Genomic DNA, 288,358 nt, shown 5'->3' with positions numbered 1-288,358 from the left:
TTTGTTCAGACATACTCTTGAGAAGGTCCCAAAACTTTTGTCTGTTGTTTCTTTCTGGGCAGCCGTAATATTCGGTGAAGCGCCAAAGCATCGCAGAATTATTCAGCCGGATATAAGAGTCAATCTGATTTTGAAAATAACCCACTATTGATAACTCCACTTCCTCTTTCCACATAAGTGCTCGCCCACCACTCAGGCCTACATAATCAACACATAACAGGCCCCTAAAGCCCCAAATCAGGAAATATTAACAACAAAGCGACTAGAATGGTCATGGAAAAGATTGTAAGTAATATGTTATAATTTTCTACATTATTAAGATAGATAGTAATTATTATTAAATATTGTTTTTATATGTTAGGATTTGCTATCATTGCAAGCTTCTCAAGGAGAATTTGTTAAGTCCGGTAGACAAGATATATTGTCTAATGTCATAGGTACAGATGAGCATTGCGGACGTGTTAGAGCCGTGGGTAGAGCACATGGCTTAAAAAGCTACTTTGGTCATGCAAAACGTTGTCAAAGTCAGCCTACACCAGAAGTAAAAGATATGATTAAGGCAGCAGTTGCTGAGGCGTTAGCAATTCAAAGAGAGCATTTTGAAACATCCATGCAAGCAACCATTCAAGAGATGAGGAATGAAATTAGTAGTATGAAGACTCCAACGGCTCAACCTGTACCATCAAGGCAGGAGGAAGACATGTGTGTAGCTGTCCAACCACATTATCTTAGTGAAAAAAACAAGTTCTCCAGACCCTTTTGCTGATTTACCGGCCATAAGTAATCATTTATAGCTAATCTTATTATTATTTATTAAAAACATTTTAGCTATTTTTTAATATGAATTCATGCAGTTAGGAGCAGAATGTGAATTGTATTTGGAAGATCCCATTACACGTAAAGTTGCACGTGGAATAGTTTACAAGGTCGAAAGGGTTCATGGGATACAAATACATGTGGATCAAGTGAAGGTCAACGTGAATGAAATTCTCGCATCAAGTGCAAAGGTACCATTCTCTACCGATGAGGTTCAACTGTTAAGGGATGCACTGCACAACTTTATTATTTGGCCAAAGAAGTTGGTTGAGTTGTATACCCAAGCTGATGAGGTATGTATTTTCAAAATTTTTAGATTTTAAAATAGTGTATAATTTACTTTTTAAAAATAATAATTGTTACTTATATTGAACAGTTAAAAATGACTTTTGATTCCGGTGTGCAACGACCTTCTGTTGATCTCACTATAGCTGATCCGACTTCTTTGAGTCCTCGATGTCTAAAGGAATATAAAATTGTTCGCAAACTTGATGAAAATGTTGTGATAAAGATGGAGCGTGGTATTGTGGGCGATGTTGACTATCCCTTACAATTTGACCCGTTTGAGATTATGTGTTTCTTAAGGATGGAGACGTTAGATGTTTCCATATTGCAGTTCTTTATAAGGTAATAATTAAGTTCTTTACTTATATTTGTTTATATAATATTTTTCATTTCATCTATTATATTACTAATATATAGATTGATTGTATTTTTCAATAAGGGTCTTTATGACAAATTTGAATTGGCATCAAAGACCATATATGGCTTCTTAGATCCACATTTCATTCAACCAGTTTCGAATACTATAGATGAACGGAAAGGGTATATCAACGTCACCATGCAATATGGACAGAAACAATGCTATCTAGCGCCATACATTTTAAAGTAAGTTTTAATTGTTTCAAATAAAATAACTTATATATAATACACTTCTATTATATATTATATTTACTTACAACTAATACATTATTGATTTGTAGTGACCATTGGATGTTGATGGCAATTTGTCCTCAACTTAATGAAATCTATTGGTTTGATTCAATTGGAGGCCAGCCACGTGATGACATCAAAGATATTGCTGAAAAGTATGTGAACTTATAAGTATTAATATGTATAATTAATAAAGTATGCATGATGTCATAAAGTATTTATGTATACTAATCTCTTATAATTTTAGGTGTGTGAATTCAGCAAAGTTGTTGAGAAGCAATGGATCAACTCGTTCACCAAAATGGACTAAAGTTTTGGTAAGTATTTTATACATTTGTAAAACTACATATATTTTATTGTTTTTTATTAAATAAAATGTTAAATGTAATTTAATTCAAATGTAGTGTGCTCAACAAGTTGGAAGTACGGCATGTGGATATTATGTGATGAAATACATGCTTGAAATTCTTTCCAAAGAAGCATGTGCGGGAATGGATAAGGCATGTAATTTAATATAATACCTTTCTCTTTCTAATTTTAAAAATGCTAACTTACTAATTATTAATACCCAAAATTGTCCTCGACTATAGTGATTTTTCTCAATTCCATCCTAAACGACTTTGGTGACCTAATATAGTCCCAGACTTTTGTGTTTCGCTCAATTTAGTCCTCTGTTTGTTATTCCGTCAAATTGGTGTTAAATAAAGAGGCAATTCAATAATATCAATATTGACATCTCTTTACTTTCAACCTACGAAGTGAGAAATCTCTCTTCTTACACGAATTACACCCAGAGTTACTCTCAGACCTACGAATCAAATTTTATATTCGCAGCTTTAGAAGTGATTCTGGAAGTAATTCGTAAAAAAAGAAGAATTTCACACTTCACATGTCTATGAATAAAGAGATGCCAATATTAAAATTACTGAATTGTCTATTTATTTAACAACAAATGGACGGAATAACAAATGGAGGACTAAATTGAGCAAAAACACAAAAGTCTGGGACGAAATTGAGTAAAAACACAAAACTCTGGGACTACATTAAGTCACCAAAGTCGTTTAGGACAAAATTGAGAAAAAACCACTATAGTCGAAGACGATTTTGGGTATTAACTCACTTAATAATTATCAACTTTGTATATTGTTGAGAGGGTTGGTGGATCGAGCTGCACTCAACAAGAAATTGATCAAGTAAGAGACGTATGAGCCGACTTTTTTGTTGATGTATGGTTAAGTATGTAAATTGAACAAATTGATATTAGGTTTTGATAATGTTAACTTGTATTATTAACTAGTATCAAATTGTGAGATTTATTACTTTATTACTTGTTTGATTATAAATATTAGATTCTTCCTTCAAAAAAAAAAAATAGATTCTACATATTTTGCTGTGGTTGTGGTGCAATAATTGAGCAGGTTTTGGATGTGGTTGTGAGAAATTGAGCAGGTTTTGGATGGGGTGTTGAGTAATTTGAGCAAATTTTTAGGTATAAATGGACAAATAAACTGTATATTAAAAAAAAACATACAACGTCGGCTAATTAGTATTAGTCGACGTTGTAATATATTTACAATAAAAATAAAAATGTTACAACGTCGGCTAATTGGTTTTAACCAACGTTGTATATTATTTAAAAAATAAATAAAAACGTTACAACGTCGGCTAATTCGTATTAGCCGACGTTGTATACTATTTAAATAAAAATTAAAAACATTACAACGTCGGCTAATTGCTATTAGCCGACGTTGTAGATATTTATTAATTAAATTAAAAATATATATATAACGTCGGCTATTTAAATAGCCGACGTTATATATAATATATGCAATGTCGCCCAGAACAACGTCGGTATTTAGCCGACGTTAAAGGTGCTATTTAGCCAACGTTAAAGGCCTGTTGTGTAGTAGTGGTATCACTGTGGGGGTTTCGGATTCCCTTCAACTCCTCGTTAGAACAGTGGCTCCCGCACGAGGTTAGCATGTTGATGCTTTAGTGATTCAAATGTCTGCTGACATGTGTGAGTATGCGGGATACTCGGAAAAGAATTACCTATGTGAGAGAGAAGTGAGGGTCGCTTCAAAGGAGAATTGATGGGCACAATTCTTTAGAAACTCTTGCAGAACCAGGAACGGTGACCCACGACCAAAACGGGCACAGTCATGAGAACAGAGCATAGTTGGGAGGTTCTTGTGTGAGATATGTCATCATTTATACAAACGGCAGTCGGTTCAAAGACATCGCGTTTTACCGTACAGCCAGTAGAGTAAATGTATCTTCACGAAGGAAGGTTCAAAGGGTGTGACCCCTACCTATCCTATGCAGGGATCGACCCATTGAATACAGTTGTTTCCGATTTCAAAAATACCCTGAAAATCAATTTTTCATTCATGTGGGGGATTGTTGGAAAAATAGCTTAAAATGGCATATTAAGTGGCTATTTTGTGGTACAATTATCAGTGGGGTCCACTTCCAATTTGGGTCGGGTCAAAGTGGATTCGGATTCTTCGTAGTGAGACGAAGAGATTGATATATTGTACGCTCAAAACAGATAATGGGTGAATGAGATATTGATTCTCAAATTAGACTTATTTGAGTTGGAAAAATGAAGAGAAAAAGTGAAACTTTTGTCCCACATTGGTTTAGGAAGTGGATTTGCCCCACTATTTATACAAGAGCTCTTTTAAAGCTTATTGAATTGTATAGCATAGAAATTCTCTCTTGCGCGCATCGTAGCACGTATATTTGCCTTTTTCCATATAATAATAATCTCTTTCCGTAGCTAGGATTATTATTTTTGGAATTTTCCACCTTATTACCCAACATAAAAGATTTACAAAAGTCAACTACCTCTTCTTTGAGAATGTCCTAAATACAGTTAACAAAAATGCAAATTATGCAATCGTTATACCCTACACCACGGCGCGCGTAACATTGTGCGCCGCGCGCCTCCCAAAACGACGTTTTGGGGTCATTTTGGGAAGCGCGGTAGGAAGTTGCTGTGATTATGTATATTTGTTCACACAATTATGTATATTTGTTCATACAATTATGTATATTTTTTTATACAATTATGTACATTCTTTTTATACAATTATGTACATCCGAATCAGAAAATTTGTGTGTATAATGTTAAGAGTTGATGTGTATTATGTTAAAAGTTTATATTTATTATGTATTATGTTAGATTATGTGTATTATCTTTTAAAAAGAGTATGTATATTTTGTTATATAATTATGTACATTCATGTATACAATTATGTGTATTCTAGTATAACATTATGTACATTTTTGAACATGAGTTTTTTTTTTAAAGAAAAATTAACTGCCATACACTGGGGCGAGAAATTTCAAAAAAAATAAAAAATAAAAAATAAAAAATCGTTTTGCATCTGGGCGCACAGTGCAACGCGCGCCGTGGTGTAGGATATAAATTGCCCAAATTATGAATTTATAACAAAAGGAGTAGTGTTCTGTACTACACGCTACGAGCAAAGCTTTGACACATGCATGCACTCCTCTACTTACTCCATGCATTTACTCACAAACTTAAAGCCATTGCATATGAACATGAAATGATGAGGCCGGAAACCTGCATGCATACATACATACATACTCCCATCCATCCATACATTATAATATAATATAATAATCTAGACGATGAAATTAAATTACAAATCCGACATCATATCTGATCTGGATCGATCAATCTTACCATACCCTTTAATCTTAATCTAAACAACAAATTAAATTAATTAAATGCTTGTCTTCACCATTTAGAAGTAGTTATTATTATTTCTTCTTCCCTGTTCCATCGAAAAGCTCATCAATATACTTTTCAAGATCTTCCCCCTGATACTTGATGTACTTCTCGGTCTGCCTCCCGGGCGTGAAGGTCTGACTAAACCTGGCAAGGAATGACCTGTAGGCAGGAACCACCATGTTGGTAATGGAAACCCGAAGCTCCGATTGAAGCTGCTCGTCGCTGATCACCCAATTGCACTGCGTCTTGTGAATGTCGTCGAACACGGCGTTGAAGCTCTTGAACTTCTCCTTCAACACCGGCTTGTGCACCTTCCCGCTGCTGGAGATGAGCCCTTCCACGCTCAGGCACTGCATCAGCCTCCCCCACGTCTCCCGCTGGTAGTTCTTGTGGTAAGATCTTAGATCCGACGAACGTTTCTTTATCCACGAGCTCCCCAGCAGGCTGCTAGCTCCTGGGGATTCTTTCACCTTCTGTAATATGTGTCGCCCGTTGTTCATCATGAAGATCATGCTCAGGGATTGGTCTTTGTACAGCTTTGATTTGGCTTCCAGGTTGGCGTCCAGCAGCTCCATGGCTCTCGCGATCTGCATTCCGAAGGGGGAGAGATGGGATTCCCATCCCTCCACCTCATTCCCACCCTGCCCCTGCTGCTGATGTTGCTGCTGTTGGAACTGCAGGTGTTCTATGAACACTTGATCCAGCGTTTCTTTGTAGCAGCAGGCGTTTTCTATGGTGGTCACGGCGTAGCGGGTTAGCGGGTGGACCCCGCCGCCAGGGACGGGGTTCTTGGGGGGATCGGCGTTGATGGTGATTTCCAGCTCCTGGATGATGCAGATCATCATCTCCCCCAGGCGGCACCGGGTTATGAGGGTCTTGGCCTTCAGCTCCTCCATGCACTGGGGCCGTAGCAGGGTGTCCAAGCTGGGGAGAAGATCCCGCAGCGCCTCGTAGACGTCGAGGAACTTGTAGAGCTTATCGGAGGAGCGTTTAATGACGGCGACAGCGTCGGAGAAGTGGAGGAGCTGGATGACGGTGAAACGGCAGAGGTCGCTAATGATGCTCTCGGACATGGAAGGGTGGTCGCTGAAGACGGTGGCGGTGAGTTTTCGTTCCACGGTGAAAAGCTCGGTGGTGCAGTACTTGAATGTTCTAAGCCAGGCGGCGATCTCCCTCTCCACGCTTTCCCAGCTCGTCTTCTGCACTTCATCTATGCTCCGCCGCTCGAACCCCATCCTGGACAGGCTGTCCTCCATCACGTTTCGCCGCGCCACGAAATACGCGTGCCAGCACTCCGCCTCGTACCCTCCGAACATCAACGCCTTGGCTAGTTTATTCAAATTCGACATGATTTCCTCGGAATAACACCCACTACCCGCCTTCGTAGTAGTATTCTCTGATAATTCCTTATTATGGTTATTACTACTAGATTGATGATCTGCATCCTGATCTTCCGAGACATTATTATGTCCGCCGTCGTCGTCTCGTTTGGTGAGGGAATGCTGTTTTGCGGTGGTGGTGTCGGGGTTAATCTTCAGCGCCTTGCAGTCGTCGAGATAGGATTTGAATTCGTCTTCCAAGTAGGACATTGTGCGCTGGAGAACGCCGCCGATGCGGCTGATGGAGTAAGCGTATTTGTACTCGGAAGAGAAATGGCAGAGGGATTTGGAGAGCTTGGAGATGCGATTGGCGGATTCGAGAAACGTAGCGGCTTCGTCGTCCCTGAGCTGGCTCCATTTCACGGGTTGCCCCCTGGAACGGGTGTAATCGTCGATGATCTCCTCCAGAAGAACGGCGAACTGTTCGACGCAGATGGGAACATCGGGGGGCTTGGAGTCGGAGCCGGATCGGGAGCTCCACAGATTGAAGATGTAATGATCAATTTCCTGGGAAACCTTAAACAGATCTGGAGGCAGCCTATTTACTCTGCTCTTGCCTTCCTCATCTGCATGCGCATGATCTTTCTTCTCATCCTCATTTTGGGTCTTCATATCTGATCTTATCTTTCAATTCGCAGTTGTTTGGGATAATCAAACTAAGGCTTGCATGGATGGGAAGAAATAATAATAATAATGGAGTACTGTGATGCAGCATTGGATGGAGAACATGCCATGCACGCCCAAACTGATATATTCTTCCCAGCTAAGGAGGAGTATTCACAATTATCATTTCATCTCATAATCTTCTCTTTTTTTTTTTCTTTCAATTTGATCTTAAATTATTAATTGCTTTTTCTTAAAAACAAAAACAATAAAATATTTAATTTCCAAATAAAATTAAAATTTCCATCTCGTCCCTGTAGAGATAAATGTGAGAAATCTCTTGGGCAAGAGAGGAGTACGTGCGAGTCTTTTTGACCGTTTAGTGGTAGTGCTACGCCACCAATTTCGCCAACAACCACCTATCCTGCCCGCCCTATCTTTAATGCTACTTTTCTTTTTTCTTTTTTTTTTTTATTGAAAAATATATATATATGGTTATTGTGAAATAATAAATAAGGATCCTTATTTTTATTGATCATCAAATTAAGTGCATACCAATTCAAGAATTAATGATTCTATCAAATTGTAGAATCACATTGTCACAAGTCATATGTGTCAAGTTGATGAATATATTGGAAATGGACTCGGAACAAATCGGTCTACTGGAGCATAGTAAGATGGGTTTGTTTGGACCCAAGGCTCCAAGGCGGAGCCCCACATTGGGCCACTGGCCGCCTAGCCCGAGCCCCGAGCTCGACCTAGGCCTCGGCCTAGGGCTTGCTTTGGGCCTCGGTCGACGGCACCAGGTGTGGGCCTAATCACGAGGTCGGTGCGCGGTCCAAGTAGTTACAACTAACTCCTCCTTTCCAGGGGGACGGTTAGGAGGATCTTGAGTTTAAATACTAGTGTAGTTGTATTGTTAAGACATCGTCATCATCATTATCTAATCATTCAATCTAATGTAATAGCATTACACACACTAATACAATCTTTGTCTCCGTGTCATACATTGTTGTCTTTGTAACTTGTTATTTACTATATTCATTCCTTTATTTATAAGTTTCTTAATTAATTGGATTATTTGATACGGGCCAACCGGGTCAATTTAATCCGTTACAAGTCATCAACGATAATGAATACATAGACTCGTTATGGGTGTGACAATTAATGTTTTGATTGATTATATTTAGTGAATTATGATTGCCAAATTCTCTCTCTCTCTCTCTCTTTCTCTCTCTCTCTCTCTCTCTCTATATATATATATATATATATATATATATATATATATATATATATATATATATAAGACACATTGAATCGATCTCTTGTTGAATAAATGAAATCATCCTTATCTTTTTGGAGATATATATTACATATTAAGTACAAATTATAATAACAATACAAAATTTGTACTATTCAAGTTGATCGGGTAAGTTTAACTTTCTCATAGGAAATATGTATTGATTTTTTTTTTTTTTTTTATTTGAGACAGTAAGCTAACTGATATTTTGTGGATGAAACAGGTGCAATTCAATTGATTAATCAATCCGGCCAATTAATTTATAAGAATAATCAAATTTCTATATTTGATTTAATTAAATTGTAATTGTAAAAAGGAGGCTTTTAACGGCGAGGCAGAAATGGACAGGTCATATCCGTGGTTGGACAAAAGCTGAGCGGTCCACACCAACCTAGAAGGGTCCACCGGTGATGGAAAGTCGAATAGTGGACTGCCACGTCAGTTTGACCAGTCTGTAAAGTTTCAACTCCCACACCGAATCTCACTGTACTCGATAAAGAAAAGGCCACACACAACTAAAAACCCTTTGCTTCTCCCCCAAACGCAGTCTCCGCCTCGTGGCTTGTCGACTAATCCTCACACTCATCGCCGGGAGTTCGCCGGAATCTGTGTTCACAACAACTGTACCACCGGGAAGTTCCACCACTTGTACACACTCATTCCACTTCCTGCTTCTGCGTATTTATTCCTGAGTATGTGCTCGTCTCTGGACGGTTTGTAATTGTATTGTACTACAAGTTATTGTGCCGGGGATTTGGGTGAACAGCCAGGAACTGAGAGATGTACGTGGTTCCACCTCCGAAACGGACCGATCCGCTATCTGGATCCACGAATGGGTCGGACGATTTGCGGATTTACCAGATATGGAAAGGCAGCAATGTGAGTTTCTCTCACTAAGATCAGTTTTTCTTCTCTAAGATTTTTTAGTTCCTGTTTATCACTTTTGTAATTTTTTTCTAGAAATTTATTGCATTTATGTTAGTTTTTAATTGGAATCTTGAGCTATTAGGGAGCATTATATTATTGCTGCAGAAATTGATGCCGCATATTCAAGTTAAATAGAGTCTTGTGTAAAAAAGGGGGAAATTTTTTTCTATGCTCAACTTGGATAATAAGAAAATTAAAATAAACAGAAAAAAAAAAAACGGAGAAAAACTTGAGCAGGATGGTTGTGTATAGGCATTACAGTAATGAACAAAATGCCAAATTAAGTTACAGGTAGTGAATTATTGCAGGTTTAGTTGATAATGATTTCTTTTGGACAATTATATGTATAATTTCTGCCTTCAATTAATGGACCTGCAACTCAAGTAGTATTTATTATTTTGAGATATTAAACTCAGCAAAAAAGGTGAGTAGCAGTTTGTTAAAAAAAAAAAAACACGTTATCTTGATGCTTTTGGTACGTCCATTCTCCATATGAGTTTGCATTGTTGATCTTTTTGTTATCAATCATCAAATCAGTTTCCTATAATTGTCTTTTTTGATGTCCTACTTTGTCTAAAGTCTGTTTGTCCCACTGCTTTGTTTCTCTATTTATCATTAATTTCATTGCTTGTATCAGGTTATGGCATTTGCTCTATTGAATTTCTGATTTTTTTACTTGCTTTTCTTTTTGCAGAAGTTCTTTCTTCAGGGAAGGTTTATATTTGGACCAGATGCAAGATCATTAGCATTGACCATATTCCTTATAGTGGCCCCTGTTGTAGTCTTCTGTGTCTTTGTTGCTAGAAAGCTAACAGATGATTATCCAGATGACTGGGGAATCTCAATTATGGTTGTGGCAATAGTGTTTACATTTTATGTAAGTACTCTCTCTACATATTTTTAGGATAAGTTGCCTAGAAAACATAGTTGTTGTCTTTCATTCCTTGCCTGCAAAAGCCGTGAGCAAGTACTAGAGGATTGTTTTCCCTATTTTGCTACCCTGCTGCCTTTTCTTGGAGTATAACTTGATTGTTACTCTATTTTGTTACCCTCCTCTAGTGTAGATGCCTTCTATTTCTTCTTACTGGTGAACAAGATATGATTATTCTTTACTCTTCCCTCTGTCTTTGACCAACAAAGGATAAACAAGCTAAAGGGACCATATCTTTTTCCCAGGACATAAGTTGATTTTTCTACAAAACTATCATAGATCAGATGTCTTATATCTCTTGTTACAGAATAAGATTAAATTCTCCTCATTTCATTCCCTTAAGGATGCAATGGTAAAACTGTAAAAATGTGAAGGGATCATGTCCAGTGCATTTATACAAGAGCATACACTAGCTATGAATTGGTTTGGTGTGATGTCTATGACTTTGGCTTTTGAGGACCTTGATATTCGTTGAGATGGTTCATCGGAAAGATATTCACGTTTAGGATATTCTTGCAAGTAAATTTACCAGTTCAGGAGTGTAACCTGTAACTAGATTCCTTAACCTGTATTTAATTGTGAGACCTCTAATCAAGATTTATTTGATGTTGACCATACCACAATGTTTATGGCTGCTGAAGTTGAACTTTTCTTAGGGCCTAAAAGGATCATTATTTGTTCTATTGGACTTGGAATTCATCTAGCATCATTTTCCTGAGGCTGTGTATTGGTGAGCAATTTTTGTGGTTATGTTGATAGAAATCATGCAATACTATACATGAAGGATTAAGTTGTAGGCAGCTAATCAGTCAGAATGCAGTCTGCACACCAGAAAAGAGTGGAGGGCAAGGATTAAGGACAGCTAAAAAATTAATAACATGGCAATGGCTTCCAAACTTTAGTTGACAAATCCTGACAAATAACCCCCAAGCCTTGTGTGCGTGTCATGAGAGGAGAATATATCTGGGATTTCTGGATTTCTTGAGGTGGAAGAACAGGTTAATAACTCATCAATGTAGCTTTGGCATCCTTGATCTTGAGGAGAATAACATGGTAACTTAGAGATGGACACCAGATTGATTTCTGGGGAGATCTGTCCCCACGTTCAAGGCCACTTAATGTCGGATGCTGAGGTCCAAGTCCTCTAGTATAATTTAATAAATACCAACTGCAGGAAACATTCTTTGATTGCTATTTTTCAAACTGGGGCCTTGTATAACTTGTGAATTGGTGGAGCTGGAATAATCCTATGCTAATGGGAGAAATAGAATCAATGTAGCTTGCTCCAACTAAGCAGGGATTAAATTTAAGTCCAGTCAAATCTAGCTTTTTTTGCAATCTTCTGGAATTAGTCTGGTCAGCGTACCAGCTGAGTGTTTAATTTACTAACATTTTTGCTTTGTTGACTAAGTGCCAAATGTTTGACAGATGACTGTGTTTATGTTTTCTACTCAACCAGAATTTGTCCAGGAGGAATCTTGTATCTGCATCTTTTATTTACTTCATCTAACTTGTGTGACATTTTATCACTCAGGTTTTGGTACTTCTCCTGCTAACCTCTGGAAGAGATCCAGGAATAGTTCCTCGAAATGCACACCCTCCAGAACCAAAAGACTTTGATGGGAACATCGAAGGTGGTGGACAAACCCCACAGCTACGCCTACCTCGCATTAAAGAAGTTGAGGTTAATGGCATTACTGTGAAGGTTAAATATTGTGATACCTGCATGCTCTACAGACCTCCTCGCTGTTCTCATTGTTCAATATGCAACAACTGTGTTGAAAGATTTGACCACCACTGCCCTTGGGTTGGGCAGTGTATTGGGCTGGTAATGCTAAAATTTTGACCACTTACTCTTGATATCAAATCAGACTTTATGTAGTGCAGTTTGACTGTTTTATCTTTCAAATAGCTGGAATAGAACTGTCTTTTCCCCGCGAATTGCATCCTTAAAATCTGACAATTTTTGGTTGCAGAGGAACTACCGGTTCTTTTTCATGTTTGTGTTCTCTACGACTCTTCTTTGTATATATGTGTTTGGTTTCTGTTGGGTCTACATTAGAAGGATCATGGATGCTGAAGAGACAACAATATGGAAGGCAATGATTAAAACCCCTGCTTCTATGGTTCTAATAGCTTACACCTTCATTTCAGTGTGGTTTGTTGGTGGTCTTACTGCGTTTCATTTATACCTCATCAGCACAAATCAGGTAAAATTAATTTCTTAAAACTTGAACTATTAATTTAATGGGGGGTTGGGGTTGTGAATAGATTATTTTTCAGCTTTCAAAAGAAGTTGGGTCTTGAACATGAATATGGTTTGAATTTTGTGCAGACTACTTATGAAAACTTCAGATATCGATATGATCGGCGAGCAAACCCGTACAACAAAGGAGTGGTAGAAAATTTTATGGAGATATTCTGTACCTCCATTCCTCCATCGAAGAATGATTTCAGGGCAAAGGTCCCTAGGGATCCTGCATTAGCAGCTCGACATACAGCAGGGGGTTTTGTTAGTCCAAACATGGGCAAAGCTGTGGAGGACATAGAAATGGGCAGGAAAGCAGTGTGGGGTGATGTTGGGGCAGAGCATCAGGAAGGTCAACTAAGCGACAATGATGGGGTGAACATGAAGGAAGGTGGTGGATTAGGTGAAATGTCACCAGAGATCAGAACGACAGTGGACGAAGGTGATCGTGCTGCAATGCATCATCCTAGGCGATCCAGTTGGGGGAGGAAAAGCGGAAGCTGGGAAATGTCGCCTGAAGTTCTGGCATTGGCATCGAGAGTGGGAGAAGGAAATCGGATGGGTGGGAGTAGCAGTGGTGGGTTGAATGCAATGCAATGAGGCTGGGCAAGTGATGTTAACAAACAGTGAGTATGTCAAAAATGGTGGGTTGTGTTGGGTTGGGTTGGCTTGGTGTTAGGTGTATGATCTCTGACCTTTGAACCTTTCAGAATATTGTTGTGCACGATTTGATAGGTGTCAGGATATTTGATCTGGCTGTTGTGCATTGGGAAGGCCATAGTTTGGAGTGTGTTGTGAGTGAGTGGTTTGGTCCTGGTTTTGTATTTTATTTGTGTCCAATAGTGTTGTGTCTCTCTCTCTCTCTCTTTCCCCCAAGATGGATGGTGGTGTCTGTTCTGGAATTGGAATGGAAATATGAATGTAGGTACCTGCATTGAAATGTGAATGCCAGTAATTTAATTAAAAAATTGCTCTTCACTCTGCTCCCAAATCCCAATCCCAATCCCAATCCCATGTCTGGCTGCCTGTGCAGATGGTTGGTTGGTTGGTTGTTTCCAAGGGGAATCCAACCTAGCTTGCTCTTGCTCAATCATTCATTCTAATTTCTAACTCTCTAACTTGTTCTTGAACCGCTGAGTAATTTAGGGGCTAATCTTGACCATCGTGCATCATTAAAAACACGGGGAAACAATATTTGTTACGCAAATGTTGGCGGGGGGACTTTAATACCTCACAATTCACAATTGCCCTCGTTGCTCTCCAGACAAATAAAAGTTGTATTGCAACAAAATATCAAGATTTGATTTGATTCGACTTGTATTCTTAAACCTGTAAGTCTAAGGAATCTGCAAAATATATTCAATAATCAAGACAAGGTAATCAATCTTTTATCCTTTTATTTTTCTGCCTTCATCACATATATAGGGAATTATTAATATGCCCGCACGGACTTAGCTTAATGGTTCAATATGTAGTATTTGAGAGAAAAATGAATTTTTTTTTTATTTTTTAAGAAACGGAATACATAGAAACAAAGTGAATATGCCCTTAAATATAACACACAAGGATTTAAAATGTTGAATATTGTCCGACAAAGATAGCTTGGTTAACATTGTTCGGCAATAAAAAGCTAGACAAATGATTTTCTTTCAGATCTAAATGAAAACAACTCAATCTTTATACGATCGTGCCTATTTAAAAAAAAAAATGTTTATAATAAACATCAAATCATTGCCGAAAAGGTATACATAAAAACCAACATGGCACTAATTTGGTTGCTAACATGTTAATTTGCCCAATGATATTATTATTTTTTGTTAAAAAAAAAAAGAAAAAGAGCAAACTAAATTCATTGAAGTTTTTTAAAATTTATTCAAGACTCAATTGTATGCAATCATTATATCGTGGACCGTAGTGCACGTGCACCGTGGTCAAAACGGCATTGTTTCTTTAAGTAAAGAAACGACGCGCTGTTAGTTTTAATGGAGTGCGCACTTTTTTGTATGTTAATTACCAACTGACACTACAGTATATCTAAACTGACACTGCCTCACGTATTATTTTTATATTATCAAATGAAACTACAATTATATCAAAATGATACTGTAGTTGTGGTGAAATGAAACTGCAGTGTATATAAAATAAAACTGAATAACATTTCACATATTTGAGTGTATATTGTACAATGAAGCTGTAATTATATCAAAATGATCATGTAGTTGTTTTTTAATAAAACTATAGCGTATATAAAATAAAATTAAAAAACATTTTCACATATTTGAGTCTATAAATCGAATGAAACTGCAGTTGTATTGAACCGAAACTGCAGTGTATACAAAATGAAACTGAATAACAGAGTTACTTTTTGCGGGAGAGTGCGGAATGGCGAGAAACGAATACAGTTTCTTTTCATTAAAAAAAATGATATTATTCTGATGCGTTTTGCATAATCGATTATACACCGTGGTGCACGATATAATTTGCTGAATTGTATGTTCAAGGGCTTATATGTAATTTAAAGTATGATAGTTATGACTTATGAGGAATGTGTTACGTAGGGCTAATTATTGTGGGTATACGCATGTTCCATGATTGAATTTAAAAAGGGCAATAACCTTCCTCCTCCTCATTTCCACGTGGACATGCGTCGTCAATCGTCATGGCCAACTTCAATACCTTTTCAATTCTATCCACTACGTGGATCCGTGTCACCTACCGCCAATTTTACTTAAAATAATACTCCGTAGTAGTTTTATTTTTTGAAAGAAAAAGAAAAAAACCAGCGGTTTAACGGAAAGAAACGCCGTGTGCACTGGATCGACGCAGAGGAATATCCACGGCCGAAATCATCGTACCAAATTTACGGGGGAGAATATTCCGTCAAAAATGGCCGTTCACGGTTTCCCAGCGGGTATTTAAACGGCATTCCCCCGTCCTGTTGGTCCTTAGGCATTTCCCTTCTCTCTGTGGCCGCCAATTTCTCCCCCTGCAATACTACAAGTAAATAATGGCTCTCAAGGCCGTCCAGATCGCCGGCATAGGCATTCCCAATGTCGGGGGTCAGGTCCCTGAGAATGCTTCTCTCTGTTCCACCCGCTTTCCCCAAGGTGAGTGCGTTTTGTGATCTCTGTTTTCATTCTGATTCGTTGCGACGGATTGATTTGAATTGGTGATGATGCCGGCAGGGGTGGAAATGGGGAGAGGCGGAGGTTTGAGGCCTGCAAAATTTGTGGTGATCGGGCACAGAGGGAACGGAATGAATGTTTTGCAGTCGCCGGATCGGAGAATGAAGGCCTTCAAGGAGAACTCCATTCTCTCTTTCAATGCCGCCGCCGACTACTTGGTTGATTTCATCGAGTTTGATGTCCAGGTTAGGTTTTTCTTCAATTCTCATCCACATTTTTTCTAGATTTTGTATGCGCGCTGGGAATTGAATTGAAGTTAAGATAAGAAATTGTCGTTTTCATTTGTTTGTAGGTCACCAAGGATGACTGCCCTGTCATTTTTCACGATGATTTCATCCTTTCCAAAGAGAACGTAAGCCTTAATTCCGATTCTTTGCTTTGCTGCTGCATTTTAAAATTGATCATATATATGAAACATGCCGTATCTATCTAGGATATGATATCGGAGAAGAGAATCACGGAGTTGAGCTTGGCTGAATTCCTGAGCTACGGGCCTCAAAAAGGGAGCGGGAGCGGTGGGAAACCTCTGGTGCGAAAAACAATAGACGGCAAAGTTGTTGGGTGGTGTGTGGAAATCGACGACGCCTTATGCACCCTGCAAGAGGCCTTGGAGAAAGTAAACCCCAGCCTGGGATTCAACATCGAGTTAAAATTCGACGACTACCTGGATTACGAGGAAGAGGAGCTCCTCCGGGTGCTCCGCCGGGTGTTGCAAGTGGTTAGGGATCACGGCAAGGACAGGCCGATCCTGTTCTCCACGTTCCAGCCGGACGCCGCCCTGCTGGTGAAGAAACTGCAGAGCGCGTATCCGGTGTTGTTCCTCACCAATGGCGGCACCGAGGTTTACTCCGACGTGCGGAGGAATTCGTTGGAGGAAGCCGTTAAGCTGTGCGTGGAAGGTGGGTTGGAAGGGGTTGTGTCGGAGGTGAAGGGCGTGTTTATGAACCCAGGCGCAGTGAAGAAGATGAAGGAATCCAATCTCTCCCTCTTCACATACGGCAAATTAAACAACGTGGCCGAGGCAGTTTACATCCAACATTTGATGGGCATTGATGGAGTGATTGTGGATTTTGTCCAAGAAATTACCCAGGCCGTAGGACACATGTTGAAGCCGCCTTCCTCCGACTCCGAGGAAGAAGAGCAAAACCCCCAATTCTCGCCCATGGAGATGTCCTTTTTGATGAAGCTAATACCACAACTCCTCATACAACAACATTAATCATTTCCTTCCTTAATTAACAATCCAAAAAAATTGTCTTAAAAAAAAAAAAAAAACAATCCAATGATCATTAACCGCAGATCGAGTAACTCTAACCGATTGGCGCATCCAACGTGACTCTTCCCCCCAAATCCACCCATCTGCACTGCACACCTTCATCAATCTTGTACTCTACATTATTGTTGTTCTTGTTGTACTCTACTCTTAGGTAATTTAATTTGGAAGTATATTAAGGTAAATACTTTTTTGAAAATTAATTTCTTTTTTTTGTCCTTCACTATTATCGAGGAGTCTCTATCAACCAAGGTGCCCATATTATTGTCCTATATGGTCCTCTAATTTTTTTTTTTTTTTTTTTTTTTTGAAACCAACACATAACTTCATTAATGAATCAACAAAGGTGGAAAAATGGACCGGGAACCTTGCCCGTGCTAACACGTGAGCCACTTGATTCGTTGATCTCCTGACATGGTGAACAACAACATTCCCAATGTCTTTAGCAATTGACAAACATTGCTTAATCACAGAACCTACGACAAATCTAAAATGCAAGATTTCAAAGCATTACATAAAGTTAAACAGTTTGTTTCGATGATCAAATGACCACGGGCTAACACACTTAGCCAGCGAAGCGCTTCTTGAAGCGCCCGAGTCTCCGCCATCAACGGGTCATGGTCACTATCTATTCGGCCGCTCTTGGTCGCCACAAAACGGCCCTCGTGGTCACGAAGCGCCGCCCCGAAGCCCATGCCGTCGTCGAAGATCGCTACGTCCACGTTACATTTAAGCCAGTGTTGCGCCGGCGGCTCCCTTTGATCATGGTTACCACTCGACCGCTCCCTGGACATCGTAGGCGGTATTATTGCTTTCCAAGTCTCCATCAACACCTGGATGTGAATGCGCAGAGATTCCACGACGCATTCCTTATCTCGCCACACACGATCATTCCTCGCTGTCCACAGCACCCAAAAAAATGGCCCCCATTTGCATAATGTGATCCAGGCGAGGATCGCTCAGACTCTCTGCCATGAACGTCTCCATGTCTCTTCCTTGTAACACATCATCTAGCCGCCACAGTTGCCTGGCGTACCAACACTCGCCAAAGAGATGTTCTATTGTCTCAGCGCCATGGCCGCACATTGGACAGCCTCTACCAATCCAGATCCTCTTCGTCTTCAAGTTCTCTCTGACCGGCAAAACACCACGAGCGCACCGCCATAGTAAATTACGTACCTGTTAGTTTTAGGGTTTTTGGGCCCAGGGAGGTCCAACACAACCTTGGTTGGTGGATTCACCTTTCAATAAAGCTATTCGAAAATAGAAAGAAATAAATGATAGTAGCGAATGTGTCTTTCTATTCTCTGGGCATGGACTAGCCTGTTTTACATCTTTAGAGGGGCCTTTATATAGGAGGCTCTCCTTTAATTCGGCTTTAAGTACATTGAGGGGTCTTAAGTGCTAATTACGCCGCAGGGCCGTTGAGGCTGCCATTACTGGGCCTCCCAACGGCTCCTTGATCGAGCTCTTCAATGTCGTCATAAATGCCTGCGCAACGGCTCTTTGCTGGTCCAGCCGAGTCATAGTCCCACTCTCGGACCGATTCCTGGACTCGGCCCTAATCTCCTCCGGGCCTTGTTACTTATTCGGGTTCCCACTCCTTGGGCCGTTTTTTATTCTTTGTGGGCTTCTTCATCCTTCTTGGACTTCTCCCGTCCTCTTGGGATTCTCCTTTTGTATTTATTCTTCTTGGGCCTGGGTCCACACCCTATCAACTAGTCCATCACTTTCCTATATCCGGTCCTCTAACGCGGATATCGGAAAGTAGAAACGTTTATTTCCTCTATCCACAAATCTTTCTCAATCTATCGCCCTTAATCGTCCGAGTAACGCCCAACTTCCTTGTGATTTTCCTGATTTGCCGGGGCCGTTTAGATTCCTTCATCCTCCCTCGGGACCCTATAAATAGCGCCCTGCTCCTTCTGCCATCCCTCACTCCTTTTGGTCAACCATAGGTCGTTTCCCTATGAAAGGGAAGAAGATCGACTTCGGGTCGCCGCGTCGCCCCCTTACTTCTAAGAGGTCGAGACTGGAGAAAGAGGGCAAGAAGAAGGCCCATCGTCCTTTCTCCAGAAGGAATCATGTCGGCACCACATCCTCTGTCTCCCGGCCGTCGACTAAGGCTCCATCCTCTGTGGCAAACACTCCGTCCTTTGTCGACCCCCCACCTCCGACTGTAGCTCGAGTCACCGCACATGACAGATCATTCATGGAGGTGGCGGTCTCAGAGCAACTGGCCTTCAAAATGACTTTCACCATTCCCCTCGATGACTTTGACGGGCCGACGCTTGATCTAATGACTGATGCTGACTTCGCCCGCTACCTTGAGCTGTATCCGGATGACGAGCCGCCCATCGTTCCGCCGCTTATGCCGGACTTTTGGGATGCGTTCTGTCCTTCTCCTACCGGACCATCGGAGGAGATGTTCTTTCAGAACGAGCCTTCTTCCCCCGACGAGTGATTGTGCCATCAGGGGTCTGCTGGTAACGTCGAGTGAAGTTTTTAAGGGAGAGCTGCAAAAGGAACATATATATATATATATATATATATATATATATATATATATATATATATATATATATATATATATATATATATATTTGTCTGTTGATGTAATAAGTTCCTTTCTTCATGTACCGCCTCTTTGAATAATAATAATCCAAGTAATTGTCGCCTTTTGGACTCCTCTTTTTCACTCGACTGGGTTCACTAGTCGGCCAATCTCCGAGTTGGCTTGACGCCTTATCCTGATGTCTGACAATCGTGATCCCATCAACGGGTCATGGTCACTATCTATTCGGCCGCTCTTGGTCGCCACAAAACGGCCCTCGTGGTCACGAAGCGCCGCCCCGAAGCCCACACCGTCGTCGAAGATCGCTGCGTCCACGTTACATTTAAGCCAGTGTTGCGCCGGCGGCTCCATTGATCATGGTTGCCACTCGACCACTCCCTGGACATCGTAGGCGGTATTATTGCTTTCCAAGTCTCCATCAACACTTGGATGTGAATGCGCAGAGATTCCACGACGCATTCCTTATCTCGCCACACACGATCATTCCTCGCTGTCCACAGCACCCAAAAAATGGCCCCCATTTGCATAATGTGATCCAGGCGAGGATCGCTCAGACTCTCTGCCATGAACGACTCCATGTCTCTTCCTTGTAACACATCATCTAGCCGCCACAGTTGCCTGGCGTACCAACACTCGCCAAAGAGATGTTATATTGTCTCAGCGCCTTGGCCGCACATTGGATAACCTCTACCAATCCAGATCCTCTTCGTCTTCAAGTTCTCTCTGACCGGAAAAACACCACGAGCGCACCGCCATAGTAAATTACGTACCTGTTAGTTTTAAGGTTTTTGGGCCCAAGGATGTCCAACACAACCTTGGTTGGTGGATTCACCTTTCAATAAAGCTATTCGAAAATAGAAACGAATAAATGATAGTAGCGAATGTGTCTTTCTATTCTCTGGGCATGGACTCGCCTGTTTTACATCTTTAGAGGGGACTTTATATAGGAAGCTCTCCTTTAATTCGGCTTTAAGTACATTGAGGGGTCTTAAGTGCTAATTACGCCACAGGGCCGTTGAGGCTGCCGTTACTGGGCCTCCCAACGGCTCCTTGATCGAGCTCTTCAATGTCGTCAAAAATGCCTGCACAACGGCTCTTTGCTGGTCCAGCCGAGTCTTAGTCCCACTCTCGGACCGATTCCTGGACTCGGCCCTAATCTCCTCCGGGCCTTGTTACTTATTCGGGTTCCCACTCCTTGAGCCGTTTTTTATTCTTTTTGGGCTTCTTCATCCTTCTTGGACTTCTCCCTTCCTCTTGGGATTATCCTTTTGTATTTATTCTTCTTGGGCCTGGGTCCACACCCTATCACTAGTCCCTCACTTTCCTATATCCGGTCCTCTAACGCGGATATCGGAAAGTAGAAACGTTTATTTCCTCTATCCGAAAATCTTTCTCAATCTATCGCCCTTAATCGACCGAGTAACGCCCAACTTCCTTGGGATTTTCCTAATTTGCGGGGGCCATTTAGATTCCTTCATCCTCCCTCGGGACTCTATAAATAGCGCCCTGCTCCTTGTGCCTTCTCCTCACTCCTTTTGGTCAACCATGGGTCGTTTCCCCATGAAAGGGAAGAAGATCGACTTCGGGTCGCCGCGTCGCCCCCTTACTTCTAAGAGGTCGAGACTGGAGAAAGAGGGCAAGAAGAATGCCCATCGTCCTTTCTCCAGAAGGCATCATGTCGGCACCACATCCTCTGTCTCCCGACCGTCGACTGATGCTCCATCCTCTGTGGCAAACACTCCGTCCTTGGTCGACCCCCCACCTCCGACATTAGCTCGAGTCACCGCACAAGACGGATCATTCATGGAGGTGGCGGTCCCAGAGCAACTGGCCTTCAAAATGACTTTCACCATTCCCCTCGATGACTTGGACGGGCCGGCGCTTGATCTAATGACTGATGCTGACTTCGCTCGCTACCTTGAGCTGTATCCGGATGACGAGCCGCCCATCGTTCCGCCGCTTATGTCGGAATTCTGGGATGCGTTCTACCCTTCTCCTACCGGACCATCGGACGAGATGTTCTTTCAGAACGAGCCTTCTTCCCCCGACGAGTGATTGTGCCATCCGGGGTCTGCTGGTATCGTCGAGTGAAGTTTTCAAGGGAGAGCTGCAAAAGGAACACACACACACACACACACACACACACACACACACACACACACACATATATATATATATATATATATATATATATATATATATATATATATATATATATTTGTCTGTTGATGTAATAAGTTCTTTTCTTCATGTACCGCCTCTTTGAATAATTATAATCCACGTAATTTTCGCCTTTTGGAATCCTCTTTTTCACTCGACTGGGTTCACTAGTCGGCCAATCTCCGAGTCGGCTTGACGTCTTATCCCGATGTCTGACAACCGTGATCCTATAGTATCCTTGAAAGATCTCACTTTTCTAGATAAATTGCGAATCTTGTTCTTCCCAAGCGGATCCGATGGAACCCTTCTCTGACAAAGATTCCCGAATATTGTCCAATCTTGCCCTGGATGGCAGTTATGATTCCCTTCCGTGATTTTTGCCTGGATATTCGCCCCTTTTTAGGCTATATAAAGGGGCTCCCTTCTATTCATGTTCCTTACCACTTTTCGATCCATCAACTTTGAGCATGATTTATAGAATTGGCGATCGTCGTTTCTCCATCCACCAGAAGGAGCATGCTCGGCTGGAAAAGTTAAGGAAGCAGAGGCTGGCCAATGGTGGTCGCTTGGTGGGCGACTCCTCCTCAGATCCCATTGTTGTGCTGCCGGACATGTTTGACTTGGTTCCTGTGGACTCGACTGAGCGGCGAGTGGAGCCGATAGTGGAGGAGCCGACGCTGGACGAGGAAGAAGTGTGGGAGGTTCCTCCTCTTTTTGGGGTGGCCAAGTCTCCCAGCGCTCTTGAGAGGCCCCTCCAAATGATCGATGATGGGAAGCTAGCAGTTTACCTGTACGATGTGCCGGAACCGGATCCGAGTCCGCCTCATTTTCGCCCACAGTTGTTCCTAGAGGGCACACCTCCTGCTCGCCCGGCGTAAGAGAAGAATAGCGACTGACTCATCTTTTCGTGTTCCTCTTATCTTGTAACAGGGCCAACTTGTAGGCCTTTTATCCATCCCTGATCAATAAACGGTCTTGCCTTATTTCTTGACTTACACCGTCCCCAAGCTATGCTTTTGGTCGACTCTATTTTTATTTTTGCTGCGACTTGAGGTCGGCGTCGACTCTTATGTCGACAGAGGTACTCGGCCGAGTTCTTCATTCGCCTAGAGTTGTTGATGTCGACTAATGGGCTCGGCTGAGTTTTTCACTCGTCTAGAGTTGTTGATGTCGACTGATGGGTTCGGCCGAGTTCTCCCCTCGTCTAGAGTTGTTGATGTCGACTGATGGGTTCGGCCGAGTTCTCCCCTCGCCTAGATGTCTTGGCCCATATCTGGGCAGCCCAGAGGCCGTGGCCGAGGATGGGACTTATGTCAGTAGGCCGGGTCACTTTGATTCGTCCTAGGCCTAGGGTTTACAGACGCGCCGTCTTAGGCTAACCCTAGGTCCAACCATCGTTACGCTTTCCAAGGGCATTTATTGCAGCCGTCCCATCACATTCCATCAACCCTCTCTATGCCCAATCGATGATCGACACGTGGCCACCTCTAGGAATTCCCCCAAGTTTAAATACTCCGGCATCCTTCTTCTACGCACTTCACCCAGAAACTCTGCAAAAAACCCCTAAATCAAGCTCAACTCTCTCCTCCTTCTCTTTTTGCCGGAGCCCTTCCAGTTTGGTGCCTATGTGTTCTTCTTCTTCTTCTTCTACTTCTTCTCGCCGCTCGGCGGGATCTTCTTCTTCCACTTCCTCCTCCTCGACTTCGTCTTCTTCCTCTTCGCCTCGCCGTACGGAGATCCCTTCCGGTCCTCCCTCGGCGTCTTCGTCTCAACCGGCCCCCTCTTCTTCGGGGGCGGTTACTCCTTTGAGCCCGACCCCTCTTACGACGGTGGCAGCTCTTCCCGACGGTTCCCAACGGCTGAGGGGCAAGTTCGGCCCCATATCCCGGCCGGCGGGGTCTCCGTCATTAATCACCAAGGCGGATCTCGATATGGCCCGCTTTCTACTCGGTTCTTCGGCCACCGTCCTTCCACCGGAAGGCCGGTCGATTTACGACCCGCCGGAAGGTTGCGTCGGCATTCACTTGCACTCGGTGGCCTTTGGCTTCCGAGTGCTACCTTCTCCATTTCTCTCTCTCTTCTTTCGCCATTACAACTTGTTCCCGGGTCAACTGGTACCCAACTTGCACCGCCTTCTCGTTTGCTTCATCACTCTGTGTCACTGGTGGTTTTGCGAGCCTGACCTAGATCTCTTTAGGTGCTTGTTCACAGTGAACAAGGTCGGGTCGCATTCCCCGGGGTTCGTCCAAGTCTCTGCCCGACCTGGGCGTCAACTTTTCGAGGGTCTTCCAGATTCCATAAAGGACTGGAAGCCCTATTTCTTCTTCGTTCGTCCTTCCTTTTCTACCTTCACCTTCCCCACCATGTGGCCGGCTGCTCTCTTCAAACCCTGCTCCCGGCGCGCTATCTTCACCTAGGACGCGATCCAGGGCACCGAGTTCTTGAAGGGCATGGGGCCCTATTCCGTCAAACGTTGGTCCCGGGTACGGGCCATGGTGAAATGGGGTCTTCTGCCGACTGGGGCGGCCACCATAGGTAGCCTTTCATAACTTCCTCTCTTTCTTTGCTTTCATATTTTACTTTCTGCTAACTCTTCGAATCTGTGCAGGCCCTTACGATTCCAACTCCACTAGCTCGGACGAAGCCGAAGCTCCAACACCCGCCATGGCCGACCATGCTGAAAAGATGAGACGCCGACTGTCGCAACGGTCGACAGGTACTCCTGTAGCTTCCTCCTCACTCCCTTCTCCGGCTTCTCGGGTGACTCCACCTCCATCAAGGAACGTGGTAGAGTTGTTGTCGTTTCCTGTCGCCTCACCTTCCAGGCTTCCGCCTCCGGTACCAACGGAGTGCCCAAGCTCCAAGCGCCCGCTGGAGCAGTCGGACGCACCTCCTCCCAAGAAGATCCGGCTGAGCTTGGAGCTCGAAGAAGATACCCAGATTTGGCAGGGCAACTACTTGGTCTAGAACTGAGCCGAACACGTTCTCCTCCCCAAGGACCTGGAGGCGGCGAACAAGATGCAGGATGAGTACATCCTGGAGGCCTCTCTGTGCCAGTCTTACCGGGTGAGTTCTTGTTAACTTCTTTTACCTTTTACTTTCTTCTTGTTATCTTGATTTTCTACTAACATATCCTTTTCCCCGAACCTCACTTTCCAGCTGGAGTTGAGGAAGTGGATACGGGCCCTCAAGACAACAATGCAGGCTCTCGGCCACCGTCTGCAACAGTCGGAGGAGGCCCGTCGAGAGGAGCAAGCTGTCTTCGCCAAGGCAAGGGAGGTCCACACGACCGAGCTTTTGAGGGTCACTCGCCAGTGGGAGACGGAGCGAGACAAGGCTGCCGCCGCCGCCGCCGTTGCTGAGTACAAGAAGTTGGCCGCGTTTGAGGCGGACGTGAAGTCGGCGGTCGAGGGTCGCCGAGAGGCACTGGCAAAGGAGTGGCTGGCGACTCCAGAAGGAGACGACTACATTCTGGATCTCGACGAGCGTGACTACCACATGGGTTTTCGCGAGGCGCAACTGGAGATACACGGCCTTCTCCTGGCCCGGGATCCAACTTTCACTCCTGAGGGTTCGGGCTTCAAGCCAGTGCTGGACCTTCTGCCGGCCCCTGAGAAGGTCGTAGCGACTACTGATCCTTCTCTGGCGGCCCTTCCTGTGGCGGATCCAGTTGTGCCGGCTGAGTCGCTGCCTTCAGCGGAAGAACCTTCGCCTACTCCTCCAGCTGGAACATCGGTAGAGGAGCGAGTCGAGGAAGTCAACGCTGACGTACCTTCCCCCGTAGCTTAGGTTTTTCATATTTTGAACTTTTCCTTTTGTAAGGGTTAGTTCCCCTTGGGACTTTTATCAATGAAAACTTTGTTTCTGGAACTCCTCTTGCATATTTTCTTGTTTACGCAATTTTTTCGTTATGCGCTAAGATTCTTTCTGCCAAGTCCTCGTACCGAGGCGACACCTAATGTGCTTTGACTTAGAAACTGCTCAGGGTCGGTGCCCCTTTGTTTCTTTCCTTTCTCGCCGAGTCCCTCAGTCGAGGCGACTCCTCTAGGCTTTTCTTCAGAAATGTCTAAGGGTCTGAGCCATTGTTTCCTTCTCTTTTCTCGCCGAGTCCCTCAGTCGAGGCGACCCTTAAGGTTTTTTCTATCTCAGAAACGTCTTGGGGCCGGAACCCTAGTTTCTCTCTCTTTTCTTGCCGAGTCTCTCAAACGAGGCGACTCCTGTAGGCTTTTCCTCGGAAACGTCTAAGGGTCTGAGCCCTTGTTTCCTTCTTTTTTCTCGCCGAGTCCCTCAGTCGAGGCGACCCTTTAGGCTTTTTCTATCTTAGAAACGTCATGGGGTCGAAACCCTAGTTTCTCTCTCTTTTCTTGCCGAGTCTCTCAAACGAGGCGACTCCTGTAGGCTTTTCCTCGGAAACGTCTAAGGATCTGAGCCCTTGTTTCCTTCTTTTTTTTCGTCGAGTCCCTCAGTCGAGGCGACCCTTTAGGCTTTTTCTATCTTAGAAACTGTCGCCAGTATGCGAAAAGCCATAGGCATTTTATTCCAGGTTAAAATTTAAATGAATACACTTGACTGGCCTTTTACTGATAATATTTCTTCAAGTGGATTACATTCCAGATCCGGTCGACGGGCTTTCATTCTAGGGTTTCTAGCTTGTATGTGCCGGCCTAGACCACAGCGGCAATGCGGTAGGGCCCTTCCCACTTGACAGCGAACTTTCCCCCCTCCGTGGGTTGACTAGCCTGTCGATCTCGCAGCACGAGGTCGCCCACTTGGAAGGTTCGTGGGCGAATTCGTCGATCCTGGTATCTTTTCACCGTCTGCTGGTACTCCACCATGCGGGCATGTCCGGCCTCCCTTTGCTCTTCTAAGAAGTTCTTTTCAATCCTGAGGCTTTCCTCATTTCCCTCATCCGAATAATTGTGGACTTTGTGAGTGGGCTCGACGACCTCTATAGGTGATGGACAATTTTGTTATAACGTCCTCGCAAGTGCACGAGTCACGGTAGAAATAGTGTGCAATAGCAAGGGTCGATCCCACAGGAAATTGATAGTATGCAATTTATAATCTTGAAACTAAACTACCTTGATAATTTAAAGTGTTCGAAGCTAATTAAGAATCAGAATTGACTTAAGTGAACAAAATTGCAGTAGAAAATAAGGCAGGAAAGATATTAAAATAACAACGAAATGAAAAAGCAGCAATGGAATATCAAATTAAAATAACGAGTTTGACAATTTAAAATGCTAAAAACCCAGAAAACCAAGAAAAGAAAAATAAGATTGCAAATAAATTAGCAGCTAACAAAAGCTAGGAACATTAATTCACTCAAACAGACTAATAAAAGCTAAATTGACCGGATTCAACTTAAATAATCTCAATACGAATCATAGGATAAAACATAATCGATTGACAATTTAAACATAAATCAATGCAAAAATTTCATGACAATTTCTATCACATTCCTAGGAAAACAATTTAGCAAAACATAAATAAATTAGCATCAACAAGCCCACTCAACATCATCTTTAAATTCCAAGAATTAATAAAAGGCAACTAACGAATTAACAATAATAAAGAATAAAAGGGGTGAGAATTGCTGTAAAGAACTGTTGCAGAAATTAATTAGAGTTGAAGATAGAAGCTAATGCAGTAAATTAAGGATTACAAATTCCCAAGCAAATCAATAATAGCTAAACAGATTTAGGAGACAAAAACAAAGAAAAGAATCAGATTAATATGCTATCAATGAGAATTAGTACACCACTCCAAGAAATTAGCACCGCCCAAATGAAATTGCCGTCGCCGACCCAGAATCTCTAACGCCAAACCCAGAAACGGAGTCGCCGATCGGACACTGTCGTCAATCGGAGTCAGATTATACGGCGTCGCCTCCGGAATTGCTCCTGGGTGAATTGATGATCTTCTCTTTGCAACATCGCCCTCTATTTATAATAAGTGATTAACAATTTTTCCCTCAACTTGTGCAGTCATCTTGACCGATCCTTCTCCACCATCGCCGTTCAATGCCTTCTGTTCAGAGCCTCTGGCGCTTTGACTCGCCGTAAAAAGAGCTTTGATGGATCTGAAGAATAATTCTTTTTTTCCTTTTTACTAAAATAAAATACATAATAAATTAAAGTCCATATTTAACTAGTCTACAATTATCCTAGTAATTTTGGACTACTAAAACTATTATTATTATTATTATTATTATTATTATTACTATTACTATTACTATTACTATTACTATTACTATTACTATTACTGATGGGGTGAGAACCCCGGCCCAAGAAAAGAGGCCCAGAAAGAATGCATGGGCCGAGTCCAGGACTCGGCCCAGGTCCAAAGAGGGAGGCCCAGTTCAGAGACCGGAAGGACGGCCCAATGCCAAACGGGGACGAAGAGTCGGCCCAGGCCCGGCCCAGGAGAGGACTCGGCCCAGGTCCAAAGAGGGAGGCCCAGTTCAGAGACCGGAAGGACGGCCCAATGCCAAACGGGGACGAAGAGTCGGCCCAGGCCCGGCCCAGGAGAGGACTCGGTCCAGAGAGCCGTTGGGGGAGCCTTCAAAGCAGTTAAGACAAGGAGCCGTTGGGGCATTAAAGGCCGGACTCGGTCCGCCAGTTACTAGCCAAAGAGAGCCGTTGGCAGGGTCCGTAACGCCGCCCAACGGCTCGGCACATTGAATGTAATCTTTAAGTCGGCCATCATGAGCCTTTAAGTCAGTAGAGGAGGAGCCACTATAAAGAGGGCTCCTCCACCCTTGTATGAGGCAGATTCGAGAACCCGGAGAGGGAATAAACAAATACTATTGAGCATCATATTTTACTAAGACTCAAACCCTTTTGTGAAAGGTGTATCCTCCAGCTTAAGGTTGTGTTGGACCTCCTTGGGCCCGAAAACCCAAAAACCATCACTGGCGCCATCTGTGGGGATTCGAAACGAAGAGTCACGTGTCCACTTGGGTGAGGCGAGTCCGAGAAACAATAGTTGAATCAGGCCAACTCCAGACATGGCTGGAAGCGGGGAACAGTCGAGCCGTCAAGACAACGGACGGGAGGCCGACTTAAGAAACCAGCTGAATAGAAGAAATGCCCGAAGCCATGAAAACGAGACGACACCGCCGCCGACGCTGCTGAGAAACCCGCAATTACCTCAAGTACAGCTCACCCCGGAGCAGTTGCGCGCAATTGGACGTGCCTGCGCGGAAGCGAGCCTAGGAGTGAGAGAACAGTCCATCACTCGTCAGTTGCAACACGAGTTGCAACCGCCTCAGAGGCCAGACAATCGGCAGTTGAGCCGACGGGCAGAAAGCCAACCGGTGCAATCCGTTCATTCCCGGCTGGGTCCCAGTGTCGGACGTCGGTCGGCAAGGGAGCGATTAGGCCGGAGGGAGCCCAGTCGTGCCCCATTAGTCGCCCGCGGCCGACAAGCCGCACGAGAAAAGAGCCGAACCAAAAGGGCCAGGACTGAGACTCGCCGCGTGGAGCAACCTCCTCGCAACCCTGCCCAACCGGCTGAGTCCGAAGTCGGCGAAAGCACGGAATCCACGGGGAATCGGACCCGGGAAAGGGTCGAAGTGGCCAACCTAGTACAAGAGGTACGAAATCTGAAAGAACGGATGGAAGGAAAAGCCAAATCCCCGGGGCGTACGTTGCTAACCGCCTTGCCCTTCTCGGACGAGGTCATGGCCTTCAAGATACCGGGCGACTTTAAGTTCCCGGAGCAAGCCACATTTGACGGATCAGGCGACCCGCGAGAACACCTTTTGAGTTACCAAGCTAAGATGCAAGTCCTAGGGGTGCGGGATCCGGTCATGTGCCGTGCCTTCTTACCTACGCTGAAGGGGCCCGCCCAAAGATGGCTTGTAAGTCAGCCCTCGGGGTCGATCCACAGCTTCGAAGAGCTGGCAGACCGCTTCATGAGCCACTATGCCGCTAACATCAAGCCACAGAAGGATCTGACGCACCTAGGCGACATCCATCAGGATGAAGGCGAATCCTTGAAAGCCTATCTTGCTCGCTGGCAGAAGGAGATCCAGTCGATAGAAGAGGTGGAGGACCAAACAGCGCTCACCTTCTTCATTGAATCTTTGCGATCCGGACAGCTGTATCGAGATCTAAGGGACAACCGCCCGGCGACATACGCGGAGGCTGTCCAGATGGCCAATAAGAGGGCCAACACAGAGCAGGCCATGAAGCATAAACGGCAGCGTGAGGTCGGCGGGTCCGCCAGTGGAAAAAGGACGCGGGTGGAAACGAGAGAAAGGCGTTCGGATGCCGCCCGGCGACCCGAGGTCAGGCGACCGTATGACCGACCCGTCGTTCGCACCTATCGGCCGGTTCCAGAGCGACCAGTCCGCGAAGTACAGGCGGTCGCCCCGCCTCCGCCTCCGCCGATGGACGACCGAGCAGCGGACGAGGATACGGGTAAGACTTCTAAATATTGTCGCTATCACAAATCTTATACTCACAGCACAGAAGAATGCTACTATCTAAAGAAGATTATGGAGGGGATCATCCAGCAAGGGACACCGCCCCCTAACCAATGGAAGCGAAGGTCGACCGGTCGAGGAGGTGAGGGACCCGTCGCCGACTCAGAAAACAGCCGAGGCAAGCAGCCGGCTTCCGAAGAGGACGAAGCCCAATGGCGCCAGAAGCCGGTCATTAACATAATAGTCGGTGGGCCAGAAGGCGGCGATTCCGCGAACACCCGAAAAGCCTGGGCTCGGCAGCTATATGTCGGAACAGTCTATGGTCGAGAAGAGAGCTCCAAAAAGACATGTCGGGAGCCCATCGTGTTCACCGATAAAGACCTGCCAGCCGGGGAAACCCCGCATCGAGACGCGTTGGTCATCGCCATGGACATCAACGGTGTGGTCGTTCGCCGAATCCTAGTCGACACCGGGAGCAGCGTCAACGTGCTGTACCTGGAGACCTTTACCAAGATGGGGCTGACCCGAGAACAGCTCAGGCCCGTGAACACCCCTCTCGCCGGTTTCACCGGGGACTCGGTGGAGGCGGAAGGGTCCATCACTCTTCCTGTGGAAATCGGCAGCTATCCGAATGTGCAGCAGTTGAGCATGAAGTTCATCGTGGTCGATCTAGCCTGCTCACACAACGCCATACTCGGCCGCCCGGGTTTGGAAGACCTCGGGGCTCTGATCTCAATCGAACATTTGTGCCTGAAATTCCGCACGCCGAACGGAATAGGAACGGTGCGTTGTGACCGCAAGGTCGCCCGCGACTGCTATCTGCAGGCATGTAGAGGTATGGGCAAGCGTGGGATGCAGGTCCATGAGATCACCGAGAGGCCCCCTAAGAAAACAGTGATACCACGCCCGGAGCCGGCCGTCGAGCTAGAGGAAGTTGAAGTGGACCCAGCGCAGCCAAGCAGGCGAGTGAGAATCGGAGTCGGCCTTTCGGAGAAGCTAAAGGGGGAAATCACAAGAGTACTCCAAGAGCACCGGCTGGTCTTCGCCTGGGGGCCAGAAGATATGCCCAGCGTAGATCGATCGGTCATATCGCATCGACTCGCCGTAGACCCGGAGCACCGGCCGGTCGTGCAAAAGAAACGATATTTGGCAAACGATCGGAGGGAGTTTGTGAAGAAAGAAGTCAGCACGCTGTTAGCAGCCGGACACGTCCGTGAGGTCAAGTACCCGGAATGGTTGGCTAACGTGGTCCTTGTGCCCAAGCCCCCGACGTGGCGAATGTGTGTAGACTACACAGATCTTAACAAAGCGTGCCCAAAGGATCCGTTTCCTCTGCCCCGAATCGACCAGCTAGTCGACGAGACGGCCGGGTCGGCGTTGCTCAGTTTTATGGATGCCTTCAGAGGGTACCATCAAATATTCATGCACCCGGCAGACGAGGAGAAGACCGCCTTCCTAACTCCGGACGGAGTGTATTGCTATCAAGTCATGCCATTCGGACTCAAAAATGCCGGGGCCACGTACACCCGAATGGTCGCCCGGTTATTCCACCACCTGCTAGGAAAGTCGATGGCCGCGTACGTCGACGACATGCTCGTCAAGAGTCGAGAGGAGGACAAGCACGCGGAGGATTTAGCCGACTGCTTTAAAGTAATGATAAAGTATAACCTCCGACTGAACCCCAAGAAGTGTGCGTTCGCCGTCCAGGGCGGTAAGTTCTTAGGCTACATGGTCACCAAACGAGGCATTGAGCCTAACCCAGAGAAAGTACGAGCCATCCTCGACATGCAGCCTCCTACTACTATCAAGGACCTACAACGCTTGACCGGACGACTGGCCGCTCTCAGCCGTTTTCTGAGCAAATCGGCGGATAAGACTGTGCCTTTCTTCGAAGCCATGAAGAAGAAAGAGGGATTCGCTTGGACTGCCGAATGCCAACAATCGTTCGAGGAATTAAAACGGTATCTATCGACTCCCCCAGTACTGTCTACCCCCCAGGAGGGCGAGCCCTTACTGTTGTACCTCGCCGCCTCGGCCAAAGCGGTAAGTTCGGTGTTGGTGCGAGAGGAGAACCGAGTCCAGCACCCGGTTTACTATGTAAGCCGCTCGCTGAAAGCTGCCGAGACACGGTACACTGCCCTGGAAAAGATCGTGTATGCCTTGGTGGTCACCGTTCGCAAGCTGGCGCCTTATTTCCAAGCCCATACCGTCCGGGTCCTGACGGATCAACCACTCGGGAGTGTGCTACGGAACCCCTTGTCCTCCGGCCGGCTGGTAAAGTGGGCCGTCGAGTTGACTCAATACGGGATCGAGTACCAACCCAGGCCCTCCATCAAAGGCCAAGCTTTGGCCGACTTCCTGGTCGAGTGTACGGCAAGCGAGGAGGAGAAGGAAAGTGCCTCGGAAAGCACCCCGGGCGAGTGGTGGGAGATACATGCGGACGGAGCATCAAGTCGACAGCACTGCGGAGGCGGCGTTGTGCTCATCACCCCGGAGGGATTTCGGCTGTATTACGCCCTAAGGTACTTGTTCCCTGCATCAAATAACGAGGCCGAGTACGAAGCCGTGTTAAATGGCCTCCGACTCGCCAAGGGTCTAGGAATCGAACGGCTACGAGTCAAAACCGACTCCCGACTAGTAGTCGGGCAGATCTCGGGTACGTGCGAAGCTAAGAACGCGAGGATGGCGTTGTACAAAGAATGTGCCAACAAGATGTTGAAGGGGTTCGAAGCTTATGAAATAGAATACATATCCCGGGCGGACAACGTAGAGGCCGACATCTTGTCTAAAATCGCCCTGGAAGGGGTGCCGGACCGCTTAATAAAGATTTGCCAGAAGGAGGAGCTAAGTCGGCCGAGCGTCGAGGAGGCGCCGCTAGTTGTCCAGCAAGTAAGCATCGAAGGGTGGAATCGAGAGAAAAACCCGGAGATGTTCTGGATAGATGACATCCGGCGATTCAAGGAAACAGGCGAGTTGGCAGCTGACCCATCAGTCGCCGCAAGGGTTCGGCGGAAAGCTCCCTCTTTCCGGATCGTAGACGGAGACCTATATAAACAGTCGTTCGGAGGACCCTTGTTGAAATGCCTACTTAAGCCTGAGGCCGAGAAGGTAATGGATGAAGCCCACAGAGGCATTTGTGCTGCGCACCAGGGTGCTCACACGCTCGCCCGAAAATTGGTCGTTCAAGGGTATTACTGGCCGACCATGATGCGAGATTGTGTCGAACGGATGTCCAAATGTGGCGTTTGTCAGGCATTCGCCAGGAAAGACACTCGGCCAGCCACCTTCTATACACCGGTCACCACTGCCATTCCCTTCGCCAAATGGGGAATAGACCTGTTGGGACCATTACTCGTCGCCCCGGGAGGATTGAAGTTTTGCGTCGTGGCCATCGATTACTTCACCAAGTGGGTCGAGGCGGAACCCCTGGCTACCATCACCGAGTACCAGTGTCGACGTTTTCTGTGGAAAAAGGTGATCTGTCGCTACGGTCTGCCCGAGCACATCGTCAGCGATAACGGGCGACAGTTTGATTGCCAGGCGTTCGCCGAATTCTGCCGCCGACACGGTATCAAGCATACCAAGGTATCGGTGGCCTACCCCCAGGCAAATGGACAGGTAGAGAACGTGAACCGAACCCTGGTCGATGGGATTCGGAAGAAACTCGAAGACGTCCGAGGAAACTGGGCGGACGAGCTTGATCGAGTCCTTTGGGCCTATCGCACTACCCAGCGGCGAGCGACGGGAGAGAGCCCGTTCTCGCTCGCATACGGCTTTGAGGCCAAGGTTCCTGTCGAAGTGGTCGAACCCACCCACCGGGTTCGCACCTACTCGGACGCAGCAAATGAGGAGAGCCTGCAGATTGAGAAAAATTTTCTAGAAGAAAGAAGGGAAGCCGCGAGTGCGCGAATGGCTGAGTACCAGCAGGCAGTGAAAAGATACCGCGACCGCAGAACTCGCCCGCGAACCTTCCAGGTTGGCGACCTAGTGCTGCGGGATCGGCAAGCCAGCCAGCCCACCGAAGGAGGCAAGCTCGCGGTCAAGTGGGAAGGACCGTACCGCATCGCGACCGTAGTTCAGGCCGGAACTTACAAGTTAGAGACCATGGAAGGCAAGCTTATAGACCGTATATGGAATGCAGCACATTTGAAAAGGTTTTATCAGTAGCCCATGATAGGCCATGTATGAACTCGAGGACTCCAAGAAATCTGAATAAAAGTGCGTGGGTTGCAGTCAATCCTCCCCAGGGACTCGGCAAGTATATATAGAAACAACGGGGCACTGACCCTAAACTGTTTCTGAGAACAGAAAAAGCCTAAAGGAGTCGCCTCGACTGAGGGACTCGGCGAGAGAAAGATAGGAAACAAGGGCCCAGACCCTTAGACGTTTCCATGAAAAAGCCAAAAGGAGTCGCCTCGACTGAGAGACTCGGCAAGTATATATAGAAACAACGGGGTACTGACCCTAAACTGTTTCTGAGAACAGAAAAAGCCTAAAGGAGTCGCCTCGACTGAGAGACTCGGCGAGAGAAAGATAGGAAACAAGGGCCCAGACCCTTAGACGTTTCCGTGAAAAAGCCAAAAGGAGTCGCCTCGACTGAGAGACTCGGCAAGTATATATAGAAACAACGGGGCACTGACCCTAAACTGTTTCTGAGAACAGAAAAAGCCTAAAGGAGTCGCCTCGACTGAGGGACTCGGCGAGAGAAAGATAGGAAACAAGGGCCCAGACCCTTAGACGTTTCCATGAAAAAGCCAAAAGGAGTCGCCTCGACTGAGAGACTCGGCAAGTACATATAGAAACAACGGGGCACTGACCCTAAACTGTTTCTGAGAACAGAAAAAGCCTAAAGGAGTCGCCTCGACTGAGGGACTCGGCGAGAGAAAGATAGGAAACAAGGGCCCAGACCTTTAGACATTTCCGTGAAAAAGCCAAAAGGAGTCGCCTCGACTGAGAGACTCGGCAAGTATATATAGAAACAACGGGGCACTGACCCTAAACTGTTTCTGAGAACAGAAAAAGCCTAAAGGAGTCGCCTCGACTGAGGGACTCGGCGAGAGAAAGATAGGAAACAAGGGCCCAGACCCTTAGACGTTTCCATGAAAAAGCCAAAAGGAGTCGCCTCGACTGAGAGACTCGGCAAATATATACAGAAACAACGGGGCACTGACCCTAAGCCGTTTCTGAGAACAAGAAAAGCCTAAAGGAGTCGCCTCGACCGAGGGACTCGGCGAGAGAAAGATAGGAAGCAAGGGGCCAGACCCTTAGTCGCTTCCAAGAGAAAAAGCTGAAAGGAGTCGCCTCGACTGAGGGACTCGGCGAGAAAGAGCTGGGAGACAAGAGCCCAGGCCCTGACTCGACTCGGAAGAAGCATGAAAGAGCCGCCTTGACTGAGGAGCTCGGCGAGGAAAAAGCAAAGTTCGAAGCCTTAGAAGAATGCCAATATTAAAAGAGCCCAAGGACAAATTCCGTGAAAAGAGAGGGAAAAACTGTTTCTTTATTAAAATACGGCCGATAAGGAGGCCAGCCCTTACAAAAAGAGGGTCTATTCTAAAAAGACCCTAGGCTACAGGAGGGGGGGCATCGACGGCGACCCCTTCAGCTTGCGCCCCCGCCGATGATCCAGCAAGGGGAACAGTGGAAGGGTCTTCCGCCTGAGGAAAGGACTCGGCGAGCTCTGGAGGCGTCGCCGCAGGAAGAGTCGCCGGGTCGGTAGGCGCAGTCTGCCCATCAGCGTCCAGCACCGGCTTGAGGCCCCAGTTCTCGGGAGTAAACGAAGGGTCGCGGGCCAACAAGGTGGCGTGAATCTCCATCTGCGCCTCGCGGAAGCCGAGGCGGTAATCTCGCTCGCCCAGGTCGAGGAGGAAATCATCGCCCTCCGGGGTCGCCAGCCACTCCTTGGCCACCTCTCTCCTTCGAGCTGCCACCGCCGCCTGCACATCCGCCTCGAAGGCCGCCGACTTCTTATAATCCGCGACGGAAGTCGCAGCGATCGTGGCCACTTTGCCCTTCTCCTCCTCCCATTGACGGGTAACCCTCAGCAGCTCGGCGTTGTGCACCTCCACCATCTTGACTTGCTTCGCCTGCTCTTCCAGAAGAGCTTCCTCTGTCTGGCGCTGCTTGGCGGTCATGGCCCGCATATCGTTCCTAAAGCCCTGGAATCGATTGCCCAGTTCCATCTGGAGGGCGAGGTCCTGCACACCCAGCCGTCAGTCGAACAGAAAAGAGAGTAAACAGAGGGAAAGACCGAATAAGTAACACTTACGCGATACGACTGCCGGAGCAAAGCCTCGATGATGAACCCGTCACCAAGAGCACGGGTCGACTCCACATCCTTTGGCAAAAGGACATCCTTGCACCACTTGCGAACGGAGGTGTTGCCCATCCAGATTTGGGCGTCCTCGTCCACCTCGTGGCACAGCCTGATCCTCTTTGGAGCCGGCCCCTCCGTAGGCTCAGCAGGCCGCTTAGAACTCGGACTCTCAGTGGAGGGAGGAGGCGGCTGCCGACTGGGCGATACCACGGGCGAAGGTGTGAGGTCGACCACGTTGTGGGAAGGTGGAGGAGTCGGCCGGACCGCCGGCGATGGCTGAGAAGAGGACGCAGCGGCCGTACCCGTGGAGCGTTGCGTCAGGCGACGCCTCATCTTTTCCGCTCTATTTGCCATCTCAGGAGTCGGTGCGATTGCTTCGCCGGAGCTGGAGGTATCGGAGTCGTACGGACCTGTAAAAGAAATACACTCACTTGTGAGTGTTCCCGTAGATAACAAAAAGCAAGACGAGAAAGAAGAGGAAAGAGACGCTACCTATGGTGGCGGCGCCCTCCGGCAGAAGGCCATGCTTGGCCATGGCCCGGACTCGAGACCAGTACTTAACGGAGTACGGCCCGAAGCCCTTCAAGAAGTCGCCGCCCATGACAGCATCCTCCGTAAAAACGGCGCGCCGAGAGCAGGGCTTGAAGAGAGTCGCCGGCCAGAGGGTCGGAAAGGTGAAGGAAGAAGAGCGAGGTCGGACGAAGAAATAAAGGGGCTTCCACTCTTTTATCGAGTCGGACAACCCCTCGAAAAGTTGTCGCCCCGGACGGGCGGCGACTTGGATGAAGCCGGGCGAGTGAGAGCCGACCTTGTTCACGGTAAAGAGGTACCAGAATAGGTCCAAATCTGGCTCGCACTGCCACCAATGGCAGAGATTGATGAAGCTGGTCAGGAGTCGGTGAGAGTTAGGCACTAACTGGCCCGGGACCAAGTTATAATGCCGAAAGAGAAGCGAAAGAAATGGGTGTGGGGGCACTCGGAAGCCGAATGCAACCGAGTGCAAATGGATACCCACAAAACCCTCTGGCGGGTCGTGGATAGGCCGGCTCTCCGCCGCGACGACCATGGCCGAAGGGCCAAGTAGAAAGCGGGCCATATCCAGGTCCGCCGCTGTGGCCGACGACGGAAGACCGGACGGCCGGACAACCGAGTCAAACTTGCCTCGCGGCCGTACAACGCCGCCCGGCAAAGCCGCCACCGTAGTTAACGGGGCTGGGCTCATCGGAGTGGCCGCCCCAGAAGAAGAAGGGGTTAAGAGGGAAGAAGAAGACACCGCCTGGAAGCCCGCCGGCATTTCCAGGCGGCGAACGACGGAAGAAGAAGAAGAGGATGATGGAGAAGTCCCCGCCGGATTGTCAAAAGACGGCCGACGGGAGGAAGAAGAAGAATGAGAAGAGGAAGGCATTACTTACAGGTTGGAGTTGAGGCTGAGAAGACGATGAAAGAGCAGAAGCTTGGGGAGAGAATTGAAGAAGAAGAACGGAAGGAAAAGGCCTTTTAAAGGGAGAAGGAAGTCTAAGAGGCTGCCACGCGGCACCTCCGTAGTGGAGGAATCGGAGGCGACAAGACGTTGAAGGGACGCCGCATTTAATGCCTCGATGGGCGGAACGACGGTTCAGGCCTAAGGCTAGCCTGTAAGCGGCGCGTCTACCCTAGGCCAAGGCTGAGTGACGGTGACCCGGCCTGCCAGACCAAAGGCCCATCAAGGCAAAGACTATGGGGGCCCATCCAGATCTCGCTGGAAGTTTCTAGAAATGACTCGGCCGGGTCCGGCCAAATAGAGAGGCCCGGACGAGCTTAAGGTTGCAAGGTCGGCCGGCAAATTTGCCGAGTCCTACACCCACGGGACTTAGTCGGACAGAGTTTACAAGTCGGTCATAACGACCAAGAGCCGGCCAAAGGAACACGCAAAAACCAGGGACCGAAAAGTAAAAACGAGATTTTATTCCATAAAGACAGGGGTACAAGGCCGAGGACTCGGCTATAGGCATTACACAGAAAAGACAGGCCTAGGGCTTAACTCCCTCCTCCTCCGCGTGACGCACCGGCTCTGGACCCTCCAGATAGTAGTGGGGGCGGAAAGGCAACGGACTCGGCTCAGGCTCGGGCAGTTCATCCAGATACACAGCAGGCTTCCCATCTACGACCATCTGCAGGGGCCTCTCCAGAGCACTCGGTGACATGGCCACGCCAAAAAGCGGAGGAGCCTCCCAGTCTAGGTCCCCCTCTGGCTCTGGATCATCTACCATGGGCACCATCTCGTCCTCCTCCGGTTCCACGACCATCGGATCAAGCATGTCAGGAGGCACCACGATGGGATCAGAAGCGGAGTCGCCCACCAAGTACCCTCCGCTAGCCGCCCTCTTCCGCCGGAGCTCCCCCTGCCGGGCATGCTCCTTATTACGAATGGACCAACGACGATCACCGTCCCTGAAACTCATAGCTTGAGGTTTTGAGATGTAAAATGGTGAGAAAGCACAGAGCTACCAAAAGCCCTTATATAGAGCCTCGAGAGAGCAACGACCGAGGCGCAAATCACGGAGGGAATCGTAACTGACATAACTGAGCCGGATTGGATGGGCAGCGTGAATCTCTGTCAGAGATTAATCCCATCCAATTAGCTCGGGAAGGGTGAGATTCGCACGCTAAACTGAAAAAAGCCTGGCTCACCCTGGGAAGCGAGATTTACAGGTGTCAAGCGGAAGAAGGACTCGACATCGCAGCCGACTCCTCGACAATTGAGACGGACGAGTGCGCTAAATATACTGAAAAGATGAAAACTGAAGGCCGAAAATATTTTATTATAAAATAAAGAAGGTGCAGGTTACAAGAAGCTTATTGCAGAGTAAGCGAGTGCTCCTAACCGAACTACCCCTCTAGAGAATCCAGTCGACCCCAGTTCACAAAGATCACTCACTCGGCGAGGAGGAGCCGCTCCCAAAGAACCCTCCCGAGGGTCCAGGAGAGGGTGGGCAAAGCGAGTCCCAGAACGCCGGCATAAGTGGCGGCACAACCAGCTCTTCATCGTCCGGGTGCATCCCCTGATAACGAGCAAAGTCTTCCTCGTTCATTAGCCCGGTAACCGGACCGTCCAAGTCATCCAGAGGGATAGAGAAGGTCATACGAAAGGTCAGCTGCTCTGGGACAGGCACGTCAACAACGGTCCCGCCTGGAGAAGTTACTCGAGCAGACCCCGGAGGGGGAGAAGGGCGAGAAGTCGGAGCGACTTCACGACGAGCAGGAGTCGGCGGATGGTTACTACTTTTCCAAACCCAGGTTGGTGGACCGGGTATGGAAAAGTGAGGGACTAGTTGATGGGGTGAGAACCCCGGCCCAAGAAAAGAGGCCCAGAAAGAATGCATGGGCCGAGTCCAGGACTCGGCCCAGGTCCAAAGAGGGAGGCCCAGTTCAGAGACCGGAAGGACGGCCCAATGCCAAACGGGGACGAAGAGTCGGCCCAGGCCCGGCCCAGGTCCAAAGAGGGAGGCCCAGTTCAGAGACCGGAAGGACGGCCCAATGCCAAACGGGGACGAAGAGTCGGCCCAGGCCCGGCCCAGGAGAGGACTCGGTCCAGAGAGTCGTTGGGGGAGCCTTCAAAGCAGTTAAGACAAGGAGCCGTTGGGGCATTAAAGGCCGGACTCGGTCCGCCAGTTACTAGCCAAAGAGAGCCGTTGGCAGGGTCCGTAACGCCGCCCAACGGCTCGGCACATTGAATGTAATCTTTAAGTCGGCCATCATGAGCCTTTAAGTCAGTAGAGGAGGAGCCACAATAAAGAGGGCTCCTCCACCCTTGTATGAGGCAGATTCGAGAACCCATACTACTAGTATTATTATTATTATTATTAAATTAAGATCAATTAATTATTGGACTCACAGAATTCAAATAATAAAACAAATTTAATAATTAAAACAACCTAAAATTGAATAACATTATCAAAGCTACAAATAACAACAATAAATAAAAATAAATATAAAATTAATTAATTATTACAAATTAACTTTAAAAAGATTATTAAAAAATAACACTAAAAATAATGTTTATCAGGTACCTTGGCTTCGAAGACATATGCTAAAGAGAATGGGCTCTCGCCAGTCGCCCGTCTTTGGGTGGTCCGATACGCCCATAAGACTCGGTAAAGCTCGTCCGCCCAGTTTCCTCCAACGTCTTCTAATTTTTTTCGGATACCGTCCACGATCGTGCGGTTTGCATTCTCGACTTGCCCGTTGTCCTGGGGGTAGGCGACCGACACTTTAGTGTGTCGTTGGCAAAAATCGGCAAATGGTCGGCAGTCGAACTGTCGACCATTGTCACTTCTATGTGTTCGGGTTGCCCGAAACGAAAAATCACCTTCTTCCATAGAAAGCGTCGACATTGATATTCAGTGATGGTGGCCAGCGGCTCAGCTTCAATCCACTTGGTGAAGTAATCGATAGCCACCACGCAGAACTTTAGACATCCGGGGGCGACCGGTAGAGGACCCAGCAGATCAATACCCCACTTTGCGAATGGAATGGCCGTGGTGACTGGCGTGTAAAAGGTAGCGGGCCGAGTATCTTTCCGGGCGAATGTTTGACAGATTACGCATTTGGCTATCCACTCTATGCAGTCTCGCATCATAGTAGGCCAATAGTAGCCCTGAACGACTAACTTCCGGGCGAGTGTGTGTGCGCCTTGGTGGGCAGCGCATATCCCCCGATGAGCTTCATCCATTATCTTTTCCGCCTCCGTCCTGAGCAAGCACTTGAGGAGGGGACCCCCGAATGATCGCTTATACAACTGCCCGTCTATGATCTCGAATGAAGGAGCCTTGCGGCAAACTCGGGCAGCGACCGCGGGGTCGTCTGGTAGTTCTCCCTTCTCTTTGTAACGACGAATGTCTTCTATCCAAAACATTTCGGGATTTTTGTCACGGTCCCATTCCTGAGTCGTCACTTGTTGAATCTCAGTAGTTGTTTCTTCTATGGTGGGTCGGAGTAATTCCTCCTTCTGGCAAATTCTCACAAGATGGTCTGGCACGCCTTCCAAGGCGATCTTTGATAGTATATCCGCCTCCATGTTATCGGCCCGCGCGATGTACTCTATCTCGTAGGCCACAAATCCCCTCAATAATCCCGCTGTCTTTTCTTTGTATTGAGTCATCCAGGCGTTCTTGGCTTCGCAGGTTCCGGACACCTGTCCTACTACCAGGCGCGAGTCAGTCTTGATCCGCAGGCGATCCGCCCCTAATGTCTTGGCAAGTCGTAGACCCCCCAGTACTGCCTCGTACTCGGCTTCATTATTGGATGTCTGAAATAGGTAACTGAGAGCGTAATAAAGCCTGAACCCTTCGGGTGTAATTAGCATGACTCTGCCGCCACAGTGTTGGCGACTCGCTGCTCCATCCGCGTGCATCTCCCACCATTCACCGGGGTCTTCTTCTGAGGCCGAGGTCTTGTCCTCTTCCCCCGCGGTGCACTTGACCAAGATGTCGGCCAGGGCCTGCCCTTTAATCGAAGGGCGAGGCTGGTACTCGATTCCATATTGGGTTAGCTCTATTGCCCATTTCACGAGTCGTCCGGATGATTATGATGTGGGATTTCGCAACACACTTCCCAGAGGCTGGTCAGTCAGGACTCGGACGGTGTGGGCCTAGAAGTAGGGTGCCAAATTTCGCACTGTGATCACCAAGGCATAAACTATTTTCTCCAGAGGCGTGTACCGAGTTTCAGCCGACTTCAGGGAGCGACTTCACCGAGTTTCAGAGGCGTGTACCGAGTTTCAGCCGACTTCACCGAGCTCACAGCCTTGGGGGACGTCGCCAGGTATAAAAATAAAGGTTCGCCGACCTGGGGGGTGGACAGCACTGGAGGTGTGGAAAGGTATCTTTTCAGCTCTTCAAAGGATTGTTGGCACTCGGCCGTCCACACGAAACCCTCTTTCTTCTTCATAGCCTCGAAAAAGGGCACAGTCTTGTCCGCCGACTTACTTAGGAAGCGGCTCAGGGCCGCCAGTCGACCAGTCAATCGTTGTAGGTCCTTAACGGTGCTGGGAGGCTGCATATCCATTATAGCCTGCACCTTCTCTGGGTTGGGCTCAATGCCCCTCTTGGTCATTATGTATCCCAAGAACATCCCACCATGCACAGCAAAGGCACATTTCTTGGGGTTAAGCCGCAAATTATACTTAAGTATTACCTGGAAGCAGTCGGCTAAGTCCCCGGCATGACCGACTTCCTCCAGACTCTTTACCAGCATGTCATCCACGTATGCCGCCATGGACTTTCCCAATAGGTCTTGAAACAACTGGGTGACCATTCGTGTATACGTGGCTCTGGCATTTTTGAGTTCGAAGGGCATAACTCGGTAACAGTATACGCCATCCGGGGTCAAGAAAGCTGTTTTCTCCTCATCGGCTTTGTGCATGTAGATTTGGTGATACCCACGGAAGGCATCCATGAAGCTCAATAACGCCGACCCAGGCGTCTCGTTGACCAACTGGTCAATCCTGGGCAAAGGAAAAGGGTCCTTTGGGCAAGCTTTGTTAAGGTCGGTATAATCTATGCACATCCTCCAGGCTGGTGGCTTCGGTACAAGCACCACATTGGCTAACCATTCCGGATACTTGACTTCCCTGATATGGCTAGCGTCCAGCAGTGTATTCACCTCCTTTTTTACGAACTCTCTTCGGTCGTTAGCCAAGTATCGCTTCTTCTGGGTCACAGGTCGATGACCTGGGTCGACGGCGAGCCGGTGGGAGATGATAGATCTGTCCACCCCGGGCATATCTTCGGGCCCCCATGCGAAGACCAACCTGTTTTCTCGAAGCACTCTTATGACCTCTTCTCGCACCTCCTCTCGGAAGCCAACTCCGATCCTCACTAGTATTTCCGGTCGCTCAGGATCAATCTCAACTTCCTCCAGCTCCACGGCCGGCTCGAGACGAGGCGACGTCGTCTTCAGGGGTCGCTCCGTGATCTCATGGACCTGCAACTCTCACTTGCCCATGCCTCGGCAAGCTTGCAGGTAGCAGTCGTGGGCGGCCCTCCTGTCGCAACGCACTGTACCTACCCCGCTTGGTGTTCAGAATTTTAAGCAAAGGTGCTCGGTGGAGATTAGCGCTCCCAAATCTTCCAAACCCGGACGACCGAGTATCGCATTGTGAGAGCATGTCAGATCGACCACAATGAACTTCATGTCCAATTTCTGCACGTCGGGGTAATTGCCAATCTCAACCGGCAGGATGATGGATCCTTCAGCCTCCACGGAGTCGCCCGTGAAACCGGCTAGTGGCGTCTTGACCGAGGCTAGTTGTTCCGGTGATAGCCCCATTTTGACGAAGGTCTCGAGATATAAGATATTGACGCTGCTTTCGGTGTCCACTAGGATTCGCCGGACGACCACTCCATTGACATCCATTGCGATGACTAGAGCGTCGCGATGCGGTGTCTCGCCGGTGGGTACGTCTTTGTCTGTGAAGACGATAGGATCTCGACACGCCTTCTTCGAGCCACCTTCTCGCCCGTATATCGTCCCCTCATATAGTTGTCGAGCCCAAGCCTTTCTAGTGTTGGCAAAGTCGCCCCCTTCAGGTCTGCCGACTATCATATTGATAACCGGCTTCTGTCTCCACTGGCTTTCTCCTTCATCGGTCGCCGGCTGCTTACCGCGATTGCCTTCGACCGCCTCTGGGCGGTCTCCATCTTCCCTAGTCACCGATCTTCTTCGCCATTGGTTAGGAGGCGGCATCCCTTGTTGGATGATCCCCTCCATGATCTTCTTCAGGCAGTAACACTCCTCCGTGTTGTGGGTGTTGGATTTGTGGTATCGACAATACTTAGACGGCTTACCTGGGTCCTCATTTACTGCGCGTACTTCATGTACCGGATGCTGGGAGGTCGGCCGTTAAGGCTAGATGCTGGGCCTGCCATATACGCGTCGAGCCTCGGGTCGCCGGGCCGAGTCTGGACGTCTCTCCTGTACCTCCGCCCGGGTTCGCTTTCCCCCGGAGGATCCTCCGATCTCACGTTGTCGTTTATGTTTCACGGCTTATTCCGTATTGGCACGCTTGTTAGCCATGTGAATAGCCTCTGCGTAGGTGGCGGGCCGGTTGTCTCTGAGGTCGCGATAAAGTTGGCCGGATCGCAGCGACTCGATGAAGAAGGTGAGGGCAGTCTGATCCTCTACCTCTTCGATGGACTGAATCTCCTTTTTCCACCGGGCCAGGTAAGTTTTGAGAGATTCGCCCTCCTCTTGGCAGATATCTCCCAGATATGTCAAATCTTTTTGCGGTTTGATGTTAGCCGCATAATGACTCATGAAGCGATCAGCCAACTCTTCGAAGCTGCGAATTGAGCCTGGGGGTAAGGCCACGAGCCATCTTGCGCCGAGCCCTTCAGTGTTGGCAGGAAAGCGCGACACATGACGGGATCTCGGACCCCCAGGACTTGCATTTTTGATTGGTAACTCAAGAGATGTTCGTGCGGGTTTCCGGATCCGTCGAAGGTGGCCTGCTTCGGGAATTTAAAGTCGCCGGGTATCTTATACGCCATAATCTCGGCCGAGAAGGGCAATGCGGTGAGTAACGTCCGACCCAGGGACTTGTTTCGACTTTCCATTTGCTCCTTCAAATTCCGTAGCTCTTGGGCCAAGTGGGCCACATCTTCGGCGTTTCGGGTGTGATTTCCTGTGGACTCGGTGCTTTCGCCGACCTGCGACTTGGCCTGTCACTCTTCATTGCGAGTAGGTCGCTCGGTCTATCGTGCCCGAGTTCGAGTCTTCCGGGTATGGGTTCTCTCTTGGGTGACCTCTCGATTTCGTTGGTTTGCCGGTGCGCGGCTGGACTCTCTTTCCCCCAACCGCTCTCTCACCGATTGTCGCGTCACATTCGGGCCTAGCCTCGAATGGACCGACTGCGTCGGCGGGTCCTCCGCTCATCGATCTTCTCGTCTATCCCCATCCGACCTTTGGGGCGGTTGCTAATTGCGCGGCGGTGGTCGCGAAACCGACGATTCTCCTCTTTCCCAATTCTCAGCAGCGATTGATCGCCCGATAGCCTGAATCTGCTCCGAGGTGAGAGGTATCATTGGCGGGGGTCGGTTTCGGGGCGCCGAATCATTTTCCTGGCTTTGCGCATTTTGCTGGTTTAGCTGATCTCTCAATTCGGCTTTCGGCTCGCGGTTGCGGTCGGAGGCACGACTTCGTTCTTCAGACATTCTCTCACTCGCTCGTCTCTCTTCCATCCTGAACTCTGTTGCTCAGGAGCAAATGCGACCCTTCGTTTTGATCCCCACAGACGGCGCCAGTGTTAGTTTTAGGATTTTTGGGCCCAGGGAGGTCCAACACAACCTTGGTTGGTGGATTCACCTTTCAATAAAGATATTCGAAAATAGAAAGGAATAAATGATAGTAGAGAATGTGTCTTTCTATTCTCTGGGCATGGACTCGCCTGTTTTACATCTTTAGAGGGGCCTTTATATAGGAGGCTCTCCTTTAATTCGGCTTTAAGTACATTGAGGGGTCTTAAGTGCTACTTACGCCGCAGGGCCGTTGAGGCTACCGTTACTGGGCCTCCCAACGGCTCCTTGATCGAGCTCTTCAATGTCGTCATAAATACCTGCGCAACGGCTCTTTGCTGGTCCGGCCTAGTCCTAGTTCCACTCTCGGACCGACTCCTGGACTCGGCCCTAATCTCCTCCGGGCCTTGTTACTTATTCGGGTTCCCACTCCTTGGGCCGTTTTTTATTCTTTTTGGGCTTCTTCATCCTTCTTGGACTTCTCCCTTCCTCTTGGGCTTCTCCTTTTGTATTTATTCTTCTTGGGTCTGGGTCCACACCCTATCAATACCTTTGGCAGTACTGGAATCGTCCACAACCGCTCCCAAGCATTGAACGCCGGCGTCGATTTTGACATGAGAATGGACTCAGTGAGCAATTTGTATCCGTGCCTGACATTGCACACCCCTCTAATATCTACGATCCAACGCCAAGAATCCCGTAAATGAGTGGATATGGGAGTGGCACGAATACGTCGCACATCACCTTCGTTGAAGATATCTCGGAGTACTTCTTGATCCCACGTTCCGTCCACAGACATCAAGCCACTCACCCTCGCCTCTCTCAACTCCTCTATCCGTGTGGAAAGTAAAGCAAAATTGTTTGAATCTGCCAACCAAGGCTAGTCCCAAATGTTTGTGTCTTTGCCATCTCCAATCCTCCGAGCCAAACCCATCCTCAGCACCGATTGCCCCGCCGCGATGCTACGCCATATGTAGCTGGGATTATTACCCAGCCGGGCTTCCATAAAACTACTTTTGGGGTAATATTTGGCCTTCATTATTTGGCTAACCAAAGAAGTCGGTTGCGTCAAAAGTCGCCCTGTTTGGCTAAAAGCGCTATATTGAACTCATGAAGCTTCTTGAACCCCAATCCACCCTGGCTCTTCGACACACACAACCTCACCCAGCTTAACCAATGTACTCCCCTACTGCCCGAGCTCCCTCCACCCCACCAGTAACGGTTAAACAATTTTTCAATTTTATCACAAACCCGAACCGGGAGCAGAAAGACGGACATAGTGAAAATAGGTAGCACCTAGGCTACACTTTTGAGAAGCACTTCTTTACCGGCTTTAGAGAGGAACTTATGTTGCCATGCACCGATCCGTTCACGAATTTTCTCTTCAATGTATTGAAAAGTGGTTGTCTTGTTCCGCCCCAAAACTGAAGGCAAACCAAGATAACGCCCCAAATCAGAAGTCTTGCGGACCCCCATGCACTCAGTAACCACATCCCGTGCCTCTGCGTGAGTGTTAAGGCTAAACATGGCACTGGACTTGTTGAAGTTGATCAACTGGCCCGAAGCTGCGCTATAAGTGTCCAGACAAGATTTAATCGCTTGTGCCTCAAACTGGGTAGCCCTGAAGAACAGGAGACTGTCGTCCGCAAAGAATAAGTGTGAAACTGTAGGAGCCCCCGAGCCACACGCACCCCATGTATATCGCCGCGGCTCTCCGCCTGTTGCAATAAGATCGATAAACCCTCGGCACAGAGAATGAATAAATAAGGCGACAAAGGGTCGCTTTGCCTTACGCCACGGGTCGGACACATAGATCCAATGCCCTCCCCATTCACCTGTATAACATACCAAACTTTCGTGACACATTGAAGCAACAGATCAGTCCACCCACGGTTAAACCCGAGTGCCACCAACATGCCCTCCAAAAAACCCCACTCCATCCTGTCATACGCCTTGGCCATGTCAAGTTTTAAAGCCGCCCACCCCATTATACCACTGGTCTTCCGCCTCAAAATATGCCCAATTCCCCCGGCCACAATGATGTTATCTGTCAATAAACGGTCAGGAATGAAGGCACTCTGCGACGCTGAAATCATAGAGTCCAACACCCCTTTCACCCGATTGCCCAATACTTTGGCAACGATCTTGTAAATGACATTGCACAGAGTGATTGGGCGCAAATCGGCCACCTTTTCTGGCACCTTTTTCTTCGGAAGCAGAACAATATTGGAGTCTTTAAGGCCTTGTGGGAGCGTGCCGCAAGTAATACAATATAGAACAAACATAGATAAATCGTGGCCCAAAACTGGCCAGAAATGCTGATAGAAGGCCGACGACATACCGTTCGGACCTGGGGCTTTCTCCGGAGCCATAGACGTTTGCATTAACATCTCATTCATCTCAGCAGTAACACGGCCTTGAACTCTAGTGAAAAAGTCCGAAGAATGAATTTCAGATTGGAAAATACTATTAAAATACCTTAACACCTCCGCATGAATGGCTATTCCTTCCCGCCAAACCCCCTGTGGATCTAGAAGCCTGACGAGAGTCTTCCTTCTTTTTCTGGTTGATGCTGCTTTATGGAAGTATTTTGTGTTGGAGTCCCCTGTTTTAGCCACAGCTGCTTTGACCTCTGCCTCCAAAACACCTCCTCTTGGCACAATAGTGAATTTAGCTCTTCATCGGCCTCCAGATATTCTTGGACAGAATGATGACTTCTATCCTCACGTAGTTGATTTAGCTTGGTACGTAAACTTGCGATACAACATCCAAAACGTCATCTGTATTCTCCTCCCCATCGCGATAAGTGCTGGCCACACACTGCAATGCGTTGCTGGAAATCTAACCCCACCGACTGCTGCAACGCTAAATCAACCACCTTACCGCAACCCTCCTCCAACAACCAACCGGATTCGAATCTGAACCCCCTCACAGCTGCCCGGACTGGACTCGGTTTTACGTCCAGAAAGATCGCACTATGATCGGAGGATAACGTTAGTAAGTTCCGGACCACCGCATCCTCGTACACATCTAACCTCGATCGACGCTACTCCACGGTCCAGGCGTTCCTCTACCCAAGTATCCGTGCCTTGCCCGCGAACCCATGTAAATCGAGGACCAACCATACCCAAGTCGACTAGTTGACAGTCGCCTAAAGCATCATTGAATCCATCGAAAAGTGCTTCCGGATGAGGGTGCACCCCCCATTTCTCAGACGGGCAAGCGATGTCGTTGAAGTCCCCCAAAACAACCCTTCTCCTTGAGTTTCCGTAGAAGATCCCAAGATAAGTGCCTTCTTGAACGATCAGGTATTCCATACAAGCATGTCAGTCTCCAGTCAGGCTTTCCTGGTAACAACACAACCACGTCAATGTGATTGTTAGAGTAGCTCAGCAAACTAGCCGTGTCTAAATCCCTCCAAAACAGAGCCAAACCTCCACCCAATCCCACGCGATCAACACACACCATCCCCTCAAACCTATGGTCCTCTAACTTAGCTTAACTATTCAATATCGTATGAATCTAGCTACATATTGAAAGGGCATCTGATGGCCTAATGTCCATTATCCATATACCCGTATGTATTACCCATTTTGTAACATTATGGATTTATTTATGGTGGACCTGGGCAAATTATGCCCTGGACCCGTGTCCACATTGAATTGTGGACACGGGCCCAAAACGACGTCGTTTTTTTAAAAAAAACGCGTCATTTAGTTAAAAAAAAAAAATTTGCGCGCGTTTTGCTGTTAACGGCGTTATTATTATTTTTTTTTTTGGATTATGAATGTACAGTTATGCCGTTATGAATGTCCAGTTATGCCGTTATGAATATACAGTTATGCAATTATGAAATTATGAACACAGAGCTCTAACATTATGAACTTACAATTATGAACATATATAGTGATAAAATTATGACCATGGAGCTTTAAAATTGTGAATATAGAGCTTCGAAGATTATGAATGTACAGTTATGGAGTTATGAATGTACAGTTATAGAGTTATGAATCTACAGTTATGGAGTTATGAATCTACAATTATGAGATTATGAATCTACAGTATGGAATTATGAATGTACAGTTATTGATCAAATTATGAACAAAGAGCTCTAACATTATGAACTTACAATTATGAACATTTAGTGATAAAATTATGAACATAGAGCTCTAAAATTGTGAACATAGAGCTTCGAAAATTATGAATGTACAATTATGGAGTTATGAATGTATAGTTATGGAGTTATGAATGTACAGTTATGGAGTTATGAATGTACAGTTATAGAGTTATGAACGTACAGTTATGGAGTTATGAATGTATAGTTATTAACATATAGTAATAAAATTATGAACATATACTCTTACAATGAAGCGGTCTGAAATTAAAAAAAAAAAAAAAAAAAAAAAAAAAAAAAAAAAAAGAAGAGATAACAGTGCCTAACGGCACTGTTACCCGTGTCTAGCAAGCATGCTGGACACGGGTCCAACGCATAACGATTGTGAAACCTGTATTATATTAGTTGTTGATTTAAAAAAAAAGAAAATCCTAAGAAATGTTGTGTACATTAATATATATATTTTTTTAAAGAAGTAAACGAGCTGAGGTGGAAGTTTTCATTTGGTGAGCGGATATCATTGACGGTTTGGTGTGGTTTGTTTTCACACACTGATATGATGATCCAGTAAACAAACAAACAGTAACAACGTAAGATGAAGTTGAGGCAACAAAATTGGCAATTTTTACTCTGGATCATGATCCAAAACTGCGACACCTGTTATGCTATTCAATTTCAATTTAGATACATTATAATTTCATTTTAGTACAAGTTCAAACATATTTTTTCAACTTAATGTGTCTATTTAAACATAGACTTTCTAATGAAACACACAGAGTCAACAATGCCTCCACTAGGGCTCAATCTCATGATCTCCCACATGGGAGAGGTCACTACATGTTAGGGATGTCAATTTAGTCCGAACCCGATGGGCCAACCGATAAAACCGAAACCGACAGGACTATGGCCCGAACGGGCTAGCCCGATAAGACACATTAGCCCGACGAGCCCGAAACCGATTAGCCTGGTGGCCCGATAGGGCTAGCCCGACAACCCGAACTATTGAAAACTATTTTTTATTATAGAAGTGATGTGAAACTTAACATACATGGAATAATTATTAAATAAATAAATAAATAAATAAATATAAATATAAATATAAATATATATATATATATATATATATATATATATATATATATATATATATATATATATATATATATATATAGGGATGCACTCAGGTGCGAATAAGTGCCCAAGAAGAAATATGCGAACGAATCAGCGCGTGACACGTGTCCAGATCTAATAGCTTAAAAAAAATGTCGTGGCATTTTAGTAAATAATTAAACATCGAAGTGCAAGTAAAATCACTTACAAGTGCACCTACTTTCACCTATAAGTGCATGTAATTTTGCCTTGTTAGCATTCACTTCACGCAAACATTCAAGCACCTGGGTGTGCTTATAACTATAGGTGCAACTATTTATAACTATAGGTGCAACTACTTATAACTATAAGTGCATGTAATTTTGCCTTGTTAACATTCATTGATCTGAGTTCAGCGGGTAGTAATACCCCTGAAAACCACCCGCAAACATTCATCCACCTAGGTGCAACTACTTATAACTATGTGTGCAACTACTTAGAACTATAGGTTCAACTACATATAAATATAGGTGCACTTAGTATTGATGCTCAGTGTAAATTTTTATTTGCACCTATAATACATTTTACATGCACTTGTAATACATTTTACTTGCACTTCGATGTTCAATTATTTATGAAAACGCCACCGCGTTTTTTTTTTTTTAAAATCAATGTTTCTCATCCATTAGATCTGGACACGTGGACGGACAGAATCCATTCCTATTTCGCGTCTGGGCGAATCATTCGCATGTGAGTGCGATTATATATATATATATATATATATATATATATATATATATATATATATATAATATAATATAATTTAAATTAAAACTTAAGTTTTTAGTTTTTTAAAATTTAAAACAATATTAATCTAATATTTTGACTAAAAATTGATGAGGACGGAATTTTTCGTCCCTGCCAAATTCTCCGCGGGAACGTAGATAGGGACTATTTTCAATTTTTCATTGAGGACGGAGACGGGGAGTATACTTCCCGCACTCGCACCCGCTCCGCCCCGCCCCGCCCCATTGTCATCTCTACTCTAAATATCGGTACTCACTTTCAGTTTTTAATTTTAGTTCAGATGGTTCAACCCGCCCGATTAGTCCGACAACCCGAAGTTTAGGGTTAGGGCCAAACCGAACCCGAGAATAAAATATTAATAAACCGATTAGCCCGACAACCCGATAGGGCTAACCCGAAACCGAGTGGGCTGGCCTGATTGACATCCCTACTACATGTCATCTGAGCACAAGGTGCTTGGCCTAAAGTATCATTTTGATATAATTATAGTTTCATTTGACAATATACACTCAATATGTGAGACATGTTATTTAGGTTACTGTAGTTTCATTTCAGCACAACAAAAGTATCATACACTCCATGTTATTCAGGTTACTGTAGTTTTATTTCAGCACAATAAAAGTATCATTTCAATTCAACTATAATTTCAATATGTGAGACATGTAATTCAGTTTCATTTCATTTCAACACAACTAAAGTAACATGTTATTCCCACAAGTGACGATTCCCTTTGGGCCAGCTTCTATGCCTCTCGGAGCGAACCGGATGGACCTGGACCGTTAAACGGACAGAGAAAGACCCGGACCACAATGTGTGGTTTACACCAAAAAAAAAAAAAAAAAAAAAAAAAAAAGTAACATGTTATTCAGTTTCATTTTATACATAACTAAAGTATCATTTTCAGTTTCATTTTATACATAACTAAAGTATCATTTCAATTCAATTACAGTTTCAAAACAACTAAAGTAACATGTTATTCAGTTTCATTTTATACATCAACAACGCCTCCGAAGTTCGATCTCATGACCTCCCACATAAAAGAAGTTATTACATGTAATCTGAGCACACGGTGCTTGGCTGTAATTTCATTTTAGATACAGTGTACTTTTATTTTGTTATGAACACATAAAAAATACAAAATTTATTAAATATAATGATCGTTATGTTGTTTCTCTACTTTAAAAAAAAAAAAAAAAAAAAAAAAAAAAAGACATTATTTTCAGATTATGATCCACACATCTTTGTTGACCGTCCACCGTATAACAATTGATCTGAGCAAAATTTGGGGGCTCTGAATTCCCGTTTGCAGAAGTTGGAGTATTCTATATATGATCTATGTTACACATCACATGGACCCAAATTCCCAAATTTCAGCTTTCGACTCCTTTTTTAACATTATTAATTTCACGCAAAATTGAATTCAATACACCACAAGATAAGATCCATTGAAACCCCCCCCCCCCCCCCCCCTCCCCCCCTTCTTTTTTTTTCCTTAAAAAAAATTCAATCATTCCGGTCTACTCATGTTGTCATCACAATTTTTTTTAGATACTTTGTATTTTGAATGAGTGAAATTTTAATTTTAACTTTTAAAGTCTGTGTCTACAAAATTTAATTAAATCATATTTCATTCTTTACTTAAAAATTAAAAATTAAAAATTTTAGTCCTTTTAGTACAATGACATTGTTAAACATTTCTAATATATTTGGAGCTTTAAAAGCGAACTTTAATAATGAATCTAGAACTCTTTTAGAAAAATAAATAAATAAATAAATAATTTTTTTTTTTTTTTACAAAAAATAGTGCATTGTAATTATTAGGTTTATTGGTAAAAATAAAAAAAAAAATAAAAAAAAAAACCTAACACGTTTATGTTTTAGGATAATTATATTTAAATCTTTAAATATTGATAATTTAATATCAGCCATTTGTATCTTTTGACAAGTATATTCAATTACATTAATTAATATTAAAACTAATTCAACTCTTTTGATTTAGATTTTAGTTTGGTGGCTATAATGTTAAACATACACATCTATATCTTAGTTAGTTAGTTTGTTGTAAGAAATAGATCGAGACCCTTTGATATGTTTTATTTTAAATATTATTTTTATGACTTGACTTCAAATAATTTGTGCATCAATTTAACAAGGTTGTCAAGTGGCTTAGAAGTAACAATTTGTCTTGAGCCCCAAGACCCTTTGTAATGTGTCTTGAATGCTTGTAAAAGTTCTTTTTAACCATTCCTTGGAGATATGAATTTTCTATGTATATAGAGAACATAAGTAGGTAGTTGACTATCTCCCCTTCCTAATTGGGGCACACATGGTATGAAAGTGTTCAAAGACTCCCCCATTAAGTTGGACCATATTCTAAGCATACGACATGATTGTTGTTCCTCAGTCAGAGATGATTGCTATGTTGGTCCTAGTGGAAGGGATTACTAGTCTAGAGGGAGGAATGAATAGACTTGTATAGATTTTGAAAATTTTTACTATTTGATTAATTAATTCAAAGGGTTACTTCTTCTCAATTAACTTTTCTTAGAGTTTGCACAACAGAAAATGCTTTACCCCTTTTTAATATGTTGTGCACGTAAGTTTTAGTCTTGATAACATGTTAGTAGTTTATGATAGTAAGAATGCAATAAAGTAAAAGATAAAGAGAGAGATAGATAATTTTTATAGTGGTTCGGCCAAACCCAACCTACTCCACTATTCTCCTTAAACTCCAAGGAGGTTTGCACTAATTCTCTTTAGTACAATGAGACCACTCAATCTTTGAACACAAAATTAGACTTGAGTGTTTAGGTTTTTCAACTCCAACCGAGTTTACTCTGCCTCTTTTTACTTCACTCGAGTAAAAATACAAGTTGGTAAAGGTAAAATCTTTCAATCTCCAACTAATAGACTTGGCTATTTGTTGATGAACTTGATCTTCACTTTGCAAAACACAAGTCTTCACTTGATTTTGCGTCATAGCTCTAACTCTCTCACTGGTCACTTGAATGGAACTTTTAAAGCTTTTTTATTACTTGAATAATTTCACTAAAAAGACCAACACCTTCATTTGTTGATATCATCAAAATCTAATTACCGGGTATTAATTACCGGCGAACAATTCGAAAGATTAATTTTTGTGTTAAATTTCCAGCCGTTAGACCACCTTTATTAGCTGAACTTGCTTTTTGTTATGTTTCTTTTGTCTATGCTTTTTAAGGAAAATTTTCCTTGGGATGTGTACCTAGGACTCCTTTAGCCTTGGTCACATTTTCTTTTAAAGCTTATTTGTTTAAGGTTTCAAACTATTTGCTCAGAGAATGTCTCGAGCAGTCCTTTTGAATAGTTAACTCTTACCGTTCGAGTTAATGCTTCAATTCGAACCTTAAAGCTTATAACCTTTCAGTTACAAATAGTTGTCCTTACTATTCAAACTCCTTCTTACAATCCCCTTCTATTCGGTAAGGTAGGCCTTCCACTCTTTGGCCTTTGTAACCTTTCGGTCTTATACTCTTCGACTCTTCATCTTGAACTCTTTAGGTCTTCAACTCATGATCTTCAAAGCTTGTCTTCTGAATATCCGAGACGTAACTATTCGAGTTACTATTCGGAGTGTTCGAACCGAATGGATAGAGTTCCCAAGTCTAAATACAAAAAGAATTGGGGACTAAAACTTCCTAACTTTTGATATCATCAAAATCTAAATTATATTTGTTCCTAACAATCTAGTTACTACAATATTGATCTATGGGTACTACTTTAATTTCATATGATAAAAAGATAATTATTAAATTCGAGTTTAGACTTTAGAGTCATCGTTCATTCATTCCAATAAGTTAATGCGTGTCCTCTTATTAGTTCCTAGCTTCCCAATAAAAGAAACTAAAATATTTTATTTCACTTTTTATCTATAAATCTAGTTTAGTCCTAATTTCAAATAATATGTACTCCATAACACTGAATATAACAAATAAATAAATAAATAATAAACTATTGAGTAAAAACAATCGGTAAGGCAATTGACCCTGTTTGGTAAAATGGCTGTTAGCTGTTAGTTGTTAGCTGATTGTGTTAATTAGAATGTATAAATAGTTGATAACATTAGCTGATTGTAGAAAAGTGTTTGGTAAATTAGCTGTTAGCTGATAGCTGTTTGGTATAATTTCTTTTCTCAAAAAGCTAATTGAAAAAGTTGCTTGGAGTAGCCTTTTGAATTTTAGACTTTTGAAGTTGCAAAAAGTTAATTAACCAAATATTTATATGGATATTTTAACTAAATCAAATAATTAATAATTGTCAAATAAGCCAAAATTGGCCTATAGGCCAATTTTTTACCAAACAGGGCCAATGATAGATTTTTCATAGTTGCGTGCTGGGCTGAGACATAACTAATAATTTGAAGAATTAGAGAGGTGGACAAATTGGACAGCTTTTCAAACAATATTTATATACATCCACCCCAACTAATAATTTGAACATTTTGGTCAAATTTCAATAACCATTTAAATATTGTACATTTTGGCATTTAAAAGGAATTTTGTGATGTATGTTTTAATTAAATAGAAAAAAAAAATGGTCAAATATGACAATTAGGGGATGACCTCCTTTGTTTAATATGGATGGAGGAGGGTTGAAGCCCCACCCATCTTCGTCCATATATATGTGAAAGATGGAGAGCGGACATATCTTTTTCATTTTCTTTAGTAGTATATGTCTTCACTTTTGAAAATGAGGAAGATTATGAGAGTAAATAAAGTAATGGTGAAATTAAAGCATAAAACTCAATATGTTATTACTGCTCTGCATGATACTTATTCTAATTCTGAGTTCGGTATTATTGTTTCTAATATTAAAGAAGCTGAGAAGTGAGAAACAATTTAACGATGTTAGCTTCAATTTTACTATACGGTTGTGAATATGTTTTTGCCCTACAGAATGTTTCTATGTCTAACCACTATGAGTGGTATATCACTCCTCCTAGTTTTGTTCATTATAATTGTTACTAATTTTTTTTTTTTTAAATAGTAACCAAGTATTTTGTTACAAAGGGTCCTAATATATTTAATGAATGCACATATATACAAGATCAATGAATGAATCAACGGTACCAGTCATTTAGGTGTTTTGCTCAGTGTTCATTTAGTTCAACCATTATTGTTGAATAAATTATTATGGATAAAGAAATTCCTAATTTAAGGGATTTAGATGAAGGATTTTTTTTTTTTTTAATTATAATGTAACCCAAACATATTGGACGATTGGTAAATATGATGTAACCCAAAGATCAAAATGCTAAAGAAAGTGTTTGGTTATTCAACAGTTTGAAACAACAATTTGTTCCAAACCACTAAAAATACAAACATTGCAATTTGCAATATTTTCACTTAGCGTTTTTGAGAATGCTTTCTCCAAAACACATCTATATTAAAAAAAAAAAAAAATTACTGTAGAGCCATTTCGACTCATTGTATAACAAGAGCCAATTTCGGTGATGGGCAAGCTTAATTTTTAAATTGGAGCCTTAAGCCTCCTTTATTAGGAGCATATAGGAGCCTCAAGGTTCCCGATGTGGAAAAAGTGACAAAACTAAGGACCATATGTTTTTTTTTGTTTGTTTTTATTTTAATTTTAATTTCTTTTATTAAATTATTATTATTATTATTATTTTAAAAATATTATTATTATTATTATTATTATTATTATTATTATTATTATTATTATTATTATTATTAAATATATGTTATCCTTAGGTCATTTTACATGTTAATCTAAATAGCTAATTTTTTCAAATATTTTTTTACCCACCATTGATATTATTCGCTGGTCAAATCCTTTAACGCTAACCGCTAACTGTTGATTGTCAAACAAGGACATTGCGAGGTAGTTTCCCACTTCAATTTGTTGTGTGATTTGAACTCTCTTTGTCAACAAATCTCTCAAGTAGTCAATTTAATTGACTTTATTAATTATATATATATTTTTAATTTTTTCATGGTATTAAATATTAATAAAATACTTGGTAAATAAATATATAACATTATTTTGTATTATAATTTTGATATTTAATTAAAAAATAGTGTACAAAAAAAGATAATAGACAATGTAGTGAATATAATCAATTGATGAATTTGAATGTGTAGAATTTTTACATTGGAGAAAAATAAAGACAATATAACTAATGAAATTATTTCTTTTAATTAATTTATTGATAATGAATAATTTTTTTTTTGAATAAAGACATTGTAGGGATAATGTAGCGAATATAATCAATTGATGAATTTGAATGTAAAGAATTTTTATATTTGAGAAAAATAAAGACAATATAACTAATAAAATTATTTATCTCATTTAATTTATTGATAATGAATAATTTTTTTGAACAAAGACATTGTAGACACATAATTCTAAATTAAAGGAATGCATATGTATTTTTTTTTTTTTTTTTGGAGCTACTAAATTATTATTTTATTTAATAATAGTAAAATAGAGTACTAATTATGTCAACATTGATTGGATGAGGTTCGAACATAAGACCTTTTTCATTGAAATCAATGAATAAGTTAACGGTGAACTAACAGAAAATATAATATTTAACGGAAAGGTTAACGGATACTCATATAATTAAAGATATATTAGGAAATCTCAAGGAAAAAATTAAAATCTGATCAATCTGAGCCATTCATTTGATTAAAAAATTTGACCACCATTTTTTCTACATATTATACACCTAACTCTCTTGAGCTCTTATTAGTATAGTAGATATACTAGTATTTTATATAGACTAATTTGAGTTTAACTTGAATCGATCATTCAACCTTATAATTATATATATATATATATATATGTATAAAATAATTTATAGTTGTAGAATTCATACTTGATAAAGTCAGCATATCATATCATCATTGAAAGACAAATAATTATAATATCATTAATATTATTAAAGTAAGATCGGGAATTTTATATATAATAAATTACTAAATATAATTATGGTAATATTAATGTTTTTTTGAAAGCATGGTAATATTTAATTAAAAGCTAAAAGAAATCAAACGTATTCCATATATTATTCCAATATATAATGTCTACATACATTATTACCATTGAAGAATATATAATAAAAAATATTGTGTGGTAATAATAATGGAAAAACATAACAGAAGTTATAACGGTAATGATATTTTTGTCTAAAAAATTATATAGTACAACTCTTATAGCATAATGTATAAAAATATAAAAAAAAACGAACATAAGTCGGGGGTATAACCTGAATTGAAACTTATTATATTTTTAGATTAACAACTTGTCAATAAAAAATATTATATAATTGTGTCTACGAACGACCGCCCAGGAGAGATTAACAACTCGCTCTAATGCGAACGGCCGCCTATGAGAGAAATAAGAACCATTTACAACTGCACACGTGTCCAGATCAACGAATCAAATGTAATTTAAAAAAAAAACGACGCAACGGTATTTTCATAAATAACTCGAACTTGGACACACACGCACACACGCACACACATAGGGGTGTCAAAGTGGGCCAAAGCCCGCGGGTTAGCCTGCACCCGCCCCGCAATGGGGCGGGTTAGTGCCGCAAGAAATTAGGCTCGCGAAAATGCGGGCCTAACGGGCATGGTTCGCGGAGGGCCAGAGCCCGCGCGGGTTGCGTGCCGACCCGCGGGTCAGGCCATATTTAAAAAATAAATAAATAAATTATATATATAATATCTTTTTTTTTTTAAAAAATCATATATATAATATCTTAATTCTTAGGCAATGTGTAGATCTAACTATCTAAGAGTACGCAGAAGGGGAGAAATCCAATAATTCAATAATCCTTCGCCAATTCTTAATTGAATAATTCCTAGAATACGTAGTTCTTCGGTTTTCTCGTCTCCATCCGCCTCCAACTCTATCAAATAATTACTAAAACTAAATAATCAATTCATACATATTTATGAATTACTAAATCGCCTCCAAGTCTAGCAAACATACATATTTATATATGTATTATACACAGACGGGAATTGTAGAGGGAAAATCTGAAGCCAAGAGAGAAATCGAGTGTGCTGTTGAACCCTAACTTTGATCACCCTTCTACAGTTCTTCTGAACGCGCAGTATCAATTCGGGAGATTTGGGCGAGGTTTATGGATTTTATGGAAGTTTCCGGTGCCATATTTCAAACGATTTTAACATGTTTATACACTATTTAATGTTTTTTTTAAAAAAAAAAATTAAGTGATGGCCCGCGAGACCCACAAGCCCGCATGGGGCGGGCTTGGGTTCTATAGTTCCAAGCCCGCGGGCCAGCTCGCCAAAGCCCGCCAAATAAAAAGCTCGCGGTGGGGCGGGTCTAATGAGGCGGGCCGGCCCGTATTGACACACACACACACACACACACACACACACACACACACACACACACACACACACACACACACACACACATATATATATATATATATATTGTTAGGTTCAAATGCGGTTGATATGCCCATGTGCGGTTGTGTGGTTAAATCTGAGCCATTGATCTTGCTTAAATCAACTTCCAGGATTATCAAATTTAAAAAAAAAAATAAAAATAAGCTGTGGCAATTTGCAAATTTTTGCATCTAGGAAAAATTTAAGGTGTGTGGTTTTCCTTCTTGAGGTGCGTGGTTTTGTGCTTAAGGTGCGTGGGTTTTGTGCTTAAGGTGTGTGGGTTGTGTGCTTAATGTGAGTAGTTGTTGAAACTTAAGGTGCGTGGTTTTTGTGCTTAAGGTGCCTGGGTTTTTTCTTAAGGTGCGTGTGTTTTGTGCTTAATGTGAGTAGTTGTTGAAACTTAAGGTGCATGGTTTTCCTTCTTAAGGTGTGTGATTTGTATGCTTAAGGTGTGCCAGTTGTGTGAAACTAAAGGTGAGCCATTTTAAAACCTTAAGTGTGTGGTTTATGTTCTTAAGGTGCTTTGTTGTGTGCTTAAGGTGCGTGGTTTGTGTACTTAAGGTGCGTCATTTTAATGCTTAAGGTGCCCCAACTACACAATCGCACGGGAAGAGTTAGGCCCTTAGCGGGAACAAGAAATGTTGGTGTAATTGTTGGTTGAAATAAATGATTCATATTATTTTTAGTTTGGTATTTTTTTTAATGATTTTTCTTATTACCCTCTATTATATTATTTTCTTCCTTTAAATAACTTTGCGTTCTGTTAGAATAAACTTTAGTAACAAAATATTTCGTTAATTATTTATTATTCTTAATTAACTTACTCATTAATTTCTTTAAGAAAGATTTTAGGTTCGAACCTCATCCCATTTTCCAAAGAATTTACAATGTTAAAATCTCATTGGCTCCAATTGAACAAGTTTACACATCATTGTTAGAATTTTATCAATGCATGAAAACTTCTGAAGAAATTTGTAAATTAATTTTACTATTATCATTATAACAATATCTATTGTAACCATATATTTCGAATTATTTATTATCATCCTTGATATGGAAAATTAGTCCATGTATTTAATGTGTAGAACATTGTGTATTGAACTATTGAATGTATGAAGAATTGAGTAGAAATGTATGAATAAGATCCAATCTGGGCCAATCCCCCGTAGTTTTCTCTTTATTGAATATGTAGAGAGATTTTTAGAGAGAAATAGTAGTGGAGAGGTGTTGGTCCCGATAGGGTGGTAGAAAGTCTAGAGGGGGGAGGGGGGAGGGGTGAGGGGGGGGGGGGGGGGGGGGAGAATAGACTTTCTAAACTTTTTCACAATTTAAATAACTCTTTGGTAACTTCAACTCTAAGTAGCAAGTAAATAGAGTAAGTTTAAACTGCACAGCGGAATAGGTAGTATGTAAAGAGTTAGGCCCAATTAATGAATTAAATACGCATGTAAGATAGAATAAAGTAACAGAGGTATCTTGAATATATAAAGGAGATGGTTCACTCAATATATAATAACAATATTCAAGATTGTGAATAAATATCGTATCACGTCGACCGTGTAACGAATGTTACATGCAACACGTCAAACTTGCTTAGAATAATTCAATATTTAAGCTCGAGAAGTTTGAGTCACATGCATACGTGAAAGCACACTAAACCCGAACGATTAAGATTGATTGTGAATAGTAAACGGGTTAGTCGGATAAGATAAATAGATAGAGCAAATTATGTAAGTACGGTATGTAAATGAGAGAGGCAATTTATAGTGGTTCGGAAGTGGCGTAATCTTCCTAGTCCACTTTTCTCCTTTCGCGTCTAGGAGAAATTCACTATTTTTCCACTTACAGTTACAATAGTAAATAAGCGCTACACAAGCACTTCATCCGGATATCTTGCACTTGCACTTTTTGAATTTTCGTGTGTATTGCACTTCTATCTCGTGTCTATCTTGTTCACCTCTGCTCCACACACACTTTGTCTTCAAGTCTTCATGGCTTTTTATAGGCACTCAAATATATCCGTTGGAGTGGGATAATTTGATATTTGAAATTTGAATCTTCATAGCCTGATATTGTTGACAATAGTAGGTCTTCAATTTTGATTTGATTGTCAACTTGCCTGACAAAATAATATCTTATCTCCAATTGATTTGTTCAAAATATTATTTTGTTGTCATATTGAATATCCAACGTATCTTTGAAATAAATTCATCTGATAGAATTTATTTCTAGGATAAGTTTTTATATTCATGTCTTCATAAATATTTTTCCGTTCTGATCAAATGTCTTTCAGGCAATTTTGGATTCTTGTGGCATGTGGGTAGACTTGGAATAAATTCCTTCGAATTGATTCAATTTCTGATCATCTTGCTTCTTTGCCACATTGTGCTCCTTTGACTTTGAACATCGTGCTCCTTTGACTTGAACATTGTGCTTTTCTGATTTGGTCACATTGTGCTCTTTTGGACACATCGTGCTTGTTCACATTGTGCTCCTGTAGAACATTGTGCTCCTTTAGATACATTGTGCTCCTTTTGAACATTGTGCTCCTTAGCACACATTGTGCTTGTCAGCACACATCGTGCTCTTTTTAATACATTGTGCTCTTTTGATAGCATTGTGCTCCTTTGGTAGCATTTTGCTCCTTGGTGAACATCGTGCTCTTTTGGACAATGTACTTGTCCGAAAATTTGACTAGTATAAAATAAGTCCTTGGGGGTGATCGATCTCGAGTATGATCATTTTGAGTAAGGACTTCTACCATTTCACCGTTAGGCTCATCCAATCATTCTTTGCAACGCAATTCCTTTATGCTTCTTTCTCGGATGAATACTCGTAGGACCAAAATTAATTTCTCAAATTAATTTTGTTCTTCCTATGGTAGATTCCTTTTGATTCGCTATTCTGATTTATGATGCTTGTACTCAAAGACCTAAAAACTAAGGGGATCTAAAGTACATTTGGCTTCATCAAAACTTACAAAAATATTCCTATCAAGAGGGAGAAAAGAGACCCCCTCATTGAAGGGTCAACGTGACAACCTAAAAATTTATTTTATAAATCCGGTTTTAAGAAAATCTAAAATAGCCAATTTTCACTACATAAAAATTTTTATGAAGAAAATGGCGTTGAATAAATTATTTTGAGCCCTTTTAGATGTGATTTGACACTAAGAGTGGATTTAAATTTCAATATCCTAAATTTTCGGGTACATTGCGTGACACGTTTTGAACTAAGAAATATATCTAAGTGAAACCGGGAGAATTCTGAGAAGCTTAAACCAAGTGTTCATCTAGAAATTATTTCGAAAAAATTCATTTTTCAACCCCAAACAATTTAAAATAGAAAATCTAGCAATTGGTTCATGAAGCTTGGTGGACCACACCACTCCAAAATTGTCTGATAACACCTTTCTAGCCAAGTTATTACATTTTTGCCATCAACCAATCATATGGAATCAACCTATGGTTTTGTGCACCTATATATTGCTCCCTTATCATACTCAGCCTCTTGTTTCCACCCTTGAGCTCACCTGCAAGAAACACAAGCAAGCATAGTAGGTATTCTTCATCTTTGTTTTTAATCCTAGCCTTCCATTTCATCTTTGCTTCCATCATTCTCTGAGCTTATAAGTTAGGTTGGTTGTAAGGTTTGTTTGAGATGTTTAGGAGGTGACGGGGGTTGTAGCTAGCTGAAAAGGGAGGTGGAAATCAAACTAGAAGGAGATAAAGCTACAAAGGTATAACTCATGGACTCCCAGGCTTTTTACAAGACTCCGTGAAGTCTTTAATGAGTAGAAATGCTAGATATATGTTGTTTTTGAGCTATTAGATGATCTATTAATTGTCTATATGATGTGTTGTTGATGTTTTGGATGAGTTAGAAATGCCTGAGCTATTTTTGCAGATGAGAAGAAATCATTTAGTGCACAGGCTGTGTGCACCAGTAGGTTGGCCGGTCCCAGCTAATGGCCCAACAAGGGGACCGTTGGCTAAGGCCGTTGCCCCCCGGGCCTAGGGAACGGCCCTAGGGAACGGCCCTAGGAAAGGGTCGTTGCCTAGAGCCGGTGGCTAGGCGGTCTGAGGGGCGGGCCTAGTTTCCGTTGAGTGCCTCCAGTGCAGTGGCCGGGCCCTTGTAGCTCAGCTACGTGTCGTTTCGGACGGGGTGTCATGGGCCTGTGTGGCTAGGAACCTCGGGGTCGTCTTGACGCACGTTTTGGCTTTGATTTCATTAAGTTTGGTTAAGTTTTGAGCTATTTATGAATGTTTTTGTGGAGATAAATGTTGCAGATTGTGGTTTGAGTTGTTACACTGAATGAAAATGTTGATGTATCAGACTTTGATTTATCCACATGATGAGCATGTTATTATTTGGAGAAGCATGAACATTAATTGTTAGAGTTTTGCTAGAAAAGCATGCTTAAAGTGTATTTTATGATTGATTGAGATTATTGTCAAAGTTCCCAAATGTTGAAGTTTACAAAAGCATGTCTATCTTGAATATTATTATGCTGAGAATGAGTCCAAGCTGAGTATTTTGAGTTTCAAGTGCATGTTAAATACTTGCTAAGTGCTTGTTGAGAAGATTTGTCAATTTATGGATTACAAGCATGATTTATTGATTTATCGAGAATCCACAGTGCATAGAAATGGAAGCATGACTACAGTAAATTGCATTTGAGCATACCCTGTTTTTAAAGTGCATAAGTGGCCAAAGTGAGCCTAAGTATTATTTTCCAAACACTCATATCCATTTTGGAAAGTCTTTATCTTGTCAAATTGAGAATGTGTTGAGAAGTTATGTGCATATTTGCATAAGATAAGTGTTGCATGATTTGAGATGCATGAGTGATATGTTTATATATATATATATATATATATCTATTGTGAGGAAAACATTGTTTTTGGAGGACCCGTTTGGACTATGTCCTTTCGGAGTAGAAAGAAACGGACATTGCGGTCCGATTTCATGTAACGCGGCGTATTCCCACGTTACAAGGTTGGAAACTGCCCGCCAGGCTTAGAATCCTGGTCAGGGGGTGTGCACATTGATAGTTCGATACCTTATTCCACAGAGTTTGAGTTTGGAACCACGAGATTGGTTCGGTGGCGAGATGTTAGCGATTGGCCGACTCGACGCCGTGTCCAATGGATTCATCCCCTTTAGGGTGAAATCCGGTCTCGTCCACGTGTAAAGAGAAAGCGAGTCATTGAGACTCTAAGAAAGCGAGTCTTGGAGACTCTAAGAAAGAAAGAAGCAAAACGAGTCATTTATGGCTCTAAGAAACCTCCACAGAAAAAGTATACTATTTACAAAAGAGTGTATATGTATCTATGCTTATTATATATCTTGCACGAGATTGGATGATTAGTAGCATGAGTTTGCTTATTATATATCTTGCACGAGATTGCATGATTAGTAGCATGAGTTTGCTTATTATATATCTTGCACGAGATTGCATGATTAGTAGCATGGATTTGCTTATTATATATCTTGTACGAGATTGCATGATTAGTAGCGTGAGTTTGCTTATTATATATCTTGCACGAGATTGCATGATTAGTAGCATAAGATTGCTTATTAGTTATTTAATAGCATGAGTCACTTATGAGTTGCTTAATAGCATGAGTTGCTTATGAGTTATACGTCTTGCACTAGATTGCGTGATTGAGAGTATGAGCCTGTTGTGAGTTATATGTGTTACTATAGAATGCATGATAAGTATATGATAGCTTATGAATGTTTATTGGAGTTATCTGAGAAAGCATGAGTTTATTTGAGTAAATGAGAAGCTTAGTCTGTTCATGAGATGAGAATGTGATAAGTGTTTATTGAATAAGTATGCCTACTTGTTACTTAGGTTGCAAGCATCTAGAAGCTAACGCCAAAGTATGATTTAAGTGTTTAAGTGGTTGATTTCAAAAATGTAAACTCTGTTTTCCAAAGTATATATTGTAGTATTTTACAGGGTTGAGTGGAGTTATAGATAGCTTCGTGCTAACAGGTTTTTTTGTATTTGTCTATTTGAAAAACCCCTTTCAGGTGGGCCCAGCTCTTGAGAGTGCTCGAGTTAGACTAGTTAGTTAGATGGCTTGTAGTCTAAACTCTTGTTATTTGGTTTTGTAGTATGTTATCTTTTTGTTGGTGGCGGACACCGGGGTTGAATTTCCCTAGTTATTCGGATGTTAGTTTGACTTGATGTTTAGTTTTACCCTTAGCAAGTGCAATCACCGTGGGAAGGTGATTGTGGCGGTGACACACCTACTAAGTTTGTAATTAAGTTTACTTTTCCGCTGCTTAGTTTATCTCATTTTGGTTTTAGTTTGTTAAGTAAGTTCAAGAAAAGTGGGGTGTTACAGTCAAAGCCCTTTATATAGGCCCAAGAGCTGACCCGTCAACTTTGACCATGCCCTGAATCGTTTGACCCCAAACTGACTACAAAACGAGAGCACGAACGTATATGGAAGTCAAAACCGTGGTATATTCCCTATCAAGTAGCACCCCCCCCCCCCCGCCCGCCCCCCGTCCGTGCCCTGACGTCGAGCTAACGAGGAAGGGTTCGGTCTGAAAAATATGAATAAACAGTCCGTGACTTGCACCAATTGCCTAGTTAAAAACCTTAAACTAAGAAAAACCCAATGGAGAAAAGCTTAACTGAGGAAAAAAAGAGCACAACCTTTAAGCACAGTCTTGTGGATTATAAAGGGTAGTCTAAATTTTTCCATAACGGGCTTCTCGAGTCTGAGTCGAGCATAGGATTGCGATTTACACTGGTTGCCTCCTTAAAAACCTTAAACTAAGAAAAACCCAGTGGGATAAAACTTACCTAAGGGAAAAAGACTACAACCACAAGTGCAATCTTTTCGGCTATCGAAGGATCAAACTAGTTGTGATCTTGAGATCCAACTTTGCCAATCAAGGGATTGAATTTACTCGTGATCCAGGGACTGAGTCTTTAACATAAAAGAGATTAAATTTTACCAATCTAGGGATCGGGTTTCACCAATCGGGAGATAGGATCTTTAATGAAATCTAGTGATCGAGATTGGATTTGTTTATGGTCTAGGGACCTCTAATGATCTTATCGATCATAAGCGGGAACGCTTCTCATGCAATAACTCTAACTTATGCAAGCTTATGCACATAATTCTCAACAACTTCTCTTTCTCACATTTTGAAAATCAAATATCATGCAATCTTCTCAATGCAAATAGATAATAATTTTCCAAAATAGATATAGGTTTTTGAAATAGATCTTAGGCTTTACCTAGAGCCATTTATGCACTTTAGGCAATGAAATCTACTAAGATGCTCTTTACTGTGAAAATAATATGTTTTAATTCTCATTCAGTGTGAAACAAGGAAATATGCACCCTTTATACTAAAATCTCAACACTTAGCAAATCTTCTCAATAAATACTTAACAAGTATTAAACATGTTTCTCAACTCAAAACATACTCAAATGGTAGCAATTTCATTCACTGTGAAACAGGGAATTATGCACTGTCCATGCCAAATTCTCAATAACTTAACAAATCTTCTCAATAAATACTTAACAAGTATTAGACATGTTTCTCAACCAAATATCAATGCTCAAAAGCTATAAACTCAATTACTAATATAGTTAACAGACAACAACAACAACAACAACAGAGTATTCATTTCCACATTTCTAACTGTAAATCATGACTTCTAACTCCAAATCCAACGAAACTAACTTCTACTAGTGCGTTGTAACAAGCCTGAGTGTCTGAGCCTCAAGGGCCCACGTGTGACACCCCAAAAATCCAAATTCAATTCATGGATTAATTGAGTAATTAATCCTATTTCAATTGTGGAATTAATTTATAAAATCCTGAAATTTAATAGTTGGGGACTAGTATTTGACTAGTCAACTCCAAAGTCAAGTTGTACCTTGAGCTTTGAAGGGAGTTCCCTTGTTCCTTACACTTTCTAAAGTTAGTAAGGGTATTCTTCACCTTTCACCAAGTGTTAGTATTGTAACCTAACCTAGAAGACATCTTCATTTCACCCCTTACACTTTCTAAAACATTAGCTCTACCTTCTCTCTAGAAAGGTGAGTAGCTTTTCCTTCAAGCTAAGTTGAGACCTTGTCAAGACTTCAAGATTCAACCTTTCACCTATTTGGGCATCTAGGAGGGTAAGATCTAAGTCCATCTTGTGTTTTTGGTTCCATCTTAGATGTCTTTTTCTTAAAAGTAGGATCTTTATGATCTCTTGGTTTGTTCTTGAAGTGTGTTTGGAAACTGAGCCTTTTGGAGAGCTTGTTGAGGTGTAAAGTGAAGTCTTTTAGTCTACAAGAGGTAACTCATGCTCTACAAAACCGATTTTGCTTACCTATATGTGATTTCTTAGATTCTACTTGTGTTTTGCTATGAAATGTGAGTGTTTATGCATTTGTCTTGTGAAAATGCATATCTAGAGCTTGTGTTTAGGGTTCTTTTGTGCCATTGCTTGGCTATTCCTTTGATTCAAGTCATTTTGTTGTATTTGGTGAGATTTGGCATGTTTTGGACTTGAATTTGAGCTTGGAGTTGAAAATCCCCGAAGGGATTATTTTTGGACACAGGGATGTACCCGCGGGCAGAACGACGGGCAGATTCCTACCCGCCGCCCACCCGCAGGTACATGGCCTCGTGGGTAGTGTACCCACGGGCGGAACCACGGGTAGGGGCCTACCCGTGGGTCCACCCGCGGGGAACACTTCGGTGTTATAATGGGATTTGTTCCCCTTGATTATTTTGACTCGATATTTGGTCTTTTGACTTCCCGATGTTCTTTTGTGGAACTATTTGAGTGTCTTCTTGATGTTTCGTATGTCTAGAACTATGTGGTAGGTATCCATGTAGGTCTTTGGTGTCTTGAATCGTGCTAAGTGTTCAACATTGTGATTCGTTGAACCGTGATGTGTCTTGTGTGTTCTTCGGAACTACCTTTGGTTTATCCGTTTGATAAGCATGCTAGTTTGGTGTCTAAATGCTAGCATGTGTGTTGTTTGTACCTTCCGATTGGTTGATGATAACTTGTGTTATTCATCGTTGTTGTTGTTGGTTGTGACCCATTCCTTGATTGAGTGTGTTTCATACCTTCGTTGTGATCCGTTGATTGATTCCTATTGAGGTGTGGTGTGTGTGGCTTTACCTGGATTGCACGACTAGTGGTATGGGACACTAGTCACCAAGGTATTGCAGCGGTCCTCGTGGTGGCCGTGACGTGATTATGGAGTTGTGACCTGTGTGTCAGGTTCACGTATTTCTTGGGAAGGCGTGTGTCGCCGTGTGTGTGTACGGTACCTTATGTTCTATGAAATTGGTGGTCTCGTTGGTGGTCGTTGGTGGGGGACGACGGTCCCAGGAGGGAAAAGGTTGGACTAAGAAGTACAGGGGTCCTGGAGGTAATGGTTGGAAAGAAGAAACAAGGTTGGGGTAGCCATAAGGTTGGAACAGGGCATAAGGCAGGCATACCAACTCGTGATGGGTGATGTCGCGAGGGCTATTGTAGCCGGTGTTGTGTGTTCTTCTCTTGTGACGTTTGTAGTCACGGAAGCATGTGTTGCCTTGGCATGTGTTGCCGGGTGTGTAAGTCTTATTTCTTTTGTGTTGTACTTGTCGGGTTTTGATCTATTGAGTGATGATAGATCATGCCTTGACTCTTTTGTGAGTCGTGTTGTTCTTGTAGTCTTGGGATGTGTTCCCGTGTTGTTTGTTGAGAGTGTTGAGTCTTATGTTGGCTATTGATCTTGGTTTTTGACTTATATATATGTATTCCGTATCGAAAATGGCTTTACAACTTATATCTTACCTATTTATGTTATTTCACATGTATTGGTGTGTTACCAGCATTATTCGCTGACCGGGCGTCGTCCCATGTTTATCTTTGTGATCTTTCAGGTGATGTCTAGACGAGCACGATGTCTAGTGCCCGATAGTGTAGCTCCTTTCGTTTGTCTTACGGCCTGTGAGCCGGTTTAGCTTTAGACTATGAGTTTTTGGATAGTTGTATACCATGCAGATTTGGCGTAGCGTTTATCGTGTTGATAAGCGTGGCATAACACCCCAGTTTTTGGATTTTATGTTATCCAGTTACCCTTTTATCTTCCGCTGTGCTAGTGTTTTGTTATGGTATCTGCATGCGTTAAGGCTTTTATTATAGCTTGTTTTGTGGGGGTGTTACACCACGAGTCCCGGTCTGAACAACGCATAGCTGAGCCACAGAGGGCCCGGCCAGAACCATCTTTTGGCCTGGCGGAGCTTGGTGACGGGGCTTGTGAAGCCCCGCCGCTTGGCTACGCCAAGCTACGGCCCTTGGCAACGGATCTAGCTGTGATTCATGATTACTGTAATTTGGGGCAAACAAATAATACCCGGAGTATTCGGGTTGTCGAACCACAGAGAGGTGAGGTACTAATCACTAGCTACTAGGTTACTCATATGAAACTAGTCCGAACAAAACTTGAAGGTTGATTGATTGCATAAAATAACAAGCAGAATAAAATAAGTAGCAAGGTTTTGTAGACAATAGAGCAAAATAGGATTCTTGGGGTCACAATGTTTAATCACCTAGTGCCAATTAACGTTTGTAATATTTGGTTTGGAATTAAGATTTGTATGGGAATGCAAAGTGGAATCGAATTACTCCCGTAATCTCTATTCCTAGTGAATTTCCACTCCCATGGCTTAAACACCCAATAAGATCAAAGATCAGCATTCAATTATTCCTAATTACTACCATCTCCCGATGAGCAATAATCTAGAATAAACTTCCCCTAATAAGTTCCCCTTTCCCAAGGACCAACCATTAGGTGCAATCATGTGTGCCCTAATTTATGCCCCAACTCCCATTGGTGACACAAACATGACTGTGAAGCTAGTAATTTAGGCCTTTAACTACCAACAACAACAGATTAAAACAAGATTGCAACACAAATCGTAAAATCAAACATAAATATATTAAGAAATTAACGAACTAGGCACATAGGTTTATAAACAAATTCACCCAAAAATCCTTAAAGAATTTAGCCGAGCATGGCTAAATTATACATAGCAAATATGAATAAAGGATTACAAATCATCAAAAGAGTACAAGAATTAACCAAGCGATTCTCCCAAATCTCCTTGGCTTCCTCCTTGCTTCCAAAGACAACTTGAGCCTCTTGATTTCTCTCTTTCTTGTCTACAAAGAACTCTAAAAATCTCTCGGTGTCCATCTTAGGGTTGAGGAAGGAGGGATTTTATAGTGGGTACAAAGTTGAGATGAAATAGGAATCTTGTACAAAATTGGACTCAAATTATAATTCCTATGATTAAATAAAGAAATTGCCGCTTTTCTTTTAATTTGGAATATACCAAACTTTTGGAATTTCTTTCTTTTGATTTCATTGCTGCTGCAAAATCTTAATAAATGCCAACCTTTTTTTGCTTTGGAATTTGCGCCCTCCAATTTGTTTCAATTTGAAAAGCGGCGCAATCAGCATACTTCTTTAGCGTAATTCGACTTCGACATTCGCTCGACGCGTCGAGCCAAGTCTCGACGCGTCGAGACCTGCTGATCTTCAATCATAAAACTTTCTGGAAATTTTTGACGCGTCGAGTCCTCTGGGCCCCGAACTTGTCCAAAATTGCTCCAAACTCATCCTTGAACTTCCCTTGCTCATAGAATTAACCTACAATGGTTCAAAAACACTAACAAACACCGTAAAACATTCAAAACAAGTGTGAACCATAATTAAATGATAATAGCAAGGAAAACATGTTTTAAATAAACAAAATTAAAGAACTTAAATACTAAGATGATTCAAAATAACTATAAAAACAAGCAAAGATGTGATAACATCAATCCATTGCATTGGTCCGAGGCTTCACGGGTCTAGCCTGCGGACCTTGCCAAGGTCCGTTGGCTAGACCCGTTGGGCTTACTGGTGCACCATTTGTGTGCACCAGATCCCTTCTTCTTCACTTGTAGCCTTCTCAGATCAACAAAAACACTTTCAAACCTCAATAAATCAATCACAGATCATCAACAACACAAAAATAGCTCAACAACAAACATTATCTAGCATTTCTAAACATTTATTTCTCACTTCTAGCATTTAACAGAGTCAAAATCTAGTTTGGGAGTCCATGGTTTATATCTTGTGCTTCTTCTTCTTCTTCTTGTGTGGATCCCCCCTTCCTCTCTACTCAACTACTACCTCCTTCACCACCTATTGCCTCAACAAACAACAAAAACAAAGCTTAAGGATGTAACTCAGAGATTAAAGGCAAAGGATGGAAAACTAGAAGGAAATATGAGATGAATGGATGAGATGAAAGCTTGGAAACCTTACTATGATTTCTTCCTCTTGTCTACAGAGAGCTCAAGGAGTGGAGAGGCAAATGAAAGGGATCAGGAGAAAACATAGAGTTACTGTTCTATTTATATGGGTGCAAAACCCTAGGTTGATCACAAATGATTGGTTGAGGGCAATGAAGTAATTCGGCTTGCTTCTAAAAAGATCAGACAAGGTTGGCTTGTAGAAATTTCATGGTTCACCTTGTATCATGGACTAAGGTCTCAAAAATGATTTTGGACAACTTGGGGTCAAAAATAGATCTTCTAGAAGTTGTTTCTAGTTAAAATACTTGGTTCAGGTTTCACTCAGATTGACTTTTTGGGTCAAAACTTGGTACATGATTATGGAGTTGTGGCCTTTGTGTAAGGTTCACGTGTTTATGGGGGATAACATGTGTTATCTGGGCATGTGTTGCCATGTGTGTACGGTACCTTGTGTACTATGAATTGGTGGCTTTGTTGGTGGTTTGTTGGTGGGGGACGACGGTCCTAGGAGGAAGAAGGTTGGACTAAGAAGTACAAGGGTCCTGGAGGTAATGGTTGGAAAGAAGATACAAGGTTGGGGGAAGCTATAAGGTTGGAACAGGGCATAAGGCAGGCATACCAACTCGTGATGGGTGATGTCACGAGGGCTATTGTAGCCGGTGTTGTGTGTTCTTCTCTTGTGACGTGTGTAGTCACAAAGGCATGGTGGCCTTGGCATGTGTTGCCGGTTGTGTAAGTCTTATTTCCTTTGCGTTGTACTTGTCGGGTTTTGATCTATTGAGTGATGATAGAACATACCTTGACTCTTTTGTGAGTCGTGTCGTTCTTGTGGTCTTGGGATGTGTTCCCGTGTTGTTTGTTGAGAGTGTTGAGTCTTATGTTGGCTTTGACTCTTAGTTTTACACTTATATATATGTATTTCGTTTCGAAAATGGTTTTACAGCTTATACCTTACTTATGTATGTTATTTCACATGTATTGGTGGGTTACCAGCATTATTCGCTGACCGGGTCGTCCCATGTTTATCTTTGTGTTCTTACAGGTGATGTCTAGTCGAGTGCGATGTCTAGTGCCCGATAGTGTAGTACCTTTCCCTTGTTGTACAGCCTGTGAGCCGATTTGATTTTTAGACTTATGAGTTTTTGGATAGATGTAAACCATGCAGATTTGGCCGTAGCGTTTATCGTGTTGATAAGCGTGGCATAACACCCCCGTTTGGATTTTATGTTATCCAGTTATCCCTTTTCTTCCGCTGTGCTAGTGTTTTGTTATGTTATCTGCATGCGTTAAGGCTTTTATTATAGCTTGTTTTGGGGGGGGGGGGGGGGGTGTTACAAGTATTGCATGATGAGCTATGATTAGAGATATATGTTTAAAGCATGAGATTTGTGATTAAGTTGAGTATTTGAGAAGAACTTGTTTATATGAAGTATAGGTTGCAAGCATATAGAGTTGTTTATGAGCATGTATTGAGATTGTTGTTTAAGTTTTGCAAAGTACTTGAGATTACGTGTGATTGTCAAACGTTTTCCAAATTTATATCTATAGTACTTTACGGTTGAGTGGCTTTATACTTAGCATTAATTTGCTAATGGGTTTATTTTCTACTTGTTTTTATAACCTCTTTCAGGTGGGCCCAGTGTTTGAGAGCGCACGAGTTAGATTAGTGCGTAGTTATGATTGGTAGATTCTAGATTAGATTCTACTTTGGATATTGATGTTTTGATGATGTTGACTGATCCTTTTGTTGGTGCTTGGACACCGGGGTTTGTTCCCCAAGTATTGATGTTGTTTTTGATGAGCTTGACTCTAATTAGTTATCCTTTGTAGCATGTGCAATCATCATGGGTGGTGACTGTGGCGGTGACACCCGTATCTTTTGGATTGTTGGTTTCTAAGTTAATTAATCTTACTTATCTATCTAACTATCTTGTTTAAGTTAAAGTAATTGGGATTTAGATTTTAGAAAAGTAGGGTGTTACACCAGACCTGTTAGGAATTCCCACCCTTTAGGAAGCCCTCAAACTCTTTATCCCTATAAATACAGAATACAGAATACTCTCTACCCCCTAACTAATCCCTTCTTTCCCCCTCACATCTAGCAACTTCCCCGTGCATCCCTAACTATATGATCTGCTCCCTATTTAACTCATATGGATATCCATCAAAACCCCTTTCCTGAAAATTCTCATTCGCCATCACCATCCTTTAGCTCCTTCTTTACTACACCCCCAAATACGCCCTTCACCCCTAGCCAACTACAACCCAACATCACCACCCCCTCAACACACACCGCCATGTCTCCCGCCACCGTCGCGCAACCGCCTCCATCCAGGCATGCCGCCTCTCCCGCGGCCTCACCGGCCGCAGCCCGCCCTCACCAGCCGCAGCCCGCCCTCACTGTAACACCCCACTTTTCTTAAACTTAATTACAGTTCTAAAACCAAATTCAAGATAAACTAATCAGCGGATAAACAACTTAAATAATAAACTAGTGGGAATGTCACTGCCACAACCACCTCTCCTTGGTGATTGCATAGGCTAAGGATGAACTAAAACATTAAACCAAACTAACATTCGAATTACTTAACTTAAAGTCACTTCGGGAAAAACACCCTGATGTCTATTATCGAACATAAGTATCATAAGTCTACAATCCATCATCAAACATCATAATAATAAAGAGTGTTTAGACTACTAGATCTACTAAGCTAGTCTAACTCGATCATCTCTCAGCTGGGCCCACCTAAAAGGGGTTTTGCAAAACAACACGTAGACAAGTAGGAAAACACCCGTTAGCACGAAGCTAAGTATAACCACATTCAACCCTGTAAAATACTACAGTATATACTTTGGAAAAACATTTGATCACAACTCTAATCAAGCAATCTCAACACTTAGACAACTTTAGATACATCACAGATTTTCTATATGCTCGCAACCTATAATATCAACAGGCATGCTTCAACAGTAAATAACTCATCAACATAATCATTCCAACACACATTTCTCATATCAAGTCTCATCATCAACAAACTCATGCTATCAAGTAATTGCATACTATCAATCAATACGAAATTATCTTCATGCTTTCAAGTTCTCATCTTGCAACTAGATATATAAGACATCAAAATACAACTAAGCAATCATGCTCAAAATAGAATCTCGGTTAATCATTCTCATATGCAAGCTAGTGCAATACTATACTCAAATGCAATCTCGTGCAAACATTCTCATTATGCAATCTCGTGCAGTACTATAAGTATAATTATACACTAGTTTGTAAAATAGAATACTTTTCTGTGGAGGTTTCTTAGAGTCACGAAGACTCGCTTTCTTTCTCTTGAGTCTCTTGACTCGATATCTTTCTTGCTCAAACTTTCTCATACTTCTCATTTCTCTTCTTGTGCGAGGCAGGTACTCCGCCGCAGTGAAGCCCTAGCGTACGGTGCAATAGCGTGCATCAGTCACATCCGTAACTACAGAAAATCTTACTCGTGGGGAGGTAGGTCTTCACGAATCGTGAATGGACCTAACCAGCTCGGCAATCTAGCCGGCCACATACTCAACTCGCCCACATAACCAATCTCGTGGTTCCAACACTCATACTCTGTGGAATCAGGTATCGTACTTTTAGTGTGCACACCCCTAACCAGGATTCAAAGCCTGGCGGGCAGTCTCCAACCTCGTAACGTGGAAATACACCGCGTTACATGATAAATCTATCGGATCGCAATATCCGTTACTTTCTCTTTTACTCCGAAAGGACATAGTCCCAACTAGGGATGTCAATTTAGCCCTAAACCAATGGGCTGGCCCAATAAGGCCTAAAAATTGTAGGGCTAAATCCAAAAAACCAATCCAATAAAAAGGTAAGCTCATTGGGTTGGCCCTATAGGGTTATTGGATTGTGTTGGGCCAACTCAGTGGATTGTTGAGTTGGCCCATGTAATATCCAAAGTTCACTGTAACCCTGTAGGGCCTGCGACACAATTTGAACAAAAGTTTGAGAATCGCGAAGTGAGAAACTGAGAACCCAATTTGCGTCTAGCCGTCAACATCTTCGCCGATTGTCTACGTCGCCACCGATCGTCTGCGACGTGCGTCTACGTCTCCGCCGAACCCAGTTTGAGAACCGAGGTGTCGATCGTCTGTGTCTCCGCCGAACCCAGTTTGAGAATCGAGGTGCCGATCGTCTGCGATGTGCGTCTGCGTCTCCGATTTATAAATACTTTGTTGAACTATTGAGATATTAGATATGTGTGGGTGGCTTCCATATACTGCCTGATTGAATTGCGGTTTTGATTTCGATTCTGATAGTGGGTACTGCTCTAAGAAGAAGGACGATTTATGTAGTGAGGTAAATTTTCTTTCTTTCCTCTTCAAATTGCTTAATTCTTGTTAATTATAGTCTTTGCAGTTGTGTATGTAGAAGGAATGTGAGAAGAATTCCAAATTTCAATTTCTTAATTTTCAATTTCTTATTCTATAATTTGTCGTGCATAATTTGTTTTGTTTCTATTTGCCATAGACTTTAATGCAATATATATGATAATTGATGGGTACGGTTAAGGCATAAAACATGTGCAAGAGTGATAATTTGCAAGTTCTACCTAGTACCTACCTTCTTAATTGCTCTAAAACAAGCAGAATTGGACTTAAGAAGGAGAGAGATGGGTTGTGTTGCATTGGTTTATACTGCAATAGTTTTAATGCAATTATTATATAATTTAAATATTTGGTTTATTTGATTCTGCAGCTATATGCTTATTCATTTAGGAATTTAAATGATGAATTATTATATGCATTGAATTTATTTATTTGAAAATTACATGTTTTCGGTATATTGTTTAATTTTTATATTTTTATTTTATTTTTAGGTATAGAAGAAATGTCTAGTGTGGATGAAACTGATTCAATTGATAGTGATAGCTTATCTACTCAAAAAAGAAGAAAATCATCGGAAGTTTGGAATCATTTTTCAGATGTTCAAAAAGGTGAAGATGGTAGAGGGAGGGTTACATGTAATTATTGTAAAAAATCATATTTGCATGATGTTGGAAGTGGAACATCAAATTTAAATCGGCATATGTTGATATGTAAAAAGAAACCAGAACTTGGAGATGCGGGTGCTATGTTAATTGATCAAGAGGGGAAATTGAATAATAGAGTCATTGATCAAAAAGTTTGTCGTGAGTTAATTACCCAGTGTACAATTGAACATAATCTTCCATTTAAATGGGTTGAATATAGGAGTGTGAGGTTGCTTTGTCAGTATTTGAATCCTGATTTTCAATTCATTTCTAGAAATACTGTGGCATCGGATGTTTTGCAATTGTATGAAAGACAAAAAGAAAGGTTGAAGTTGATATTGAAAAGTATTCCCGGTATGCTTTGTTTAACACGTGATGTGTGGACTGCTTGTACAAATGCCGGTTATATATGCTTGACTGTGCATTATGTGGACGAAAATTGGGTGTTGAATAATAAAATACTTTCATTATGTGATATGCCTCCTCCACATTCTGGCTTTGAATTGTCTAGGAAAGTTTATGACTGCTTGGTAGAGTGGGGGATAGATAGTAAAGTGTTTTCCATTACTTTGGATAATGCTTCTGCTAATGATGTGATGGTGAGACTTCTAAAGCAGCAACTTTCGTTACAAAATAGTTTGCTTTGTGGTGGTGAATTTTTTCATGTAAGGTGTTGTGCACATATCTTGAATTTGATTATGCAAGATGGATTGAAAGTTGCTAGTGTTGCATTAGGAAAAATTATAGAGAGCATTAAGTATGTAAAAATGTCTGAGGCAAGAATGATATCATTTCAAGAATGTGCTCAACGTGTTGGTGTTGATATAACTTGTGGACTTACTTTGGATGTGCAAACTCGTTGGAATTCAACTTATGTGATGCTTGATAGTGCTATACAGTATCGTCGTGTTTTTTGCTCTCTTGGATTAAAGGATAGAAATTATAAGTGTTGTCCTTCATATGAAGAGTGGTCAAGAGGGGAAAGGATGTGTGCATTTTTGTATCCATTTTATGCCATCACCAACTTGATTTCTGGTTCATCCTATCCTACTTCAAATTTGTATTTTTTGCAAGTTTGGAAGATTGAATGTTTGTTGCTTGAAAATTTAGAAAATGAGGATGAAGTAGTAAAGGATATGGCTAAGAATATGAAATTGAAGTTTGACAAGTATTGGGATGAGTACAGTGTAATACTTGCAATGGGGGCTATTTTTGATCCAAGATTGAAATTGCAATTTGTGGAATATTGTTATAAGATGCTTAATCCACATACTTATCAAGTCAAGGTTGAATGGATAAATAACAAATTATACATGTTGTACAATGAGTACACGAAAAGGAGTGTTGGTTCTTCATCTTCTGGAGTTTTTACTTCTCAATCACAAGAATCTTTGGCACCAAAGATTTGTGGAGTAAGGAGATGAGGATTGAGAAGTAGAGGAGGACATGGAAAATTAGATGAAACTCTTATTTCTGTAAGTTAATTTCTTTATGTTGTTAATCATATGTTGCTTATGTTGTTTCTTTGTTATTGGTTAATATTTGTATATGCTTAAATTATGTAGGGTTATATTGATTATCGAAGCAAAGCTTAAAGTGGCAATCAAGATTTAAAGTCTAATTTAGACAAATACTTGGAAAAAGTGCAAATGAATCAATTAGATGATATAAATGTTCTTTTGTATTGGAAAGGAAAAAAGCAAAGTTATGGGCAGCTTGCTAAAATGGCATGTGATGTGCTTTCTATTCCTATTACAAGTGTAGCATCAGAATCCGCCTTCAGTATTGGAGCCCATATTTTGAACAAATATAGAAATAGGCTCCTTCCAAAAAAAGTGCAAGCTCTTATTTGTGCACGGAATTGGTTGCATGGATTTCCTACAAATGGTAATATTGGTGTATTTATCAAGTTTGATTTTTTTTTTGTACTATTAAATAAACTAGTAATTCACCCGCGCGTTGCACGGGGAAAAATTATGTTATTATAAATAAAAATAAAAAAAATAAAAAAAATAGAAAAAATAAAAATATTTTAAATTTTTTAATATAATAATATTTTTGAGCTTCCATTGGTCAAGTATTTATTATTTTTATAGAATACAAAATTATAATTAAAATTTTGTATGGTTAATATAATCTCTAATTATGTACATAATTACATTGATTTATTCTTAATTGTATTTCATTTATATTATAATTTTCACAATACGAATAATAACTAAGATAATTACATTTAGAAAGCAAATTTCAAATTTTGTATGAATCAATTTAAACTCTAATTGATGTGGTCTAATGGTACCCGGGTTGAACTTCCATTTGGAAGGTTGTAAGTTTGAGCCTCAATGGAGGCGTTATTAGCTCTTTGTGTTTCAGTAGGTTGAGAAAGTATATGAACAGATACTACAATGTAATAGAGCTAGTAGCATTCAAAAAAAAAAAATTTAAACTCTAATTGAACACATTTTTTTATATGATTATATAATATATTCTTTATGCACATGTTATTCCATAAACTCAAATGTCATTTTATAAGTCCAAGACCACTTTTTTTGTGGAGATAATTCAAATGTATTTTTTTTCTTTTAAAAGTCCTAAGTTTAGACATCCAGAAAAACATTAAAGACCCATACGATATATACATTTATATACATTTAAATTTTTATTTATGGCTTAAATGATTTTTTTTTATTCTGAAGTTCAATAATTGACCCACGGCCCGCAACATTTGCTTTCTTCATCCCTTCTCGCTTCTGTCATTTCTTTGAAGCATTTGAGAGGGGGAAAAATTATATGTAGAGGCTTGCATTAATTGCATTGTTTCAGATATCGAATAGGTTTTCATTGAAAATTTAATATTGTAATCCCAAGAACCACCATAAATAACAAAAGCATATCAAATAGACTTTCATTGTAAAGCCAGAGATTTAATTAATATTGCATCGTTCATATTTTCAATTAATCGGGAATCGGAATCCTTAATCCTAATATCATAACATTTAATAACTCCATTAATTCAATAAATGTAATCCTTTTTTATGAGCTAGAAAAAAATTAGCTATTTTATTTTTTAAATGTTGTGCTTTTTTTTTTTATAGTAAAAGATGTTGTGGCTATTTTATATTTATAGCTAGTAATAATAATAATGTTGGTAATTAATTGTAACATTAATTATTTCCCAACCATATAGCTTTATTATATGTAAGATGTTATTGTTTTTTGATGAAGATGAAGATGAAGATGGAGATGGAGATGGAGGTGAAGGTGAAGGTGAAGATGAAGATTATGTTGGTGAAGTTGGTGTTGGAGCTTCAAATGTTGCTGGGGAAAGAATAAGGAAAAAGAAGATTGTTATTTTACATTTGATTTGTTTTTTGTTTTGAACTTTAATGTTGATTGTGGATTTGTGGCATTTTTTGTTTTGAACTTTTGTATTTATTGTGGATTTGTGACATTTTTTGTTTTGAATTTTATGTTGATTGTGGATTTATGGCATTTTTTGTTTTGACCTTTATTATTTATTGTGGATTTGTGACATTTTTTGTTTTGAATTTTATGTTGATTGTGGATTTGTGGCATTTTTTGTTTTGAACTTTAGTATTTATTGTGGATTTGTGACATTTTATGTTGATTGTGAATTTGTGGCATTTTTTGTTTTGAACTTTAGTATTTATTGTGGATTTGTGACTTTTTTGTTTTGAACTTTATGTTGATTATGGATTTGTGGCATGTGAATTATATATATATATATATATATATATATATATATATATATATATATATATGTGTGTGTGTGTGTGTGTGTGTGTGTGTGTGTGTGTGTGTGTGTGTGTGTGTGTGTAGATATTTCAAAACTCATCCCGACCTCTACATCGAATGTGGAAATCCTCTCTTATTTATGATGGAAATCCTCTCTTATTTTTAAATTTTTGTTTAGTGATTGAGCCCGTTGGATTAGCCTAACAACCCACTGTTTAGGGTTAGGGCCAACCCAACTCAAAAAGAAAAAAATAAAAAACCATTTAGCCCAAGCCAACAAGCCCAACAACCCTGCAGGGCCAGTCCATAACCCAGCGGGCTGGCCCATTTGACATCCCTAGAACCAACGGGCCCTCCAAAACCTCACTGATATATATATATATATATATATATATATATATATATATATATATATATATATATATATATATATATATATATAGGCTTCTTGAGGTGCGTGTGTGTGTGTGTGGTTTAACTTCTTGAGGTGCGTGGTTTTTGTGCTTAATGTGCGTGAGTTTTGTGCTTAAGATGTGTGGGTTGTGTGCTTAATGTGAGTAGTTGTTGAAACTTAAGGTGCGTGGTTTTTGTGCTTAAGGTGCGTGGGTTTTTCTTAAGGTACGTGTGTTTTGTGCTTAATGTGAGTAGTTGTTGAAACTTAAGGTGCATGGTTTTCCTTCTTAAGGTGTGTGATCTGTATGCTTAAGGTGTGTCAGTTGTGTGAAACTAAAGGTGAGCCATTTTAAAACCTTAAGTGTGTGGTTTATGTTCTTAAGGTGCTTTGTTGTGTGCTTAAGGTGCGTGGTTTGTGTACTTAAGGTGCGTCATTTTAATGCTTAAGGTGCCCCAACTGCACAATCGCACGGGAAGAGTTAGGCCCTTAGCGGGAACAAGAAATGTTGGTGTAATTGTTGGTTGAAATAAATGATTCATATTATTTTTAGTTTGGTATTTTTTTTAATGATTTTTCTTATTACCCTCTATTATATTATTTTCTTCCTTTAAATAACTTTGCGTTCTGTTAGAATAAACTTTAGTAACAAAATATTTCGTTAATTATTTATTATTCTTAATTAACTTACTCATTAATTTCTTTAAGAAAGATTTTAGGTTCGAACCTCATCCCATTTTCCAAAGAATTTACAATGTTAAAATCTCATTGACTCCAATTGAACAAGTTTACACATCATTGTTAGAATTTTATCAATGCATGAAAACTTCTGAAGAAATTTGTAAATTAATTTTACTATATCATTATAACAATATCTATTGTAACCATATATTTCGAATTATTTATTATCATCCTTGATATGGAAAATTAGTCCATGTATTTAATGTGTAGAACATTGTGTATTGAACTATTGAATGTATGAAGAATTGAGTAGAAATGTATGAATAAGATCCAATCTGGGCCAATCCCCCGTAGTTTTCTCTTTATTGAATATGTAGAGAGATTTTTAGAGAGAAATAGTAGTGGAGAGGTGTTGGTCCCGATAGGGTGGTAGAAAGTCTAGAGGGGGGAGGGGGGGGGGGGGGGAGAATAGACTTTCTAAACTTTTTCACAATTTAAATAACTCTTTGGTAACTTCAACTCTAAGTAGCAAGTAAATAGAGTAAGTTTAAACTGCACAGCGGAATAGGTAGTATGTAAAGAGTTAGGCCCAATTAATGAATTAAATACGCATGTAAGATAGAATAAAGTAACAGAGGTATCTTGAATATATAAAGGAGATGGTTCACTCAATATATAATAACAATATTCAAGATTATAAATAAATATCGTATCACGTCGACCGTGTAACGAATATTACATGCAACACGTCAAACTTGCTTAGAATAATTCAATATTTAAGCTCGAGAAGTTTGAGTCACATGCATACGTGAAAGCACACTAAACCCGAACGATTAAGATTGATTGTGAATAGTAAACGGGTTAGTCGGATAAGATAAATAGATAGAGCAAATTATGTAAGTGCGGTATGTAAATGAGAGAGGCAATTTATAGTGGTTCGGAAGTGGCGTAATCTTCCTAGTCCACTTTTCTCCTTTCGCGTCTAGGAGAAATTCACTATTTTTCCACACACAGTTACAATAGTGAATAAGCGCTACACAAGCACTTCATCCGGATGTCTTGCACTTGCACTTTTTGAATTTTCGTGTGTATTGCACTTCTATCTCGTGTCTATCTTGTTCACCTCTGCTCCACACACACTTTGTCTTCAAGTCTTCATGGCTTTTTATAGGCAATCAAATATATCCGTTGGAGTGGGATAATTTGATATTTGAAATTTGAATCTTCATAGCCTGATATTGTTGACAATAGTAGGTCTTCAATTTTGATTTGATTGTCAACTTGCCTGACAAAATAATATCTTATCTCCAATTGATTTGTTCAAAATATTATTTTGTTGTCATATTGAATATCCAACGTATCTTTGAAATAAATTCATCTTATAGAATTTATTTCTAGGATAAGTTTTTATATTCATGTCTTCATAAATATTTTTCCGTTCTGATCAAATGTCTTTCAGGCAATTTTGGATTCTTGTGGCATGTGGGTAGACTTGGAATAAATTCCTTCGAATTGATTCAATTTCTGATCATCTTGCTTCTTTGCCACATTGTGCTCCTTTGACTTTGAACATAGTGCTCCTTTGACTTGAACATTGTGCTTTTCTGATTTGGTCACATTGTGCTCTTTTGGACACATCGTGCTTGTTCACATTGTGCTCCTTTAGATACATTGTGCTCCTTTTGAACATGGTGCTCCTTAGCACACATTGTGCTTGTCAGCACACATCGTGCTCCTTAGCACATCGTGCTCTTTTGATAGCATTGTGCTCCTTTGGACATTGTGCTTGTCCGAAAATTTGACTAGTAAAAAATAAGTCCTTGGGGGGAATCGATCTCGAGTGTGATCGTTTTGAATAAGGACTTCTACCATTTTGCCATTAGGCTCATCCAGTCATTCTTTGCAACGCCATTCCTTTATGCTTCTTTCTCGGATGAATACTCGTAGGACCAAAATTAATTTCTCAAATTAATTTTGTTCTTCCTATGGTAGATTCCTTTTGATTCGCTATTCTGATTTATGATGCTTGTACTCAAAGACCTAAAAACTAAGGGGATCTAAAGTACATTTGGCTTCATCAAAACTTACAAAAATATTCCTATCAAGAGGGAGAAAAGAGACCCCCTCATTGAAGGGTCAATGTGACAACCTAAAAATTTATTTTATAAATCCGGTTTTAAGAAAATCTAAAATAGCCAATTTTCACTCCATAAAAATTTTTATGAAGAAAATGGCGTTGAATAAATTATTTTGAGCCCTTTTAGATGTGATTTGACACTAAGAGTGGATTTAAATTTCAATATCCTAAATTTTCGGGTACATTGCGTGACACGTTTTGAACTAAGAAATATATCTGAGTGAAACCAGGAGAATTTTGAGAAGCTTAAACCAAGTGTTCCTCTAGAAATTATTTCGGAAAAATTCATTTTTCAACCCCAAACAATTTAAAATAGCAAATCTAGCCATTGGTTCATGAAGCTTGGTGGACCACACCACTCCAAAATTGTCTGATAACACCTTTCTAGCCAAGTTATTACATTTTTGCCATCAACCAATCATATGGAATCAACCTAAGGTTTTGTGCACCTATATATTGCTCCCTTATCATACTCAGCCTCTTGTTTCCACCCTTGAGCTCCCCTGCAAGAAACACAAGCAAGCATAGTAGGTATTCTTCATCTTTGTTTTTAATCCTAGCCTTCCATTTCATCTTTGCTTCCATCATTCTCTGAGCTTATAAGTTAGGTTGGTTGTATGGTTTGTTTGAGATGTTTAGGAGGTGACGGGGGTTGTAGCTAGCTGAAAAGGGAGGTGGAAATCAAACTAGAAGGAGATAAAGCTACAAAGGTATAACTCATGGACTCCCAGGCTTTTTACAAGACTCCGTGAAGTCTTTAATGAGTAGAAATGCTAGATATATGTTGTTTTTGAGCTATTAGATGATCTATTACTTGTCTATATGATGTGTTGTTGATGTTTTGGATGAGTTAGAAATGCCTGAGCTATTTTTGCATATGAGAAGAAATCATTTAGTGCACAGGCTGTGTGCACCAGTAGGTTGGCCGGTCCCAGCCAACGGCCCAACAAGGGGACCGTTGGCTAAGGCCGTTGCCCCCCGGGCCTAGGGAACGGCCCTAGGAAAGGGTCGTTGCCTAGAGCCGGTGGCTAGGCGGTCTGAGGGGCGGGCCTAGTTGAGCCCCGCCCCAAGGTCCGTTGAGTGCCTCCAGTGCAGTGGCCGGGCCCTTGTAGCTCAGCTACGTGTCGTTTCGGACGGGGTGTCATGAGCCTGTGTGGCTAGGAACCTCGGGGTCGTCTTGACGCACGTTTTGGCTTTGATTTCATTAAGTTTGGTTAAGTTTTGAGCTATTTATGAATGTTTTTGTGGAGATAAATGTTGCAGATTGTGGTTTGAGTTGTTACACTGAATGAAAATGTTGATGTATCAGACTTTGATTTATCCACATGATGAGCATGTTATTATTTGGAGAAGCATGAACATTAATTGTTAGAGTTTTGCTAGAAAAGCATGCTTAAAGTGTATTTTATGATTGATTGAGAGTATTGTCAAAGTTCCCAAATGTTGAAGTTTACAAAAGCATGTCTATCTTGAATATTATTATGCTGAGAATGAGTCCGAGCTGAGTATTTTGAGTTTCAAGTGCATGTTAAATACTTGCTAAGTACTTGTTGAGAAGATTTGTCAAGTTATGGATTACAAGCATGATTTATTGATTTATCGAGAATCCACAGTGCATAGAAATGGAAGCATGACTACAGTAAATTGCATTTGAGCATACCCTGTTTTTAAAGTGCATAAGTGGCCAAAGTGAGCCTAAGTATTATTTTCCAAACACTCATATCCATTTTGGAAAGTCTTTATCTTGTCAAATTGAGAATGTGTTGAGAAGTTATGTGCATATTTGCAAAAGATAAGTGTTGCATGATTTGAGATGCATGAGTGATATGTTTATATATATATATATATATATATATATATATATATATATATATATATATATATATATATATATATATATATATTTTGAGGAAAACATTGTTTTTGGAGGACCCGTTTGGACTATGTCCTTTCGGAGTAGAAAGAAACGGACATTGCGGTCCGATTTCATATAACGCGGCGTATTCCCACGTTACAAGGTTGGAAACTACCCGCCAGGCTTGGAATCCTGGTCAGGGGGTGTGCACATTGATAGTTCGATACCTTATTCCACAGAGTTTGAGTTTGGAACCACGAGATTGGTTCGGTGGCGAGATGTTAGCGATTGGCCGACTCGACGCCGTGTCCAATGGATTCATCCCCTTTAGGGTGAAATCCGGTCTCGTCCACGTGTAAAGAGAAAACGAGTCATTGAGACTCTAAGAAAGCGAGTCTTGGAGACTCTAAGAAAGCGAGTCTTGGAGACTCTAAGAAAGAAAGAAGCAAAGCGAGTCATTTATGGCTCTAAGAAACCTCCACAGAAAAAGTATACTATTTACAAAAGAGTGTATATGTACCTATGCTTATTATATATCTTGCACGAGATTGCATGATTAGTAGCATGAGTTTGCTTATTATATATCTTGCACGAGATTGCATGATTAGTAGCATGAGTTTGCTTATTATATATCTTGCACGAGATTGCATGATTAGTAGCATGGATTTGCTTATTATATATCTTGTACGAGATTGCATGATTAGTAGCATGAGTTTGCTTATTATATATCTTGCACGAGATTGCATGATTAGTAGCATAAGATTGCTTATTAGTTATTTAATAGCATGAGTCACTTATGAGTTGCTTAATAGCATGAGTTGCTTATGAGTTATACGTCTTGCACTAGATTGCGTGATTGAGAGTATGAGCCTGTTGTGAGTTATATGTGTTACCATAGAATGCATGATAAGTATATGATAGCTTATGAATGTTTATTGGAGTTATCTGAGAAAGCATGAGTTTATTTTAGTAAATGAGAAGCTTAGTCTGTTCATGAGATGAGAATGTGATAAGTGTTTATTGAATAAGTATGCCTACTTGTTACTTAGGTTGCAAGCATCTAGAAGCTAACGCCAAAGTATGATTTAAGTGTTTAAGTGGTTGATTTCAAAAATGTAAACTCTGTTTTCCAAAGTATATATTGTAGTATTTTACAGGGTTGAGTGGAGTTATAGATAGCTTCGTGCTAACGGGTTTTTTTGTATTTGTCTATTTGAAAAACCCCTTTCAGGTGGGCCCAGCTCTTGAGAGTGCTCGAGTTAGACTAGTTAGTTAGATGGCTTGTAGTCTAAACTCTTGTTATTTGGTTTTGTAGTATGTTATCTTTTTGTTGGTGGCGGACACCGGGGTTGAATTTCCCTAGTTATTCGGATGTTAGTTTGACTTGATGTTTAGTTTTACCCTTAGCAAGTGCAATCACTGTGGGAAGGTGATTGTGGCGGTGACACACCTACTAAGTTTGTAATTAAGTTAACTTTTCCGCTGCTTAGTTTATCTCATTTTGGTTTTAGTTTGTTAAGTAAGTTCAAGAAAAGTGGGGTGTTACAGTCAAAGCCCTTTATATAGGCCCAAGAGCTGACCCGTCAACTTTGACCATGCCCTGAATCGTTTGACCCCAAACTGTCTACGAAACGAGAGCACGAACGTATATGGAAGTCAAAACCGTGGTATATTCCCTATCAAGTAGCACCCCCACCCCCCCGCCCGGCCCCCATCCGTGCCCTGACGTCGAGCTAACGAGGAAGGGTTCGGTCTGAAAAATATGAATAAACAGTCCGTGACTTGCACCAATTGCCTTGTTAAAAACCTTAAACTAAGTAAAACCCAATGGAGAAAAGCTTAACTAAGGAAAAAAAGAGCACAACCTTTAAGCACAGTCTTGTGAACTATAAAGGGTAGTCTAAATTTTTCCATAACGGGCTTCTCGAGTCTGAGTCGAGCATAGGATTGCGATTTACACCGGTTGCCTCGTTAAAAACCTTAAACTAAGAAAAACCCAGTGGGATAAAACTTACCTAAGGGAAAAAGACTACAACCGCAAGTGCAATCTTTTCGGCTATCGAAGGATCAAACTAGTTGTGATCTTGAGATCTAACTTTGCCAATCAAGGGATTGAATTTACTCGTGATCCAGGGACTGAGTCTTTAACATAAAAGAGATTAAATTTTACCAATCTAGGGATCGGGTTTCACCAATCGGGAGATAGGATCTTTAATGAAATCTAGTGATCGAGATTGGATTTGTTTATGGTCTAGGGACCTCTAATGATCTTATCGATCATAAGCGGAACGCTTCTCATGCAATAACTCTAACTTATGCAAGCTTATGCACATAATTCTCAACAACTTCTCTTTCTCACATTTTGAAAATCAAATATCATGCAATCTTCTCAATGCAAATAGATAATGATTTTCCAAAATAGATATAGGTTTTTGAAATAGATCTTAGGCTTTACCTAGAGCCATTTATGCACTTTAGGCAATGAAATCTACTAAGATGCTCTTTACTGTGAAAATAATATGTTTTAATTCTCATTCAGTGTGAAACAAGGAAATATGCACCCTTTATACTAAAATCTCAACACTTAGCAAATCTTCTCAATAAATACTTAACAAGTATTAAACATGTTTCTCAACTCAAAACATACTCAAATGGTAGCAATTTCATTCACTGTGAAACAGGGAATTATGCACTGTCCATGCCAAATTCTCAATAACTTAACAAATCTTCTCAATAAATACTTAATAAGTATTAGACATGTTTCTCAACCAAATATCAATGCTCAAAAGCTATAAACTCAATTACTGATATAGTTCACAGACAACAACAACAACAGAGTATTCATTTCCACATTTCTAACTGTAAATCATGACTTCTAACTCCAAATCCAACGAAACTAACTTCTACTAGTGCGTCGTAACGAGCCTGAGTGTCTGAGCCTCAAGGGCCCACGTGTGACACCCCAAAAATCCAAATTCAATTCATGGATTAATTGATTAATTAATCCTATTTCAATTGTGGAATTAATTTATAAAATCCTGAAATTTAATAGTTGGGGACTAGTATTTGACTAGTCAACTCCAAAGTCAAGTTGTACCTTGAGCTTTGAAGGGAGTTTCATTGTTCCTTACACTTTCTAAAGTTAGTAAGGGTATTCTTCACCTTTCACCAAGTGTTAGTATTGTAACCTAACCTAGAAGACATCTTCATTTCACCCCTTACACTTTCTAAAACATTAGCTCTACCTTCTCTCTAGAAAGGTGAGTAGCTTTTCCTTCAAGCTAAGTTGAGACCTTGTCAAGACTTCAAGATTCAAACTTTCACCTATTTGGGCATCTAGGAGGGTAAGATCTAAGTCCATCTTGTGTTTTTGGTTCCATCTTAGATGTCTTTTTCTTAAAAGTAGGATCTTTATGATCTCTTGGTTTGTTCTTGAAGTGTGTTTGGAAACTGAGCCTTGTGGAGAGCTTGTTGAGGTGTAAAGTGAAGTCTTTTAGTCTACAAGAGGTAACCCATGCTCTACAAAACCTATTTTGCTTACCTATATGTGATTTCTTAGATTCTACTTGTGTTTTGCTATGAAATGTGAGTGTTTATGCATTTGTCTTGTGAAAATGCATATCTAGAGCTTGTGTTTAGGGTTCTTTTGTGCCATTGCTTGGCTATTCCTTTGATTCAAGTCATTTTGTTGTATTTGGTGAGATTTGGCATGTTTTGGACTTGAATTTGAGCTTGGAGTTGAAAATCCCCGAAGGGATTATTTTTGGACACAGGGATGTACCCGCGGGCAGAACGACGGGCAGAACCCTACCCGCCGCCCACCCGCAGGTACATGGCCTCGTGGGTAGTGTACCCACGGGCGGAACCACGGGTAGGGGCCTATCCGTGGGTCCACCCGCGGGGAACACTTCGGTGTTATGATGGGATTTGTTCCCCTTGATTATTTTGACTCGATATTTGGTCTTTTGACTTCCCGATGTTCTTTTGTGGAACTATTTGAGTGTCTTCTTGATGTTTCGTATGTCTAGAACTATGTGGTAGGTATCCATGTAGGTCTTTGGTGTCTTGAATCGTGCTAAGTGTTCAACATTGTGATTCGTTGAACCGTGATGTGTCTTGTGTGTTCTTCAGAACTACCTTTGGTTTATCCGTTTGATAAGCATGCTAGTTTGGTGTCTAAATGCTAGCATGTGTGTTGTTTGTACCTTCCGATTGGTTGATGATAACTTGTGTTATTCATCGTTGTTGTTGTTGGGTTGTGACCCATTCCTTGATTGAGTGTGTTTCATACCTTCGTTGTGATCCGTTGATTGATTCCTGTTGAGGTGTGGTGTGTGTGGCGTTACCTGGATTGCACGATTAGTGGTATGGGACACTAGTCACCAAGGTATTGCAGCGGTCCTCGTGGTGGCCGTGACGTGATTATGGAGTTGTGACCTGTGTGTCAGGTTCACGTATTTCTTGGGAAGGCGTGTGTCGCCGAGGCGTGTGTCACCGTGTGTGTGTACGGTACCTTATGTACTATGAAATTGGTGGTCTCGTTGGTGGTCGTTGGTGGGGCACGACGGTCCCAGGAGGGAAAAGGTTGGACTAAGAAGTACAGGGGTCCTGGAGGTAATGGTTCGAAAGAAGAAACAAGGTTGGGGTAGCCATAAGGTTGGAACAGGGCATAAGGCAGGCATACCAACTCGTGATGGGTGATGTCGCGAGGGCTATTGTAGCCGGTGTTGTGTGTTCTTCTCTTGTGACGTGTGTAGTCACGGAGGCATGTGTTGCCTTGGCATGTGTTGCCGGGTGTGTAAGTCTTATTTCTTTTGTGTTGTACTTGTCGGGTTTTGATCTATTGAGTGATGATAGATCATGCCTTGACTCTTTTGTGAGTCGTGTTGTTCTTGTAGTCTTGGGATGTGTTCCCGTGTTGTTTGTTGAGAGTGTTGAGTCTTATGTTGGCTATTGATCTTGGTTTTTGACTTATATATATGTATTCCGTTTCGAAAATAGCTTTACAACTTATATCTTACCTATTTATGTTATTTCACATGTATTGGTGGGTTACCAGCATTATTCGCTGACCGGGCGTCGTCCCATGTTTATCTTTGTGATCTTTCAGGTGATGTCTAGACGAGCGCGATGTCTAGTGCTCGATAGTGTAGCTCCTTTCGTTTGCCTTACGGCCTGTGAGCCGGTTTAGCTTTAGACTATGAGTTTTTGGATAGTTGTATACCATACAGATTTGGCGTAGCGTTTATCGTGTTGATAAGCGTGGCATAACACCCCAGTTTTTGGATTTTATGTTATCCAGTTACCCTTTTATCTTCTGCTGTGCTAGTGTTTTGTTATGGTATCTCCATGCGTTAAGGCTTTTATTATAGCTTGTTTTGTGGGGGTGTTACACCACGAGTCCCGGTCTGAACAACGCATAGCTGAGCCACAGAGGGCCCGGCCAGAACCATCTTTTGGCCTGGCGGAGCTTGGTGACGGGGCTTGTGAAGCCCCGCCGCTTGGCTCCGCCAAGCTACGGCCCTTGGCAACGGATCTAGCTGTGATCCATTGCATTGGTCCGAGGCTTCACGGGTCTAGCCTGCGGACCTTGCCAAGGTCCGTTGGCTAGACCCGTTGGGCTTACTGGTGCACCATTTGTGTGCACCAGACCCCCTCTTCTTCACTTGTAGCCTTCTCAGATCAACAAAAACACTTTCAAACCTCAATAAATCAATCACAGATCATCAACAACACAAAAATAGCTCAACAACAAACATTATCTAGCATTTCTAAACATTTATTTCTCACTTCTAGCATTTAACAGAGTCAAAATCTAGTTTGGGAGTCCATGGTTTATATCTTGTGCTTCTTCTTCTTCTTGTGTGGATCCACCCTTCCTCTCTACTCAACTACTACCTCCTTCACCACCTATTGCCTCAACAAACAACACAAACAAAGCTTAAGGAAGCAACTCAGAGATTAAAGGCAAAGGATGGAAAACTAGAAGGAAATATGAGATGAATGGATGAGATGAAAGCTTGGAAACCTTACTATGATTTCTTCCTCTTGTCTACAGAGAGCTCAAGGAGTGGAGAGGCAAATGAAAGGGATCAGGAGAAAACATAGAGTTACTGTTCTATTTATATGGGTGCAAAACCCTAGGTTGATCACAAATGATTGGTTGAGGGCAATGAAGTAATTCGGCTTGCTTCTAAAAAGATCAGACAAGGTTGGCTTGTAGAAATTTCATGGTTCACCTTGTATCATGGACTAAGGTCTCAAAAATGATTTTGGACAACTTGGGGTCAAAAATAGATTTTCTAGAAGTTGTTTCTAGTTAAAATACTTGGTTCAGGTTTCACTCAGATTGACTTTTTGGGTCAAAACTTGGTACATAAATGTACCCGAAATTTAGGATTTTTGAAATAGGATATTCTTAGTGTTGCATTTATTTAAAAAATTGATTAAAAATATTTAATTCATACACCGTTTTCGAAATAAAATTTTTGAAAGGGTGAAAATAGCTATTTTGGAATTTTATAAAATAGAATTTAGGAAAATTATTTTTGGGTTGTCACATCTGGGAATAGGTTTATAGGGTGGATTCCTAGTTGGTTTAGGATAGTAAATGCCTTAGTTGGCTTTTATATATATATATACTTCTCCTAGTCATTATTCAATAACTAGAAGAAGTGGGGGACTTGTGATGGGGTTATTAGATATGGACCTGATTGGCTTTTATTTTATTTTGGTTTGTGGTTGTGGCGGTTGGCAGCAGGACTACGTCGGACGCGTGTCTGGTGGGGGTTGACACCTCTTGGATGTCGTACACGTGGAGGGTGCAGGTTGTTCCTCCAGCAGCATAAAGGGGGGGGGGGGGTGTCTGGTCCAAGTAAAGTATCCCTCAAGACATGATCAACCTGCTAGCTTGGTGGTCTAGGTCTTCTCCTCCTTGTTGGTGTGCTTGGGTTCCATTATTGGTGGTAACACATTTAGTTTGTTTTATTCTATTTATTAGTTAGTCCTTCGGTTATTTATTATTTGGGCCGTCATTTCTGGGCCGATATTATATTCTTGGGCTTTGTATATATTCTTATTGAGCCTCACGCCCCAGCAAGATTTACAGTTAGAAATGTGGAAATGAATACTCTGTTGTTGTTGTGTGTGAACTATATCAGTAATTGAGTTTATAGCTTTTGAGCATTGATATTTGATTGAGAAGCAGGCCTAGATACTTTTTAGAATTTATTGAAAAGATTTGTTAAGTTATTGAGAATTTGGCATAAACAGTGCATAATTTCCCTGTTTCACAGTGAATGAAATTGCTAGCATCTGAGTATGTTTTGAGTTAAGAAACATGTTTAATACTTGTTAAGCATTTATTGAGAAGATTTGCTAAATGTTGAGATTTTAGTATAATGCAGTGCATATTTCCTTGTTTCACAGTGAATGAGAATTAAAGCATATTATTTCACAGTAAAGAGCATGTTAGTAGATTTCATTGCCTAAAGTGCATAAATGGCTCTAAGATCTATTTCAAAAACCTATATCTATTTTGGAAAATCATTATCTATTTGCATTGAGAAGATTGCATGATATTTGATTTCCAAAATGTGAGAAAGAGAAGTTGTTGAGAATTATGTGCATAAGTTAGAGTTGTTGCATGAGATATATCTATATGTTATCTATTGTGAGGAAAATAGTATTTTGGAGGACTGTTAGGACTATGTCCTTTCGGAAGAAAAGAGAAAGAAAGAAAGTTTGAGAAATGAAAGAAACAGTTAAAGAAGACCGACAGATATTTATGAAGTAACTTGGTCGATATTCCCGAGTTCCTAGGTTGGATACGACCCGCCGGGCTTGGAATCCTGGTTAGGAGGTGTGCACACTGACAAGTACGATACATGATTCCATAGAGATTGAGATAAGAACCAAGAGAGTGGTTCTGTGGGCAAGATGAGTATTAGGCCAGCTAGATGCCGACCCTGGATAGGTTCGTTCACGATTCGTGAAGTTCCTATCTCGCCCACGAGTACAGAAAGAAAGCAAGAAAGTAAAGAAGAGAAAAGTAAGTCAAGAGAATCAAGAAAGTAAAAAAGAGAAAAGCGAGTCAAGAGACTCAACAGAAACCTCCACAGAAAAAGTATTTCTTTTTACATAAGAAAGAGAGTATATGTATGTATATACTTATAACATCATGACATATCTTGTTACATGACTTGCATGATTTGCATTTAGAATATGATGAGAAGTACAATACTTTATTGTTGCTTATGAGTTGGCATGATGGCATGAGCTTGCTTGTTGAGTTTTAAGTATCTCTTTATCTATCAATTTGAGCATGAGTATTGTGACATCCCAAAAATCCACATTCAATTCATGGATTAATTGAGTAATTAATCCTATTTCAATTGAGGAATTAATTCCTAAAATCCTGATTTTTAATACTTGAGGACTAGTATTTGACTAGTCAACTTCAAAGTCATGTTGTACCTTGAGCTTTGAAGGGAGTTCCCTTGTTTCTTACACTTTCTAAATGTTAGTAAGGGCATTTTTGACCTTTCACCAAGTGTTAGTATTGTAACCTAACCTAGAAGACATCTTCATTTCACCCCTTACACTTTCTAAAATATTAGCTCTACCTTCTCTCTAGAAAGGTGGGTAGCTTTTCCTCCAAGCTAAGTTTAGACCTTGCCAAGACTTCAAGATTTTCTTCCAAGATTCAACCTTTCACCTATTTGGGCATCTAGGAGGGTAAGATCTAAGTCCATCTTGTGTTTTTGGTTCCATCTTAGATGTCTTTTTCTTAAAAGTAGGATCTTTATGATCTCTTAGTTTGTTCTTGAAGTAGGTTTGGAAAATAAGCCTTGTGGGGAGCTTGTTGAAGTGTAAAGTGAAGTCTTTTAGTCTACAAGAGGTAACCCATGCTCTACAAAATCTATTTTGCTTACCTATATGTGATTTCTTGGATTCTACTTGTGTTTTGCTATGAAATGTGAGTGTTTATGCATTTGTCTTGTGAAAATGCATATCTAGAGCTTGTGTTTAGGATTCTTGTGTGCCATTGCTTGGCATTTCCTATGATTCAAGTCATTTTGTTGTATTGGGTGAGATTTGGCATGTTTTGGACTTGAATTTGAGTTTGGAGATAAAATTCGCGAAGAGTGTTGTTGTGGTACAGGATTGTACCCGCGGGCGGAACGGCGGGCGGGGCACCACCCGTCGCCCCACTCGCGGGTACGGGCCTTGTGGGAATATGTTCCCGCGGGCGGAACCACGGGTGGGGCGCTACCCGTGGGTCCACCCGCGGGGAACACAGTGGTGTCGAGATGGGATTTGTTCCCCGTGATTCTTTTGACTCGGTATTTGGTCCTTTGACTTCCCGATGTTCTTTTGTGGAACTACTTGAGTGTTTTCTTGATGTTTCGTATGTCTAGAACTATATGGTAGGTATCCATGTAGGACTTTGGTGTCTTGAATCGTGCTAAGTGTTCAACATTGTGTTTCGTTGAACCATGAAGTGTCTTGCGTGTTCTTCGGAACTATCTTTGGTTTCCTGTTGATAAGCATGCTAGTTTGATGTCTAAATGCAAGCATGTGTGTGTTGTTTGTACCTTCCGATGGGTTGATGATAACTTGTGTTATTCATCGTTGTTGTTGTTGGGTTGTGACCCATTCCTTGATTGAATATGTTTCATACCTTCGTTGCAATCTGTTGATTGATTCCTGTTGAGGTGTGGTGTGTGTGGCTTTACCTTGATTGCACGATTAGTGGTATGAGACACTAGTCACCAAGGTATTGCAGCGGTCCTCGTGGTGGTCGTGGCATGATTATGGAGTTGTGGCCTTTGTGTAAGGTTCACGTGTTTATGGGGGATAACATGTGTTATCTGGGCATGTGTTGCCATGTGTGTACGGTACCTTGTGAACTATGAATTGGTGGCTTTGTTGGTGGTTTGTTGGTGGGGGGACGACGGTCCTAGGAGGAAGAAGGTTGGACTAAGTAGTACAAGGGTCCTGGAGGTAATGGTTGGAAAGAAGATACAAGGTTGGGGGAAGCCATAAGGTTGGAACAGGGCATAAGGCAGGCATACCAACTCGTGATGGGTGATGTCACGAGGGCTATTGTAGCCGGTGTTGTGTGTTCTTCTCTTGTGACGTGTGTAGTCACAAAGGCATGGTGGCCTTGGCATGTGTTGCCGGTTGTGTAAGTCTTATTTCCTTTGTGTTGTACTTGTCGGGTTTTGATCTATTGAGTGATGATAGAACATACCTTGACTTTTTTGTGAGTCGTGTCGTTCTTGTGGTCTTGGGATGTGTTCCCGTGTTGTTTGTTGAGAGTGTTGAGTCTTATGTTGGCTTTGACTCTTAGTTTTACACTTATATATATGTATTTCGTTTCGAAAATGGTTTTACAGCTTATACCTTACTTATGTATGTTATTTCACATGTATTGGTGGGTTACCAGCATTATTCGCTGACCGGGCGTCGTCCCATGTTTATCTTTGTGTTCTTACAGGTGATGTCTAGTCGAGCGCGATGTCTAGTGCCCGATAGTGTAGTACCTTTCCCTTGTTGTACAGCCTGTGAGCCGATTTGATTTTTAAACTTATGAGTTTTTGGATAGATGTAAACCATGCAGATTTGGCCGTAGCGTTTATCGTGTTGATAAGCGTGGCATAACACCCCCGTTTGGATTTTATGTTATCCAGTTATCCCTTTTCTTCCGCTGTGCTAGTGTTTTGTTATGTTATCTGCATGCGTTAAGGCTTTTATTATAGCTTGTTTTGGGGGGTGGGGGGGGTGTTACAAGTATTGCATGATGAGCTATGATTAGAGATATATGTTTAAAGCATGAGATTTGTGATTAAGTTGAGTATTTGAGAAGAACTTGTTTATATGAAGTATAGGTTGCAAGCATATAGAGTTGTTTATGAGCATGTATTGAGATTGTTGTTTAAGTCTTGCAAAGTACTTGAGATTACGTGTGATTGTCAAACGTTTTCCAAATTTATATCTATAGTACTTTACGGTTGAGTGGCTTTATACTTAGCATTAATTTGCTAACGGGTTTATTTTCTACTTGTTTTTATAACCTCTTTCAGGTGGGCCCAGTGTTTGAGAGCGCACGAGTTAGATTAGTGCGTAGTTATGATTGGTAGATTCTAGATTAGATTCTACTTTGGATATTGATGTTTTGATGATGTTGACTGATCCTTTTGTTGGTGCTTGGACACCGGGGTTTGTTCCCCAAGTATTGATGTTGTTTTTGATGAGCTTGACTCTAGTTAGTTATCCTTTGTAGCATGTGCAATCATCATGGGTGGTGACTGTGGCGGTGACACCCGTATCTTTTGGATTGTTGGTTTCTAAGTTAATTAATCTTACTTATCTATCTAACTATCTTGTTTAAGTTAAAGTAATTGGGATTTAGATTTTAGAAAAGTAGGGTGTTACACCAGACCTGTTAAGAATTCCCACCCCTTTAGGAAGCCCTCAAACTCTTTATCCCTATAAATACAGAATACAGAATACTCTCTACCCCCTAACTAATCCCTTCTTTCCCCCTCACATCTAGCAACTTCCCCGTGCATCCCTAACTATATGATCTGCTCCCTATTTAACTCATATGGATATCCATCAAAACCCCTTTCCTGAAAATTCTCATTCGCCATCACCATCCTTTAGCTCCTTCTTTACTACACCCCCAAATACGCCCTTCACCCCTAGCCAACTACAACCCAACATCACCACCCCCTCAACACACACCGCCATGTCTCCCGCCACCGTCGCGCAACCGCCTCCATCCAGGCATACCGCCTCTCCCGCGGCCTCACCGGCCGCAGCCCGCCCTCACCAGCCGCAGCCCACCCTCACTGTAACACTCCACTTTTCTTAAACTTAATTACAGTTCTAAAACCAAATTCAAGATAAACTAAGCAGCGGATAAACAACTTAAATAATAAACTAGTGGGAATGTCACTGCCACAACCACCTCTCCTTGGTGATTGCATAGGCTGAGGATGAACTAAAACATTAAACCAAATTAACATTCGAATTACTTAACTTAAAGTCACTTCGGGAAAAACACCCTGATGTCTATTATCGAACATAAGTATCATAAGTCTACAATCCATCATCAAACATCATAATAATAAAGAGTGTTTAGACTACTAGATCTACTAAGCTAGTCTAACTCGATCATCTCTCAGTTGGGCCCACCTAAAAGGGGTTTTGCAAAACAACACGTAGACAAGTAGGAAAACACCCGTTAGCACGAAGCTAAGTATAACCACATTCAACCCTATAAAATACTACAGTATATACTTTGGAAAAACATTTGATCACAACTCTAATCAAGCAATCTCAACACTTAGACAACTTTAGATACATCACAGATTTTCTATATGCTCGCAACCTATAATATCAACAGGCATGCTTCAACAGTAAATAACTCATCAACATAATCATTCCAACACACATTTCTCATATCAAGTCTCATCATCAACAAACTCATGCTATCAAGTAATTGCATACTATCAATCAATACGAAATTATCTTCATGCTTTCAAGTTCTCATCATGCAACTAGAAATATAAGACATTAAAATACAACTAAGCAATCATGCTCAAAATAGAATCTCGGTTAATCATTCTCATATGCAAGCTAGTGCAATACTATACTCAAATGCAATCTCGTGCAAACATTCTCATTATGCAATCTCGTGCAGTACTATAAGTATAATTATACACTAGTTTGTAAAATAGAATACTTTTCTGTGGAGGTTTCTTAGAGTCACGAAGACTCGCTTTCTTTCTCTTGAGTCTCTTGACTCGATATCTTTCTTGCTCAAACTTTCTCATACTTCTCATTTCTCTTCTTGTGCGAGGCAGGTACTCTGCCGCAGTGAAGCCCTATCGTACGGTGCAATAGCGTGCATCAGTCACATCCGTAACTACAGAAACTCTTACTCGTGGGGAGGTAGGTCTTCACGAATCGTGAATGGACCTAACCAGCTCGGCAATCTAGCCGGCCACATACTCAACTCGCCCACATAACCAATCTCGTGGTTCCAACACTCATACTCTGTGGAATCAGGTATCGTACTTTTAGTGTGCACACCCCTAACCAGGATTCAAAGCCTGGCGAGCAGTCTCCAACCTCGTAACGTGGAAATACACCGCGTTACATGATAAATCTATCGGATCGCAATATCCGTTACTTTCTCTTTTACTCCGAAAGGACATAATCCCAACTAGGGATGTCAATTTAGCCCTAAACCAATGGGCTGGCCCAATAAGGCCTAAAAATTGTAGGGCAAAATCCAAAAAACCAATCCAATAAAAAGGTAAGCTCATTGGGTTGGCCCTATAGGGTTATTGGATTGTGTTGGGCCAACTCAGTGGATTGTTGAGTTGGCCCATGTAATATCCAAAGTTCACTGTAACCCTGTAGGGCCTGCGACACAATTTGAACAAAAGTTTGAGAATCGCGAAGTGAGAAACTGAGAACCCAATTTGCGTCTAGCCGTCAACATCTTCGCCGACTGTCTACGTCGCCACCTATCGTCTGCGATGTGCGTCTACGTCTCCGCCGAACCCAGTTTGAGAACCGAGGTGTCGATCGTCTGTGTCTCCGCCGAACCCAGTTTGAGAATCGAGGTGCCGATCGTCTGCGATGTGCGTCTGCGTCTCCGATTTATAAATACTTTGTTGAACTATTGAGATATTAGATATGTGTGGGTGGCTTCCATATACTGCCTGATTGAATTGCGGTTTTGATTTCGATTCTGACAGTGGGTACTGCTCTAAGAAGAAGGACGATTTATGTAGTGAGGTAAATTTTCTTTCTTTCCTCTTCAAATTGCTTAATTCTTGTTAATTATAGTCTTTGCAGTTGTGTATGTAGAAGGAATGTGAGAAGAATTCCAAATTTCAATTTCTTAATTTTCAATTTCTTATTCTATAATTTGTCGTGCATAATTTGTTTTGTTTCTATTTGCCATAGACTTTAATGCAATATATATGATAATTGATGGGTACGGTTAAGGCATAAAACATGTGCAAGAGTGATAATTTGCAAGTTCTACCTAGTACCTACCTTCTTAATTGCTCTAAAACAAGCAGAATTGGACTTAAGAAGGAGAGAGATGGGTTGTGTTGCATTGGTTTATACTGCAATAGTTTTAATGCAATTATTATATAATTTAAATATTTGGTTTATTTGATTCTGCAGCTATATGCTTATTCATTTAGGAATTTAAATGATGAATTATTATATGCATTGAATTTATTTATTTGAAAATTACATGTTTTCGGTATATTGTTTAATTTTTATATTTTTATTTTATTTTTAGGTATAGAAGAAATGTCTAGTGTGGATGAAACTGATTCAATTGATAGTGATAGCTTATCTACTCAAAAAAGAAGAAAATCATCGGAAGTTTGGAATCATTTTTCAGATGTTCAAAAAGGTGAAGATGGTAGAGGGAGGGTTACATGTAATTATTGTAAAAAATCATATTTGCATGATGTTGGAAGTGGAACATCAAATTTAAATCGACATATGTTGATATGTAAAAAGAAACCAGAACTTAGAGATGCGGGTGCTATGTTAATTGATCAAGAGGGGAAATTGAATAATAGAGTCATTGATCAAAAAGTTTGTCGTGAGTTAATTGCCCAGTGTACAATTGAACATAATCTTCCATTTAAATGGGTTGAATATAGGAGTGTGAGGTTGCTTTGTCAGTATTTGAATCCTGATTTTCAATTCATTTCTAGAAATACTGTGGCATCGGATGTTTTGCAATTGTATGAAAGACAAAAAGAAAGGTTGAAGTTGATATTGAAAAGTATTCCCGGTATGCTTTGTTTAACATGTGATGTGTGGACTGCTTGTACAAATGCCGGTTATATATGCTTGATTGTGCATTATGTGGACGAAAATTGGGTGTTGAATAATAAAATACTTTCATTATGTGATATGCCTCCTCCACATTCTGGGTTTGAATTGTCTAGGAAAGTTTATGACTGCTTGGTAGAGTGGGGGATAGATAGTAAAGTGTTTTCCATTACTTTGGATAATGCTTCTGCTAATGATGTGATGGTGAGACTTCTAAAGCAGCAACTTTCGTTACAAAATAGTTTGCTTTGTGGTGGTGAATTTTTTCATGTAAGGTGTTGTGCACATATCTTGAATTTGATTATGCAAGATGGATTGAAAGTTGCTAGTGTTGCATTAGGAAAAATTATAGAGAGCATTAAGTATGTAAAAATGTCTGAGGCAAGAATGATATCATTTCAAGAATGTGCTCAACGTGTTGGTGTTGATATAACTTGTGGACTTGCTTTGGATGTGCCAACTCGTTGGAATTCAACTTATGTGATGCTTGATAGTGCTATACAGTATCGTCGTGTTTTTTGCTCTCTTGGATTAAAGGATAGAAATTATAAGTGTTGTCCTTCAGATGAAGAGTGGTCAAGAGGGGAAAGGATGTGTGCATTTTTGTATCCATTTTATGCCATCACCAACTTGATTTCTGGTTCATCCTATCCTACTTCAAATTTGTATTTTTTGCAAGTTTGGAAGATTGAATGTTTGTTGCTTGAAAATTTAGAAAATGAGGATGAAGTAGTAAAGGATATGGCTAAGAATATGAAATTGAAGTTTGACAAGTATTGGGATGAGTACAGTGTAATACTTGCAATGGGAGCTATTTTTGATCCAAGATTGAAATTGTAATTTGTGGAATATTGTTATAAGATGCTTAATCCACATACTTATCAAGTCAAGGTTGAATGGATAAATAACAAATTATACATGTTGTACAATGAATACACGAAAAGGAGTGTTGGTTCTTCATCTTCTGGAGTTTTTACTTCTCAATCACAAGAATCTTTGGCACCAAAGATTTGTGGAGTAAGGAGATGAGGATTGAGAAGTAGAGGAGGACATGGAAAATTGGATGAAACTCTTATTTCTGTAAGTTAATTTCTTTATGTTGTTAATCATATGTTGCTTATGTTGTTTCTTTGTTATTGGTTAATATTTGTATATGCTTAAATTATGTAGGGTTATATTGATTATCGAAACAAAGCTTAAAGTGGCAATCAAGATTTAAAGTCTAATTTAGACAAATACTTGGAAAAAGTGCAAATGAATCAATTAGATGATATAAATGTTCTTTTGTATTGGAAAGGAAAAAAGCAAAGTTATGGGCAGCTTGCTAAAATGGCATGTGATGTGCTTTCTATTCCTATTACAAGTGTAGCATCAAAATCCGCCTTCAGTATTGGAGCCCATATTTTGAACAAATATAGAAATAGACTACTTCCAAAAAAAGTGCAAGCTCTTATTTGTGCACGGAATTGGTTGCATGGATTTCCTACAAATGTTAATATTGGTGTATTTATCAAGTTTGATTTTTTTTTGTACTATTAAATAAACTAGTAATTCACCCGCGCGTTGCACGGGGAAAAATTATGTTATTATAAATAAAAATAAATAAAATAGAAAAAATAAAAATATTTTAAATTGTTTAATATAATAATATTTTTGAGCTTCCATCGGTCAAGTATTTATTATTTTTATAGAATACAAAATTATAATTAAAATTTTGTATGGTTAATATAATCTCTAATTATGTACATAATTACATTGATTTATTCTTAATTGTATTCCATTTATATTATAATTTTCACAATACGAATAATAACTAAGATAATTACATTTAGAAAGCAAATTTCAAATTTTGTATGAATCAATTTAAACTCTAATTGAACACATTTTTTTATATGATTATATAATATATTCTTTATGCACATGTTATTCCATAAACTCAAATGTCATTTTATAAGTCCAAGACCACTTTTTTGTGGAGATAATTCAAATGTATTTTTTTTCTTTTAAAAGTCCTAAGTTTAGACATCCAGAAAAACATTAAAGACCCATACGATATATACATTTATATATATTTAAATTTTTATTTATGGCTTAAATGATTTTTTTTTATTCTGAAGTTCAATAATTGACCCACGGCCCGCAACATTTGCTTTCTTCATCCCTTCTCGCTTCTGTCATTTCTTTGAAGCATTTGAGAGGGGGAAAAATTATATGTAGAGGCTTGCATTAATTGCATTGTTTCAGATATCGAATAGGTTTTCATCGAAAATTTAATATTGTAATCCCAAGAACCACCATAAATAACAAAAGCATATCAAATAGACTTTCATTGTAAAGCCAGAGATTTAATTAATATTGCATCGTTCATATTTTCAATTAATCGGGAATCGGAATCCTTAATCCTAATATCATAACATTTAATAACTCCATTAATTCAATAAATGTAATCCTTTTTTATGAGCTAGAAAAAAATTAGCTATTTTATTTTTTAAATGTTGTGCTTTTTTTTTTTATAGTAAAAGGTGTTGTGGCTATTTTATATTTATAGCTAGTAATAATAATAATGTTGGTAATTAATTGTAACATTAATTATTTCCCAACCATATAGCTTTATTATATGTAAGATGTTATTGTTTTTTGATGAAGATGAAGATGAAGATGGAGATGGAGATGGAGGTGAAGGTGAAGGTGAAGATGAAGATTATGTTGGTGAAGTTGGTGTTGGAGCTTCAAATGTTGCTGTGGAAAGAATAAGGAAAAAGAAGATTGTTATTTTACATTTGATTTGTTTTTTGTTTTGAACTTTAATGTTGATTGTGGATTTGTGGCATTTTTTGTTTTGAACTTTTGTATTTATTGTCGATTTGTGACATTTTTTGTTTTGAATTTTATGTTGATTGTGGATTTATGGCATGTTTTGTTTTGACCTTTATTATTTATTGTGGATTTGTGACATTTTTTGTTTTGAATTTTATGTTGATTGTGGATTTGTGGCATTTTTTGTTTTGAACTTTAGTATTTATTGTGGATTTGTGACATTTTTTGTTTTGAATTTTATGTTGATTGTGAATTTGTGGCATTTTTTGTTTTGAACTTTAGTATTTATTGTGGATTTGTGACTTTTTTGTTTTGAACTTTATGTTGATTATGGATTTGTGGCATGTGAATTATATATATATATATATATATATATATATATATATATATATATATATATATATATATATATGTGTGTGTGTGTGTGTGTGTGTGTGTGTGTGTGTGTGTGTGTGTGTGTGTGTGTGTGTGTGTGTAGATATTTCAAAACTCATCCCGACCTCTCCATCGAATGTGGAAATCCTCTCTTATTTTTAAATTTTTGTTTAGTGATTGAGCCCGTTGGATTAGCCCAACAACCCACTATTTAGGGTTAGGGCCAACCCCACTGAAAAAGAAAAAAATAAAAAACCATTTAGCCCAAGCCAACAAGCCCAACAAGCCCAACAACCCTGTAGGGCCAGTCCATAACCCAGCGGGCTGGCCCATTTGACATCCCTAGTACCAACGGGCCCTCCAAAACCTCACTGATATATATATATATATATATATATATATATATATATATATATATATATATATATATATATATATATATATATATATATATATATGCTTCGAATCCGGTGCAACCCCTATGATACATGAGATCATGAGATCTCATGATATCTATTGATTCATTTTCCATGGATGGTTGAGATTGAAAGATTCTTTTAAACTAATTGAGGACATTTTTCAAACATAAGGATTAAAAAGTAATTCTAGTATTGAGTTTATTTTTGGTTAGTATTAAATTGTAATCTTGAGCATAATATTAGGTAGAATATTAAAGGTAATAACTAGTAATAATTTCTATTGATAGCTGATATTTTTAGTTGATTATGTACGACAGTGTGTGCGTGTATGTATTATGGCGTGTGCAAATTGTATGGATGAGGTTTTTTTTTTTTTTTTATGAAAATAGTTTATATGTGTGTGCGTGAATTTATGTATATGGGTTGGTTTTAAAGAAGAAGATTGCAAGAGTAGTACGTGTAGTATTTTTTTTTTAAAGAAAAAAGAGTGCAACAAGCCGAAGAAACGTGGGTATTCGTTGGTGTGTGTGTGTATGTGCAACAGCGTGTGTAAATTGTATGGTTGCGGGCTTTGATTTTTTTTTTTTTTTTGGACTTTTTTTTAAAAAAAAATTATTATTTTCATTAGTAAGCAATGGCGTGTGCAACTACATGAACCACTAAGTTTCCATGATGTTGTTAATATTTTTTGTTCGTGTTTTTTGAAAAATTGTTATGTTTTGTAAGCATCAACGCATGATGGTTTTTTTTTTTAAGAAACAATAATTTAAAAAGCCGAAGGCAAGTGGGTTGGACACAGGTGTGTGCATTAGTAAGCAATGACTTGTGCAACTACATGAACCGCGAACTTTGCATGACGTCATTAATATTTTTTGTTGGTGGTGTGGGCGTATATGTGCTATGGCGTGTACAAATCTTAATGATGCGGCGTTCATTTTTTGTTTAGTTGTACTTGTTAGCCAAAATTATTATTAGGTATGTGCGTGAATTCATGTTTTTTTTGGTTTGTTTATAAAGAAAATGATTGTTAGAGTAGTCCTCCTTAGATTTGTGGTGCACCGGTGTTGAAATTTACAGTGGTGTGTGCATATATGTACAACAGCGTGAGCATGCTATTGTAAGTCGGACTTCGCATAACTGTGGTACTATATTTTTTTTCTTTTATTTTGGCATGTGGTGTGGTGTAAAATAATTGGTAATCAGAGTACGCATGAATCATTGACCTTTTTCTTTTGGTAAAATTTTAGTAAAAGAATGCAGAAGCTTTTTGGCGTGTGATTTTGATTGTGGTCTGTGCATAACTGTGGTACGGCGTGTGCGTAATATGATATTGGAGTCAATGCAAGTGTGTTCTGTTTAGAATTTTGACTGAAACTGTAATTAGATGATTGTGCACATTCATGAGGTTGTTTTTATTTAATTAAAAAAGATTATACAAAACTTGGGCTTGGGTTTTTTTTTCCCTAACCCAATTACATTCACAGCTTTCCATTGGCATGCATTAAAGCGCTTCATTTGGGCAACTAAATGCTTTGGGGATGTACGAGTCTTCATAGTTGGGAAGATATCTACATCATCCTCATCGGGCATCCAAAGTCGGATCTCCTTGAGCATGAGGAGACACCACGACGGTGGGAGCTGGCGGGTCTACTTGGGCAGTAGGCGACGCTACACCAAGGGGGGCTTCAACGACCTCAGAAGTGTTCCCTAAAAAAATGTCAAGCTTTACGCACAGACAAACAAAAATGGTGCTAGACAGAAACATACACACAAAAAAAGAAGAGATATGTACTTCCATAAAAGAAGTCACCCAAACAAAACCACTTATTGTTTAAAAAAAATAATGCAAAATCCCAGCACAGTAATTCGCACACGCCATAACACTACACTGCACTGCACATACCAAATAACAAAAACCAAACTGTTTAAAAGGATCCCAATGAAAGAGTTAGTTCCAAAAAAAATAAAGAGAGACAAACACACAAAAGAACTATTTAAAAAAAAAATGATGCAAAATCTCTCACAACGTAAAGCGCACAGGTCATAACACTGCAATGCACACAACACTGTTACTCTGTTAGATTACATCTTCAAATACAACAGTAAAACCTAAAAAAAAAAAATTAAAAAACAACATGAATTAGGAGAGAATTCGTATATAGTAGTGCCAATGCTGCTAAAATATTATATTTATTCATTAATTCCTTTTTCATATAATTTATCACAATGCACCCACCACAAAAAACACATGCACACAACTAAGTCATTCACAAACAGTTTGAAATAAATACACATGGCATACCACATCGATACAACGACCAATGTTCACAAAACGCACACGCCATCCCGAACCTACGCACACACCAAGATCAAATATGAAGTTTTACAAGGTGAAGTGATAAGAGTTAATAATACAACACATATTTTGGCACATGATAATGAATGGAAGGCAAACCCATGCATGCATTATTATGCGACAATCTACCTTGTGGATGATACATATACACTGAAGAGCTAAAAACAAAGTTTACATATTTGTATAGGGACAGAACCAGAATTTACATTGAGTGAGGGCGAAGAAGCGAAGTTAAAATGAAAAAGAAAAAGAAATTTTTTGAGTGGAGAAATTTCCACCATTTTTTTGAGCTAATACATCAATACCATTCAATTTAGAGAAAACAAAAAATGCTTGGATGACAACTTGACTAGCCAACATTAAAATGTTTTACTGCTCGGGACCAATGCCAATCATAGTTTAAACCGAAAACTTTGTTTCTCACTAACACAACCAATGCATTTTAGCCATGCACTCATACTATAACTATATGGGAAAAACAAAAACTTGCCAGTAATGTATCTAAAACCTGGGATAAAATTTGCAACCATCGTGCAAAAAAGCAACTCAACCATGAGCACTTAGCCCACAATCTTCTACATGATAGTTAAAGCCACAAAACTTTTGTTCTAAAAATTGCAAATTCACAAAGCAGTTTTACTAAAACATGAAAATGCAATTAAGGAAAAGCATTATACTGTAATGAATTTCAACAAAACCAAAAAAAAAAAAAAAAAAAAAAAAAAAAAAAAAAAAAACAAACAAACAAACAATTAAGCATATTACTATTTGCAATTTAGAAATGCATTTTCTCACTTAAAATTCCACAAAAATTTAATGACCACAACAGAAACAAATTCCATGCGCAGACATACATATGAAAACATCATATGTTCAATGATTCAGACGAATTGGGGAAAAATTCGCAAGTAATTAGGGCAAATGAAGTTAATGAACAGATCTAAACACTACAGATGTAACAGATCCAAGGGATTAGGGACGACCGCGGACGGACGAAGAACTGAAGAAGACTACTGTGGACTCATGGAGGCGGTGGAGCTGACGGAGCTGCCAAGCTGCTGCCTGCTATGTTGTTCTTCTTCTCAGGGACAGACGGACGGACAGACCTGACGAAGTGCGAATGCCGTCCACCCAGAACGGCCAATGGTCGGCGGTGGCGACTTGCGACGTGCGATTTGCGAAGCAGAGCCGCGAAGCTGGAGCGTGGTCTACTGGTTTAAGAACAAATGAATGTAAAAAATAATAATAATAAATTATATTGTGGTGTGTCCGTTTGTGATTGTGATTTAATACCAGAGATGTGGTGTGAATACCGCAGAAGAAAGAAAGAGAAAGAAAGAGAAATTGAACGGAAGCAAAAGAGACTGCATTAAATATTGATTGTGATTTAATACCATAAATACCTGTGCACAGACCCAAAAAATCGGTCACCCAAATTTTTATACCTTAATAACAATATAAGCAAAAGCCAACCATACCCCCCAACTCCAAAATAAACATAGCGCGTGAGTTATTCATACTGCAAATCTGAAGCATTGAACAATATTAATAAACGGTCAAGATCGAGGCTCACGACCTCACCAGACAATAGTGACCTCACCGGATCCAAAATCTACACACACACACACACACACACACATATATGTGTATATATATATATATATATATATATATATATATATATATATATATATATATATATATATATATATATATATCTTTCATGCACCAAACTTATGTATGTCACATCTCAACAACTTCTCAGTGCAACACGATAAAGACTTTCCACATGCTCATGAGTTTTGGAAAAATAATACTTAGGCTCACGTTGGCCACTTATGCACTTTTGAATCATGCTAGTTTACAAAAAGACATGCTCTGTACATTTCTACCATAAAAATAAGCTTCAAATCCCATTGAACATACAACACAATCTAGTCATGCTTTTCTAATAATTCTTATCCACAAAGTATTCATGCTTCTCTAATCAATACACAAATAGCATAAGGGGAATAAAACAAAGAAATTCCCAAAGGCAAAGAACTCAAATAATCATACTGTGAAGCAATTTCATCACTAAAGCCATCAGAACATGCTCATTTCTAATCCAAATCCGACGAAATCAAAGCCAAAACGTGCGTCAAGACGGCCCCGAGGTACTGAGCCACAAGGGCCCGTGACACCTGATTCGAAATGACACGTAGCTGAGCCACAAGGGCCTGGCCATTACACATGAGCAACTCACGGTCCAAGGGGTTATACACTTTATAGATCAAAAGTTCTTAATAAAAACTTTCTAGAGATACATAGTATTTCCCAAAATATACGATGTTAATAACTAAGAAATTTTAGGGAAATAATAGAATAAGCTTCAAATATCTTTATAATTAAATATACACCTCATACATAATTATATAAGTATATATTCTCAAAATCAAGTATATCATTTCCCCAAAACATATATACTCATAAAATAATTCTTGAAATAGAGTTTTCTTGGCACATCAAGCTTTTGGTAGTTTAAACCCTTCTCAAACATATTTATGATTTTCTATAAAAAAAAATACTTTTAAATATAAATAAACCTGAACTCCCATTTCTAATCCGTCACCATGGTCCGTGAACTCCCAGAAATGGGTGCGGGGGTGCGGGGTGACAATTCCCAGAAATGGGTGGTCATGATCCGTGATCCGTGAACTCCCATTTCTAATCCGTCACCATGGTCCGTGAACTCCCAGAAATGGGTGCGGGGTGACTGGTGACGGATCTTGCCTAGATCCGTCGTCACCAGTCCCTATGGTCAAGATCCGTCACCAGTCCCTATGGTCAAGATCCGTCACCAGTCCCTATGGTCAAGATCCGTCACCATGGTCCGTGAACTCCCATTTCTAATCTGTCACCATGGTCCGTGAGCTCCCAGAAATGGGTGCGGGGTGACTGGTGACGGATCTTACCTAGATCCGTCCCTATGGTCAAGATCCGTCACCATGGTCCGTGAAATCTTGCCTAGATCCGTCTCTATGGTCAAGATCCGTCACCAGTCCCTATGGTCAAGATCCGTCACCATGGGAGTTGATCTTGCCTAGATCCGTCCCTATGGTCAAGATCCGTCACCAGTCCCTATGGTCAAGATCCGTCACCATGGTCCGTGAACTCCCATTTCTAATCCGTCACCATGGTCCGTGAGCTCCCATTTCTAATCCGTCACCATGGTCCGTGAGCTCCCAGAAATGGGTGTGGGGTGACTGGTGACGGATCTTACCTAGATCCGTCCCTATGGTCAAGATCCGTCACCATGGTCCGTGAACTCCCATTTCTAATCTGTCACCATGGTCCGTGAACTCCCATTTCTAATCCGTCACCATGGTCCGTGAACTCCTCCCATTTCTAATCCATCACCATGGTCCGTGAACTCCCAGAAATGGGGTGACTAGTGACGGATCTTGCCTAGATCCGTCCCTATGGTCAAGATCCGTCACCATGGTCCGTGAACTCCCAGAAATGGGTGCGGGGTGACTGGTGACGGATCTTGCCTAGATCCGTCCCTATGGTCAAGATGCTAATGCTTTCCTATTAACACTTCAACAGATGAACACTTCTCCAAAATCACATAGCAAGATGACAACAAATAACATATACTTCATCACTTTAAACACTCAATACATAAGTATAAACCAATTTGAACAAATAAATCACATATTTTAGGGCAAAAATACTAGATTTGGGAATCCATGGGTTATACCTTGAGCATTCTTGTTCTAGCCAACACCATTACCAAGCTCTTTTTCTTCACCCTTCATCTTCCTTCTCCAAACCAAAACATAGCAACAACTTCACCATTTCCACTCACAAGCACACAAATAAACCCACATAAATACATCATCTTAACAACTTAAACTAGAGAATGGAATGAAGGAAGAGAGGAGGAAGCTTACCAAATCTTGGACTAAGGCTTGGAGAAGAGGAGCTTTCAAGATGAAGAAGATGAAGATGGTAGAGAGGTGGAGAGAGAGAGACACGAGAGAGATGAGAGAAAGGGCTGCCAAGGGAGGTGAAAAAATGAACAAGAGTTAGGGTAGAATAGTGTTCTTTTGTTGCTAGGGTTGAAGGGTAAAAGTGTAATTGCTTACTTTCAAATATCTCATCAAATGCTTTGTCTTGTAGGAATAGTCAAGGTCCACCTTATATCATGAACCAAGGCTAGAAAGATGACTTTTGAATAACTTGGGGTCAAAATAGATTTTCTAAAAGATAGTTCTAATTAAAACACTTGGTTAATTAAGGTTTCACAGGTTCCTTTCCGGTTTCACTCAGATTGACTTTTGGATAAAAAACTTGGTACGCAATGTACCCGAAAATCTAGGATTTTAGATTTAAAATAAGTGCCGGTGTTGAATTTACTTAAAAGTGGCTCAAAATAATTTATTCAACACCAATTTCATCGCAAAAATTTTTACGGAGTGAAAAATGACTATTTCAGAATTTCTTAAAATCGGATTTATAAAATTAAATTTTGGGTTGTCACACTCACGCCACCTCCCTCGCAGCTTCGTCAGCCATGGCCTTCCCCCATGCCGCACCAACCGTCAGCTCGGGTTTTGCTTGGTTCACCTCCACTTCCTCGACTTTGAGTGCTATGTATTTAGTCGGGCTAATTATTTGACCAAAGTTTATGTTAAATTTTATATTATATTTTTAAATACATTTTAACATATTTGTAATATATGTTCAACAATTATGCTAACTCCGATTGTGATAGAGTTAGAACCTAAGACATTTCTTATATAAATTAATGAGTAAGTTAAAGAATAATAAATAATTAACGGAATATTCCGTTATTAAAATTTATACTAACAGAATGCAATGTTATTTAAGAGAAGAAAACAATATAATAGGGGGTAAATAAGAAAACTCATAAAAGTAATACTAAAATCAAAATATGAACTATTTATTTTCACAAACAATTACACCAACATTTTTTTTTTTTGTTCTCATTAAGGGTTTAAATTTATTAGTTCTTATTAGATTTGTAGATGTAGATGTAGATGATAGATTTGTAGATTATAAAGTTCATAATGAGATTAGTACAATTTTAATTTAAGCAATATTACTAAAATATTTGACAAAAGTTTATTCTAAATTTTGTTTCTATAAAACGCCTTTTCTTTAAAAAAAAAAAAAAAAAAAAAAAAAAACTATAAAACGCGCGATGAAATTTTAATATTAAATTTTTACCATGAGACTTCCAAAACTCACCCGGTCAAAATTATTCGTTTTGAGTTTTGACTGCGTAGAACTTACCGAAAACGGACAGGTGGTGCTCAGTGCTCACAGTAGCAGACTAGCAGGACTAGCAGCACAGCACAGCACTTGCATTCTTCACGTTAGAATTTTTCCGTCTTTTTCCTTTTTTTTTTTTTTTTTTAAATTTAATTTAATTTTTTTTTGTTTTCTAAAGTTTATTTATTTATATATTTTACTTTTCTGGTCAGAACTCAGAACTGATATACAGTAGTATTTTCTATTTCTATATTCGGCTTCTTCGCAACTCCAATCGACTGTGTTGGGGAAGACAACCTTAATCTTCGTCGTTTGTCTCTCTGTACAATTACAATCATCATAGTAATCATAGTGGTCGGAGGATTGATATGAAGTCTCCGTTGGGTAAGCTGAAGAAATTGGCGTTGCATAAGAGCGATGCAAAGGACAAGAAAGATCATCACTCCTTGGTCCTCTCCGACGGCCTCGCGCAGGCTTCGCAGGTCTCTGATCTTTCTCCCTATTTACTCTCTTTCTTTTGCTTTATGTTCTCTCGCTTTTTCTTCTTTTGTTTATTTATTTATTTATTTATTTTTTAATAATAATCATGAGATTGCCGAGTAAGATTTGAGCATAGTTTTTGGCGGAGTTTCCTCGCTGGTAATTCCATCGCAAACATTGTTGATTTTTACGGCATATTTCCGATTCCTGAGAGACTTGTTTGCTTTGAAGAGTCTCAGCAGTGTAGTTGCTACGCCCTTCCCAAGTCGGAAGAACCTAGAAATCTCACCTTTGAAGTGTGGTCAAATCTGTTTTTGATGTCTATTCGGGTTAGATCACTTAATTAGTTTCAATTCTAGCTTTGTGACAACTGTTGGAGAGCAATTTAGAGTTATGTCAACCATGAAGCTGTGTTCCTTTTAGATAAAAAATTTTCAGGTCTGACAATTTGAGTTTCATCTGAATCCCCCCTTTTTTGGTGCATCTGAATTCTTGTTATTATGCATACTATAATTACAAAGTTGTAGACATATCTGATTGGGGAAAATTCTGATTCATTCAGAATATATCTAAATGATTGCAACTCCACTATGTCACCTGTAATTGGGAACTTTAGGACTTTTTCTTTTTCTTTAGCAGGATCCTCTGCTCCCCGCATTCTCTTCTTTATCTTTGTAGTTGCATCTACATTGACTTCTGTTCTGTTACAGGATATGAAAGACATGAGGAACTGCTATGATAGTTTACTTTCTGCAGCAGCAGCAGCAGCAAATAGTGCATATGGTACTTTATGTCTTTATTCTTTACTCGTTACTCTAATTTTGAAAATAAAAAATGATAGTTCTGCATGGGCTCTGATGGAATGTCAATAAGCTTAGAGGACCAAGGGGATGTAACATTATGCTTACAACTGGTTGCTAAATTCAGTTTCTTACCTTTCTCGCCCTTATTTTGGAATATATCTTTCATAGATTATTATTTGATTGAACCTTTCTTTGAATAAGAATCTTGAGTCCCACTACTGAAACATCATGCCATCGTGGTCATTAATCATTATCAAGTATGAATCTTTCTTTTCAGAATTTTCGGAGTCCTTGATGGAAATGGGGAACTGTCTATTGGAGAAAATTACACTGAATGGTGATGGAGAAAGTGGTAAGTGAACCTACCTTTTCCACACTTGGTCTTTTTTTGGTTCTTGTTATTTTACTGGCTAAATGAAGACTGTCAATTCCTTAATATGTTTTGGGTGGAAAAAGAAAAAAAAAGTTACGATAGCACTATGCAATTCTTAGTTTAGGTTGCTATATGCATGCAGGCAAAGCATTCTCAGCACTTGGAAGAGTGCAGCTGGAACTGCAGAAACTTGTTGATATCTATGTTAGTGCATATCATTGTGACTATCTTCAATATTTTATTTTGGATTTGAAAAAAAAAAAAAAAAACAAGGGTGTGACTAATGGAAATTTCCATTGCAGCGTACTCATGTTATTGTAACCATCACAAACCCATCAGAGTCTCTTCTTAATGAGCTTCGGAAAGTGGAGGTTTGTGTGTTGAAAGTCTGGACTTACATCTACCTGTTTCAGTCTGATTGTGTTAAATCCTACTTCTCCTCCCCCTGTCCCCTCTTGGCTCTTGTTTTTGTTGTCCTCTTTGTACTTATAAACAGAGCTTTGGGGAATAGACTAGAGTTGCTCTTTCTTAGTTATCTGTGTTGCATGGTAAATATGTTGAGAAAAGTATGTGTGTGTGTAGCAGGCTGTTTGGTCTTTTATGAAATAGGAAATAGTAATCCGCCTGACATCTTTCATGTTGTTAAATTTAAAGCACTAGCAGTTAGATATTTAAAATCAGAAAACCCAGTTTTCCTTGTGGCTCAAGCAGTTTGAATGGTTTAGTTTGGTTATTCAGCACCCTTATTCTATAACGTTTAAAGAGTTCCATCCTCTATTGGTGCAGGAGATGAAACTACAATGTGATGAGAAAAGGTAATAATCTTTTCCATTGATCTGAGAAGATGTGTTATTTTCTTGCTTTTGTCATAATTATTGACTTCTTGCTTAATAAGGGAGGTGTATGAGTACATGATAAGCAACAGGGGAAAATGTGGAAAGGGCGAGAATTTTACTCCACAGCAATTGCAGGCTACTCGTGAAGAACATGATGAAATGGCAAGACTCTGCATTTTTCGTGTTGAATCTCTGAAGCAAGGGCGATCCCACAGTCTCTTGACCCAAGCCACCCGTCATCATGCAGCACAGGTGTCCTTGTGTCTTCATAAATTCAAACCATTACTGCCCATCTTTATTGCGAGTCTAGTAATGCTGTTTTCCTTGTCTCCTTTGGAACAGTTGAATTTGTTTCGTAAGGGATTTAAATCTCTTGAAGCTGTTGATCCACAAATAAGGATGGTTGCTGATAAGCAACATATAGATTTCCAAATCAGTGAAATAGATGATACAGATGATGATGGATCTAAGAGGTATGATGCTAATGATGAAGGGGAGTTGAGTTTTGACTATCGGACAAACAAGCAGGAGCTGAGCAATTCTATGGAGGTATCTTTTATTTTTTTTATTTTTTGTTTTGTAGGTGCAACTTTTGTATTCATAAGATCAATATTGTAAAATTTTCCTTGTTTCTTCCTAAGATCAAAGTTGATTAGTATTTTGGTCTGCTATGTGGATTCTGCAGTTAGATCATGCTGATGCTCCTAGTACACAAACTTCAGGCATAGAAGATATTGAGGTGAAGTTCTCCTTCCCTATATTACACTCTTTTTAATTTTAGTTTTCAAGTAAATCTTTGATTTTGTTTATCCACTTTGTCTCTATAACAATTTATGTAACACATTTGCAGTTAGATTTCAAATTCCAAGATCATGTTTTAAACAGACAACCTCGAGTTAGCAGTCATTCTGCTCCAATTGGACCAATTAATGCAGAGAAGATGGATATATCTGATAGGAATAGAGAAGCTCAGACATCTGCAAGAAAATTCCATACATATGTGCTGCCAACTCCAGCAGATGCAAAAAGCCTACCTGGAAGGGCAAGTGGTTCTTTTTTCCCTTCGAGTGTTACAAACCTCACTGGCAGTACCAACAATTTGTGGCGTTCAGATAATTATGATAAAGTCAAAGATGATAATAGCTTGTCAGTTCGTGGTGCATCAAAAGCTCAATCATCATTCAAAGAAAGCAACATTAACAATGCGTCCATCCGTCTACCCTCTCCTTTAGAAGGAACTTCGTCGGTTCAACAATTAGAGACACACAATACATTTGATGTTGAAAGGGCAAAAAGACTCTCTTTCTCTGGTCCGATATCAAGTAAGCCATTGTCTAACAGGCCTTCATTATCTGCCAGTGGGCCTATTGGCTCTGCTGAAAGGTCCCAGCAAGAATCTGGATCAACCTATGGAGTGCCAAGAGTCCAGCCACCTTCATCCATAGACATCTCCCGCAGTGCATCACCTCCACTTGTAGCTTCGCCAAAAATCAGTGAGCTGCATGAGCTCCCTCGGCCTCCTGGCTCTTTAGCTTCCAAGCCTGCAAGTAGATACTCCAACCCTTTGGCGGTATCAAATCCAGGGTCTTCACTACCATCTCGACATCTAACTGTTTCTCGAAGTTTCTCCATACCCTCCAGTGATCATAGAACAATGGCTTTAAATGAGTCCAAGCTAGCAGGAGCAGATTCTCCTATAATGAAAGATAATGCAGTAGTATCATCTCCTCCATTATCACCTATTTCTGTGTCAAACATTTCAACTCTTTCAGTAGTGGGCACCAGTTCTGGGCAGATCAGAGGTATTTTAAATAGCCTGTTTTAATTACATCCTTGTGGTTTGTGCTTTGTTCTTTTTCCCTTATGAAGAAAAATAATTCCTCAGCTCAGCGAGCAAATTTTTGAGGCAGATGATATGGCTAGAAAATATTAAGGTTTATGGTAAATAAATAAAACAAAATTTCAATTTTGTGCTTTTATTGTGAGTAGATAGAGCATCTGCAGTCTAGTTTCTGATTCAACATCTGAACTTCAGTGGACGCAGGTGGAAGATGATATGAGCGTCCCTTGCCAATGTCCCACTGTACCCTTCTGCTGAGTTCAGACCTCTTGTGGTTCTTCACAGTCCACAGAGCAGAGTTTGTTGACACAAGGTTGTGCTGGTATAGGGCTGTAAATGATATAATTTTGTTGGATTTACATTTAATTATTCCGCCCCCGTTGAGTATTATATTATACATCAGTTTTGACCATATGATGATGTCTCTTGATAACACAAAAATCCTCTCCCCTTGCCCTGCTGCTGTGCCCAAATGAACACTCCATTCCACAAGGAATAGAGAAAGGGAAGAGTATAAAACATTGTTTCTTTTATGTGTATTTTGTAAAGGGTAGGAACTGAGTGGTCTTCATTTGAAGAGGTGTTTTTGTTTATAGTACATAGCGAATAGGTATTTTGGGTTAAGGAACCTGTCGTGCTCGTTCACGTCACCTGTATCACGTTTTTGTTGCTTGTGGCTCTGTCTGTGTCTTTCGGTTTTCCTTGTAAGTTAATGTTCCAGGTTATGGACTTATGGTACACCATTTCTTTTGTTTCTTAATGAAAGATTTGATTTTGCTTGGGATTCATCAAGTGTATGAGCTAATGTTGAGGGATAATGCCAAATGTAATACAAAGAATTATACAATCATGTTATCCAATTCAATGATGTGCACAACTCCTTTTTGTGTATACATATTATTTCCGACTCTTTTGTTTGTTTGTTGTTGGAGGAGGGGCCTCAACCTAGATTTTTGGCAATCTAGGGTGTGTTGGTAATAAATTAATAATGAAACTTATGAGAATCGTTTGTTGGCTATCTCTTTGTTTTTTTTTTTTTTTTAAGAGAATATTTCTCAATCTCGATTGCTCTTAGATTAGTGAACAAAAATTTATTATGATTTTGGTTCAAAATTGGGTTAACTAAACAAGTTATTTTGTGTTACTATTTATTAACAGATAATTAACTTTATAATTTGGGATAGTTGGTAAGTATATTACTAATATAACTGCAAGATGATGATAATATATGGAGTATTTAACAAGATTATGATTATCGCGTGATATATGTATTGGAATTATTTTATATTTATTTATTATATATCATTAAAGTTTTATTTAATGATTTTAGACTACTAAACTTTTTATTGTTTTAAAAGCTATGAATTTCTTTAAGAGTGAGTTAGTATAATTCACATAGTAGGAAGTGAATTGGATTATTATAGATAGAGTTTGCATGTTAATTACGGAGTAGTGTATGATATTTTTGCGCTTTTCATTATTTAAATTTGTTTAATATTTTAACGTCAATATGACAATAAAGAAAAACAAAAGGGTGAAGTTTTGGAAGAGAAAAAACAAAAGGCTAAGAAAGGGGGATAGGAAATTTAAGGCAAGAGGATAAAGTGTTGGAAAAAGTGGGAGAAGGCGAAGGTGCGAAGGATTTAGGAATGGAGATAATCCGAGCAAGTTATGGCGGTTTCAACGTCAGATTGCTTCAGCCGTCTGCTTTAACGTTCTCGAAGACTTCCCTCCCTACTTGCCATTCTCCATTTCGAAGAGTTCCGGCTACTTCACACTCAATTTCGTCCCTGAAGCCCACATTTCCTTGCCGGAAACCTACCGTGTGCGCACTTCTCGACGATAATGATCCCGGTGAGACCATCATCGTCCCGACTTTTTCTTATTTTTGTTTGGTTTCCTTCATGTCAACTGCTTGACAGTATGAGTTTCCAGATTCCACAGCGGATGTCGCAAATGCTGCTGATCTGTCGTTCGTGGTGAAGGTGAGACGATTCTCCGCCTGAAATAAATGGATGTGGAGCTCAATTGTTTACTGTTCTGTATAGTTTCGTTTCGTTTAGTTTGAAGAGCACTTTTTTAACTGTTCAGTTGTATTCAGAAGAGGGCGTTTGAGATATCCCCTGATTTGAAAGGAACTTGTATATTTCTTGTTGGTGAGCATTACTCTTACTTTCAACGGCCTTTTTGTTCTCTTGATTTTACTTTTAATTGTTTTTTTTTTAATTTAAATATTACTTATGAAGATTGTCTGTTTTGAAGGGATTAATAGCTCCATTAAATCCAACTTGGGGAAACTTCTTGCAGATGAATTGAAATACTATTATTTCGACAGGTAATTATAGCCAACCAGAGCTATTACACCTCCATTAGTTTGATTATTAACCTGTGATAGTTTGGTGCAGTGATAGTGTAGTTGAAGATGCTGTAGGAGGAAAGGAGGCTGCTACATCATTTATACAGAGTGATAAGGAGGGGTTTCAGGACACAGAGGTGACTTCTTTTTTGTACTCTATTTATTTACTTATGCCTTGAGGTTGCATTACTATTTTGATGATGATCCTGTACACTCATCTCTAAACCCGCATTTCAGACAGAGGTACTGAGGCAGCTGTCATCCATGGGCCGGCTGGTTGTTTCTGCTGGGAATGCTGCTGTTCGGAATGCAACCAATCTGTATGACCACTGCCTACCTAATGTTACTCATTTTCTTTTTATTACTCTAAAGGAATAGTTGTCTATTTATTTACTCCTGATCATCCAATACTATACTATAGGGCACTTATAAGGCATGGCATATCCATATGGATCAAAGTTCCTTTACAGTTTGTGGCCAGGGAGGTTGTGGATGATAAATTTCAACTTCCTGCTTCTCAAGTTCCGATTTCTGGATCCTATTCTGAGGTCTAGAGCTTTTTGTCCAATGTTGATTTAACTGACACTTTTGTTGCTCTGATATTGGAGAGATTAATATATCATCTCCCAATAACATGCCTTGAGATTGTGGAGTTCTTGAGTGTTTGAGCTTATCCCAATTGTTTCTTCTTCCTAACAGGTGTTGGCTCAGCTGACTGCTGCTTATGAAGAAACGCAGGATGGATATGCCACAGCTGATGCAACTGTCTCGCTCCAGAGTATATTTGTATTCTTTCTTTTATGCACATATAGTTGTCAAAAATCTGTTGCGATGCTAACAGCCTATTTTCTTTGGCAGAAGTAGCTTCTCAGTTGGGTTATGATGATATTGAATCAGTGAGCACAGAAGAGTTGTGTTTGGAGGTTCATTCCCCCTTGTCCCCTGCTATTTGTTGTTTTCAAGAGAAGATGGTATTGGAGACAAAACTTTCACACTTGTTTCCATCCTTGTAGGTTATGAAGGAGATAGGCAAACTGATGAGGAAAAAGAAGATGATGGAAGAAGCTGCCAGGCCATTTTAGCTGTGAGTTGGTATACTTTAATCACCCACCCCAAAGGACTTGAATTGCTACATTAGGTCTTACTCATTTCTGTAACATGACAGAAATCATTTTTGTGCATTGCTGTATAAGGTGAGATGTTTTGTTTTTGAACTTGATGTGTATATTAAATAAATGCTACACAACATCTTCCTAGATAGAGCCATTTGGGTAAAATGCAACTTGAGAAGATTGTGTTAAGCGGTCCTGTTTTTACCATGCTTTCACCTCTTGGATGTAAAATGTGTGTTTTTAGTCTTTGAAGTCTTCTCAGGTTTCATAATACATGAACTTGATTCAGAGTAAGGCGGCGCATTCGTGAAATATTTAGTTAGGGTGTGTTTGGTTGGGGACTTTGTATTTCACTATAGGTTTTGATATTTATTATCATGTTTATTTGTCTATATTTGTTATACTATTATTGGATTTAAATATTTTAGTAATTACAAAATTTATTATTCTTTTACTCTTCTACTTTTGAACAATGGAATAAAATGGCAATTAGTTGTTAGCTGATTATGCAAAATGACTTTCTCAAAAAGCTTATCAAAAAAGTTGTTTTGGGCATGATACTGCTAATTCTACGCAAGCAATATAAAATAACACGAGACCGATAAAAGCAAGTAAAACCTTTATTGATCACGGTAAAGGCCCTAAGTACAATCTAGTTGATTGCTCTGAGTACCGACTGAGTGCGGTCGGGATTCTCTAACAACAACCGATCGATCGTCCAAAAGTCCCCTACACTGTAGCTACTGTGGGTATTTATAGCCGCTATGCCGGGGACAGGATTCCAGCCGTTCGGCATGTCCTCCACGTAGCCACCACGTGTCATCCTCCCGGGTGCCCTGCCTGTCAATGTAAAGAGCCGCCACGTGTCCTTCGTCAGCTCTTTCGCCAAAGGGCTACCGCTCGGTGGTCGACACCGCCGCTCGGGCAACTCCCGGTCGGTCTACGACCGGGTTCTTCTCGTGGAGCCCGACCTGTTACCTGCAAAGACAAGGAGAAAGAGACAAAGGCTCCTCGGTCGTGGTGAGGCTATGTCGATCGGGATATTCCCTACCAAGAGCCCCCCAGCCCGGGCCTTTTTGATCAGTCGGGAAGAAACGGGACGGGATGAAGAAGCCCAACCGTCAGCCACCCAGCCGACCTGCCAGCTGTCATTCCTTCCTACGCCACGTGTCGGCCTCTGCCGGCCTCGGCGATCCCATCCGTCGCCTCGGATTCAGCGCGGGTCGTGTCAGGCAAGTTGGCCCCTTTCCCGCCTAAATGCCCTCCTATAAATAGGCCCTTGAGGCCTTCATTTGAACTTTCCTCACTCTTTTGCTTCAGTCGGTATCCTCTAAGAATCCCGAGCAGAGCATCTCAGCAAGGCGATCAAGCAAAGCAAAACTTCAGATCCTCTTTCAAGTTTCTTCACTCGGTAAGCTCCTAGTTCTTTACTCTTTCTTTACGCTTTCAACTATAGGTAGAACTGCTTAGGTCAACTAACTGTCCCGGACGACTCAAGTCCTTTACTAACCCCGACCGACCTTTAGGTAGAGCGAAATGACGGATTCTGACAGTCAAAACGCCTCGATCGCGGATTATGACGAGGAGGTCGAGTATATCAGCGACGAGGAAGTGGACATTATGTCCTGCACTCCCGAAGCCAGCCCCCGAGCAACGCCAGCCCCTGAGCGAGCCGTCGAGCATAGCAACGCAGCAAGCCCCTCCGGGACGTCGAGCTCTAGCTCCAGCGGATCGGGGAGCTCCAGCGAAGAAGAAGAAGAGAGAACCACGTCAAGCGGGCGGGGTTCTCCGACCGAGGGCGTTAGGGAAACGCCTACCCGGGTGGTTGGGGACTACCCGGAAGCTGCTCCTCGAGGGGGTGATCGGGAAAAAACCCCCGAGCAGACCGAAGAAGACCCGGCCGGGCCGGCCACACCAGCAGTCGAGCTCGAGTTCTTGAACAGCGAGAGTGTCGAGCAAGAAATGAGCCTGCTGACCAAAGGCGAAGCGGCTCGGATTGCTGAAGTACTCCGGGGTCGGGTAGAATTCGACACGAGTCGGCGGCTGGGGAACGTAATTGATAGGCATCGGGGCAAGTGGATCGGGATGCATTACGACTCCCTAATGGCCCCGATTGCTATTCCCTTCCCGGCCCTCTTGACGGCCTTTCTAGCATACTACCGGGTCGTTCCGGCTCAAATCTGCCCGAACGCCCACCGGATCCTCGCCTGCTTCCCGCAGATATGCACTCGGCACGAGGCCGAGTGCACGATGGAGTTGTTTAACTTCATCTACCAGATCAAGGTCCTCCCGGGCCGCTACGGGGGCGGGTTCCTGATGCTGCAATCCCGAGCAGATATGTGCTCCATCAAAGGCCTGCCCGGGAACAACAAGGGGTGGAAGAACAGAATTTTCTCCATCAAATACGACCCCTGGATCCTCCCGGTCGATCGCACTTGGAGCAGTCACTTCAGGAAGCAAGTGGTGCCGGCCGTAACTCAGGCGCTCAAGGAGACGGTCACTCGGATCTCGAGTGAAATACACGAGTACTCCATCTTCCGGACGGCCGAGAGTCTCGCAGCCGCCAAGCTCCCGCCCCCCACATACGAGCTAAGGGAGAAGTACCTGCCCGTACCGATGGGCGTGACGGTCGCCAAGCCGTCGAAACGAAAGAAGAAAGGTTTAGCTCGAGCTGATTCTCCCGACCTAGCTTAACTTCTCGATCAAACTGACCGTTTCCCTTTTTTGCAGCTATGGCCGAATTCGGTGATGAAGACACCGCCCTTCCCCCACCCGCCAAGATCTTCCTCGGCGGGAAAAAGAAGGCCAAGACCAAGGCGGCCGGGGAAAAGGAGATTCCCACTGCCCGACCCCTGAGCGCCTCGACCGTGTCGACGGGCGAGGGCTTCATCGTCGAGCAGCCTGACGTCTTGGTCACCCGGGTAGAGGTCGCCCGGGGCAAGGAGAAGGTCGCCGACCAGGGCGCGACCGAGGTGGGCAGCCTGAAGCGTCGCCGTGAGCAGCGCAGCCCGAGCCCTTCGGTCGGGCGAGAGAGGGACTCCGCGTCCATGCTGGCCCGGATCGGCAACGCCGCGCCAGCCAAGGAGGATCTGGGGAAGTTGACCCCGACCCAAGTGGCCGAGCGGATCGGCCACGACCTGGCCGAGGTAAACTTTTCTCAACTAACAGCTTTCTTGTTCAAGTGTTTTTGATCGGGCTAACCCTGAATACCCTTTTGTACTGCAGATCTCCCGGGCCGCCCAGCTCCTACAAGGTCGAGCCATGCTGGCCGAGGAAGCTGATCATCATAAGAAGACGGCCGCTCGTCGTCTGAAGGAGATCAAGGAGCTCCAGGCCGAGCTGGAGAAGACGCAAAAGGCCCTGAAGAAAGGCGACGAGGAGCGGGTCCTCGCCGAGAAGGTCGCCAGTCGGGCGATTGGAGAGGCCAAGGAGCTGAAGGCTCAGCTCGAGAATCCGAGCGAGCTGGCGCGGGCAGCCTTCAAGGACAAGGACTTGGGCTCGGCCTTCCTTACCGCAGCCCGGGGAACAGAGATCGGGGAGGAGCTGATCGTTTCGTTCGGTCGCTGGGGCTTTACGGTCGGGAAACGGAAGATGCTCGAACGAGTCCGTTCCCGGTTGGAGCAGGCTCTAGACGGGGAAGACCTTCAGCTGGTCCTCTCGGCCCTGCCCCCAGACCTAGCCGATCCCGGTCCCTCTCCCTTCGCCCCAAAAGCCAAGGCGTCTGAAGCCGGGGCATCAACGGCGGCCACCCCGAGCGGAAAGGAACCGGCTGCCGCAGCTCGGGAGATGAAGAAGTAGAATAGGCTCCTTTCTTCTTCTTCTTTTTTTGTAAAGGACCATTGATCGGGAGCCCGGTCCCGAATTGTACCGGGCAGCTTTTGTTTGTTAATTAATAAAATTTGTTTTTTGCTCTATCTTGCGTCGCTCGTCTCTTGTTTCCTTGCTTTCAATTTGCACACACTGATCATAATCCCTCGACCACCTGGCCTTTAGACCCGGTCTCGCAATACTCGATCCGCTCAACGCCCGACCTTACGACCTTATGGCCTGGTCGTGCGTTCGATATTTCGACGTCAAATCTGGCCAACCGATCGGATTTCGACGTCAAATCTGGCCAACCGATCGGGTTTACCCGATCTCCGGGCCTTTGTCGAAAAATTTTTGAAAACAAGCCTCTACGGTCGGAATGTAACCGAGCGACGGGCCTGCAAATACTTAAATACTTCCTTATCCCAGCCCCCACACTATTGTGCGCTCGAGGCACGAGTGGGTGCAATAGTGGACAGAAGTTGAATGGATCGGGGAATAATGCTGAGAGCTCCTGGCTTCCCCGATCAATGGCGTGACTCGAATGTCCGCCGATGTGGAGCGCATCTGACCGGTCGATAGATTCGCCCGGTCGGTGTAGCTTGATCTGCATGCACTGAAGATATAGAAAATAACCGATCGGGCCGCCGCATGCAAACGGTCGAACAATCACCGATCGTATTTACATTAATTCTTCCCGCTCGCAGGCGGTTCAGTAAATATTTACAAAGAGATTTAATTACAGGCGACGACCGGGACCTACACGCAGGTCAAGCCCCCTCTTCGTTCAAAGATTACAAAAAAGAGGCCTAATGCCTAAAAAGAACGAGGTGCTCGGAATTCCAAGTCCCCTCGATTACCCGACCAGTTGTCGTCTCCAGTCGGTATGTTCCCGGCCGTATAGTCGCACTGATGATATACGGCCCCTCCCAGTTCTGAGCTAGCTTTCCGCCCTCCAAAGGTTGACTGGCCTCCCTTCGTCGTAGAACATAATCTCCAACCTGAAAATAACGAGGGTTGACCCGAACATCTTTAGAACTCTTGACGCGCTTCTGATACTCGGCTATGCGTCGTGCGGCTAGCTCTCTTTTTTCTTCGACCCCATCGAGATCCACCGCCATGGCATGTTCATTTTCCTCGGCATTGTAGGTTCTCTCTCGATCGGTCGGGATCCAAGCCTCGATCGGGAGTCGGGCCTCAGCTCCGTAAACCAGGGCGAAAGGGGTCTCCAAAGTAGCTTCCCTCGGGGTCGTCCGATAAGTCCATAAAACGTATGGCAACTCATCGGCCCAACTACGACCGGCCGAGTGTAACTTCTTTTTCAGACCTTCCAATATCGTCCGGTTAGCATTCTCCACTTGACCGTTTCCCTGAGGGTAGGCCACCGACAACCGGACGTGAGTCGTCCCGATCGTGGCCAAGAAGTTCTGGAAATATTGGCTTACGAATTGGCGGCCGTTGTCGCTGATGAGATGCACGGGCACACCAAAACGGGAAACCACATTGCGCCAAAGGAATCGAGCACACTGCTGAGAAGTGATCGTGGCTAAGGGCTCGGCTTCTATCCATTTGGAGAAGTAATCAATGGCGACGATCACGAATTTTCTTCGACCGGAAAGCTGGGGGAAGGGGCCCAAGATATCTACCCCCCACCTTGCGAAAGGAATTGCGGTCGTGACTGGCTAATAGAACGTGGCCGGTCGTCCAGGCATCCGGGCGTACAGTTGGCACGTCTCACATTCCCGAGCTAACTTTTCACAGTCTAGCTGGAGGGACGGCCAATAGTACCCGATCAACATGATACGACGGGCCAGGGATCGACCTCCCTGATGCAAAGAGCAAATTCCCGAGTGTAGCTCCTTCATGACCAAATCGGCCTCGAAGGCGGTCAAGCAACGCATGAGGGGGCCTCCATACGATCGTCGATATAGGCGACCGTCCAAGACTTGGAACCTTGGGGCTCGAAGCCTGGCCTTCCGAGCACGCTGTGGGTCGTCTGGGAGGCGACCGTGCTCGAGGTATTCTTTCAGATCGGTGATCCAATTGTCATCACCCGGTTGGATGGGATTGACCGGTAGACGATGAATACTGTGTCTTGGGATCACCAAGATCCGAGCTATCTTCGACATGTGTTCCGGGGCGTCCTGGGCCAATTTGGATAATATATCCGCGTCGGCGTTATCCAATCGGGGTATGTGTCGGACGGTATACCCCCGGAACTGAGCGAGCTTTTCCATGGCAAGGTCTCGGTATAACTGCAAACGCTCACCATTGACTTCATAGTCCCCGAGAACTTGCCCGACCACTAGTGCAGAATCTGTTTGGGCTCGGATGTATTCAGCCCCCAAGTCCCGAGCGCATTGCAAGCCATTTACAAAGGCTTCATACTCGGCTTCGTTGTTGGTCGGGTGGAATTGATACATGAGAGCAAAATAAACTTTGAATCCTTCTGGGCTCGTGACCACTACTCCTCCCCCTGCTCCCTTTTTGCTACTTGACCCGTCAGTAGCCACCGACCACCACTCAGCCTCGGGATCCGCAACCTCAGGAGGCCGGGTATCCCGGGCGGTGCACTCAACCAAGAAATCCGCAAGAGCCTGACCTTTAATGGCTGGTCTCGGTCGGTATTCGATCGCGTATTGGGTCAACATTAACGCCCACTTGACTAGGCGGCCTGACGATGAAGCAGTTCGGAGGACTGGTCCGATCGGCTGATCGGTCAACACGCGAATTGCTCGACCTTGGAAGTAGGGAGCCAACTTCTTTGCGACAATGTACAAGGCGTAGACGACCTTCTCTAGCCGGGAGTACCGGAGCTCGGGTCCATGTAGCGCGTGGCTTACATAGTACACCGGTCGCTGGACTCCTTCCGGATCGGTTCGGCACAACACTGCGCTTACTGCACGATCGGACACGGCGAGGTACACGTCTAGCTCTTCTCCGAGCTCGGGCTTTGAGAGCACGATTGGTGACATGAGATATTCCTTCAGCTCGTCAAAAGCCGCTCGACATTCTTCGTCCCAGACGAATCCATTAACCTTCCGCAATACCTTAAAGAAAGGTAAAGCGCGCTCGGCTAGCTTGGAGAGGAACCGGCTGAGGGCTGCCAACCGACCGGTCAATTGTTGGACTTCCCGAACGGTGGAAGGCGGCTGCATGTCCAGAATCGCTTTTACTTTGGCCGGATTAGGCTCGATTCCTCTCTTGGTCATCATATAGCCGAGGAATTTGCCGGTCTGAACCGCGAATGTACACTTGGTCGGGTTCAGCCGCAACTGGTACTTCCTCATGATCTGGAAGCATTCCCGAAGGTCCCGAGCGTGGTCGGATCGGTCCCGACTCTTGACCAACATATCGTCGATGTAAGCTTCCATCGTTCGACCCAGCAGATCAGCAAAGAGCATGTTGACCATCCTCTGGTAGGTGGCTCCTGCGTTCCGCAGACCGAACGGCATCACTCGGTAACAATATAGCCCATCCGGGGTTACGAAGGCTGTCTTGCTCTCGTCTTCATGGTGCATCATGATTTGGTGATATCCCTTGAAGGCATCCATGAAGCTCATCAGCTCGGCCCCGGCTGTCTTGTCAACCATTTGGTGAATGCTCGGTAGAGGATAAGGGTCGAGCGGACAGGCCTTGTTGAGGTCGGTGAAATCAATGCACATCCTCCAAGCTGGGGGCTTCGGAACAAGGACAATATTCGCCACCCATTCGGGATAGATCACCGGACGGATGTGCTCGATCGCAGCCATCTTTTTGACCTCTTCTCTGACAAATTCGCGGCGATCGGAAGAAAGGTGCCGTGTTTTCTGCACGACCGGCTTGGCTGCGGGATCGACGGCCAACTTGTGACAAATGACCGACCGATCGATCCCGGGCATATCTTCAGGCCCCCACGCAAAGATATCGGCATACTCCCGGAGTACGGCCAGGACTTCCGCTCGGAGCTCGGGGGTGAGGGCTCGGCCAATCTTAACCTTCCTGTCCGGGCGATCCTCGGACAGGGGAACTTCTTCTATTTCTTCGGAAGGCTCAGGCTGTTCCTTCCGTTCCTTAGCCTCCTCTTTGGCTATGGTATTCACCCGGGAAGACGGACCGGAGTCGCGTCTGTTAACCGCTCGGGTGTAGCATTTCCGGGCGGATTGGACATCGCCGCGGACCACGCCGACCCCATTGGGGGTAGGGAATTTCATGCACAGGTAGGGCATAGAAATTATCCCACCGATCTTCATAATGGCGGGTCGGCCCAAGATGATGTTGTGGACGCAATGGAGGTTGACCACAACAAATTCTAGCTCCGTTCGGATCGACTTTGGAGGCGTGCCGATCTCGACCGGGAGCGTTATTTTTCCTTCGGGGTAGATAAGAGCCCCAGTAAATCCCGACAGTGGTACACCGACCGGAGTCAGCTCCTTCCTGTCAAGGCCAAGCTTCTCAAACACGTCCAAGTATAGGACGTTCACGCTACTGCCCGTGTCAACCATAACCCTCTGGACATCCGTCCCCTTAACGTCGATCGTGACCACGAGCGCCTCCACGCCGTGATCACTGCTGGTAGGTTGGTCCTCAAGGGTGAAGGTTATGGGTTCCATCTTCTGCCTCTTCCCGGTTCCCCGGGAATCCACTATTGCGACCGGGCAATTAGTCCGCGGTCGGGAAGCGTCGTCCAGCCCACCAAAAATGACGTGGATGGTAGGTTTTCCGGACGGGCGGCTACCGGACGAAGGGTCGGGATCCCGTCGGTCATCATGACTATCATCCCTTCGGTCTTGCCCAGATCGATCAGAGCGGTGATGGAAACGTCTATGATCCCTCCGATCGGTGTTCCTTTTGCTTTCCTCTCTCTTCCCCACACACTTGTCCAATTTTCCTCTGCTCAGCAGATCTTCTAACAATTGGCGCAAGTGGGTGCACTCCTCGGTGTCATGCCCGACACATCGATGGTAAGCACAGTGCTTACTCTTGTCAGGGCCGTCTCGATCGGGATGGGGGAGCTTGATAAGATTGCAGGACTGGGCGTACTGCATGGCCTCCGCCGCAGATCGGTTCAAGGCCGTAAACGCGCCAGGCCTGGTGCGGGATCGGGGATGGTCGTCTCCCGACCGATGTTCCGCCCGGCCGGCCGGTTTACGGGACGAAGAGCCGACCTCCTGCAAGCGCTTGACGGCATTTGCCTCTCCTGCGTTGGCGTAATCAGTGACCCTTCAGAGGGCCTCCTCATAGGTGGTCGGGGGGTGAAGGATAAAATCCTGGTATAGATACCCCGCCCGGAGAGAGATGTGAAGCATGTGAGTGGCGGTCGCGTCATCCATGGGCTCGACCTCCCCGACCGCTGCCTTCCACTTGATGAGGAAGTCGGTCAAGCTTTCCCCTTCGAGCTGCTTGGCCTTTTCGAGGTACATATAGGACTTCCTCACCACTTTGGAAGTAATGAACTTCCGTACAAACTTGATCGCCAGGGTCTCAAATTTGTCGATTGACCCCGGCTGCAGGGTTCGAAACCATTCTGCCGCCCGACCGGTGAGGGTTGAGTAGAAGGCTCTGCACATCGCGGCGTCTGAAACGCCCTTCAGCATCATATTGCTGAAAAAATCATTCACGTGAGCCTCAGGATCTGTCCGACCGTCGTAACTCTTCTCTCCCGAGACCTTCAAGTCGAGCGGGTAAGGCTGAGCCATTACCGCTGCTGTGAAAGGCGTCTGGTGTAGGGTCGATCGGTCGGCCGGGGGTGCTGTAGGATACGCACTCCTGAGCTGCGCAACTTCAGCCTGGAGGTTGTAGAGCAATCCTCGGGTTTCGTTGAGCTCGGCGGCTTGAGCGGCTTGGGCTGTATCCCGAGCGCGTCGCCGTCGGTGAGATCTCGACCCGCTATACCCGGATGAAGCCTCGTGGCTAGGTTCCTGCATTCGTACGTCTTCGTGGCCGCGGTCCGGGTCTTGGGGTCCCAAACACTGGCGCATCTCTGGTCGGAGACGATCAAAAGCTACCGCCCGGGCAACTTCTTCAGGGTCCTCCGCTTGAACGGCTTGAGCTGGTGCCTCCATCGCATCAGCACCCCCCGACCCCAACCGCGAATGAGCCGAGCGTCTAGCCCGGGATGTGGACTGACGCTGCGGCTCTACTTGTGCGGTCGGTTGTACTGGAGGGGCGGCGGCTGGAGCTGTATATGCTGGTGTATACGGTGGATAACCAACCGGGGAAGTGTAGCACATTGGTTGGCCTGGCCAGTACCCATACGGTGGAGGTGGGACCGGGTACGGATATTGGGCGGGATACATCATCGGCTGCTGCTGGTATGGCAGAGCGGGTGTTGGGTACCTCGGTTGTATGTAATTCACCGGCTGCTGGGCGGCCGGGTATGTATTTGACGGATGCGGTGGTGAGAGGTTGAGGTTGAGGTCCATCGTCTGACCCTGCTGTTGGGTAGCATAGTGGTCGGAGGAGCTCGCCGCGTCCGCCTGGTCGTCGGCAAAGTTGTTGTGTGCCCACGGATACATGTCGATATGGTGATCGGGTGCTCGTCAAGACGTTGGTTTCTTGCACGGGTCCCCACAGCCGGCGCCAAAATGATACTGCTAATTCTACGCAAGCAATATAAAATAACACGAGACCGATAAAAGCAAGTAAAACCTTTATTGATCACGGTAAAGGCCCTAAGTACAATCTAGTTGATTGCTCTGAGTACCGACTGAGTGCGGTCGGGATTCTCTAACAACAACCGATCGATCGTCCAAAAGTCCCCTACACTGTAGCTACTGTGGGTATTTATAGCCGCTATGCCGGGGACAGGATTCCAGCCGTTCGGCATGTCCTCCACGTAGCCACCACGTGTCATCCTCCCGGGTGCCCTGCCTGTCAATGTAAAGAGCCGCCACGTGTCCTTCGTCAGCTCTTTCGCCAAAGGGCTACCGCTCGGTGGTCGACACCGCCGCTCGGGCAACTCCCGGTCGGTCTACGACCGGGTTCTTCTCGTGGAGCCCGACCTGTTACCTGCAAAGACAAGGAGAAAGAGACAAAGGCTCCTCGGTCGTGGTGAGGCTATGTCGGTCGGGATATTCCCTACCAGGGCAGCTTTTTTAATTTTTGCATTTTAGAGCAATAAGCTGTTACAAAAGTTAATTAACCAAACACTTATATTTGTTGTTTAATCAAGTCAAACAACTAATAATGGTCAAACAAGCTAAAATTGGTTGATAGGCTAATTGTTTTACGAAACAGAACCTTTGTAAAAAGTACTTGTCCCACATTGGTTTGGGAAGTGGTTTGCACCAATATATATACAAGAGCCTTTTAGAAGGAGGTTAAATTGTATAACTTAGAGGCTCTATTTCGTGCACAAGATTTAATTCTAATTTTTATTTTTAGAATTAAATTCTTGGTTTAATGCTATGTATTTCTCCATCTTCTATAAAAGCCTTGTTGTTGAGAGATTATTTTGGATGCCGTCTTGAGAACTTCAAAAGTTATTGTTTTGTATTCTCACCATCCCATTCAACTCTTTTCTTCTAAATTTTTTGCCAGCAACTTCAAAAAACTCGAAGTGCCCTATCTTTGTTCTAGTTTTATTCAGGGAGACTGACGCTACAATGCTCCAAGCATCCTTGGGAGGTAGCGAATCAGTTTTAAAGAAAATGTGTGCTACACATGACTCGGATTTCTTCCCCCTTCTCCTTTCTTTCTCTGTTGGTTTACAATCTCAAATTATAAAATACTCTTCTCTTTTTCTTTTTTATTTAGTATAAATAAATTCAAGTTCTTGGTTTTGTTCTAATTTTTGTTTGGATTATTTTTTCGATAAAATAAATCATTATTTTTGTTATAAATAAATAAATAAATAAATAAATATATATATATATATATATATATATATATATATATATATATAGACTTATTCACCACCATCAAATAACATCACAAATTCGAGGTATCACTCAATGTTGATGAAAGCACCAACAGTAGTTGCTTAGTACTTAGACTTGTTTGGCTATCACATGTATAGTATTTCCTACCATTGCATTCACATATTGCTTCTTTGCTTTCTTCATGGTCTTGAACCGATGGAATGCCTCTAACAAATTCAACTTGCTACTCTGGTTCAATATTATTCTGAGTATTACTGTTATTAATCAACTTAGAAACAAGAGCATCAATATCCAAATCAGCTAACGACTTGTTTGGAATAAAATCTTCTACTAGATTTGAATTTCCAACTCGAATAGAACTTGAAATGGATGGTGCTTGAGTTGAAGTAGTAGAACACTGTTTCTTTGACCTGAATCTTTTTTTTTGGATTACTCTACATTTCAATTAAGGCTCCGTTTGGAAAGTAAGAAAATGACTTTTGAAAAATGTTTTTCGAAAAATGAGAAACATTTTAATTTTCGATGTTTGGCTACACAACGAAAAATTGACTTAGTGTGTTTGGTTCATTTTCCAGAAAATGAGTAGGAAAATAGTAAAAAGTGTATACTTCAACATTTTAATTATTTGATATTTTTGATAAATTAATCATTTTGTGAATAACACTCATTAAGCCTTGTGGACAATTTTAAATATATATATATATATATATATATATATATATATATATATATATATATATATATATATATATATATATATGCTTCGAATCCGGTGCTCCCCCTATACTAGATGAGGCCATGAGATCTCATGATATCCATAGATTGATTTACCATCAATGGTTGAGATCATGAGAGATCCTAAATGAAATTAAAGATTTATTAATAACAAAAGGGTTTGAAAAGTAATTGTACGTGTTTGGCTATTTATGGATATAATTAGAGTGGAATGTTAAGCATTATATTAGGGATATTATTAATGAAAATTGATATTTTGGATTATTTTTTCAACTGTGAGGAAGATAAATATTGCGAGATAAATAGCTACGGTGAAAACGAAAGGTTGCGACTGCATAAACAACCAACAAGCGCAGAAGATGATGAGTACTAGCAGCACAGGTATTTGCATTACGAGTTCGGCCTGTGCATTCGTAGAGTAATGCGTAATTTTTTTTTGTTGGTTTTGAGTTTTCCGTGTACTAGAAAAAGCGTGGGGGTTGGTAGTCTGAGTGGTAGTAGAAAGGTGGTAGTGGTGGGTGCGTGAGGGCATTTAAGCGTGTGCAAACTGTGAATATTAATCCGTTAATTTAACGGTGAGCTACTGTGGTGGGTGCACAGACGAACTGTAGTATGTGCGTACTGTGAAGCAGCAATGGTATTCGCATTGAAAATGTAATTTTTTTTTTTTTGGGTTTTTACGTATAGGATATTTTTAATTGGACAAACTCAAAGTTAAGGGATATGTGTGCGTAGAGTAGGCTTTGATAAAAGTGTGTAACGAAAACGACTAGAAAAATCGTAGTTGCTTGTACTTTGTATGGTAGTAGTAAGGACGTAGTGATGGCTGCGTGGGGCATTTAAGCGTGTGCAAATTGGGAATACTAATCCGTCAACTTTACATGTGAGCTCATGAGGTTGGTGCACAGACGGAGATTAGTATGTGCGTACACGTGTGCGTCGATTAACAATAGTCTGTGCATTGTGGGTGCGTATGAGTAGGGAATCGTTTTCCGTATAAAATTTGTTGTTTGTTTGTTTAGACGAGCTAAATGTAGGGGTAAGTAAGTGCATGTGGGACTGATATCTAAAAAATGTGGAAGGACATGAATTCTGATTCCAACTTCTAATGTTTTTAGACTATTAGTAGGATGCGTAAACCAACATCAGTATGTGCATAGTAGTGTATATACGGTGGGTTATTGTGTTTTTTTTTTTTTTTTTTTTTTTTTTTTTTTTTTTGGTTATTGTTTTCTATGTTAGCTTTCTTTGACAACATAAGTGAATGAGATGTAGGGGAGAATGAAACAAATGTTTGACATAGAGAAACACACGTGAATTTCGAACACGCCCACTGATACTGTTAATTCTACGCAAGCAATATAAATAACACAAGACCAAGTAAAGCAAGTAATTCTTTATTGATCAAGGTAGAGTTCCTAAGTACAATCTACTTGGTTGCACTGAGTACCGACTGACTGCGGTCGGGAGTCTCTAGTTACAACCTATCGATCGTCCAAAAGTCCTCTACACTGTAGCTACTGTGGGTACTTATAGCCGCGACGCCGGAGACAAGCTTCCGGCCGTTCGGCATGCTCTCCACGTAGCCTCCATGCGTCCCCCTCCCGGGTGCCCTGCCTGTCGTCGTAGAGAGCCGCCACGTGTCTTTAGCCAGCTCTCTCGCCTAAGGACCACCGCTCGGGGTTCATAGCATCGCTCGGGCAACTCCTGGTCGGTTCCCGACCGGGTTCTTCTCAGGGAGCCCGACCTGTTACCTGCAAAGACAAGGAGGAAGAGACAAAGACTCCTCGGTCGTGGTGAAGCTATGTCGGTCGGGATATTCCCTACCAAGAGCCCCCCAGCCCGGGCCTTTTTGATCAGTCGGGAAAAAACGGGACGGGATGAAGAAGCCCAACCGTCAGGCATTAGACCGACCGGCCAGCTGTCATTCCCCTTACGCCACGTGTCGGCCTCTGCCGGCCTTGGCGATCCCATCCGTCGCCTTGGATTCAGCGCGGGTCGTGTCAGGCAAGTTGGCCCATTTCCCGCCTAAATGTCCTCCTATAAATAGGCCCTTGAGGCCCTCATTTGAACTTTCCTCACTCTTTCGTATCGGTCGGTACCCTCAGAGAGTCCCGAGCAGAACAGCTTAGCAAGGCAGTCGAGCAAGCAAACTTCAACTTTCAAGCTTCAAACTTCAATCTTCCTTCAATCGGTAAGCTCTCACCCTCCTCTTTACTTTAGGCACTCATTTATAGGTAGAATTGCTAGGTCAACTAACTGTCCCGGACTTCTCAAGTCCTTACTAACTCCGACCGACCTTTAGGTAGATCGATATGACGGACTCCGACAGTCAAAACGCCTCGATTGCTGATTACGACGAGGAGGTCGAGCGCATCAGCGACGAGGAGGTGGACATAATGTCCTACACCCCGGACGCTAGTCCCCGAGCGACGCCAGCCCCCGAGCAAGCCGCCGAGCGAGACAATGCATCGAGCTCCTCAGGATCGCCAAGCTCGAGTTCGAGCGGATCGGGGAGCTCCAGCGAGGAAGAAGAAGAGAGAGCCACGTCAAGCGGGCGGGGTTCTCCAACCGAGGGCGTTAGGGAAACGCCTACCCGGGTGGTTGGGGACCACCCGGAAGCTGCTCCTCGAGGGGGTGATCGAGAAAATACCCCGGAACAGACCGAAGAAGACCCGGCCGGGCCGGCCGGACCAGCCGTCGAGCTCGAGTTCCTGAACAGCGAAAGCGTCGAGCAAGAAATGAGCCTGCTGTCCAAAGGCGAGGCGGCTCAGATTGCCGAAATACTCAGGGGTCGGGCAGAATTCGACACGAGCCGGCAGCTGGGAAATGTAATTGACAGGCATCGGGGCAAGTGCATCGGGATGCACTATGACTCCCTCACAGCCCCGATCGCCATTCCCTTCACCCCCCTCCTAAATGCCTTCTTGGCCTATTACCGAGTCGTCCCGGCCCAGATCTGCCCGAACGCACATCGGATCTTGGCCTGCTTCCCACAGATATGCGCTCGGCACGGGGCCGAGTGCACGATGGAGTTATTTAACTTCATTTACCAGATCAAGGTTCTCCCGGGCCGCTACGGGGGTGGGTTCCTGATGCTGCAGTCCCGAACGGATATGTGCTCGATCAGAGGCTTGCCCGGGAACAACAAGGGGTGGAAAAACAGGATTTTCTCCCTCAAGTACGAGCCCTGGATCTTCCCGGTCGATCGCGTCTGGAGCACACATTTCCGGAAACAAGTGGTGCCGGCCGAGACGCAGGCGCTGAGGGACGCGGTCAGCCGGATCTCGAGCGAGGTGCACGAATACACAATCTACCGGACGGCTGAAAGTCTCGCAGCTGCCATGCTCCCGCCCCCCACGTACGAGCTGCCGGAGAAATATCTGCCCGTTCCGATGGGCGTGACGGTCGCCAAGCCTTCGAAACGAAAGAAGAAAGGTTTAGCTCGAGCTGTTCTTCCCGACCTAGCTTTATTTTTGACCAAACTAACTCTGCTCTTGTTTTGCAGCTATGGCCGAGTTTGGTGACGAAGACACCGCCCTTCCCCCGCCCGTCAAGATCTCGCTCGGCGGGAAGAAGAAGGCCAAGACCAAGGCGGCCGGGGAGAAGGAGATCCCATCCGCCCGACCTCTGAGCGCCTCGACCGTGTCGACGGGCGAGGGCTTCATCGTGGAGCAGCCGGACGTCCTGGTTACCCGGGTGGAGGTCGCCCGGGGCAAGGAGAAGGTCGCCGACCAGGGCGCGACCGAGGCGGGTGGCCTAAAGCGCCGCCGCGAGCAGCACAGCCCGACCCCTTCGGCCGGGCGGGAGAGGGAGCCTACATCCGTGCTGGCACGGATCGGTAACGCCGCGCCAGCCCGAGCGAATTTGGGGAAAATGACCCCGACCCAGGTGGCTGAACGGATTGGCCACGATCTGGCCGAGGTGAGTCCCAGCTTTTAATCTTTCTTTGCCCAAATATCGTTGATCGGGCTAACTTTGATTATCTTCTTTGTGTTGCAGATCTCCCGGGCGACCCAACTTCTTCAGGGTCAAGCTCTGCTGGCCGAGGAGGCCGATCACCACAAGAAGACGGCTGCTCGTCGTCTAAAGGAGATCAAGGAACTCCAGGCCGAGCTGGAGAAAACGCAGAAGGCCCTGAAGAAGGGTGACGAGGAACGGGTGCTGGCCGAGAAGGTCGCCAGCCGGGCGATTGGGGAGGCCCGGGAGCTGAAGGCGCAGCTCGAGAACCCGAGCGATCTGGTGCGGGCGGCCTTCAAGAACAAGGAGCTGGGCACGGCCTTCCTGACCGCAGCCCGAGGAGACGAGGTCGGGAACGAGTTGATCGTCTCGTTCGGGAAATGGGCCTTCACGGCCGGGAAGCAGAAAATGCTCGAGCGCACCCGCAAGCGATTGGAGGAGGCCCTCGACGCCGATGATCTCCGACTGGTCTTGTCGGCCTTGCCCCCGGACGTGGCAGATCCCGGTCCCTCCCCCTTTACCCCGACCCCGAAAGCCAAGGTACCCGAGCCTGGGGCTTCGTCGGCGGCTGCCCCGAGCGGGAAAGAGGCGACCGCCGGCGCTCAGGAGGCGAAGAAGTAGATTTAGGCTTCTTTCCTTCTTTTTGTAAGAGACCTTAGTCGGGAGCCCGGTCCCGATTTGTACCGGGCAACTTCTGTTTGTTAATAAAGTTCTATTTTTGCTCCATCTCGTGCTGCTCGTCTTTTATTTCCTTGCCTTTCAATTTGCACACACTGATCTTAATCACTCGACCACTTGGCCTTTAGGCCCGGTCATGCGTTCGATGTTTCGACTTCAAAATTGGCCAAACGATCGGGTTTATCCGATCTCCAGGCCTTCGCCGAAAAAATTTTCAAGCCTCTATGGTCGGAATGCAACCGAACGACGGGCCGAGAATAAGCAAGCCTCTACGGTCGGAATGTAACCGAGCGACGGGCCTTGTACCATAAGGAGAATAAGCCTCTACGGTCGGAATGTAACCGAGCGACGGGCCTTGTACCATACTTCCTTATCCCAGCCCCCACACTATTGTGCGCTCGAGGCACGAGTGGGTGCGATAGTGGACAGAAGTTGGACGGATCGGGGAACAATGCCGAGAGCTCCTGGCTTCCCCGATCGGTGGCGTGACTTGAGTGTCCGCCTATGTGGAGTGCGTTTTGACCGGTCGACAGACTTCGCCCGATCGATTGAATGCTGAAATGATCTGCTCATGACGAGGGTGAAAGGAAATAAGCGATCGTGCCGCCGCATACAAACGGTCGAGCAATCATTGATCGTATATACATTAAACTTTCCCGCTCGCAGGCGGTTGAACTAATTTTACAATCATAAAATTTACATAGAGACGACGACCGGGACTAACTCGCAGGTCCAGCCCCCACTTCGTCTAAAAATACAAAAAATAGGCTAATGCCTAAAAAGAACGAGGTGCTCGGAATTCCAAGTCCCCTCTATTAACCGACCCGTCGTTGTCTCTAGTCGGTATGTCCCCGGCCGGATGACAGCGTTGATGATGTACGGCCCTTCCCAATTCTGAGCTAGCTTTCCCCCTTCTAAAGGTTGACTGGCCTCCCTTCGTCGTAAGACGTAATCTCCGACTTGAAAATAACGAGGGTTGACCCGGACGTCCTTCGAGCTCTTGACGCGCTTCTGGTACTCGGCCATACGCCGAGCGGCTAGCTCTCTTTTTTCTTCGACCGCATCGAGGTCCACAGCCATGGCATGTTCATTGTCCTCCGCGTTGTAGGTTCTCTCTCGATCGGTCGGGATCCACGCCTCGATCGGGAGCCGGGCTTCAGCTCCGTAAACCAGGGCGAAAGGGGTCTCCGAAGTAGCTTCCCTCGGGGTCGTCCGATAAGTCCATAAGACATATGGCAACTCATCGGCCCAACTACGACCAGCCGAGTGTAACTTCTTTTTCAGACCTTCCAAAATCGTCCGGTTAGCGTTTTCCACTTGCCCATTTCCCTGCGGGTAAGCGACAGATGACCGGACATGAGTTGTCCCGATCGTGGCCAAGAAATTCTGAAAATATTGGCTCACAAATTGGCGACCGTTATCGCTGATGAGATGTACGGGCACGCCAAAACGGGAAACGACATTTCTCCAAAGGAACCGAGCACACTGCTGAGATGTGATCGTGGCTAAGGGCTCGGCTTCTATCCACTTGGAGAAGTAGTCTATTGCAACGATCACGAACCTTCTCCGACCGGACAGCTGGGGAAAGGGGCCCAAGATGTCTACCCCCCACCTAGCGAAAGGAATTGCGGTCGTGACCGGCTGGTAGAACGTTGCCGGGCGTCCAGGCATCCGGGCGTATAGTTGGCACGTCTCACATTCCCGAGCTAACTTTTCACAGTCTAGCTGGAGGGACGGCCAATAGTACCCGATCACCATGGTACGACGAGCTAGGGATCTACCCCCCTGATGTGAGGAGCAGATTCCCGAGTGAAGCTCCTTCATCACTAAATCCGCCTCAAACGCGGTCAGGCATCGCATGAGAGGACCTCCATACGATCGTCGATATAGACGACCGTCCGAGACCTGGAACCTCGGGGCTCTCAGCTTGGCCTTTCGAGCACGCTGCGGGTCGTCTGGGAGTCGACCGTGCTCGAGATATTCCTTCAGATCGGTGATCCAGCTATCTTCCACCGGTTGGATTGGGTTGACCGGCAGGCGATGGATACTGTGTTTGGGGATCACCAAGATCCGAGCTATCTTCGACATGTGTTCCGGGGCGTCTTGAGCCAATTTAGACAAGATATCCGCATCGGCGTTATCTAATCGGGGGATGTGTCGGACGGTGTACCCCCGGAACTGTGCAAGCTTCTCCATGGCGAGGTCTCGGTATAATTGTAGGCGTTCTCCGTTGACCTCATAATCTCCGAGAACTTGCCCGACCACGAGCGCAGAATCGGTTTGGGCTCGGATGTATTCAGCCCCCAAGTCCCGAGCGCATTGCAAGCCATTCACAAATGCTTCATACTCGGCTTCGTTGTTGGTCGGGTGGAACTGATACATCAGAGCGAAATACACCTTGAAACCTTCTGGGCTCGTGACCACTACTCCTCCGCCTGCTCCTTTTTTGCTACTTGACCCGTCAGTAGCTAGCGACCACCACTCGGCCTCGGGATCCTCAACCTCGGGGGGTCGGGTATCCCGGGCGGTGCACTCGACCAAGAAATCTGCCAGAGCCTGACCTTTGATTGCTGGTCTCGGTCGGTATTCGATCGCGTACTGGGTCAGCATTAACGCCCATTTGACTAGGCGACCGGATGAAGAGGCGGTGCGAAGGACTGGTCCGATCGGCTGATCGGTCAACACGCGAATCGCTCGACCCTGGAAGTAGGGAGCCAACTTCTTCGCGGCGGTATAGAGGGCGTAGACGACCTTCTCCAACCGGGAGTACCGGAGCTCGGGACCATGTAGCGCGTGGCTTACATAGTACACCGGTCGCTGGACCCCTTCCGGATCGGTTCGGCACAACACTGCGCTTACTGCACGATCGGAGACGGCGAGGTACACGTCTAGCTCTTCTCCGAGCTCAGGCTTTGAGAGCACAATAGGTGACATGAGGTACTCCTTCAGCTCATTGAAAGCTGCTCGGCACTCTTCGTCCCAGACGAACCCATTAACTTTTCGCAATACCTTGAAGAAAGGTAAAGCGCGCTCGGCTAACTTGGAGAGGAACCGGCTGAGGGCTGCCAACCGACCAGTCAATTGCTGGACTTCCCGAACGGTAGAAGGTGGTTGCATGTCCAGAATCGCTTTAACTTTGGCCGGGTTGGGCTCAATTCCTCTCTTGGTCATCATGTAGCCGAGGAACTTGCCGGTCTGAACCGCGAATGTACACTTGGTCGGGTTCAGCCGCAACAGGTACTTCCTCATGATCTGGAAGCACTCCCGGAGGTCCCGAGTGTGGTCGGACCGGTCCCGACTCTTGACCAGCATATCATCAATATAAGCCTCCATCGTCCGGCCCAATAGATCGGCGAAGAGCATATTGACCATCCTCTGGTAAGTCGCTCCTGCATTCCGGAGGCCGAACGGCATCACTCGATAGCAATACAGCCCGTCCGGGGTTACGAAGGCTGTCTTGCTTTCGTCTTCATGGTGCATCATTATCTGGTGATATCCCTTGAAGGCATCCATGAAGCTCATCAGCTCAGCCCCGGCCGTCTCGTCGACCATTTGATGAATGCTTGGTAGAGGATAAGGGTCGAGCGGACAGGCCTTGTTGAGGTCCGTGAAGTCTATGCACATCCTCCAAGCTGGGGCTTTGGAACTAGAACAATGTTTGCCACCCACTCGGGATAGATAACCGGGCGGATGTGCTCGATCGCCGCCATTTTCTTGACCTCCTCTCTGACAAACTCGCGGCGATCGGAAGATAGGTGTCGTGTCTTCTGCACGACCGGTTTCGCTGCGGGATCGACGGCTAGCTTATGGCAAATGACCGATCGATCAATCCCGGGCATGTCCTCGGGTCCCCACGCAAAAATATCAGCATACTCCCTGAGTATGCTCAGAACCTCCGCTCGGAGCTCGGGGGTGAGGGCCCGACCAATCTTAATCTTCCTATCCGGGCGGTCCTCGGACAGGGGAACTTCTTCTATCTCCTCGGAAGGTTCGGGTTGTTCCTTCCGTTCTTTAGCCTCCTCCTTGGCTATAGTGTTCACCCGGGAAGACGGACCGGAATCGCGTCTGTTGACCGCTCGGGTGTAGCACTTCCGGGCGGACTGGACATCGCCACGGACCACACCGACCCCATTTGGGGTGGGGAATTTCATGCAGAGATGGGGCATGGAAATTATCCCACCGATCTTCATGATGGCGGGTCGGCCTAGGATGATGTTGTGGACGCAATGGAGGTTGACCACAACGAACTCAAGCTCTGTCTTGATCGACTTCGGGGGGGTGCCGATCTCGACTGGGAGAGTGATTTTGCCTTCGGGGTAAATGAGGGCCCCGGTAAATCCCGACAGTGGTACACCGACCGGAGTCAGCTCCTTCCTGTCAAGGCCAAGCTTCTCGAATACGTCCAAGTATAGGACGTTCACACTGCTACCCGTGTCCACCATAACCCTCTGGACGTCCGTTCCCTTGACGTCGATTGTGACCACGAGCGCCTCCATGCCGTGGTCACTGCTGCTAGGTTGGTCCTCTAAGGTGAAGGTTATGGGCTCCATTTTTTGTCTTTTCCCGGTCTCTCGGGAATCCACGATCGCAACCGGGCAATTCGTCCTCGGCTGGGAAGCGTCTTCTAAGCCACCAAATATGACATGGATGGTGGGCTTGCCGACCGGGCGACTGCTGGTCGGGGGATCAGGGTCCCGTCGGTCATCGTGACGATCGTCCTTCGATCGTCTCTTCGGTCCTGACCCGACCGATCGGAGCGGTGATGAGATCGCCTGTGATCCCTCCGATCGGTATTCCTCTTGCTTTCTTCTCTCTTCCCCACGCACTTGTCCAATTTTCCCAAATTGAGCAAATCTTCCAACAATTGGCGCAGGTGGGTGCACTCCTCGGTATCATGCCCGGCGCATCGGTGGTAAGCACAGTGCTTACTCTTATCAGGGCCGTCTCGATCGGGATGGGGGAGTTTGATGAGGTTGCAAGACTGGGCATACTGCATGGCCTCCGCTGCAGATCGGTTTAAGGCCGTAAACTCACCAGGCCTGGTGCGGGATCGGGGACGATCGTGTCTCGGTTGATGTTCCGCCTGGCCGGCCGGTTTACGGGACGAAGAACCGACCTCTTGTGAACGTTTCACGGCATTCGCCTCACCAGCATTGGCGTAATCCGTGACCCTTCGGAGGGCCTCCTCGTATGTGGTCGGGGGGTGAAGGATGAAATCCTGGTATAGATACCCCGCCCGGAGGGAGATGTGAAGCATGTGGGTGGCGGTCGCATCATCCATGGGTTCGACCTCCCCGACCGCCGCTTTCCACTTGATGAGGAAGTCGGTCAAGCTTTCTCCTTCGAGCTGCTTGGCCTTCTCGAGGTACATGTAAGACTTCCTCACCACTTTGGAAGTAATGAACTTCCGTACAAACTTGATCGCCAGGGTCTCAAATTTGTCGATCGACCCCGGGGGTAAGGTGCGGAACCACTCTGCTGCCCGACCGGTGAGGGTTGAGTAGAAGGCCCTGCACATCACGGCGTCTGAAACGCCCTTCAGCATCATGTTGCTGAAAAAATCGTTCACGTGAGCCTCAGGATCTGTCCGACCGTCGTAACTCTTCTCTCCCGAGACCTTTAAGTCGAGCGGGTAAGGCTGAGCCATTACCGCTGCTGTGAAAGGCGTCTGGTGGAGGGTCGATCGGTCGGCCGGGGGTGTCGCAGGATATGCATTCCTTAGCTGCGCAACTTCCGCCTGGAGGTTGTAGAGCAACCCTCGGGTTTCGTTGAGCTCGGCGTTCTGGGCGGCTTGGGCTGTATCCCGAGCGCGTCGACGTCGATGTGATCTCGACCCGCTGTACCCGGACGAAGCCTCGTGGCTAGCTTCCTGCATTTGTACGTCCTCTTGCCTGGGGTTCGGGTCCTGGGGTCCCAGACGCTGGCGCATCTCTGGTCGGAGGCGGTCGAAAGCTACCGCTCGGGCAACCTCTTCTGGGTCCTCCGCTTGAACGGCCTGAACTGGTGCCTCCATCGCGTCAGCACCCCCCGACCCCAACCGCGAATGAGCCGAGCGTCGAGCCCGGGAAGTGGACTGACGCTGCGGCTCTACTTGTGCGATCGGCTGTACTGGAGGGGCGGCGGCTGGAGCTGTATAGGCAGGCGTATATGGTGGATAGCCAACCGGGGAAGCGTAGCACATCGGTTGGCCCGGCCAAAACCCGTATGGTGGAGGTGGAACCGGATACGGGTACTGGGCGGGATACATCATCGGTTGCTGTTGGTATGGCAGACCGGGTGGTGGGTATCCCGGTTGTATATAATTCACCGGCTGCTGGGCGGCCGGGTATGTATTTGACGGATGTGGCGGTGAAAGGTTGAGGTTGAGGTCCATCGTCTGACCCTGCTGTTGGGTAGCGTAGTGGTCGGAGGAGCTCGCCGCATCCGCCTGGTCGTCGGCAAAGTTGTTGTGTGCCCACGGATACATGTTGGAAAAGAGACCGGGTGCTCGTCAAGACGTTGGCTTGTTGCACGGATCCCCACAGACGGCGCCAAAATGATACTGTTAATTCTACGCAAGCAATATAAATAACACAAGACCAAGTAAAGCAAGTAATTCTTTATTGATCAAGGTAGAGTTCCTAAGTACAATCTACTTGGTTGCACTGAGTACCGACTGACTGTGGTCGGGAGTCTCTAGTTACAACCTATCGATCGTCCAAAAGTCCTCTACACTGTAGCTACTGTGGGTACTTATAGCCGCGACGCCGGAGACAAGCTTCCGGCCGTTCGGCATGCTCTCCACGTAGCCTCCACGCGTCCCCCTCCCGGGTGCCCTGCCTGTCGTCGTAGAGAGCCGCCACGTGTCTTTAGCCAGCTCTCTCGCCTAAGGACCACCGCTCGGGGTTCATAGCATCGCTCGGGCAACTCCTGGTCGGTTCCCGACCGGGTTCTTCTCAGGGAGCCCGACCTGTTACCTGCAAAGACAAGGAGGAAGAGACAAAGACTCCTCGGTCGTGGTGAAGCTATGTCGGTCGGGATATTCCCTACCACCCACGATATTGATTTCCTGTATTGAACTTTATGAATATTTGGGTAATCGTTATTGATCGTAAGGATATTTATTTTGGAATCGAGCAACGACCAGAATTTTGTGACCAAATTAAAATGTTATGAAAGTGTTATTGTATGGCAGGTGCACCACAAATAGAAGAAGTTGTTGATGACCAAAACTACGCAATGGATGTATCACCAAGTGGAACGAAGACGTGGATCCCAGGGGGAACAACGCCTCATCAACCTCATAGGGCACAACGTCCGAGCCATCCGCCTCTGGGGCTGGTTGTGCGACCTCAGGCGGAACTTCGGCAGCATTGGTCCGTGACAAAGGTGCCACCACATGGACATTAACAACGGGCTCTTCCACAACCGCGACCACCAGATCAATCGCACCATCAGCTGCGAATGGCAATAGCAAATCACCGGAAACACAAAAAAAAAAAAAAAACCATTACATTAAAAATACAACTACACGACATCATTGAATTCATAGCAAATACAAACACACCAATGAAAGACCCCAAAACGCACCCACTCAGATGGAAAAAAAAAAAAAAAAAAAAAAGGAAAAAAACACCCACGATGCACAAGCCCAAACCGCGAAACCAAAGACCAGTGAATACCAACCCCATGAGCAATTACCCATACAAAAATACACAAACCCCAAAAACGATGACACCTACCTCCGAAATGTCACCCTAAAGGGGAAAAAACAAAACAGCTAAGCAACCCCAAAATTGAATAGATTGTGTGAAACAATCATAAACAATACTACAAACAAAACACTCTAAAACTAAACAACCAACATAAGAAAATATAAAATAAACCTGAAATTCCCAGTCCAGATTAAAGCAACAGGCACACAGTGAGTCACCACTACGCAAAGACCATGCAACCAAACATTGTAAACCCCATAGCCTGCTAACATAACATAATATTGTGCACACACTAAACAAAGAACGCACATACCAAGCAATTTTAAAATAAAAAATCTGAACTGCCCAATCAAAATTAACGCAACGCGCACACAGTGAGGCACAACTACGCACAGACCAATCAACCAAACATCGTAAGCCCCATAACCTGCTAACATAACATAATATTGTGCACACACTAAACCAAGAACGCACATACCATGAAATTTTAAAATAATAAGCATGTAATGCCAAGAACAGATTAAAGCAACATGCACATAGTGAGGCACAACTACGCACAGACCAAACAACCAGACATCCTAAGCCCACACAAACTTTCAAATATTAGGATTTACTTTAAACCGTTTTTGGACAATTGACTTTAATGAATGAAAATGTAAATACATATAAATGAAACTTATTTTTTTTTTGGTGTAATTCAACTTTCTTTATTTGAACTTCACCTATGCAAAGTAAAAAAGATAACTGGCTCAAGCCACTTCCCACATTAACCGTACCAGAAGTTTCACCAAATTCCCACCCCCAATACAAAAATGCATACATAAATAGTCATTTAACACCAACAATACCAATTAACAACAACAAAACTACAGTACGCTGCACACGGCTACATGCTACTACGCACAAACAAATATACCTACCCCTGTAACCCCTAACGTTGCTAACCAACAATAAACACGCACCAATAATACAAATAAACACAAAACAGCCCTTCTGACCACAACCCATGTATAAATGCAAATTCTCCAAAAAAAAACGAAAAAACATGAAACAGCGTACCAAAGCGAAAAAAAAAAACCCCACCGAAAAACTAACAAAAAAACCAAAACAACACCAAAAAAAAAAAAACAAAAAAAAAAAAAACCAAAGAACACCGGCCGGTCCGTAAGATCCCTAACCCACATACCAAACCACCGACCACCGCCAGCTCGCCGGACCCAACCCCCAAAACACAAGCCACTATCCCAATGACAAACACCCACCTACCGGAGTCAAAAACCCCAAAAACACCACACATGCACAACCTCAAACACCAACCCCGCCACCCATCCGAGAAAAAAAAACCTGACTGCAAACTCCCAAACCCTAACCCAGAAATCGAACAACATCAGCATTCACACTCGCACCCCCCAAACCCTAACCACAGCCACGACGCAAAGACCACCCCCCCAGTGAAAACCCCCTAAAAAAACACAAACAAGAACTACAAACGCACGGGAAATCCAAACTCCTAAACCCCAACCCAGTCCCCCTTCGCACCAGTAACAAACCCACAAACCCTACAAAACAAACAAAAAAAGTAATAAAAAAAAACGGAACGACGAAGAATAGTACCCATACTTGAAGAAGACGAGATCCCCCTCAGCCGCTTAGACTGCCTACTGCTAGACCCATCCATGGAGACACTGCCGCCGTGAATCGGAGCGAAGCTACGAACGGAAAACGAACAACCGGGCGAGTCGAAGAGAGGGCAGGAATATAGACCGAGTGCAATAGCAGAGCACCAAAAGGCAAACCTAATTAATCTAAATCCACACGCAAAGTTAACGCTGGAAATAAAGCATTGAGATAATAAAAGAGAAAGCCAAAATACAAAAACACCCCTCCTTACCTAAACAACTAGCGCGCGTGGAGAATACAACCATCCCCATTTGATCCGTTCATCAAAACAAATCAACGACCAGGAAGTGGACTCACGGACTCGGCTGACTAGGGGTGTGCACCGGATTCAAAATCTATATACACACACACACACACAAATATATATATATATATATATATATATATATATATATATATATATATATATATATATATATATATATATATATATACAGTATGTATCTATATATATACACAGTATAGTGTATCTATATCACACACACAAACTATATACTATATACACAAAAACTATATACTATACATACCAAGCATAAGGATTGGAAAATGACTTCCCAAAATAAAAAAGGGAAGTCATTTTTCCCCAAAACATACTTATTTTCCATTGACTACAACATTATTTTCCGTTGACCTCATTTTCGCCCTCTTGCCAAATAGTGAAAACTCAAAAAACATTTTCCAGAAGTCATTTCCGGGTTTACAAACGCACCCTAAATTAAAATTCAACTGAAAAATTAAAACTGAATAATTATTCAAAGTTGAATAATAATTTAATAATAGGCTTAATAAAATTCAATTGGATAATTTGATTAGAAGAAGTCCATAAAATGATGAAGATATTAAACTGAAGGATCGCAAAACCAAAACAGACCTAGAATTTTATTTTATTTTTTGTAAGGAGCTCAGGTCTAGTCGAATTGGGCCAGACCCAACCAAACATCTTAAGTTTTCATCATTCATCTTCTTCACGCAAGAGACCTAGCAGTAGCACAACAGTCACAAAAAATATGGTCACTGGCGTTGGAGGGAAGACAACAGTAGTGTTGTGACACCCTGAAATCCAAATTCAACTAAGGGATTAATTGAGTAATTAATCCTATTTCAATTAGTGAATTAATTCCTAAAATACTGAAAATTCAATACTTGGGGACTAATAATTGACTAGTCAACCCCAAAGTCAAAGTTGTACCTTGAGCTTTGTAAGGAGTTCCCTTGTTCCTTACATTTCCTAATTTTAGTAAGGGTATTCTTGACCTTTCACATGGTGTTAGTATTGTAACCTAACCAAGTAGACCATCTTCATTCTATCCCTACACTTTCTAAAAATCTAGCTCCACCCTCTCTCTAAAAGGTGAGTAGCTTTTCTTCCAAGCCAAGTTGGAACCTTGCCAAGATTTCAAGAGTTGCTTCCAAGATTCAACCTTTCCTATATTTTGGCATCTAGGAGGGTAAGATCTAAGTTCATCTTGTGTTTTTGGTTCTATCTAAGGTGTCTTTTCTTAAAGCTAGGATCTTTATGATCTTTTGGTTTGTTCTTGAAGTGGGTTTGGAAAGTGAGCCTTGTGAGGAGCTTGTTGAGGTGTAAAGTGAAGTCTTTAATCTACAAGAGGTAACCCATGCTCTACAAAATCTATTTTGCTTACCTATATGTGATTTCTTGGATTCTACATGTGTTTTGCGATGAAATGTGAGTGTTTATGCATTGTCTTGTGAAAATGCATATCTAGAGCTTGTGTTTAGGGTTCATTTGTGCCATTGCTTGGCATTTCCTTTGATTCAAGTCATTTTGTTGTATTTGGTGAGATTTGGCATGTTTTGGACTTGAATTTGAGCTTGGAGTTGAAAATCCCCGAAGGGATTATTTTGTACAGGTATATGTACCCGCGGGCGGAACGACGGGTAGAGCTCCAACCCGCCGCCCACCCGCGGGGAATGTAGGCCGGTGGGTAGTGTACCCGCGGGCGGGACCACGGGTGGGAGCCTACCCGTGGGTCCACCCGCGGGGAACACTTCAATGTTGTGATGGGATTTGTTCCCCGTGATTCTTTTGACTCGGTATTTGGTCTTTTGACTTCCCGATGTTCTTTTGTGGAACGATTTGAGCGTGTTCTTGATGTTTCGTATGTCTAGAACTATATGTTAGGATTCCATGTAGGTTTTGGTGTCTTGAATCATGCTAAGGGTTCAACATTGTGTTTCGTTGAACCATGATGAGTCTTGCGTGTTCCTCGGAACTACCTTTGGTTTACCCGTTTGATGAGCATGCTAGTTCGGTGTTTAAATGCTAGCGTGTGTGTCATTTGTACCTTCCTATTGGTTGATGATAACTTGTGTTATTCATCGTTGTTGTGTTGGACTGTGATCCATTCCTTGATTGAGTATGGTTTCATATCTTCGTTGTGATCCGTTGATTGATTCCTGTTGAGGTGTGATGTGTGCATGGCTTTACCTGGATTGCACGATTAGTGGAATGGGACACTAGTCACCAAGGTATTGCAGCGGTCCTCGTGGTGGCCGTGACGTGATTATGGAGTTGTGACCTTTGTGTAAGGTTCACGTGATTCTTGGGTGGCATATGTTGCCGTGTGTGTGATCGGTACCCTCGTGTACTATGAAATCGGTGGTTCTGTTGGAGATCTGTTGTAGAGGGGACGACGGTCCTTGGAGGGAAAAGGTTGGACTTGGTGTACAGGGGTCCTGGAGGTAAAGGTTGGAACTAGACATAAGGTTGGGGGTAGCCATAAGGTTGGAACCGGGCATAAGGAAGACATATCAACTCGTGATGAGTGATGTCACGAGGGCTTGTGTAGCCGATGTGGTGAGTTCTCTTCTTGTGACGTGTGTAGTCACAAAGGCATGTGTTGCCTAGGCATGTGTTGCCATCAGTCTTGTCTTTATACTTGTGTTGTGATACCCTTTGTGGTTTGGGATGTGTTCCCGTGTCCTTGTTGAGAGTATTGAGTCTTGTGTTGACTATTGCTCTTGGTTTTGTACTTATATACTTATGTATTCCGTTTCGAAAATGACTTTACAACTTATATCTTATCTATGTATGATATTTCACAAGTATTGGTGGGTTACCAGCATTATTCGCTGACCGAGCGTCGTCCCATGTTTTATTGTGTTCTTTCAGGTGATGTCTAGGCGAGTGCGCAATCTAGTGCCTGTTAGCATAGCTCTCCCGTTGGTTTATGGCCTGTGCGCTTATCTAGTTATAGATCTGTGGTGACTTTTGGATAGTTGTAAACAATGCAGATTTTGCCGTAGCGTTCATCTTTGTTGGTGAACGTGGCATAACACCCCATGACTTGGATTTATAATTATCCAGTTATCTTTTAGTCTTCTGCTGTGTTCGTTGTGTAGTTGTGTTATCTGCATGTTTTAAGGTTTTTAATTAGCCTGTTTTAGGGGGTGTTACAGTTGGTATCAGAGCCTAGGTTTGAGCCTAGGAAGGAGTTAAGTCTAGACTTACTAAGTGGCTAAGTGTGGTTTGAGACCTTTAAGCGACCTTAAGAATCTAAGTGTTAGGCTTAGGACTCTAGGTTGCGCGGTGAGCTGAGTGTTGCTTTCTATTCTTTGCTTGTTTGCCATCTTTTGGTAATCGTGTTGTTGTTGTAGAAGTTTGTGATCCCTCCTCGTCCCCGAGCTCGCACCCCGGAGACCCCGACAAACGAGCAGCTCGCTCAGAATCTCCATAAGCTTACACACACAATGCAAACGCTCAGTGAAGCCTTGTTGAACAACAATCACGCTGTGCCGCCTCCTCCACCTGCTGGGCACCGTGATATAGGTCGCTTGGTATCGGGGCATAGGCCGCCCACCTTCGCCGGTGAGGAAGACCCGGTAGTCTTGGAGGAATGGTTAAGGGTGTTGGATAAGATCTTCACCGTTGTAGGTTACCCCGAAGAGAGAAGAGTAGAACTGGCTACGTTCTACTTTTGCCAAGAAGCAGATTTATGGTGGGTCCATGAAGGTCCGACCCTCCTTGAAGAGCCTGAGTTTGGTTGGGCCACGCTAAGGACATGATGCGCGAGAGGTTCTACCCAGCGCATGTGCGAGCCGCCATGTTTGATGAGTTCCTTCACCTGCAGCAAGGATCCCTATCTGTGGTCGAGTACCACAAGAAGTTTTTGGAGTTGGCGCGCTTTGCTAGGATGCTTGTGCCCACGGAGCTTGCTAAAGTTGAGAGATTCGTTGCCGGTCTGAACTATGAGGCACGGAAAGCGTTGACAGTGAGTAGGCCAAGTTCCCTTAAGGATGCGTATCTGAGTGCAGCGGATCTGAATCGCGTTCAACAGCTTCAGAAAGGATCTTATGAGCTAGCCAGGAAGAGAGTTGAGAGCGGAGGTTCTTCCACCTTCAAGAAGCCACGACCGGGTTTTCAAGCCAAGAACGTGTCATCCTCGTCTCAAGGACCTCACCGGATGGAGCAAGGGAATCAAGTCAAGACACCTCCTTGTCATAGGTGTGGGAAGTTGCATGCTGGTCAGAACTGCAGCGGCTTCGCGTTGCGATGCTTTCGTTGTGGCGATAGAGGTCACAAGGTCGCGGAGTGTCCCCAGCAAGCTGGTCAGAGAGCGTTGCCGCCGCCCTCGGGAGTCGGAGGAGCCCAGGGAGGTAGTTCGGGTCGTGGAGCAGTTGGAGCTAGGCTACCTGGGAGGGTCTTCGTGATGGTGCGATCGCAGGCTGAGTCTGAGGGTTTAGTGGAAGAAGAGCTGGCAGGTAATCCTTTCCTAGCCTATCCTTGTTTTCGCGAGTGTCGTGTTCTTCGTTGCCTTGAGTGCTTGTGTTTCGTTGTTGTCTATTTGAGTTACTTGGCAATCCTTGGCATGCTTTTCTTTGGTAATGATTCTTTTGGTGTTAGGTGTAAGTTTTTCTTGTTAAGTGACTCCCTTAGTCTTGCGAATAAGTTTCGTTGTGAAGTTAGCCATCCATCTTTGGAAGGAGTTGTGCTTGGGATAATTCTAGAATCCTTATATTTGGTCATTCTTGTGACTATCCTTTTGAGAATCCTTTAAAATATTCCCAAGTATTCTTTGAAAATTGAAATTAGTAAATCCCTACCAAAAATCCTTTCTTGTGTAGCTTAAAAGCCAAGCCAAAATGTTTCATTGTAATCCTTGAGTTTTGAACCCAGGCCTATTCTTTGCTAACCCAACCTCTAAACTACTTGAGCTAATTGTCTTCTTTAAAACTTACTTAATTTTAATTCCATTTAAACCACAAATTCTCATCTTTACCCAAATCCCCAAATTAAATCATTTTTCCCAATTCTTTCCCCAAATCCCTAAACCCCAATTTATTTTCCTTTCTCCCTCCCCTCTCTCTACCCGTGTGTTCAGCCGAGACTACCCCATCCCCCAACCCGTCGCCACTAGCAACCCGCCACCGGACCACCGCCGCCGAACCGAGCTGCTGTCGTCGTCCGCCGGAGCTGCGTTGCCGAGAGAGAGAGAAGCCGAGCGAGAGAGAGAGCAGCGAGAAAGAGAAGAAAAAGAGGAGAAAAAGTTTTGGGTCCTTTTATTGAGCTTTGGGTCATCATCAATCATGCCTAGAAGGTCAAGCTTAGCTAGAAAAGCGGAATGGGTGGATGCCCATTACCTCGTTCTTGAAGGTAAAGCTTTTGATCTGGAATCTTTTCTTAGTTCCTTGTTGGATATGCTTAGATTCCAGGGCTTGTTGGATGGGTTTCTCGCCATAAGGGCCGAGACTTATCCGGGTTTTGTTAAGGAATTTTATCGTCACATGGTTGTGACAAAGGAAGGTGATAAGCTTGAGATCACTTCTAAAGTGGGAGGTGTGAAGGTTGTGTTATCTGAAAAGAGGCTGGCTCAGCTTTTGAGTTTAACTGCTTCAGGAGTTGCTCAGTACAGTGGTCATTCTTGGATTAGTACGGATACCATGGGGTACCGGGACTACTTAAGTTATCTGTTGGGCCGTACGAGTGGTTTCACTCAAGCTTCAAGGCCGGATAAAAAGTGGTTGTCTGCGGAACAAAGGATCTTGGTTATGTTGGTATCAGATTGTTTGTTGCCTAATAACAACAAAAGCAGTTTGTTGGGAAAGTTGGAGTGCACCTTTGCCTTTTGTCTCAAGAATATGGTTAAGTTCAACTTGCCAGCTTTGATGTTGCAACACATGGTTTTCTGTCGGGATCACAATCAGAAAAGCCTACCGTACGGGATGGTGTTGAGCTGGATTTTGGTTAGAAAGGGTGTAAGTGTGGATGGTTGTCTTCCGAAGGCTGTGGGAAAGATGGTGTTGGATGCCACCAATCTTCGGAGTTGTAATCTGTTTCAGCTAGAGGATGGCGAGTACATCACGCTTGAAGAAGTGGCAAGGAAAGCACCTGAGGAAAGAGCAGAGTTGGCAACCGAGCTGGGAATCCATGCCGGGAAGTTGAGCCTCGCCGTTCAGAGTTTGGGAGGTGATGAGGAAGCCGAAGATGAAGCCGATCGTGAGGATGTGGTGGGAGCACCGGAAGCTACCGAAGCTGAAGAAAGTGACTCGGAAAGTGAAGAGAACCAACGAAGAAGAGAAGCCGCACCAAGAGGGAGCACGAATCCATGACGCATGAGAAGCATGTTGTCACCTTGCTTCGCCAGCAGAACCGTTTGATCGAGGAGGGTTTCGCCTTTATGAAGACGCAGTTTGTTGCCGTGCATCAGAGGCTAGACCAGATTGAGGTCAGTTCGAGCCGCAGGTATGAAGACGAAGAGGAGTCTGAAGAGGCCGAGGAGTCGGAGAGTGAGGAGTTCTAGCTTGTGTTATGGTAATCCCGTCCGCCTTTTTCCTTGTTGTTGTTTCCATTTAGCCGTTGTTAGTTTGGTAGTAGCTTGTTGCTTGCCTTGTGTGCTTGCTTGCTTAGCTTGTTGCCTTGTTGTTTAGTTAGCTTAGTAGTCGGTGTTTGGAGTTAGTTGCTTAGTTCTTAGTTGTTGTCTAGAAGTTGGTGTTTGTGTTGGGCTAGAGTTCTTGATGCTCAATTTATCCGTTTGTTAAACTCTTGCCAATCCTTAATTTGAAATGCCTTCTTTCTTGCTTTGGAATACTTCATTGCCTTGAAATTTTGTGGAATCTTTTGGAGTCCTTGACCAAAAGAGTTTGTTCTTGAACCTCTTGTCACAATGTTGTTTCTTTTCACCGTTTGCCTTTAATTCATCGTACCCAAGCTTCAGGGACGAAGCTTCTTTGAAGGGGGAGAGGATGTGACACCCCGAAATCCAAATTCAACTAAGGGATTAATTGAGTAATTAATCCTATTTCAATCAGTGAATTAATTCCTAAAATCCTGAAAATTCAATACTTGGGGACTAATAATTGACTAGTCAACCCCAAAGTCAAAGTTGTACCTTGAGCTTTGTAAGGAGTTCCCTTGTTCCTTAAATTTCCTAATGTTAGTAAGGGTATTCTTGACCTTTCACATGGTGTTAGTATTGTAACCTAACCTAGTAGACCATCTTCATTCTATCCCTACACTTTCTAAAAATCTAGCTCCACACTCTCTCTAAAAGGTGAGAAACTTTTCTTCCAAGCCAAGTTGGAACCTTGCCAAGATTTCAAGAGTTGCTTCCAAGATTCAACCTTTCCTATATTTGGGCATCTAGGAGGGTAAGATCTAAGTTCATCTTGTGTTTTTGGTTCTATCTAAGGTGTCTTTTCTTAAAGCTAGGATCTTTATAATCTTTTGGTTTGTTCTTGAAGTGGGTTTGGAAAGTGAGCCTTGTGAGGAGCTTGTTGAGGTGTAAAGTGAAGTCTTTAGTCTACAAGAGGTAACCCATGCTCTAAAAATCTATTTTGCTTACTTATATGTGATTTCTTGGATTCTACATGTGTTTTGCTATGAAATGTGAGTGTTTATGCATTGTCTTGTGAAAACGCATATCTAGAGCTTGTGTTTAGGGTTCATTTGTGCCATTGCTTGGCATTTCCTTTGATTCAAGTCATTTTGTTGTATTTGGTGAGATTTGGCATGTTTTGGACTTGAATTTGAGCTTGGAGTTGAAAATCCCCGAAGGGATTATTTTGTACAGGTATATGTACCCGCGGGCGGAACGACGGGTAGAGCTCCAACCCACCGCCCACCCGCGGGGAACGTAGGCCGGTGGGTAGTGTACCCGCGGGCGGGACCACGGGTGGGAGCCTACCCGTGGGTCCACCCGCGGGGAACACTTCAGTGTTGTGATGGGATTTGTTCCCCGTGATTCTTTTGACTCGGTATTTGGTCTTTTGACTTCCCGATGTTCTTTTGTGGAACGATTTGAGCGTCTTCTTGATGTTTCATATGTCTAGAACTATATGGTAGGATTCCATGTAGGTTTTGGTGTCTTGAATCGTGCTAAGTGTTCAACATTGTGTTTCGTTGAACCATGATGAGTCTTGCGTGTTCCTCGGAACTACCTTTGGTTTACCCATTTGATGAGCATGCTAGTTCGATGTTTAAATGCTAGCGTGTGTGTTGTTTGTACCTTCCTATTGGTTGATGATAACTTGTGTTATTCATCATTGTTGTGTTGGACTGTGATCCATTCCTTGATTGAGTATGGTTTCATATCTTCGTTGTGATCCGTTGATTGATTCCTGTTGAGGTGTGATGTGTGCGTGGCTTTACCTGGATTGCACGATTAGTGGAATGGGGCACTAGTCACCAAGGTATTGCAGCGGTCCTCGTGGTGGACGTGACGTGATTATGGAGTTGTGACCTTTGTGTAAGGTTCACGTGATTCTTGGGTGGCATGTGTTGCCGTGTGTATGATTGGTACCCTCGTGTACCATGAAATCGGTGGTTCTGTTGGAGATCAGTTGGAGAGGAGACGACGGTCCTCGGAGGGAAAAGGTTGGACTTGGTGTATAGGGGTCCTGGAGGTAAAGGTTGGAACTAGACATAAGGTTGGGGGTAGCCATAAGGTTAGAACCGGGCATAAGGAAGGCATATCAACTCGTGATGAGTGATGTCACGAGGGCTTGTGTAGCCGATGTGGTGAGTTCTCTTCTTGTGACGTGTGTAGTCACAAAGGCATGTGTTGCCTAGGCATGTGTGGCCATCAGTCTTGTCTTTATCCTTGTGTTGTGATATCCTTTGTGGTTTGGGATGTGTTCCCGTGTCCTTGTTGAGAGTATTGAGTCTTGTGTTGACTATTGCTCATGGTTTTGTACTTATATACTTATGTATTCCGTTTTGAAAATGACTTTACAACTTATCTCTTATCTATGTATGATATTTCACAAGTATTGGTGGGTTACCAGCATTATTCGCTGACCGGGCGTCGTCCCATGTTTTATTGTGTTCTTTCAGGTGATGTCTAGGCGAGTGCGCAGTCTAGTGCCTGTTAGCATAGCTCTCCCGTTGGTTTATGGCCTGTGCGCCTATCTAGTTGTAGATCTGTGGTGACTTTTGGATAGTTGTAAACAATGCAGATTTTGCCGTAGCGTTCATCTTTGTTGGTGAACGTGGCATAACACCCCATGACTTGGATTTATAATTATCCAGTTATCTTTTAATCTTCCGTTGTGTTCGTTGTGTAGTTGTGTTATCTGCATATTTTAAGGTTTTTAATTAGCCTATTTTAGGGGGTGTTACAAGTGTCACCGGAAAAAAACCAGCTTTGCCGCCACCGCCTAGCCTCGACGCGACGCCAACGCTGCCGCCCTTCGCTTGCACTCATCCGCGTTGCGAAACCAGTCCAGCCAAAGCCTTTGCGTCGCCATCCATTCGTCTCCATCACCGAAATTCCATTGTTGATGGTAACTGAAGGGAGAACAACGGAAGAATTTTTTTTTGTTTGATCTAAAAACAGTCGTCTCCACCAACAACAATGGCCGCCGGCGAGGTCAAAATCTGTCGATCGAAATTCTAGAAAAACGACGAAGCAGCAAAAACGATATCCAATTGAAATTTTTGTTTCTTAATGCGAAATAATATTTTCAGCAGCCCAGAAAAATAATTGAAAAATAAATAATATTCATATATGTAATACCAATTATACAATGAAGTATAGCAATATATGCAAATATTAAGAAATTAAAAGAACCAGGCAGAGATTATACATGGCTCTGTTACCAATTGTTAGAATAAATGAGTCACATGCATCAATAATATGTGACAATAAAGATCGTACTAACCTCCAGCCATAGCTCTTGTGTTGATGGTAGTTGAATGATCAGGACTGCTGCAGAGTCTACACAAGTATTTTGTGTCTCACTTTTATTCAGCTCTGTCTAGATGGTTATGAGGAATGTAATGTGAGCAATGAGAGGACTACTAATCTTATATATTTAAAATTCATATGAAATATAGCATACTCCAATTTTTGTACTTCAGAGGTCATCCCTTTTATTTGTACTTCTTTCAAATTTTTATCATTTTATGTTTATTCTTTGTCCTTTTATCCAAATTGTTACCTTTCTCCCCTTCAATTGTCTTTACTTGAATATTTGTTAAATTTTCTTTGATTCTATATGGTGGTTTTGTGGCTTTTAGAAGTATTATACATAGATTTGGGTATCACAAATCAAAGAGAAACAGAGGAGTTTGCAGACGTGTTTTCTGAGAAAAATTAGTGTAATTGAATACTTGGAAACAGATGGCAATACATTGACGATGATCATATTTCTTTTTTATATAAATTATTTTTCAGTATGTTTTTTTTTTTTAAATTAAAGTATTTTTATTATTATAAAATTTTTGTTCTTCCATTCCAAATTACAGAGTTAAGAGAACTTTTTTACAATAATAGACATGTATTTATATACGGTGATGAAATAAAACAATCATTTGAATTATCAAGAGTTCATGATTTAATTTTTAGAGTACAAAGTTCATGATTGACCTCCAATTATTACTTTAAAAAAGAAAAAAATTATAGTCCGGAAGACGGTAGTGCATTTGGGTCGTAAAAGTCAAATGCATTGTTATTTTTGACTTGATATACATACATAATTTATTAAGCTTAATTACCCTATTAAATTAATTAATCATAGTTCAAACTTTGAGTAACAATCAAGAAATGTTCACAACAACTTTTTATTGTGACTTTGGGCATTATCACAGATATAATTATTGTGAATAGTTCCCTTGTCTCCTTACACTTTTCCACTTTAGTAAGGGTAAAGAAGACCTTTCACCTTATGATGGTATTCCAAGCTAACCTAGAGTCATCTTTCATTCTTTCCCCTAACACTCTAAAAAAGAAAAGCTCCTCCTTCTCTCTAGAAATTAGCTAGCTTCTTCTTCAAGCCAAGTTTGGGCATTCCAAGATCTTTCAAGTTGATCTCCAAGATTCCACCTTTCTTAATCTTGAGCATATAGGAGGGTAAGATCTTTGGTCCTTTAGTGTTTTAGTGCCTTTTAAGGTGTCTTTTTCTAAAGATGAAACCTTTGTTTCCTTTTGGTGTGTTCTTGAAGTTGGAGTTGAAGGAGAGCCTTGTTAGAAGCTTGTAAAGGTGTGATAAGTGAAGGTTTAGGCTACAAGAGGTAACCCATACTTTACAAAATCTATTTCTTACCTATATGATGATTTCTTGACTTCTACATGTGATTTTTGCTATGAAATGTGGGTTTTGATGCATTGTCTTGTGGGAATGCATATCTAGAGCTTGTTGTTAGGGTTCATGTATGTCATTGCTTGGCTATTCCTTTAATTCAAGTCATATTGTTGTATTTTGTGATATTTTGGGTGTTTTAGACTTAAATTTGGACTTGGTGTTGAAAATCCCCTAAGAGATTATTTTGGTACAGGGTACGTACTCGCGGGCAGAACGGCGAGTAGAGGTCCACCCGCCGCCCCACCCGCGGGCAGAACCACAGGTGGAGGTCCACCTGTGGGGTACACATATGGTGTTGTTTGGGGATTTGTTCCCCGTGATTCTTTTGACTCGGCAATTGATGTTTTGACTCCCCGATGTTCTTTTGTTGGGCTATATGAGTGTCTTCTTGATGTTTCGTATGTTTAGAACTATATGGTAGGAATCCATTTAGGAATTGGTGTCTTGAATCGTGCTAAGTGTTCAACCTTGTGATTCGTTGAACCATGATGAGTCTTGTATGTTCTTCGGAACTATTTTTGGTTTACCCGTTTGATAAGCATGCTAGTTCGGTGTTGAATTGCTAGCGTGTGTGGTTTGTTCTTTCCTATTGTGGGTGATGACTTGTGTCGATCATCGTTGTTGTCGTTTTGTGATCTTTTCTTGTTGATTATGGTTTCATATCTTTGTTGTGATCCATTGATTGATTCCTATGATGATGATGTGTGTATTGGTTGTAGCTGGATTGTACGATTAATGGTATGAGACATTAGTCACCAAGGTACGGCAGTGGTCCTCGTGGTGGCCATGATGTGATTATGGAGCTGTGACCTGTGTTTCAGGCTCACGTGTTTTGGGTGGTTTCGGTCGTGTATTGAACGGTACCCTCGTGTACTATGTGTTGGTGGAAATTGTTGGTGGTTATAGGTGGGGAACGACAGTTCCCGGAGGCATAAGGTTGGACTTGGATGTACAGGGTTCCTGGAGGTAATGGTTGGAACTAGTTATAAGGTTGGGGGTAGCCATAAGGTTGGAACCGGGCATAAGGATGGATTATTGAATTTGTGACGGGTGATGTCACGATGGCATGTGTTACCGATGTGTAATTGTCTATCCTTTTCTGTTGAGCATGTCGGGTGGTATTCTACTCGGTGATAGTAGAATACACCTCAAGTTGTACTTGTGTTGTTGTTGTCATGTCTTGATGTTGTTTTAGGATGTTGTTTCCCTTTGTCCTTGTTGTGAGTCAAATAGAGTCTTTGCAGTTGACTTCTATCTATGGCTTTGAACTGATATATACAGTATTCCGTTTCGAAAGTGATTTTTTATAATACTATCTATGTATGATACTTAACGCGTATTGATGGGTTACCAGCACTATTCGCTGACCGGGCGTCGTTCCATTTCTTTATGTGCTTTACAGGTCCTGAGTAGACAGCGAGAGCGTTAGACATGGTTAGACTAGATCCCCTGGACAGCTTTATTAGTGTTTTGGCCTGTGCACCGCTGTTGTTAAACATACATTAGATGTTGGTTTTTGACCTTGCCTGTGCATTCACATCGGTGTGAACGTGGCATAACACTCCATGTTTCCCGGTTTTTAATATTAGACTTCTGCTGTGTTTACGTTTCATGTTTTGATGGTTAGTTTATCTTGCGTAATTAAGCTTTAAAATGGTATGAAAATCGGGGGTGTTACACATTATCCTCCCCTGTCCATAAGATTCTATCCTCTTGGGCATTGCATGGGATGGGGATATTGCTAATGTGAACCCTGTCAGACTCATCAAAAAGATCTTCAAGGATTTCAAAATCCCAATTATCCTTCTGAATATTCAAGAGGGAGGTCACCTTAATCCCTTGTAATTGCACCGGTGCCGGAGTTTGAACGAAAGGAGATGACTTCCTTGGTAGCCAAGGATCCTTCCAAACATCAATAGACAAACCATTGCCCACCCTCCATCTACAGTTTGCAGAAAGAATAGCCTGAGCTTCCATGATGCTTCGCCAAACAAATGAAGGATTACTCCCCATTTTTGCTTCCAAGAAGGATGAACTCTTGAAATACTTATCTTTATAAACTTTAGACACAAGGAATCGGGGAATTTAATGAATCTCCACGCTTGCTTCCCTAATAGAGCAAGGTTAAACTGTCTTAGTTTACAAAAACCCATACCCCCTGCCATTTTTGGTCTACACAAATCAGACCAGTTCTTCCACCTTATCCCTCTACCTTCAGTCTTAGAACCCCTCCACCAAAAGCCATTCAAAGCAATCTCAATACTGTTACATAGGTCATGGGGTAACAAGAAGATACTCATGGCATAGGCCGGAATTGCTTGCAGCACATTCTTTATGAGGACTTCTTTGCCCGCTTTTGACAAGAACTTGTTATTCCAACTGTTGATTCTGCCCACCACTTTGTTCTTGATAAAACTAAGAATTTCATTCTTCTTTCTACCAATGAGGGATGGAATACCCAAGTACTTTCCAGTTGTTGATCCTTCAGGGATTGCCATAATATCCGAGATCGCCTCTCTAGTAATATTATTCACATGTCTGCTATAAAAGATGGCAAATTTGTTAAAGTTTATGGATTGGCCCGAAGCAGTAGAGAACTCAACAAGGATCTCTTTCATAATTCTGACTTCCAGGAAATTGGCTCTGCAAAAAAAAAAAAAAAAAAAAAAAAAAAAAAAGTCATCTGCAAAAAACAGATGTGTTATATCCGGAGCTCCTCTAGCCACAGAGACCCCATGAAGGCCTCCTGCCCTTATTTCTTTGTTGATCAACACACTCAAGTCCTCCATGATTAAGATAAAGAGATAAGGGGACAGGGAATCCCCTTGTCCCAAACCCCTTTGAGGCACAATGGGCCCCAAAATTTTCCCTTCCTGAAGAATACAGAACTCCACTAAGCAGCTACAAGCAGAAATCATAGCCACAAAGCTCACATCAAAGCATAATTTCAGCAACACCTCTTCCACCAGCTTCCAATTCACCCTATCGTATGCTTTACTCATATCCAATTTCATCCCCACAAAATCCACCTTCCCTTGAGTTTTTCTATTCAAATAGTGTTGGGTTTCATAAACTAGCAGCAAGTTATCGGTTATCACTCTACCCGGGACAAAAGCACATTGAGCTTCAGAGATGATATCGTTTAGGAGGGGTTTTATTCTATTAGCCAGGGCTTTAGCAAATATTTTGTAAAGCACGTTACACAATGCTATAGGCCTTAAATCCCCCATGGAGGTTGGTTTGGAAATTTTAGGGATCAAAACAATATGAGTAGAGTTACTACCAGTAGGTAAGCTTTTGGTTAGTCTAACCCCCTCACATAAAGACACGCCATCCTCCCCTACTATATCCCAAAAGTGTGGGAAAAATCTCGGAGGAAGTCCGTCCGGACCCGGAGATTTATCTGGCTTCATATCAAAAAGAGCTACTCTCAGCTCCTCGTTAGAGAATTTTCTAAGCAGCCTTACATTCTGGGAGTGGTTGATTTTAGTTTCCATACAATCTACCACTAACTGGGGCTCCCCATCCTGCCAAGAAAATAAGTGATTGAAATACCTGATCATTAGTTTATTCATGGCAGTCCCTTTCTCCTCCCACTCGCCCTCCTCGTTTTTAAGTCTGGAAATTTGATTGGTGATTCGTCTCTTCTGGACTGAGTTATGGAAAAAGGTTGTATTTTGATCCCCGTCTTTCAGCCAGAATTCTTTGGCCCTTTGTTTCCAATAGGAGTTCTGGTGCTCGATAGCTCTCTGGTGTTGGAATTGTGCTTCTCTAAATAAGACGCACCCATGCATGTCTGGTCTCCTCTTCAAGAGCTTTCACTAGTACAAATTTGACCAAAAAAATTAGACTATTAGCATCTGTTGTTTGAAAAAGAGAGGTTAAAACACACACGGTGGTATATTTGTAATTTTTAAATAACTATAGCATCTGTTGTACCAATAGAACTCACTCAAAAGGTGAAGATTAAAAAGAACGGACACTTTTTGCGTCTGTTGCTATTGTTTGTTTAAATAAAAATTAAAAACCTAGATCTATCATCGACGCTCCTCCTTGCAAAAAACCTAGATCTAAATCACAGAGCTTTAGAAGAAGAGGGATGACTCTACAGATCTCAGCTCCACAGATCTACTGACGACGACGTCGATGTTCTCACCGGCGATAACCATCTGCGAGGCGAAAGCAGTGGCGGTGAGCTTCGGCTTCGACCCCTTCAACAATAGCGACGAGAAGCTCCGTCAGCCGCGAGCATCGGCGAGGCGTTTTCGTCCGTAGCGAGCATCGGCGGACCGGCTTCGCCACCTTCAGCAGCGAGGTTTTTGTTTTACTAGTCTTATTGGCTACTGTCAAATTGCATAATTGATTCTACTGTGACTTGCTTTGTAATATGTATTTCCTATATTTTTAACTTTTTCTATTTATTTTGCACTTCATGCTTTTCAGTCCTTGTTAATTTTTTAGTGTACGTACTCTCTTATATCAGCCTCACGCATCTGCCAAAGTTGAGAACCCTAGAGTAATGGTGTTACCGTGTTAGCAATCAAGGATCTATTTACCTAGATAAGGCAAATGAATTTTGATGAAAATCATGTGGTTCATCTCTCCTATCTCAGTATAGAGCATATTCCACAGATAAAGTTCAAATTCTTTTGAGAGTGCTTTAAAGACAATTAAATTAGTTCGTTAGTTAGAGAATAGGTTACTAATTTTTTGATTTGTTTGCTGCAGGTAATGGCATTGCTTCAACGGGAAAACTGAACAGAACCACAGAGCCAACTCATGTCAACGAAACATCCTCAGGGCCTCATGCCATTTTGCAGGTCATTGCAATTTAAACAAACAATTAATTCATTAGATGTTATATCTCTGTTTATCTTTTCACACTTTCTTATGTCACAGTCAAGATATGGTTGTGTATCGTTTTAAAGATAGTTCAGATAACATGGTTTCATCAGGGGAAGCTCAAGGTTCTGTGCAATGTGATTGATCTTTCTTGGACACTTGAGCAATTCTCTTGCAATTGAGGTATAATTTCTGCTAGTTATTGTTGGTTGGTCAATATATGATGTGGGTTTTATATGAGTTTTCCTTTTTTTTAATTCTTTTTAAAATTTATACTTGCATGTTTATAGGCATACTGATCGCTCAAGTACAATGTTGCAAAACACGCTAGGCGCCCCCTAGGCGTCGATTTTTTATTTATTTTTTTATTTATTTTTATTTTTTTTAATTAAAAAAAAATTTTAAAATTAAAAATTTTTAAAATTTAGTACTAAAACATAAGGCTTTCATAGTTATTTCTTAGAAACTATTTACAAAAGTGGTTGTAAAATTGTTCAAAAGATTGTTTAAACCATCTAAATACATAAAAAACTAAAATTAAGAGCTAAAGAAGCATTTTTTTGAGAAATTAGTGGACCAAACCGCCTTTGGCTGTTTGCGGTGGATAGATCTCGAAAAAATACGCGATTTGAAAAAAAAAAATTGTCCAAAACGGACAACCGAGTCAAAAGTTATGCCTTCCGAAACTTTTCTGACATTTTCCAAAAAAAAAAAAAAAAAAAATCGCCGAACCGGCCGGTTAGGCGGCCGGCCGCGTAGGAGGCCGCCGAGGCCATTCCTCGCGGCGGCTTCCTACCACCTAGCGCCTAGGCGCCGATTGCGCGATTTTTGCAACCATGCTCAAGTATGCTGTTCTTTTCTTTCTTTGCTTTTGATATGTTTTCCCTTTTGATATGTTTAAGAAGAAAGCTCCAGTAATTTCTAAACAACTATCTGACACCATAGCTAGTGTGTGATATATATAGTAATTCATTGCTTTTTAATAACTTTACCTTTGAAAGTTCATTATTCTGCAACAGGTTTGTTTTCATTCACTTAATTTGTCATGTTTTATATTGTGATAGCTTTGGATATTTTCAGGAAATGCACTAGTTGGAATGGTAGATGTTGAAGAAGTAGCTATTCAGGAAATGTTCCATGTTCCTCGTATCAAGTGAGTCCTAATTAACAGTTTTTAGAGTGTGATTTATGAATTTTCTTTAAGAAATTTGCTGGAAAAACATTGTATCAATGACATCATCAAATGTCAACACAAAAATTCGAAGAGTGGACATAAACAAGTGAGGGTAGACTATTGTAAATATTGTGGACATAAACTCTGAGCAATCTGAAAATCATTATAAATCATTACAGTAGACAATAATCATGTTATTCTTGATTGGTTTCTTGCTTCAACTTAACTGTTATTCTTAATTACTATGATTTTTACATTGTTATTTTCTAGCTTTGATTGAGTTGAAGCTTGAGTTATTTGACAATGAATTTTTTTTAACATTGAAATTCTCGTGCCACTGGCCAGTGAATTTCATTCCAGTGAGCAAGAACTGGAATGAAATTCCAGAATTCCAATGCAACAATTCTAAATTCCAGTGCAACAATGCCTCTTGTTTTTATCTATCTATTTATTTATTTATTTAAACTTTGTGTTTTTTTTTTTAAGATTAACTTTGTGCTTTTAATTCATCAATTGTTGAATACTTCTAGCAAAAGTTACTTGTATTAGTTAATTAATGTTGAGGCAACTGGGTTTCTTTATGCATGTATGTACACTATTGTCGAACTATGCAGGTTTCTTTGTGATTGTAAGATGCCTTACTATGAGTTTTGTTTATGTGTTTTCAGTGTGAGAAAGGAATATCGCATTGGTTGCTTGAAAATAACATAAGATGGATGATCTTAAGGTGATCTACTGGTTAGTATCATTTTAACTATTAGGTAGTGTCATTAACTCATTGTTCCTTACAATTATGCATCCTTTTTACTTTTTATTTGAAGGAATGACTAGTCCTTTATAAGGAAGGAAAATGAGTGTTTTCTCCAATCATATTTATTACCCACTAATCAAATATGGAGCACTTGAAAGGGTCATAAACCATCCACAGGTGTACTGTCCAATTTATAGGTTGCATTAATGAAGAAGGCAAATGGAGGTAGTTCATTGTCTTTAAACATCTCTTCAGTTTTTCCAATTAAGTCTTCACATCCATTTCAATGTGGTTGCTTGAATACATCAGTTGAGAATTTCCAGGTATATGTTTACGACATGTTATATATCTTGACCTTAATCATGGATTTAGTTGAAGTCTTTTTTTTGAAGCATGACTTTGAGCTTAATATGTGTATTTTGTGGATTGTGTTGTAATTTAATTTATGTTGTATATTGCATTATAGTGTGAATATTATTGTAGGATTGGACGATTTAATTTGATTATGTTGAATAATATCGGATTGTGTTGTAATTTAGATTATGTTGTGGATTGCGTTATAGTGTGAATATTATTGTAGGATTTGACGATTTAATTTGATTATGTTGAATAATATTGCTGAAAATTACAGTTGAGAAAAAATTATTATTATTTTTTTAAAATAAGGACAATAGGCTTCTGGCCTATTGTCTTTTTTTTAAAGAAAAATGCTACTATAGGCGTCTGTTTTTAGAAAAGAACAGACGCCTATGAACGACAGACGCCAAAAGTAAAAACTATTAGCGTCTGGTTCATAGGCGTCTGTCGTACAACAGATGCCTATTGCTTTGTACAACCGACGCTAATGCACTGTTTTGTACTAGTATGCGTCTTTCCCAGTATTGGATTCTTCTTTCGAAATTCTTTGTAAAGACTTTGCCCCAGCTCCATATCGCAGCCGTGCACCACCCTATACGATCAACTAATTCCAGACCATTCGACGAGTTCCAGCTTGCTATAACAACCTCCCGGCAACTCGCTTCTTTCAGCCATAGATTTTCGAATTTAAAGCGCTGCGGGCACTGACTAGCTTGTTTCCGATGGACATGCAACAACATCGGAAGGTGGTCGCTTCTGGAAGAGACAATCGAATGAGCCCTGGCTCCCCCAAACTTCACACGCCAATCATCAGAAACCAAGACCCTATCGAGTTTTGCTTGGATCCATCCTGGTTTTCCCCGCGATTTTTCCCAGGTGTATTTATGGCCATCGAAGGAAAAGTCAGAGAGGTCGCTCTGCTCAACTGCATCGCAAAACCCATCCATCAGCCACCTTGGTTGAGGATTTCCACCTTTTTTTCTCAGAGGATTGGAGTATATCGTAGAAATCGCCGAGAACCGCCCAAGGAAGGGATGAACGGCCGGCTAGAGATTTAAGTAGATTCCACCCCAAATGTCTTTCACTCCTATCAGGAACACCGTAGAAACCTGTAAGTCTCCACTCTTCACAAGGTTCATCCTCGGTAATGAGCATATCTATGTGTCTATTAGAGTAAGATTTAATTGTAACCATTGGGGTTTTTTTTTTCCAAAAACAGACTAGCCCACCACTTTGTCCTCTATTATCAACCGCAAACATGCCTTCAAAGCCCAACCTTATTTTAATGGGCTCTAATCTGCTAGCAGCAACCATAGTTTCAATAATAAACACAACATCGGACTTCCTAGTGTAGATGAGATCCACAAGAATTTGAACTGACGTGGGGCTGCCCAACCCAGGACAGTTCCAAGCCAAGATGATCATTGATCTAGGCGGGTCTGGAAACCAGAACGCGCCAACAAGCCGTTTTTTGGGTCATTAACACTTGATAAATCCTACACGCACATGGGCTCAGCTAACCCACAAACATGCTCCTCTACGTTGGACTCCTCCGCCGGCCCAAATGGCCCATCTCCACATTTTCTCCTCTTCTGTTCTCTAATAAGAAAGCCCAAAGCAGAGATTTGATTTTGAGTCTCGAGGTCTGCCTCCATATCTTGGTCATTAATGTTTCTGATACTACAATTAATGTCTGCACTTCTGTAGTTCTGCACTTCTGCAGTCTGGACATTGTCCGTTGGACAATTGTTTGTACCAATTTCCTTTTGTCTCAAAGGATCCTCGTACCTTGGATCCCTGTGCTGCCTCCGACCCTTGTTTCCGGTCATCCTCCTAACTTTTTCCGGCCACCTGTTCCTTCTTATAGATGGGAGCTGATCAAGGAGCCACTTGTTTGCACTGCCTTTCCCTCTGCGACTTACTGCTCTCAAATCTAGTCCATGGGCCCTAGGAAGCTCATAGCTTTGGGTTTCAAACTGTGTTGGACAATATAACTGTACATGACCGGTCCTTCCACACACGAAGCAGAACGTTGGTAAACGTTCATACTTACATCCTAAAAATTATATTAAATATAACATTTATAATTAAAAATGTATTTTGAAACAAAAAATTAATTGGAATTAATTTATCATTCAAATGATGTGTTCATTAAGGTAGAATATGAAAACTAAAAATGTGAGCACCTTAAGCATTTAAATGGCGCATATTAAGAAATCAGAGCAGCCTCCCAAGCATTCTGTAGCTCGACCGCTAGCTGGCTGTTCCTTCTCTGCTCGGCCTCGAAAGCAGAAGCGGCCTGGATGAGCTTCAGGTTGAGGTCGTCCACCTGGGTGGCGTGGTTGTCCCGGGCGGTGTGCAGGTCCTTCAACTCGGTCATCATGACCTTTTGGCGGCGGCAGAGGGCGAGCTGGCACACCATAGCCTGCGAACAAAGTAAGACGTCAGAAAAACGGATATGTGGTTAAGTGCAAAAAGTAGGCAGTCGGGAAAAGGAAAATGAGAAGCAACCTGGTAGGTGCGGAAGGCAACCCCATCCAGCAACAAGTCGGGATCCCCCCCTTCAACGGACTCGAGGTCTTTGGGGAAAACGACTTTGTCGAACCATTCGCCGACTGGATAACGACCCTTATGAATGCCCTCCGTCTCGTTGGCCTCTGGGCCAACCAGTATCCACTTGGCAGTCGGGGCCTTAACATGGGTCTCACCGGGCCGTTTAACGCCAGCCCGGTGGGGGAGAAGAAGCTACAGATTGACTTGTGGGTGTAGTCGTCCCTCTCCGCTTGGTATCTGCGGCGAACCGGGTTGCGGCGCCAGGATTACCTCCGATGACCAGAGGACCCGAGCTACGTATAGCTTGTGGGGGGGGGGGGGGGCGAGTGGAGTTGGCTGAAGTAGTCGCGCCCTTGCCCTTGTCGGCGGAGGTCAGACGGGCCCGACAGGAAACACGGAGGAAAGAGTGACGATCGGCCATGGATGTGGTGGGAAGATCTTCCGGGGGCGCTTCAGCAAGAACTGGCGCAGCCGCTGGCACTTCCTCTTCGCTCTCCTCGCCCTCCTCTGATTCCTCGGACAAATTCTCAGTGTCATTATTCCCTGCAACGAAAGAGAAATCCTAAGTCCAAAAACCCGGGTAGGCAGACAATCAGCCATGTGGAAAAATGCGAACCTTTCTGGGGGGCTCCGTCCCGCAGTAGACCAGCCTTCATCATGGCCGCTAGTCGCAACCAGCGCCGAGCCAAAATAAGCTCACCCCCGGTGATCCGTTTGACCAGATCGACCAGGTCGTCGGGGCAAGCCGGCCTCCCGTCAAGGCGATAATAAGACGACTGTCAGGAAATCAAAGGCTGGGAGGTGGTCGGCCAGGCGGACGAAGAGGAACTTCTCCTTCCAACCTTTGTGGGAGGAGACCAGCTTGTTTAGAAATTTGTGGTCATCCCCAGAATGTATTTGCATGTGTCCCGGGGCGATCACGTCGATCGCAGTCAGGCGGAAGAGTTGGTGGAACAGAAGAAGGGTGGCCTCCACCCTAAGACGATGTCAATAAGTGAGGAAAGCCGTGAGGAGGCAGTAAGAGTTGGGCACCAGCTGACTAGGCACAATGCCATAGTATTGGAGCAAAAGAGAGAGGAAGGGAGAAACGGGCACCAGGAAACCGCACTGGATCGACTGTAATGGATCCCCACGTACCCGCCTTTGGGGGGATTGGTCACTAGTCAGTCGCCTGGTCGGCGGGCCACCGCCGGGCGTGCAGAAAGTCAACCTCATGCAAGGACGAGCGGCGGCCCACTCGCCAATCCAGATTTTCAAAGTAGCCCGACTCTTGGTCAATGGGAAGATCAGCAGGAGCTATTGACGACGGACCTCGGGCTGTCGCCGGCGTAGAAGTGGTGGCCGGAGGATCGGAGGTCTGACCCAAACGGTCATCGGCAGTGGAAGAAGATGGGGGTTGAGAGGAAAACATGGCAAGAAGCGAAAAAGGGGAAAAGAAAAAAAAGAGGGCTGACCTGGAAAACGACAGCTGGAGAAGATGAACGAAACTGACTCGGAGGGAAAAAGACGCCGGCCGCTGGACGAAAGATCGGATGTTGGAAAGAGAAAGCACTGGAGAGTTGGAGATGGAGGAATGAAGTGCGGAGGAAGAAAGAATGAAGAGAAGTACAATAGATATGGACGACTGGCCAGATCGCGCCACTTGTCCCTTATTGAACGGTGAGGGAAAAGACGTAACATTAGACAAGACGATTACGGGAAAACGCGCCTCGAGCTTGTAACCGGCGAATTTCGAGGAGTTTTCATAATTATGTAACAACAACCGTACCGCTTCACAGAACCAGTCGGGAAAAAGCGGGATCAGTTGATGGGAGAACGGATTCCCGACCGAGCACCCGGACGACTTGCGAGAAAAGGATAACAAGGTAGTCGTGCATCTCCGGTACACCCTTAGTTGTTTCTTCTACTTTTTTGAGTCATCGCTCGGCTAGACCCGAAAAAGTGAGGGACTGGTGATAGATACCCCAAATCGGGCATCCTGTCTAAGGCGTGCGGCGAAGCAGTTAGGCTCGAGTGCGGCATAACACTTGGCAATTCAAGGGAAAAGGCTGCACCCGTTGTTCCCGCTCATCACGCGAAGCACCTGGGAGACCAGACCAGCAGAGGAGCGCGTACCTAGACGGAAGTTAGCTGGCTTAGATAAAGCGACTAGGCCTTACAGTCGGCGTGTCCCCGACTGGGTTCTCTCTGAGGATTCAGATGGGCGACCAGGCTTAGTGGTCAGTGTGTCCTTGCCTGGGTGCCACAGCCTCCTTAGCCGGGCTACTTCGTCAGGCAGTCAGTGCGTCCCCGACCGAGTGCTCACCTGGAGGCGGTTAATGGCGGATTCCACAGAGATTCCTTTCCTTATTTAAACAAGTAGCTTCCTTTATTAATTTATGTAATTACTGTGCTAATTACAGCGGATCCCCTAGTTGATTCCGCTCTATCTTTGCCCTACTTTCCTTGTAGAAAGCTTATTTCTTTGTATAAATACCCCCACGAGATCACTGTGAGAGGACGGATTTTTGATCTAATAAAATCCCATTATGCTGTCAAATTATCTTTAGCTATTTCTATTCTCTTGTTTACACCAAAAGACCCTAGTATTTTACGGTAGTGTTGACCCGCCGAACGGCTACCAAAGGCCGTAAAACCAACACATAGAAACACTCAATGATTATATGGTAAATCATGTTCTATACAACAATGCATGGATCATGGTCCAATACGATAACATTTAAGGTAATTAAAAGTGATTGTTACTACATTACTAATGTTATTTAATTTATATATTGTAGGTTTATTATTTATATTATGTTGGTAGTGGTGAATAAGTCAATACACAAAAATATATATAATATATATTTATACACGAAAATATGGAATTTAATTTGGCCACCATTGAGGAGGACAGTGGTCTTTGATTTGGGAGCTCTCTGGAAATCCATTTCTTTTGTTAAGAATTATTTGTCTGAGACTTTGAGCTGGAGTTTTACTTTAAAATAGCTTAGAGCAAATACCAATTTTGGTTTCATGAGTATTAGTAAAATGACAGTTTTGGTCTACATGTTTAATTCTTACCAATTTTCATCCACAACTATTATTTTAGTACCAATTTTCATCCACAACTATTGTTTTAGTACCAATTTTCATCCACAACTATTATTTTAGTGCCAAAATTCATCATTCCGGTCACCCCTTCGTTTAAGACATGCCGAAATATGAAATTATTAAGGGTAGTTTCGTGCTTTTCAAATTAGGATCCCTATTTGAGCATGAATAAAGGGATTTAAGCCCTAAGATCTATCCCAATTCGCAGTTTTCTTCCTCAAATTAAGGTAAGATGAGGAGGAGAACTCCGAAGTAGGATCGATCTTATGGCTTAAATTCATTTATTTATGCTCAAATTGGAATCTTAACTTAAAAGAGACGAAAATGCCCTTAAAATTTTTAGATTTCGGGATGTCTTAAATAGATGGGCGACCGACGTGATGAACTTTGGTACTAAAATAATAGTCGTGGATTAAAATTGGTACTAAAACAATAGTCGTGGATGAAAATTGGTAGAAATTAAACATGTGGACCAAAATTGTCATTTTGTTAATACTCGTGAGACCAAAATTGGTATTTGCTCAAATAACCTAATTCAAAGTAAAACTTGTATTTTTTTTATTTGTTTTTAGTTTTATGATTTCACTGACCTTTGGTTTTTTCTTCAAATAACCTAATTCAAAGTAAAACTTGTATTTTTTTTTTATTTGTTTTTCGTTTTATGATTTCACTGACCTTTGGTTTTTTCTTCCAATTTGTAACTTACACCATCATGCCATTGCCATATTATACTACGGAGAAGCTTGGAATGCACGCAGAATACATGGTAAGTAGTGGGAGCAATGAATGGGGACTGACACGTAGGTTGCATGTACCCCCGCAGGCGGACTGACACGTACCTACCATCACCCTTTTTTGGTGGCTGGCAATTGGCAAATGGCAATGTTCAGAAATCAGAAATTCCTTTTTCTTCTTTTACTAGGACTAGGAGGGAATTTCACTGCCAATATTTTACGAAATTGAATTTCGACTTTCCAGATTTCATTTATTTTATTTGCAAAATTGTTTAAAGATAATAAATGTCGGCAAATAAACCACTTGCTGCCAATTCACATGCGGGGAAATTTGTTTCGTGGCCCATAGCTAAATTATGTGTACTGGAGTTTAAAATTTCTTGGATGCCTCCTTCAAAATCAAATGCTTAAACTTGTTTTATACATCAGCTTTTGCTTTGTTTTATGTACTACTCAAGTCTCCAACACTCCAAATATACAAAATTAAAAGAGTTTACTAGTAATATAAAAGTTATATAGTAATGTTGTAATTATATTGGGTTTGTTATTGATTACTCGTACAACATTACTTTTACTAATTTTATTTCTAAATTAAAGCACAAGAAAAATTTAGGACATAAGGAGCAGTAAAAATATCTCCCATTTTCTTCTCTTAAAAGATTGAATCCCCAATTTTAAGGGTTCCACCCTCCGATCCAACAGAATATTGTGGAAAAATGTAAATCACCGTGACTTAATGGTTCAGCAAACAAGTCAAATGCCGATGCGCACAAAGGAATCTGCCCACTTAATATCTCATTTTATGTATATGCTTGGGTGCAATTTGAAAATAAGTAAAAGAAAATATATAAAAAAGAAAGAATTAATTTGACTAAAGAATTGTAAGTAAGACACATGAAATGGGACAAATGGAGTAATACTACCTCCGTCCCATTTTGTTTGTCTAGTTCGGTTAACGAGGCTTGACTGAAGCTATTTTTACTTCAATTTTTCATAATATTAAATTTATTTTTAGTATATAAAATTTATATATTTAGAAACTACATTAAAAGTACTATTAAACATAAAAAAATCAAATTTAAAAATAATTAAAAATTACTAAAGAAAATAAGCAATGAAGGAAGAGTTGAATTGACCAATGAATAGTAAACAGGACAGGTAAAATGGGACAGAGGAGTAATAATCACTGTCTCCTTGAGATTTGTTCAGAAAACAAAAAACTTAACGAAAACGCAGACATAAAAATAGAGAGCGAGAGACCCAAAGAGCACGAGAAGGCGTCAGGACTCAGGAGAAGCGCAAACCCAACCCAACAACCACCTTCATCCTCCATCTCCCATCAAGCTCAGAATTAAAAGAAAAAAAAATACTTTTAAAGCTTGATTCAACCTTAAATTTCTGTTTTTTTTTCTTCCGTACGTTGATTGATGATCCGAAGCTTGATTGAATGTAGTGGCAGATAGGGCGGATCTCTGGCGCCTTTCTATCACATTGTAATCGCTCCGTCTCTGTGTTCCCTTGCTTCGCTTTGATCGCTGTTCAGACTTGGTTTTACTTCATACTCACTGCGATGAACCCAAATTTATCATATATCAATCATTTTCAATTAATTCTATGATATTATTCTCAAGTTTTTTGTTAGAAATGAACGCCATAAGTTTTTTCTTTGTTATGGTACATACGCATTGATCACTAGCCGAATCGCCTGGGCTTTGATCAGGTGAGCTTAGTGAACACAGCCGAGCCAACTTTTTTTTGTGTTTTGTTTTGTTTTTTTTTTTTTTTTTTTTTTTTTTCGTTTCGAACTCTGCATTTGGATGTTTGATTTTTGAAGGTTGGTTAATCATTCTCTTTTTTTTTTTTTTTTTTTTTTTTTTTTTAATTACTTTAATGGATTATCCAATTTTCCGAATTATTTCATATTGGAGGTCTCATATTATTATTATTATTTTTTTTTTTTTTAAATTTACTTGATCAAAGGTAGTGCAAATTAACCACATGTTTCTTTTCTGCTACTGATCAATACTCCAGTAGATTTATGATTATCTTTGATTTGTTGCTCTAAATTGTTCGAGACTAATAATGATTTGCTAGAAAGATGCTAAATCGATTAATGCTGTGATTATTTTATTTACCACTCCAAATTTTTAATAAGTTTTTTTGTTCTGGATTGAATTTCAGGCCAATGTGTTAGCTCTAGCAAGAGCTATGAACTTTTGCTTGCCAGGAGGAGGTCAGAATATCTGTTCTGGACACTATATCTCTTTATTTTGGGTTTCCTGGTGGGTTTATTTTCTTGTAGTTGAAGCTGAGATGATGATATCTTAGATTATGATCACATGCTTGAGTTTCTTAATACGTTTTATTTAGCTTTCAATTCTGCATGTGGATGTTATTATCAGGTTTGAATGTAGCATACTTAGTAATGTTGTTTCAATGTGTTTGTACTTTGTACCTTGAAGTATGGCATTTAGACATCAGATTCCTCTGTGTAGCATAAGATGGTTAAATGTTAGGTGTTTTATGTGGACAGAAAAACAGGACAATCAGGAAGAATTAATCCTTTGGTGACATAGATGGGTCTGCTACGTGTCTTGTCTAATGAAAGTTCCAATGAGGTGCAAAGCTCTGTAGTTACATCTGCATCCACCTCGTCCCAATTTTCTGGCACAAACCATTTGGATGGAGGGCACTTAGTAGGTGTATCTGTGCATGGAGAATCAATAAATGGCAGCTTTGCAGATTTCAAGTGGAAAACCACTGTGGAGGTAGCAAAGTTTACAGACAATCTGACTAACAATGAGAGCAAGGGGCAAATGCAGAGCTGCACCATGCCAGAGAATTATGTTTCTAATGATAAAGTTTTACTCTCAACTCCTGAAACTGGGTGGAGGATTAACACCCCGTTGTCTAGAATTGTTGGCTTTGAATGTGGTGAAAAAACACCTTCTTCAGCTCAATTAGATGGAACTTCATTTAATTGTGGTCATTCAAATATTTGTGAAACAGAACATCACGGATCCACATCCACTGTAAAGAAGCATCTATTATCACCTTTGACCAGTATGCTTTATAGTGAGCATATTAGTGGTGATTCTTTAGGTATAGGCAATAGTAATAGTGGTGATTCTTTAGGTATAGGCAATAGTAATCTTCAAGCGTATTCTCTTGGCACAGTTGATAGTTATGATAAACTTAAGATCCAAGATAGTAAGAAGGCAAATATCAGATCCAAGAATCAGATTATGACACCAATCTGGTCTGTATCCAATTCCTCCAGTGTTTTGAAGCAGGATGACATTTATAGTAGAACGGAGCCAAGGTTTTTAAGTGATGGCCCTTTGCTAGATGATAAGGAACTACCCCTCTATAACTGTGTGCCTTTGCATGATACTCTGCAAGTTCCAGACAAAGGAAGTTTGGAATCTGGGGTAGAACTGATGTCTACAACAAAGGTGGCCTCACCCACTATTTCTTTATCTCCCCTCGGTCCAAAACTTTTTGACAAGATAAAAACTGCAGGCAGAGGCAGAAAGATGGAGGCAAATACTAAAATCTTTAAAGGTTTAGAATATTCTGTTGACAATACTTCCTTAGGTGTTATCTTTCCCTCAGGTGATGAGGATTTTAGGAAAGCAAGTGAATCATATAAAGAGGCTGATATTTTCTACAATCAAATTCGACCTTCATTTCCTGAAAAAAGTAACCCTGCAACAAATTGGCTTTTTTCTCAGCGTCTGGGAACTGCAACACAATGCATAATGGCCAGAAGTGTGAGGGGTGGTCCTGTTAGAAGGTCATTGATTGGTTCATTTGAAGAATCCTTGTTGTCTGGCCGGCTGTCATCTGGAAGATTCACTAAGGTATTTCAATGTCCTATTTTCCATGCTTTTCTTGTTTCTGGCCTACCATGCATGCTATTCCTTTAATTTCTTAAGTTTTATCACAAGATGTGAGGCCAGGGGATGGCATGAGAAAGCTATTTGAGGATGTTTTTGAGACATTTGCTAATTCCCTTTTGCAGAAAATAGATGGATTTCTAGCTGTATTTAGCATAACTGGAGGGAATTTCTCTCCGAAATCTAGGAAATTACCATTTTCTGTTACCAGCATTGATGTGGAGAGCTGCCTACTGTATTATGCATCTATTGATCTTGCTGGACAATCATCATCAGATAAGTGCAGAGGAAACAATTTGAAGAGAGGAATTGGAGATGATGATTCGAGAAATGAAAAGAGCTGCTTGCGTATCCCAATGAAAGGACGTATACAATTGGTAAGTAGTTTTCATTTCTTTGGAACAATTTTGGCCCATTTGGTTCAGGTTTTTGAGTGCTATAGCAAAGCACACAGATATTCAAGAAGGTAGGCACATGCAATTGTTAACATTTTTGCATTTCTTTTCAAAAATAAATGTTTGAATTTTGACTGGCTTAGGACTGCCAATCTCACAGAGTATTGTGCACCTCATCAACACAATTTCCTGATTTCCTTTTGTGGGAATGATTCTTATATCTTCAAATTTCTCTTAAATGCTTTATTTAACTGTGCTTAATATTTTTCAAAATATTTGTGATTGCATGATCAGGCAGATGGTTTTAACACATACATTCAAAACCTGCCTGGGTGAGGGCTGTTTTAACAGAATTTTTGGAATTATGTCAAACTGTTTAATGGGTAGGCTCCAAGTCACATCCTACATGTTTGTAATGGAGTATAATTTACATATGAAAGTGTCTTTGTTTTTGGAACAAAGTAGTGGCAAATATGTGGTAAGTGCATTTTTGGCTTGATTAGACTAATTTTTGCAGGTTTTAAGCAACCCGGAGAAGACACCAGTCCACACTTTCTTCTGTAATTATGATTTATGCGACATGCCAATTGGTACAAAGGTGAAGAGCTTCCTGGCAGAATTATTTTTATATTCTTTACTTCTGTTCTTTTTTCTTTTTTGGAAGTAAATATTTCTACGTCTTTATTTTTTCTCTCATTGTATGTCTATCAGCCTATGAGCTTATAGAGTTACTAGGCTTCAAAAGATCAAATGGAATCAATGGAGCAACTATTAGGCAACCTCTCTCTATTACACAACCGAGGAAATTTAGTAAAAGAAAAAAATATTTAGGGAATATGGCTGGTTCAATGGGAGGTTAGAGTGATTTTCTAACAATGTGATGGAATATGTTTAGACGTTCTTGCGCCAGAAGATCTTGCTTGCTTCCTGTGGAAAAAATTGTACAAGTGCAAGAGGAGAAGAAAAAGATGATGATATGAAGTGCGCCAGCACCATGAACCATGAGAAAGGTCGGAATGATTTAGCGGGCAATGGAAGGGAAGGTTCCGGGAATAACTTGTTCCAGAGGTTTAGCCATAGATCAGGTGAAGCAGAAGTGAGGAATGGAAGTGTGAGAAAATCTGATATTTGTTATTCCAAGGCTAATGGAAACACAGGGAGTACAGGTGTAATTCGATATGCTCTTCATGTACGGTTTGTGTGTCCTCAAAAGAAAGGTTTGAGATCAGCCCAAAGATGTAAATCGGGTCCTCAATCTTTAGGTGAAAGACGTAAAATAGAGAATAAAGAAGAGCGGATATTTTATTTGCACAACGATTTAAGGGTAGTATTCCCGCAACGCCAATCAGATGCTGACGAGGGAGAGGTATGTTGACATGTTATTTGTGAATGAATGCTGAAGTTAAGTATGCAATGTGTTTGGAGTCCAATCCATGTGAGGAGTTGATAATGATGGTTGTAATTGCAGCTGAAGGTTGAATACCATTTTCCAGAAAATCCAAAGTACTTCGCAATTGGGAGCTAGCTAGAGTGTCTCTCAGTCTTAACATCTTCTTACTTGTACAGCACCAAGAGTATGAAAAGTACTGTATTTATTTAGTGTATGGGCAATGGCCAATTGGCCATCCACAGTTTCCCTTAACCCCTTATTAATTCAACATCAGTGGCTGCTGTTCTGTGCCCCATTGCTATTCCTTGTGGTTTGTTTGTTTGTTTAATTTCACAATGGCTTTTTAAGTTTTATCCCATAAAGTTTATCGTGGGCGTGTTGTGTAAACAAGTTAAACTCCACTACAGCACTACTATACATTTTGCTCCACTACAAATCTGAAGTATCTTATGGTCTGATGGTATCATTGTTACCATTGCAAATGAATAGTCACAAGTTCAAGTCTCATTCTAATTATTATTAAGTAGTTCAGTTAGTAATGTGAGATAGAGATATACTTTATATTTATGGAAAAATTGTAATATTTTAAACATGTGTGTACCTAAGAGCTAAATTAGCTTTATAACTTACTTATGGTGTGTATTTATTTTACTAAGGGGAGATATACTCTATATTCATGAAAAAAACAAAAACAAAAACTAGAGAAATGAATACAAAGAAAACATTAAATTTTATTAATTGAATTGAATTCAACTCAATTCCATATTAAGTTGGACATGAAATTCGTAAAACGCAACACACAGTGACGTTGAAACTGAAGTTGTAATACAGACAATTTGTAACGCAATTCAGGCAAACAACCCTAATCTGCGAGGCACTTCTCAATTTAAGAATTTGCATAAATCCACTAAAAGCTCAATATTTAAAGTACATTGTTTGGAACCTGAAATTACACAATAGAATGATCTTTTCTACCAAACTATTGAAACCTAAACATATGTACTAATTAGTTACTTTCTAGGGGAATTTAGTAACTCTTCTCAATGATTCTCGGACCTCACAAGATTAATGTTGAATGCGTGAGTTCTGCAATAAAGGACAACTCCTATTTATAGTAGCTACTCCTAACAGATTTGTGAATAACAAAGCTATTCCTAATCAAACTAGAACTAGAAAATCGTCAACAATAAATTTCCTTAGAACTAGTATTCTTCAAAAACTATTCATCTTAGGACTGGTATTTCTTTATAGAACTGGAATTCTTTTTGCACATAACTTTGACAAAATACTTTGAGTGAACACTCTCCCCCTTTGTTAAATTTTTGGCAAAAAACCTTGATCTCATAGTGGCTTGATTTCTGATTCTTCTCCCCCTTAATTGATACCCTGTATCTCTTTCATCCGATGAGTGCTGTCTTGAATCTTTATTTGTGACTTCATCACTGTTTATGAGCTAAATGAGCTACCAGCCATATAACATGGAATATCATTTATTCAAGTTACATAAACAAAGAGCACACTGACTTCTTTTCTTGTTTTCTTGACCGCTACAAAAAAAAAAAAAAAAAAAAAAAAAAAAAAAAAAAAAAAAAAAAGACTTAACAGAAAAAAGTCAGCTATTCAGGGTTCACAAAGAGAGCACACAAGATTCTCTTCAAAAAACAATCTCTGAGTTTCTTTTCCACAAGCTTCTTTTCAAACAAAAATTTCTTTGAGTTTCTTTTCTCTCTGAGTTTCTTTTCCATAAGCTTCTTTTCAAACAAAAATTCCTTTTAAGTTTCTTTTCTCCTTTTTTTTTTTTTTTGAGTTTCTTTTCTCTCTAGTCATTATTCCTTGATTGAGATCTCCTATTATATTTTCCAGAGGATGATTTTTATGATTTTTTTAAGACAGTAGAATGACTTTTATCCTTTTCTTCATCTGGTTCTGTTTCTGTTTTGTAATCCTGCATATCAGTAGTCAGAGGTGTTGGAACAGTTGTTTCAACAACTCTTGGACTTTCGTCATCATCAGTGGTTATTGCTAGAGATACATCATTAATGATCACATTCATGGATTCTATCATACTGTCTTCACTGAAAGCCCTACTGTTTGATGAATAACCTAGGAATGTTCTTTGATCCCCTTTGATGTCATGAAAATTTATGTGTCCCATACTTTGGTGCCATAATTGTGTTTGACGGATGGTTATCTGTAAATAAGATAGGTCACCATCCCATGTGTAACATTTGTTTGCGGACTTTTTTCCCATCATGACACACTCGTGATTCTGAGTAAACATATTGTAGTTGTCTCTAGAGAACTCTACTTTGAGTTCTGTTGGTCCCGATAGAGTGTAGTGAGAGTCTAGAGGGGGGGGGGGGGGGGGTGAATAGACTCTTTCGTGTTTTTACCCCAAAAATCACCTTTCGGTGTTTTGGCGCAGCGGATATGTCAGATTCGATTATTTGCTTTGCATGAGTTTACGTTTAAAAGAGAACTTTCGGTAATGATGATAAGGACAATATGATGCAGAAATGAAATGCGTAAGTAAAGAGATAAAGAGACAAGAGTTTTTATAGTGGTTCGGCTAACGTTGCCTACTCCACTCTTCTTCCACAACTTATGGAAGGATTGCACTATCACTCGTTAGTACAATTACACAAAGACTTCCTTGATCACTAAGCCGGATAGCCTTCGTAGGTTTTTCAACTCCTCGAGTTTACTCTGCCTCTATCAACTTCTTCTTCAGAGTTGAGGTTGGTAGAAAATGATTTCTGATTTCTCCAACTTGATGAAGTCTTGATTGTGTGAGATGATTTCTTCGTACAAATGGCAAGACTTCGTTAAGGTGTAAGATGATGATCAATGGACTTCTTCAAATATCTTAGCACCTTAACACTGGTTCACAAAAGCTTGAGAGAACTGAGAGCGTTTAAGAGCTTTTGCAAGTGAATAGATCGAGTGAAAGTTGAACCAGTACCTTCTTAGTTGATGAAGGTGGGTTTATATAGGTGATGAAAATTCATCCGTTGGAGGGAGATGAAATTTCGAACCTTTTATCCAGTGGATAAGGACCGGGGAGCTTCATGCATTAAATGCTCCATTAATGAGGTTGTACCATGTAGCCGTTGAAGGTATGGAGAGCATTAGGGTTTTTGTCCTTTAGCTCCAGGAGATGGTACATCTTCATTTAATGCTCCTTGGTAAACGTGTCCCACAAGTTGAGGTCCTTATATTCCTAGGATGTTGTCAAGTCAGACAAATAAAACATTCTTCTCGTTGTTGAAGAGAAAGAGTACGTGCTTGGTGAGAATCGTCTTTAATAAATCTGTCCTTTCGAGGTAGTTGACAACTCCTGATTAATTCTCGTTGCTGTTCATCACGCCTTGTGTCTTCTTTCGTCTTGGAGACCCTAACATCTAGACATAACTCATTTTCGTGTGTTTGTCTAACTTAACACGAATTACAGGAGAGTTATGGCAACTCTCGTCTAGGACGAAAGTAGCAATCGAAAAAGTTAATAGTTAGGGGTCTACTTTCTACATTACATTGGTATCATCAAAATCCTAATACAATGTTCCTAACAAGTTCATCTTCACAAAGCTAACTTATGCTGATTAGATTTGCTTTTAGGCTTTGTACTAAAAGGATTTTTGGCAACCTAGGCAGTCCATGGACATTCAAGGTACCACTTGCAACAATCTGTCTTGTTCCACCGTCTTCAAAAGTGACCTGCCCTTCATTTTTCGTACTGGATGTTCTCAAGATTTTCTGGATATTTCCAGTCATATTGTGACAATCCAAAATTTAATTTTTTAAATTCTATTTTACAATATTCCAAAAATAGCCATTTTTCATTCTTCAAAAATTTTATTTTGAAAACGGTGCTTGAATGAATTATTTTGAATTACGTTTTTAAATAAATTCGATAGCGATATTTATTCTACTTCAAAAATCCTAAATTTCTTGGGTACATTGTGTACCAAAATTTTGACCCAAAAATCAATCTGAGTGAAACCGGAAGAAATCTGAGAAACCTGAACCAAGTGTTTATCTAGAAAACAATTTTGGAAAAATCTATTTTTGACCCCAAACTATCTAAAAACACATTTCTAGACTTTGGTTCATGTTGCATGGTGGACCACAAGCTTCCAATGCCTTTGTCTGATATTTTGAAGGTTCAAGCCAAAAGACCACTTTGCCCCCCACCAATCATTGTTGATCTTCCTAGGGTTTTGACTTTTGAGCTACTATAAAATGAATAGTTAGCAGACATTTCATCCTGATTCCATCATTGTCTTCCCACCAAGAACTCTGCAAGGAAACCAAGAAGAAAACAGTAAGTTTCTTAGGCTTATCCTCATCCATTCATCCATTTCCATCTAGCTTCCCTTCCTTAGCTTTCTATCTCTGAGGTTCTTGTTCTTAAGGGTTGTTGTGTGGCTTGTTTGAGGTATTTAGGTGGTGAAGGGGGTAGTGGCTGACTTGGGAAGAAGGGGGAATCCCTACAAGAATAAGATGCAACAAAGGTATAATCCATGGACTCCCAACTATTTATTTGACTCTGTGAAGTCTAGTTTGAAGTGTAAATGCTTAGAAATGTTAGATTATTGTTGCTATGAAGCTAGTATTGAGTCATTGTTAATCTATGATTGTGTTGTTGAGGTTTTGGGAGTGTTGGTTTGCACTGAGATTGTTTCAGGTGAAGAAGGGAACCTTTGGTGCACACTGTCTGTGCACCAGATAGGTTCACTGAACTAGCCAACGGTCCTAGTCAAGGACCGCTGGCTAGTCCCGTGGAGAGCCGGCCCTTGGGCACTAATCTCAGATAGATCCGTTGCCTAAGACCGCCACTTGGCGGAGCCAAGTGGCGGGGCTCCTCAAGCCCCGCCAGACCAAAAAGCCTACTAGCCGGGCCCTCTGTGGCTTAGCTACATGTCGTTCAGACCGGGACTCGTGGGCCCTTGAGGCTCGGACACTCGGGTTCGTTACGACGCACTAGTAGAAGTTGATTTCGTTGAATTTGGAGTTGAAATGCTTGTTTTACAATAGAATTTGTGTTGAGAAATGTTATTGTTGTGTTCTGTACGTTGGTTTACAGAGAAGGAATTATATAAATTGTTGAGTTTAGCTATTTAAAGGAGAAGCATGATCTTCATTTGATAGTTTTTGATTGAAAAACATGTCTAAGTATTTATTGTGATTTATTGAGAAGCATGCCAAGAATGTGAGAATTTGAGATATCCAATGCTTGATTTCTTAGCTTACAGTAAGTGGAATTTGCAAGAGTATAAAGTATATTTTGAGTTTAAAGAGCATGATCATTACTTGCTAAGTATTTGCTAAGAAGTTTGCTAAGTCTTGAGTTATAAGCATGAAGTAGTACTTTGTATGCTTGTTTCACAATAAAAGAGAATTTGTGTAACACCCCCAATTTTTCACGATTTTCAAAAACATTTAAGGCTTAGTAAAGAGACAAAGTCTACTCATCAAGATTAACGTAACACGGAAGCAAAAGGTAAAATACGGGAGATGTCATGCCACACCTATACATCTATAGGTGCACAGGCTAAGTCTAACAAACGTACAAGTCATGTGCATAACAATCCATGGCTCACAGGCCAAAACTCTAACTAAACAGTCAAAGGGAGCTACACTAACAAATAGACAGCTAACGCGCTCTCCAAAAGCTACTCAAGACCTGTAAAGCAACATAAATAAAGGGGATGACACCCGGTCAGCGAACATTGCTGGTAACCCATCACTACGCGTTAAATAGCATATATAGATAGTATAAATCAAAACCATTTTAGAAACAGAATACAGTATATATCATTTCAAAAGTCATAAAGAGAAGTCAACTGCAAAGACTCTTTCACACTCTCAAAGGAAGAAGGGAAGTCAACATCCCATGACAACAACAAGACAAGAACAACAACAGTAAACAATGAAACTCGAGATGTATTCTACTGATCACAAAGTAGAATACATCAAGACATGCTCATTAGCAAAGATACACATACACGCATTGGCAACTACATGCCACAGTGACAACTACATGTCACAAGATTCACAGTTCCAACCTTATGCCCTGTTTCAACCTTATGGTTACCCCCGACCTTATTTCGGTTCCAACCATTACCTCCGAGTGCCACCCTGTACTTCTGAGTCCAACCTTATACCGCCAGGGACCGTCGTCCCCACTCCAAAAATCTCCAACAAAGTCTCCGACATATGAGTACACGAGGGTACCATTCATTTCATTCACACAATCTCCAACATATGAGCCTACGCTCAGATCACACCACCAATTTCAATCATGGCCACACGAGGACCACATTGGTACCTTGGAGATTAAGGCCCCATAAACCTTAATCGTGCAATCAAGGTACCACAAGTACACACATTTTCATCACTGGAATCAATCAATGGATCACAACAAAGATATGAAACCGTACTCAACAAGAAAGGATTACAATCCGACATCAACGATAGTCAACACAAGTTGCCAATCTCAATAGGAAAGAACAAACTGTACACACTAGCATTTCAACATTAAACTAGCATGCTTATCAAACGGGTAAACCAAAAGTAGTTCCATAGAACATACAAGACTCATCATAGTCCAACGACTCACAAAGTTGGACACTTAGCACGATTCAAGACACCAAATCCTACATGGATTCCTAACATACCGTTCTAGACATACGAAACATCAAGAAGACACTCAAATAGCCCAATAAAACAACATTAGGAGGTCAAAACATCAATTACCGAGTCAAAAGAATCACGGGGAACAAATCCCCGACCAACTTCAATATTGTACCCCGCGGGTGGGGCCACGGGTGGACCTCCACCCGTTGTTCCGCCCACGGGTACCACAACCCACAAGGCAGGTTCCCCGCGGGTGGGGCGGCGGGTGGAGCTCTGCCCGCCGTTCCGCCTGCGGGTACACCCCTGTACCACAAAATAATCCCTTCGTGGATTTTCAACAACAAGTCCAAATTCAAGTCCAAAATACCCAAAATCTCACACAATACAACAATATGACTTGAACCCAAGAAATATCCAAGCAATAGCATACAAAAACCCTAATAACAAGCTCTAAACATGCATTACCACAAGACAATGCATCAAATCTCACATTTCATCACAAGAATCACATGTAGAAGCCAAGAAATCATCATATAAGTAAGAAAATAGGTTTTGTAAAGCATGGGTTACCTTTGTAGCCTAACACTTCACTTTTCTCACCATTAAAAGCTTCTCCTAAAGCTCTTCTTCAACACCAACTTCATAAACACACCAAAAGACAACAAAGATTCTATTTTTAGAAAAAGACATCTTAAAAGATACTAAAAACACCAAGATATCAAGGATCTTACCCTCCCCTATGCTCAAGGTTAGGAAAGTATGAATCTTGGAAGCCAACTTGTAGAATCTAAGATGCCCAAAACTTGGCTTGGAGAAGAAGCTATCAAATTTCTAGAGAGAAGGTAGAGGTTTTGTGTTTAGAGTGTTAGTGGATGAAATGAAAGGATGATGCTAGGTTAGCTTGGAGCACAAACTTTAGGTAGAAAGACTTCTTTGCCCTTACTAAAGTTGGAAGAATAAGGAGACAAGGGAACACTCACTAGGCATAAGGTACAACTCATTGACTTGGATTGACTAGTCAAATTCTAGTCCTCCGACTATTGAATTTTCAGGATTTTAGAAATAAATTACCAATAAAACTAGGGTTAATTAGATAATTAATCCTTAACTAGAGTTTGGATTTACGGGGTGTCACAATTTGAGTTATTCTTTATAGTAAAAGAGAATGCTTAGCATTTCATGATTTAAAGTGCATCATTGGCTCTAAGTAAGCATAAGTATTCTTTCAAAAACCTATATCTATTTTGGAAAAATCATTATCTAATTGCATTGAGAAGTTGCATGATAATTGATTTCCACATTTTGAGAAAAGAGAAGTTGTTGAGAAACTATGTGCATGAGTTTACATAAATAAATTTGTCGCATGAGAAAGAAATGCATGAGCTATATCTATATGTATCCAGTGTGAGTAATCTGTGGTTTTGGAGGCCCGTTAGGACTATGTCCTTTTGGAAGAAAAGAAAAAGTAAAGAAAGAAACGGACATTGTGATCCGATGTGAAGTAACGAGGCGTATTTCCACGTTACTAGGTTGGATACTACCCACCGGGCTTGAAATCCCGGTCAGGGGGTGTGCACATTGACAAGTACGATACCTGATTCCACAAAGTTTGAGAAAAGAACCAAGAGAGTGGTTCTGTGGGCGAGATGAGTATTAGGTCGGCTAGATGCTGAGCCAGATAGGTCCGTTCACATTGTGGTGAAGTTCCTACCTCACCCACGAGTAAAGAAAGAAAGAAAGAAAGAAAGCGAGTCAAGAGACTCAAGTGAAAGAAGAGAAAAGCGAGTCATTGCGACTCTAAAGAAACCTCCACAGAAAAAGTATTCTTTTTACAAAAGAGATAGTGTATATGTATATCTATCTAGATACTTATACTTAAAGCATCATGATCATCTTGTTGCATGATTATATGAGTTGCACGTTTTGCATGAAAGTATGAGAAGAAGTATGACTTTATAGTGTTGTTTATCGATCAACTTGATAGCATGAGTTTGCTTGTTAAAGTTTAAGTATTTCTATATCTATCAGCTTGAGTTTGAGTAGAGTATTTCGCCATGAATTGTTATATCTGTGAAAGCATGAGATTGTTGATGAGTTAAATGTTTGAGAAAGCATGCTTATTTGATAATTAGGTTGCAAGTATGTAGAATTATTGTTGAGTATGTCTGAGATGTTGTTTAAAATGATTGAGATTACTTGATCTAAGTGTACATGACAAATGTTTTCCAAAAGTATATTCTATAGTACTTTACAAGGTTGAGAGGCGTTATACTTAGCATTCGTGCTAACGGGTTGTGTTCTATTTGCTTGTTTGTTAACCCCTTTCAGGTGGGCCCAGTTCTTGAGCGCGATCGAGTAAGACTAGCGTTAGCTTAGAGAGCTAGTTGTAGTCTAAACTCTTATCCAGTTATGTTTGTTTAAACTTTGGAAGTTAGACTTGTTAGATGTTTTTGATGGTGATGGACACCGGGTATTAATTCCCAAGTTTGGATGTAGTTTGTTTAAACTTGACTTTAGTTAAAAGTTTTTGCTAGCCTGTGCAATCATCGTGTGTGGTGATTGTGGCAGTGACACCTGTGGGCATTTAAGCTATTAATCGTATTTCGATCTTGTTTAGTATTCTTTTGGAAGTTAAGTATTTGTGATTTAAATTTAAGAAAAGTGGGGTGTTACACATATGCCTTGAACATTCGCTGCCAAAGTACCAAATGTTTTGCTTGTTGCTAGTTCTTGTGGTATATGCAACAGCTTGTGTTTGATCTTTTCTTACCCAGATTTTCTTATTCTGATTTCGAGCCTGTCCAGCCCAGCTTTTGTTGTTTTGTCTATATTGGAGATCATGTTGTATTTTAAAACAATATGCTTTGATGTGCCCGAGTCTGTGACAGTAGTAGCATCTGATTCTTCTTTGATGTTGGAAGTGATGTTGTGACACCTTTGGAACTTCAAGCACGTAACTTTCTCCAAAAGCTGGGTTTGACGATTTTGGTCTTTCGACTAAATCCTTGATTTCTTGAATCAACTTGGCTTCTCTTTCTTGGGATTTTGTCAATTTTTCTTGTGTTTCATTGAGAACAAGTTTTTCTCTCTCCTTTTCATTCTTCAAGAACTGATTTTCTTGCATGAGACCTAAATTTACTTGGATGAGTTTTTCCCATTTCGAATGCAGCTGATTGTATGATTCTAGTAGTTCATGTATATCCTCTTTGTTTCTATTGTCATTCTCATGACTTGCGGTGAATGCTACGAAATTAGTATTGGTGTCTTCTTCACTGTCTGTGTCATCGCTTAGGGTTGTTACATAGGTTCAGTTCTTTCTTTTTAAGTATGTTGAACACTCGGACTGAATGTGCCCAAACCCTTTGCACTCATAGCACTGAACTCCTTCAGGTTTTGGAGTCTCTCTTCCTTTTGAAGTAGATTGATTTTGTCCAGTTGGGAAGTTCCCTTGAATGATTGAAGCATTTTTGTTTCTAAATCTGTTGAATTTATTGAGAACTCTGTTGAAGTTCTTTGTTAAGAGATCAATTGATTGCTCTATGGTTTCGGTATCAATTTCTGGACTCTCTTTTTGTTTTGATTGGAATGCTATTCCTTTGTCGTTACCCTTCTTGTTTTGTAGCATCTCAAACTCATAGGTTTGAAGATTTCCCATTAAATCACTAAGTTTGCAAGTGTTTACATCTTTGTTTTCTTGAATAGCTGTAACTTTCATCATGAATCTTTTAGGTAGAGATCGAAGAACCTTTTTGACGAGCCTAGGTTCAGGAATAGGTTCGCCTAGGTTAAACGCATCTCCAGCAATCCCTAAAACTCTTGCACTAAACTGTGAGATATCCTCCTCTTCTTCCATTTTAAAATTCTCAAACTGTGTTTGTATCATTTGCAGCTTGGATTGCTTATCAGAAGTATTTGCTTCATGATGATCACATAGTATATTCCATGCAATCTTTTTTATACCAGTGGTGGCGATTAGTTTGAAAGTTTCTTCACTCACGGCTCCATAGATTGCATTCATGGCTTTTGAATTGTAATTGTATTCCCTTCGTTTTTTTTTCGTTCCATTCTGTTTTAGATTTTTGATTACCTTTATCATCAACTGGATTCTTCCATTCTTTCTCAATGGCTTCCCAGCCTCCTTCTCCTTGTGCTAATATGTATATTTTCATCCTAGCTTTTCAGTAGGAGAAATTTGTACCAACTAGAGCAGGGGGCCTGGTGTTTGACAGTCCTTCTCTGGGAAACTCCATTAGGATCCTGCTAATAACTTAAGCAGTTTGGCTCTGATACCAATTGAAATTTGTAAAACGCAGCACATAGTGATGTCGAAACTGAAGTTGTAACACAAACAATCTGTAACGCAGTTTGGGCAAACAACCATAATCTGCGAGGCACTTCTCAATTTGAGAATTTGCCTAAATCCACTAAAAGCTCAATATTTAAAGTACACTGTTTGGAACGTGAGATTATATAATAGAATGATCTTTTCTACCAAACTATTGAAACCTAAACACATGTACTACTTTCTAGGGGAATTTAGTAACTCTTCTCAATGACTCTCGGACCTCACAAGATTAATGTTGAATGCGTGAGTTCTGCAGTAAAGGACAACCCCTATTTATAGTAGTTACTCCTAACAGATTCGTGAATAACAAAGCTATTCCTAATCAAAGTAGAACTAGAAAATCGTCAACAATAAATTCCCTTAGAACTAGTATTCTCCAATAACTATTCATCTTAGAACTGGTATTCCTTTATAGAACTGGAATTCTTTTTGCTCATAACTTTGACAAAATACTTTGACTCAACAGGACAAAATAATAATTGAATTCTTAAAAGTTTGATGCCCGTTGGAAAATAGAATAAACATGATAATACAGAGAACAAAAGAAGTAGAGAGAGGAAATTATCAGGTCCTCTTTATTCAATCAATCCTTACATATATATAATACAATACTAAAGGAAAGAAATAAATAAGATGACCGTTACAAACTATCACCATTAATGTCAGTAATAAATTGTTGGAAATACAGTCAAAGTGGAAGCATGGTTTTAGGATTGTCAACTTGGACATATCTGTTAATTACGTAAATGCAAGGAGTGGATTTGTCTCCACTTCCCACTTTTGCGTTAATGTATGGATGGAGCGAGAGGCTGGCATTTGAAGTCCTTATATTGTTATACTATATAAGGAAACAAGCCTTTTTGTCCAAAAACACACTAAAAGATATATCTTCTTCTTCATTCCTCTCAGACTAATACATATTATATATATATATATATATATATATATATATATATATATATATATATATATATATATATATATATAATTTCGGGTCTGCCTACTAAAAGTCTGAGCAATAGTGAGGTTCGCCTACGTTATTGCTAGTACAAGCTATCCGTAGTAGGTCTGTGTAGCCTGTCGAAAGCGTGCCAGGGTTCTAACTGCATCGTTACAGGGCAAATAACGCTTTTATGGTAGTGTTATTATAACACGACACATATTTCCTTTCAACCATACTCCCATAGTGCCCGTGCTTCTTAAAATGCTTCCAGATCGCGCATTGACGTTGCGACTATTTTCCCAACAGTTAAAAGCGTTATTGTGCAACAGTCAACTTTAGCGTTATAGCACCTTATGTCTTACCCGATCTATCAACGATCACTGTGCTCGATGGAAAAAATTACAGTAGGTGGGCTTAAAGAATGCATATCTTCTTTGAACAATTAAAGTTGGTTTACGTGTTATATTCAGTTGCACATGAACCTACTCCAACAATGTTCTCCCCTTTTGGTGCTACAAAAGCAACCATGAACATGATTACACTCCGGGTGAAGAATCGAGAGAAAACCGTCCTAAAATAGATTACATTTCGGGTTAAGAACCGGGTGCAACTCTGATGCAGTTTAGAAATGACAATGCGGCAGCCAGAGGATACCTTCTGTCACAAATGAATGACGATTTGTTCGACATCTATGTCAAACAAGACTCGGCAAAAGTCATTTGGGAATCACTGTCAGAAAAGTACGGTGCCAATGAAACTGAAAATCAAAGTGTCAGAACCGTCTACAACAAAAGGAGTAGAAAAGTCAAGAAGTTCAAAGGAAGGTGTTTTGCGTGCGGAAAGCAAGGACACCAAGCACACCAGTGCTACCATCACAAGCGCAAAACCAACAAAAGTCAATCTGACAGAGCAAGATGAGTATTGAGTCTCTTTAAATAAGTAGTTATTTTTGAGTAACTATCTCTGCTCTAGTTCTAAGGGTTTGCATGAAGTATGATTGTCTTAAGACTGAATTCTAGTTGAGTTATCTAGATTTTGATTACTTAGTAGTACTTATTTCTTTAGTATGTTTAATACTAATGGCATTGATTGAAATGATTTGTGCATAGATATTGCTCAAATATTTTACTAAAATAAAATAATAGCATATATCAAAGGCTTCAATTTCAATTTAATACGAACATGGAAACGTCATCATTCTTGAACACTCTGTCTAGGAAGATGGTTTTTAAGTAAACTTCGGTTTCACCACTCGACCTGGGAGTGCTTAAGAAGTAGGGTGTTGAACATGCAGGCTAGTTAGAGCGCCACTTGATCTCCACCTGAAATGAGGTTGACTTTCATACGTTGTTAAACAATCAAAGCCTTGTAATAGAAATTGTTGAAGTACTGCAATAGTAATATTGATCTACATCCTATGAATGCTTTATATGAGTTTTAATCTCCTCAAGTGAAGGAAAAATTGTGTAAGTGGAAACTCTGAAGTCTCATTGTTGAGAGATATTTCCCAATAAATATGAGCTCGAACATATTCCTGGTGTATGAGATTAATTTCTTATAAGAATATGATGTGAAATTTGTGATTATGTTGTTCAACTTGATGTAGCATGTGGACAACATTATTTCTATGGCTTACTAACAATGATCATTTGTATATATATTATATAAATTCTTGGTTGAGTCATATTGAAATACCTATAATTCCTAGTTAAAGGGTAATTATGATGAGTTGAGATAACCAAGTTTGTTGAAATATATTCAACTATTGAGTATGTATCAGGTAAAGTGCAGAGCTACTATAATGCTCCACAGAGGAAATTAGCAAAACTCAGTCTACAAAGGGGCTAATATTAGAGCACCAAAGATCAATCTGGGTAAGAAGATCAAATACCTTTGAGAAAAATATTTGTAAGTGTTGTATTGTGGGGGTGATTAAATCCTTATATTTTCACCAAAAGTTTCTCTATGGAATTGGGAATAATGATGAAAGAGAATGTTTCATGTTAAGCATGAAAATCTCAAGGGATTATTTACGAGTAAACGAAGTACTCGTCAAAGTGTACGTACGTTTGATCAAGATGATCAACTTACCTTAATAAAGAGGACTAATTATGAGGTTAGTCGTTGTATTGTTGATGGAACGGCTTAAAGCCCATGAGGTGATGAATTCGTGGTGGATCCCACTTTTGTGGTCAAACGAAGCCATGAAAAGAGTCGCAGAGTAGTACACAAATTGGTCAATCACGACCATTCTACAATGTGAGTACTTGTAAGGTTGAGCTACACCTCTTAATGAATTCATAACTCTTTGAGAATGGTGATTTTGTTGAGACAAACCTAATGAATTCACCGCATAATGACTTGAGTGCAAAAGTGTTCTTGGTGACTTATACTCAATTGGGGTGGTCTATTTTGAGGTAGACCTAAAGAGATCCCTGACTTGAGTGGAAAAGGGTTAACCGCCTCTTATGAAACATAATGGGGGGTTTCCCATGAAGCTGAGTGGCTAAGAAATATGTTGATAACCGTGCAGTTGTGGGGGTGTACAACACCTTTACTACATATATATTCTGATTCACAAATTGTCGTTTGCATTGCAAATAACAATGTATATGATAGAAAGAAAGGACTTACAACTGATTTATGTCTTTAACTACTCTATAAGCCTTTAATGGTGGTCTATACTAAGATAGACTTGATAGAGTTAAAAGTCTATATTGAGATGGACTTGACAAGACACGAAAATCTACAATGCGGTAAGACTTGTCAGAGTTAAAAGTCTATGTTGAGATAGACTTTGACAGGTAGAAGTCTATATTGAGATAGACATAACATACTTGAATACTAAGTATTCATAAGAAGTCAAAGAGTTTGACTTTCGTAGAACCTGCTTTTTGAGTTGGTGTGTGCATTAGAGTTCAAAATTAATCTAACCGGTGTGTTCAAGATTCATATCACTCTCGGGAAGAAAATTACTCAGTGTCACTACGTGTCAGTTCAAGTTCTCAAACACTGACATTAAGATCAACTCACTTGTATTGCTCAGACTTTCTAACCTTCTACTTTGAATGTGTGGGAGATTGTTGGAAATACAGTCAAAGTGGAAGCATAGTTTTAGGATTGTCAACTTGGACATATCCGTTAATTACATAAATGCAAGGAGTGGATTTGTCTCCACTTCCCTCTTTTGCGTTAATGTATCGATGGAATGAGAGGCTGGCATTTGAAGTCCTTATATTGTTATACTATATAAGGAAACAAGCCTTTTTGTCCAAAAACACACTAAAAGATATATCTTCTTCTTCATTCCTTCTCAGACTAATACATATTATATAATATATATATATATATATATATATATATATATATATATATATATATATATATATATATATAATTTTGGGTCTGCCTACTAAAAGTCTGAGTAATAGTGAGGTTCGCCTACGTGATTGCTAGTGCAAGCTATCCGTAGTAGGTTTGTGTAGCCTGTCGAAAGCGTGCCAGGGTTCTAATTGCACCGTTACCGGGCAAATAACGCTTTTAAGGTAGTGTTATTATAACACGACACATATTTCCTTTCAACCATACTCCCATAGTGCCCGTGCTTGTTAAAAGGCTTCCAGATCGCGCGTTGACGTTGCGACTATTTTCCCAACAATAATATCCATATTAAAATAATTTATAACACTCCCCCTTGGACATTATATAACCATAATCTTGCCTCATTAAAAACTTGTTAGGAAAACCTTGTGGGAAAAACCTAGACAAGAAAAGAGTTGAAAGTATATGTGTAGTATATTTAAATACATTCATGCCTTGTTAAAAACTTCACTAGGAAAATCACGTAGGAAAAACGTAGTTGAAAAAAAAAAAACAGTACATGATATTTGTAAAATATATATTGTACTAGTTGCCTCATTAAAAACCTTAACTTAAGAAAATCTTGTGGGAAAAACTTAGTTAAGGGAAAAAGAGTACAATCATAGCCTTCAAGGTATAATCTTCAGGATTTCGGGGTTCGTCTATTTAAGTATTTATTTGCAACTTTTTCCATTGGCATTACTATATCATACTCATGCCTCGTTAAAAATCACACTAGAAAAACCCAATGGGAAAAAAATCTAGTAAGGAAAAGAGTACATGGTATATGTATGCATTCACATGTTGCAAAAGAGTATAACTGATAGTCTTTAAAACTCAATCTTCCGGATTTTAAGTCCAATCTTTAGGATTGATTCGAGTAAATGTACTCCTCATCTCCCCTGAAGATAATAATCTTCAAATTCCATATAGCTAAAGTAAAGTCATTGTTTCAATAGAGTGTAGAGGGGATATAGTACAATCTTCAGGATTTTCATTAGAATTTATCATATTTCTCATGATCATCTAGACCAATAAAATTACTTATATTTTATATTTTGTTGCTCCCCCTGAAAACAATAATTTTCTTAACCTACACATATCAATCTTATGGATATTTTGTAGGTATACATTTGCTAACTTGTCACTGGAGTAAATCTTCTGGACAAATATTTTATCACTCTTCTGGAGTTCATGTGGATACGGGTATTTTATATCATGAAGAATATATACGTTTTTATTTGTCCCAAGTATGATGACTTCACTGATAGATACCCCAAATCAGACAGCCGATCGAGGGTGCAAAGCAAGGCAGCCAGACTCAAGCACGGCCTAACACTTAGCAGATGGGCAACACCTATGATCTCAGTACGTCATGTAAAGCGCCTGGAGATCGCAGCCAGCCATCTTCAAGCAACCGGTCACCCAGGAAGACAGGTGCCTACTCAGGCATAGATCGGCGTGTCCCCGACTAGGATCATATATGAGACGCGGTTGGGCGACCAACCTCGGTAGTCAGTGTGTCCCCGTCTGAAGGCCCTGCGGGTCTCGGATGGGCGACCAAGCTTCGCGGGCGGCGTGTCCCTGACCGGGTACCACTCAAGAACTTAGTCGGGCGACCAGACTCCGTGGTCGGGGTGTCCACGCCCGAGTGTCGTGGCCCCTTAAAGCGTCCCCTTGGCAGCAAGGGCGTTCCCGGCTGGGTGCGCATCTAGAGGCAGTTACAGGCAGAGTTCACGGAGATTTCCTTATTTATTTTAAGTAGCTTCCTTTGTTAGCTTAGACAGTTGTGGTATGAAGTAGGCCGGATTCCATATCCGAATTGGCTCTACGTCAGCCCTACTTCCCATATAGAATTGGCTCTACGTCAGCCCTACTTTCCTTTTAGGAATCTTGTACTCTAGTGTAAATATTCCCCTGGGATCACCATGTAATGGGGCAGCAATTCTGGCACTCTAGCGATCGAAACTCTAGAGAAATAATACCACATTATTCTCTCTATCACTTCAATCTTTTATTCACATAAAACCCTTCGTTATAGTACTTTTACGGTAGTGTTGGCCCACCGACCGGCATCCCAAAAGCCAAAAAACCAACATTCATGTATGTTGATTTCGTACAGAAGTCATCAATCACAATATATAAATATTTTTACCTTGATTTGCTACTACTTCTTTTCTCATATCATAATTTAACAGTCACTATGACAAAGCGAGAGTATAGTAAATTAATGACGAGATGAAAATATACAAAGTACATTTAATTAATGGAACCAAAATATCTATAAGGACAAATACTATCATTTAAGCTTAAAATGCTTAAAGCCTAGATTGATTTATAATATATCAATTCAAGAAATGGCATTTATAAGGTCAAAACATAATGCCAATTTCCAAATGACTTATCAAAAGAAACGTCATTTCCTCTTTCTTTCTAGGAGAATCACCAAATCACTCTTACAAATTACAAAAATAAGATGCAAGTTGGGGAAATTTTCGGTCCCAAAACGTGTTTAAACTCAACAAAGCTCTATATGGGCTAAAACAAGCACCACGAGCTTGGTATGAATGACTCACTGAATTCCTAGTCAAAAAGGGCTACAAAAGAGGAAGTGGTGACAAAACCCTATTTGTTAAACACTGTGGTCAAGACATTGTCATTGCCCAAATCTATGTCGATGACATAGTCTTTGGATCGACACTTGAATGCCACAAAAATCAATTTATCACTAACATGGAAAGTGAATTTGAGATGAGTATGGTTGGTGAACTAAATTACTTCCTAGGTCTGCAAATCAAACAACAAGATAATGGGATTTTTGTATCACAAAGCAAATATGCAAAGAACCTTGTTAAGAGATTCGAACTAGAAGAAAGCAAAGTTTTCAGAACACCTGTTCCAACAACCGAAAGAATTTCAAAAGATTTAGAGGGTAAAAAGGTTGAGCAAACTCTATATCAAAGCATGATAGGAGGCCTATTGTATTTAACAGCAAATAGGCCAGATCTAAGCTTTGGAGTAGGAATATGCGCTAGATATCAAGCCAATCCTACTGAGCAACATCTAAAAGCAGTAAAGAGGATCATTAAATATGTCAAAGGAACTACCGACTTAGAAATATGGTATTCTTTTGATATCAATCATCACTTGTCATCTTATTGTGATGCTGATTGGGCAGGAAACATAGATGACAGGAAAAGCACCTCTGGAGGATGTTTTTTCCTAGGAACAAATCTAGTATCTTGGATAAGCAAAAAAACAGAGCTCTATATCCTTATCAACAGCAGACGCCGAATACATTGCAGCTGGAAATTGTTGCACACAACTAATTTGGATGAAACAGATGCTAGAAGATTATGGAATACATCAATCAACTATGACAATTCATTGCGATAACAAGAGTGCGATAGATATTTCAAAAAACCCAGTACAGCACTCAAGAACAAAACATATTGATATCAGGCATCATTTTATAAGAGAGCTAGTAGAAGATGAAATCATCAATCTCACACATATCAACATAGAAAATCAACTGGCTGATATTTTAACAAAAGCACTTGACGGGAACAGATTTGCAAAATTAAGGACCGAAATAGGGTTGAGCAATTTGTGAAAAAAAAAAATTGAAGCATGGGCTGATTCTACAAAGTAAAAATCAAAAGAAAAAGCCCAATAGAAGCCCATAACCCGGTTCAATTCTAAAAACCCAAAAATCAAGATTAAATCGTGGTCATCATCTACCTAAGACCTCTCACCCGTAAAACACCTTCCATTCCCCACAAACAAACAAAAATTGTGAGAACAAGAAATCAGAGGAAAGGGAAGATACCTCGGAGAGGGACATCACCGCAGTACGCCGGTACCGGAGTACTCTCAAACCCTGTGTGCATCGAAGAAGAAAGCCACTCCACAATCATCATGGACCCGGTCCCCATCTCTCAAGTACCGTTCGAAGAAGTTCAAGAACACCAAAATCCTACCCCAGGTAATCTAAACCTAACAGTTGAACTAAATGGGGATTTTTCAATTTGTCTGCCCATTGCGGCTGTATTTGGGGATAATGTTGTCCAAAACCCAATTAATGTTGATTGATCTCAAGAAAAGGAAGAACACCCTGTAACAGGGGCTGTTGAACCCTCATCTCCACCTCCTCTGTCCGACAAGGAACAGAGAAGAAGAAGAAGAAGATCTGATCCCTACGAAGGGGCAGATCCTAGGTTTAAGAAACCCAGTGATTTTCAAATCTCTGCTAGACTCCCTCGAAAAAATCCTAATATTCCCCCACCAAGGCAGAGAAAATCCAAGAATCAAAAAGGAAAAAATACTGAAGAAGAACAAAATTGGGTTCCCGAAGAAAGAAGTGAAGATTCTGATTGTGAAAGGATTGAAACTCAACCAAAGAAAAGAAAGAAGTTGAGTGCTAAAGAAAAGGGAAAACAGAAAGCTGTTAATGAGGCTGACCTGTCAAAACTGCCAAAGCCCTATAGTCCAAAATTTTTGGCTAAAGAAAATTCCAAAGAATGGGATGAATACATGGAGAAAAAGGTCACTAACCAAAAGCTGCTTATACTGGACAGATTGGAAAATCATGAACAAATATCTGAGTTTATAACCAAAAACCATCTTTTGAGATCAGTCACCAACATTGAACCCTATGAGGAACAAGCAGTCAAAGAATTTTATTGCAACCTCACAAAAGACAACACTACTCCCAGCAATCCTATGTATGGAAAGGCTTATCTAAGAGGAAAGTTCTATGAGTTCAATCCAGAAATCATCAATGAATACCTAGGAACAACTAGTGAAGAACAAGGTATTGATTTAGGAAGTGAGCAGGTTGCCCAAGAACTTACAGCTGCAAATGTAAGTTTTGATAAAAATAAAATCAAGGTTGCATCACTAACAAGCAAGTATGCCATACTACAAAAAATTGCCCTTGTAAATTGGATGCCATCTCTACATGAAACAACAGTCAAGTGGAGCCTAGCAGAACAGTTATACAAAATAGGGAAAGTAATCAAAATCAACCTTGGAGCCATTATTCACACTCAGATTACAAACTTTGTAGAAAACGGTGTGACAAAAGCTTTCCTAATCTTTCCAAATCTGATCTATTCTATACTAACCAAACAAGGGCTAAAATCACATGGGTCAAGAGTACAAGTCAAGACATTAAACACAACTATGAAACTGAAAAAGGGAACACACCAGAATGATCTCAAGGCTTCAGTCCCAGCAGATGATCCAACAGATCAGCAAACTTTAATCAAATACTTTGAAAAAAGGCTGAATGAATTAAAAGATTCAGAGAAACAGGTGTTAAGAAAACATATGGAAATCAAGGAAGAAAGAGAAGAAGTTCTACAATGGCTAAAGGCTCTTAAAGCTGAAATTTGAGATGTAATTTTGCATATTCTCAGTATATGGATATTGATTTAGTTTCTAGCAAACAAAATACTGGATTGACTGACTCAGATACTCAATTGATCAGTCATCCAGATAATATAGCAGATAAATTGAAAAGCGGAAGACTAAGGCAGAAAGTAAATCAACAGATATGTTTGTTTACCCAGTTCGATACAGTGTGCATCTACATCTGGAGGACGATCACCGAAGCGTCCAATCCACTAAGTCAGAATCCAATGTACAAAGGTAGAGAAAAAATAATCTCACCCAAGTGCCCCACACAAGGTCAGTACCCAGTCTACAAAGGTTTAGTGGATTGTTGAAGTCGGAGAGCCACGCATGCAGAAGTCCAATGAAATCCCTTCAATTGGAGAGCTAACTCTGATGTAGTCGGCTTCACTGACGCAGTCCCACGCTGTTCCCACAATTGAGTGATCTTCGCGTCCTATCGTTTAAGCAACGTTGATACTTCTCAAGTTCTTCTTCATAATCACCAAGAACTTATTGTCTTGAGAAGAGGCATGACAACCAGAGATGTGTATTTTTTTTAGTATAGAGTGTTGCGGCTTCAATCAATGCAACCCTAATTCTTGAACGAATAAGGATATATATACTTCTTTGATTTGGACACTCTCCAAATATGTCTCTGATTGTAGATGCATGGTAGGACTTTTTGTGAAGAAAGAAATCTTTAACATTCGGTCCATACCTTTCACGCTGATTTGCTGATATTCTTTCCAAAACTGTTATCTCATAACCGCGTCCCAGCTTTTTAAAAAACTTTCCTTTATCAGATCTTCAGTGGCTTGATCTAGCAGTGTGTTTGTTGATTGTACTGATCAGTCAGTCTTCTTTAAGGACAAACAGACACCAAGATAAACCCTATCTTAATTTGCCATAATAATACTGCCAATTATATGTTGGGGTTTTTCTTACAAAAATAAAACACTAACAAACTCCCCCTTTGGCTATTATTTGGCAAAACAACTCAACTAAGGATAAAACATCTTAGCTAAAGATAGAGAAGTGCATAATAAAAACAAACAATACTGGCAACAGTTAGTAAAGGAAATATTGTTTGATTTACAACCCATAAAGCCATTAGCACACAAGCCGTGCTGGATAAAAACATAGAGCAGACCAATTCTTCACAAAAACACGCCCAGACAGGGCCAGAAGGTACTTCAACCAACCACAAAACACCATCACAATCACAAAAACTCCCCCTGAGTTATAGCACTCCCCCTTTTTGCCAAAGATAGACAAAGGACACATTAAGCAACAGAGGGACCTTCACTGTTAGTCTTCACATTGTCACCAGCAGCAGACTCAGACAAACTCATTCGAAGTAAAACAGTTGCAAGTTCAGTGCGAGCCGCATTGAGCTGATTTGAGATAATATTACTCACAGTCTCCAGACACAAGAGCCTTCAGTCGCAGCTGCACATCTCGAGCATATGGGGTATCCTCAACAGCAGTATCAGCATCAGAAGCATGCGGAGCATCAACAGGCGTGGATCCACAGTATACAGCAGAGAAAGAGCAATGATCTCACTTGACATCGGAATCAAACAGCAAGTCATTTCTCTTGACTAGTGTCACAGGCGTGGACCGAATTGGCTACGCACTAGCAAGTCATTTCTCTTGACTAATGTCACAACACACAGTCACCACCCAACCTTTGGAGTAGCTAATCTCACAATACAATTAGCACACGCGATTCTAATCCATTCTCTTTTCTTTCTTTCGATTTACTTTTACTAGTTCTTTCTTACTTTGTCTTTCTGTCTACCTCAATTTGTTAATGCAACCTCTTGACCATGGACCTTAAGCTCAAATAACCTTACCATAACATTCTCTCAACACTTCCAATTTATCACTCCTTGCGTACGACACTCGGGGTGGTTCTCACTCCCCGTTTTACACCATTTCATTCATCTACACGACCCGTGCACACCTAATCTTTTGACAACGCTATCTAAATGAGAACCGTAAGAAAAGCGTTCAGTCACTTATTAAAGAGTAAATACTCAAAATGGTCTCTCGACTATATCATAATTCACAAACTAATCTTCAACTATCAATTTTTCCAATTAAGTCCTCAACTATTCAATTTTTACTCAATAATTCACAAATCAATCCTTCGTTGAGGACCTTATTGAGTAAGAATTGAATAGTTGATGACTTTATTGAGTAAGAATTGAATAGTTGAGGACCTTATTAAGCAATGAATGAATAGTTGAGGACTTAATTTGCTAAACTTGATAGTCGAGGACCAATTTATAAATTTTGCTATAGTCAAGGGACCATTTTGGATATTAACTCCTTATTAAAATTTCAAATTTCTCTCGGTTGCAATTGTGTTCTTTAATGTTATTTATTGAGTTAATTCCACCAGAGGTCCCTTGTCTTTGGTGGCAGTTCCAAATTTAGTCTCAAACTATTGTTTTTGTCATTTTACATCCCAGACTATTATTTTTGGGACACTTTTAGTCATTCTCATAACTTTTTCTATTTTTAGTAAGGGCATTTTTGTCTCTTCATATTTTTCTTTTGTAATTTTTCTAGTTTCAACCCGTTTAATTGGTATAGGACTTTACTAAAAACCGGTTGAAAAATATGGTTATTAAAAATCAGACGTTATCTAAAGTTCTAAACCAATTAAGCCGATTGAAATTGGAAAAAAACAAAATAAAAAGAGTAAATACCCAAAATGGTCCCTCGACTATAGCTAAATTCACAATTTGGTCCTCGACTTTCAATTTCAACCAATTAAGTCCTTAACTTTGTAATTTTAACACAATTTGGTCCTCTGTCTATTTGACCGTTTGTTGACTGTGATTTTTGAGGATATATATGTAATTTCATGGTCCATCGTCGGTTTTTTAAGGTTCCGGTTGCATTTTCAGACCGCACTGTTACATTCGAATCCACTGCCGAAAGCGATCTACCAAATCCGGTCGCCTTTCTTCATCCTCTCTTTGGATTCAATGTAGTTGTGTTCGTACCAGAGCGAAGAAGACGACGTGTTTCTGAACCGGTGCAACGTCATCCTGGAGGCCTCCACGTGCTCCGACGAGAGCTGAAGGTTCTTCTGGAGATCGTCGATCACGGTCAACAAACGGTCAAATAGATAGGACCAAATCGTGTCAAAATTGCAAAGTTAAGGACTTAATTGGTTGAAATTGAAAGTTGAGGACCAATTTGTGAATTTAGCTATAGTCGAGGGACCATTTTGGGTATTTACTCAAATAAAAATATGTAAAGACAATAATTCCCTTACTAAAAATAGGAAAAGTCACGAGAAGGACTAAAAGTGCCCAAAAAATAATAGTCTAGGATGTTAAATGGCAAAAAACGATAGTCTAGGACTAAATTTGAAATTGCAACCAAAGACAAAGGACCTTTGGTGAAATTAACTCTTCATTTATTCCTCCTATCGACTACATCTATAGAAAAGTTTTAATTAGAGATTTCGGTGGATTCGGGGTGGAATATGGCGGAAGAGAAGAACAGAACGGGTAAGAGATTAAAAACTAATGTAATGCGACCAATTAACCTTTGCCCAAAAAGGTATCAAATTAACTCGAGCGTGTTTTTTTTTTTTTTTTTTTTTTTTTTTTTTGGAACATAAGGAGGGATTAAGCTCGGGGAAAGCTAGTGAGAGCTCCCAGTATTGTAACTATCCAAACTTCCACGCTAAACTCTTGCCCCATTTTTGTCCTCCCAAAGCAGCAGCTGGATAGGAGGTGGTGGAGACACATAACTCTGGTTGCCTAACGCATGATTGAAGGCCAATGTAGCTAGCTTGTCTGCGACTCTATTTTGTTCTCTGACTATGTGCCTGAAATCCACCGCCTCAAAGCGTCTACTCTCTTGCACACAGGCTCGAAGGACATTTCGTCTTCTCCCGAGCTCTAAATGGCCGAGTTCAGTTCTCGTATCGTATCGATGGAGTCACTTTCGACGATTAACCGCCGGGCACCATAATTCGTTGCCATGTGAAGCCCTTCCAGCACCACCTACGCTTCCGTTTCCTCCGCCGAACACGATCCAATGTTATGGGAGAACCCTCTGAGCCATTGGCCCCTGCTATTGCGGAGTACTCCTCCACAACCTACCCTCTTAGTAGCTCCCTTACAGCTCCCATCTACATTCAACTTGATCCACCCCGCATCAGGTTTTCCTCATGTAACAGCCTCGGCGTTCAATCTGCCATGATGCATCGTAGGCGACCATTTCTTGAGCATGTTTGATTAGATGGAAAATATTTTCCAAGAAAATGAATTTCTTAAAATTTGAAGAAAATTATTTTCTCTTGTTTAGTTCATGAAATTTATTTTTCAAATGAAGAATTCCTCGGAAAATTTTTCTTTGCCAAACATTAGCATTTTATTTTGAAAAAATTTCACTTTTCGTCCCTTGACTATAATATATGTATCAAGAGGAAATTTTAATTTTGGTCATATGACTATAGGGGTCTTGTTAATTTCAATCCCTGACTTTCAAAAGTGTCAATTTAGTACTTTAACTATGCAATTTTTGTCAATTTTAGTCACTCCGGCCAAATTGCCGGCCAAATTTCACCAGAAAATTTTAATAGTTAAAATAATGAAGATATTTTGGTCGTTTAACGCCTCTTTTCTTCTTCTCTGGCGAGTCCATCTCTTTCTCTCCCGTTTCCGGCGTTCTTTCTCCCTCTAAACCCTGTCTTTAATATCATCAAGCCTCCTTTCCCCATCATCTTAGTTCATTGCATTCACCGGAAACGGGAGATGAAGGGATGGACTCACCTGGAAAGAAGAAAAGAGACGTGAAATGATCAAAATACCCTCATTATTTTAACAAATAAAATTTTTCGGCGAAATTTGGCCGGAGTGACCAAAATTGACAAAAATTGCATAGTTAAGGTACTAAATTGACACTTTTAAAAGTCAAGGACTGAAATTGACAAGACCCCTATAGTCATATGACCAAAATTGAAATTTCCTCTATGTATCAAATTTGATCATTAACTATTAATATTTTTAAATTAGATGCATGACTATGAAATTTGTATCACATTTGGTCCATAACTATTAATATTTTCAAGTTAAGTGCATGACTTTGTAATTTGTATCACATTTGGTCTTACCGTCTAATTTTTTGACCAACTATTGCCAAAATTTCAATGAGAAAAATAATTTTTTCAACAATAGTAGGCCAAAAATACTCTTTTAATTAGGACATATTATTTTTTTCATGAAAATGCAAAACCAAATGTGATATGAATTGCAATCATGCACCTAATTTGAAAATATTAATAATCAATGATCAAATGTGATACAAATTACATAATCTGACACCTCATTTGAAAATATTATTAATCAAGGACCAAATTTGATACAGAGTAAATACCCAAAATGGTCCCTCGACTATAGCTAAATTCACAAATTGGTCCTCGACTTTTAATTTCAACCAATTAGATCCTTAACTTTGCAATTTTGACACGATTTGGTCCTCCATCTATTTGACCATTTGTTGACCGTGATCTTTGAGGATATATATGTAATTCTCCGCTTGCTGCTTAGGGATCACAAGCTGATTTAGCTTAGAGAACGCTCTTGGAGGTGACATCGCCGTTTCGAGGAGGGGGAAGTGCTTCTCCGCTTGCTGCTAGGGGATCCAACATAACCACAATCGGCCCGCTCGTTCTCCCGGTGTTGGAGCAGCTCCTCTTCCTTTTCACCCTAATCGGCCAGAAAATCCTTAATCCCATATGGAAACCCTACATTCCCGACTTCAAACAGGCCTTCGAACACGTCGACGATCTCTAGAGAACCTGCAGCTCTCGTCGGAGCACGTGGAGGTTCGGAAACACGTCGTTGCACCGGTTCGGAAACCAAGTCGTCTTCTTCGCTCTGGTACAAACTCAACTACATTGAATCCAAAGGGAGGATGAAGAAAGGCGACCGAATTTTGATAGATTGCTTTCGGCAGTGGATTCAAATGTAACAGTGCGGTCTGGAAATGCAATCGAAACCTTAAAAACCGACGATGGACCATGAAATTACATATATATCCTCAAAAATCGCAGTCAACAAACGGTCAAATAGACAGAGGACCAAATTATGTTAAAATTGCAAAGTTAAGGACTTAATTGGTTGAAATTGAAAGTTGAGGACCAATTTCTGAATTTAGCTATAGTCGAGGGACCATTTTGGGTATTTACTCTTTGATACATGTACAATACTCAAGGGATCAAAAGTTAAATTTTTTCATCATCATTATTAAGAAAAAGGATCAAATAAGTCATCTAATTTTACACGAAAGTGCAATTAGCTCTTTAAACTTTTAAAATGTACAATTAAACACTTCAACTGGTTATTTTATGCATTGAAACCCTAAAATTGGCCTACAATAGCAAATCACTTACACGTCATTCAACCGATGGCTTCATCAGAGCAGAAGACAACCACATCTGGGTCGCCTCTCGTCTGTGGTTGCCTTCTCCCCCAAAGAGGGCGACCACTCTCGACCGCTGGGGAAGAAGGTGACCACTATAGTCGCGTTCTTCATGGAGAAGGCAACCTTTGTGGTCGCCTTCTCCACGGAGAAGACAACCCAGTGGTCGTATCTCCAGACGAAGACGACCACTGTAGTCGCCTTCGGTTGGAGAAAGCGACCACTGTGATTTCCTTCTCGACCACTAGGGAATCAGGTGACTACTGTGGTTGCCTTCTTGATCACTGGAAAAAGGCAACCATTGGTTGCCATCTCCAAGCAGAGGCGATCACTGTATTGTTGTCGCCTCTGCCCGGATAAGGCGACCAATGATCGTCCTCTCTGGTAGAGAATGCGACCACAGCGGTCGCCTTCTCTGCTGAAGAGGGAGACAAACTGGTCGCTTTCTCAAGCGAAGATAGGAACCAGTGGTTGCCTTCTTCAAAGATGGTCGTCATTTTTTCTTCGGTTATTATCATCAATAGCTTTCCACAATAATCAACGACAAATAGTGACGATCAACGATGACCTATATACTATTAACCTGTTAGTTACCGATAAAATAAGCATGTTAGATCCAATTTACTAAGTTGAAGTGTTTAATTGTACTTTTTAAAATGTAAGTAGCTAATTGCACTTTTTGTGTAAAGTTTGACCATTTTCCCTCCTCCTTATTGTGTAAGGGTATATTAATTTTTATACCCATTATTCTTTACAATTCCAAACCCAACCAAACAATAAAATCAATATTTTCAGTAATTTCTTTTTAAACAACCAAACAATAGAGCAATCTTAATGACAAATTTTTTTCATGGAATTTCAATTTCAATCTTCCTCATAAAATATTATTGCACAAACCAAACGGGCTGTAACTAATATATTTCCATATAAATCCAACCCTTCTTATGGATAAAGATACGATAAACGATGTGACAAGAGAGCCACCCTTATATTTGAGGTAGCTGTTGATCATATTATAATCCATTGTTGGGTGTGAATTTGAAAGGCAAAGAAGATTAGATAATAGAAGAAAGTTGGAAAAGGAAAAGGAAAAGCAGGGCAGGGGAGTAGTGAGTAGTGAGTAGAGACTAGAGTTGAAAAGTGGGGACTTGAGAATTAAAGCCGTGAGTAGCCTGGTAAAGCAGGCGAGCTAATAAGCTCCTGTATGGATCCTTCTCTCTTTTCTCCTTCAAATAAGCAATGCATTTATTCACCTCTGATTTCACCTCCATATACACTTCCTGCGCTTTCTCTCTGCTTTTTAGCTCCTCTTTCCTTCCTGCATCCATCCATCTATCCATGTTAACAACTTAGCTTAGCTTAGCTTAACACGATAATCAAATCTATCTACCTTGTGTTTCAATCGGCTTCCCAAAATAATAGTAAAATCGGCCCGGTAGTTTTGGAAGAATGATTGGAGAATGCACATCTTGGTTTCCAACCTCTCCTTCCATCTCACTCCTGCACCATGCCATTCACACACTAACTTCATTTCTATTGCTTTCAACTTACTTGCCTACTCTAAACAAACTGTTTATACTTCCCCGTCTTCCATATATTTTGTTCATAATACTAAAACTCACTCACAACCCATTACTAGACTAGACTAGAAGAAACCAATAAGGCAAAGCGTCGCATGCATACCTTAACTTCACCGTTTCATCAGTTAGTTTCTGAATCGCGTCTTTGGAAAAAGGGATCTTCATGAGGTCATCGTAATCAAGGAGCAACTGATTGAAACACGGGCGCCAAAACATTAAATAATTTACTTAACTCTGCAAAACCATTCTTGCATCTGCCAATTTAAGAATAATATATGAAACAGTAAACACAAATAAATGTTTAGGACATACTTCACTGACATCATCTTCTCCTACCACACCAAAAGGTACAATTTTGGCTCCAAATCTGGCTGCCATCCTCACAAATTCCGACTGCTCTGGCCAGAATAACTGGTACTCTTCGCCCTGAATATTTGGGCAACCCAACCCAATTGTTACAAGAAAAAACACCAATTTCTAATATCTCCTAATCTCGCACCAAGAAAGCAGCTGTATTGTATGATTGATTAAACGCATTCTTGCAAGACAAACTATCAGTATAAAACTTGTTAAACAAAATACTTAAAAATTTTCCTTTACCTTCCTGTGAAGAGCTTCCCGCATTCCACCTGGATACAGTAGGACATGGGAGTTTGAGGATAGAAGTTTAAAGAAGTTGGATGCTGATACAGGAACAGCGCCCATAAATCTAAATGGATCATATGATGATAATTCGGGTAATAATCCTTCTCTCGATCTTGAAAACATCAAAGGATGACCTATCCCACGAAGAACAATCTCCTTCTCAAGCCAGAACCGAGACACCAAAGGAATTAGTTCGATTCCCAGCAACATGTGATAACCTACAACTAAAACGGGTCCTTCTGATGGAATCCCAGCAAGACCTTGCACAATCTTCCCATCTCCCAAAGTTGACAACATCACAGGATTGACCGCAACCTCAGTCCACCTAAGTTTTAAAACAGACCTTATTAGGGATGCCTAGAACTGAAATCACGATTGAAATCATGCCTAACATTACAGCCCATGGATCAACAGAGTTAAAACTTACATAGTTGTCAGTTTGTCACCATGAAAATTAAAGAAATCAGAAAATATATGTAGCATATGAGTCAACCCGGTTGCCCTTGACCAAGATAGCCATATAACAAGTTTATCTAACTATTGCCTTATTTATTTTGCCAATTGGATTTATGAACTAAGAGTTCCCCCATACCAAGAACTAGTGTGTTTCAAGCATCTTCAACAGCAGTACCTGTATGGTTCATATGTTTTTTGAAATTCTGCGGGTTTTGGTCGCAGGTAATCCGAGACGCAATCACGGTGTTTTCCACGTTTATAAATTCCAGCTTTTTTAATGATAGCGACCAAATCATTGCCATCTTCCTGATTAGAAAATAAATCAAGTTATTTTCTGGTACATTTCATATTAATAAGAAATTAAACAATATGCACACCATGAAAATTTTGTCTAGGACAGATCCATCACATGCAGGTATCGATGTAATGTGATCAGCAGGACACTACTGAATGAACTAAGCTGAGGATTGGCAGTTTAGATGTTAATAATACATATAAACCAATCTTTCATGGAGAAAAGATATTATTATGAAGGGACATATAGTCCATATGGAGAAGGATAAACTTCCTTACCAAGAAAATGGAATGACCACTGTCACTAAGTTGTCGGATATCACAATTTGGTAGAACACGAGAGAGTCTTTCACCTTCTTCTTGACTGGGTAGAAATTCATCCCTTCCACTACAAAGAGTGTAACAATCTGTTTGATAGTTGATGTAGCAATACTTACAAATTTTCTTACAATAAATTACATAACATGAAAGTACAAGTGTAGACCTCAATAGGTAATTTGCTTATTTTTCTGATAAATGCCCTACCACTCACATATCCTCGAATCCAACTACCTATACCATTCACATCACCACCTCCATATCTACCTACCACCACCAATCCACCATTATCTTCATTACTACCATTACTTACTTTACCCACTACTATTGCTCTATCTTCACCCCATCTACCTACCGCTTATTCCCTATCACTCGATACATTGTCACTTACCACACATATTTATAATACAGACTGAAAACAGAATTTAGAAAACATTTTTTTTTTCAAATACAACACATAAATCACCTACAATCGCTGTTGTCATTACTTATAATCTTTCAACTCACCTATCTATCTACCCCGACCTTCATCTGCCTACCTATCGCCAACCATTACCACTATATCCATTACACTCTTATCATTTCTTTTGACCCACCACTAACGACTTATTCCTCCCCACTACCACCCACCTACATACCCCACCACTGCTGAGTTACCTACCGACTACCACAACTACATTTATTACTACATCAATTGCTTTTTTCTACCACTATCTATCTACCCAACCACTGGTATTCGTATTTTTATTCAAAGAAAATAATTGATTTAAAATAACTTTGTATTTTATAATTTGAAAAAAAAAAATTGAATTTGAACATATTTTCTAGTTTGCCAATGGAAATGAAAACAGAAAACTTGGGAAAATTTATAAAATTAAAAATGGAAATGAAAAACAAAAAATTGTAACTAAACAAGCCCCAAGGTTTCAAAATTTCCATTGTCAACACTTGCAAGTTGCAACCAATGAAGGGTGAATAGAAGTACCTGGAAATAATCAAGGTTTGGGCTTTAACTGCATGGAGCCGAGAATTGACAAAAGCAGCAGCTGATTTAAGCATCTTTAGCCTCCAAATAAGAGTTTCTACAGGTAAGACATCAGCCAGGACCTGTGACTTTTTCCATCATTTTCTTCCTTGATATAAATAAAATGTGAATATGTGATAATCCAAAAGCACCCAATTATAATACCATTCAATCATCTCAAGTACCAAGACAAAAATTTGATGGTGAGAATAGCAGAATGAGCATTATATCATGAAGATGCCAAAAGCATGGATAAAATAAATTAAGTTGTGCATCAAGATCTTGTTTGAGAAATAGGGATCTGAGCAATAAATAAAGAGAAGAGTTACATAATAACCCAATTATCTCAAGATTTGAGTCTTACAGAAACATAGGACGAAAGTGCTACAGCATTTTGAGATAGCTCTTCAACTGTTTGTTGCAGAGGCAACCCTTTTCCCAATGTAGCCAAAACCATCCTTAAAGGAGTACCTAATCACATTGGTGGTTGTTTCATTAGGATAGCATCATATCATATCTAAATAAACCTTGACAAATTTGATTTCTGACTTCCCCAGTATGAAAGTTCTAAAAGAGACTGAGAGCAATGAAGTTTATAAGTCTAGATGAATATCAAAAGCAAGATGCTGATTGAATCATTGCACTGGGAAGTAAATATAGGCTGCAATAGTAAGGCCAAACCATATTTTATTGACGATAAAGAGACCCATAAACCAGCAATAGACAACAACATACATCAAATTGCAAAGTGCAAACAATCATTTCAATAGTTAGGCAGTTGTAAGAAGCCTGAATAACAATATTTATGCTAATGTAAAATAGCTCTAGCAAAACTCATAACCACCAAGTTATCATTAATCGACGTGAGAACAATCTTATGAAGTAGAGCTTTTGGAACAAACCAAAAATGTTCAAATGCAATATCCACCCTTTTTTGAAAATAAGGCAACAAACCTGAGATCAAACTTAACATGTAAACCATGCTAGGGTGATGTAGCTCGGGCAGGACATCTGTTAAAGTCAATAAATTTTGCAGCCAAGATCTGCTGAAACATGTAGCTAACAAGAAGAAATTCCATAATAAGAATCACAAATGGTTTAATTATTTAGGGACTCCCATTTACATAAAGGAATATCATAAGCAGACTTCCTACCTGGGTTGGCCAAAATTAATACAAGATCAATATCAGGATTACGAGCAGCAACAGCTAGTGCAATACATGCGCCAAATGACTCTCCAATGAGATATATGGGTCTTTTCGGTGCATTACAATACTCTGACCTAACAGTTTCTTCAACCAGCTTCACCAAATCTGAGCATGTGGTTGGGAATGAACAAGGTTAATCTCATACCACATTCAATCCCTGGCCCTATCATTTCAAGAAACAAATACAAATTGCCAAGCAGTGCCAAAACCATCAACATAAGAAATTGCATACCATATAGAAAGGTAAACAATATCCTCAAGGCTCCCAAATTTTCGTTCTGAGGGTTGTGTGAAATTTAATTTAGCTACATGATTACCTCATTAGAAAGTTCACCAACAATAAAATGCAAAACAGCCAGAAAGCACGGCATTTATGTACAAAAATAAATTTTCATAAATTATTGCCGACATAGATATATGCAAGAGGCCAGAGGTAGAGTAAAGGGGACAGACCTGTGAATGAGGTTCGATCTGTAAGTGGAATATGCAAGCACCAAACATCAAAAATCCTTCATGTCAAGAGATATCAAAAAAAATAAAATATGTTAACAAGGCATGTCAGAGTCCAAAGGCAATTTTTTTTTTTAAATTAAAATTTTTGTAGTATTTATAGTGAAATTGTTCAAAATTTAGTAACTGGGGATGCCCGATGCAAAGTAATAAAAAAACACATTACTCTCCATTCTTTAAAAAAAACAAAAAACAAAAACAAAACAAAACAAAACAAAACAAAACAAAAAACAAAAACAAAAACAAAAACAAAAAGCAACAACACAAACAAAAACTTACTCTCCCAGTTTTTTGTGGTGTGGTAAAAGTCCAAGTCCAACACCATCAATGCCTGAAATATTACCAATATTGATTTCAAAAAAGTATACAATCAAATTTAACTTTCCATATGGGGACCACTTGGTGAAAGATAGTGATCAAAGTCCTCATTGAAAATGTGTATCATCAAAAGCCAGCACTAATAATGTAACCAGCTATATGGTCTTTTTCCAAAAATATACATTTTTGTTTAGCATAATGGTTATTGTCTACCTTAGAAACAAGAAAAACCGCCCTTTTACAACCTCAAAGCAATAATATATGGAACAAGAAAAAAATCCCAGACTTTATGACCTCTTTTTCCCGTTAATTGCTATTTTATATATACATATACATAGTTAGGGGGAGGAGACACACGTGATTCATCTTACCATTCATCATGGGATAAATTGGGTAATAACTCCACCTAAAAAGAAAGAAGACAAAGTTGTCATCCTGTCATTGGACACTTTTTTTCTAGGCTCAATGAATAATGTTATTCACATCCAACTGGAGTTGAAAACTTGAAATACTAAATTAACAAATGATTTCAAGGAAGATGTTGGCAGAATTCTATGAGTGATGATGACATTTCTTTATCATTACAATAAGCCGTAAAAACCAATCATCTATCCAGCGATATTAACTAATTTCATTCATTAATGGACTTAATATATTCTGGGCGGTTCAAGAAATTACACTCCTTAGTAACAATAAATTAAAGGGTTTGAAGAGGGGGAGAATTAATGCAGTAACCTGGTAAAAAGAGCAAGAGCGGAGACTGCTGTGACCGCGAGGCGCACTCCAATGGAGAAAACCAGCGCGGCGGCCCGCCGTCTGATCTGAGCATCTGTTTCGACTGTTGGAAGTAATCCTTCAGGCTCAAACCTCCCCCGTCGTCTGAGACCGGGTCAGATTCCCAGCCATACTTTCTTCTAGAATTAGGAGACGTATTTGTATAAGTTTGTGTTGCCGCGTTGCTGGCGGAGCTGCCGTTAGTCTGAAGGGATGGTTGGTGAGGATAGTTATCTTCTTGCGGATCAGCGGAGACACCTGAATTCCTGATGGTTACACTTGCGAAAGCAGCCGGATCTTTTGACCCCGGGAAAGAAAACAATCTTGTGGTCCGGAATGGAAATGGAGACGGCGACGACAACATGCAACCGGAAACGGAAAGGGCAGTCCCTACAGCCATGCCTCTTCCTCGATCTGTCACTCTGTTTCAAGTTTCAAGTTTCAACTCACCGCCAAAGATGGATGATTATATTTATTTAGAGTTAAACTAGTAATTGTGGGGATAAATATTGTTAAAATTTATTGTCCAAATATGTTAAATAATTAAGATTGAACTTGCGCGATGCAGGAATAATACTTATACACTAATAACTTTACTATTTTTTTTATATTAAAGTTGTTTTTCGTAAAAGTGAACAATTGTAAAAATTTACATGTTGTTGTGATTTATTGTATTCGTTGGCTATTAGCTCCTAACCAATGAACTTTGCAGACAATAAAATTATCATGAAATTGATAATACAGAGAAGAGAGAAAAATAGAAGCAAGGGAAATCATCATATCTATCTTATTCAATCCATCCTTACATCTTTATAATACAATGCAATAATAAAGGAAGGAAGAAATGGGATGACTGTTACAAAACTATCACCATAAATGATCATGTCCATATTAAAACATTTGTAACACTCCCCCTTGGACATTATATAACCATAATCTTGCCTCATTAAAAACTTGCTAGGAAAACCCTGTGGAAAAAAACCTAAACAAGAAAAGAGTAGAAGTATACCGATAGTACATTTGAATACATTCCTGCCTCGTTAAAAACTTCACTAGGAAAACCACGTGGGAAAAACCTAGTTGAAGAAAAGAGTACATGATATTTGTAAACTCATATATTGTACTGATTGCCTCGTTAAAAACCTTAACTTAAGAAAACATAGTGGGAAAAATTTAGTTAAGGGAAAAAAAGTACAATCATAAGCCTTCAAGGCATAATCTTCAGGATTTTGGGGTTTGTCTATTTAGTTATTTATATACAACTCACCATTAAAATATCATACTCATACCTCGTTAAAAATCACACTAGAAAAATCTATTGGGAAAACCTAGTGAGGAAAAGAGTACATGATATGTATATGATGCAGAAAGTATAACTATTAGTCTTTTTAAGACACAATCTACATGATTGACTTGAGTGAATATATATGCTGCAAAAAGTGCAACTATTAGTCTTTTTTAAGACCCAATCTACAGGATTAACTCGAGTGAATGTACTTCTCGTCTCCCCCTGAAGATAACAATCTTCAAATTCTATATTGTTTAAAGTAAAATCATCGTTTCAAAAGGGTGTAGAGAAGGGATATGGTACAATCTTCAGGATTGTCATTAGAATTTATCAAAGGATATGGTACAATCTTCAGGATTGTAATTAGAATTTATCATATTTTCTCATGATCATCTGGACCAATAAAATTATTTATATTTTGTCGCTCCCCCTAAATAATTTTCTTTAACCTTGCATATCAATCTCATAGATATTTTGTAGGTATACACTTGCTAACTTGTCATTGGAGCAAATCTTCTAAACAAATATTTTATCACTCTTCTGGAGTTCATGTGGATCAATGTGTTTTATATCATGAAAAACTATATACGTTTTTATTTGTCCCAAGTATGATGACTTCATGTCAAAAGCATCAATATGAATATTTGTACCTTGATTTCCTATTCTTTATTTCATCTCATAACTTAACCGTCGCTATGACAAAGCGAGAAAGAAATAACGAGATGATAATATACAAAATACATCTATAAGAACAAGTATTATCCCTTAGGCTTTAAGATGCTTAAAGTTTAAATTGATTTATAATATATCAATCCAAGTCATGGCGTTTAACATAATGTCAATATTCAAATGACTTCTCGAAAGATGTATTTTATACCTTAAGGATATTAATGGATATTATTTAACATCATTTCCTTTTCTTTCTAGGAGAATCACCAAATCACTCTTTACAAATTACAAAAAGAAAATGCGAATTTGGGAATTTTCAGTCTCAAAGAAAAGGTATTCAAAATGACGTTTTGAAGCGGCGGACTTCTGGTCCTAAATCTTCCTTTTAGGTTAAAATGGTCCTTATCTACTTTGGGAGATTATTTGGACATAGACTAAATAGTATGTGAAATTCCTTTTAAGGAAATGCTCGATCTACAGGTCGATATAATACTTGATTTTCATATCTTTTATTTTACAATAAACCCCTTAATAAGTACCCTATGGTACATATTCGTTTATAATTTCCTATTTTAAGAGGAAATTATTTAATCAATTGCTTTGCTATTTTAAGTTAAGTAAAGCATTTGTACTTCAACAACAAACATGTTGTGATATTTACTTTCTTTCATTTTGAGAATTATAAATTCATCAAGGATTTTTGAGATTGACATTAGTGTCTAATGACCCATAATTTCTAGGTCATGACTTTAATAAGCTGCATATCTAACTTTATTATTCTGCCAATTATGTAGCGGAACCTTTAATGATATTCATCATGGGAGAGTATACTTGATTCTGGGTTTCTGCATGAACCCTTAGGCTACAGACTCGCTTTATATCTCACCACCTTATTATTCTTAATTTTTCTTCATACAAACTCCATTTGTAAACTTCATACGAACCGTCGGGTTAGCGGCGCATGGAAAGGTATTACTAACGAAGTTAATTTTTCGTCACAAAATATTACGATTACTGACGTTTTTGCATGATTTTGAAAATGCCATTGAATACATAATTTTTGCAACGGAATATTAAAAAAACGTCAGTAATAGTTTGTGACGAAGTAAAATATTTCGTCAGCAAATGTGTCTTTGCTGACGTTTTCTATACAATTATACTTGTCATTAATAAATTTAATTGGTGGCGAAAAATGAAATGTGTCAATAAAATAACATTTGTTGACGATTATGTACATTATTATGTTGCCAGTAAAAAGACATTTATTAACGTTTTTTCCATATTCATTTTTCATCGCAAAAGTTTATATTTGGAGATATTTACAATTTTGTGACCCTTTATTGATGATAGTTTAATATGCTTGTATATAGAATGATTTACACAACAGTTTCATGAAATTGAAAATAAAATATTTTAGCATCAATTAAATGTTCAAAATAGAAGAATATTTTTCATAGTATAATATTGAATTACAAGGATGTAATGTGATACAAATGATTAATATTAAATAAGGTCAAACTAGACACGAGAATATATACAATTCTATGCACATAAAGATTGGTAACAATTATCATCTTCATCAAAACTATTGAGGTCAACACTTTGGAAGTCCTTTGTCTTGGGGAGAAGGTCCGATTTGATGAGTACATCTAGATATGCAATAATTCCCTGCCACTAAAAAACGTAAATGTTTTTCCATCATGAATAATAAATTATTCAAAACTATATATTTAACTCAATCAGATAGTTAATTTATCTCACTTTTATACTTTCTTGTGATTATATTTAATTTCTAACATAAATTTTCTTTAATAATATTTCATTTAGTTGCTTATAGCATGTAATCAATTTTTCATTCTATCATTATATCATTATACTCCACAAAACCAAAATTTATATAACAAAGAAATAATAAATAAAATTCTAAACTTTGGTTATACCTTCAAATGTTGGTATGCCCCTCGAGTTCCTGTCTCATTGAAATTGGATAGTCATGCCATTTCATCCACTGAAGCCTCTTGAACCTGTCAACAAAAAGATCTTCAACTACTTCAATTCCTTGACATAGAAATAGATAATAATAAAAACAAAAATTCGCTTTGTAAAACGCTATATGATCCTGTTAGAAGCTTCTAATGTGCAATTTGGCTTTCCAATGCCATGTGAACACGCCTTGCTCGGACTAGTGCTTGAAGTCTCTCACTAATCCTTTTAAAGCTCGTAGAGCTCTCCTAGCCTAACAATTAGCATTTTTAACATTTTAAACAATATTCAAGTGTCAAAACAAGAGAAACAATACAAGATTCAAAGTAACAACACCCTTCTTCACTAACCAAATGAAAACATGGGGTAAAATGGAAAACCCTACTGCAAAGGAGGACTATTACTCCTGAAAGGGAAATTTAACCTCCCATCCCAGATTTGCCATGTATGTCAAACCCATGCCCCCTAATAGTACCCTCCATGTTCTTTTAGTTACTATGAGTTCACTCTTCATACCTATCCTCAAGTCACCAGAGCTCAATCAAGAGCAAAAGCATAGATGCAAATATAAACTAAATGGATGGTTAGTACCAAATGCTGTGAAACTTGAGCTAGAGTTTGAAAATCCAAGCCATAAACCCAAATTCAGTTGTGTCTGCTACATGGATCGTATATCTCCATAAATGCGTATTAATGCTAAAGCCATTGTTACTTGTTAGCCCTGGAACTATCATATCTTTATCCAAATTCATAAGAAAAGAAATACTAAATATATTTATTTTTAGTTTCAAAAATATATTTATAGAGAATTAGATCCATAAGACATAATTAAAAGGAAGAAAAATGAGACCATATGATTACATTAAAGACTCTTTGCAGGTTATTCAGATAAAATGAGGCAAAATCCAGGCAGCAAAAGCTAAAAGAAGATTTCAACTAAACAGAGAACAATATATGTACCAACTGACATAAGTTATGCATTAAGAGCAAATTCATTACCAGAAATCCTTTAAAAGCTGTTTGAATGCATATGACTGCCCATTCTTCTCTCATACTCTTTTGAATTTGAGCTGCATCCTCCAATTGGTGTGAGCATGAAGGTGAACCAACAGCAACCGGAGCTGAAGATACTTTGAAATCTTCAACTGATGTAGAAGCATTATCATTACGACTGAACTCAACTCTGAATTAGATCACTATCAATCTCAGTTGCAAGTGATTTCTCAGGTCCTTCCAAACCAATCAGTGACATAATCCACTTCCCTGAAACTCCATTGGCAAAGTTGCTTCAGCTCTACCAACCTCAAACCTGAAGCAGAAAATCTTAAGAAATTTAGTAATTCACCAAGTTGATATATACTTATTAAGAAGAACAAACAGATAACAACAAAAAGATAATCAGCAATTCTTTAAAACAGTTGACACCTGTTGTTTAAAAAATGGAAATTCAAGTGTAGAAAAAGTTGCCAAGACATCCATCAAGCTTTAGCTCACGACATCTTGAGATATATGTAGATGGTGATATAGAAATAATGAGGATCAGTTTCATCCCATTGTCACTTGTTCGCCATTATTTCAACTTAGATCATTCCAATGTTTAACAGACCTCCATTTGAAACGGAAAAAAAAATGAGGGGATATCAGCGCATTACCTTAGGTACACAAATTCCTTCTTGTCTGACTTCAATAACATTACCATGAGAATCAATTCTTTTCATGAATATATCATGTCTCTATTAGTCATCATGGAGAGAACTATGAGCATAAGAGCAATGGCAGACAAGAAAATAGTGCAAAAGATTTTTTTTTTTTAAAGAACGTTTTACACCACATACTATGTCAAGATGTTGCTCCCACTAATATCCATGGCATCTACACTAAGTAATGAACACCGGATGGCTGGAAAGGTGACATCAAACTGCATGAACAAGTAGAAATAGTAATGTAAACCTTCAAAGATAAGTATAGATCAGGAACCAAACTTATTGTTGCGAGTGCAAGTAAAAACCATGATTGGAGGCCGATGTTAGGCAAAAACATCACAATTTACACACCATCAATTTCATAGAAATAATAGAAGTATTTAACTTTACACCCAATAGTGTCTCACAGATACAAGGTTTAACCAGAGGAACAACAGAAAGCATATGGTGAAAGCATTTCAATATCAATACTGAATAAAGTAAGGAACTTTACATTGATATGCAATTTTTCTCCTCTTGAAGTGTCTACATAAGCCTAGTCTCAGTAACATTATGGAGATACAGTCCTGCGATTCAATTCAACAACCTCTCAATCAAAAACCAGTAACAGTATGGAGATCTTTCTAACTTGAATATTGTCTCTATAAGAACAGAACCAACAAATCCCGCACCTCAAAACCAGCTCTGCAAGTCTTACTCTCTTCTCAACCACCTTTAGGTTGATGCTATAGTAGTCTGAAAACTTAAATAAAATATAAAATATTAATAATATATTTGTACGCACCTTTCACTTGCGATGGAGACCGGAGATTTCAGCAGCAGCGACCGATGGCGACCTTTTGTGAAGAGTGACCGGCGACCTTGTGCGAAGAGTGGCGGCAACGGAGCATGATCGGCAACCTTGCCCTGCTGTGCGAAGACCGGCAGCGACGGAGGGTGACTGGCGACCTTCCTCTGCTCCAATGGAGAACGGGGAGACAACAAACAGACGAAGGAGGGCGTGACAGCGACGACTAGCGAAGATAAAAGCAATTGGTTGGAGACGATGGAAAAGCCCTAATTTTGCTTTGGAGACTATTGCGTAACAGAGACTACCAAGCGGGGAAATTTTGCAGTGCAGAGAGAGGTGAAGCGTGTGTACTGCTGCTATGGTGTGAAGTTGAAGATTGTAAGAAGATTTTACACAGATTTTAATTTTAATTTTTGATAGAGCTTTTTTTCAATAGCGCCAAATGATAAAAAAATTTCCGCAAAATATTTTTACTTTTCCTGAGGTTTTATGTTAAATTAATTTTTTAAATAAAACATTTAAGGACGCTTATTATAAAACGTCATTGATTCTATATTTTTACTGACAAAAAAAAGTATATTTCGTCAGTAAATATTTTAAAAAAATTTACCGCCTTTACCAAAATATATAGTGACGTTATTTAAAATAACATCGTAAATTGTTATATTTAGCGACGTTTTTTAGAGCGTCGTTAAAAATTTTCGTCGGGAAATGTAAGATTTCTTGTAGTGCCTGCACTTCTGGCGTCAAGGGATATCGATAGATATCTATGGTCCAATTTTGGGGAATGTGTATGGGACCAAGTCACTCTTTTTTATGAAATAAATTCATTTGGCATATATGTTTGATTTCTTTCAGAACTTCCTGTTCAGTTTAATTGGTACGTGGATTTAATTTTTGAAGATCATTTCATGAAATTTCTCAGCATTCCATTTCAATTTTGATCATATCTCCTCCTAAGGCCGTGAACCGATCTTCATGTAGTCAGCGTATCCATCACGTCTCTCTTAGTGGATTTAAATATTGGAGACAACAGATGGAGGTTTAGATGGATACACTATGATGGTTATGTAATAGAATGGACTGCATTCATAAGAATAGAAACGCGGATTTGGAAAATGTTTGTTCGAAAACCACGTATTAGATGGAAGGGGGAATAAGGATATGCAGTGTGCCGAAAATTTTTAGCATAAATATTGCATTTCCCCACCAAGTATCCGGCACATTGAAATTTTGAAAAAAAAATGGTTTAGCAAGTACTTTAAATTTAGAGATTCAGCTAAACCCTTTTAGGTGTGGTCATAAGGCATATGATGCTTTATCGTAATGCCTAATGCCATATAACATTATCCATCTTTATATGCTTAAGAGGATAAACAGGGAATTTAATTAAAAGACGTTTGCTAAAAAATTTGGCAATTGTTTTGTTCGTAATTGACAACAGCCACACATGTGTCTACTGGGTGGAAGTTTTTCTTTGCTTCAGGCAAGGAAACTTTGTTGGATTCAACATGGTGCTATTTGTTCAAGTTTCAGCAAAATGCTTCAGGGTGTGACACGCACGTGAGCAGTGCCTTTTACACTCATACGTGAAGCTTAACTTGCTGCTGGGCCAAAGTTATGACTTTGTTGTTGTTCTTGACGAGTTGGATCATTTGTATTTTTATTCTGGTTTCGAGAGTTATTGTTCTTGCCACCTTGGCCTTACCTCTTTCCCGTCTTCTTCCTCAGTCCCTCTTGGTGTTGCACAATTAGGTGACATCGTGTGCTTCGGGCACCAGTGTAGAGCCAACTTGGAATGCATTATAGATTTGCGTCAACATGTGGTTGTGCTTCTACAGTTATGGGAGGAGGGTGGTGTGCAAAAAAAGACAAGGTCTCCCCCCAATCAAAATCGTGCCAGAAACATTCTACTTACGCAACTTTAGTTGGGACACAATTTTGCGTATAGTTGAGTTAGAATCCGGCATTGATTTAAAGTTTTGAAAGATCAAAGGTCAGGCAATCTAATTATGATTTTAGAAAGGACCAATGAATGTGCTAGACAAATTTATCCTTCGGGAATTTCTATAAGGAATAAGGGTCCTTTGTAGGAAGGTATTCATATGGCGTAAGAAAATAAAGCGTTGGCTTTCTGGGCTGCGTCGTTCATGGATTTCTCAACGATCGTATCTTCAAAGTGACGTAGGATCAAGATACATTTGAATATCAAGAGCCCATGTGAAATAATCACTCCCGTCCAGAACAAGTGTGGTAAGATCACGCGTGGTAGTAGTAGCCAGGATATGTAACTTTCAAAAAGAATCTATGCATACTATTTCTGGCCTATTAGCTCAGTTGATTAGAGTGTCGTGCTGATAACGTGTTGTGATTTATTGTGCCCGTTGGTCATTAGCTACTAACCGATGAACTTTGCAGACAATAGAATGATCATGAAATTGATAATACAGAGAAAAGAGAAAAATAGAGGCAAGGGAAATCATCAGATCTATCTTATTCAATCCATCCTTACATCTTTATAATACAATGCAATAATAAAGGAAGGAAGTAATGGGATGACTGTTACAAAACTATCACCATAAATGGTCATAATAATGTCCATATTAAAACATAACACATGTAATAATAAGATAATATGTATTACTAAAAGGGTAGAGTACTAGTATTCGAAAAAATTGAATATGTAAATCAACTATGTGTAAACATGTATGATATTTTCCAACATATTAACAACTATGAATAAAGAGCAACTATAGACTTAAATATCTATACACCAACATATATCAATCATTATTGCATGTACCATGGTCCACACAATTGTGTGGACCGTAAATAAAAAGTACATTTTGAATATACGAAGGGTACATTATTTATGTACATAAGGTACATTTTTAATATATTAAGAGTATATTATTGTATATAATGTACCTTCAGTACAAAAATAATGTACTTTTAATATATTAAAAATGTACCTGATATTTATGGTCCACACAATAATTTGCCAACATCTATGTATAAGGCTTATTAAAAAAACAAAAAAATAAAAAAATAAAAAAAGGGTCAACTACCAGCCCAACAATAATCTGTTTTTTTAATTCTAACTTAGCTCATTATCCATACCCGTTTCAGACCATAATATCATAGCTGCAAGCCTGCAAACCATCCCCTAGTCTATTTTTGTTGTTCGGATCGGGAAACTACAAACCATTCACCATTGTATGATCTCTCTCGCTCGTTTAGTAGCTATGTCCGCCATTCAGACCACCAAATTACGCCTAAAATCCATCCCCTTTTCTGTTCTGTCAATCTAATAGGCTTGAAACACCAGATTCTTGAGCCTTTTTTTGCAACATCGCTCGTAGTCTTAGCTAGGTTTTCCGATCGCACTTTACACAAATTCATAAAATCTGCTCGTTGAAGCTGTTATTGAGCTATTCAACCAAAACGATTCACAATCTAAAATCAGAGGAAGCTGTTCTTGAGCCATCTGTTATGCATGACCTAGATAAGTATTTTGTTTTCATTTTTTCGTAAATTTATTTGCCCCACTGGATTTCGAATAAGTTCATAGAATGAATTGCTATGGGTTCAGATATTGTTATGCATTAGCATTCATTTTTTCATACTATGGGTTTTTCGCATCTCAGATTCACTGGTCTTTTGAAAATAAAGAAGCTCATTCATTTAATTATAAGCTGGAGCGATTACAAATAGGATCGATATAACGGTATACCATTCCTTACCTGCATATTCGAATACTAACTGTTAGTCAACACACTCAAAGAGTGGATAGTGATCTTTGAAATACACCATACATGAGTAACGGACTTGATCCACAATTTTTGGGTATAGAAGAATAATTTTCTAAAAAATATCAAAAAATGTACTATAATAATCTCAATGATGTGTTTTATCTTAACTTAAAAAATGCTTTGATTTACCTTGATTGTTTAATATGTAAATAAATAATATTAAAATTAAAGAGAACTATTAATAATTATTTTATTCATAATATTACACCTATTATAATTATTTTATTTTATAATATAATATGTAATTACAATTATGATTATACTATAACTATAATAATTCAATTTTCACTATTAGGACTCTATGTATCTGAGTCTGTTTAGAACTTCTTATCCTTGTCACACTGTGACTCTCTACTTCTTATCCTTATCACACTGTGACTCTCTATTGTATATATTCACATCATCTGATCTCATTGTAATAAAGTTCAGAAAATATAATACAATCAGTTCTCATCTGGTATCAGTTAGCTAGGGTTTTGTGATTCATAAAATTAAGAAGATGCAGCGCTGCGGTGGCAACCTTAATTACCATGGAGGTCAGCAACGTGGCTTCGATGATCCGTGTCAAATCTGTAAAGGTTTCGGCCACACAGGAGTCAATTGTTTTTTACGCTATGATGATCCGTGTCAAATTTGTAAACGTTTTGGTCACACGGGAGTCAATTGTTTTTTGCGCTATGATGATCCATGTCAAATTTGTAAACGTTTTGGTCACACGGGAGCCAATTGTTTTTGGCGTTATAATGATCCGTGTCAAATTTGTAAAAGTTTCGGTCACACGGGAGTCAACTGTTTTCGGCGATATTCAGGGGCTCCGGGTTCTCAGGCTAATTTGGTGTTTCAGAATGGTTTAGTTGCTAAAACCTCGTCAAATTCTCATACTTGGGTTCCGGATACTGGAGCCACAAATCATGCAACTCCAAACATCGCTGCCCTTTTTACATCAAAGAAGTACACTGGTAATGACACTTTACGTGTCGGTGACGGTATGGTTTTATCTATTAGTCATGTTGGCCATGCCTCTTTTAATACCCCTTCTAGATCATTTACATTGTCTGATATACTTCACGTTCCACGTTTGTCTAATTCTTTATTATCTTTTCAGAAGTTTGCATCCGATAATAAAGTCTTTTTTGAGTTTCACCCCTCCTTTTTTGTTGTGAAGGATATCAATACCAAGGAAATACTTCTTCGGGGCAATAGTTCGGGGGAACTATACACACTTTCATTACCTAGTTCGTCTCCATCAGCGTTTCTTTCCGCTCGTGCATCGGCTTCCACTTGGCACAATTGTCTGGGTCATCCTCATAACCGTGTCTTAGCCATATACTTCGTTCTTGTTTGGTTAGTGGGTCTCGTGATAATATTCGTTGTCATAATTCTTTATGCAATGCGTGTCAATTAGGCAAATCTGCCCGTTTTCCCCTCCTTCGTGTTGCTTCCTCTAGTTCTCAAGTCCTAGATCTTATTTACACAGACATTTGGGGTCCTGCGCCCACTTTATCTACTTCTGGCTTCCGTTATTTTGTGATCTTTGTGGATGACTATTCCCGTTATACATGGTTCTTCCCTATGAAATTAAAGTCTGATCTTTATGTCATCTTTGATAAATTTTGTCTCATCCTCACCAACAAAAAACAAATATATATTTATTTAATACGGAGTATTTAATTAGATTATGGATGTCTGCATTATCCAGGAGGGCGTGAGATGAAAAGGGCGTTGTTGATTCTAGAAACCACGACTCCTCTCATCCAAATTCATTCTCTATTTTTTTGCTTGTGCTTTGATTTCTCCGAAACATTTGTGTCGGAAAAGTGATATTCACAGATAGATCGAGCAATCCCAGTTACTCCATTTCTCTGATTTCGAACACGATCCTTATATGTTCTATGTTGAGGTCCACTTTGTGCGATTTTAGTAGATTCACCCAATCTTCGCAGCAGTGTATCATCTTCATGTAACATTTTCATTATAATGACACTATTAAGTGGTGCAAGTTTAATAGGCCATTTATGACCATTATGTTGTGGTTTGAAACGGAAGTAACGGTTTCCATTACTTAGCCTATAATGATCGCATGTAGGCTATTTAAGCATGGTCCTCCCATTGCTCCTGTTGCAGCCTTACAACTACACCATCTAGTTCATACAGGAGATTAATGGTAGACAACAAAACTTTAATCCATTGGAGCTCTTGAAGCAACAATGCAATGCAACAAAGTATCAACTATGGCTGGAGTTTTGCATGATCCTATCGCTTCCGCTATGAGGTTAGATTATTACAATTATTATGATTGTATAATATTTCTAACATTTGGTATCGAAGCCTGTTTATCTCTGCCTAGTTGTTCAAATTGCTTATGCTTTGCAATAATCTATTCTGAAAAATAGAGTAAATATCATGTTCATATGCAATTTGAATGCTGATTTATATATTATTTTCATATCCATATATTGTGTTATATATATATATCAATCCTAAATATATATTGTGCGTATATGTATGGATATGTGTATGAAACATTTGGTGATATGCGTATGATTATATACATATTAATTAGAATGTGTATCAGAGTACATTTGTTTTCGAAATAAACAAATATTTTTTAAAGAAAAAAAATTTGATGGCTTCTTGAGTTTTTCCGTTACAGCGACTAGCCGGCAACCGCTGTGGGCGGCGGAGAGGCAGTGAAACCATCTCTTTTTTTCCGGCAACCGCCGTGGGCGGCGGAGAAACAATATAAAAAAAATACCACGGATAGAGATCGGGTTTGTTAAAGCTTTGACCATGTTTTTGTGTTCCACCTGCTGGCGATAAAGCTTTGGACGTTAACGCCGCGTCCTGGAGTTTCGGACAGACGATGGCATCGGCGACGGCGGACGATGGATGGCATCGTCGACAGGAGTGGTGGCGGTGCTGGGCCTCGGCTCTGGCCGATTCCACTTCCGGCGATGTCTCTCTCTGTCAGCCATGACGTTGTTTTCCCTCCTATTGCCTGCTGCCATGAGCAGCGACGGCGAGCGTTGGTTGTTGGCGTCGCGACTTGGAGTCCCAGGCAGTGGGCAGCGTCGGCAAACCAGCGATGCAGTGAGGCGAGATGGTGAAGGCGGGCACGAATTTTCGGCGAAATGCGACTTCTACAACACCCCCGATTTTTACGCATAATTTAAAGCTTAATTATAAAGATAAATCTAATCATTAGCATAAGAAGACGCAGAAGCTAAACTTTCAACCGGGAGATGTCACGCCACACCTAACCACATGGTCAGATGCATAGGCTAAAGTCACAACTTAAACATTCAAACCATAACATAGAATCCATAAGTTCAAGTCTACAGGCTCACAGGCCTCAACAACTAACTAAGAAAACATAAGGGAGCTACGCTAACTAATCCGTCCTCTAGCGCGCTCGAAGGAACTACTCATCACCTGGAAAACATAAGGGGTAGCACCCGTTAGCGAATAATGCTAAGTAACCCACCAATACTCGTTGAGTATAATATAGTATAGATATATGAAAACCATTTGAGACTTTGGAATACATATTATATAATCTTTTAAAACGAGGAAGAGGAATAACATAAGTCACAATGGAATCACTATCAATCAAAGACCGACTCCACATCGTCACTCAATAGATCAACAAGAATGACAGAACCAACATACTCATCAACAAGATACATCATACGATAACCAACCAAGGAATAACATTAATCACTTTCATATGCAATAAAAGCCAAGGATCACATTCAAGGACAAGTTCCAACCTTATGCCCGGTTCCAACCTTATGGCTTCCCCTAACCTTATTTTAGTTCCAATCATTACCTCCTAGTGCCACCCTGTACACCAAGTCCAACCTTTTCCCTCCTGGGCCTTAGCCTCCCCGCCTGCATCCGCCAACTTATCCACCAATCTCACGGACATACGCAATGTCATAATAATAGTACTAATCACGTGATAGTATACCGCCAATCATGTGAACAAAGCTGTAACAACCCAAAATATTTTCTTCCAAATTTCTATTTTATAAAGTTTCAAAATAAAATTTATTTTATTCCTACAATGCTTTGTGGCCAAACGAGTAATTACAATTTTTTTTAAACTCTTATTTCAAGGTGAATTCCTACAAACTATTTATATAAATAATTATAATTTCAAAAATCCTATTTAATATGAATATTTTATTTCCTAAATTTTTTACCCAAAAGTCTACATGAGACGAACCTAAGAAGTCATTTTACACATATCAAATTCCCTAGCCCAAATAGTTTTGGAGAGGGGACTTGAGAGGCATGTACACAGTAAGGCAGGGATATTAGCTACTCACTGAGGAAATATATGGTGGAGATGATAATAACGTGTGGGCTGCTCTATGGAATCTGAAGACCCCTCCCAATATCCGAAATTTTCTGTGGAGGTGTTTACATGGTATATTACCAACATTGAAGGCCCTAGCTGACCGACATGTGGATGTGGATGTATTGTGTCCTCTATGCCACCAACACGTGGAATCTTTAAAGCATATTATGTGTGACTGTGTTCAGGTTTCCACGCTATGGGATGGTATGCTGACTGTCCAGTTGCCTAGCTCTGAGGAGGACTTCAGTATTTGGTTATCCTCCAGATTAGTAAGCTGTGAATTGCATGTGCTGTTACATTGTGTGGCCACCATGTGGTGTATCTGGAGGGAGAGGAATAATGTTGTATGGAACCATAAGCCATGGAATCGTTCGACCGTTTATCACGAGGTGCAGAGGTTGTTGAACGACTGGAGCGAGATGGATTGTACTTGTAGTGTTGCAGTATCGCAGCGTAGGAATGGGGGTCTCAGTGTGGTTACTAATCATCTTTCTTTGGTTCAAGAGGATGGTTTCGCAATTTATTCAGATGCTGCTGTGTTCGCGGAGATGGAGTCCGCGAGCTTTGGAGTGGTGATCATGGATAACCTGGGCAATTATGTGGCTGCCAAGAATGGGCCGGTGCGGTGTTTAAACAATGTAAACTTGGCGGAGGCAATTGCCATCAAGGAAGCGTTATCTTGGGCTTATGATCGAAGGATGACAAAGGTGGCGGTCTTCTCGGATTCTCAAACGGTATGTAGTGTAATCAATGGCTCGGCTTTGGACTATGTGTTATTAGTCAGTGCCGTTCTCTTAAACGACACTTTGAAGTAGTGTCCATTACTTTTATTCCTAGATCAGTGAATCGGTTGGCTCATGTCATGGCTAGAGCTAATAGTTCGTCTACTGGTCCTAATGTTTGGATTTATTCTGTTCCTTCATGTATTGAATCTTTGGTTTAATGAAGTTTGAAGCTTTGGTTTTCAATATATATATATATATATATATATATATATATATATATATATATATATATAACCTAGTCCAAATGTTTAACCCAACTACCATAAACTAACCCAAGCCCAAACCCAACATTCTACATTTTGACCCAAATTAGTAACCCTACCCATTTGTGGATAGTTATGCTATGCATCCGTATGCACCATGCATGGTGCATACGGATGCAAAAATGACGTCGTTTTATTAAAAACGCACATCTAATTTTAAAAAAATTCATGTTCGATTCCCCTCAACAACATTATGTTGTTCATTCATTCTGGAATTTTAGTTCAAAGATTCTAGAATTATAGTTCATTGATTCTGGAAATTTAGTTCATTCATTCTGGAAATTTTAGTTCATAGATTCTGAAATTTTAGTTCATATGTTATTGCTGGGAATCGAAACTGAATTTTTTTTTTTAAGTGAGACGCGCGTCTTTAATAAAACGACGTCGTTTTTTACATCCGTATGCACCATTGCCCCCACTTGTTTATTTATAAACCTAATTATATGTATATATGTGTAGATACAATGGTTTCCTTGATCAGCAGCCATACACCCAAGCTCCACTTTCCAGATTTTTCCTTCCTTCACCCCTGGTCTCTCTGTCTCTCTTTCGTCCAACAATCAGCGACAACAACAAGAAACAAGAAGTAGCAGCCACCCACCATCTACTTCTTCTTCTCTCTGTACCTCTCGCGTACACCGGCGGCTGTGGAGAACATCAACCAGCGACCCTTCTTCTTTTCTCGTCTAGCTTCGGTAGTCAGCAGCAATGGAAGCCGGCGGTAAACCAGAAGTAGAACGACGACCTTTTCCTTTCCAGCGTAGACCTCCTCGACGGCAGCTCGAAGCAGCGATCCTCCCCTGTTTTCCAGCGCGATAGCAGGTCCGGCGGTGTTAGCTCAGCAGTGGCGGAGTTGGGTGTTTTTCTCCGATGGAAACAGAGCAGACAGGTGGATCCTCTCCGAACGACGACGGCGGACGAGCTACGGTGACCAGTCTCCTCCCTCTCCTCTGTGTTCCGGCGAGGTTTTTCGGCGTAACAGATTCGCGACCGAGGACCTCCCCTCTAGCGAGCAACGGCGACGGCTTGTCCTCCTTTGGTGAGTAACAATGATGAACGATGGTGGCCGACGGTGTATTACAGCTAGGATTGTAGGTGGTGGTCGATGGTGTAGATAGAAGTGGTAATTGTTGCTTGCTGGATTCGAACACAAGACCTCTATTTGTGCTACCATTTCTTCTACCATTTGAGGTTGACATTGACTTGAACATTCCTTCTACAAGCCTTGCTCACGTCATTTTTGTTCCAAAAATAAAATTAAGGAATTTTATTTTTCTTTATTTTCTTGGTATGAACCATCTTTTATTCCTTCCCCCTTTAATTAAAAATTCCAAAGAACTTGAACAATGGATGTGTTTAGTTCATGGCTTTACACACTATGTGAATCAAAATCATAGGGTAGTATTTGATTGACAACTTATTAAAATACAACTATAGGATTTGATTACCATTTCAATTAAAAAACATCATTTTCTAATTAAAAATGAGTATCATTCCATCCTACTGGTAGTCTGATTTTTAAGTTTGGATTAGTGCTTTTAGATTTTCTGTTTTGGTTTTTTGTTCATATTGGTGCTTTGGATATCATTATACTAGGATCAATTGCTTTATTTTTTATTTTTGTATTTTTAAAACATTTAATCTCATTATAAGGTCATACATAACCAAACATCAATATTAGTAATCATTCCAATTCCACCATACTAGCAAACATGCAAAAGACTTTCACCAAAACCTATTACTATTACCAAGTACTAGTAGTTGCACCCGTGCGATGCACGGCTATATATATATTGTGTATTATATTAAGTATAATCTACTTATATGAAAAGATATAGATTTTTAGTACTTACTATATTTTAAATAATGAATTTTTATTTGTATTGGACATTATTTAATTCTTTTACACTGTATTTGTTGAACCCACTGCGATGCAAAGGTACGTATATATTATATAGAAAAGCCGTATAAAATAATAATAAAAATGTGGACTTCCTTGTGTCCAAACACTCGGCAAAATCTGAATCTGTGTATCCTATCACCTCAAGGTGATCAGATCGCTTATAACTGAGCATGTACTCCTTTGTACCTTGCAAGTACCTTAATACCTTCTTTATAGCCTTCCAGTGATCCATACCAGGATTACTTTGATAACGACCAAGCATCCCAACAGCAAAGCTAATGTCTGGTCGGGTACATGTTTGAGCATACATCAAACTCCCAACGACAGATGCATAAGGAATATTTTCCATTTCTTTACGCTCCAATTCATTCTTAGGGCATTGCATAAGGCTGAACCCTATCTCCCTTCTGAATTGGAGCAACTGATGTAGAGCATTTTTCCATTCTAAATGTTTCTAAGACTTTGTTAATATATGTTCTCTGAGACAATCCTAACACTCCTTGTGATCTATTACGAAATATTTCAATTCCAATCACAAGGGATGCATCACCCATATCTTTCATTTCAAAGTGCTTAGAAAGAAATTGCTTGGTCTCATGCATTAAACCAAGATCATTAGTAGCAAGCAAAATGTCATCGACATACAGAATCAAAAATATAAACTTGCTCCCACTGACCTTCAGATATATACACTGATTAGCGGTGTTTTCCTTAAATCCAAAGGTCGTTACAGTATCATTAAACTTAAGATACCATTGTCGGGAAGCTTGTCTAAGTCCATATATCGATCTGTTAAGTTTACACACCTTGTGTTCCTTTCCTTCAATTGAAAAACCCTCAGGTTGGTTCATGTAAATTTCTTCTTCCAAATTTCCATTCAGAAAGGCGGTTTTCACATCCATCTGTTGTAGCTCTAAGTCATAATGAGCTACTAATGCCATAATTATTCTAAATGAATCTTTCTTCGAAACAGGTGAAAATGTTTCATTAAAATCAATACCATCCTTTTGAGTAAAACCTTTGGCAACAAGTCTGGCCTTGTATCGTTCGACATTCCCATTTGAGTCGTGTTTGGTCTTAAAAACCCATTTACAGCCAACTGGCTTACAACCTTTAGGCAATTCAACAAGATCCCATACTTCATTATGTTCCATTGATTTTAACTCATCTTTCATGGCTTCGACCCATTTAGAAGAATTAGGACTATTTATAGCATGTGAAAATGAAACTGGATCTTCATCAATACCAATGTCAAAATCTGATTCTTGAAGATAAACCACATAATCATCAGATATAGCAGGTCTCCTTTGTCTTTGAGATCTTCTTAATGCTACTTATGTAGGAATATCATTTGTGGGTTCATTGTTAACTTCATCACGGAGTGGTTGATCATTAATCTCTTGATCATTAATTTGTTGTTCAGGCAAGTGACTAAATTGTTCAACCGTTGCAGGATGAGCAATTTGAGTAACTCCAGGTAGAGTAATTTGTCGTACAGGAACAACAATTTGAGAAGAAGATATAAGAGAATCTTGCATTGTAACTTCTTTAAGTTTCACTTTTCGTAGTTCAACGCTCCCACTTAGGTTATCATTCCCAATGAACTTGGCATTTCCAGTCTCAACAATTCTAGTAGTATGGCTAGGACAGTAGAATCTATACCCTTTAGATTTATCTGGATAACCAATGAAAAATCCACTAGTTGTTCTTGAGTCCAGTTTCTTTTCATGTGGATTATAAATGCGTATCTCCGCTGGGCATCCTCAAACATAGAGGTGCCTTAAACTAGGTTTCCTTCCTGTCCACAGTTCAAATGGTGTTTTTGAAACTGCCTTACTAGGAACCCTGTTTAATAAATAGGCAACAGTTTTTAAAGCATATGTCCACAATGATAAGGGTAAAGAAGAATAACTCATCATACTTCTAACCATTTCCATCAATGTACGATTACGCCTTTCTACAACGCCATTTTGTTGTGGCGTACCGGGCATTGTGTATTGAGCACAAATGCCACGTTTTTCAAGAAATTTAGCAAATGGACCTGGGCATTGGACTTTTCATGCAACAAATAGACATAACCATAACGTGAAAAATCATCAATAAATGTGATGAAATATTTTTCTTTTCCGAAAGTTGGGACATCAAAAGGTCCACATATATCAGTGTGTATAATTTCAAGGAGTTGTGTGCTTCTTGTGGATACATTTTTATTTATGTGGTTTGAATGTTTTCCTTTAATACAATCCACACAAATACCGAGATCAGTAAAATCCAATTCAGGAAGGATTTCGTTCTTTAAAAGTCTTTGAATCCTTTCTTTAGATATGTGACCCAAACGTTTATGCCACAAGTAAGCTGATCTTTCATCCACTAAACTTCGTTTAGTTCCAATACAATGATGCAGGGTTAAAAGAGTTTCAGCAAAAAGATTGTCAAGCTTTAGTTTATACAAACCATCGAAAAGAATACCAGAACCAATAAAATGATTTTGCTTAAATAAACTGAAACAACCATTTCCAAACTTAAAGGAAAATCCATAAGAGTCCAGTTTTGACAAGGAAATTAAATTCCTAGAAACAGAAGGAACATAAAGATTTTTAAACAAATCCAAATGATTTCCAGTATCTAAAATTAAACGGTAAGTTCCAATGGCTTCTACTGGAGCTTTGACACGATTCCCCATGAACACAAATTTTTCATTTGGCTTTATGGTTTGGGTCATAAGGAATCCCTGCATAGTATTCGAAACATGAGTAGTGGAACCAGAATCTATCCACCAAGTATTATAAGGAACTTCAGTTAAATTTGATTCGAAACATACTGATATATAAGGTATACCTTTCTTTTCGAACCATGCCTTACGCTTAAGGCAATCTTTCTGAAAATGCCCAGATTTCTTACAGAAATGACACTTGTCATTCTTATGTTCCTTTTTGTGGATTTGAGAAGAGGAATCATTAGTCTTCATTGGTCCTTTCTTACCCGTTTGATTCTTCTTTCCAAACTTCTTACCAGCCCTTGACTGACCCATGAGATTAATGGAGTGGATTCCTTGTCTCTTAAGCCTTGTTTCTTCTCGAGTTAGCATTTCATGCAATTCGAACACATTCCACTTATCTTTAATGGAATTGTAATTCACTTGGAATGTCTCATACTTAAGAGGCAAAGAATTTAAAATAAATTGTACAAGGAAAGTGTCATTCACGTCCATTCCCATGGACTTTAATTTTGCCGCTAAGCTCAACATCTCAGTGACATGATCATGCATGGAACACGAACCATCAAATTTCATGTTGGTTAGTTTACTCATAAGAGTGCCTGCTTGGGCCTTATCAGCACATTCAGAATGTGAATTTTCCTCCAAATGTTTTAACATATCCTTAGCACTGTCAAATTTGGGAAATGTGGACTTAATGTTGTTTCCAAGTGTCATTCGCATAAGCATTAAGCTGAGTTTATTCGATTTTTCCCATGCTTGATGGAAAGCTACATCATCATCACTGCTATTATCATCAATAGCAGCGGGCTTGTCATTCAAGAGTGCTAGATCAAGATCCAAGACAGCGAGGTGAAATTGGATTTGTTCATGCCACTCAGCAAAATTCAGCCCATTATACTTAACAATAGACACAGCTTGCGAATGAATTGAAACACAACTAGATGCTGCAATGCATATAAAATACTCAAACATTAATTATATTTTAATACATAAATAGACAAACAGATTTAATCAACATAATCATAAACAATTAAGTACATTGAAGGTCTCCTTTGGGTGATCCAACAACATATAACTTTAAACATAATCCGATGCAAAAAAAATTTCATATAATTGGCCATTAAATAAATTATGACTGGACTTGTTTGCTATCTTTGGATATGCTGAACAACCCAATCAAATATAAATAATTAACCACTATTATGTTTATAATTATGAAATAATTGATCACCTTTGGGCGACTCTTAAATATTTCAAAATTATTAAACTTCAATTTACCCAATACTATAGAAAATAAAATCATGTTATCTCATTATAAGCATCACATAATCATGGGTAATTGAATTTTATTTAAATTTTATATCTATTAAAACTTTATAATTTGGCCACTTTGGTGACTAACAAATTAATCATAATTAGATACCAAGTTAAGTGGATATAATATAATACATAATATCATAAAATATCCACATACATAATTATCACTAATATGCAAGCCAAATGATTTGCTTCATTTAAATGGGTAGAGATCGAATACCTCACCTCAAGTTTGAAGGACGAGGTTCTAAACCACCATGCAAACCAATCATGTTAGCTTCAAAGAATCAAAATTAATCTACATACACAATTAACACATAATTAATTAACAAATTAATCTGCAATAATATTGCGGAAGCCATAAACACATGCACCATGATTTCTCATCCTTTAAAAAACCATGCTGCAAACATAATAATTATAAACATGTACAGTATAAGATACTTCATTAAGGTGCCTTAAAATTCTCATATTGTTTAATCATGTATGATCTAATCCATCTAATTAGAAAACATGATACTGTAAACAAATTAATTAATATTTCTGAGGAAACATATACTGCACATACGAAAAACTTAACATCATCAAATTACAGTACGAAATTCATAATATATATAAGCATACAGAACAACGAATGACACCCTCTTTTCTTTAGAAACTCATGCGGCAAATGCATATGCAGTATGTAACTCTAATCCATCAGGTGAAAGATATGGCAAGTACATACATGCTTACAACCAACATATTCGAAAATGCTTTACCATATACGTAATCATCACTGTAATTATCACTACATATTTCACCTGGGTAAAAGGCTTTTTCATCATAATATATGGAAAAAAATATGTTCTACAACCTGGTTCTGATACCACATGTAAGTCATTCCTACTTAATACAAGATCTTCAGAACACGTGTTTTTCACATACAGTAAAATAGCTTTCTGGGAACATACCTGGCTCCATTGTTTTCCCGTAGTTGCTTGAGTTAGAAACTTGGTTTCTCCCTCCAGACCTTTAACATTCACTTAATCTAATTCTCTGATGGGGAGAGTTTTAGTTCTTAGAGAGGTTGGGGAGAGAACCAGAGTCTCATATATGAAATATAAATAACAATACGTTCCATCAACGTAAACCTGATGATATGCAGTTGAAACTGCAATCTTATCTTCTTAACTGGCCAATCACAAGATTATCTTCATTATTAAATTATAAATAAATATTTAATTATGAGCCACAATAAATTATAATGAACCATAGAATAATAATAAAAATAATAATTCTAACATGGAGGTCCTCAATGCCCAATTTAGACGGGAAGATATGAAATGCTGGAGAGGGTAACGCCTTGGTCAGACCATCTGCAATCTGCGTAGAAGAGGAAACATACAATAGCTTGATGAGACCTTGGCTGAGTCTTTCACGAACAATGTGACAGTCTATATCTATATGCTTTGTACGTTCATGAAATACGTGATTCTCAGCGATAGCAATAGCTGATTTGCTATCACAGAATACGGCGGCAGACTTATTTGGTTTGATTTGCAAATCATGGAGTAAGGAGTGGACCCACTGTACCTCGCAGACAGTGGTAGCCAAGGCACGATACTCTGCTTCGGATGACGAACAGGAGACAGTGGCTTGTTTCTTTAATCTCCACGAAACAAGGGCAGAGCCTATAAAGATACAGAAACCCGTAATGGATTTGCGAGTTTCTGGACATGAGGCCCAATCAGAATCTGAAAAAACATTCAACTCCATTTTATTATTTCTTGGATATAGCAAGCCCTGGCCAGGGGCTTTCTTGATATAATGAAGAACTCGGTGGGCGGCAGTCAAGTGGTCCGAAGTTGGAGAGTCGACATATTGACTTAACTGCTGAGTTGCGTATGAAATATCTGGCCTTGTTGCTGTGAGATACAACAACCTGCCAATCAGACGTCTATAACCAGAAGGATCTTTGAGAAGAGAACCTCCTTCTTTGGTTAGACATGTTCCAGTGACCATGGGAGTATCAACCGGTTTGATGTGAAGAAAACCAGCCTCTTCAATGATTTCTAAAGCGTATTTCCTTTGGCAGAGGTTCAAACTATCTTCTGTCATATGTGCTTCAATACCCAGAAAGTACCCCAAACTTCCCAAGTCCTTGATTTTAAAAGTATTGTCAAGAAATATCTTAAGTTCTTGAATGAGATGTGAGCTAGGACTTGTGACAAGGATGTCATCTACATAGACAAGGACTGCTATGAATGATGTGGCATGTCCTCTAGTGAACAAGGAAGGATCAAACTTGGACTGTTGGAAACCATTGCTAATCAAGGCGGCACTCAACTTAGCATTCCACTGTCGGCTAGCTTGTTTAAGGCCATAGAGTGATCTTAGTAACTTGCAAACCTGCCCTTGTTTCTCCCCTTGAAAGCCAGGTGGAAGCACCATGTAAACTTCCTCAACTAAGTCACCATGGAGAAAAGCGTTATTGATGTCTAGTTGATGAATAAGCCATGCTCGAGAGGATGCCACAGCTAGGAAGGTGCGAATGGTGGTCATTCTCGCAACCGGGGAAAAAGTTTCTATATAGTCAATTCCCAACTGTTGAGTGTAGCCCTTGGCTACCAATCTGGCCTTATAGCATTCCACTGATCCATCCGCCTTGAGCTTTACCTTATATACCCATTTACACCCTATGAGTGTCTTCCCGGGGGCAAATCTACCAAGGTCCATGTATGATTGTCTTGTAGTGCCTTGATTTCAACAGCCATAGCTTCTTTCCAATGATCATCACATATGGCTTGACTATAGGTCTGTGGCTCTTTGAAGGATGCTATAGCCATGGAGAATTTCATGTGAGGCAAAGAAAGATGGATGTAGGATATAACTCTAGATAAATTGTGGGGTGAGGTGCACTGAGTCGTGATCGCGGCTGCATCACAATAGTAGTCTAGGAGCTTACTTGGAACACGTCTGTTTCTGTCTGAACGCCGTGGTTGCAAATCAGCAGGAGCTAAATCGCTGCTAGCTCGGGCAGATTTAAGAGATTGAGTATTGGTGAGCTGTCGTAGGCTCCCAAATTAGAACCTTACAAACGTAGTAGCGGGAGTAAGGGTTGATCCCACGAGGAGTAACTAGTTTAACGTATGTGCTCAAATTAAAGGAAATGGGGGTTTGGTATGAAAGTGATAATCAAAGTAAATAAACGAATAAAGCAATGAAAATAATATATTGAAAGCACTTATAATAGAAAACCTTGGTTAGTAAAGATCTACCATCGGAATTTAACACTGATCATTGATTCATAAAGTAATTAATATGCAGTTGAATATTTGTCGTGAAATTATTTCATTTTTGTTTTCCCTTAGTTGTAGGTAACTAAAGCACACGCGGTTTAATTACCCCTAACTACTAAATAATCTAAGACAAGTGCTATAGATTTAATTTAATAGCAGCAATATGAACTAGGAAAATCGACAAACTAAATAACACAAACACACCAAGACTATGTGGTTTAATGGTACCTGGGTTGGACTTTCATTTGGAAAGGTTGTGAGTTCGAGTCTTAGTGAAGGTGTTATTGGGTTCTTTGTGTTTCAATAGGTTACAATACTACATTGTAATAGAGCCAGTAGCATGAAAGAAACAAATTGAACATTTTTCAATGCCAACATCCATTTATATTATTTTCAGAATGTTTTAAACCACTCATTTTCCTATTTTTGCGCCGTGGGAATATGTTTTCGCAATTCCACTCGTTCTCTCCGTAGCAATTTGCGCCGAATTGAAGTTGACGAAGTCACTTGCTCCATTTGCCGCTGCTCCGCATGTACTGTACGAACTTAGGAAAGGAATTAAGTACATCCTTACAATAATAATGTTTCATTTGTTTCAAACGCTATGAAATGGGCCAACAACACTAAAAATAATATTTAAATTGTTAACTAATCATTTAATAAAACATTTATTTTCTAATTGATTATTAACATAAAAATAAATATTTATTAAATAATAGTAAATAATTAATGCAAAATTATTGTAAAGATGTATATAAAATAAGAGGGTAAAATATGCCTATCAAATTCCCCTGCACTAGAACGTTTGCTTGTCCCTAAGCAAAAATATTATTTGCAAAGTAAATTGAAATGAAATTCCCAAAACTCATAACATATCATGAACAACAATCTGAAGCACCCTGCAATTAAAAAGTTAGCACCACTGTCTGAAAATTGAGAGAACTAAATAAGTAAGCGTTCGCAGAAATATCACTCATCACTCAAGTGTTTGATTGATATAGATTTCGCTCATGTTCATCCCTATAAAATTGCTCTACCATAGGCTTGCATATCTTCTCAATCACCACTACAAGAGTCATGCATGACACAAATCATAAGGACTTTTCACAGGTTGTAATGGGGCTAGGATTAAGGTAGGGAATTTTTTTAGGAAAGTAACTTAAGCAAAAACTTCAAACTAGAGGAGCAAATAAATACAAATAATCCAACACTCTCAATTTCCATTCAAAAACACATCCTATTGAGGTTTCAACATGACTATCATTCTTAAAAATATAGAGTTCTTCCTCAGTATTCCCTTGCTTAACTTATTTGGACGTCACTTCAACTCAAAATTGCTGATTCTTTCTCATTTTTCCTATAAATTTTTAGAACATTTTTCTTTTTGCAAACATATATTCTCCATTTTTTCATTTCTTTTTTTCAATGTTCCATACTTTTTTTTTTTGAAATGATGAACTGCCTTCATTTTCTTTTTCATAGAAGACCAACGACAAATTAGCAATGAATATACACCCCGCCTCACTCTCAATCATATTAACAAAAGTAAGTGATCTCCCCCACACTTATTCTTCACAACCTCACGCAGATTACAAGAATAATTCAAAATTTGCTCCACTAGTTATTCAGTTGGGTCAAGGCATTATTTTTAGATATAAAGGGCTTATAATGTGGTTCAAGATAAAGAAAAGAATGGCCATAAAGTTCAAAGTGGTTAGCAAAGGAAAATAAGTCATAGGACAAACTGGTTATTTGGCTAGTGAGGCTCAAGATCAAATAATGGCCTTAATCACACTTGAATCATGCATGGTCAAATTAGCTTTAAAAGAGAATCAAGGCAAGTTCTAGAGAAACAAAATTATGGAAGAAATCACACAATAGAAAGAAAATAAAACCGAAGTGTCAGTCAGTGGCTCAAAAACTCACGGGTTTATTGCTTACTTAATCTAGCCACTACATATCAAACAGGAGATGCTAACAAACTAATCACAACTTGCCATGCTATTTATTCAATCACGTTATGAATTTCAAGAAAAGAAAATATATATATTTTTTTCAAAATAATACTCTTTTTTTTCGCATAAAATAGTAGTAAAATATTTTTGAGAATTCTGAAATAAGAAAACAAATAATAAACTAAATCCCCTCCCCCACACTTATTACCAACATTGTCCCCAATGTTGAATAAAAATGCACAGAAAAATGGTTATTGAATGAGAATAGGGAATAAAAGAAAAAAGAATGGAACAAACACACCTTAGGTTGCCTCCCAAGCAGCGCCTTTGTTTATCGTCGTTGGCTCGACTTATGATATTTCTTTAAATTTTCATCGTCTTTTTGAGTACCTTCAATGATTATGAGTATTCAAAGAAACAGTCCCTTCATGCAGATTAGTACTCAAAGATTATTTATTATTTTTTCCTTTTTTTGCTTTCATTAGACGCAATTTCATCAAATTTAACACGCTTCAAAGAATAATCAACAAAAATTTCAAAATTATCATCACTAGGAGGTTTCATGGTATCATAAATATTAAGAGTCACAAGTTTATCATTGGAATCTATAGTAAGCATACCACTATGAATATCAATTCTAGTTCTGGTAGTTTTTAAAAATGGCCTTCCTAACAAAATTGTATTATTTTCCATATCAAGCACGTAAAAATCAGCTAGAAAAACCAAGTTATTAACTTCAACAATCAAATCCTCAATCACACCCCTAGGAAATGTAGTAGATCCATCAGCCAATTGAATTACAACACTAGTTTTATTCAGGGGTCCAAGATTTAAAGAATTATAAACAGAATATGGCATGACATTAATAGAAGCTCCTAAATATAACATAGCATTTTCAAGTTTCACACCACTTATCATGCACGGAATAGTAAACATACCTGGATCTTTGCACTTTTCAGGAAGATTGCTTGGACTAGACATAGAGACATTCTCTTGCACATTCACTTCTTCAACTCCTTTATTTTATTTATTTTTCAAAGTGCATAACTCTTTTAGAAAATTCGCATGGCGAGGTACTTTTTTCATAGAATCTAAAAATGGTTTATTAGCCTCACATTCACGAAATGTCTCATACAAATCATTATTTGATATTCCTCTTATTGGTTCTAAAATAGCTTGAGGAAATGGGGGTACTGGTTCATAATCAGAAAAAGAAGAAAGCTAACCTAGGGACTTCTCTTTATTATTGGCAATGTTACCTGCACTTATTTCCTTGTCTAAATCAACATTCTTTTCCAGCGACATACTTCTCACAGTAATTGCACTTACATTCTCTTTAGGATTAACAATCGTTTGAGAGGGTAATTTGCCAGAACTCTGTGCTTCCAACCGACTTACCTTAGTTGCTAGTTGGCCCATTTGTCTTTCCAAGTTTTGAATACTAGCCTTTGTTTCTTGAATACTAGCTCTTGTCTCTTGTTGGAATAGTTGTGTTTCTTGCTGAAACTGCAAAGTGTTAGTAGCAAGAGATTTAACAATACCTTCTAGATTCATACCTGAGCTAGAGCTTTGGGCTGGTTGTTGTCTTGAAGGAAATGGTTGTCTATACTACTGAAATTTGGGAGAATTCTGAACAAACTGGTTCCCTTGTGAGTTCCCATAGCTATGGTTCGGGTGATCCCTCCATCCAGGATTATATTTATTAGAAAACAGATCATACTTACCCTGAGGTTGTCCAGGAAAACCTCCAGCCATGTTGACTTGTTCAATAGGTTTTTCTTGAAGAGTTGGGCAGGCATCAGTTTGGTGCCCAACTACCGAGCAAATTCCACATGCTTTTAAAGTTTGCATATTGCCTACTGCTAATTGACGAACAAGAGTAGTTAAACCAGAAATTTGTTTTTCAAGAGCAGAAATATTTACCTCATTCACTTGTTTAGACGGTTGGACAAGTCTATTCCCAAACTGTTGAGAATTTGCAGCCATGTTTGCAATTAGAGTTCTTGCAGCGTCTGGTGTCTTGTCAGGTAAAGCACCACCTCTTGCGGCATCAATCATGCTTCTATCCATTTAAAAAAGTCCTTCATAAAAGTATTGAATGAGTAATTGATCACTGATTTGATGGTGTGGGCAACTTGCACAAAGCTTTTTGAAACGCTCCCAATATTCATACAATGACTCTCCATTGTTTTGCCTTATACCACAGATTTCCATTCTAATGTTGGCCGCCCTTGAAGCTGAGAAATATTTTTCAAGAAACACTGTCTTCAAGTTATTCCATGTGGTGATGCTCCTAGAAGGTAGATAGTTAATCAATCCTTCGCTGAATCTTTCAACAAAAAAGGAAAGGCTCTCAACTTGATTTGTTCTTTAGTAACCCCTGTGGGTTTCATACTTGAACACACCACATGGAATTCCTTCAAGTGCTTGTGCGGATCTTCACCAACAAGTCCATGAAAAGAAGGCAAAAGATGAATTAACCCAGATTTTAATTCAAATTGTACATTAGCATCTAGAGCGGGAAAAGTGATGCATAAAGGTTGTTGATCTAAATTCGGAGCTCCAAACTCTTTTAAAGCCCGATTTTGAGCCATGGGTTCCTCTTCTAAATCAGAATTGGTAGAATCGGTAGCCAGATCAATAAACTCCAATTTCCACAAAGCTTGTTTCCTCCACATGCGTATAGTTCTTTCAATTTCTGGATCGTACGGCAAGATTTCTTGATTAGTAGATCGAGTTATAGGCATAAACTACGAAAAAGATTGCAGTGATTATGTAAAGGTAATGAAAGAAAAGATTTTTTTTTTTTATTTTTTTGGGGACAAATTAACGAGAAAAAAACAAAAAAAAAAAACAAATAAATAATTAAATAAACACAAAATAAGCTAGAAAATATCCCCGACAACGGCGCCAAAATTTGGTGAGCTATCATAGGTTCCCAAATTAGAACCTTACAAACATAGTAGCAGGAGTAAGGGTCGATCCCACGAGGAGTAACTTGTTTAACGTATGTGCTCAAGTTAAAGGAAAGGGGGGTTTGGTATGAAAGTGATAATCAAAGTAAATAAACGAATAAAGCAATGAAAATAATATATTGAAAGCACTTATAATAGAAAACCTTGGTCAGTAAAGATCCACCACCGGAATTTAACACTGATCATTGATTCATAAAGTAATTAATATGCAGTTGAATATTTGTCGTGAAATTATTTCATTTCCGTTTTCCCTTAGTTGTAGGTAACTAAAGCACACGCAATTTAATTACCCCTAACTACTAAATAATCTAAGACAAGCTCTATAGATTTAATTTAATAGCAGCAATATGAACTAGGAAAACCGACAAACTAAATAACAAAAGCACAAGCGGTTGCATTTAATTTAGGAAAATATTCTACCCGAGACCAATTATCACTAAGCTGTCAATTATTAACCTCAGTTGCTACTGAATATTAGAATAATTTGTTGCACAACATTAACTAATATAGCAAATAATTATATCAAATAAATAACTAGTAGGCCTCCCTAGCAATTAAATGATACAACTATTCAAATAACTTAGAAGAATATTTAATACTCAAATGCATAAAAACATATATAATAAAAATAAATAAATAGTCTTACAGCATAATCAATTCCGGGGCTTCAATTCACTAAACCAAGCTAACGAAATTAGCAACGAATAGACATTGATAACAGTTTTAAAGAATAATCGAGAGGAGAAGAATGAATGTTTTTCAATGCTATTGCCAACATCTATTTATATTATTTTCAGAATGTTTTTAACCACTCATTTTCCTATTTTTGCGCCGTGGGAATATGTCTTCGCAATTCCACTAGTTCTCTCCATAGCAATTTGCGCTGAATTGAAGTTGACGAAGTCGCTTGCTCCATTTGCCGCTGCTCCGCATGTACTGTACAAACTTAGGAAAGGAATTAAGTACATCCTTACAATAATAATGTTTCATTTGTTTCAAACGCTATGAAATGGGCCAACTACACTAAAAATAATAATTAAATTGTTAACTAATCATTTAATAAAACATTTATTTACTAATTGATTATTAACATAAAAATAAATATTTATGAAATAATAGTAAATAATTAATGCAAAATTATTGTAAAGATGTATATAAAATAAGAGGGTAAAATATGCCTATCAAGTATCAATAATATGTTGAGTGTTATCGCTGGAATGATCTGCATCAACATCCAAAGACTATAAAGGACTAACATCAGCCATTTTACGGCCGAATTGTGGCTGGCCAAAATCATGAACAAGCGGATCATGCAATTCTATGTCCATGGAGGTGGGAATATTGGGCAGAGATGGTTGTGGAGATTGAGTCTGTTTATGCATACCCTTCTCTGCCATAGGAAATTGGGATTCATAAAATATAACATCCCTAGAGATAATAGTAGATCCTTCATCCATATCATATAATAAATATCCTTTGATTCCAGCTGGTATGCCAATAAAAATATACCTTTTCCCCTGGGGAGCCATTTTATGCCTCGCCTTAGAATTTGTGGCAGCATAGCACAAGCAGCCAAAAACTCGAAGGGATCTTATGTTTGGGGCTCTTCCATATAATATATGATACGGAGTGGAGAGATTGATCACTGGAGAAGGAAGCCTATTTATCAAGAAAACTGCATGCATCACGCAATGGCCCCAAAAATACAAAGGAAGATGAGCTTGAAAACGAAGTGATCTAGCAACATTAAGAATGTATGTTGATGCTTACGCTCAACAACTGCATTTTGTTGAGGAGTGTTTACACAAGAACGTTGATGAACAATACCATTTTCTAAGCAAAAATCATCCATTCTAAACTCAACTCCATTGTCACTTCAAATGATTTTTATCATCTTACCAAATTGAGTAAACACATATGCATGAAACCCTTTCACAAATTGTCTAGTTTCAGCTTTAGTTTTCATCAAATGCACCCATGTAAATCGTGAGTAATCATCAACTATAGTAAGAAAGAAAAATTCACCTTTCAATGAACAAAATGGGAAAGGTCCCCATATATCAACATGAACCAAATCAAAACAAGCTTTCGAATGAGTAGTGCTTAAAGGAAAGGGATAGCGTTTGTGCTTAGCTAAATGGCACACATCACATGCTACCCTCTTAATTTTTGAGGTATCAATGTCACAAAGGAGATGGAGCTTGTTGGTTGGAAAATGACCCAGCCTTTAGTGCCAGAGCTCCGGGCTAATGCACTGCATAACATAATGCTTATTCTGTGACTTTGGTTCCACCATTATGTATAGGCCTTTTTCTTCTCTAGCTAAACCAGCTATCTGCCCATGAATCCCCTGGATTATGCACTGTTTAGACATGAAAAATAGTCTATGGGCAGTATCTTCAATCAACTTACTCACAGAAATAATATTAAATTTGAAAGATGGAATACGCAGTGCTTCCTTTAGATACAAACTGTTATTAAGCTTGATATCCCCTACATGCTCAATTGTTATGCATTGGCCAGTGGGAAGGTGTACTTTAACCCCATTCACCATGTGACAAGTGGTAAGAGAATCAAGGGAGCACACTATGTGATTTGTGGCTCCCGAGTCAAGGATCCAAGTTGAAGAATTTATGGAAAGGGAGTTAATAGAAAACTTGCCTTCATTATCTGTGTGTAGTGTTGGAAAAAAAATAGCTTAAAATGGCACAAAATGCCATGTTAAGTGGCTATTTTGTGGTACAATTATCAGTGGGGTCCACTTCCGATTTGGGTCGGGTCAAAGTGAATTCGGGTACTTCGTAGTGAGACGAAGAAATTGATATATTGTACGCTCAAAACGGATAATAGGTGAATGAGATATTGATTCTCAAAGTAGACCCATTTGAGTTGGAAAATGAAGGGAAAAAGTGAGCTTTTGTCCCACATTGGTTTGGAATGAAGATTTTCCCCCCTTATATACAAGAGCTCTTTTGAAGCTTGTAGAATTGTATAGCATAGAGGCTCTCTCGCGCGGGGGGGGGGGGGGGGGGTGCAAATCAAATTCCAACTAGACATGATTGAAAAAGGCTTGATTCAAGCTCGAGCTTGTGTGCGCCGGCACCTGCGGGCACGAATATCGTCCAAGTTATGCCAAACTTCGGAATCAATTTTCCAACATATGCCACTGGATGTGGCCGAAACCATACTGGTTTCGGCCTGGCTGCCCAAGTTTCGGCCTGGTGGTCAAAACTGGAGGTTTCGGCCTACACGAACCTGTGCAGTTTTGTGACCGTTGGGTGTTCAATTCTTCTGTTACGGAATTAATTTTTTGAGTTAATTCCAATTTTTAATTTTCAAATTGAAACCCAGGTTTAAGGCTGCTGTTACAGGAAGGTGGAGGGGTGCCCTTAAGTGCATAATAAAAGCTATTAAATCCTACACCCCTATATAAAGAGGAGTTGGGCAGTAGAGTTTTTACACACAGAAAAAATTGAACACGAAAGTTCATCTTTTTAGCCTCAAAACATCTCTGCTTCTACTCTTTCTTTGCCTACTGTGTTCATAGCATTGTCTTGCTCGCCGAATTCCTTGTTTGAGTGCTCAAACATTGAATCAATAGCAAGTTTTATCCTGGGAAGCCTAGGCCACAACGCTCCTAGCATCTTTGGGAGGTGGCAAATAAGGTTTTAAGGAAAGAGTGATCGCTTGACTCTTGCAAAAACCCAACACCAAACACTAGCCAAATTCTCCATCTTTCCTTCCCTTGTTTTCCAGAAAATAATAATCTTATTTATTGGATTATTATTTGTTTTTCTACCAATGGTTCCTACATGTAGTTCATCAAATTTAGGAGTCAAAGCAATTGCAGCAGCCAAATTCGAGCTAGACGATCCGGATGGCTGAGCTGGTTGATTCTGCATGACTGAGATGAGCTTTTGTAACTGTTCAGATGTTATCCCCATGTCTGAGTTATTCAAAACTGCTGTTGTGACCGGCTGTTTACTCTTGGATTTATAGCCCTGAACCCAACCGGGAGGAAATCCGTGTTTTATATAGCATCTATCTACTGTGTGTCCGGTCATACCACAATATGTACATTTTGCCTTTGCACCACCATTAAATTTTCTGCCATTATATGAGGATGCTGCAACAGTTTCCTCACTCGCATTGCTGTGAACCGCATTGGATTGATTGAGATCAAGGTTTCCTAGATTCAAATTTCTCAAAGCAATTTGTCTTTCTAGTTTCTCAGCCATAACAAAAACTTTGTAAACTTCTGGCAAAGGATCTAAAACAAGCACGTTTGATTTCAAGATATCATAATCCTCATTTAGACCTTGCAAAAAAAGAATTACCTGATCCACTTCTCTCTCACTTCTGATGACTTCAACGAGATCACATGAGCACTTTAGAGTGCATTTGCAAAGAGGAATCAGCCTTAGATTATTCATATGCTCCCATAAGGTTCTACTCTTAGTATAGTATTCGTTGATGGAGAGAGATCCATGTTTAAGGCTATGGATCTCACTTTATAAGATAGAGATACGATGTGCATCTCTTTGTGAGAAGCGTCTTCGTAGATCCTCCCAGATGTCTCCCGGTTTGTCAAAGTGCATCACACTCTGCACTATGGATGGATGCAGTGACTTGAAGATCCAAGAAAATAGATCATCAAGTTGCATCTCCTCCAAGACGCATAGTGTGGATGTTCTCTGCTCGGTGGTGCAGTACTTCCATCAACCAGTGTCCATTTGTTTTTTACTTCTAATGCAATCTGCATAGACACACTCCAAGTGCCATAATTCGAGCTCCCCATTAATGGAGGAGTCACAAGAACCACCGATGGACTATCATTGGCGTTGAGGAAGAGAGGATCCTCTAGATCCCCAATGTTGTAGTTCCTTTGATTCTGAGATGTTGTGTTCCCCTGCGGAACGTCCTGAGAAACTGTGACACGAGGCTGATCAACCGGCGTAGTGTTGTGACTGGGATCACCAGTGACAACGGCTGCGTAATTGCGCCATGGCTCGGATACCATATCGGAAGCTTCACATGCAGAATCAAGAAGGAGAAAAGAAGGAAAAGAATAGTTTTATTGTTATATACTTTTGTTACAAAGATTACCAATAACCTCAACATATATATAATGAAGATAAAAGTATTGTAACTTCCTAGGATAAGGAAAGAACATAAAAGTCCTTTATTCTATACCGCTAGAATTTAGGAATGAATTGATGCATGATTTTTGGAGTCTAATAAGTTCTATGGTGCAGGCGAGCTCCTGGGACGTGTGAAAGTGAAGCAATAATCGATTCATTCTGTATGAGTCTTCAATTCTAGAGGAATAGAATCAAAGTGATGTTTCTCCGTTGCGATGTCAGTTTAACGGCGACTCCCGCGGTGGCATGAGCGAGTAACCACGCCTATAGTGGTTTCATCCTCTCCATCGACGAACACGACGGCAACGTGCCGGAGCACGTGCCCGGCGACTATCCAGTAGATTTCCGCTCCAAATGGTGTCATTGTCGACAGCAATGCACATCCTCCTTCGATGAGCTCGTCGATGACAGCAACGTGCCGGAGCACGCGCTTAGTGACATCCAACCTGGTGACAGCGAGGCGTGCTGAAGCAACACCCCGCAGCGATGACCTTTCCATGGAGAAGTAATTTTCCATCATAATGGCTGGCTAGGTCCGAGAAATGGTAGGGAACACTCTAAAAAAATTAATTTTCCAAAGCAAGAGTCCAAACAGTGGTGGAGGTCATTCTGAAAAAAATTAATTTCCAGAAGTTCCATACCACTGTTGGTGAAGATGGTGATCCAAGCAATGGCAAGAGTCCAAGCAGTTCCCAGTCCAGTGTTCGTGAAAATGGCGAGATTCCAAGCAATTCATAGTCCAGTGTTTATGAAAATGGCAAGAGTCCAAGCAGTGGCGTGAAAGTCGGAAAGAAAATCAATTCCAGGGAGTCCCATCCAATGCTATCAATTCTCTTTGCTTGGTTTCTTCTCCAATTCCCATTGTAGATGAAAGCTGCAAAGTTGAAGACACATACATACATACATATACGGTGCATATATTAAAATTGGGGATTAGGATTACATATAGTTCTGTCCTCGGCTAGTCGAAGGTGCAAAGTGAATGCCTGACTGAGGATGCAAAGAAATACATATGGAGTATTATTTATAGTTGCAGAATGAGGAATTTGGGTGTATTTGGGACTCCAATTTTGTTCTTTAATCCATATCCAATTTTTATTTTTTGCATGATTATGTGGCTAGGATTCTACAGTTGATGGAAATCATGGAATTGTGTGATGGAGTAGGAGACGGTTTAGCATGGATTGTTATGGCCTACGGGATATACGTTGGTGGCAGATTATAATGAGGTTATGTCATTGCATTGTGTAAAATTCTAAGACCAATGTTAGCCAAATTTGTGACTTAGCTGTCAAGGTCGTGCATTGAAATTAAGGATCCAAATTAAGACTAAAGTTTGGCTAAGGAAATAAAATGGGTCGTTGACTGTGGACGCCATGTGGATATTGTTCTTGTTGGGTCACTGTTAAATTGGGTATTCTGTAATCAATATCTAATTTATTGGGCCGTTTTCTGTGAGTATGGACTCTTGGACTACTACAGTTAATTTCGAGACTACCTTCCCTTTGCGTTTAAGGCACGTCAAGCAAGTCTCGAAGGGGCAATTATTTGTGAAAAAAGAAAGTTGAATATATATATATATATATATATATATATATATATATATATATATATATATATATATATATATATATATATATATATATATATATATATATATATATATATATATATATATTCAAAATTCAGGTTACATTGAGTATCAAATGCGGTGTGGGTACAAGTCTCTGTGTAGTGTTCTAATTCTTCAACTGATGCCTTGAACACTCTACCACTGAAGAGCCTCCGGAATTCAAGTGGCTTGATCTCCAAAGAAAACCTTATATGTTTGTTCTTCATTGAAGGGCTTCCGGATTCAAATGACTTGATCTTCAATGGAGGTATGGATCAACAGGCATGATTGGATTGGTGGGACACAATTCCCAAACCATCCATACCTTATTAACCCGTTGGGATGGCAAGTGCATCTGGTTTTCTTTTGCCTATGTCAGACCTAATCTTAGGGCAAAAGAGGTTTCCTGGCATGAATGCAGGTCTTACTCTAGTTCTTTTCAAGACCCTTGGATCATGTTGGGGGACTTTAATAACATAACGGGACATTCGGATCAGTGGGGAAATAGGGACATTATTCCCAGTGCGCTGGAAGCCTTCAATGATTGCGGGCTCATGGACTTTAACACTTCCTGCCCCAGGTTTTCTTGGTACAGCAAGTTGAGTGATAGGATCACTCTTTGAAGGAAGCTGGATAGAGTCTTCTGGAATATGAAAGCTCATCTCCTCTTCCCGGAGGGGAAAGCCGATATTCTCCCTCGTACACATTCTGATCACCACCCGGTTCAGTTTTCTAGTACCGCCATCTCACCATCTTCAAGGAAGGATAGACCTTACAGATTCGAGGCGGCATGGCTGTTGAGGGATGACTATAGGGACATATGGTATCAAGCTTGGAACTCTCACCCGGGGGACATTCTAGGTGTAATTGATAAAGTGGCTATTTTATCCAAAGATTGGAATCATAAAACCTTCGAGAATATTTTCTACAGGAAGAAAAATATTCAAGCTAGAATTGCGGGGATCCAATCGTCCCTAAGATTCGGTTTGGATAGGGGCTTGGTCAAGCTTGAAGCTGATCTCCTCAACGAGCTTAACAATATTCTTAAGGAAGAAGATGTGTTTTGGTTTCAGAAATCTAGAAAAGAGTGGATTCAAGATGGGGATAAGAACACTAGTTTCTACCATCAGGCCACTTTAATTAGATGAAACCGCGCCCGTGTGACCATGCTCAAGATCAATGGTGAGTGGACTTCTAATCCCCAGATTATCAAAGATCATATCGCTAACTACTTTAAGTTGCTTTTTGACCGGAACCACAGAGAGAACAACATAGATTCGCCGCTGGAGAGTGGTCATTCTATTAGCAATAGACAGGCCCAAAGTCTTATTAGACAAGTTACGCACCATGAAATCTGGACGGTCGTGTTTGGCATGAAGCGTTTTGGGAGTCCAGGACCAGTTGGGATTCAGGCGACCTTTTATCAACAATATTGGGACATCGTAGGGAGCTTGTAACAGATTTTGTTAACCATTATCTTATTTCAAGTACTGTGCCTATTGGGATGCTGGAGGCATATATGAATTTCATACCGAAAAAGGATAGACCTGAAAATGTGGGTGATTTTAAACTCATCACCCTTTTGAATGTGGCGTTTAAAATTGTTTCTAAAGTGCTGGTTAATCGGCTTAGGCCTATCATGCGTGGAATTATTGGACCTTTCTAAAACAGTTTCCTGTCAGGTAGGTCAACCCTTGATAATGTGATTTTGACTCATGAAGTGGTTCATAGCATGGAGAAAAAGAAGGGCAAAAAGAGCTTCATGATTTTAACACTGGATATTCACAAGGCGTATGATAGCCTAGATTGGCAATTTTTGTATTTGGTTCTCTCGCCTATGAATTTTCCCAGAAGGTTGACTTCCCTCGTTCTCTTTGCTCTCAAAGAAAGTACTACCTCAATTAACTGGAATTGGTAAGTTACCCCGTTCGGGGTAGGTAGAGGTGTTAGACAAGACAACCCTTTGGCTTCCTACCTTTTCATTCTTGCTATGGAAATTCTCTTGTGGGCTATTCAAGAGGAAGTTAGGAAGGGTTTTTGGAAACCGTTCAAAGTGGCTCGGGGAGGTACTGAAATCTCTCATCTGTTTTTCATTGACGACCTTATCCTTTTTGGTGAGGCATCTGAGCAACAACTACGGATCATCCTCGCGGTGGTTGAGAATTTCTCCATGCAATCAGGTTCACCCCTTAATTTTAATAAGTCCCTTATTTATTGTTCCCCTAACACACAAGTGAAAGGACCAAACGTTGGGGAGATCGCGGGGATTCCGTGACAGACAACATGACAAAATATTTGGGCATTCCCATGCTTCACAAACGAGTCACCAAGCATATCTTTGGGTACATTTTATAAAAAATGAAAAAGAATCTCTCGCGTTAGAAACGAGACTCTCTCAGCCTTGCAGAGTTGCAGGTCGCAGGATCCTTACCTACTCAGCCCTCGCGACAATTTCGGTCTACACTATGCAAGCGTTGGCCCTCCCTAAGAGTACCTGCTATAATATTGATAGGACCTGTCGTGACTTCTTGTGGGGTGACTCACAAGATAAGAAAAAAATTCTCTTAGTGAATTGGGACGAAGTCTGCCAGCCACGCATGAATGGAGGCCTTGGTCTTCGGAAAGCCACACACTTTAATGAAGCGTTACTGGCCAAACTCGCATGGCAGATGTGTTCAAATTCTGATAAATTATGGACGAAAGTGATGAAAGACAAATATGTTAAGCAGGGTGATTTCCTATCGTCTCCGACACCAGCTTACGATTCGTGGGCATGGAAAAGCATCATCATAGGGTGTTAGAAAATAATATTTTTGTGGCTCAAATTTATCAGCTTCCAACAGACCACATTTTGTCTTCATCTTGACCGTGCTGCAAGTGTCCCACCATCCAAGCATGTCTTCACCTAAAATTACTCTCCTCCAAGTGCATGCCACATATTTCTCTTATTGTAGTGTATAAATAGCTTACTGCTTTTCTTGTAATAAACACATCAATTCATCATTATCAATTCATCTATCTATCTCTTCTATTTTTCTCACGTAGATTGTTATATATATATATATATATATATATATATATATATATATATATATATATATATATATATATATATATATATATATATATATATATATATATATATATATATATATATATTTCATTGTAATTCTCTATTTAGAGATTAATATATATATATATTTTATAATCTCCCAAATTAGCAATTGTCTTATTCTGTCACTTATATATATATTCTCCCTATTATTTAACTTCTATAATTCTCAATTTTCGATTCTTCGCTTCCGCATTATTCCGCTATATTCCTAACAAGTGGTATCAGAGCGGTTTAATTGAGAATTATTTTCAAAGATGTCGACTGTCACTAAGTTCGATATCTAGAAGTTTGACGGGAAAATTAGCTTTTCTATCTGGAAGGTTCAAATGGAAGTCGTTCTAACCCAGAACGGTTTGAAAAAAGCGCTAGCGGGAAGAAGAAGAAACCGGCTACAATGACAGATGAAGATTGGGAAGATTTGGATGACAAGGCACGTTCAACCATTCTTTTGTGCCTGTCTAAAGAGGTTCTGCGTGAGGTAGTAAGTGAGACGACTGCGTCAGATTTATGGTCCAAGCTGGATACGCTTTACATGGCCAAAACTTTGGCGAACACGCTGCGCCTGAAGGAGCGTCTGTACACAATCCGTATGACGGAAGGTACTTCTATTAAATCTCACTTGGATGAATTCAATTCTATTTTATTGGACTTGGAAAATATTGATGTCGTAATTGACGATGAGGATCGTGTTGTTTTATTGCTTGTCTCTCTCCCTAAATCATACAAGCATTTCAAAGAAATTATGCTGTATGGTAATAGTAGTGATACCCTTACTTTCGACAGTGTTAAGTCAAACCTATTGTCCAAAGAAAAGTTTGACATTGAAATTAAGTCTGAGGACAAATGTGAAGGGTTGACTGTAAGGGGTCGTTCACTTGAATCAGGGATTAGCAATAAAAATTCTAGATCCAAGTCCAAATGACGTAAGTCCAACAAATCCTGTAAGTACTGCAAGAAGCAGGGTCACGATGTGACTGAATGCTTCAAAGTTAAAGAACAAGCAAGATAGAGAAAAGAAGTCCGTTGAAGCTAATGTTGTTGAAAATGATTCAGAAGGCGATGTTATGTTATCTGTTAGCCCCGGTTGCAAACGGAGCGAAACCGAGTGGATTCTGGACTCTGGTTGTGTGACACCCCAAAAATCCACATTTCAATCCATGAATTATATGAGAAATTAATTCTAATTCTTTTGAGGAATTGGCTCAAATTTATCAGCTTCCAACAGACCACATTTTGTCTTCATCTTGACCGTGCTGCAAGTGTCCCACCATCCAAGCATGTCTTCACCTAAAATTACTCTCCTCCAAGTGCATGCCACATATTTCTCTTATTGTAGTGTATAAATAGCTTACTGCTTTTCTTGTAATAAACACATCAATTCATCATTATCAATTCATCTATCTATCTCTTCTATTTTTCTCACGTAGATTGTTATATATATATATATATATATATATATATATATATATATATATATATATATATATTTCATTGTAATTCTCTATTTAGAGATTAATATATATATATATTTTATAATCTCCCAAATTAGCAATTGTCTTATTCTGTCACTTATATATATATTCTCCCTATTATTTAACTTCTATAATTCTCAATTTTCGATTCTTCGCTTCCGCATTATTCCGCTATATTCCTAACAAGTGGTATCAGAGCGGTTTAATTGAGAATTATTTTCAAAGATGTCGACTGTCACTAAGTTCGATATCTAGAAGTTTGACGGGAAAATTAGCTTTTCTATCTGGAAGGTTCAAATGGAAGTCGTTCTAACCCAGAACGGTTTGAAAAAAGCGCTAGCGGGAAGAAGAAGAAACCGGCTACAATGACAGATGAAGATTGGGAAGATTTGGATGACAAGGCACGTTCAACCATTCTTTTGTGCCTGTCTAAAGAGGTTCTGCGTGAGGTAGTAAGTGAGACGACTGCGTCAGATTTATGGTCCAAGCTGGATACGCTTTACATGGCCAAAACTTTGGCGAACACGCTGCGCCTGAAGGAGCGTCTGTACACAATCCGTATGACGGAAGGTACTTCTATTAAATCTCACTTGGATGAATTCAATTCTATTTTATTGGACTTGGAAAATATTGATGTCGTAATTGACGATGAGGATCGTGTTGTTTTATTGCTTGTCTCTCTCCCTAAATCATACAAGCATTTCAAAGAAATTATGCTGTATGGTAATAGTAGTGATACCCTTACTTTCGACAGTGTTAAGTCAAACCTATTGTCCATAGAAAAGTTTGACATTGAAATTAAGTCTGAGGACAAAGGTGAAGGGTTGACTGTAAGGGGTTGTTCACTTGAATCAGGGAGTAGCAATAAAAATTCTAGATCCAAGTCCAAATGACGTAAGTCCAACAAATCCTGTAAGTACTGCAAGAAGCAGGGTCACGATGTGACTGAATGCTTCAAAGTTAAAGAACAAGCAAGATAGAGAAAAGAAGTCCGTTGAAGCTAATGTTGTTGAAAGTGATTCAGAAGGCGATGTTATGTTATCTGTTAGCCCCGGTTGCAAACGGAGCGAAACCGAGTGGATTCTGGACTCTGGTTGTGTGACACCCCAAAAATCCACATTTCAATCCATGAATTAATTGAGAAATTAATTCTAATTCTTTTGAGGAATTGATTCCTAAAATCCTGATTTTTAATACTCAAGGACTAGTATTTGACTAGTCAATCTTTAAGTTGTGTTGTACCTTGTGCTTTGAGAGGAGTTCCCTTGTTCCTTACACTTTCTAAAGTTTAGTAAGGGTATCCTTGTCTTTTCATCAAGAGTTAGTATTGTAACATAAACCTAGAAGACTTCTTCATTTCATTCCTTACAATCCTTAGAAAATATCTCCATCTTCTCTCTAGAAAAGAAGAGTAGCTTATTCTTCAAGCCAAGTTGAGACCCTTGTCAAGATTCCAAGTTTTGCTTCCAAGATTCAACCTTTCACCTATTTGGGCATCTAGGAGGGTAAGATCTAAGCTTGTCTAGTCTTTTTGGTTCTATCTTAATTGTCTTTTTCTTAAAGGTAGGATCTTTATGATCTTTTGGTTTGATCTTGAAGTGGGTTTGAGAAGTAAGCTTTGTGGGGAGTTGTTGTGGTGTAAAGTGAAGTCTTTTGGTCTACAAGAGGTAACCCATTCTCTACAAAACCTATTTTGCTTACCTATATGTGATTTCTTGGATTCTACTTGTGTTTTGCTATGAAATGTGAGGGTTTATGCATTTATCTTGTGATATTGCATATCTAGAGCTTGTGTTTAGGGTTCCTTTGTGCCATTGCTTGGCATTTTCCATGGTTCAAGTCATTTTGTTGTATTTGGTGAGATTTGGCATGTTTTGGACTTGAATTTGTGTTGGAGAAAAAAATCCCCGAAGGGATTAGTTGTGGAACAGGTATGTTCCCGCGGGCGGAACGGCGGGAGGGACACCACCCGCCGGCCTACCCGCGGGTACACAGCCTCGTGGGATATTGTTCCCGCGGGCGGAACCACGGGTGGGGCACTACCCGTGGGTCTACACGCGGGTACATGGTTGGAGTTGGAGTGGGATTTGTTCCCCGTGATTCGGTTGTCTCGGTAGGTATTTGATCTTTTGACTTCCCGTTGTTCTTTTGTGGAATTATTTGAGCGTCTTCTTGATGTTTCGTAGGTCTAGAACTATATGGTAGGTATCCATGTAGGCTCTTTGGTGTCTTGAATCGTGCTAAGTGTTCAACATTGTGCTTCGTTGAACCAAGAGGTGTCTTGTGTGTTCCTCGGAACTATCTTGAGTTTCCCCGTTGTTAAGCATGCTAGTTTGTTGTCTTAATGCTAGCATGTGTGTTGTTCGTACCTTCCGTGTGGTTGATGTTAACTTGTGTTATACATCGTTGTTGTCGTTGGGTGGTGACCCATTCCTTGATTGAGTATGTTTCATACCTTCGTTGTAATCCGTTGCTTGACTCGTGTGAGTTGTTATGCGTGTGTGGCTTTACCTGGATTGCACGATTAGTGGTATGGGACGCTAGTCACCAAGGTATTGCAGCGGTCCTCGTGGTGGCCGTGACGTGATTATGGAGCTGTGTTCCTTCGAGAAAGGTTCGCGTGATTGGGGGATAACATGTGTTATCCGGGCATGTGTGCCATGTGTGTGTACGGTACCTCGTGTACTATGAAATTGGTGGTCTTATAGGCGGGTTGTTGGTGGGGGACGACGGTCCCGGCGGAATAAGGTTGGACTTGGCTGTACAGGGGTCCTGGAGGTAATGGTGGAAGAAGGTATAAGGTTGGGGGTAGCCATAAGGTTGGAACAGGGCATAAGGAAGGCATATCAACTCGTGATGGGTGATGTCACGAGGGCTTGTGTAGCCATTGTGGTGAGTTCTCTTTCTTGTGACGTGTGTAGTCACAAGGGCATGTGTTGCCATGGGTGAGTTGTATTTCCTTCGTGTTGTGGTAACCTTTGTGGTTTGGGATGTGTTCCCGATGTTATCTTTGAGAGTGATGAGTCTTGTGTTGTCTTTCGATCTTGGCTTTTAACTTATATACTTATGTATTCCGTTTCGAAAATGGTTTTCTATCTTATATCTACCTATATATGATACTTAACGGTATTGGTGGGTTACCAGCATTATCGCTGACCGGGCGTCGTCCCATGTTTATCTTTGTATCTTTCAGGTGATGTTTAGACGAGCGCGATGTCTAGAGCCTGGTAGCTTAGCACCTTTATCTTGTGGTTTTTGTGGCCTGTGCGCCCAATGTAGTTAGATTGATGTTTTGGGATAGTTTTATACACTTGTAGATTGTTCGTCGTAGCGTTTACTGGGTTTGGTAGACGTGGCATAACACCCCGTTGGATTTCTTTTTATCCAGATTCAGTTTTTATCTTCCGTTGTGCTAGTTTTGTTGTTTAATATGCATGTGTTAGGGCTTTTATTGGGCCTTGTTTGGGGGGTGTTACAGGTTGTACATTCCACATGTGTCCTCACAAAGACTGGTTCATCTCTCTGGAACCGGTTGATGGTGGAGTTGTCTTGATGGGTAATGATACCCAATGCAAGGTTAGTGGAATTGGAAGTGTTCAGATTAAAACTCATGATAATGTTATCAGGACTCTTACCAATGTTCGGTATATTCCTGCTTTGAAACGCAATCTGATATCCTTGGGCACCTTGGAATCTCTGGGATGCAAGTACATAGCTGAAGGTGGAGTTTTGAAAGTCATAAAAGGCTCTCTTGTTCTCATGAAAGGTGGAGTTAATTGAGAATTATTTTCAAAGATGTCGACTGTCACTAAGTTCGATATCTAGAAGTTTGACGGGAAAATTAGCTTTTCTATCTGGAAGGTTCAGATGGAAGTCGTTCTAACCCAGAACGGTTTGAAAAAAGCGCTAGCTGGGAAGAAGAAGAAACCGGCTACAATGACAGATGAAGATTGGGAAGATTTGGATGACAAGGCACGTTCAACCATTCTTTTGTGCCTGTCTAAAGAGGTTCTGCGTGAGGTAGTAAGTGAGACGACTGCGTCAGATTTATGGTCCAAGCTGGATACGCTTTACATGGCCAAAACTTTGGCGAACACGCTGCGCCTGAAGGAGCGTCTGTACACAATCCGTATGACGGAAGGTACTTCTATTAAATCTCACTTGGATGAATTCAATTCTATTTTATTGGACTTGGAAAATATTGATGTCGTAATTGACGATGAGGATCGTGTTGTTTTATTGCTTGTCTCTCTCCCTAAATCATACAAGCATTTCAAAGAAATTATGCTGTATGGTAATAGTAGTGATACCCTTACTTTCGACAGTGTTAAGTCAAACCTATTGTCCATAGAAAAGTTTGACATTGAAATTAAGTCTGAGGACAAAGGTGAAGGGTTGACTGTAAGGGGTTGTTCACTTGAATCAGGGAGTAGCAATAAAAATTCTAGATCCAAGTCCAAATGACGTAAGTCCAACAAATCCTGTAAGTACTGCAAGAAGCAGGGTCACGATGTGACTGAATGCTTCAAAGTTAAAGAACAAGCAAGATAGAGAAAAGAAGTCCGTTGAAGCTAATGTTGTTGAAAGTGATTCAGAAGGCGATGTTATGTTATCTGTTAGCCCCGGTTGCAAACGGAGCGAAACCGAGTGGATTCTGGACTCTGGTTGTGTGACACCCCAAAAATCCACATTTCAATCCATGAATTAATTGAGAAATTAATTCTAATTCTTTTGAGGAATTGATTCCTAAAATCCTGATTTTTAATACTCAAGGACTAGTATTTGACTAGTCAATCTTTAAGTTGTGTTGTACCTTGTGCTTTGAGAGGAGTTCCCTTGTTCCTTACACTTTCTAAAGTTTAGTAAGGGTATCCTTGTCTTTTCATCAAGAGTTAGTATTGTAACATAAACCTAGAAGACTTCTTCATTTCATTCCTTACAATCCTTAGAAAATATCTCCATCTTCTCTCTAGAAAAGAAGAGTAGCTTATTCTTCAAGCCAAGTTGAGACCCTTGTCAAGATTCCAAGTTTTGCTTCCAAGATTCAACCTTTCACCTATTTGGGCATCTAGGAGGGTAAGATCTAAGCTTGTCTAGTCTTTTTGGTTCTATCTTAATTGTCTTTTTCTTAAAGGTAGGATCTTTATGATCTTTTGGTTTGATCTTGAAGTGGGTTTGAGAAGTAAGCTTTGTGGGGAGTTGTTGTGGTGTAAAGTGAAGTCTTTTGGTCTACAAGAGGTAACCCATTCTCTACAAAACCTATTTTGCTTACCTATATGTGATTTCTTGGATTCTACTTGTGTTTTGCTATGAAATGTGAGGGTTTATGCATTTATCTTGTGATATTGCATATCTAGAGCTTGTGTTTAGGGTTCCTTTGTGCCATTGCTTGGCATTTTCCATGGTTCAAGTCATTTTGTTGTATTTGGTGAGATTTGGCATGTTTTGGACTTGAATTTGTGTTGGAGAAAAAAATCCCCGAAGGGATTAGTTGTGGAACAGGTATGTTCCCGCGGGCGGAACGGCGGGAGGGACACCACCCGCCGGCCTACCCGCGGGTACACAGCCTCGTGGGATATTGTTCCCGCGGGCGGAACCACGGGTGGGGCACTACCCGTGGGTCTACACGCGGGTACATGGTTGGAGTTGGAGTGGGATTTGTTCCCCGTGATTCGGTTGTCTCGGTAGGTATTTGATCTTTTGACTTCCCGTTGTTCTTTTGTGGAATTATTTGAGCGTCTTCTTGATGTTTCGTAGGTCTAGAACTATATGGTAGGTATCCATGTAGGCTCTTTGGTGTCTTGAATCGTGCTAAGTGTTCAACATTGTGCTTCGTTGAACCAAGAGGTGTCTTGTGTGTTCCTCGGAACTATCTTGAGTTTCCCCGTTGTTAAGCATGCTAGTTTGTTGTCTTAATGCTAGCATGTGTGTTGTTCGTACCTTCCGTGTGGTTGATGTTAACTTGTGTTATACATCGTTGTTGTCGTTGGGTGGTGACCCATTCCTTGATTGAGTATGTTTCATACCTTCGTTGTAATCCGTTGCTTGACTCGTGTGAGTTGTTATGCGTGTGTGGCTTTACCTGGATTGCACGATTAGTGGTATGGGACGCTAGTCACCAAGGTATTGCAGCGGTCCTCGTGGTGGCCGTGACGTGATTATGGAGCTGTGTTCCTTCGAGAAAGGTTCGCGTGATTGGGGGATAACATGTGTTATCCGGGCATGTGTGCCATGTGTGTGTACGGTACCTCGTGTACTATGAAATTGGTGGTCTTATAGGCGGGTTGTTGGTGGGGGACGACGGTCCCGGCGGAATAAGGTTGGACTTGGCTGTACAGGGGTCCTGGAGGTAATGGTGGAAGAAGGTATAAGGTTGGGGGTAGCCATAAGGTTGGAACAGGGCATAAGGAAGGCATATCAACTCGTGATGGGTGATGTCACGAGGGCTTGTGTAGCCATTGTGGTGAGTTCTCTTTCTTGTGACGTGTGTAGTCACAAGGGCATGTGTTGCCATGGGTGAGTTGTATTTCCTTCGTGTTGTGGTAACCTTTGTGGTTTGGGATGTGTTCCCGATGTTATCTTTGAGAGTGATGAGTCTTGTGTTGTCTTTCGATCTTGGCTTTTAACTTATATACTTATGTATTCCGTTTCGAAAATGGTTTTCTATCTTATATCTACCTATATATGATACTTAACGGTATTGGTGGGTTACCAGCATTATCGCTGACCGGGCGTCGTCCCATGTTTATCTTTGTATCTTTCAGGTGATGTTTAGACGAGCGCGATGTCTAGAGCCTGGTAGCTTAGCACCTTTATCTTGTGGTTTTTGTGGCCTGTGCGCCCAATGTAGTTAGATTGATGTTTTGGGATAGTTTTATACACTTGTAGATTGTTCGTCGTAGCGTTTACTGGGTTTGGTAGACGTGGCATAACACCCCGTTGGATTTCTTTTTATCCAGATTCAGTTTTTATCTTCCGTTGTGCTAGTTTTGTTGTTTAATATGCATGTGTTAGGGCTTTTATTGGGCCTTGTTTGGGGGGTGTTACAGGTTGTACATTCCACATGTGTCCTCACAAAGACTGGTTCATCTCTCTGGAACCGGTTGATGGTGGAGTTGTCTTGATGGGTAATGATACCCAATGCAAGGTTAGTGGAATTGGAAGTGTTCAGATTAAAACTCATGATAATGTTATCAGGACTCTTACCAATGTTCGGTATATTCCTGCTTTGAAACGCAATCTGATATCCTTGGGCACCTTGGAATCTCTGGGATGCAAGTACATAGCTGAAGGTGGAGTTTTGAAAGTCATAAAAGGCTCTCTTGTTCTCATGAAAGGTGGAGTTAATTGAGAATTATTTTCAAAGATGTCGACTGTCACTAAGTTCGATATCTAGAAGTTTGACGGGAAAATTAGCTTTTCTATCTGGAAGGTTCAGATGGAAGTCGTTCTAACCCAGAACGGTTTGAAAAAAGCGCTAGCTGGGAAGAAGAAGAAACCGGCTACAATGACAGATGAAGATTGGGAAGATTTGGATGACAAGGCACGTTCAACCATTCTTTTGTGCCTGTCTAAAGAGGTTCTGCGTGAGGTAGTAAGTGAGACGACTGCGTCAGATTTATGGTCCAAGCTGGATACGCTTTACATGGCCAAAACTTTGGCGAACACGCTGCGCCTGAAGGAGCGTCTGTACACAATCCGTATGACGGAAGGTACTTCTATTAAATCTCACTTGGATGAATTCAATTCTATTTTATTGGACTTGGAAAATATTGATGTCGTAATTGACGATGAGGATCGTGTTGTTTTATTGCTTGTCTCTCTCCCTAAATCATACAAGCATTTCAAAGAAATTATGCTGTATGGTAATAGTAGTGATACCCTTACTTTCGACAGTGTTAAGTCAAACCTATTGTCCATAGAAAAGTTTGACATTGAAATTAAGTCTGAGGACAAAGGTGAAGGGTTGACTGTAAGGGGTTGTTCACTTGAATCAGGGAGTAGCAATAAAAATTCTAGATCCAAGTCCAAATGACGTAAGTCCAACAAATCCTGTAAGTACTGCAAGAAGCAGGGTCACGATGTGACTGAATGCTTCAAAGTTAAAGAACAAGCAAGATAGAGAAAAGAAGTCCGTTGAAGCTAATGTTGTTGAAAGTGATTCAGAAGGCGATGTTATGTTATCTGTTAGCCCCGGTTGCAAACGGAGCGAAACCGAGTGGATTCTGGACTCTGGTTGTGTGACACCCCAAAAATCCACATTTCAATCCATGAATTAATTGAGAAATTAATTCTAATTCTTTTGAGGAATTGATTCCTAAAATCCTGATTTTTAATACTCAAGGACTAGTATTTGACTAGTCAATCTTTAAGTTGTGTTGTACCTTGTGCTTTGAGAGGAGTTCCCTTGTTCCTTACACTTTCTAAAGTTTAGTAAGGGTATCCTTGTCTTTTCATCAAGAGTTAGTATTGTAACATAAACCTAGAAGACTTCTTCATTTCATTCCTTACAATCCTTAGAAAATATCTCCATCTTCTCTCTAGAAAAGAAGAGTAGCTTATTCTTCAAGCCAAGTTGAGACCCTTGTCAAGATTCCAAGTTTTGCTTCCAAGATTCAACCTTTCACCTATTTGGGCATCTAGGAGGGTAAGATCTAAGCTTGTCTAGTCTTTTTGGTTCTATCTTAATTGTCTTTTTCTTAAAGGTAGGATCTTTATGATCTTTTGGTTTGATCTTGAAGTGGGTTTGAGAAGTAAGCTTTGTGGGGAGTTGTTGTGGTGTAAAGTGAAGTCTTTTGGTCTACAAGAGGTAACCCATTCTCTACAAAACCTATTTTGCTTACCTATATGTGATTTCTTGGATTCTACTTGTGTTTTGCTATGAAATGTGAGGGTTTATGCATTTATCTTGTGATATTGCATATCTAGAGCTTGTGTTTAGGGTTCCTTTGTGCCATTGCTTGGCATTTTCCATGGTTCAAGTCATTTTGTTGTATTTGGTGAGATTTGGCATGTTTTGGACTTGAATTTGTGTTGGAGAAAAAAATCCCCGAAGGGATTAGTTGTGGAACAGGTATGTTCCCGCGGGCGGAACGGCGGGAGGGACACCACCCGCCGGCCTACCCGCGGGTACACAGCCTCGTGGGATATTGTTCCCGCGGGCGGAACCACGGGTGGGGCACTACCCATGGGTCTACACGCGGGTACATGGTTGGAGTTGGAGTGGGATTTGTTCCCCGTGATTCGGTTGTCTCGGTAGGTATTTGATCTTTTGACTTCCCGTTGTTCTTTTGTGGAATTATTTGAGCGTCTTCTTGATGTTTCGTAGGTCTAGAACTATATGGTAGGTATCCATGTAGGCTCTTTGGTGTCTTGAATCGTGCTAAGTGTTCAACATTGTGCTTCGTTGAACCAAGAGGTGTCTTGTGTGTTCCTCGGAACTATCTTGAGTTTCCCCGTTGTTAAGCATGCTAGTTTGTTGTCTTAATGCTAGCATGTGTGTTGTTCGTACCTTCCGTGTGGTTGATGTTAACTTGTGTTATACATCGTTGTTGTCGTTGGGTGGTGACCCATTCCTTGATTGAGTATGTTTCATACCTTCGTTGTAATCCGTTGCTTGACTCGTGTGAGTTGTTATGCGTGTGTGGCTTTACCTGGATTGCACGATTAGTGGTATGGGACGCTAGTCACCAAGGTATTGCAGCGGTCCTCGTGGTGGCCGTGACGTGATTATGGAGCTGTGTTCCTTCGAGAAAGGTTCGCGTGATTGGGGGATAACATGTGTTATCCGGGCATGTGTGCCATGTGTGTGTACGGTACCTCGTGTACTATGAAATTGGTGGTCTTATAGGCGGGTTGTTGGTGGGGGACGACGGTCCCGGCGGAATAAGGTTGGACTTGGCTGTACAGGGGTCCTGGAGGTAATGGTGGAAGAAGGTATAAGGTTGGGGGTAGCCATAAGGTTGGAACAGGGCATAAGGAAGGCATATCAACTCGTGATGGGTGATGTCACGAGGGCTTGTGTAGCCATTGTGGTGAGTTCTCTTTCTTGTGACGTGTGTAGTCACAAGGGCATGTGTTGCCATGGGTGAGTTGTATTTCCTTCGTGTTGTGGTAACCTTTGTGGTTTGGGATGTGTTCCCGATGTTATCTTTGAGAGTGATGAGTCTTGTGTTGTCTTTCGATCTTGGCTTTTAACTTATATACTTATGTATTCCGTTTCGAAAATGGTTTTCTATCTTATATCTACCTATATATGATACTTAACGGTATTGGTGGGTTACCAGCATTATCGCTGACCGGGCGTCGTCCCATGTTTATCTTTGTATCTTTCAGGTGATGTTTAGACGAGCGCGATGTCTAGAGCCTGGTAGCTTAGCACCTTTATCTTGTGGTTTTTGTGGCCTGTGCGCCCAATGTAGTTAGATTGATGTTTTGGGATAGTTTTATACACTTGTAGATTGTTCGTCGTAGCGTTTACTGGGTTTGGTAGACGTGGCATAACACCCCGTTGGATTTCTTTTTATCCAGATTCAGTTTTTATCTTCCGTTGTGCTAGTTTTGTTGTTTAATATGCATGTGTTAGGGCTTTTATTGGGCCTTGTTTGGGGGGTGTTACAGGTTGTACATTCCACATGTGTCCTCACAAAGACTGGTTCATCTCTCTGGAACCGGTTGATGGTGGAGTTGTCTTGATGGGTAATGATACCCAATGCAAGGTTAGTGGAATTGGAAGTGTTCAGATTAAAACTCATGATAATGTTATCAGGACTCTTACCAATGTTCGGTATATTCCTGCTTTGAAACGCAATCTGATATCCTTGGGCACCTTGGAATCTCTGGGATGCAAGTACATAGCTGAAGGTGGAGTTTTGAAAGTCATAAAAGGCTCTCTTGTTCTCATGAAAGCTTCTCGTTCTGGAAGCTTGTACGTCTTGCATGGCAGTACTGTGACAGGTTCAGTAGCGGTATCCTCATCGATGTCTGATGCGGATCTCACTCAATTATGGCATATGTGTCTGGGGCATATGAGTGAGAAAGGCATGCATCTCCTGAGCAAGAAAGGCCTCCTTGGTGGTTCAGGTACGGGTAAATTACAGTTTTGTGAGCATTGTGTTTTTGGGAAACAAAAGAGGGTTAGTTTCTCTACTGCTACACACCGTACCAAAGATGTATTGGAATATATACATTCCGATTTATGGGGACCAACTAAATTCTAGTCTATGGGAGGCTGTAGATATTTTATGTCTATTATTGATGACTTTTCTCGTATAGTCTGGGTCTATTTCTTGAAACATAAAAAGCAGGCAGTTTTTGTTTTCAAGAAGTGGAAAATACTTGTTGAGACTCAGACAGGTAAAAAAGTCAAGAAGCTCAGGACAGACAATGGCTTGGAGTTCTGTGAGTCAGATTTCAATGACTTTTGTGCGGCAAATGGAATCGCCAGGCACAAGACCTTGCCTGGTAAACCCCAGCAGAATGGTGTTGCCGAACGTTTGAACAGGACTCTATTGGAAAGAGCTCGTTGTATGCTCTCTAATGCTGGGTTATGGAAACGGCGTGATTTTTGGGCCGAGGCCGTTTCTACTGCTTGCTATTTGGTAAATAGATCTCCACATTCATCCCTCGGTTTCAAAATTCCAGAGGAAGTTTGGTCAGGTAATCCTGTTGACTACTCTATCTTAAGAGTTTTTGGATGTCCTGCTTATGCTCATTCCAGTACGGGTAAATTAAACCCAAGAGCTGTCAAATTGATTTTCCTTGGTTATGCCTCTGAGTCAAAAGGGTATCGTCTACGGTCTCCTGATTCTCAGAAAGTCATTCTGAGTCGAGATATCACTTTTGACGAAAATGCACTACTTTCTTCTGAAAAAGTTCCCAGTACAGGTGAGACGCAAAGTACTGGTGAGAAGGTGGAGTTTGAATTCAGGCCTATTGATAGTGTTACTACTGCTGATGGTAATACTAAAGATGATGCATCTATTAGCACCGCACCTCTCGTCGAGCCACAACGAGAGTATTCCATTGCTATGGATCGTCTTAGGAGGACAATTAAAAAACCTGCTAGGTATGCTAGTGATGATGAAACCAACATGGTTTCTTATGCTCTTTCAGTCGCATAGGAGGTTGATGGTGATACATCCTGATATTCTGAAGCTCTTCCTATTGCTAAGATCAAGCAGTGCTTGAGTTTAGTCGACTGTTCCAGTTGTTAATTCTACAATGAATTTGATCCAAGGTGGAGATGGTTAGAAAATAATGTCTTTGTGGCTCAAATTTATCAGCTTCCAACAGACCACATTTTGTCTTCATCTTGACCGTGCTGCAAGTGTCCCACCATCCAAGCATGTCTTCACCTAAAATTACTCTCCTCCAAGTGCATGCCACATATTTCTCTTATTGTAGTGTATAAATAGCTTACTGCTTTTCTGGTAATAAACACATCAATTCATCATTATCAATTCATCTATCTATCTCTTCTATTTTTCTCATGTAGATTTATATATATATATATATATATATATATATATATATATATATATATATATATATTATAATCTCCCAAATTAGCAATTGTCTTATTCTGTCACTTATATATATTCTCCCTATTATTTAACTTCTATAATTTTCAATTTTCGATTCTTTGCTTCTGCATTATTCCGCTATATTCCTAACATAGGGAGAAACACAATCACTTCTAACGCAAATTGGATAGTTGGAGATGGGCGATCTATCAACATGTGGAATGATTGGTGCGTGGGTGGGGTCTAAACCACTCGGGCTTGATAACTCCTTTAATATACCTGATGGCTTAGACAATTGCATGGTGAGTGATTTCATTTTGCAAAATAAAGTCTGGGATATTCCAAAGCTGCAAGAGATCCTTCCAGAGGAGGTTGTAGACTCTATTCGCGCGGTGGCAATTCCGATTGACAACCAGACTTTCGACTCCATTGGGTGGCCAAAGGATGATGCAGGTATGTTCTCTGTAAAGTCTGTTTATCTTTGCATTGCAGGTATAGAGGAGAACAACGATGATTAGAGCTGGCTCTGGAAGCTTAATTGCTGGGAAAATATTAAAACCTTCCTCTGATCTGGCTAATTCTGAAGGGAAGATTACTGAGGAATGCTGCGGCACCAGTGAAGAGACGCTGCGGCATCTGCTGTGGGAGTGTAACACGGCTCAACCCACTTGGAATCTTACAGCGACGCCACCTCATTTTGGCTTTCCGTTTTCTTGGACTGTTGAAGACTGGATTAAGGCGAATTGCTCCAGGATTACCAACAGGAAACTTTCGTCCTCACCCTCTGGTCAGGAATGAATGGGTCTTCAATAAAAAGAAGGTGACACCGTTGGCAAGTGTTTCTTGGGTGGCTACTCACCTTAAGGAGACGTCAGATCTCTCGAAGCCTACAAACACAACCAAGGCGAGCTCTACGTGGGTCCAATGGTTACCTCCTGATCACGGCTGGGCCTTCCAAACATAACTCAGGTATGGCTTTGGCATGCGGCCTTGTTTGTAATGAGACTAGGGACTTGGTTTGGGGTTCACGACAAAAATAGGAAGGGCTAATAGCTTCATGGCAGAGTTGTGGACCCTAAGGGAGGGTCGACGACTCTGTCGTGAAAAGGGGTTGCTCGGGTGATTGTGGAAATAGATTCTAAGACAGTTATTGATCTCATGAATGGTAATAAGGAAGTAGACAACGCCACTTATGGCACCTTGTTAAAGCATGGACATGGTTATGAAGTTTGATGGTATCCTCTTCGCCCATGTCTTCAGGAAAAAGAATTGTTGCGCCAATTTCTTAGCCAACCTAGCTCAAGAAAAAGACTTGGGTGCCTTTGTCGAACACCTAAGCTATGGAAGGGTTGATAGGTCATCTAGTCCGCGATGATGGGGAAGCGTTCACTTGCAGAATTAGATAGTTTTTTAGCTTAGCCTCTCTTTCATCACAAAAAACAAAAAAAAAAAAACAAAAAAAATTAAATTAAATAAATAAACACAGAGTCAAACTTGTTAATTACTCTATTTCAACTATATATTATGATTATGTTCATCGTTATAAATTAAAAGAGGGTGATTTACATGGCCAATTGAAGTATTAGGAACATGTCATGTCGTGTTCAAATGTTGTGTTGCAATATAGTTTTATTGTTGGATAACTCGACTCTGTTTTCCCTTTTTGTCTATGGTGTGGTTAATAAATTTTTTTTTGGCAAGGAAAATTTGTAACCATTATTCGAGGGTGTGCACGGGATAAATCATGCTTTGTAACTCAATCACACCTTGTGACCCTAGCCGACAAAGGCTTTCACTAAGAGTTAATCTTGGAACATTCTGGTTATCAAGTCAACAGTCTGGCCAACTTGGATGGCGTTGCCCCTAATTATTTGAAGAGTTTTTTCTTAAAATGGTCCCTCGACTGTTGCTCATTCTCAATTTTGTATTTTGACTTTTAATTGCACCCAATGTGGTCTCTTGAATTTTAAAAACTTCCCCAAATTAGTACTCCGTTAGGTTATGCGTTAACTCACCGTGAATTTTGAGGGCATTTCGGTCAGTTCACACACTTCGCGCCTATTGCAACTACTAGTTGTCTTACGTTACTCCTTGCCGGTCAAAAATTAACCCCAAATCAAAAACACAAACCCTAAATTCTAAATTTGCTCAAGGTTTTTTACGAAGGAGTTAAAGTATCAAGGACGATTCCATGGGGCTTCGAAGTACTGGGAGTATTACCTTGCCAATATATGGTAAGCAATTTTATTTTTTTTACGGATTCAATATTTGTTTTTTTATGGATTCCATGTTTCTTCTAGACTTTACAGTAGTATTCCAAGTGTTCTAAAAAAAAAATAGTATTCCAAGTTTATTTTTACTTTGTTTATGCTTTGTACTTTGCAACCAAGACTATGTAGTCTAATGGTATCCGGGTTAGACTTTCATTTGGAAGGTTGTGAGTTCAAGCCTCAGTGGAAGTGTTATTGGCTCTTTGTGTGTTTCAGTAGGTTAAGAAAGCCCCATGGAAAAAAAAAATGCTTTGTACTGCTTTGTACTTTGCATGTATTGGAATCACTTTTTACTTTGTGTATGTGTGTTCATATTGTCTGAATGTGAGCATTTTATAGGGTTTAGAGGTATTCAATTTAAACTTTTAGAGAGTCTTTAAAAGTTAGGTGGTATTCAATCAAGATTTTTAAAGATTTTTTAAAAGTCGTGTGGTATTCGATTAAGACTTTTAAAGAGTTGTAAGTGTAAAAATATTACACATTGGATCCTACTATGTTGGCTTGAATTAGTTGTCCTTTTAAAGTAGTTAATTGGCTAAAGAATATTAGTTAAGGTTTGTTTCACTGGATCAGTGCCAGGAGGTAAGACAGCAAAGGATGTTCTTGGTCAATAGGTTCTAGTCAAGACCCTATTCTCAGGGATCTTTAAATCAAAAGAGCAGTTGAAAATAAGGAGTTATAAGATGCGCAAGTTTAGATCAATGAGGCATCTCAAGTACCTCTATAAAATGCTACTTTGTCTAGCATTCCAATTCACGCCTTTTTAAGAAGATTTCTGCTTTCTCTATTCTGATATATCTTGTTGGATATCTGAGCAGTGGTGCACTGGTGAAGAAGATCTCAGGAAGGGTTCATGATGCGAAGAAGATAGCTTGCACGTCAAGTCCACGTAGTCGCTGGAGTAGGTTCTGGAGTAGATATAGTTTATACTTCAAGTGTAATGTTATCTTTTCTTTTTGTACTCCTGTTATTTGTCTAGTGGATTTGGATTGACGTGAGCGGCCCCGTAGAGGTAGGAGTGAGGCTCCGAACTGCATTAACATCTCCTGGTGCACGGTTCCGTTTATTACTTGCATTATAAGCTTTTATTTTTTCTGTCTGGATTAGATCCTGGAGCTAGTCCAGCTTAATTATTAAGTTGTTCTTTTTGTCGGAATCTTAGGCTTTATCTTGCTTTCAAGATACACGTGCTTTTTCAAGAGTCTTTAAAAGTCATGTGGTATTCAAAAAGTTATCAACTTTTGTAGACTTTTTATTGTAAGACTTTTATGGACTTTTCCTTCTCAAATATAAATAGTTGAAATCCAACCCTCAACCCCAAGATTCCAAATTTTCTTTCTAACAACTTTGAATGTTTTATCTCTCTATTTAAACTCCATTTTTTCTCCCTATTTAAACTTTATAAACCTATCTAAATTCAATAAAATTATTTTTTTTCTTCATTATCCTACAGCATTCCTCTAAAAATTCGAAATAATATTATTTTTACTTCATTATTGCTTTTTGTTGTCAATCTTTTTGGTATACAGAAGCATGTATAAATGTTTTGGTATACTGTGTATCAATGCTCTAAGTTGCAAACAATTTGGTGCAACTCTTTTGGCTACTTCTATTGCAATATATGACAAGTTCTTCAACTTGGTTAAAGTTATGCATTTTCCAGCTTACCAAAATGGTTTATGCATTTTTTCCAGTTTACCAATATACTTATGCATTTCCAGTTTCACATTTTTGCATTTACCAGTGTACCAAATGCATTAGGTACTTCTATTGCAGTATTAGCAAAATGGTTATGTGTTGGCTACTTCACTTGCAGTACACAAAATGCATTAGCATTTTTCATATTTACCAAAACAGTGCTATTGCAGATTTACCAAAACAGTGCTACCAAATAAGCAATGCAGTACATTTTTGAGAATTAGTCCAAATCATAACTACCAATCAATACAAAGGGATTCTACAACTAAGGATATCAATTTCATTTCTGTTAAAGTACAAGTACACCAAACAAAAAACTAATATAATTATCATGAAACAAAGAATCCTAACATTGCATTTAACCTCTCAATGTTTTCATCTTTTCTATTCATACTTCTTAATAAACCAAGAATTATCTTCTTCGCACGTGCACACATTGGAGGATCAAACCATTCTTTGAATCCACATCCCACACCACCCTGTCAATAACAATTTCAATAATGCTCACAATACTGCCAAATATTGACCAATATTAAAAATAAAGAAGAATTCAAAATTAGATAAGGAATATTGACAAACATGGCTCCCTCCACAAACCCAAAACTTTCAACCGGAATTTTCGCTACTCCAAGACGTTTGAATCCTCCATTCATTGCCACAATTACATATGCGCATAGGGATTGCATCTCCGTAGTGGTACCTCTATCTTGACGAAGTTGATGACGTTGAAGAAGAAGGGATTATATGGCAGTTGCAATAGGCGCGAAGTGTGTGAACTGACTAAAATGCCCTCAAAATTCAAGGTGAGTTAACGCAAAATTTAACGGAGGACTAATTTGGGAGAGTTTTTAAAAGTCAAAGGACCACATTGGATGCAATTGAACGTCAAAATGCAAAATTGAGAATGAGCAATAGTCGAGGGCAATTTTGCGAAAAATCTCTATTTTTAATGATTTAGAAAAATGATTGGGTTTTCTCTTAATATTGTAAAAAATTAAGATGCCTAGGTATCCTTAGTAATTTAGAGGAATCAAAGCCCACGTAGTTCTTGGTACGTACCTCAATGGATATTAGCTCATTCTCATTCTTGATCGGAAGTACCGGCGGAGGTTGCACGAGAACTAACAATAGGTGTAGCTTCAGATGATGTATCCATAGCCAACTATTCATCTATGCCATCCTCTTCATTTAGTGCAAGTTGATCTTGAGTGTTTTTTGGCATTTATCCCAATCCCTTCTTGACACAAATTTTGATGGAATCCGGAGAAAAACTTGATCTCTTATCATCAAATACTCTCTTACCGGCATTAAAAGTAGACACAGATGCAACTGTTCAAGCAGGACATGCAAAAATATCCTTTGCAATTGTTAACAAAAAAGAAAAATATTGTTTCGTTTCGTTTCGTTTCCAAATGTTAGTATATGATAATCATCATTTATTTCAAAACTAGAAGACAAATATGTATCTATTTAAGAAGAATTACCACTACCACTACCCTTTGATTTTTTTAATATTGTTGAAACAATAGAATTATGTCACTTACTCTTATGGACAACAACAGGATCAATAGATTGTGGTGCATAAATAGAAGAGTATTCATCATATAATTTTTTTTTAACAAACTAGAACAATCATCAATATACTTTTGAACACATTGAACATAGTTTGAAAAATACAAAGCGCTATAATATAATTCTAATAATCCATTCGATAAATATAAGAAATATTTTGAACTAAACCAGACAAAATACAGCAGCTAAACCATAAATATAAGAAATATCACTAAAATATGATACAAATGTATGTATCATATTTTGAACTAAATCAGACAAAATAAGATCCCCAATAAAAGAAGAAAGAATACTAACAATTGTAATGCATTTAATTACAACTAAATGAATATTAGGCTCATAAGCTATAAAGAAAATGATTTTGTAGCACTATCAAACGATTGAAGAATTGCACAAACATTACTAGCTACTTCCCAATGTTGAGTTGTAATTACACTAGCATCACTAATTTGATTACTATTATACAAAGTATGTATTACCTCATGATATGGAGCCGTTTCACATAACAATTTATATGTAGAACTCCACTGAGTAGATGTATCTAAATTAAAATGGGTCTTTTTTAAACTATGTTGTGCACATAATATTTTAAATTCACCTTCTTTTTTTTTTTTGTTTTTTTTTGTTTTTTTTTTGTTTTTGTTTCTATTGTATCTAAGTCATTTAACACATTTTCTAATTGGTTCAACTAAATCACTCAAACTATGAAGTCCTTATTGAACACATAAATTTAGAACATGAGCACACCATCTAATATGCAATAATTGACCATTAACAGATAAAGATAAGGTTTCATGTAAAAAGATCTATAGATCTAGTATTGGAAGAAGCATTATCTAAAGAAATTGAAAACAATTTATTTCTTAATCCAAACTCATCCAAAACATTTATTATTCTTTCTTTTATTTAAATTAAAAGCAGTATGAGATTCTTCCATCAATTCAAAACCAATCATTCTTTTTTGGAGTATCCAATTACAAGTAACACAAATATACCGTTCACTTTGAGGAGTTGTCCAAGTATTACTAGTTAAAGCAACACGGCCATTAAAATTTTTAAAATAATTAACTAACATAACATTTGACATATAAAAACTTGTATAGATAGCACGTTTTAAAGCACTTCTAGGTACTTTTTTATATTGTGATTATAAAGAATTTTTTAATGAATCTTCAAAATGAGTACTTTCGGACGAACTAAAAGATAATTCATCACCAATTATAAATCTATCAAATTCTTCAATCATTAATTCTCGTGAATAAGTAAAAATATCTCCACCGGTGGTAGCATACCCCAGCAATTTTGCGTTTGTTCCTGTGCCACTAGTTCCGGATTGTCAAGAAATTGGTTTTTGACTCCCCTTCATATTTGCACATATTTTACAATGTACTAAATATCGCTTAGAGGATCCTTCAATGAGTATTTTTTTGAGTTGTTGCCAAACCCATGTTGTTCATTTCCTCCCCTTGTCCATGACTAGGAAGAAGATTGACATCAACTATTCATTCTTGAGTAGAAAAAATTTGACGTTGATCAATTTCTTGTGAATCTTCTCCTTCATTAAAAAAATCAATTGACCTCTTGTCGGGATTGTCACTATAAGTCATAGGAGATTAGGAGTATAGGAATTAAAAATATAGGATTATAAGTTATTAAAAATTTATAGATTGAAATTGAAAATTTGAAATATTAAAATTTAAGAGGCTGAAAAAAAAAATCAAAGAATTAAATATAAATAAGAGTAATAAAATTTGTAAAGAGTAAAAAGAAAATACTTGGTGTACTCCCATTTTATACTCTCAACTTGTACTCCCTCTCACATGTTTTTGATGTAGACATTTTTATGTGAACCCACATAATAAAAATAACCAATCCTGATTTGTCACCTCAGGGAGTACAAATGAGGGAGTAAAATTTGGGAGTTCATGTAGTAGAACTCAGAGTAAAATTATGTTGTATAGAGAATTGTTGTAAGAGTGTTGTGTTGAGAATTTTTATTGGTAAAAATGAATTAAGGGTATATATAAAGTAGGAATAAGGTTTAAATTGGCCACTAAAAAAATGTAATTAGGTCATTAAACACTCCAAATGCGTACAATTTCACATTTTCACCAGATAGCAGGTTACCATCTATTTCATTAAGTTGTCTGCTTACGTCGGCCCTTCCCCCTCCTCCTTCATCTCCGGCCGGAGACGAAGGAGGGGGAAGGGGGTGGCGTGAAATGAATGACCTGTCACACGCCACCCCCTCTTTCCCCCTTCCTTCATCTCTGGTTGGAGACGAAGACACATCTCTTCGTCTCCAACCATAGACGAAGGAGGAGGGGCCGGGGAAGAGGGTGGCCGACGACCATCTCGGCGTTCTTTTCAAAAAAAAAATTAATTTTAATTTTAATTTTTAAAATTTATTATTAAAAATGTCATCTCACCATCCACGTAAACAGACAACTTGATAAAATGGGTGGTAATTTACTATCAAGTGAAATTGCATGCATACATTTGAAGTGTTCAATGGCCTAATTGTCCGTTTTTTTGTTCGACCAATTTGGACCTTATTCCTATAAAGTAAATAAAAAATAAAAATAAAAATAAAAACCCCAATCGGCCCGTGCAACGGCCAAATTTTTTGCAGTAATGAAATCGTTAACCAATAGCAATGGCAACAAAGCATGGTATCTTTGCCATGCTTTGCTGCCATGGCTGCATAGTGTTATTTTTGCCCGGCCTAGGCCGGTTATGAGCTGGTTATGAACTTGAGTCTGGGCCAATTTCAAGCTAGGCCACGGGCTTTATTTATAGGACCAGAGCCGGTTCTCTATAAGTCGGTTCCAATTCGGACTAAGCTCTTTCTAGGCCCAGAAAAACCCAAGTCCGCATTTTCCCGAACCGATTCAGGATTGCTTCAACCCTGAACCAACCCGTGGCCACCTCTAATTTGGGATTATATTGTTAGCCAATCTCAAGAAATGCACTTCATACAGAGAACCAACAACAGATTTCATTTGGTGTGGCTTGTAACACTCAGTATATGTATATCAACTCTAATAGAAAAATATACAGTAGCTCATCCAATTACAACAATAATATACCACAATGTCCCATAAGAGCAATAATAGTTGATAACATGATGACTGGTAGATGTCTTAGAAGAGAAATAATAATAATAAGCAGAGGTTTTTCCCACAAAATACAAAGGCACTGATACACAACCCAGTGAAAGCTGACAAATCCAACAATAACCACAATTTTCCCACCATAACAATGTCAAGGAAGTATAGTGAAAGGATCAGAAAAAACACTCCTCCAATATGCAGCAGCAACATAGAGCAGCAAAACTGCAGGTGTACGAAGAAAAATAAAAAGAAATCATCAAAAACAAAATTAAAAGCTTTTGTATCAAATGGAGCTCTAGACACTAAAGAAACACTGCAGAAAAATAATATACCATTATTGTAAATTAGAATGCATGAGTTTACATACACAGACTACAGTGAAAGCCGACGGATTGAGCAATGCTTAAAATTTTTAAAAAGCAACTGGGCAATAAAAAATTACTACTACGCATTATGCAATCTATTGCCAAAGATTGACTGAGAAAGTTATAGTTAGGTAGCATTGCAGCTTTAAAAACGATTCAAGAAGAAAAAACCAAATAAATATGAATTGAATCTCTTATTCAGATTCAATTTTTTAAGCCAAAACATATAGGAGGTGTTTGGTAAATAGCTGTTAGCTGATAGCTTTTAGCTTATTGGGTTAATGGGTTTGACTAGTTTGATAACATTAGCTGATTGTAGAAAAGTATTTGGTAAATTAGCTGTTAGTGATAGCTGATTACATGCAAAATGACTTTCTCAAAAGTCTAATCGAAAATGCTGCTTTGAGCAGCTTTTTGAATTTTAGCATTTTGGAGCAATAAGTTGTTACAAAAAGCTAATTAATTAAACACTCATATTGATTGTTTAACCAAGTCAAACAGCTAATAGTGGTCAAATAAGCCAAAATTGGCTGATGAGCTAACTATGTTATCAAACAGGGCCTATCTGCATAGCAGAAGGTGATGGGTGTTCTGTTTTCAGCTTAGATCTATGGATTACACAAATTTACAACTAGAATGCTGTTGCAGCAATTTCCAGAAATGCTTGGACCATTCAACCAATGCAAATTAAATGTCAAGCAAATGATCCAATAATCCTGAATCAAAATTAAGGTTGAAGGAGATGGAGATGAGCTAACAGATGCAGAAATTGAATGGAACAGACATTGCCCCCATTTCTTAAATGAGCTATACTAGATATTAGATAATAATATCATCCCTAGAAAAGCAGAGAGTAGCATAAGATGAAAGGTTCTGGATTTCAAGCACTGCCCTAAAACTATCAAATAAACCAATTTCAAATAGACTGGCAGCTTAAAGAAACCAATCAACAAAAAAAAAGAAAGGAAAGGAAACTAAGCAAAACTAGGAAGAGAAGAGAGGGTTGGTTAAAGAGCATGATACCATCCTCGCAAGAAAGAGATGCAACCAGAACTGTCATCATCGCAATGGTGATGATCACAGTGGTAAACCGGATAGGGCTGGTGTGATGGAGGAGGAGGGGGCTGCTGGTTGTTGAAATATCCTTGATAACCGACGGGATGCTGCTGCGGCGGAGGAGGATGATAAGGATAGCCTGGAGGTGGTGGATATACGGATTGCGGCGGAGGCGGGTAGGCTTCGTAGGGCGGCGGTGGTGGCGCGGAAGGCGGAGGATATACACTCCCATACCCTATTATATTATCAATCAAGACAAGAAAGAAACATGAATTGAGAATTGAGAATTGAGAGAGAGCATCATAGTATAGTTGGATTGGGGAATTTAAATTTAAAATAAAATAAAAAATTGAAATCCAGAAACGGAATTGAAGGAGTAGGAGTACCAGGAGGTGGATACGGTTCTTGGGGAATTTTCTCGTAGTTCATCTTCTTCCTAATTCCTAAATTGCTTCTTTTTCTTCAACTCCTCTTCCTCAAATACGATGAAATCACATACGTACAACCTTTTTCATTCCTATAGCCATTAATTAAATTTCAACCTCTCAATCTTATGAATATTATGAATTGGCCCTCAAATATTTCGTAGTTTAGCGTCAACACCCCACCCCACAAATAATCATGACCCCAACTCATCATCTCACACAAAGATAAAGATATTACTCCGTATATGTGTAGCTCTGTACCGGTGGGTTGATCACGTGGTGAACATAGAAGGTTTCGGGCTAGCTCTATCAAATTATTGACTTTATCGATACAAGCTAATTAATTTTTTTATTCTTTTTATTTTATCATATTGATCTTGATGAGAAATGTGTTGACTATGTTATTCACAATACCAAACTGTAGAAGAGTATATGAATACAATAATACGAGTCCTATCACAATACAATTACTCACAGATAATGGATTCCTAACACTCCTCCTCAAACTCAAGGTGGACAGTCAATGATATTGAGCTTGCCACGAAGAAACGTGAACCGTGGACCAGGTAGCGGTTCCACTTGATCTTTAGTGGAAATAAAATGCACTTGTAACTCCTTCTTAGCCACCTTGTCACGAACAAAATGATAATCGATTTTCACGTGCTTCGTTCTAGCATGAAACACAGGATTGACACAAAGATACGTGGCCCCGAGATTGTCACACCAAAGAGAAGGCGGCACCGCCATATCTACCCCAAGCTCACGGAGCAAAGAAACCAGCCATGTAACCTCTGCAGAGACATCAGCAAGAGCTTTGTACTCAGCCTCAGTGGAAGAACGAGCCACTGTGCGCTGCTTCAGACAAGCCCAGGAAATCAGATTGCTGCCGAGAAAAACCGCAAACCCACAAGTAGACTTCCTGTCATCTGGATCGCCAGCCTAGTCCGAATTCGAGAAAGCATGCACCGCAACAGAAGGAGACTTGTGGATATGAAAACCGAAGTGAATAGTTCCCTTAATATAACGCAAAACGCGTTTGAGCATGGCCAGTGTTCAGTGGTGGGAGAGTGCATGTGCTGACAAAGCCTGTTCACCTCAAAAGAGAGATCCGATCTCGTAACAGTAAGATATTGCAGAGCCCCAGCAAGACTCCGAAACTATGTAGGATTCGCGTATGGAGTCGGGACAGCCGTAGAGGGCCGAGTGAGTGAATCCAGAGTGACGTGAGGCTTATAGTCAACCATACCTGTACGTTTCAGAATATCCTGCATATAACGCCGCTGACACACCCTTGCAACATGCTCGGTCACACCCTTGCTCCGAAGTAACCATGACATGTGTGTGTGGCTGTGGCTCCTTAGGCTTGCGTCTGACCGGCCGAGAGTGAGCAGCTTAGCCGATAGGCACAACACCACCCGCAATAGAATCGGACACTGTCCGCGAGCTAGAGGCCAACGAAGCAGCATTGGAAGCAGCCACTTGCTAAACCTCGGAGTCAGTGGGCATAGCACAAGCATCCTACGCAGTAGGCACACACACATCGCTAACTCCCCAAGGTGGAACCGACACAGTTTTAGAAGCCTGCACAGACAAGGAAGTAGCAAACGGATGAACGGTTGCATCAAACCGTACGTGACGGCAAATGAAAACCTTGTTAGTAGCAGGATCAAGGCAACGATAGCCACAAAACGAGGAAGGGTAACCAAGAAACACACAAGGGGCATGGCACAAGCATCCGACGCAGTAGGCACACACACATCGCTAACTCCCCAAGGTGGAACCGGCACAGTTTTAGAAGCATGCACAGACAAGGAAGTAGCAAACGGATGAACGGTTGCATCAAACCGTACGTGACGGCAAATGAAAACCTTGTTAGTAGCAGGATCAAGGCAACGATAGCCACGAAACGAGGAAGGGTAACCAAGAAACACACAAGGGGCAGACCGGTATTGCAACTTGTTACGATTATATGAATGCAACAACGGATAACAAAGGCACCCAAAAACACGTAGGAAAGAGTAAGAGGGCGGAGACCGATGCAAAAGAACGTGAGGACTATCATTATTTAGGACATGGGTAGGCATTTTATTGATGAGATAGACCGCAGTCTCAAATGCATAATCCCAAAAACACTGCGGAACCGAAGCCTGAGCTAGTAAGGCTAGACCAATTTCCACAACATGACGATGCCTACGCTTTACCCGACCGTTTTGCTCGTGAGTATAAGCACACAATTATCGATGATTAATGCCAAGAGAGACAAACATGTTATGTAAACGCTTGTACTCTCCCCCTAAATCAGATTGAACAGGAATAATCTTTTGACCAAACAAACGTTCGACAAGTGACCGAAACTGATCAAAGATGTCATACAAGTCTGTTTTGGCACGCATGGGATAGAACCAAATAAAACGAGTATAGTCATCGACAAACAACATAAAATATCGAAATCCATTAACAGAAAGCAACGGCGCTGGGCCCCAAATATCAGTATAAACCAGTTCTAAGACACGAGTAGTAGTAGTTTCAACACGAAGAAGGGGAAACCAAGAGGATTTACCCAACATACATGCACGACACGAAATAGAACTATCACTAACACTAGAATTAGGCGAACAAATATTTAAAATCTGGCGAAGAACACGGGAATGCGGGTGACCCAGCCGACCATGCCAAACGGACGAAGAAGCATGAGAGGCCACTATCGCTGCATGACTTTGGCGAGACACAGGCCAGGAATAAAGATCCCCCGACGCATGACCCTTATAGAGGATCTCCTTGGTTAAACGATCCTTCACAAAGAAACAGTCAGGGTGAAACTCAAAATAAGCATTATTGTCCATAGCAAAACGCTGAACAGACAACAAAGACACAGATACCCCGAACATAAAGAACATCAGACAACTGAAACAATTTAGTAGGAGAAGCTACCGATGCAGACCAGTACTAGCAATAGTTAAGCATTTACCGTTACCGACACGAAGAGTGTCCGAACCAGCATACGAAGCGGCGGAAGTCATGAGCGACGAGTCCGAGGTGGTGTGATTCGACGCACCAGTGTCTGAAAACCACTACGCGGCACCAACGGAAGCCGCCTCATCCACTGGATAAGCTACGTTAGCCCGAGGACCAGGGGCACCATCATACCACTGGAAGTAGGAAGCAGCGGAGTGACCACCAACACGGCCGCCACCTCCACCTCCACTGCCACCTCTACCACGGTCGTGACCCTTTCCACGGCAACCGCGATTATTTTCGCCACGTTGCCCTCCAGAGTGACCGCCTCGCTGAACTGCCATGGCCACCAGAGCAGCAGCAACCCCAGCACCATCGTCGGCACAGATGAATGCCTAAGAGACCAGAAAATCCGACAGCTCGCTCAACGACAGCGGAGCACTTCTCATCAACAACGCCACCAGAGGCCGGTATTCAGACCGGAGGCCGCGGAAAATATACATATTTTGGTCTTCGAGAGTAACCGGACGACCGACGAGTGCCAAGTCCTCGATGAGAACCTGCGCACGGCCAAGGTATTCTGGAATGGAGGCATCTCCTTGCCTCAAGGCTTGCAATACCAAGCGAAGAGCTCTAGCCCGAGTCGTCAATCCAAGAGTCTGTTCGACCGACAACCAGAGCTGCCAGGAAGACGTCCGACCAACCGCAAGATGTATCATCTCCTCGGACAACCAGGAAATAAAGAGAGAAAGGACAGCCTTGTCATGTCGAAGCCAAGCCGCACGAGCAGCAGCCGGAGAGGCAGAAACCACATCAATAGCTCCAGCAGCAGCAACCGGCGACTCCTCCAGTGGACACGACGTACTCCCGTCAATGAACCCTAACAGGCCTTGACCATCAAGAAAGGGCAGAAGCTGAGTCCGCCAAAAAAGATAGTTCCGAGACGTCATGATAGAAACAAAATGAAGCGCGGAAGAGAACGAAACACACGAAAAATTCACCCATGACGTCGACGGGTTAGGATTTAATTCATGACATGTAAATGATACAAGCCACTTTATAAAATCACTATACGGCATGTAAATATGTAATGTTATCGGGGTAGGGATGTCAATCAAACTAGTCCGTTTGGTTTCGATTTCGAGCTAACCCTATCAGGATTCGGGATGTCTGACTTATTGGTTCGAGTTAATCTTTTCTTCTTCTTTTTTTGGTTCAAAATTCTTGACCCTAATCTTAAGATCTCAGGTTGTCGGGCTTATCATGCAAATTTAACTAAAACTTTTGACATTTTTAAATTAACATTCTAAACTTTCAATTTTAATAAACTAACTTACACTAATTAATATAAATGTATACATCATCATTCAATCAAGGAATATGGGTCAAATAGGCCATCGAACTGCACACGATAATGCAATTAGGCCACTGAACTGAAAAAACCAACAATTACGTCCCTAAACTAACCATTTTAAACAATTCTTCCAATTTCAAGGTTTCTAACAGCTTAACATGTCATCCTCTCAAATTAATTATTTTTTAAAAATAATTATTTTAAATAAAAAAAAAAAAAAAAAAAAAAAAAAAAAAAAACAGTCTCCGGCCGGAGACAACCATCTCCGGCCAGTTTCTTCGTCTCCATGTTTCTTCGTCTCCGGCCGATCCTGTTTTTTTTTTTTTTAATTTAAATAATTAATTTTAAAATTTTATTTTTTAAAAAATAATTTATTTGGAAGGATAACCTGTTGACCTGTTGGAAACCTTCAAATTGGAAGAATTATTTGAAATTGGTTAGTTTAGGGACCCAATTGTTGGCTTTTTAGCTTCAGTGGCCTAATTGAATTATTGTGTGCAGTTGAATGTCCTATTTGACCCTTATTCCTTCAATCAATATAAACCTCCATTTCTAAATTTTAGCTAAAAATAATTAATACTTACCCTTTAATATAATATTTATAATAAGTTATTAATTTTTCATTATTTATTTTCATAAAAACTATTTTCTTTTGTAATATATTTATTAAAATTTCATTTAAAAATTAATTTAAAAAATAGTAAAGATAAACTTACCTATGAACTTTAATATATTATGGTTCAGGTCATCTTAGATTACCTAGGTAATCTGAGTCTGGTAATGTTATATTACCTTGTTTGGTTCAAGTTATGAGATTACCTGGTAATGTTATATTATCTGAAAACTGATGTGGCGGTAATGTTTCGAGATAATGTGATTACCCCCATTTTCTTAAGTAATCTTAGATTACCTTGAATTATTCCAACTTTGCCCTTGTTAACTAATCCTTACAATAATAATAGTAATAATAATAAAATAAATATATGTTTATACAGTCAAATACACACACACACACACACACACACACACACACACACACATATATATATATATATATATATATATATATATATATATATGTGTGTGTGTGTGTGTGTGTGTGTGTGTGTGTGTGTGTGTGTGTATTTACTTTTTTTTTTTAATATTTAAGCAAATGATATACATTCATACATATAAATAAATAAATGAAATAAATACATACACATAAATTATATATATATATATATATATATATATATATATATATATATATATATATATATATATATATTATTGATGACATTATTATAAATTAATTCATATAACTTAAAATATAACCCTTAACCAAACAAGGTAATATTATATTCCACCATCCAAACCAAACACATCATGTAATCTTACATACCCAAAATCTCACATTACCTTCCTAGAGGTAATCCTATTACCTGGGGTAATCCAAGATTCCGTGAACCAAACGCCCCCTAAGTGACTTGGGTTATTAGGTTAGCCCACTTAATTTGGTTTAGCCTATTCGGACCAATCGTTATACCCTACATCACGGCGCGCGCCTCCCAAAACGACGTCGTTTTGGGGTCATTTTTGGAGGCGCGGTAGGAAGTTGCTGTGATTATGTGTATTTGTTCACACAATTATGTGTATTTGTTCATACAGTTATGTACATTTTTTATACAATTATGTACATTATTTTTATACAACTATGTACATTCGAATCAGAAAATTTGTGTGTATTATGTTAAGAGTTGATGTGTATTATGTTAAAAGTTTATGTTTATTATGTATTATGTTAGATTATGTGTATTATCTTTTAAAAAGAGTATGTATATTTTGTTATATAATTATGTACATTCATGTATACAATTATGTGTATTCTAGTATAACATTATGTACATTTTTGAACAGCGGGTTTTTTTTAAAGAAAAAATTACTGCCATTCTCTTTGGCGGGAAATTTCAAAAAAAAAAAAAAAAAATTAAAACGACGTCGTTTTACATCTGGGCACACAGTGCAACGCGCGCCGTAGTGTAGAATATAAATTGCCTATTCGGACAACCAGACTTATCGATTTCTAGCTTATTAGGCTAATTTGTATCGAGCTAAAATATTTCGGGCCTAACTCTAAAATTTTTCGATTTTATTGAGTTGGAACTAAAATTGACATCCTGTCCAACACTACAACCTTAAATCTGTGTTGATACACTCATATCCTCTCCTCGCTAACCTTAACCTTAAATCTATTTGTAGGAATTAGGAATATACTTGTCATGAGATTTAATTTTTATAACAGATTTTGATATTGAAACTTTTTCCTACTTTTCAGTTTTCACCCAATCATTATCAAAGAACATTCGATGGAAGGAATCTGTTGAGATATTTGATGATATTAATCATCTATATTAATAGTCATGTGTTTCTTGGGTTTTCCATGTCTCTTGAGTTTCCCATGTGTCTCTTGGGTTTTTCATGTGTCTCTTTGTTTTCTCATTTGTATTTATTTTTCATCATCTTGTTAGCACTATATATACAAGTGCTTGTATTGAAGTTGACACAAGACACAGTATATTAGTTTTTCCTCTTCTTCTTGTTTATTTGTATTCTACATGGTATCAGTCGCCAAGGTTTATACCTGCGCATAAACTCATCAATGACTGACGACGAGCAGCCGCAGACATTAACAGGGCTGATTAGTGGTACAGAGATTTTTGATGATCAATTGAATAGTAAATTTGATCCACGGTTGTGGATAATTGACACAGGGGCTTCTCGTCACGTTACTGGTGATTCCACTCGAATGACTGATGCAAAAGATATATTTCATTGCCCTGTTGGTTTACCCAACGGAAAAACAGTGGTTGCAACTCGAGAAGGCTCGGTTCGATTAACAGACAAAATTGTTCTTAATCATGTCCTTTATGTTCCGTCTTTAAGTTGCAATCTTATTTCTGTTTCTCAGTTAAATGATGCTATGCATAGCAATGTCCACTTTAACTCTTATATGTGTGCTATACAGGACCAATCGGGGGAACTGATTGGAACGGGTGTTAGACGGGATGGACTTTACTACTTCAAGGGAATCGATTCAGTGCAACATCCTACAGTAAATGGTGTAACAAGTTCAGTCAATCTTTGGCATCAACGAATGGGTCATCCATCTGAAAAAGTGGTAAAACTACTTCCGTCTGTTGGCACTGCTGTGGGAAGTTTTAATAAAGCTTGTGAGGTTTGTTTTCGTGCTAAGCAACCTAGAGATAAGTTTCCTTTGAGTAATAACAGAGCATCTCGAATATTTGAGAAAATACATTGTGATTTGTAGGGTCCTTACAAACATCAATCCTCTTGTGGTGCACGTTATTTCTTGACTATAATAGATGATTATTCGCGAGCAGTTTGGATTTATTTGATGATGGATAAAACTGAGGTTTTTAAACTGTTCTTGTGTTTTGTGGCTATGATTGATAGACAATTCTCTCAATCAATCAAAGTCGTTCAGAGTGACAACGGTACTGAATTCAATTGCTTGAGTGATTTTTTTTTCTGATACTGGAATTCTATTTCAAACTTCCTGTGTGGGAACTCTTCAACAAAATGGTAGGGTTGAGCGGAAACATAAACATATTCTCAATGTAGCGAGAGCTTTGAGATTCCAAGCCAATTTGCCAATTTATTTTTGGGGAGAATGTGTTCTTGCGGCCACACATCTTATAAATTGGACACCAACACCGTTGCTTGGTAACAAAACTCCTTATGAAATTCTTTTTGGTAGTCCTCCATCTTACAACACAATTCGTGTTTTTGGGTGTCTTTGCTTTGCCCACAATCAAAAAGCAAAAGGAGATAAATTTGCTAGCAAGAGTCGAAAGTGCATCTTTGTGGGATATCCATTTGGGAAAAAGGGTTGGAAGCTGTTTGATCTTGACACCAAAGAATTTTTTGTTTCCCGCGATGTGAAATTTTTTGAGGATTTTTTTCCATTTCCCCTCACAGAAACGACTACCAATCCTCATGAAGAATTTGTTCACAAAGATTTTTCTGTAATTGTTGAAGAAGTCGAGCCCAGCTTCACCTACGAACCAAACCCTCAACTTGAGCCAAGCTCCATACCAGAGACAACCTCTCAACCAGAGTCAAACTCCACACCCGAATTCAGCTCACAACCTGAACAACACACTAGTACTCTTGCTCCAAATAACCAGGATCCGAATGTTGAGATGGGTCGGGGTATGAGAAATAAAGTTCCTCCAGTGTGGTTGCGCGACTATGTTATTAATTCTACTGTTGCTAAAAGTCCATCCTCCGTCACACCGTCTCCACAGTCACCCTCAGGTACTCCCTATCCTTTAGCACATTATATAAATTGTGACAATTTTTCTGTACCATACAGAACTTTTCTCGCAGCAATTCTTTCTGAAAAAGAACCAAAATCTTTTAAGGAGGCGATGACACATACAGGTTGGAAAGAATCTATGACAAATGAAATCCGGGCCCTCGAAGACAATCAAACTTGGACTCTTGAACATCTCCCACCTGGGAAAAAGGCTCTTGGGAGTCATTGGGTGTATCAAATCAAATATAACTCAAATGGGTCGATTGAAAGACTCAAATCAAGATTAGTGGCTCTTGGTAATCATCAGGAAGAAGGCATCGATTACACAGAAACTTTTGCTCCTGTTGCCAAAATGACTACTGTTCGTGCACTTCTTGCCATTGCAGCATCTAAAAATTGGGAACTACATCAAATGGATGTGCACAATGCTTTTCTGCACGGTAATCTCGATGAAGAGGTGTATATGAAGCTTCCCCCGGGCTTTGAGGCATCCGATCCTAAATTAGTGTGTCGATTGCGCAAGTCCTTGTATGGATTAAAGCAGGCACCGAGGTGCTGGTTTGCAAAACTTGTTACGGCCTTGAAAGGGTATGGTTTCTTACAATCCTATTCCGAGTACTCCTTATTCACCTTTACTCGTGGTGGAATTCAGATAAATGTACTTGTTTATGTCGATGATCTCATCATTTCTGGGAATGATTCTGCTGCTCTTAAGACATTTAAGGCTTATCTCAGCGATTGTTTTCATATGAAAGATCTCGGCACTCTAAAGTACTTTTTGGGTATTGAGGTTGCTCGTAGCGCTTCTGGACTATTTTTGTGTCAAAGGAAATATACTCTTGATATTATTTCTGAAGCAGGATTGTTGGGGGCCAAACCTGTTAGTGTTCCTATTGAGCAAAACCACAAACTCGGCCTAGCTAGTGGCCCAATTTTCTCTAATCCTGCAGCTTATCGGCGTCTAGTTGGAAGACTTATCTACTTAGCCGTAACTCGACCGGATCTCGCATACTCTGTTCATGTGTTGCCTCAATTCATGCAAGAACCACATGATGAGCACTGGGAGGCAACTTTGAGAGTTGTCCGTTATTTGAAAGGTACACCAGGTCAAGGGATTCTCCTACGAGCAGACATTGATCTAACGCTACAGGGATGGTGTGATTCGGATTGGGCCGCATGTCCTATTACTCGGAGATCGCTTACGGGTTGGTTGATTTTTCTTGGCCATTCTCCAATCTCGTGGAAAACAAAGAAACAAACTACTGTTTCTCGTTCTTCTGCAGAAGTAGAATACAGATCCATGGTAGCCGTTACTTGTGAACTCAAATGGTTAAAGGGCTTGTTGTTAAGTCTGGGGGTTCATCATCCCAAAACCATAAAGTTATTTTGTGACAGTCAGTCAACCCTTCATATTGCAAAGAATCCAGTCTTTCATGTACACACAAAACACATTGAAGTGGATTGTCATTTTGTTCGCGATGCAATTAAAGATGGTTTGATCTTCCCTTCCTACATTCCTACCAATTCGCAATTAGCTGACATCTTCACAAAGGCTCTTGGGCAAAGGCAATTTGAATTTCTTCTTCGCAAGTTGGGCATTTCAGATCCGCATGCTCTAACTTGAGGGGGGGTGTTGAGATATTTGATGATATTAATCATCTATATTAATAGTCATGTGTCTCTTGGGTTTTCCATGTCTCTTGAGTTTCCTATGTGTCTCTTGGGTTTTCCATGTGTCTCTTTGTTTTCTCATTTGTATTTATTTTTCATCATCTTGTTAGCACTATATATACAAGTGCTTGTATTGAAGTTGACACAAGACACAATATATTAGTTTTTCCTCTTCTCCTTGTTTATTTGTATTCTACAGAATCCAATATCGAATTGTTGTATCAAAAATTCCATTTCCAGTTTCCACCTCGTGTATCAGGAAACCTAGCAGACTTGTTCGATCAATGTAGGCCTCGCAAATATATGAGGGACACTTTTAAACTCGTACCATACTCATACTAATCCCTATTCACACCAAACTAGCCTAATAGGAAAAGTGTCAAATTAGCCCCCAAAGTGAGTCAGATAGTGCAATTGGGTTCCTTAAGTAAAAAAAGCTTCATTCAATCCCCCTAAACCGATAAAATTGTTCAATTAGGTCCTAAATGACTTGTTTAGCAGGTTGGTGCTCTATAATGCTGACATGTGTCCTTTTTTAAACATTTTTTATTTTAGTTTTTTTTTTTTTTTTTTTTTTTTAACTTATATCAATTAAACAGAGCGAGCTGCTCCATCCCCACCTCCCGTCCAACGTCCACGAACTCTGTTATGTAAATCGCGGACTCCAGAACAGCCTCCGCCCTGTGGGAAAAGCGGCGCTGCCTGTGCCTGTAAACAAAACTTGAAGTCCTCTTCCTAATCATGGCGTTGTACTTGAAATCCGTCATTACGCGCCCGTAGGCACTCATCGCCACAATCGAGGCCAGCAAACGGAATAGTGCGAGGAAGGAACAGGAGGAGGAGGCGGAACAGGGGTCCTCCAAGCTATCGGCCAAACTATAGTTGAAATTGGGTAGACCACTAAAGATCTTATGACAGGTAGTGATGATCAGGCTCCATGGTACGATGAGAGGGAGAGTGAGTCCACGAGAATGGACACAAAATCCTATCATCATCATACCAAGTTGCCACTTATCCGCTTGCGCCATTCAAATTAAACTGTGTTCATGCAATAAGTTAAGGGATGATAGCTTTTTAATTTGTAGATCAGAGTGCATGTGTTTTATTTTATTTTTGTGTGTGTTTACTACTGTTTGTAGCTAGCTAGCTAGGTTAGGGTGTTTAAACCTTAGCATGTGTAATAAAAATTATGGTCCATAATAGGTCATCGAATCAAAACTTTCAACCAGAAAATAGATTGATAATAAGATTAGAAGGTAAATTACAAATTCCCATATCAAATGTATCGATCACCATTAGCGTGAACCCCGAAACCTTTCAGCATCCAAATCTAGCTCCAAAAAGAAAACAATGTAACGGCGAAAGAACATAGAAAAGAATTGAAAGAGTTGTCTCTCTCACAGTACACTGCAAATGCATGCCCAAAAGGAAATGTAAGTTTCATGAAATTGTGACGTATAGTACTCCAAGAATTCTGGATCGTTTTCTTTCATGTAATGTGTGGGGATGAATGGAGAGCTCCATGTCTACGGAGGCGGTGCTGGAGTGAGCGATTTGCTTAACAGAGTTCGTGGAAGATGGACGGTTAGGTGGGGATGGAGCTGGCAAGCTGCAAGCACTTCCATGCAATTAAGCTGTTTTGTTTAATTAATATAAGTTAAAAAAAAAAATAAAAAAAAAATGTTAATAAAAATGACACATGTCAGCATTATAGAGCACCAACCTGCTAAACAAGTTATTTAAGACCTAATTGAACAATTTTACCAGTTTAAGGGATTTGATGGAGCTTTTTTTACTTAGGGGACCCAATTGCA

General features: G+C 40.5%; 11 protein-coding genes and 2 long non-coding RNA genes across 30 annotated transcripts; 7 read left to right on the top strand and 6 right to left on the bottom strand.

Annotated features, from left to right (window-relative positions):
* Positions 1 to 5,476: 5,476 nt before the first annotated feature.
* Positions 5,477 to 7,631, bottom strand: LOC109178810 (exocyst complex component EXO70B1-like). The gene has a single exon (XM_019328374.1). It carries the CDS (start codon positions 7,501 to 7,503, stop codon positions 5,542 to 5,544), a length of 1,962 nt encoding a protein of 653 aa, XP_019183919.1. The 5' UTR covers positions 7,504 to 7,631; the 3' UTR covers positions 5,477 to 5,541.
* Positions 7,632 to 9,280: 1,649 nt separating this feature from the next.
* LOC109178788 (probable protein S-acyltransferase 7) lies at positions 9,281 to 13,878 on the top strand. 2 transcript variants are annotated; one of them, XR_002053766.1, is made up of 6 exons: positions 9,281 to 9,673; positions 10,416 to 10,598; positions 12,187 to 12,480; positions 12,629 to 12,862; positions 12,988 to 13,558; positions 13,605 to 13,878. XR_002053766.1 is itself a non-coding variant. In XM_019328353.1 (5 exons), exons 1-5 carry the CDS (start codon positions 9,575 to 9,577, stop codon positions 13,498 to 13,500), a joined length of 1,323 nt encoding a protein of 440 aa, XP_019183898.1. In that variant the 5' UTR covers positions 9,281 to 9,574; the 3' UTR covers positions 13,501 to 13,878. The 2 variants fall into 2 exon arrangements, 1 of the variants encoding a protein (XP_019183898.1); XM_019328353.1 differs by having other exon boundaries at positions 12,988 to 13,878.
* A 1,943-nt stretch (positions 13,879 to 15,821) lies between these two features.
* LOC109178799 (glycerophosphodiester phosphodiesterase GDPD1, chloroplastic-like) lies at positions 15,822 to 17,543 on the top strand. The gene is made up of 5 exons (XM_019328368.1): positions 15,822 to 16,007; positions 16,086 to 16,270; positions 16,378 to 16,437; positions 16,519 to 17,330; positions 17,375 to 17,543. Exons 1-4 carry the CDS (start codon positions 15,908 to 15,910, stop codon positions 17,302 to 17,304), a joined length of 1,131 nt encoding a protein of 376 aa, XP_019183913.1. The 5' UTR covers positions 15,822 to 15,907; the 3' UTR covers positions 17,305 to 17,330; positions 17,375 to 17,543.
* Positions 17,544 to 79,592: 62,049 nt separating this feature from the next.
* LOC109179123 lies at positions 79,593 to 104,375 on the top strand. The gene is made up of 3 exons (XM_019328698.1): positions 79,593 to 79,802; positions 81,147 to 81,251; positions 104,275 to 104,375. Exons 1-3 carry the CDS (start codon positions 79,640 to 79,642, stop codon positions 104,373 to 104,375), a joined length of 369 nt encoding a protein of 122 aa, XP_019184243.1. The 5' UTR covers positions 79,593 to 79,639.
* An 8,720-nt stretch (positions 104,376 to 113,095) lies between these two features.
* Positions 113,096 to 118,088, top strand: LOC109178780 (uncharacterized protein At2g33490-like). Its single transcript, XM_019328340.1, has 11 exons — positions 113,096 to 113,350; positions 114,059 to 114,131; positions 114,429 to 114,503; positions 114,667 to 114,728; positions 114,827 to 114,895; positions 115,311 to 115,339; positions 115,420 to 115,612; positions 115,703 to 115,909; positions 116,046 to 116,099; positions 116,211 to 117,162; positions 117,396 to 118,088. Exons 1-11 carry the CDS (start codon positions 113,237 to 113,239, stop codon positions 117,413 to 117,415), a joined length of 1,848 nt encoding a protein of 615 aa, XP_019183885.1. The 5' UTR covers positions 113,096 to 113,236; the 3' UTR covers positions 117,416 to 118,088.
* A 656-nt stretch (positions 118,089 to 118,744) lies between these two features.
* LOC109178764 (probable inactive shikimate kinase like 1, chloroplastic) lies at positions 118,745 to 120,857 on the top strand. Of its 2 annotated transcripts, none has more exons than XM_019328329.1 (10): positions 118,745 to 119,054; positions 119,136 to 119,185; positions 119,305 to 119,356; positions 119,463 to 119,535; positions 119,606 to 119,693; positions 119,794 to 119,876; positions 119,978 to 120,104; positions 120,256 to 120,334; positions 120,415 to 120,479; positions 120,570 to 120,857. In XM_019328329.1, the coding sequence occupies exons 1-10, from the start codon at positions 118,850 to 118,852 to the stop codon at positions 120,636 to 120,638; spliced, it is 891 nt and encodes a 296-aa protein (XP_019183874.1). In that variant the 5' UTR covers positions 118,745 to 118,849; the 3' UTR covers positions 120,639 to 120,857. The 2 variants fall into 2 exon arrangements, with proteins under 2 accessions (XP_019183874.1, XP_019183867.1); XM_019328322.1 differs by having other exon boundaries at positions 118,746 to 119,054; positions 119,302 to 119,356.
* Positions 120,858 to 152,837: 31,980 nt separating this feature from the next.
* Positions 152,838 to 156,461, top strand: LOC109179778. The gene is made up of 3 exons (XR_002053971.1): positions 152,838 to 152,848; positions 153,340 to 153,342; positions 156,377 to 156,461. It is a non-coding gene; the product is annotated as an uncharacterized LOC109179778 (long non-coding RNA).
* Positions 156,462 to 166,183: 9,722 nt separating this feature from the next.
* LOC109179108 lies at positions 166,184 to 166,696 on the bottom strand. The gene has a single exon (XM_019328677.1). The coding sequence runs from the start codon at positions 166,694 to 166,696 to the stop codon at positions 166,184 to 166,186; it is 513 nt and encodes a 170-aa protein (XP_019184222.1).
* Positions 166,697 to 173,346: 6,650 nt separating this feature from the next.
* LOC109178722 lies at positions 173,347 to 178,200 on the top strand. Of its 8 annotated transcripts, none has more exons than XM_019328269.1 (8): positions 173,347 to 173,622; positions 173,772 to 173,849; positions 174,311 to 174,362; positions 174,663 to 175,992; positions 176,154 to 176,405; positions 176,941 to 177,021; positions 177,319 to 177,789; positions 177,892 to 178,200. In XM_019328269.1, exons 4-8 carry the CDS (start codon positions 174,706 to 174,708, stop codon positions 177,946 to 177,948), a joined length of 2,148 nt encoding a protein of 715 aa, XP_019183814.1. In that variant the 5' UTR covers positions 173,347 to 173,622; positions 173,772 to 173,849; positions 174,311 to 174,362; positions 174,663 to 174,705; the 3' UTR covers positions 177,949 to 178,200. The 8 variants fall into 8 exon arrangements, with proteins under 8 accessions (XP_019183814.1, XP_019183837.1, XP_019183845.1 ...); XM_019328292.1 differs by having other exon boundaries at positions 173,347 to 173,849; positions 174,663 to 175,060; positions 175,091 to 175,992; XM_019328300.1 differs by having other exon boundaries at positions 173,347 to 173,849; positions 174,663 to 175,231; positions 175,265 to 175,992.
* Positions 178,201 to 205,778: 27,578 nt separating this feature from the next.
* On the bottom strand, positions 205,779 to 212,540 carry LOC109178692 (acyltransferase-like protein At3g26840, chloroplastic). 4 transcript variants are annotated; one of them, XM_019328239.1, is made up of 15 exons: positions 212,036 to 212,540; positions 211,262 to 211,313; positions 210,926 to 210,981; positions 210,419 to 210,577; positions 210,219 to 210,323; positions 209,629 to 209,735; positions 209,226 to 209,347; positions 208,202 to 208,310; positions 207,804 to 207,934; positions 207,128 to 207,497; positions 206,840 to 206,953; positions 206,631 to 206,716; positions 206,338 to 206,447; positions 206,066 to 206,265; positions 205,779 to 206,024 (listed from the first exon to the last, which is right to left on the bottom strand). In XM_019328239.1, exons 1-14 carry the CDS (start codon positions 212,472 to 212,474, stop codon positions 206,075 to 206,077), a joined length of 2,151 nt encoding a protein of 716 aa, XP_019183784.1. In that variant the 5' UTR covers positions 212,475 to 212,540; the 3' UTR covers positions 205,779 to 206,024; positions 206,066 to 206,074. The 4 variants fall into 4 exon arrangements, with proteins under 4 accessions (XP_019183784.1, XP_019183778.1, XP_019183791.1 ...); XM_019328233.1 differs by having other exon boundaries at positions 205,779 to 206,265; positions 212,036 to 212,539; XM_019328246.1 differs by lacking the exon at positions 210,219 to 210,323 and having other exon boundaries at positions 205,779 to 206,265; positions 212,036 to 212,539.
* Positions 212,541 to 215,426: 2,886 nt separating this feature from the next.
* Positions 215,427 to 218,859, bottom strand: LOC109179024. Of its 6 annotated transcripts, XR_002053812.1 has the most exons (7): positions 218,502 to 218,859; positions 218,211 to 218,283; positions 217,850 to 217,932; positions 217,667 to 217,747; positions 217,014 to 217,323; positions 215,972 to 216,055; positions 215,427 to 215,705 (listed from the first exon to the last, which is right to left on the bottom strand). It is a non-coding gene; the product is annotated as an uncharacterized LOC109179024 (long non-coding RNA). The 6 variants fall into 6 exon arrangements; XR_002053813.1 differs by having other exon boundaries at positions 217,440 to 217,932; positions 218,389 to 218,859; XR_002053814.1 differs by having other exon boundaries at positions 215,972 to 216,267; positions 217,440 to 217,932.
* Positions 218,860 to 274,296: 55,437 nt separating this feature from the next.
* On the bottom strand, positions 274,297 to 276,322 carry LOC109178685 (cysteine-rich and transmembrane domain-containing protein A-like). Its single transcript, XM_019328221.1, has 3 exons — positions 276,205 to 276,322; positions 275,786 to 276,053; positions 274,297 to 274,619 (listed from the first exon to the last, which is right to left on the bottom strand). The coding sequence occupies exons 1-3, from the start codon at positions 276,245 to 276,247 to the stop codon at positions 274,571 to 274,573; spliced, it is 360 nt and encodes a 119-aa protein (XP_019183766.1). The 5' UTR covers positions 276,248 to 276,322; the 3' UTR covers positions 274,297 to 274,570.
* Positions 276,323 to 279,593: 3,271 nt separating this feature from the next.
* Positions 279,594 to 280,148, bottom strand: LOC109179097. Its single transcript, XM_019328666.1, has one exon. It carries the CDS (start codon positions 280,146 to 280,148, stop codon positions 279,594 to 279,596), a length of 555 nt encoding a protein of 184 aa, XP_019184211.1.
* Positions 280,149 to 288,358: the final 8,210 nt, after the last annotated feature.

Source organism: Ipomoea nil, unplaced genomic scaffold, assembly GCF_001879475.1.
Source record: "Ipomoea nil cultivar Tokyo-kokei standard unplaced genomic scaffold, Asagao_1.1 scaffold0179, whole genome shotgun sequence".
Lineage (NCBI taxonomy): Eukaryota > Viridiplantae > Streptophyta > Magnoliopsida > Solanales > Convolvulaceae > Ipomoea > Ipomoea nil.
The sequence above is the reverse complement of the archived record's forward strand: the minus strand, read 5'-3'. Positions and strand labels throughout refer to the sequence as shown.

Bases quoted from the DNA above. Each gene is read 5' to 3' on its own strand.
- LOC109178799 (XM_019328368.1), top strand. From the start codon at position 15,908: ATGGCTCTCAAGGCCGTCCAGATCGCCGGCATAGGCATTCCCAATGTC. The intron at 16,008-16,085 runs GTGAGTGCGTTT...TGATGCCGGCAG, and splicing joins TTCCACCCGCTTTCCCCAAG to GGGTGGAAATGGGGAGAGGC. The intron at 16,271-16,377 runs GTTAGGTTTTTC...ATTTGTTTGTAG, and splicing joins TCATCGAGTTTGATGTCCAG to GTCACCAAGGATGACTGCCC.
- LOC109179123 (XM_019328698.1), top strand. From the start codon at position 79,640: ATGGCATGTGATGTGCTTTCTATTCCTATTACAAGTGTAGCATCAGAA. The intron at 79,803-81,146 runs GTAATATTGGTG...ATGAAGATGAAG, and splicing joins GCATGGATTTCCTACAAATG to ATGAAGATGGAGATGGAGAT. The intron at 81,252-104,274 runs AAAAGAAGATTG...TGAAGATGAAGA, and splicing joins TGCTGGGGAAAGAATAAGGA to TGAAGATGGAGATGGAGATG.
- LOC109179097 (XM_019328666.1), bottom strand. From the start codon at position 280,148: ATGACGTCTCGGAACTATCTTTTTTGGCGGACTCAGCTTCTGCCCTTT.
- LOC109178788 (XM_019328353.1), top strand. From the start codon at position 9,575: ATGTACGTGGTTCCACCTCCGAAACGGACCGATCCGCTATCTGGATCC. The intron at 9,674-10,415 runs GTGAGTTTCTCT...TTCTTTTTGCAG, and splicing joins AGATATGGAAAGGCAGCAAT to AAGTTCTTTCTTCAGGGAAG. The intron at 12,481-12,628 runs GTAATGCTAAAA...TTTTGGTTGCAG, and splicing joins TTGGGCAGTGTATTGGGCTG to AGGAACTACCGGTTCTTTTT.
- LOC109178722 (XM_019328281.1), top strand. From the start codon at position 174,706: ATGGGTCTGCTACGTGTCTTGTCTAATGAAAGTTCCAATGAGGTGCAA. The intron at 176,406-176,940 runs GTAAGTAGTTTT...TAATTTTTGCAG, and splicing joins TGAAAGGACGTATACAATTG to GTTTTAAGCAACCCGGAGAA. The intron at 177,790-177,891 runs GTATGTTGACAT...TTGTAATTGCAG, and splicing joins CAGATGCTGACGAGGGAGAG to CTGAAGGTTGAATACCATTT.
- LOC109178810 (XM_019328374.1), bottom strand. From the start codon at position 7,503: ATGAAGACCCAAAATGAGGATGAGAAGAAAGATCATGCGCATGCAGAT.
- LOC109178780 (XM_019328340.1), top strand. From the start codon at position 113,237: ATGAAGTCTCCGTTGGGTAAGCTGAAGAAATTGGCGTTGCATAAGAGC. The intron at 114,729-114,826 runs GTTAGTGCATAT...TTTCCATTGCAG, and splicing joins AGAAACTTGTTGATATCTAT to CGTACTCATGTTATTGTAAC. The intron at 115,340-115,419 runs GTAATAATCTTT...TTGCTTAATAAG, and splicing joins CTACAATGTGATGAGAAAAG to GGAGGTGTATGAGTACATGA.
- LOC109178764 (XM_019328322.1), top strand. From the start codon at position 118,850: ATGGAGATAATCCGAGCAAGTTATGGCGGTTTCAACGTCAGATTGCTT. The intron at 119,877-119,977 runs GTATGACCACTG...ACTATACTATAG, and splicing joins GTTCGGAATGCAACCAATCT to GGCACTTATAAGGCATGGCA. The intron at 120,105-120,255 runs GTCTAGAGCTTT...TCTTCCTAACAG, and splicing joins TTTCTGGATCCTATTCTGAG to GTGTTGGCTCAGCTGACTGC.
- LOC109179108 (XM_019328677.1), bottom strand. From the start codon at position 166,696: ATGGATGGGTTTTGCGATGCAGTTGAGCAGAGCGACCTCTCTGACTTT.
- LOC109178692 (XM_019328239.1), bottom strand. From the start codon at position 212,474: ATGGCTGTAGGGACTGCCCTTTCCGTTTCCGGTTGCATGTTGTCGTCG. The intron at 207,498-207,803 runs GTACTGCTGTTG...TTTAAAACTTAG, and splicing joins AAAACATATGAACCATACAG to GTGGACTGAGGTTGCGGTCA. The intron at 206,717-206,839 runs GTATGTCCTAAA...TGTTTCAATCAG, and splicing joins GAGAAGATGATGTCAGTGAA to TTGCTCCTTGATTACGATGA.
- LOC109178685 (XM_019328221.1), bottom strand. From the start codon at position 276,247: ATGAACTACGAGAAAATTCCCCAAGAACCGTATCCACCTCCTG. The intron at 276,054-276,204 runs GTACTCCTACTC...ATAATATAATAG, and splicing joins AGAACCGTATCCACCTCCTG to GGTATGGGAGTGTATATCCT. The intron at 274,620-275,785 runs GTATCATGCTCT...GTACACCTGCAG, and splicing joins ATCTCTTTCTTGCGAGGATG to TTTTGCTGCTCTATGTTGCT.